Source organism: Cyrtonyx montezumae, unplaced genomic scaffold (assembly GCF_038088225.1).
Source record: "Cyrtonyx montezumae isolate F1298 unplaced genomic scaffold, pur_monq_1.0 scaffold_17, whole genome shotgun sequence".
Lineage (NCBI taxonomy): Eukaryota > Metazoa > Chordata > Aves > Galliformes > Odontophoridae > Cyrtonyx > Cyrtonyx montezumae.
Genome location: NW_027071903.1, coordinates 22153785 through 22442142, shown reverse-complemented (window position 1 = coordinate 22442142; position 288358 = coordinate 22153785). Strand labels below are relative to the sequence as shown.

The window sequence follows — 288358 nt, the reverse complement described above, 5'->3', positions numbered from 1 at the left end:
CCTTTTTTGCTTCATTAAACAAATACACACATACAATGACAAAAATCTGGAGTCTTCTGAAAGTTCTCTGCAACACAAAGCAAACAAACAGAACATACTTTTTCTCCGAACCCTGCAAAGGAATCATTTGGATGAGGAACTGAGCTTCTCTTTTGCAGCAGTAAACGAGTGAGCAAATTTTGAACGATGAAGCACAATATGATATAATAATTAAAAAATAAAAATAATTAAAAATAAAGATACATTTATCTAGTACAGTAAATGTCATGTGCGTTAACAGAAAAAAACCCCAAACCATAATGGTTTTATCTGCAACTGCCAGGAAAAAAATCTCTGGATAAAAACAATGAAGAGCTCAAACTCCTTGTCATTCACATTCACTGCAGCACAACAGTGCAAACAACTTTTTTTTTTTTTATGTCAATCATCTTAATCTATGGAATTGTCCTCACAATTTCATGAGTGACTTCATCTATTTTAGTCCACATTAAATGCCAATCTTAAGAGTCTTTGCAAAGATGAACTTGCTATTCTGCTCTTGGGACAGAGCCCTCATGAAGATCACAGGACCTCACGTACACATGTAGACACAGATTTTAAAGTTACCATCCTGCTGATGTAGCTGCTTCTCCAAGAAATTACTCAGTTCCTAGTTGTCCAAATCCACGCCACATGAATTTAATTCATTTTTGAAGCCTCTTGCAAAACCATATACACTTCTTAAATGTTTTCTCTTTGAACCTTTGCTTGGAAAATTTCAGGTAGGAGCTCTGGAATGAAGGAATTCACAAAACTAAAAAAAAAGCCCCACAGTGATACAAGGGAGATCCTGCTGAGCAAATCATCCTCAGGATAAAAGGACCTGCCTTTTTCTCTCACCTGCTATCCCCCAGCAGCTGTTCGCTGACAACAGAAGTGATTAGACTTACAAACCTAAGTTTTTCCTCTGCTAAATTCCTGCCCTCCTAAGTAGTTTCACAAAAAAATGTTGCTACAGATTTGGTGAAGGATTTTAAAGAGGTAGACCAAGTACACTGAAGTAAAAAGGGATTGTAAAGATAAGGGCTAAAAATCCAAAGACAGTGAACTGCAGAATGGTGTAAGTCTAGGCATTAGAGTCCTCATGCATGCCTGCAAGAAAACTGCAATGGCTTCAAGAGAGTGGCCCATGGTTCTAAACCAAAATCTCTCTATGTGAGTACGTTTTAGGAAACAGACTGCACTCCAACACCAGCAAAGAAGAGAATATTCTCACTTGGTTGTTTCAAATTTGTTAAGCAGGTGCAGCAACCCATCTCACTCCCTCTACCTGGAAGGAGCAAGGGAAGCAATCACGATCCCACTGGCAAAGATTAAATTGTTGCTACCGTCACTAGCAGAATCCTGACACATAACACAGGATCACCCATAAGCACTTACTGCAGTATTTAAGCATGTGCTTGACTAAGAGTCACTCAGATTTGTGGGAATGCAATCCAGTAAGAACAGACGCACAACATTAATATTTATGGCTACACTTCATTTAGGACTTACTTCTAGGGAAAACAATTAAGAAAAATGGAGCAAGGCTTATTATTTAAAATAGAATTGTACAGTAATTTCAAACATGTATTCAAATAACAATAGAGTTAATTTCTGATTATTCCACGAATGTAAACAGAGTACATTTCCCATCAATTTCACAATACTTTAATAGACATCAGGGACAGAGAAAATGTTAAGGGTGAAATGTAAGGTATTGCCTCAGAAATAGAATTTATAAGTTAAAGTATAACTAAGGAAGTTAAATGAAATAGAAATTATATTTGTAAATGTTTCTTCTGAAATGGCATTTAATCTAACAGAAGGAAGGATAATCATCCTTAACTGTAGCAAAGCAATAGAAGAAAATTACATCCCCTTGTATCTGAATTAAAAAAAATTGTGGGTTATATAACTTGTCAATGAAAAAAGTAAGCTGAGATGTTTATAATTGTTCTGTATAAAACACCAAACAACTGGCCCTGGCTGATTTTAAAAGCATAAGTAAAAGTTCCAGTGCTTTCACCTAATAAAAGATTAGTGACATCTGTCGAACAGTCAAAGTCTCCTATGAATACTTTTTTGTAAGAGATGAATGGTTCACCATTATGACCTACTTCTTTATAAGACAGATTCAGGTTGCTCTAGATTGCACTATGAAGCATAAAGCTGTATTTCCTCACGTTGGCAACTACTTTGTAAAATTATTTGAAATTCTGTGTGTACAAAAGTACACATGCAAACACATCCATAAACTTCTTGTTCATGTAAGCATGTGCATAAGTAGTAATCAGTTTCTGACAGAAAAAGGCAGAAAGGAGCATGGAAAACCTGTCACCTCCGTTTCAAGTCTAACATCTTTCTGGTTTAAATATGTTATTTCTCAGGTTCTTATAAATGTGGAGGCTTCACAAATGAAGGGAAAAATTAAAAAGTGGAAAAGTAATTGAAAAACAAACAGAACAAAACATGAAAAGACAGAATCCATCCTTCATTTCTACTATTTTGACGTATAATCTGTTCTCTTTCACTTAAAAATTATGAAGGAGTGGAACATTTTATGGTTCCCCCTACAGCACATTACTTATTCTTCCAAAGACAATTTGAATGAGTGAAAAAAACAAAGGTGACCTCAGCCTGATGGGATTCACCCAATGCACAGAGCTGCTCCAAGCATACGGGTAGCCCTAGGTAGGTTTCTAACCATGCACTATCAAAGCACAGAAGTGGCTGCAATAGGTAATGGAAGCTAAAAAGTCCTTTGCTCAGATTTTCTTAGCTTGCTAGGCTTCTGGGAAATTTTACAGACTGAGAAAGGACATTGAGTGGGACAAAACTGCATGCACAAAATGAAACACTTAATAAAAGGGAGAAGGAGCTTCATGGAAGTGAGTTTATTCACTTTAGCATATTTGTTTCTAGAAAAGTAAAAAAATAAAAATAAAAAATCAGCCATGGACTATTCCATGGGTAGGAACAGCTTTGGCGTGGTAAGTACTGTATAGTATTAAAATGCCTTAAAATAATATTTTAAGCAATCAAATAGAGTTCAGGTAACTCTGCAGAATATAAAATAAGCAATTTTAGGGAAATATGAAATTAAGTACTTGCCAAGCTTAATTTGTGAGCAACTTTAGAACAGTTAGTATTCCCAGCATTCGCAAAATGCTTTTATCCAAAATGCTATAGATGAATAAGTAATTTTGTTTTGCTGATTTTTGCTTCTTACTAGAAACACAAAAGCGTCATTCTGTTATAAAACACTAACTCTAGAACTTACTGTAGAGCCCAGGATTCCAAAAGACTCTGAGGAGATCTCACCACAGTCTTCCAGTACCTAAAGGGGTCTTATAAACAAGAGGGAGGTTGAATTCTTACACGGTCTGATAGCAATAGGATGAGAGGAAATGGCTTTAAATTAAAAGAGGGGAGATTTAGGTTAGATGTCAGGAGGAAATTTTTCAGAGGGTGGTGAGGTCCTGGCACAGGCTGCCCAGAGGAACTGTGGGTGCCCCATCCCTGGAGGTGCCCAAGGCCAGCTCAGATGGAGCCCTGGACAGGTGGGCACACAGCAGGGGGTTGGGACTGGATGGTCTTTAAGGTCTCTTTCAACCCAAACCATTGTTATGATTCTACCTAATTCCCATTTTACATTTAAAATTCCTTGCTGACCTTCAAACCCCCACCTTCAGATAGGACAGGACCCAAACAGAGGGACAGAGATGTAATTCTTCCTTCTTGAAGATGCTTTTTTCATGTTCATTACCGCCCATATCCAGAGACTGGTGAGTACAGCCCTATTTGATCAGGTTCAAAACAGTTTATTAAAAGGCAAAAGGATTAAGGAAGATGATAGGCACAAGGGTAAGAAAACAAAACAGAAAGTGTTCAGCAGTAGCTTCATATTTGCCTCATTTAAAAAATATTGTGATGTTTTCCTATTTAAAGTTAGTCATAGTAAGATTGGAGATGAGGGATGGTAGGATTTCCACCTACAGGATAAACCACAACTCTGAGAGCTGCCAAAAATCTTTCAGCCAGTCTCCTTGGATCCCATTCCTCCAAGGCTTAATGCTGGAAATGCTGGACTTCTAAACCTTACTTTTTAAGGAACAAAACAAACAATCAGACAACTAGAAGCAAATGCCAAATCCCAGTAGCCCAAGCCATCAAAATGAAATGCCTCCCACCAGTCATCATGCAGCTCTCTGCCCCCATGCCACCCCCTCTTCCGCTTTAAGTATTAAAGAATGAAGTACTTAATGCACACAATTAAATTACTGCTGAATATTTGAACTAACACCCAACAGAGATAAAGACTGCAGTTCACAACTCTCATTGTTATTGCTACAAGTTCTGTGCAGACTTGTGCCTGCATCTCCTACATCCAACTTGACATTCTTGAGGTTTTCCCTGCTACAAAAAAAGCTCAGACCCAACTTTCTTTAAATCGTATCAAAGCTGAGACTGAGTGGAACATCACGGAAGAGATTTATTTATACAGGAACCTCCTGGCCCTTCTCAATTGCAGATCATAAATAAAGCAAACGAGACACTGACAGAAAGAAAGTTTTTCTCTGCACTATTGTCTCTGCAAATTTCTTATGAGAGTAAGAATTATTATTAGTAATGGCACCTCCACGAATAATAGAAGTAGAAGCACCAGCAGTGCTGTATTTTTATCATGATGTTTCATGAAGCATCCAAGAAAGTCTGGATGCTACTGCTCCTTCAGCCAACTTTCAGCAATGCAAAAAACAGCTGCATTCTCCAGCAGTACAGTTTTAAGGACACAGTTCTGCAGAATCAAAGACAGATGCAGCATTATTTAACTGCATGCTACCCTAATCCCATTCCCTCTTGCATGCAGGTACATTGGAGGAATGATTAACATTGCTACTTGCTGGATATCGATTTAGTTGCAGCTCCAGAAAAGAAGAGCTGACAGAGCACAAAGCCAATGAATGAGCCTTTAAATACTTAGTGTTGGAAACTGCAAAAAAAACCAAAACAAAAACGAAGAAACAAAAAAAAAAAACCCACCAACACAAAGCACCTATAACATATTGCAAGGACAACACCATGCTTCAGGATGAAAATATGCATATCTTACTAGCTTGGTTAACCAATACTCAAGACTTTTGTCTCTGTATCAAGACTGTTGGCCAGACCACTTTGAAATATGAGTAATGTTGATGGAAATATAAAAGAATCAATAAAAAAATAGATTATTTGAAGAAGAAAAAAAAAAGAGGCCAGAAAAATGTTTCAACCTGTTTGATCTACAGCCTAAAGCTCGAGTCCTGCCAGAGAAAATACTTTCTTTTTTTCCTTAAATATCTGGGAGAGGCATAATGGAGTAGTAGTATCATTTTCTGCAAATTGCCCAATTAAAAGACATTTTAGGCCAGTTTGAAGATTCTGTGCATGCTTGTCTCTGATTTTCCAAGCTATTTCTATCTGAAAGATTATTCAGGAGTCTTCTAAGACCTTTGACACTGTCTCCAGTTCTGGCCTTCCACTTGCACAGGTTGTGCTAATATGCCCTCTTAAAATCTCATGTAAATGGAAGACACTGAACATTGGACTGATGGCAGGTTAGAACATGACCAGAAAACACTAATACGAACCACATTCTACCAGTTCTGCTGAACTGAAAAGCAAACAGACAAGCTTTCTGTGTAGCCCCAGAGAAATACATCAACACAATTCTTAAGATGATCCAGTTCTGTCTACTAACATTTTTGGAAGGGAGAACCACAAACTTCTCCCAGGATATAGGGATAGGTGTCTGGACAGACCCTTTCTTACAGCATCACTGGAAATAGATAGTAGAGTCACGTGCATGTAAATTGACATTTGCCCACAGAATATTTTCTTCTTACACTGGAATAGCTCCAATAAAAAATATCTGTTGAGGGCCTGCTGCTGTTTCCTACCACTCCTTACCCATTTTCAGTGCCTTTTGAATTGGCAGTATTTTATCCTATACAATATCTTTTAACTTTATACTTACCTCCTTCCCAACAAAGCAGCTGATGGGAATAAACTGCTGCCATGACAAAACCCTCTAGAAAACACAAAGATGACTGGTGCAACAGGTATCTATGTAATTTTCCACTATTGCTGACTTCCGTAAGACATAATGCTGGCAATATTTCTGGCAGAGTAGCAGGAAAGAGGTATCATGCAGTAAAGATCATCAGTGCTGCTCAGAAGGTAGCCATGAAAGGGCTGGTTCTCTTCAGACTGGAGCTCAGGCCTACCTTTTCTGCACTGAGATAGCAACTCATATGATTCACCTATTCTTTGTGATTTTATAAAGTGATGATTAGAAGTTTCTAGAATAAATTAAATAGCAGAAAATACTTGCTAGAGAGCTAAATCACTGACCTGACACTTGGCAGAGGCATCCTGTTTTAATACATAGTCTGAAGAAAGCCGCCTTCTGGAATGAACTGGGAGAGCAACCAAAGAGAACAGTTAAAGAATGTTATGAGAAAAAGATGAACATTCATTGAGGTTGAGTTGCACATATTTCCTACTGAAAATTACCAAGATCTGCCAAGCTGTACAGGTCTGAAATCAGACTACAGCCATAGCTCACAACTCTCTCATGTCTAGACCTCTGTTTCACTCAATTGAAGTGCCAGAGGCCTTCCTCTGCAGCCTAATGCACCACAGGCAGCTGGTTTGCCTGACTCTACATGTTCCAATTAGCCCTTCTAGAAAACATTATTTTTCAACTTCAGTTTATTACAGGCTCTCCCTATCTTATAGCTTGTACTCCTCCACTTTTGCCACTTTTGCACTTTTCTTTCCCTTACCAAAACAATCTCGGTAATTTGAAACTAGGAAGAACTTAATTACAGATTTTGAGCTGGTTTGTTCCTGATCACCACTCAAGAACAACAATAAAAAACGTAAAATAGTTCTTTCATCTGCACGCAATCTAAGACATTCTTAACCTTATAGATGCAGCTACAAGAATCCATGGTCTTTCAAAGTACCCACTGTAACACGATGGAAAGCATAGCAAAGTCTTAGGCAGCATCAAGTGAGGATATACTCCATTGAGACAGACGTGGACATAGAAACAAAAGAAAGACTGGAAGGCCTCAGGCATGCAAGGTTCTTCAACAAGATCCCCCTGACTCCACTGCCAACCCTCAAATGAGATTTGGAAAGGAGTGGATCCTGGCTCCGACCGTTCTGGTCACTCAGGTATATTGCACTGCATATACTTGAGCTCCCCAGGGTAGATCCTGCCTTCCCACCACATGCTTAATTACTGGTTCAAGCTCTGACTTAACTATTTCTGCTACTGTCACTATGAACACTGATAGAATTTGCCTCTACTGCAGATTTGAATATAAACAAAATGCTTCCAAGAACTTCAATAATCGTAAATAATGTAAATATTGTGAAGTTCATTTCAACATACTTAAATTCAAGAAACAAAATACAACAACAACAAAAAACAACAAAACCATCACTGGCCTACAGTAAACAAACTACATCCAAGACAAACACCTGCTCAGTTCTGCTGTGTGCAATATCTGGTACTCTTTGCAGTAGATCACTTTATGAAAGCCTAAACTAGCCTTAAACATAATCACATACCATCTTCTGAACAGTTCAGAAAATAATTCCTTTCAGAGCTCGGTCTGAAATACATGGGGGCTGAAATTAAAAAAAAAATAATCTCAATTGAGCTGCACGAATCAATATTCCAAGAATGTACTTGAAGATTTAAAAGATTTTTACCTGCACTATAAATACTTATTTCAAATAGATGTTAATTAGCGCAAAAAAGCACACAGAAAAATACCTATTTTCAGTGTATTTTACTTATTGCAAATTCATTCTACAGACACAGCAATCAATAAAGAGAAGAGGCACGAATCTTCTTTAGGGCATAAAACAGACTACTTTTAGAAAAATGAAAGCATAAAATCCAGGCAATCCTTGACCTGTGACTGTTACAGGTGAAAGTGCAAGTTAATTAAGTTCGTGTTGGTGGCAGCCAAGTATGCACCTCACTTTGCAACAGGAGAGTGCCAGGAAAAAAAAAAAGCAATCCTGCTGAAACAACATGTGCTAGAGCTATTTCACTGCACACTGGTAGGCGTCCCTGCCCCGAGGCTTTCTTCCTCTTGGCCACTGGACTCCCACTGTATGACAGGGAAAAGGAAAAAGTTGCCTGTGCCTGCCTTCTGTTGGACAAAGCACTGAAGTTACAAGCAATGTTAGCAAAATTCTTCTTAAATAACAGAATACATTGGAGCACGAAATTGAAGCACGAGGAACATGAGAGCCTCTGAAGTGAAGCAAATGAGGAGAAATGCAGAAGGATCTGGCTTCTCACACTTCTAAAAATACATAAGGCTGCCTCACTCTCTGTGAGCCCAACACTTAACATACACTTCAGATGAGATATGCAGCACCTGGCTGCCTTAACACCTTTGTCAGCTCATTACCAGATATCTAATACATGGATTTTTATTTCACTTCTGCTGCAGTTAAAATTTAGGCCATGAGGGGATGATCCTCTCCAAGGCACTGCTTTTTATCCTGTAGTCTCTTTCAAACACTATTTTGGAGGAACTTGACAAGAACATTTTATGAAAAAGTACCTTTGGAATAAAAAATAAAATAAAATGAGAACCAGACTGTAGCCAAGCATTACAGATGTCTCCATAAGCAGTTCACAACTGATGCTCATCTGTTATCCTGGAATACCTCAAACACATTCATATAAGTCACACACTGAGACACTCATTATTGAAAGGTCACTGTGTCCCTGAAACATAACAAAGCTTGACAAAGTGAGGTGTTAACAGAAGATGCGAAAATAAATTATTAATCTTAGATAGACAACATATGTTGACCAAATCTGGAAAATGCCCTGAGCACACCTACATCAGTTAGGATATTTTTCTGACACAGCTATTCAGGCCTGCAAGCTCTGAGAGAGAACCTAGATTGTCAAGCAAGGGCAAAAGTTCAGCACCAACAAAAAAAGAGTAAATCATAAGTATAATTTCACCAAGACATCTGTGGTTCCTCTTTTCTTGCACAACCAGCAACGACATCAAGACTCACGCAACTGAAAAAAATGGTACCAGCAGAGCTAAAGGGTCCTGTCTACCTCTAAGTTATTTTAACCAATGTAACACTCTCTCTTTACAAATGCAGATCACTTATTTTTTCCTATTTAAAACTTAAAATGCTGCAAAGAGCTGTCTGGAGTATATACCAAAACTGTATTTTTAACAGCTTGGAAAATACCAGTGCTTTCTGCAAACAGTATTCTGATTCTGTTCGCTGTCCCACCTGAGGACAGTGAGCAAGCAGCTGTGCGGGGCTAAGCTGCCAGCTGGAGTTAAACCACAACTATGGCACCATTAAAAAAAAATTAGGTTGTTTGTTTGTTTGTTGTAAAGTGATTGCCACAACATCAGAGAGATCTTCACGCTCAGGTCTTCTGCTGCGGGTTTATATATTCCAGGTTCAGTGCACTCGTGCATTCTCCAGAAGAACACACAGATCTTCTGAACACTTTTCCCTCCCTAATCCAACAGCACTTGCCACAGCCTTCCCTTAGTACTTCACCAGTTTCCTTTTTAAGATGACAAGCCAGTTTCCGTTTTCCAGATTACAAAACCACCAAATGTTTACATTTTATTATAGATTCCAGAGATATGTTAAGGACTAAGTAACACTTACTAGAGGGAGAAGCATTTGTAGTCTTACAAAAAAATTCATAACAACAATAGCTTTAACACACTTGACTCAGGATATAAGTTCTATGAAATGCAATATATCCTATTGCCAGTACAGATACAGGAACTGTGCTCATCACTCCTCAGAATTATTTCTTGACTTCATTAGGGAACACAGGCCACTCGAACCTCACGTGAGCAGGCTGCAAATATGTAACTTCCCAAATACAACACAAACCACAGCACACACTGCCTCGCAGTGTAATTTCCAAGTTTAAGAGCTAATCAATGGTTTTATTTTTTATTACTAGAAATTAATGGTTTTTCTACATGTACCAATGATTTCCTTCACTGAAAGTAAAGTCCTTCGATATCCTGCAAAACCTAGCAAGGTGTCTAGACTATACATGCATGTAATACAAACATCCCATTCAATTCCAATTTCTCCACAATTGTAGTGTGAATGAACATTACAATCCCTTATCTAATAGCATACTATGAGCACACAGAAGGTACACATGACTACAGGCTACCTCCTGTGTTTGTGTTAAATGATCAGTACTATGCATAAGTCTTCTTGCTACCTTGGTTCTTTAAAGTTATTGTACTCACTCCATCGAAAAGGTTAGTGCTGTTCATGTTATCCATGTCTAGTATTCCAGAAAGAATGAGTATGTGTACGGTCTGCTCCATGTTACAAAGTTACAGACCTGTTAGATGCAAAGTTACAGACCTGTTAGATGTGAAACAAAGTACTGCTCACTGCAGTGTTTTATCTTTGGGGTGCACGTATTAGTCCATTAAAAGTGTAAGAAATAGTTTGTCTCAAACTAGAAAGTAACATTTATGGAGGCAGCATTAAAATAGATGCCAATAAAACATCTATAATCACATAAGAGATGGACTGAGCGAGCATGCATGCACCACATAACAAGAATAATGATCCCACAAGATTTGCTTTTCAGAATGGAAGCACCTGCCTAATCAGGAAGGCACCAGCTAAAGGTGGGATTAGGCCTTGTAATCCTTTCATGAACAGACTATAGCACCAAGAAACCTGATTTTGCTTTTATCACGTTATTTTATACCATTACAACCAATAAGCAATCATTAAACTATCAGTTTGTGTTTTCCAAAGTGTTGGAATAAATATTTACACGTAAAAGTTTCCTCAACAGAGTCAGTACTAAGCCATATAGGGCTGCATTACACAAACACATTTCTTAGGGATGAAAATACTTCCAGCATTGGATTTGGTATACAAATTGTAACCTACAGTTTTCTGCTATTCTATGCTCAGTGCATTTTTGTCAATGATGTTTTCACTTGCAATACATCCACCCATCCATAACAGAAATAAAGAAATAAACACAGACTTTGAGAAAGTTTTTCCCCATTAAGACTTCTCAGTTTTTCACCAGGCCTTCCTGACACTTTAGACAAGCAGAGACATCCACTCAATCATCGATACATGAGCACAGCATATGAAGTACAGTACAGAGTCTGCAGAGGAATACTGTTTTTATCACAACAAAGAAAAGTGTTCCTCCAGATAAGCATATCTTTCTTCCTGATAAAAGAAGCCTAGCAAAGCCAACAAAACTGGATCCTGAGGTTGTATAAATAGTCCCTTAGATTCAATTTCTTTCAGCTCATGTATAAGAAGATCCAGCTCTGAAGTGATGTCTGTAGTTACATGTAAGAAAATACTAATTAGCCTTTTGTAAAAATGTCTGAGGTGTGTGTAACCTACACTCTCTACACTCAAAAATCAGGTTACATTCACTTCTGAGTGAAAGCAACTTTATCACACTACAGAGCAAAGTGATAGCTCATCTTTTCCCACTCTTTCTACGTGCAAGTAACAAAGAACTAAGTTTTATAATTCCCTTAAAGACCGATGGCTCCAGTTTAAACCAAAGAGGAAAATAATTCCACTGATACAGACTTCAAGACGAAGTGAAGTTTGTGTGATCCGAGAACAGAAATGTTCAAGCAGTCTGTTTTCCAAATTAAAGTGGTTTTACCATGATTTTCCATGAGTACTGACCTCTCAATCTAAATTATATATTTATGAATGTTCCTTATTAATATGAAATAGCAGGCATTTGCTTCTGCTTCTTTAATTAAACTACCCAACAAAAAGTTAATTGTGTTACATCACTATGATAAAAAGTAGCAATAAGAAACAAATGTTTGTCACTTCTACAGCTTGATAAAAAAGTCTTAAAATTGCAAAATGTTTGTACAACTGCCTAAATTTGCTGTTTTAATCTTTACTATTAAATAACTTATGTGATAGAGGTATGATCATCTGTAGAAGCAGATAAGATACTCTGCTTTTCTAGTCTGTAAGCAGATAAGAGATATAAAACAGCTTTCACAACGAACACTTGGCCCTAGTCAGTAAACTAGTTTTACTTACTTTACTGTTGTCTGATAGAACTCTTCCCAGTTTTTTTCCTCAGAACTGACAGGATCAGCTTTTGGTTTGCACTGAATGAATCACACCTCCCTTTGTTCCACTTTGGTGGCTTATCTGCAGCTATATTATTTTCTCTGGTCCTATATCAAACAAAGTGTATGAAATACAGCTCTTCATCAGTCTTCTTACCAAAGACCAAATCTCAGTTGCAGAATAAACAATGACTGCATGACATAATGGGGCCTTCATGCATGACACAGATAAACCAAAATTGAATCAAACTAAAACACATCATTATCCACCCATAGCTGGAAACTGAGGAAATTTTTCTAAGAAAACAAGTGCAAGGTATTAATCATCCTAAAATCAATACAAAAGAAGTTTAAAAAGATACTCTTCTGACTGAAATATTTTAATCCTTAAGATGATTTCTAGTTAACATATGTAAATTTTACAATTATTCCTCCTGTCTTGTCAGTCAGGCTACATGAGAGGAACACAGGGTCCATTTTCAATGGGATATCCATGAAATAGTGAAGGTTTCAAAATGTGGTTTTATGCAGCATTTAGAGGCTTTTGAAGCAAGAGAACAACTCTCTTCATCCTGGAATATTTTAGTAAAAGGTCATGAGCACAAAAGTCAATGACTATTTTAAGTCCTCAATTTATACCTGCTAATGTATGGAAAGTTTGCATGCGTAGCATTTATTTTTTTAGAATCTGTAGCAATCTGCTGCTTATACCACCTTCGTATTTGTAAGGCATTCAGAAACACAATAAGCAACCACAGTAATGGGTCACAGTAGTCTGCATGAATTGATATAAACAATTCGGATGCAGATATAAGCTACACATAACTAACAATTTTAAAATTACCAAGTAGTTCAGAACTCTAAATACTGAGGCCTAACATCTCTTTAGTCCCTCATTCATTTATTTTCAAAAAGACTTATGAAAAATACACTGACTTTTTTTCTTTCTGGTTTTATGTAAGATACTACACAGCTCAGTGTTAACCTCTACTTCATTTATAATAGCTGCCTACCTTGACTTCAGTGACCTAACAATCCTGTCACAAACAGCTGCTGTTAGAGGAAAAACGTTAAAACTGATAGCATTCACAGACTACTGTGGATACAGAGCTTTCTAAGGAGATGTTCATACCATTCACAGACAACACCCTCTGTTTTATGTCACTTGTTTTTTTCAAGATCGTACCTTAAAGCCTTCAATCAGGATTACACCTCTAAAGACTTAGTATCACAAAGTCTGGCTTTTCTCTGGATTTTCCCATGGAGAAGTTCCTGTTCTTCTAGACCTAACCACCCTTCTTATAGCATTTTTTTTCCAATGTTTTATTACTGCTGAATGTGATTCAAAAGGGGCCCATCTGCTCTGGCTACATCATCAAGTGAGTTTTGCACTTTCACACAGCTGCTGAGCTCTTTGTCCCCATGCAGAAGCTGGAATTGCTCCACTCACCCCTCCTTGCACTGAAATAATGTAAAGCAACTGATAGATCCAAAAAAATTTTGCAAGTTCCTTTCTATACTGACTGCATATCTACACAGCAAATTCTTCTCCCCACCTCCACCCCTAGCCAGCCCCCTTTTCGTATGGATATTGCATGTTCCATTAAGAAAAGGCACCATAAAACTTGAGAGTGATTTTCCAATGCAGAGAAAAAAGAAATCCTATCAAATATATTCATCTTATTTTAAATTCCATTGAACTGTTCAAAAAGCCTGAAGGGGTGATTAATTCTGTTAAAATCTGATGATTGCTGAAGCACTTTCTTTAAGATTTTTAACATTTCAATTTAAAGTGATTTAACCTCTATTTAATTCTGTAAACACTAAAGGGTAACCATCTACAAGCATGCTTTTGAACTTCACATATACCGTAAACCAAACCAAAAAGACTTGGAAGCTGCATTTAATGGTATGCATGCCACCATTAGCCTGTAACAAGCTCTGAAAATGACTTCTTCCTCATAACTGAGATACAACAGCGTGATCTGAATGCAAACAGATTCCAAGATAGCTTTGTCCTGACTCTTGCTACTCAAGGCTTTTTTCAGGATATAGAAACTTACAGAAATGTATCTGCTTTGCAAGGCAGTCTTATTCACATAAAGCAGGAAAATCAGCACAGTTTAGAACCATATAAACCATTCCAATAAGTTTGCTTTTGTTTATGATTTTTTTTTCCTATAAATGAGCTTACATAAAATTAGACCAATTTGAATTGGGTAAAAAATAATGAAAGATTTGAATTCTATTACTTATGATACAAAGAATGCCAAACTTAAGATTAAATGACGCATCTTTCTACGCACATATAAACACAACCTTTAGGATTCAGCTGAACTTGCTAGCATTTCCTAAATTAAATTTCTGGGCAGAAAATATTTACAGTGGACTATGGAATGTGTTTTTCATTTTGAGGGCAAATTGCATATCATCTCCTCATGCAGCATTAAGGACAAGTCTTTTCTTTGCATACAGTGCTTCTTCCAATAATCTGTGAAAAGTAAAAGTGAGCAATTTAGTTTTATTGATAAAAGTCTAAAATTTTCACACAGACACAGAAATGAAACAGTTGTCAGTGATTACAACTGAATAGCATTCATCAGTTTCCTTACCAAATGTAATGCGTGCTTTTCAGTTCATCTGACCTTATTTGACAAAGCTCAAAAATTAATAATTTGTTATAGCAATAAATTACAAAAGAAGAAAAGTAAAGTATATATCCCCAATTTCATATTTTACTTATAATAATTCACACAAACTAACATAAATTAATGAAAAAAAGAACTAAGTCAAATATGGTCCATTGGTTCAGTTGAGAATTAGGTTAATTAAACATTAATACACCAAGAACTGTCATGGACTTGACGTGAAAATGCATCCTGTAATTTGACAAAATAATATAAAGCATTCATCAACATTAGAGTTTAAAAGCAATAATTTACTAGGTTTTATGATAAAAAATCTGCTAATATTCCTGACTTTTTTTTTCAAGACAGCAGGAAACAGTCAAAAAAGTTGACAAATAGAAAGTGTTCAAGTATAAATAAATAAATAGATAAATAAAAATAAATAAGAAGTTTGTAAGCTTGTTTTCTTAACATCAGTGCTATACCACCAGAGAAGCAAAGACAACAGAAAAAAGGATGAACAAGAATGTAGTGAAACGTGGCATCATCACCAAGTTACTTCTATAATAGCTCTTCGTTTTAGTTAAGGAAGCACTGATAATGCTTAATGCAAGTAGGTTTGTAACTGAACGCTATCAAGAAAGCTATGAAAACAGAGTTAATTAAGATTTAAAGGTAACTGTTGTTTGGGCGGGTGAGGTGGAAGGGGCAAGGGGTAGTAAGGATGTGTTTCACTGCAACTGCAATGTTACATTCTGTTGTTTTAAGTTTGTGAAATATCATCCAAACCCAAAATCAAATGCTTGCAAGAAAACAGGCCTTGATTCTACTGTTTTTGATCAGTGATCCGCTGTAAGCTGAGTTTCATGTAGGAATTTTTATTGCGTATTTCTATCACTGCATCTCTGACAAGCTCAATGAACATTTGAGGCCAGAGCTTCTGCAAAGACTCATTTTTCATATGGATGTCAGCAGCTTCTCTCACTAAATTCTTGACGTATGTTTGGCAAAAAGCTTTTCTTTCCTTGATTTCCTGCAGGGGAGAAACCATTAAATATTGTATAAGACAAAAGGAAGAAAAGCTTAGTAAGTGCCAAACTCAGAACAAACAAGCAAGCCACAAACCATAGAAATTTAATATATTTTTTAAGTGACTAACATGAGTAGTAGTACAATTTTCTGACAGTTTTAAATTGCAAAACCTAGTGTCTACTTATGTTTCTGAGTATGGCCATACGATCTTATTGTACTTGTAATATTCACAGCACATGAATAAATTAATTTATCTGAAATCCAGTTAAGTAGTCACATAAATATTGTTTACCAGCATTACAATTTTTTATTTTTATTTTTTCACCTTCTGAGACAGCAGTGCAAAGATTACAGAATTATGAAGCACCAGCCATTTCCTTCCTTTCCTTTCTAGCTTTTCATGACTACACCACAAAAGTTGGAAAGTATACACTTATTTACCTGTGCTAAGAAGAACAAAGCATGTTATCACACAGAAAAATAAGCCAGCATACATCCCCTTCATAGTCTTCCTGATGGACTCTGGCAAATGCATAGCTCATAACATGTACTATATTAGGTACTGAAGTAACCCAAAGCTTTAACAGTAAATTCATGATTAAAAGTAAAAGTACCTCATGCAACTACTGGCTCTGCAATTTAAACGAACTATATTAATCTCTGTTTCTGCAGTTCCTATACAATGCCATAATAAGCTTAGATAATAAAACTACAATGCAGTAGTTGAATTCAGTGCTTACTGACCTTTGATTAAATTCCTGTCACTTAGAAGATTTATATACTTCAACATAAACAAAAAGCAAGTAACAGGACAGATGTAGAACTTTATGCATCCTGTTTCCTAACTCAATGCCTGCTCACAAAAGGGACTGTCAATGAAAGAAGCACGCTATACCTGGAAATAATTTTCTCTGCCCAACCAGAATATTTAGCAGATTAGAAACACAAATTGAAGCTAGAGTGACTGATGAGCTTGTCTGAAAAAAAATCCAGCTTGCAATTCTTTTAATGATTATCTCACTTAAAAGCTAGGAAAAAGCTCTTTATTGGTAGACCTGGTGCTAACTCAAGTTTTGTCTGAAGGTATTCTTCACCAGTTCACTTTGGGACATGCTTTCTGACTTCCAATAAATAAATAAATGAATAAAATCTTATTACGTGCAACATGCATTTATCTTTACAGGAAGTGAGCAGGTTTTTTTTCTTTTTTTTTCCCCTTCCCCTCAACTTTTTACTACTGCAGGTACATTTTATCACTGATGTAATACTTGTAGGTGAGAGTGTATGCATGAGACTGCAGCACCACTGAGGAACCACTTCTTTAATGACACAAACTGACCATCACCCAGTATTAAGGAAAAGATTAGCTAGCTGAAATGTAAACATGCAAATATGGTAAGCAGTGATATTTTAAAACAGCCATTCACAACAGCACAACAGAAACTTGGTAAAAGTCAGAGTTTACATAACAGAGGAAAATTATTTTGTAATGATACACTTACCTCAAGCATTTCCATATGAAAGTCCTTTGTGACATAATTCAGTGTGGCTCGAGCAGTGCTTTCTCTCCCAACTCTTCTGTTATCATTACTTTCCTCATTTCCAGTCCCAGATTTCTTCCCCTTTCCCTCCAGAAGATAACTGAATTGCTTCATCCTTTGGAAAGAATACAGAGATTACAGTTTTAATGGACAGATTTTTTTTATTTTCCTTTTTAAGTGCAGATGGTCCTAACGATTTTGAGGTTTTTCTCTGCTCTCCTAAACATGTCGTTTATGTGCTTTCAAGTTTATGACATCCTCAAATTGCTCACCATACACGGATTATTCTAAATAGTTCACAGTTACTTTACTCCTTCACCACTGACATTTTGACATGCATTGCATCTCATCACCTAAATGGGAAGCCTTGCAGCTTAAATTTAAAAGTAACCATCAGTAGAAAAAATTAAACAATTAGAAGTAACTATCTGAAGAAGTCTAAGACTAAATATCTGTATTCACTTCTAACAACTTTTTGCACCTACCCTTAAATATGTGAACTGCTACAGTCATCCATTGTGAAATAGCCACAAAAACTGCATCTGCACTGTGAAAGCACACAAATCCTCGCCTATACCAGCACAATTGGAGAATTAAACAAGCAGGGCACTTGTGTTCATGTGCCTCTCATCTTACTCAGCAGACCTCATACAGCCTCTGTGAAAACATCTGCCTTCATCAATCAGGAAGTGTAATATCACAGTATGCAAAGAACCTATCTTCCCTAAGGTGTTACTTGTGATGTTTTAACCTCTTCACCTAGAAAGAATTTATCATGACACTGTGGAAAATTAAAACAATACTTCCCAGACAAACTCCACTTCAGTTCATTGTATTTTGTCTATGTATAGTTTCTCTGAAATTTCAACAGAACATGTTAATTTCAGTGTTCTAACAGCCAGAAGATTATACCATTAAAGAGACAGTACGTTCCACTCAGACAAATCTCATCTCAGTTTTGAGGGACTTATATTGTAATGTATACAGTTCTTCAAGGTTCATTAACAGTACCAATGTGTATCTTCTACAAAAAAAGGAACTCAAGGATGTTTCAAAATAAAAACAGAGAAAGAAAATGAGCTAAATGAGAAACCTTCATTCACTCAGAAACAGCCATAGCAATTTCAGTCAGTGACTGTATTATTTAAAGAACAACACAGCCTCTACATTCCTTCTAGAATCTTAACAACAAATTCACCTAGATTCTCCAGATGATGAAAGCAAGCGATAACGTGGCAGCTCAGAAGATGCTACATATGCCAGAATGCCAAAGAGCCTTTCTGCCATTACAACATCATCCTGAGTAACCTGTGAGGAAAAACAGAGAGTGAGAGAGAAGTTTCAAAGCTGGCATGTTCATAATTCATTACATACATGGATTCAGAATTAACAGACATTTGTTATGCAGAACACTGCAGACCTATTACTAGCAAACCTTCAAAATGTAGATTCCATTTCAATGCCACTTTCAATGTACCTTAAAAGAAACCAAACTGGATACTTGCACTTGTTTTATTTCCTATAATTCTGGAAACTTTAACACATGCATATGGTACTTTATTCTTCATAATATTTTTCTTGAAAAGAAGAATTTATAAAGATGTATCGAGTACCTGAATGTTAGACATTAATTCTGCTCCACACAACACATGCTTACAGAAGGTCTGCCTGAAATATTGGATCACGTTATGCTAAAGGAACCATAAAACAGTCACCCACAAGTTAAAAGATAAGTGATAGTCTCTCTGATTTTGGCAGAATCATAGAAAAGGTTTAATAAATATACATACACACACACACAAAAAAATTAAGAGATAAGTGGCTGCATTTCTAAAGCCAAGAGAATATATTTTCCTCATTATATATTTCTCCAAATATGATCTATAATGTTAAGTCACAATTAATTCAATTAAGACATTCCTAATATATTTTTCAATGGTTGAAATCTTTTTCATGATGATTTTTACACTCCACTTCTGTAAAAGACAGGTAGAAGTTTTCCACCGTTTGGTCGATCTTTGTTATTATTGTTTGTCTTAGCTAGTAAATTCAGGGCAAAAGAAACCACAGGCCATGATTGCCAGAGGACCAAACTATGAATTGATTTGAACTGCCAAAAGTTTTTTGGCACAGCTTCTAGACCCTTGGCTTTCCACAGAAAGAATCTTTATGATCGTTTAAATCTTATCTGTACAACACAGCACAATGAAACTCACTGAGTGACTTCTTAACTTCTGGATCAAATTTAATTTCTGACAAGATTAACATATTTCTGGCAAGCAACCCCATTTTTAAATAAACTTCAGTAACTGTAGTATTTACCAGATGCTTTCACATAACTTTTTTTTCTTATGTATTGTGCAAATGTGTGAATTAAATGAAATTTCAGTCAAAATTCATGTGATCTTATTTACTATATTCCTATTTAACATTTATAGACTATACAACACATCCTTGTATGACATATAATGCAATACCATAATGCAGGGAGAAACTCCCCACAGAAAAACAGTAAAGGGAATTAGATACGTAATTTGTAATTATATTTCTCAACACTTTTCACAGTGTTTACTTTTGATCATTTTCATTTAAAATTAAATAAATCTTTTTTAGTGGCCTAAAAGTAAAGGACCTCCCTAAACAGGCTGTTAACAGAAGCAAGGTCTGAAACAAAGAGTGCAGAAGGCAGCGAGAGAAACAAAGGGCACAGCAGGCAGAAAAAGATCTGCCAGAGAAAGAAGGGATTTTAATTAATTTATTTATGTTAAGAGAAGCATAAGGACAAGGTCAACAGAGACACCAGTGCTAAATACACACCATAGTTCACAGAAACTCATGTTCTCCATCTTATGCCAATACATTCTTTGCTCCATTAATCACAAAAGGATTATAACAGTAATACCACATCAATGCAAGTCCATTACCCAGCCTTCTTGCCAAGTGCAGTACGTTAGGAAAACAGGCACCAACTCAGTAACTGTAGCACATTTGTTATACTGTATGCCATACTACTTGGCATAGAACATTTTGTCAAGTTTAATAACTTCAAACCTTGACAGCTATTTTAATTAATCTGAGATTACTATCACTGGGAAATTTTAAATAACATATCTCAAAGAAAAGAATTTGCTTCTTAAACAATGATGATATTATACATGGCAAACATGAACAAAAGAAGTCCATTTGACAGACTCTTCAATCATAGAATTGTTAAGGTTGGAAAAGCCCTCTAAGATGAGCTAGCCCAACCACCCACCTACCACCAATATTGTCCACTTAATACACTCGAAGGAAAGTCTATTTTAGCTATATTATCTAACACTGGAATATACAGTAAATAATACACTGTAAGCTACAAGCATCTGTCAAATGCATATTTCTGTACAAATGCCCAGTGCTAAGAACTGTGATGCTTTTGAAAGTTACACGAGTCGTGCCTAAAATCAAGAGTAACAGATCATTACCTTTTTAAAAACATATTCCAAAATCATAATAAAGTCTTGCCTGCAGGTATTTTTCTACCTCTCAGGTGCAGATTTGGACTATCATCTGCAATCGCAAATATTTGCTAATTTATCCTGTGAGATCACTAGTAATAAAGAAGCAACAACGTCTTACCTCAATTCCGTTTATCTTCTGTAGATTAAAATGGTTCAATCTAAACAGAACATAGTATTTCCACAAAGTAAAGTTAACAACTGGATTCCCCTGGGGATCAACTGTCAACTGCTCTATGCGATGTGCCTGGGCTAAGGCATTGAACTGCTGCAGCGCCACAAGATTCGTCTCCTTAAACTTCAGATGCTTGAAAATGAAAACAAAAACAATAAACCACTCACTTTATTTACACTCTGTAGGTAGAAAAACATCAAGGTAGAAACTAATCAGTTTATCACAATGAAACAATTAAGTTCCCCACAAGTTCATTTCTCAATGAAAACATTTAGTACTAAACCTAGAACCTTAAGAAGTAGCAGCAAACTATGTAAGCATATAATCTCAGTGACAAGTCAATTTGTATGTGACCATTACTTTATCATTTCCTTAAAAACTCCAGATTTACGTGTCCAAGAAAGTACTAAACTGATTTCTCACTATGCTTTTTTTTTTGTTTCAAAAGGAAATGAAGAATTCTAAGAGCTGTATTGATTAACCAGCTATTCCCTTTGAATTTTACCCCTCTCTTCTACTCTATCTGCTAGTTGGTCTTAGAACTCGCAATACAAATGAAGGTCTCCTTATAGAATTGATCTGTAATGTTGTAGAATAACAATGCCATGTTTCTACATCAGTTCTGCAACTTAAAGATAATCAGACAGGTCAAGGGAACTACGGGAAATAATTATCAGAATGAAAATAACCATCCTTTTGAAAAATCTGAATTAAAGTCCTGTTTTTCAAAAGCACCAAAATGAAATGAATACTAAAGGATAAAACCAATGTAATTCACAAATATATCTATTTATATAAAACAATCAAGGGTAACTGCCAAACTAAAGTCCTGTTACAGAATAAATATTCTCAAGCTGCTCACACAGCTGATGTTTTGAGGCATTCTTACCACAGAATTAGGAAATTTTATCTTCAGTTTTGTTAACACTTGCACAATTTCATCAAATTCTATGAACATAAAGGAGACTGTGACAACAGTTCCAGCTGTTTGAACACTCCAGTTTCGATCCAGGCACTCCAGTGCTCCAGATCCATACAAGTAAAGAGTGTCTCCTTCCAGTTCCACCAGATGAGACTCAAGGACAGACAAGCCTTGTACTGCACTGTTCAATATTGTATCAAGAGACCTGTGGAGGAAACAAAAAATCAGTAATATAAATTATTTCATAGTAGTCAAATAGTTCTAGTGAATAATAGTCCTTTCATTCACCAAAACCTCAACTCAAATATGACGGCAGTTCTCAGGATTCATCCATTTTTACCCAGTGTGATTCAGAAGTGTTAAAGGGTGGAAAATTCCCTTTCCGTCAAGTAACATTACAAAAGTTCTGCTGCTTTGGTAGAAAGGCTTTGCTGGCAATAGAGTTGGATGGCACACACAAAAAAAATCATTTATATTTATATTTAATAAACCTGCTTAAGAATCTTACTTCAAAATGCTAAATCATCATATTTTAGCTACTAAAAGCAACTTCAACCAATATACCTATCTGAGCTAAGACCCCTTCAGATTCTGTTCTCTGTATGAACTGTAGAAGTTATGACAGGAGTAAGTGCTGTAGGACCCAGCCCATTAAGATCACACAGTTATTAATAACAGCCAAGGATAAAGCTAGTGACAATGCTGAACAATCAGTTCCTCTCTTAAAAACAGCATCACTCCTCAGCTAAAATCCTTACGTCACACTGTCTGATCAGGATTCATTATTCCTCTTAGAGATGAAAATAACCTCATCGTTCTTTAATCTTTAATACGGACTGTTAAGCATTTATTTTAAAATAGTGTGAGCTTCCAAATTAATATGAATTCTAAAATTAAACAACAGATTCTGGTATTTTCAACACTCCTCTCTACACATCTTAATTCCCATATGATATATGCAGCTGAGCTGACCCGAAGCACACAGAGAATTCAAGATGAACACAACCCACAGGTTCACAAAGTTGTGTAACGATGGTTACTGCTTTGTTCCTTATAACCTTACTATAATATTTAATGTAATTTTTTTTTACTATTATGATCAGTCAGTTGGCAGCAGTTTTCTTGACAGTATCTATCAAAAGTCTAAGATTTCACTTTTGACTGGAAATAGTTACTTGAGATGCCATTACTCATCCATGCTGACTTTCACTTGCCATTTTATTGCTTATTTATTCATGTTGAAAACTTTGTTATTATATAGTATATTGACAGATCCATGTCAATTTTAACCTATCAGGAGTAAAAATGCAAAACATGATAAAATAAAACATGGCAGTATTATTTAAGGCTTATTTATTCTAGGACACACAGCCATGTCTTCACTGATTAGTTTAAACTAATCTAAATTACTGATAAACATTATTATCACACTTTCATTTCTTTACATAGTCCTGAAAAAGAAGCAATTCCAATCTTCAATTCAAACAACAAAATATAATGCACTTAAGCAATTTGAATTATAACAACTGCAAATAACGCACACTGTTTATTTTGTTAAAAACCTTGGGGTTTTTTAAACATTTTTATTTCCAAAATAATTGCTTTATTTCTCCAATGCAGGCTCCAGAATTTGTATTTAACATCCCTTGTAAACATTAAGTCCTGCTTCATTTAGTAAAATCACAAAAGTATAACATAAGCTTCTTTAGCCAACTAGCTGCTATTATATCAAGTATACATTACAAACAACAGCCAATATAGTTTACAATGAAGTAAAACATCTCTTCAGAATAAATTTGAATATATTATGCTTGGTAATGAAATACAGTGAGATCTCTGAGTTGAGAATAAGATTTTAAAACATGAATGGGAAGAAGTATTCCTGAACAAAATACCTGCTTTCTTCAGGAAACACGTATGCAGCACTGCCATTGATTGGACAAGGCTGGTTATCTTTATCTTGGTTTAAAGAAGCCACAAGATCTATTCGATTCTGCTGTATCTCCCACTGACGAGCAATATTACAAATTGTTAACCGTTTCTTTTCCTGAAACAGAAGTTATAATAAATTATGACACAATAGTATAAACATACTTGTTTGATGTGAAACGAAAATGTTAATATTTTGATTATATATATTATATATTATATATATATATTATATACAGCAGTATATTAAAGTGAAGAAAGAAGCACTGGTTCACAGGTACACAGTAAATTCAACGCATCGCTCAAGCACTGTTTTGCGTAACCACCAGTTATAACACTTTCACAAAAGTGGTGATAATAGAAACAAGTAACTTAATAAAGACAAGCTGTAGAACAGTAAGTTCAAGCTAGCTGATCTGGGTAACCACAGGTATCTTGCTCTGGTAGTCTTTCACTTGTACTACTGTTCTGACAAAACAGGGCAAATAACACAAAACACGGCATTTCATTATAGTCTTTTTTTCAAATAGAAAAATGAACACTTTCTTCATTTGCCCATGGAGGAAAGTAAAGTTATCCCAATTTTATAGTTTGAAATTAACACTGTGTTATATTAAATTTAGCCTATACACTCCTTGTACCTAAGTTTAATCTATAAAAACAACATGGAACTGTTAACATTATGCTCTTATGTAATTCTTTTACACTGGGCAAATTGCAGACATTACTGTTATGAAGTTGACAAAGAATATTCCTCACAGAACTCAAATAACACTTTGCAAATGAACACTGCCTTTGGAAAGAAGAGAAAGAGATGAACAAAAAATGCAAGTGACTATACAGCCTAGGTATTTCCATAAAGTTAGTATTTGGACTGACAAATAAACAGTGTAAGGAAATCTCTCATGCTGCAGGTATTGACTTGCTACAGTGACACAGATCTTGGTGTCTGCTATGTCTGATAATGCAGAGATAAAGCCACTGGACTTTCACTGCTGAAGAATGGGCTTTAGAAAGATTAAAAAAAAAAAAAAGAAAACTGTAAAGAAAAAGAAGGATGAAGAAACTCCACTGGCAAGGCCAAGAAGTACCTGCAAAAAGCAGGGGGAGGCAGCACTGCCAACACATCAACGTTTTCAGTGCTGCAGATGCAGTACAGCAGCAACTACTTGCTATCAAATGAATCTCCATGCTTTCCTTTACACAACGCATAGTTTACAAAGGTTTGTAGCAAAGTGACAACAACACTATTCTAGAATGTCAGTCTTTAAGTATTTCCTTCAAAAGTAACTCTCACTAAAATCTTGTGTCCAGAGATTTTTTTTAACTGGATATGTTATCTACTGGGAGATTTGTTCCATTCAATTCAAACAGATTCCAGGGGGACTGATGACGACAATACACAACAGAGAATCCACGCTCACAATAATCTATTTTACAAAGGAAAGAGATACAAATCATCTCTTGGAATCAGGCAGAATATTCTGCCATTTGACATCTATTCCACTTAGCTATTCTAAGAACAGCAAGAATTCTCAATTAAGTAACAAAACCTTCAACTTAACGTTGAAATCTGAGTACTAAGGGCATTATATTTAAACATGTTTCCCTCTACAGGAAGTTTTCACTGGCAAGATGCATTGAGAAATCCGTGCCACCAATGCAAACAATCCCTCAACTACAAGAAAACATTACATCAGTGGTTAAGAACATGAACTACAAATAAACACAACCGTCCTTCCAATTAGCCTGTCAACAGCATAAAACGTTATGTATAATTATTATTTCTTAATTTCTCATTTCTTTATCTTACCAAGACAAGGCATCAAAATGTCAAACTGGAATTGATTTCAGATGTCACTTTTTTTTAAATAGGCTTTAAACTGGGAAATAAATATACAAAAAAAACAAAACACCAAACCCACTACGACAACTTTGTTGATCCTGACATGGCACTAAACACGTAATTCTTTTTTTCCATTCAGTTTATATTTAACCATCAACCAATGTTGATAACATTGCTTTTCTGTTGTTATTTTCAGAGTAGTGTAAATTTGCTACACTTCTTACCGACTCACGCAACTCATGTAGTCTTAATTCCCTTCACCAAGTATGATTTTACCTAGACAACTGCACAGTATGGATACATGATTTCCCCACCTCCTCCTCCTACTGCCCTCCCTACTTTCCAAATTAAATAAGCATTTTTTATAGCCATTACTGAACAACAAAGGTTTTAAGGCACCTCTATTAATAGAAAATTATTTGTGAACAAAGGAACACAACAAAGAGAATGCTGATAGTTTTCTATCCTGGAACATCGGTCTCCTGCTAGCAGTCAGTCATCTAGTCACCAGCCTGCAGGAGTATCCTGGAGTGTGCCCTAGTCTCCCCTCTTGGAACTATTCCATTTCACGAGAACAATCACTAGCCAACCATATTGCTATGGTACATAACTGTTCCTCCAAAAAAGACAGCTGGAGCCTAGCTGCTGCTCTACTAACTGTTTCACTCCTTCTACAAAGAGCAATAGCTTCAGCAGGAAAGAATATTCAAGGTACCTGAAATCACCAAAAAGTCCTTTGATCTTGTTTTTACTTTATTTTCCAAAATACAGTAATAAAGTTGGCTATCTTTTTACATAGAGCGCCGTGCTCACATCTTCAATTGCTGGTTTTTTTTGTTTGTTTGTTTGGTTTGGGTTGTTTGGCAACTTTAATGAAGAACTTCAACTGTAGGCTAAACTGTCTAAGCTGTAAAAAGTTTTAGAATATACAGGCATGATAGGATAATTATGAACTAGATTAAAAATGTTAGGTTAGAGTATACTGTAAATAGTTCACAGTAGATTTATCTCACTTTAGTTAGGCTTAGAACAGCCACATTAAATACCTTAAGCAAGCTCTGTTTATGACTTTCACGCTTCCTTTCTTCCTCTTTCCTAGCTGCAACAGATGCCATGCGTCTTTCTTCTTCCTAGAAGACAAAAAAAGATAACAATTTTACAAAATTATGAAATAAACAGGTTCAGAAATGAACTAATATTGATTGTGAATACGTTTCATCATGTTGGTTTTTTAAATTAAAATTTATGAATTTTATTAATTAAATACTTGAACATTAAAACAGTAATATGTTTCTATCAATAAATGAAATACAAAAAATACCTACTAGATTGACATATTGAAGATGAATATTTATAATTGCATTTGTTCAGTTATTTGAAAACATGTTATGTTTACGATCAGTAAGACAATGACAAACATTTTGAAATAGGACAGTATTTTTTGTGATTAGTATGTTTTTTGGTAAGAAAATATACAGGATAGGTGGACATATCTAAATTTAAGCCCAAATAATAATTATTTAATTATATACTATTTACAGAGTTTGTTATTTCTCATTCAGTATCAGAACTTGTGAAGAATATTTCCAAAATGAACTAAATTACACAAACATTATTTCTTGTCAATATTTCTGCCTGTTCACGTTTGAGAAGAAAGTCATTTCTTCCTGAATAATGGAAGTCATTTATTTGAAGATATTTAATTCTCCTGGTCCAGCAATCTAATACTGCAATACAACCATATTAGGTTGAATGTTCTTTGTTTACAGAAGTCTAAATATTCTCACAGCACAGTATTTTTAGAACATGCATTTTCCAAGTAACAAAAGAAATGTTCCCTATGAAGTAAAAAGCCTAGAGTTCTTCCAACAAAAATATTTAGTAAGCATACTTAAATTTATTTCCATTTACTTCATATGCCATTTGGGTGTTTCTATTAACATATCTTCCAAGAACATAAAGTGTTTTGGTTTCCATCAAAATAGAGAGCTCCTGTCCTAGGCTTTTCACTTCCACCTTCCAATAAGTTACACATGAAGAACATCAACAGAGATGAACAGGAAGATATTGATAGGACAAAGTTCTGACACAATGCAAACATACTACATTTACAGCACTGTAAGAATCCCTAAGCACATGGATCAGTGCCTACTGGAAGATGAAATAGAAAAGGAACTTGACACTTGGCTTCATTAATACATCCTTAAGAAAATAATTTCAATTTATAATAACAACATATAAATAAATAAACCAGTAAGACAGGTTCATGTAACAGGTGAACCTTTATCTGTACACTACCCATGAAGACTAATGACTCGCCTTGGATCCTGACATAAGTTTGTAAGGCCACCGAAATTCTAAACTGTCCTATGACTTCAGCCTAACACACATACCTTAATAAGAAGCCTACCTTAAGTCATATTTGGGTACAATACACCTCCCTTACTCAGCCTTAGGAAACAACCTCCCTGTAGCACAAATTCAAAAGCCTCATTTTATTTATTTATTTTTCACATAACCACCCTAGAAGGCTTCTGGCCTTCTGAAGGTTAGGTTCTGCTGGCAGACTCATCTGCACCTGAACTTTTTCAGTTCTTCCTAAATTAGGGATTACCAAAAAGTTGGTGTCATGGAATTACAGCAAAATTCAGATTAGACTGGAGCTTGGGAGGTCACTAGTCCTGCTTAAGGGAAAATCAACAATAAATGAAAATAAGAAAAAAAAGACAGAAACAAAAGAAAACAAATAGCCTTACAGACCCCACTACAACAGAATACCACACAACGAAGCCCACTACATAAATGGAAAGGTTCCGGGGGAGGCTAAGGAAAAAAATAAATAAATAAATAAAAAAAATCAAGAAATAAAAAGCCTGCATGCATACATCACAAAAATGAATATACAAATAATGCAAAATACAAATGCACTGTTCCTCAGTATATGATACAGAATGTTAAGAATGACAAGTATGATTCTTCTGGCAACTATTTATCTCAAACTGTACTCACATTGACTTGAAAATTTGAAACAAGTCTTAAAATAAGTCTTAAAACAGCATTGATTAGTGACACCATTCAAAAGAAAAGGGATTAAAGGTTGATTTTTAGCTTTCGAATTTGATATTGCACTTCTGCTTTTTAACATTGTTAAAAGGATTTTTTTCTCTCATCTTCAGCTTCTGAACGCATCAAACACATTAAGTAACTTAAGTTTTAATTAAGTACATTCAGAAGTCTGAAATGAAGGTTGTTTTTCTTTCCCTCCAACATTTGATTATATAAAACTGGTATGCAGAAAGAAGAGAAATTTAAACTAGCTTTCCCACCAAGGGAGAGGGAGCAGGAATTATCCATCCTATTTGGCAGGAAACAGCTGGCTAGTCATCATATGTTCAGCTTCAAATTACCTGAACTACTGTTACCTTTAGCACAGGAGAAGGTGAAAGTTGCACAACAAAGTGGCACTGATCTGCAAAAAAAACGTGCCATATGATTTCTCCTCCTTTGAAGACAACTTCAGATAAAGACAAACATCCACAAACTTTCCTAATACAGTTCTTGTAGCTTCCACAAATATCCCTTCCCACTCTATCTTGCATCTCAAAGCCTTCCCTTAATCCAGCATCAAATCCATACTTAATGACACTATCTGCCAGCCATGAAGGTCTGCTGCCCACATTCAGTCTGTCCAGTACTTTCCCAAGTCTCATTCTTTGTACTGAGATGAACTAATGCAAACACTATTCCTATTGGAGGCAGATCTTTTTTCTTACCACAGATTACCATAATTTGAGACATATAAGAAGTACTACATCTTGAATATAGTTGTACAAAACAAACTAGCTCAAACAAACAACAATAAATAACACAGAAAAAAACAAATCAAACTCCCCAGACAACTAGATATTATCAGTATTTATAAAGGTAGAATGATACAGAAAACATCTGAATTAAGTTCAAAGGCCAAATCTACTTTTTATACAAGTCTATTTACGTTCCTTGATTAATCTTACAGAACACATGCAATCAATCTTGAAGTAAAAAAAAAAACACTGACAAACAAACAAAACACAGACAGCTATAAAACAAAGCCTTTAATAACCCTGCTAGAAATTCAGTTTCATTATCACCCACTCTTCCCTTTTAGCTCCAGATCCTTAGAAATTCTTTCATTCTCCATTTCCTTTTGTTTCCCCTCATTATTCAGCTGCTTTCATCCATAACTTTGTGTCTTTTTGATAGTTGCCAGATGAACTAAAGCTATTTTAAATCCTATCTTCTGCATCTTCTCTTTTTGTGTGTTCAAAAGAAATAGTTAGGCTAACAATAATGCATCTTTAAATAGTAAAGTAGCTGCTGACAGATCTGTCATCCTCCAAAACTTGCCAAGTATCCTTTTTGCACTCTTTCCTAAATTCTAATTCCAGACTGTCAGGACCCACTACCGATAAAGGATTTCCAGTACACCTTAGAAAAACTTAAATCCCAGCTGGAGGGCTCAGACAAGCAAGCTGGGTATCAGTGGAATAAGTCAAGGCTCCTACTGCAGTAACCTGCCTGGAAAGAAAATACCATCACACTAAGAAGTTTGCTAATCCTATGCCCGTGGAAGAAACCAAATCTGTAAACTCCATGTTGGGGGGATGTTTTTCTGGAAGGTGAAAGTGGCAGATCATTACAAACAGAGCTGGATGTTCTTTTTTATGTGCAGTGACCTCCATCCACAGTAAGTTCTGTGTTTACTGAATAGCTAGGAGTTATCTTCATGCACTCACCCAGCAGAAGTCTTGTTTTCTGCAACCCATAAGCCACTGAGATTTTGAGGATGCAGATTTACATTTTCAGCGTGAAGCTACAGCAGTGCATGGATACCAAAAAGAATACAGCACAGTAAAGCTATTACCCTGCAACGTAATTGCCTGGAGCTCGGTATGGCGATAGCTCCCCCTGCTGCCCATCAGCTCTACCCTGACAGGGACACGGATTTGGGCCAAACTTCTCATCATGCTGGCGGTCATTCACGAGGTGACTCACAGCCAGGGCCGTGAAGGATCTCGAACAGGGTACACGTGGAATGCACGTATTCTTCTCCACTGCTGCTTTACTGCTGCTCACACAAGTTCGTTCCACTCACACTTGCAGAAGGCAGACTATTCTGCTGGTGATTTTGTTACATCTACCACACAGCAGAAGAGTCCCATGACGTTTTAGATACATAACACAAAGTAGATGGGTTTCTTAAGCTGGGAATTATCTTCTGCTATAGACACCAAATAATTGTTTATAGTTTACATTATTTTTTTTTCAGATACACAAAGTCCTGACTTGTTACAGGTAGCTCTGTTCCACTGACTTCACCATGCCTCACTGGTTAAAGAGCTTAGAATTTGTTTATAAAAACTGCTTAGTAATGAGATAACTCAAGCAAACACCAACTTCCTCATGGGAACATGATTCATAAACTGTCATAATGTGATAGAGTTCCCTGAATTAAAGCAAATCTGCTCCAATTTATGAAATACTAGAACGACTAGCTGCAACTGCAGAGTATGTGGTATTTGCAGCAGCTGTGTTTCTCAAGAGCCTCCTAAGGCTGTTGCCACCAGAATTCTTCCTCAGATGTCCTCTTTTTGCAGAGGATTCTATGGAAAATGCCTGGCATTAAAGAGCGCGTTCTCTTAAAAACCAGTTTCAATGGCTCTTACAAGCTTTTGAAAATATCCTTTGTGTTTTATTCTTTCTTTAAATGATTTTCTTGCCCCAGTGAAACCAGCAAGTAAAAAGAATAAAAGAAGAATAAGAATTGTGCAATTTCCATTTCTCAAGTAGAAGAATTTCTGAAACAATTAGGGAAGGATACTCAGAACACCATGGTCCAGCTCTCAGTTCCGTGCAAGACAAAGCAGTATTTAAAAGCAAAACAGTACGGATGCATTTCAGGCTAACGGATGAAAGATCCTATGCATTTATTACCTTAGGTATATTAATCAAGCGAAAAAATCATGTAACCAACACTGTCTGCCTGTTCCCTCACTAAGTTACATCTGACCCCGCAGCCAACAGCAACAGCATGTTGTATTACTATGCAGAATATCTGGGTTTGGCACTGCCACTTGTCTAATTTAATCACAGACCTCATGCTACTTGCTATTTTGCTTTAAAAATAATAATAACAAAAAGATTCTTAAGTCCTGTGATTATCCGAGCAACACAGTTTTTATTGGAAAAAGCTTACAGCACCATCTACATTGAGAAAAGATTTAAGAACGTTTTCTGGAGGCTCAAAAACCAGAAGGCAAATAAAAAGGATGCAAACCACATTTTTTTACAAGTACTTTTATGAGCAGCACAACTGCTGTAGCCTGGCTTTCTGTGGTTTTTTGTCTTGTGGGTTGATCCTTTTATGTTTAACAAGGTGTGAATGCAGATTAAGTTTTTCCCAAGGTTGTGCATTTCTAATAGCCTTTTCCCATATGGATCCTATAGAGTCTACTAAGGGATTAGAGCTTTTCCTACAGGTTTGCCATCACTGACTTCTATCAGGATCTGTCTCTTCTCAAGTAGGAGAAGAAGAAAAAAGGCATTTTGTTAAATCAACCCAAATTGCTTTCTCAGTATTATTTCAGAATTCTTCTGAAAAGTGAAGCAATTAGCTAATTTACAGTATAAATTCACAGAAGGAAAATAACCTAGTATTTTTTGGGGAAAAAAAAATGCAGTATAACTACAGGACAAGAGGATATATGGTAAAACAACAGCCACAATGCTTAATGCAGTTGTACAAAGCAAATGAGCATTTAAAATAAGGCACGTGTATGAGCACCTGGTCAAAAATGGTAACGCCAATACTACTGCTTATTAAGCAGGTTACATTTCTTACAGAATCAGAGACACATATGGGCTGGAAAAGACCAGCAAGATCATCAAGTCCAACCATCAGCCCGACCTCCCAAAGTCATTTATCTAAGCCACATCCCTTAGTGTCCTTGCCTTGCTGCTTGGGTATACATTATGTCATGGTTACATTTCACTTTTAAGCAGACACAGAAGTACCACCACGAGTATTCTTACACTAAGAAACAGGGTTGACTTAACGGTAAATCACCTGCAGTGATTTCCATTCATACTCTACCTCACCATATATTTTCAAGAAGTCTGTAGGAACTTAGTTGTCTTCATGTCTGCTCTTTCTTTATCAAGCTCACTTGAACTTTACCACCAGATTCAGAAATGAAAGGGGACAGGCATGGAAGGGAGAAAAGTAGATACATAAACAGCGTGATTACCAGGTTTCCTTGGAGTGTCAGAGTAAGTATAATTTTCAGATGAAAGAATACAAATAATGCCAATTTTTGTGAAAACAGAATACTGTTTTCACTGGAAGGAACATTCTGTTATTTTTCAGCTGTACATCAAACCAGTAAAGACCACATTAAGAGATTCTAAACAAATGCTTTGCAGTTTCTCATGTTACTTGGCAATTGGTCACACGGTATCTACTAAGGACAAGTTTAAATGTTTACTTTAAACATGTTACAAATGAAATTAAGAAGCAGATCCTTACATAATGCTGAACAAAATGAAAGAAGTTTTAAATACCAGAATGTCTATGTAACATTCAATTAATCTGAATAGTGAATTATTAAAACCACTAAACTATATATTTTTTTCCTACACATACACACAAAGCCCTACATTTTACTCCTAAATTTAAGAAACTAGCAAAGTTTGATGAAAACAGAAATTTCTTACTGTGATTCTCTTCATATCTAGCTGTCGAAGCTGCATCATATGATGGAGAACAGTGTGTTTGTACCATGTCTCCTGAGCTATTGGATTGCCATCAAGGGTGATATCTGACAAAGATGAGGAATCAGCAAGGCACAGAATATCCTCAAAACTGTAACCAAAAAAGTTTAAAATTTCAATACAGAGTATGAATAATTAAGAGATGGAAGATTTTATTTCTTAAGGATAGAATCAATGTTAAAGTTTACCTGTACTCAAAGAGAAAAAAAAAGCCAGTGAAATAGGATGCCTGTCAAAAATAACACATACCAAAAACATATCACCTATCAAAACTAGCATGAAGACAACACAAAATGCAAGAAAAAAGACAAGTAAAAAAACCCCAGAATGATCCTGAGTGTTGGCAACATCATTAAATATTGAAAGAAAAGCTGTGAAAGCGTCGTATCTTCACAATATTGTTCAGCCTATAATGACTAGCAAGCTGGCTTTCGTAGCACTAGATATGGCTTCCTGACAAAAATAACTGGTCTCTGTAAAATGTATTTAGACATGTACAATCCCTATCCTGTTCCTTTTATTAAAAGATGAAAGGTGTAAAAAAAAAAAAAAAAAAAAAAAAAAAAAACCAGCTGACTCAAATAAACAGTGCTCTTATACAAAGAATTACTCAAATTTCAAAAGAAATTGAACAGTCATAGGAGTAAGCACAAATATATTAAAAACTTGCAGCAAATGGATTATAGCGAATAAACATAAATGCATAAATGCATAATGCTGAACAGCTGGGCTGAGCTCAATGGGATGAGGTTCAATAAGACCAAGTGCCGGGTCCTGCACTTTGGCCACAGTAACCCCATGCAATGCTATAGGCTTGGGGCAGAATGGCTTGAAGAATGTAGAGAGGAAAAGGACCTGGGGGTGTTGGTTGATGCTCGGCTTAACATGAGCCGGCAGTGTGCCCAGGTGGCCAAGAAGGCCAACGGCATCCTGGCCTGTATTAGAAATAGTGTAGCCAGCAGGAGCAGGGAGGTGATCATCCCCCTGTACTCAGCTCCGGTGCGGCCGCACCTCGAGTACTGTGTTCGGTCTTGGGCCCCTCACTACAAGAAGGACATTGAGGCCCTGGAGCGTGTTCAGAGAAGGGCAACAAAACTGGGGAGGGGTCTGGGGCACAAGTCTTATGAGGAGCGGCTGAGGGAGCTGGGATTGTTTAGTCTGGAGAAGAGGAGGCTCAGAGGAGACCTTATTGCACTCTACCACTTCCTGAAGGGGGGTTGTGGTGAGGAGGGGGTAGGCCTCTTCTCCCTGATAAATAACGACAGGACAAGAGGGAATGGCCACAAGTTGCGCCGGGGAAGATTTAGATTAGACCTGAGGAAACATTTTTTCTCTGAAAGAGTGGTCAGGCACTGGGATGGCCTGCCTAGGGAGGTGGGTGAGGCACCATCCCTAGCGCTGTTCAAGAAGCGTTTAGATGAGGTGCTAAGGGATTTGATTTAGTAGTTCAGTGGGTAGGGATGGTGATAGGAGGATGGTTGGACTAGGTGATCTTGTAGGTCCTTTCCAACCTAATGTACCTACAAACCCATGAACCTAGGTTTCCAATTCAGTAATCAATTGAAGAAAAACAACTATATGTCCTTTGAGCTGGTATCCTGTTCCCATGTGGCCATATAATATACTTGACTAAATTTAAGAACCAACATCACAATGACCTGGAGAGCACTTAACAGTGAAAATACATATTTTGTTCTTACAATTAAAAGTGGTCTTTCCTAGCCTCCTATTAAGATGCATGAGCAGTAGCAACTCTCCTTCTGATGAGGAATACCTTCTCTGAAGAAAACAGCTTCATTGATCTTTTCTCAATACCACATGAGAAATTCAAAATGGGATTTCTCTCTCTTCTATTTAATTAGTACTCATGATACACACTATCATCAGATGTCAGGTATGAAAGTCTCCAGATCTAACAACTAAATTTTTGAGGTTGACTGAAAACAGAAATGAAGCATCTTTTGTTTCAGATCTGAATCAACTTCTGCATCACTTGGTTTTACCTTGTTATCTTGCTAACACTTTTAACTACAGTATAGAAATATAATATAATATAGAAATAGTAGCACTGTGAGGCCTCCTCTGAAGCAGAATGGGGAAAAATTGTTCAGTGATGCAATCCAGGATAGAATTTACTATCTTAAAAGTGGAACACTTTTAAAAGGCATTCTCAAATCCTTTACTGGCGCTTGATTTCACATACGTATGTTGGTATGTAATGATTTAAGACTCAAGGAATATTACTAATCAAAAATAAGTACCAACAAAACTTTACACAGAAGCAATGCTTCAAAAATACTACTTAAATGAGCATTAGTAAAATATTTTAATGAACTTGTAATATACACAGGTTTTAACAATGTACTTTGTTACTTGTTTCCACTTGCAGGTTCTCTACACATCTATGAGTAAATGATTAGAATATTTGCATAACTAACTGTTTAAAACAAGAGTCAGTTCTATAAGCACAGCTGTTTCTAGAAAACTTAATTTTAGAATTGCCATATGGCATATAATAAGCCCAGGTAAGTAAGTGGAAAAATACTTGAAAGCATTTAGAAGGGTTTTAGTAAGGTTCAGGAGTAGCAGAGCAATTCATTACTACTATGGCTGCATTTATCTTAAGTCGATTCAACAGTATCAAGTCAAGTGTCATAACACGGATGGGTCAAGAATACATTATATTTAGTGATTTTTCCTGTAAGGAGATATATCCACGACATATTTAAAAAATGAGAAATTGAAAAAGCTTTTTAGCTTCCAGAACTGCTGAATCCAGTTGAATGCCTTTTTACCTTAAAAAAAAATACAAAAAAAACCCACCAAACACCCAAAATGCACAAGCAAAAACTACAAGTGATTTATATAGATAGATAGATATGTACTAAATAAAGAGTTAAACAGTTACATTCAACTCACCTAGCTACCCACGAGTATATGGATATCACAGTTGTCCGACAGTAAGATTTTACTTTTATACCTAAAGTAACTGCAAGTTAAGCCTAAATAGATATCTGCACAAATATTTGAATAAATCATCTCTAGCTTACATGAAAGCTAACACTAGATCTGTCAACAGTTCAGCTGAAACCCCAAAGGATAAATGAAGAAGTATCAATAAGTAAGCTACCACTTACATAAAGTTCAATGAATCTAGTTTAAGAATGTGCACAAACAGCAAAATGCAGCACAAACAGCAGAGTAAGAAAGCTAAGTGAAATATACCGAGTACGTAAAGCACACAGAAATTCCACTGACTGCAGTGATGCTCCCTCAGGAGCCAGCTACTGCAGTCCCCTCATTGTTCTTGCCAGGCTAACACGTTTTTCAGAAAAACAGAAGCAAAAGGCACATTCCAAGGCCAGAAATTACATAAGGAAAGCAAAGTGCTAGCCCTTTCTCTTTGTTATGTCAAACTAAAAAATGAAATAAAAGGGTTAATTAAGGGAAAAGCATAGTAACCGTCCCTGCAAGCTCATCACTAATTTTGTTTAAATCCTTAAATCCCATGAGTATTTAGGGATATCCACCACACTGGTACTTAAAAAGCCTAAAGAATGCATACAAGTAAGCTGGAACTATCTATACAAAGCATAATAGAGGTCAAATTAAAATATTCAAGTAGCTCTTAGAATAAAAGCTCATATTAAGTATAACATTTTACAGAGAAAGTGAGTACCACAAGAATAGCATGCTATTTGCAATAATTAGAATGTGAGGCTGTCTAAAATTGTTCCCTGTCTGAAATTCAAATATTTGATTCTAAGCAACAAAGAAGGCTGGTAATGATTAAGGGATAGAACTAAGCACATACCTAACAGGAGATAAAATGAAAACAAGTGTGCCTAAACTGTTATCATTGCTTATTTTAATATTGGCACCAGTACAAATGAAACATCAAAAATATATGAACACAAAATATGTTGTACTTAACTTTTCTATTTATACCAAAATGCACTTAGTTACCTGAAACAACAGAGACCCTGCTTTGCCAGTTCAGCCATTGTTTCTGCCCTCTAGTTTGAAAGGGAAACCAGGAATATACCCTTCAAACTTGACTAACGTATGGACAAAATAAGCATGATATTACCTAATTCTCATGAGCAGAATCTGACTCAGCAGTTTGTGTAACTCTATAAACACAGTGATGCTGTCTTACCAGATACAGTTTAACAGTAAAACAATATAATTACTGAACTATCTCTCATTTTCAGCATTGTCAGAAAGAAAATTATAATCTTTAAATTAAAAATCTAACTTTTGAAGTAGAGTTCTCATAGTATGACATTCAAATGCAAATGGTTAAAACAAGTTATGCTTAAAGTAGAAAATGCAGAATGGCTTCATTATGCTTGTACATAGGAAAAATAAAAACCTCAATCTGCATTCACTGAGTTTAAATTTTAATGAAATACAGTTCCAATAGGATACTTCAAATTACTTATAGGAAACAAAGTGTTAATTCCCCTTACCTACATATGTTGTTGAAGCTGAGGAACAGACGTTGGAGACGGGGCAAAGTATCCACATCTTTCTAGAAGGAAAGACAGAGGCATAAATTCAGTAGCTGCAAGGTAACATTTTTTGAACCTTCCTACTTTGCCTGATGAAATACTTGAATTTCTATATTCTATAACCTCACTGCAACATTGATTTCTGATGAACATGCAGATCCATTTCTCCCTAATGCAGATTGCAAGGGAGTGTTTCAGTGCAGATATCTTCTCTGCAGAACAAGCTGCATCACTTGCAAAGCAAATGATATTAAAGGAAAGAGGATGAGGCTGCTGCTGGTTTCTGAACAAGCTTTTGGGAAAGAAGCCAAGGTGCTGTCTCAGCATTTAAGCAGCAGGATAAATACGGTGCTTAAAAAAAAAAAAAAAAAAAAAAAAAAAGAAATAAACCATGCAGCAATAAGGTTGTTGAAGTGCAATGCCGCAGTGCAATGAGCACTATCTAGCAGCAGTAGCTGCTCTGAACAAGAATAATCTGAAGGACTCTGTCACCTTTACAGTTTTATAAGAAGAAACACATTTTCAGAATGAGTAATCATGAATTTAATGTATTATACAATAGAATGTTGCAGAAAAAAATTAAAACAGCACATAATTTAACTAAGAGGAAACACATCAAGCATAACCAAAGTTTATTTATGTAATAAAAATCCATAATGGCCAGACAGCACAGTTTGCATTGATTAATGTACCACCTAGACTGCAGATCCAAACCCATCAGTTTTAAGTGCGTATCTCCTTATCCTACAAAGGAGCATACACCAGCTTGCGACCAGAGGACATCAAACCATCACCCGCAGCACATTCAAGTGGCACAGAGCTCATCACCTTGATTCTAGCCACAAATCAAATCTACAGCCCTCCCTCCCTCCATCTGATCTGCTATGCTGTTATATAGCATCCCATCCAATTAAAAAGAAAACAAAAACCAAAAAAAATCCCAACAGCTCACAAACCACCGTACACAACAAAAACATCACTCCATGAGAATTTAACCAGGGTAACGATGTTTACATTTTAAATTATACCCCAAATAAATTACATCCCTGAATAGATCATCATCTTCTGAGACACTGCTTAGCTGAGCTACAGAAATTAGGATCTGTTTCTAGAAACAAGCTTGTATGGAAGGAAAGTCTCTGAATTTGTATGTTAGAATCAAAAAGGGTCAGAGTATTTTTTCCAGGAGAACCATCAAAAGCTACCAAGGCTTTTATCACTACAAGTGATCACAAAGTAACAACAAATCCCAAAATGTTATTTCCACCTTCACGTTGTAAAATCAAGCATTGCAAGAAAATAACACAGAGGAGTCTGGGAAAATCTGAGTTCCCAGATTTAAAATGCTGGTGTCCTTTCAATAAGTTATAGTAATAGTGTACCTGAAAGAAAGGAAGGACAGAAAGAAGGTGAGAGGGAAAAAAAAAAAAAAAGAGAGGAAGATGTTTTATTTCTTACTATAGCAGAGACTTGATTATGACGAAGGTTGAGCTCCGTGAGTGAATCCAGCCCATTAAGATTTTCTACAATGCATAGGAGGTTTCTGGCAAGGTTTAACACTCTCAGTTCACTCAAGTGGTTGATATTTTCTATTTTAGTGATCTGTGAAAGAGGTATAAACACATACACTGTGTTTTATCTAGATATATGTAGTTTATGCATTTTTAAAATACATATAGATTAAAAAAGCAACTTAATAGTGTGCTTATGTATTATACAAACAAAAAATAGAACAAAAGCTACAGACTGTGGGAGATTGAGTACTAGTATTCACATCAGTAATATCTTTCCAGTCAAGCAGTAGTAAAAAAAAAAATCAGTCAACACTCTCTTCCTTACCAACAGAAGTTAGGTTATTTCAGCTGCGTTGTTCTAAGGCAGCAACCTTTAAGACATCACACAATTAAGACACCACTGACAGGATCATACTACGTGTCAAAATGGAGAAATCACACGCACAGCTGATCCTTAGTTTTACTGCAAAAGCACTCAAGACTCACATCTGAATCTTGTAGTACTTTTACTGCAAGACTTATGTGGCATTGTATCTTCATATTATCACAGAAATCTGTCCAGTTTTGCTTCATGACTCTTAAAAAGCCAGCAGCAGCCTCACAGCACTAGCTACACAAGCTCTATAGACAGGCTTTCCAGTAGGTCATGAGGACAAGAACCTGCTGTGAGTCAGGAGCAAGCATCTACAACCCTGAGAAGAACAAAGTTACTCTCACACTGGAACTTGCAAGGAAGTTTTGCAAGCAGATAATTTTTTTACTCTGGGAGATGTACTCAAAAATTAATAAACAGCAGTGCCATTCATTTGGATACGTGGCATGCTTGCTCAAAAGTCCCCAGCAATTCCTTGCCAACTCACAGCTACCTGTGCTTAGAAAATGGAAGGTTCAAACAACATGAGTAAACTGTGGTGGGAAGTCAGCTGCTCTACATTTGTATGTTTAAAATAAGGTATTAGGAATTAAAACAGGTGATACTGAAAGAAGAATAATAATCAAGAGAATAACAACAGCTACTGCCTCTTAAATTTAATTGTTACTTCTGGAGATGCAACCATGTTTTAAAAAGATATTAATCATTGCTCTTCTGACACAATCTGGCTTTTTTATTTCCTGATGTCTATATTTCTCAGTGATGTACTTCACTCCATGACCCACATTCAGGTACTTATTTCTCAGCGTGGTCTGGAAACCATCCTCCAGAACTCACCCAGACCTTTATGTAGGATTTGAATATAGTTAAGTATCACAGAGATGATAAACAACAGCCACTGTATCATGTTCTTACTGTAACCCACATCCTATGGCATAAAGAAGGCAGCAGGCTTTCCTGTGGAGAAGAATGGCTTTCCACAGCACGTGGCTGTGCATCTAACACGTGGCAGTTCACAGACTTTACAAGTATGACAGATTTCCTTTTCATACGAACATCAGCCTGCCCTACCCTGCAGGACCACTGAAGCTCCCTGCAACACCCATGCCCGCCACGCTGCTCCTCCTCTTCACTGCCAACAGCAATCAGATGCAGGCAAGCAACAGAAACTGGTGTCATGCTCCCCCCCAGCAATACTGAGTTTTCTGCTTGTATACATAGCACAAATCTAGATGTGCCAATCTCCAGAAAGTGTTTAGCAACTCCTGGAATGGGAGAAGAGGTAAGGCAGCTGGTCTTGAACAGTCTGAGAGCACAGTGCCATTGATAATTCTCATGCAAACAAACCACACGTATATAGGCACCTAACTCTGTGATGTATGACCTGAATATACTGCTGTAAAAAGTATTATGGAAATTTTTCCCATAAAAAGTTCAGAAAAGTACATAGCAGAAACAGTAACTAAATGATATTAAAACCCTTCTTGATAAGCTAATTAAATGAATAAGGTATATTCACGTGTATGACATGCAGGACAAAAAAAAGGGGGGGCAGGACACAAGATATTAAAGCTAAGGAACAGAGACACTACTGTTTAGAACAATATATTTAGACTGAAATATTTGTGCAAGCACAGCCACAAGCAGATGGTGAGCATGAAGAACAAAGACCCCTGCAGATGCCTGTTGAGACAGGATTACAGCATGTCACAGTGCGGTACTAAAATGCCAGGATTAATATTCTAAGACAAAGATTTCATCAACAGTTATAGAGCTGCTGTTTGTCACTTTGCTCAGCTCTAAGACTGAGTCCATTGGCTTTTCTCTATCTTAAGTCACACACACATACATGAGTCCATCAGCTTTTGTTCTGCACTGCACATTAGCTAACAAGCAATGCCATCTCTTTTTAGATTACATATTTCTTTCAGCAAAAAAAAAAAAAAAACCCAAACCTATATATACATTTTAAGACAATTTTCTATTAATTACATTTGAATTGGGACTACTGTAAGGCATTATCAGGATATACAGGATGCATTATTGGATGTTTTAGTTGCTTTGTAAAATATACAAAATTCAAAGACTTGCAAACATCAAACAAAACCACGATGGAAGTGCAGACAAAGCGAAGGGGTGGAACTGAATTCCTCCACTTGGGAAAAAAATGCACACACTGATGTTCACTGAAAGTTTATGGAGACCAAACAGTGGATGTGAGCACACTGAGGCAGTGGGGGGTGCATTTCAGCAGCACTGACAGTGGGCCACCTCCACAGGTGCAGATATTGACTAGCATGGCATGCAGGCTCTTGCTCATCAGTGGCAAAAACGTGTAGCTAATGGTGGTGCCTATGTTGAAAAAAAGTGGTCTGTAGCTGAGAATTTTCTCTATCAAATGCTATTACTGTGCTCTTTGTATTGGTTGCAGTTTCCACTGAAATAAACAGGAGGCCTTATTTGCAAAGCGACATACAGAATTCACAGAATTTAAAAAGAACAAAAAAAGGAATTTTTAAGTATTTAGAAGAATAAATTTCATTCTAAATACAGTTAGTCAAGTTCTGCCTTCACTAGAACCTAGTGGAATCTAATCAAGCTACTCCACTGGAAGATAAAATAAATATCACATCAACTCTACATAAAATAAAAAAGGTTTTAAAAGCATTTATGTAGAACATATAAAATTTATGCTATTTGACAGAAAAAACAGCCATCAGCCACTGTTCTTCTCAAAGACCATTCAGACTGACTTTGAAAGCACTGTATTTAGAAATTAAATAGAAATTGTAATGTATTAAATATACACTACACACAATTGCACGCAGGGTCTCTGAATCATAAAGCCCACAATGTTCACATTAGTGTGTTAGTGCTCACAGAACTGCAGATTCTACACAGAAATTAAAGTAGATGGTATTACTTCACTATGTCTGCTTACAAGTTTTTGCTGTGCAGTATTAAGAGCCTTAGAAAATCATGTAGGAAAACAAGCAAAGAATAATGGCATGACAGAGAAATTGGCATTTTGTCCTTTCTGTAAAGAGACATTATATTAGGCATTACACTGTTTATTTTATTTATTTATTTTAATAACCTTATTTTGGCTCTTTATGATAAGATAGCATTTTCTGCATTTAAAGGCTTGATTTGAGTAAAAAAGAAGAAAGGTTCAGCATTAAACATTGTGGAATACTACACCTCAGGGCTTTAAAGCACATCCAGTTCCCACTGAATTTCTCACTTGGCAGCAGCAAAGTCTTCAAGATCAGACCAAACCATATTAGCCAAAATATTCTGCACCCAAATAAATCAAAGTATTTTCCAAGAAATTTTCCTGTTTCTCCTCACCTCCAATCTCTTGAAAACATGGTCTTAGAAGTTTCACAATCTGCATTCCATCTATGGGATTGACTTATACCCAGAAAATGAAGGAAAGAGAGACTAAGAATAAATCAGGAATGCAGCTCTGCTCTTAACTGTTACACCTCCAGCAACAAGAAGGAACTGTGTCTAGCTAGACTTCAACACTATTCAAAAAATAGTAATACTGATCACCTGTGTTACACCTCAGAAACATTAACCAAAATGCTCTTAGAAAAAACCCAAACCACTAAAATGCTGTGAACCTTTACTTCCAAGCAGTTTCAGAATAGATGAAAAGAAGCAATGAGAACACACTGCCCAGGAAACGCCCAGAAGACCAACAGATTTGCTGCCTGCTGCTACCAAACGTGTGGGATTTATATACATCAAAACCACAGAAACACTTCTACCCTAATCCTGAACACTGAGTGCCTTTCAGTGAGTGCAGTAATAGGATGTTGATACAGTGCTCTGCAGCTTAATCCCACAGCACCTTTCATTCATTCAACAGAGAGGCTTTTTGTGGCTTTACAAGGGGACATTTTGGCCATATATTTGTAACTCCTCTTTTTTTTTAATTGTTATTAAAATATTATATATATATATATATATATAAAATGATAATATCAACTGAGATCCAAGAGGGCTCCAGAGATCCCCTGCTCCAGTCCCCGCACACAGCCAGCTCAGCCCCAGCAGGCAACACAGCACCATGTGCTGTCAGCCTCAGACCAGCTCCACAGACATGGATGCCACAAACTGCCTGGGCAACCTGCTCTAGCATTTGGCCACCTCAACAGTGACACTCCTCTCAAGTATTAACACCTTTCCTCTACTTCAGTTTGTGCTCAGTGACTCCTGGCCCTCTGCTGGCACCCCGGCCTTTGGCTCCATCTAACACTGCAGAAGAGCTTCCCTGAGCAGTCCCTATTCCAGACAACAGCCTCTCCAACACATCTGTGGCTATTTGCTAGCCACTTCACATCCATTTTCTCTTTTTTCTCCCCATAGCTATGAGAAAGGATGACAGCAGTGATGCACACCATAGCAGCAGCATCAGATCTACTTGGAATGAAAACCATTCTAACAAAGGAAAACTGCTGTCCACAACTGATTCCAGTTGTAAAACTGACCATATTTACAACAGACTTTTTACCTTCCTGTGAGAACTGGGTGGAGCATAATGCCACAATCCATCTGAGGAAACAGACGTATACGTGTCTACTTAATATAATGTAAATCATACTTCCCATTGTTTTTCATACTGACAGATCAGTGAGACATTCTGTTTCTGCACTGTTGTTTCTCATTACTCCCAACCGAATCAAAGAGAAAAATCTTGTATGTTGGAGAGAGAACACTGTATCAACAGAACTCTGATCAGAGTCCATTGCTTTAAGCTATGCATCAACACTTGACTTTCGATTCTACTGATCTGCTGTAGAAATTGCTATGTTCTGGAATACATCTTTCCAAGTTCTCAAATCCAATTCTCTAGATGAACTGGATCCTTTGGAAATCTGATAAGAAGTGTAACTTAAGATAGAAGGGCATCTTCACAAAAACCCTACAAATCTCGAAGAAATTATATGAGAGACCAACGACTCATTAATAAATAAGCAAGCAAACAAAGAAAACCACTAGACTCAAAATCAAGACATTAGCATTGTATAGGGTAAAGATCAGCATTTCTTTACATCTTTCTTATACCTTCAAAAACAACTAATACATACATATGGCAGACTGGTGTCTTAAGTTATCTCAACTAGTAGAGAAAAGAGTATCAATATCAAAACTTTCAAGTATAAGCTTGAAATGAACAGAAAATTATTTGTTAATTGGAATTATTGCACTAATTGCATTATTCAGAGAAGCCATGGAATTATTGCATCACATATAACAGTGACTCATTAAAGTGCTCATTCTTCTTTTTTCTTTTTCTTTTCCTATAGCACTGTAATTCCCCACTGTGAAGCAATGATCCAATAAAGAACACACACACACACAGCAGTAAGAAGTCAAAACTGTCAGAAGGGCAATCCAGGAAAAGAAAAAAATAAAATGAAATCAGACATTGGTCTCATATAGTCACAATAACCATATGTTGTTAAACAGCTCAATTACAGAACATTCTGTATCACACGTGTTTTAGATTTATTTTACAGAAGAATACTCTATCTGGCTTGCCCTTATATACACCCTGTGCTGCTTCTGACAGAACTGTTAGGAACCCTTCTCTCAGATGTTCCAGAGCTAGGGCTCCGAGCATCACAAATAGAAGTGGCTGCACAGTCTTAAACTGAATGATCTGAAAGGACACTGAGTGACTTAAGCCCATACAGAAACCTGAACAAAAGAGTTTGGACTCATTCTGCCTTTCCCTCACACAAATTCAAGTCCTTTACAGGTATATACTGATCTTCAGTTGTGAGATCAACAACAGAAGAAACAATGCAGTGATCAATGGGAACTTAAATTCCTTTATGTTTTACTTTTAACTACTTGTGCAATATAATTACTTTCTTGGCACAAACACGTGCTGCTAGGTTTAGCAAGATTTGCCACCCTTTCAAAAAGCAAGAGTTTGACAAATGGCACCAGAAATGTGTTATTTACATAAGATAACTTGATTAATCAAGTATTAGACCGTACCTGATTTCCATGAAGATCCAAAACATCAAGATTTTTTAGGTTCTCCAGATTTGAGATCTTCTTTATTCTGAAATATTTCAATAATTACATAAATGTTTTTCGTTAGATCAAATGCATCTTTCATTTTCGAGCTAATATAAAACTTAACTGTTTGCTCCTGTCTACTGATAGGAACAGAAGAGCAAAGTTCTCAACTGTCTAAAATGAATTAAAAAAAGCCTTAGATTGACACTTTCCTCTCTGGTCATCAACAGTTGCAATCTATGCTATCACTTAGGAAGACAAAAGGGGGAAGGATCCTTGCACTGCTAGAAAACAAAATCAACATGCAACCTATGCAAAAGGTAAGAAATACTATTACTGGACAAAAGCTCTCCCTAAATCTGTTTAAAGCAAAACCGTAGTGACAAGTTTTAAGATCTTGTTACAAGAACTGAGAATAAAACAAATCTGACAGCCGCTGGCCCTTCCTAGACAATACAAGTCTCTACATTTGGCCTAATTTCATTTCTACCTGTACTGCCTCACCATCTCACCATGACAACGCTCTTGTCCTGTCCCATTTTCTCAGCCTCCAGGCCGAGGTTACTCAAGCATCAGCAGCACCATCTGCTGGCTGGTTATATAAAACACCACACGCATCATGCATTTGCTTCAAAAATTAAAGACCATGCACAGAAGCAGCAGAAAATAGTCTCTTCGAGCAACTGTGCCTGACTTACAACAAGTCTACCTCCTCCCATCTCTGAACCACACCTCTGTAAGCGAACTATATGGAACTCACTGCAGATAAAGTTGGAAAATTACTGCTTATAGCTGCTTAGATGATCACTCCCACAACCCAACAATTTGCTATAAAAAAAATGAGTATCTACAGGTGAGATTTCAGCCATTAAAGCCAAAAAATCCCACAAAATACTGTACTATTAGAAGTCACGAAAATTCTACAAATATCATTTTACTAATAAGGAAAAGATCACTCTCCACTGGTTTATGTTTTGAAGTGAAAGATGTATACACAGGTAAAAGACAAAGGCTGGGAACTGCTGGTGACAGACAGGCTGTGCAGCTCTCCTACAGCCAATGACCTGGGGGACACCCAGCACAGCAGCTGCAGAAGAACTGGCAAGGCAATGAACAGCACATGCTAGCAGGTCTAATTCCTGCCTTCCTCTGTGCACAGTGAAGTTACAGCACACACAGAGCCAAATGGCTCTTGGGAATGCCCATCTCAATCTAAATTTTTTCTTGAACAGACTATTTTTCTTCTTATTAGGAAGCTTGCTATTATTAGACATCATTTAACAGGAGTGCATCCATTGGTCTCACAGCCAACATCATAATCTGCAAACCCTGTAACAGACGATAGATTACAAAGACAGATTACAGACACTAAGTCATAACAAATTAGGCTGCTTAGTTTTATTATTGTACCTGTTCTTCCCCAAAAGGAGAACTCTTAGGGATCTCAGAGTTGAAAGGCCGCTTATCTCCTCTATCTGGTTATCATACAAATCTAAGAAAACAAGATGCTGCAGGTTGGAAATATTCTGGATCCGGGTTATAAAGTTATGCTGAAAATTCAAAAGGCGAAGATGATCTTCTCCATCAATAACTGGGCACACTGTCAGTTTCTGCCTGGAACAACAACAATATGCATCGTCTGATAATCGACCTTTTACTAACCCACTCCAACTGAACTAAGAAAAGGGTATTATCTTGATTAGAGTTAATAGGCTTGCTAATTAGACAACTATGGAATAGGAAAGTAACTCCTTACTGTAGAAAAACATAAAAGTATAGCAGAAGTGCTTTCAGCATTTTCTTAAAGCCCCTCCTAATCAGAGACTTCCTTGTCATGTGGACATGACCGGAAGAATTCAGAGTGACCACACTACAATTTCAGCAGATACAGCATGCCAATGCACTACTCAGCCACCACGTAAAGTAGCCCACTGAGGTCAGAATTCAGAGCACACCGTGCCTACGTGCCTCTTTAGATTACAGAACCTCACATTCAATGCATCAGATTAAAATGAATGGAGACATGGGCTTCTACTCTCTACAGATGTCTTGCATGACTTCGAGTTCAGCCCTTAAACCAGCTCCTTAGTTTAAAATGAAAAACTCTACCTGCCTTAGATGATTGCTCTGGATATATTTACCAACACTGAATTTTTACCAGAAGGAAACTCAAGAGTTTCTCAGTGGTACACAGGTCCTTCCTCTGAGGGAAGAAAGAACAAAAAACACAGCCCAGCCCCCCCACACCTACCATCAGCCACGCAGGCACTGCTGGAATGAATACTAGTCCCCTGAGGCCAGCGAGCTGCTGAGCCCAGGCTCCACTCCGTGCTCACCTTTCCAGGGTGAGCCTATCCGAGTTCAGTATTTTTTCTTCAGCAGTACGTTGCAAGACAGGAAATGTTATTGATGAACTGCTCCCAAAATTTGCATTATCTATCAGAAAATCATCAAAAGAACACATGAACAACCACAAAAATCACTTCATTAACTACCACTAATAATTACTTCTTACTGAAAGAATTACACAGCCCATGAAATGCATTTTGCCTGCACTCAGAACTCTGGCCACCAGTTTTCTGCCTTTTTTAGATTACAGGTGCATCCCTCTTGCAAGCCTATATCCATTGAGCTCACACGTGACAGGGTTTTTGTTTTTTTGTTAAATTATTTGTGCTAAGCAGACAGTTTGTAGATGCTTTTGTTTTGATCAGCATTACCCAGAGCTGTCCTAAGGTAAGACTGCATATCAGTTAAACAATTGCAGTGTCTGAACTTAACGAGGATACTATCTATATTAAGAACAACTATAATGACACAGATCAGGTAAATGTTGATATGATTAAAATCACAGCACTGGAAGCAGTCCCACTGAGCCAGAAATAAATGCAAATTCTCTCACACGTGAGTGCATGCACTGCCAAGTTGTGGCTTCTTTATGCTTCACAGCAATACCAAGAAAAAAAAAAAACACAGGAAACCTTTTTAAACACGTTTACAAAATAACCAGCTCTGTTTATTTTGTTAATATAAGGAGAAAGAAGGAAAATGACCAAAGATACCCAAAAAACAAATCAGCAACCTGTATGGCAAGCTTTAGCTTAACTGGAGAACAATCTACTGAAAAATACCAGTCAGAAATTGATCCCTGTGCATATATGCTATCACAAGAACATAGGATCATCCTCCATGTTTGCACTTTTTTTTTCCTGTTAACGTATTTTATAAAACAACCATGAATTCTTCACTAAATAAGAATTAACTTCTTTAATTTACAGAGAGGAACTTCCTTGTTGTGTAAATCACGTCATCAGAAAAAACAGCTAAATAAATAACAAAAGTTTGTTCACATTTAATTTGATTTAGAAGGTTTTCTGTGCTACCTTCTATCTTTTCATTTGTAGCTGCCTTAATAAATCATTACATAATGATCAACATTCTCTACATATCCTATAAAGGGAAATGAATTGCTGGAGAAAAACACGTTAAAAAACAAACAACAAGCAACCCAACATTGAGACTGAAACATAATCAGTTAGCATTGTTGCTGAAGTTCAGACTTGTGCCTCAGGTTTTAAAGCCAATAAACATAAGGAATTAAATAAGACGTTACTTTTTACTCTGAATGTCATAATAGATCCCTATCATTGTCCTTTTGTTACAGAAAGGTATCTAAAAAGCCTATGTTTAAATGCCTTCATTAAAACTTGGAAGATATTAGCAGCAGTCTCCTGACAACGGTCTCTTAATACACCATGGGAACAGGAGACAACACAAGCTATGCAATTATACAGTCCATCAGTCAGAAGAAACATCTTACAGTTCAAATAATAAGTAAATAAATACAAGGAGGTGAGAACTTTATGCTCCTACCTGAAGCATGTGAAGTAATACTGTGACTGTTCTGTCGAGATCTGGGCTTTGCATGTACAGAAGACTCCCCAAATCCAGATAAAGAACCTGTGCTTTGCTTGAACTCCAAGCCAGAAAGCTCTGTCAGAGTGGATGGCACTGGCAGATACAGCTGCTTATTGCGCACCAAAGGACTCAGCACTCTCGAGTCTCCTGTGGGATGAACAAAGCAAAACTGCTGAGCTTAAATATACTCCATAATATGCAATTTATTTTAACAGCCTTAAAAACAACCCACTCCGAAGAGCTGTTGGTCTTTATTATTTACTGGGATGAATAACGAAGTGCCATACACTGGTATTTCAGTGCCATTATAGAGCCAAACTATCTCCTACCCTTGCCAGCCACTGTTTTGATATGACAAGCAAGCAGCAGCACTTCAGCTGTGTTCCAGAGCTCTTCCAGGCTTCACCAGTTAGCAGTGATGCCACCAAATACCTTGCTTTTCAAAGCCATGAGCCATCAAAAGTAAAACTACTTCTTCATATCTTAGAAATGCACTTTAATATATATATATATTAAACTACAAGACATCCAGTAAGAGCTTATGGTTGAGAATTTGAGGCTTCAGGGGGCAGAGCTGAGTGTGGCACTCACAAAGATTGTGGCTCTGTAGGTGAGAGAAAGAATGCTCCTCCGTGAGCAGAAAGAGCAAAACATAAAATACAATGAGAAAAGCCATCTGCACAAGGAGGAGGACAGATAGGAGTTTGAGAATATAATGCATTCAGTTAAGAAACCCAGTCACGTATTAAAGACAGGAACATTTCTCTACTCATAATAAAGCCTTTCTTTACTGTTTAGCTCATAAAAAGAGATTATAAAGCCTCCCGCCCTCCATTCAACCACCTACAAAAGAAAAAACAACAAAAAAAACCCCAAAGCCCACCGAGCATCACCTTGCCTTCCCGAACAGCTCTTTTCCAGGTCGTGCTGCAGAAGTCTGTTGTGGAGAGATGACGGTTCTTTATTTATCCTGAAGTCAAACTGTAACAAGACGCGTGAGAAAAACACTGAGCTCCTCAAAGGCAAACGGTGTCCTCACACAGACAAACACGGCCTTAGAAACAAGGACAGCTCTCACGAGACAAAGGGGAGCAAACCCACACACACAGCGCCCTGTAGGAGCACTGCAACCAAGGGAGGAGGGGGGGGTGGAAGGAAGCCTAAGAGGTCACACACGGAGCTGGTGGCAGGCTGCGGGACAGCCCGGTAGCTTCACCTCACACATCTTATACACAGCACGAGAAGCCTACAGGCTACGCGAGGCAGAGAGCTAAAAACCAACGCGCTACTGCCGGAAAAAGCAATCCCCGTCCGAAAGCACAGACATGCGGCACACAACCGCGTGAGTCCACCTATCTACCGGAGCAAGAAAACAGCAATTACTGGTTTGCTTTTACTGCCTACTGCGGACGTCTGGATCAGCAGCTGGAGCCCGCAGCCACCGGCCTGAGCACGGGGAGAGAAGAACAAAATACAGGGTTATGCTTGCACAGCGGCACATCCAGCACCACAACACTGCGAGGAGGGCAGAAGAGCCCGAGCGATCCCGCCGCGTACAGGCACGGCTCCGCCCGCACGCGGGGACAAGAAACCCGACCGCCCCACGTCGCCGCTTCCTCGGGAGCACCTACCGGGCCGCGCGGGCCCCTGCCGGGCCGGCACTTGCTGGGCACCATGGCCGCCGCCCCTGGCGGAAATGGCTCCGCCGTCACTGCGGGAACGGCCGCTTCCGGGGCTGCGGGCTGGGGGAGGCCGCGCCCGTTCCCCGCCCCGCCACGGAGCGGAGCTTCGGCTGCGGCCGCGTGGGCGTTCCGCGCAAACAGAGCGGTTCTCGGCTCGAGGCGCGGAGGGCTTGGCCAAGCCGCGGCGGCGTTGGGTGCGTCCGAGCGCTGCTGACTCACGGGGACTGTCGGTCGCAGTCCTTCTAGCCGCGTTCCGCCCGCTGATCCCCGCAGCGCTCCGCTCCGGTTGCGGCTCTACCCGGGACGGAGCGCCATGGCACAGCGGCAGCGCGGGGCTGTCGGCCCGGTGCGGATCCGCGTGGCTGCTGAGGAGGAGGACGAGGAGGAGGAGGAGGAGGAAGGCGCGCCGTGCCCGGCGGTGCGGGGTGGCGGCAGCTGCAGCGAAGAGGACTCGGGGCGGTGCGGGCGCTCCAGGTGAGCCGGGCCGCGGCTGATGCGGAGCGGGGCTGGACGGTCAGTGCTCGGTGACGCCAGCAGTGCTGTCGGTGTGCGGAGATCACCGCGGACCTGTGGCAGTGCGCCGTTCGAACGTCCGTCCTTGGCAGGGCCTTCAGAACGCACATTCGGGCTCACACGGAAGGGATCTCAGAGCTTGCCCTCAGAAAAGCAGTGCGTATATAGATGCACTCGGGGACACAACACTGGGGTCAGTATGAATTCACTGATGGGATGATCTTTGTTTAATGCGTAGGTTGACAAAATGAGGAGTAAGGCTGCTCCTGAATGAGGACTAGTTCCTCACAGTGGTAATGACTTCAAAGCCTCAGTTACCTGTTTTTGGAGTGCACACTGCTTGGCACTTACTGTGTTGTGATCCCTGCTGGAAGCGCCACAGAGCGCCGTGGGCAGAGCTGGCACAGACCACGTAACATTAAATCAGGATGTAACTGTAAGGCCAGTGCAATACCAGCATTAAAATTAGAGCATCACTGTGATATTTCAGCAAGCTTGTTGTGTATGTGTAAGAGCTTTTAGCCCCAGTGAACACTGGAAAAAGGCACAGTTATTTTTGCGGGTTTTGGCACACGTAGTAATTAACTCTTCAATGCCACTTGTTTAGCCCTCTGCAGTAGGCACTGTCTTCAGAACGTTCGCAGACAACGCCGATGTGTTCAGTTCTGGTGGGGGCGGCCTTCTGGTAAATGGCCTCTCCCTGATCCAGGGAATGCCAGAGGCATTGCTGTGGACAGCACTATAAAGGCTCTGCACCAGAAGTCAGTGAGAGGAATTCACACTGCTTCTGCCATTTGCATATAACGTCAGCGAAGGATTTACTTTTGGGAATGAAGCATTGGATAGGAAATTATTTATCTAAGCATTTACAGAAATTGTCAGGGCTGGTCTAACACTTCTGGGAATGAACCATTTCAGCTAAGCTATGAGACAACTTATATTTTGTTTCTCAATTCTTTATTGCTTACAAAATGAAAACTATTCCTTGTGGCCAAGACACTTCAGTTGTAGGGGAGCCCTGTGAATATTCTGGGTGTTCAGTCCTGAGCCTCTTAGCTGCCAGGTACTTCAGAAAAATATACAGACTTCATAAAGACAAGTAAGTTGCTCCTCTGTGCCTAACAAAAAATTGTTCTCGCCCAACTTAAATGTCTTTTGAATACAGGCAGACACGGGAAGAATCTGACCTTCAAAGATGAAAGATTTTTACGATGACATCAGTTCTGCAGTGGAAATTGAGATTTAATGTTTTAGAGAGGTGAAATGAGAATGTGTCACCCTGACTCGGTGTGTTAACACTGGAAGTAAGAACAGAACTGATGCAGTCCATTTTCTTTTTTCCCAAGCATGATGCTGCATTTTCTTTCCATCTGAAGCTTCAAAATACCTGCAAATGTCTGTACTAATAAAACCTGTAAAAGTTGTAAGCTCCATCCTGAATTTAAGGTAAGCTTTACTTAGTGAAGTGTGGATATGTTGAAGTGCTGACATACTCTCATGATTTCTTCTGCACACACTACTCACAATTAGTAGTGAATGGAAAATGAGGTTGTGGGGTGAGAGAATGAAAAACAATCACTTTACCTTGTTTTCCTTCCTTCTCAAATCAGCAACAACTGTAGGCCACTGAAGTTTTTTTACTGTCTCAATAATAACTTCGTCTGTTACCCTCTACTTTCAGCATCTTCAAATGACTGAAATTTGGGTTCTTTTGCTCTTAACTCTTGTCACTCCTTGAAGCCCAACCTCCTTAAGTGGCTACAGAGATTCTGACAAGGAGATTTCTAGGGTTGTGTGACAGACTGCCTGGGTGTAGCTGTTGCCTGGGAAGAGCCACAAATAGCTGGCTTCCAGAAGTCTGCAGTGACCGGTCACATCTGGGAGTGCAGTGTGTTCCCTTTGCAGATCCTGCTGACCAGAACAGTGTGGGCTGTGCTGCCAACCCAATGGCGTGGGCAGCCCAGCACCACACAGCACAGCAGCCTGCAGCAGGACCATGCCCTCTAGCTTGTCCCTGCAAATGGCTGCATGGTGAGGTGAGTCAGTACCTCTGCCTGCCTGCAGTGCTGCCCTCAGGGCACCCTAGCATTTAGCCCTCTCCCTCTTGTTCAGTGCCCTCACAAGCTCTGCTAAAGTCACTTCAAAAAAAAAAAAAAAAGGGAGAAAATGGCTCCTCCTTTTTATTGCTGAAGTATATGGGAGACCATACAAACAATAGCAATTATATGATTTTTAAGGACTGGGGAACATAGTGGATTTTTTTTTTTATAGGAACTTTTGCAATGGTCCCACAGTGAAACTAGACAGCTGATAGCTTTCGAAAAAACCCCAGACAGCTTTAAGACTGCCATTATAGTTCTTATAACAACATCTGTGGCTGCAGTGTGTGGGTGAGCTACTTGCCTCAGTGCTGGATGACAGCTTAAATGGTTGTTTGTATTCCAGCAACAAACACGTGGCTGTAATGGGATGTGGCAACAAGTTGGTCTCAGTTCCAGGGCTTCAAGATCTTTTTTCAGGACAGGATTCTCAGCAGTGCTCTACTTGCAGAGATATGTAGATAGCAGCACGGGAGGGGGAGACAAGAAATTTGTGTGATCTCTTAAGCAACCTGCCTGTGCGTCTACAGCATACAGCTATTCCCAAGGGATAGCACATGAGCTGCTACCACAGCACAGCCCTTAATCTGACCCCTACGGAGAGCTCCAATCCCTCAGTAAACTGCCAGTGTAGAACTGAGCTGTAAAAAATTCAGCAGTCCTGTCAGTCTGCGTTACTCTCTGGATTCTGGCTCCTGACACCAAATGCATTCATAAAGTGAAGATGCTTGAGAAAATATGGTTCCCTCAGTCTGGAATATGAATTCCCTGTTATGCAGTTCTACTCATGAAGCACAGAAACGATAACACCTTCATGTTGAAAAACTGAATGCTGTCACAATGGAAACTAAGCTCCTGTGCACCTGCGTTTCTTGTTTTGGTGTAAAATTTGAGCAGGCTCTGTTTTCAAGACAGTGGTAAACATGTGTCATTGTTCCACACTGAGATCAGCGTTTGGCTTGAGCTCAGGAATTTGATTCCTTACACTAACTGGAAAGCATCATCTGAGCCAGCCTCCTGCCTCAGATGGACGGGGCTCTACCTATTCAGTGCCTGTGTATAAAAGAAGCTGGAATCGACATTATGGGTATTCATTTTCACTTTCTTTTTTGTTTTGTTCTTTTAAACCATTAATGTGAGATGGAGTCCTGTTAATCAAATTATCTGTTTTTCAGTGGTGGGGAAAATGATGATGAGTCTGACCAGAACTGGAAACCACCAGAAAATGACCTTATCCAGAAGCTGATAGCACAGATTGAATACTATTTCTCAGATGAGAACCTTGAGAAAGACGCCTTTCTCCTAAAGCATGTGAGAAGAAATAAGATGGGCTACGTCAGCGTTAAACTCCTCACTTCTTTTAAGAAAGTAAGTTAACTTTAAAGTGACATTTTTTGAACAAAAAATTATATAGGAGGGATGAAAAGAACTCATCCAGGCAGTTCCACAGTCCTCTTTACATGCCTCTCTGAGGCCTCGACTCAGTTTTGATGCAGTGATGTTTGTTCTCATCTAGAACATACATTTTTGAACTCTTTCATGATTGCCTGAGGAAGACAGAGGCATTTATGGAACTACACTTTTAAATTCTCTTCCTGTGGGGAATAGGGCCTTGTGAATTGAATGATTGGTAAGATTAACTTCTAGATCAGTTACGCATGAGTAACAAGTTATCCTGGTAAAGTGACTTTATTGTCTCTGAGAAGGGCCTTGGCCAAAGCAAGGAGATCCCAAAAACAAATAGAAGGATTGAAGGTTATCAAGCAATTAAAGTAACTTTAAGTTGAGGTGGGTTCTCCTCATAGTTCTTGGGTTGTTTTATTTCACACTAGGAACTGCCACCTATGTGCATGTAGCAGTTTTTAAATTACAATCCTGACACAAAGTATTAAAAATGTAAATCTGACATTTCTTGCAGAGCTATTCATTACAGAAGTTAAGGCAATCTGAGCTTCTTCAGGTTACTTCAAACAGATTTCAGTGGTAACAGTTAAACTTTCAAAAATCCTCTTTGGAAAGGAAGACCTTCTGTGAGCTTTGTTGGTTTGTTGTTGTTTTGTTTGTTTTGTTTTGTTAGTTTTGCTTTTTCTCAAAAATTTTTGAGAAATGAAAACTAAGTTCAATAAAAGTAGCACACAAACCAAACCACCAAACAACATGCATTCTGACCATGTTTACGTTAGATGTGGAATCACTTCAGCAGGCTCTACACTGAAGTAATGATTTCCAATCAGGTTTTCTGTCAGTTCCTATTTTAATAGGACACAAGCTTTCAGAAAACCATAGCTTGTGCTGCCTACTGCAGTGGGAAATCTGGGTTTGCAGAGTGGAGCTGCATCTGCCCTTGGGTATTCAGGAAATTGTTTGGGTGGGTTTGATCAGATGTGCTGCTTAACCTGTGTCTGTCCTCAAGGTGAAACACCTTACCCGTGACTGGAGAACCACAGCCCATGCACTGAAGTACTCACACATGCTTGAGCTCAGTGATGATAACAGAAAGGTTAGAAGAAATACGCCAGTTCCAGTGTTTCCAAGTGAAAATCTCCCTACCAGGATGTTACTCGTGTATGATATCCACATGATTTCTGAACTGCAGGGTCTTAACAAACAAGAAAATGGATGTATACAAGAAAGGGTAATGGAGTATCTCCTCAAAGCCTTTGTAACTTTTGGTGTAATTTCATCAGTTCGTATTCTCAAGCCTGGCAGGGATCTACCACCTGATATCAGGAGGTTCAGCAGTCGGTATACACAAATGGGAACACAGGAATGTGCAATTATAGAATTTGAAGAAGTAGATGCTGCTGTACAGGCTCATGACTTCATGTGTGCTGAAAAGAAAGAGACTGGCATGAAAGTTGTCCTGATAGGCATGAAACCTCCAAAGAAAAAAGTTCCTAAAGACAAGAACCGTGATGAGGATACCAGCAAGAGTCTTAAGAAGGTTAGATCCCTTAATAAGAGAGTTGAGGAACTTCAGTTTACCGGTGATGAATTGTCAGCAAATAGCTCTTCTGAGCCAGAGAGTAATCCTACATCACCACAGTCGGGACGCAGAAGTACTGTGACAAGTACTACAAGTAAGCTGAGTCCTGTCATTCACCCAAACAACCATCTGAGTCCTAACATATCACCCAGATCAAGTCCTTGGAACAGTCCATCCTCTCTAAGAAAAGTGACCAAAAAGTCTCCACTGGCTGAAGACAGCAAACTTAACCTGAGTACAAGCCCTGAAATTCCAAGAAAATGTACAGATTATTCTTCAGACAGCAGTATCACACCTTCTGGTAGTCCCTGGGTACAGAGAAGAAAAGCTCAAACCGTGACACAAGAGAAGAGTCCGGTCAGTAGCCCCATGTTAGCTCGGAAAATACAAAATGCAGATGGTCTGCCTGTAGGGGTGCTGCGCCTGCCTAAAGGTCCTGATGGGACTAAAGGATTCCACAGTGGCTGTGAAAGAAGGAAAGCTATGAAGAATGAATAAATCCTTCATCAAAAATAACTTCACAAGTCAGTCAAGTTCTTTTGATCAAGCCTGGTGAAAGACTGTCACTTAAGTTACTGAGTCAAGTCAGTATTTAATTTTTAAACATTTTATATTCATATGGAGACTTTATCACTTGTACATTTGTATTTTCACTTTATAGGATCACAGAATAGTTAAGATTGGAAGGCACTCCCACTCAAGCAAAGTCAGCTGCAGCAGGTCACTCAGCACTGTGTCCAAGTGGGTTCTGAGCATCTGCAAGCTGTCTGTAACCCATTCCAGTGTTCAAACACTCACATAATAAAATGGTTTCCCTACATTCAGACAGAATTTGCTGTGTTTGTTTTGTGCCCCTTTTTCTATTTACTAGGCAACCCTGGGAACAGCCTGGCTACATCTTCATTCTTTCCCCTTGGGTACCTAAATGCACTGATGACATCTCCCTCAGCCTCTTCCATCTAAACAGCTTCAGCTCTCATCCTCTCCCATGAGAGATGCTCCAGCACTTTAAGTGTCTTATGCACTCACCTACTGCAGTACCCTTATCTGCATTTCTTCTGTGTTAGTTTAAAATGCCTCAATATTGAAGCAGGCTTCTAAAATCATTAACACAATTACATTATTTGCAAATCTGAAGAGCGGTGTGTCAGTGTTTACTGTTCAGCAGTTGTACTACCATAAGCTTGGTATGAATTCCTCTTAAATCATAATAAACAGCAGTTTTGAAGACTTTCTGGGTTTGTCTCTAACTCTGAGAAACATGCTACAGTGAGCACTTGCTCTCAGCTTGCATGCATCTCCAAAGACACTTTCAATAGGACCAAAGTGCTTGTATTCCTGGGATGTGAAGACTCTGAGCATTGAAAACTATTTTGTACGTTTTATGTCATGTACTCAGATGTAAATAAACTAAACATTAACTCACTCTAAATGTATTTCTTTCACATAATATACATAATGTACATAATATTTCATAAAGATAAAAATCTCAGAAGTACTGTATGTTAGCAGGAGAAAAAAGAAGTTGAAGGCAGTAGTGTTTCCCAGGGCTATTCTCTCTGAATGAACACACAGATGTGTGACATTTAACATCTGAATGTTAAAAATCAGACAATTCTCTGTAACATTTGACAGTTTGAAACTAAACTCTCATCAGACACTGATTACAAATCCTGCTTTGTGTTTGGATGTTCTACACTTGACAGAGAACACTGAATAAGGACAACATCTCTACAGGGAACTTTTAGTTGACTGTTTTTCTTTGCAAATAAACCAAATACCATTACAGAGGAATTAATAGGAGGCAATAACCTCAGAAATATTAGAAAACTCACAATAGTGTTATCTCACATAAGAGTAGGCCCATTTATCCTGGGACTAGGACATATTTAACTGTCACATTTCAGAGAGCTGGATAACCTGTCTTTAAAACAGGTTTTCCTTTTGTAACAAGGGAAAAAAAAACCAAACACCTGTACCATGGCAACTATTTTCTTGGAAAGAACCAAGTCAGGCAAACAGCAGGTACCAGAGATAACGTAATCAGCAAATCTATTTGGACAGTAAACTTAAGATTCAGTTACTGGTTCAGTAACTTAAGATACTGTCTATGAATAAGTAGTAAGCACGTGGTTCTGAGAATTCTGGTGAGGCCTTACTCTGAGTTCAGATAACAAAACACAAAACCACAGTTCTACTTCACATAAATTTCCCCCCCCCCCCCCCCCATCTCTGAAAGGAGTATTTTGTACATGGAAAACATTGTGTAACCACACTGACTCCAGAATAACTCTGATGCTCTCCCTTTACCCCCTCTCTCAATGGGTTTTCTTTTTTTTTTTTTTCCCTGTGTTTTTGTGTGTGTGGTGTTTCTAATTTCCACTCCAGAGTAAGAGCTCCTCCTGTACCTCCTGTCAGCATCGTACCTGGTGCTCACTTTGTAAAAAAAAAAAAAAAAAAGTCCAAAACAGAAGTCATATAAGCTTTTGTGTTGCATTTGTACTCAGGACTCCTTGCAGAGCCCAGAGAGTTTCCTTGTGTAATTAATCAATACAAAAATCCTTTAGGAAGAAAATACCTTCTCTTGACATACTTCCTACATTCACCAGGAATTAATGCTATACTATATAACAGCAGCATACAGTTGTTCACACATTTTATCTCAGAATCACAACACATATACAGATGTACATGAGCACCCTCTGCTGTCAGAACAAACGCGGTGCTGCTGGGAAGACAGGCTGCCATGCAACACATTCTTGTCCTATAGATCTCAAATGCATTCACACATACACACTTGAGGTAGTTGTTTTGAAACATGCACACTCAAAGTATTTTTATTGCTTTTTACAATAAACAAATAGAAGATATCAAGAGCATTTCAAGAATTGGACCATTTCCTCCAAGTAGGTCACAATTCACTAAGGCTTTCAAGGTTCTAATCTCTGTCTAAATACAATCAATACTGAGTGTACCCATAGGCACCCCCAATACACTGGAGAACCCACAGCAGGACTCAGTCACACAGGTATGCCACCAAAAGCAGATGCAGTACTCCAGCCCCTTGAGACAAGTGTTTCCTTCTCCCTGAGGTTGTTTTCACATTCAATCAATTGCTTAAAACTTCTGATCAAAAACAATACAAAGAAACAAATCCAGACCCATATCTAAACTGTTTGGCACAGTGCTTCCAACAAGCAGCCTTTAAATCCTAACAACTGTATCTTTACTCTCAGTTTCAAATGCTTCTAGTAAGATGACATATTCCATCCAAGTATTTTATTTTTTAATGTCCTATCAAGTAAAGGCACTACATGATGTAATGTTTGGAACTTTAATTACTGATTTAGGGCCCTTCCCAGCTATAAAATGACATTCACTTCTGCCCTTGCTACCAAAGGATGCATGTCCACCTGCTTTTAAAAATGGCATGGTTTATGGACTGGATTTATAAGTCTCATGTCTGGAAAAGGCTGAAGCCAGGGTTTTTTGTCTAAAAAATAATAAAATTAAAAACAAGGTAAGCTAATACACCTAAGCTGTTTAGAACAATAGTTTGACTAACCAAACAGAGTTGGCTTCAGTTTACACCACTGTTCCCTTAGCTTTGATTTTACTACATTTGGAGCAAAGATGTAGTTGATTGATTCATAGGAAAGATCCCACATCTGCGATCGAGTCAGATTAAATGTTTTTGCAACCAGTTCATACTCTTGAGATAGATCTGTTGCAAATACGCCTTTATCATCAGTCTGGAGTTGAATTGAAAGAAAGATAAAGTTTAAATTAGTTAGAGGGTTTTGTCTACACACACAAACAAGTTTAACATTTTCCACATTTTACTCCAGTTCTTCCTTCTATTGAGTATCAGTTCATCCCTACTTTGCCCTATTTTCACAAACAATTAATAAATTACTTAAACACACATGAAATCCTAAACATAAATTATAAAATGTAACATAAATTGTCCAGAAAATAGTATTTCCTATAAAAACAGCTGGAAAAATGTCCAGTTAAGCATATTAAATATGCAAGTATTTACATACTTTGCATGCATCATCTCCTTATTTGTTTTTTCCTCAGATTTGGGAACTAGATCAAACTCTATTCTGCTACGTTTTCAGGGAAGAAACTGTTTCACCCTCTGCATTCAGACACCGTCAGCTCAAATAATTTCTTCAGACTGACTGAAGTGCTGGGGTAGCACCTCACACACACAACTGAAAACAATCTGAAGATTGTCTAAAAGAAACCAGTTAGGATTACTGATGCATTGCTGAGATTTCCTATTACTCACTCAGAGCCCTTGTGTCCCCTCAGAGAAGACTGCTATCTGTACCTTGCTAAATTTCAGACACCACAGCATCTCTTTCTCTGCTGTTCTTTTAATAGGCATTCATGGGGCAACTGCTTTCTGACATGACATCACTGTCTGATCTAGACTTTTCAGAATTCAAAATCTCATAAATAATCTCTGATTGTGAACTATTTTTGAAACTCAGTGATATATAATAAAATATGAAGTGCTGATGCTTGTTTGAATGGTAAGCATAATGCTTAAGAACACATATGTGCTTGCACAATGCTACAAATTCCAAGGGGTAAAACAACAGGATGATAGAGCGTGCAATCCTGCCATGCACTTGGGACCTCCATGAGGTGGCAAGAGAACTCAAGAGAATTGGAGAAGCCTTATTCAACATAATAAATACTCATGTAAGCACAAACTTTAAATCATACTGATTCAACCCTTGCTTAAGTAAGATCTGTCAGTATATAGTTAAGAATGCCACTGCATATTTTGCTGATTATATTATCTACATAGGGAAAATGTCCAGCTTTACAACAAAGCTAAGATAAATATTAAGCATTCCCACTCATACTGCAAGCATTTCTCTAATGGAATATTATGATTTGCTCTAAGCAGATGATACATTGCAGTGACAGAAACTGTTGGTAACTCAGCTTTGATTTGTAAAAGGAGCCATACTCCAGTATTGCTCTAGTTTTACTGTCTAAATACTTGGTTAAAAACTTACACAAAGCACTGCAGGGTGTCCAATGCTGTACCAGTATCCAAAATGGTGTTTGTCACAGGAAGGCACTGTCTGAGTTTTGATGTTTGATGTCATGCAAAGTTCTAAGGAACAAAAATATAATAAACAAGGATATAGATTAGACTAAAAGATGTTTTTGTGGTTTTTTTTTTTTACACATTAATGGGCTTGCTTCCATTCTAAATGAAAACTGAAATCAATTGTTGTTCTCTTAATTTTCAATGCTTCAAATGTTTTGTAAGATCTTCTGATGAATGTGCAGTAGTTTTTCTTTCTAACTACTGACTGTGTGTAAGATGTTAGGAGCTCACAAACACCACACACCCTTTCACAGTAACCTAGGGTTATGATTCAGTTTTGTTTTCATCTAAGACATCAACTGCCTGCTGCCACAAATATATCAAAAATACAAGTGCCACCAGTATACCCATACAGGTCATTCTTCCATACAGACAAAGATTAACGTGGCAGTGTAAGATATCCCTGATCAAAGACAAATCAGAGTTATTAAATCAGCAGTAAGCATGATATTCTTAAGTTCAGAGACTACCAAGTGAGTTCTTAACTTGTTCCCTTACCAATAGGTATGTGATTCTGTCTAACAAGAGGCACTAATTCTTCTGAACCAGCTGTTGCAGAGTTGAGAAATGTTCCATGTCCAATTCTGTCAGGAGGCAGGCCCAGGAGAACTTTGGTCTCCTCCTCTTGATTTGGTATCTAGGGAGGATACATTTTACATTCCATCAAAGCAGAACAAAATAACATCCTAAATAATTACAACTGAGTTCAAGGTCTATTTTCATAGCACATTTAAGCAAAATGGAATGTTAATGAAGCTAAATCTCTGCACTGCTAACCTCTTTAGAAAGAAATAAGGCATGAAAGTGACAATCAACTTTGAATTGTTAAAGAAAGAAGCCATAATCCTAAAAGGATATGTAACAGATAATCAGTACTCGAAATTCTGAAGTACTTTCAGTCAGAGGCATCAAATCAGCTTTGAATTCTTCAGTTTCAGAACTACCCTGTCAAGGTGTCCTTCAACCTCTGTTACACACAGTTGTTAAAAACACTGCATGAAGAACTTTAACTGCAATAGCCCTAAACAAAACAAAACCCCCAAGCCAGATTACAATGTAATATATATTTTCAGATAAGCATGTGGGAATATTTTGCAAAAAAAAAAAAAAAAATCCTTAATGAAATAGTAAAGTATGAATGAACTTCCTAAAGAAATAAAAGTATTTTCAGCATTCATCAGACTCAGAGTAGACATCTGCCACCACTTCAACAGATCATATGAATAGGTCCAACTCATTCTACTGCAATAAGCAGAGCCAAAACAAAATTAAAATTTCAATCATGAAAACGTGCAACTTTTACTATACATGACTTCTGACAATATACCGGGAAAAGAACAGTGGACCTCCTAGAGTACTTCTGATTTTCAAATTCATGCTTGCCCTCCCTCTTGTTCCCCTCACTACATATAACACAGTAAGAAACAGTTCCACAGTTCTTACTCAGAACTGACTGATGAAGATTTATCTTTCTTTTCTTTGGTCAAAACCAGTGCTGCTTTCTCATGAGAAGTTCAAAACCCACAGAAGCGACTGTTAGCTTCACCAAGGTTTTTATGAAATGGGAATTACAGAGGACTAAAATAATGAAAACTTTTACCTCTGAAAGATGCAACGCCAGCTTCAGACCTGCTTTTTTTGCTTCTGAGAGGGGTTCCAAAAAATCTTGACCATGCCCTGCCTTGAAAAAAGAACTGCATCATCATTCTACATCTACTTTTACAGGACTTCTCTAATTATGTGATTAAGAAGTCTAGCAATATCAAAATACTTAGCTCCACTACAGTTACACTGACTTATTTTCTTTTGCCATTACTCCACTTTACATTACAGCACAGCAGATAATGTTCAGCTGTACAGTGCAATTCTGACAAATTAGCTATACCTCAGTAGCTCAGGCGATGCCCAACACTGACCACTCACACGTCTTGATTTTGATAACGTTTCCATAAGTATCGTCTAGAGCTATTACATTTTACTTCAACAGCTATCCTCAAATATTTTTGTTTTCTTAATACCAAAAGACCATTTGGTGCAACTAATCAAAATTTATACTTGTAGACTTGCCACTGTATTTAATGTACCTCAACCCAGCCAATCTACTGGGACAATTTAGTAAGAGACAATTCCCAGATAAACACTGCTTTACAGTGACTTTTTTTGGTGTTGTAATCTACTGATTCTTTGTTAAGAGTGTTTTTTCCTTACAGCAACAGGGATTAGCACAGTATCAACATTACAAATAATTTATTCAAACAAGCAATGAACACAAGGCAAAATCTTAGAAGAAGCAAGTGTTTTTGGAATGGCCTTCTGTTAGACAACATTAAATACTCATCTCCAAGGGCAGATCAAACAAAACACTTACAGTTGGATCACCACTGAGGTCAAGTCCTACTACAACCCCATCAGTAGAAAGAAGGAATTCTTCAGCAAGTTTAACAGTCTGCTTAGCAACTGTCGGGCCACTTCTTCTATTTATTGCTATTAATAATCTTGGAGAGAAACAGACACGTTAAGTAAAACACAAGCCATAGTATCAAGAGACCAACAAATCTCACAGCAACACAAATGGCCCTTCATCTCCATCATGGTCGACTACAGAGAGGAACAAAGGTACTAAAGTGCAGAGGGACACGAATCCAATAAATACAATAAAAAGTGAAATGCAGCAGCCATGGAGACAGGGAGGGCAGGGCACAACATACTGCTCTTCTGCTGCCTGCAGTACCAGGAGAGCAACCTCAGGAGAGGCACACATGAAAAATAAGCGACTGCAACTTGCACAAATAAATTTAACAGGTTGCTACTAAGAATTTGTTACACAGGCACGTAGATTCATTGCCTGTAAGCAACAACTAACACCCTCTAAAAACTTTCAGATCCTTTTAACTATCTCTCCTTTACTGCAGGCTGCTTGTAGAGCTAACCCAGCAAAAACATTTGCAGTAAATGTAGGCCCTGAAAAAGAGTCTCCAATGTAATTTCCTTCAAAACACTGCTTTTCCTGAAAATGCTGCAGAGAATGCACAGCCTTAGAGGAAAAGTTGCTCCCAGCCTCATTCTCTATCAGTAAAAGTGAAGATGAAAAATCAAATTTGCATATGAATTATATTTCTATTCCATTACAAAGGTGACTTTCTGTAAAAAAAAAAGATTTTATTAGTCAGACTGCATGCTAATTAAAAAATATACAGAAATCAATGTATTTTCTGGTTTAGACAATTTTCTTTTTCCTGTTTCATAAACATCTCTGCAAACCATGGCTGACCATCAGACTAAACAAAACCTTGACCAGAGGCACTCCATGGGCTCATTTACCTTACATCTATATCCAAGCCTTCTTCTTTACACTGCTTTATACCCTCAAGTACAGTTTCAACATACATCCTTTTGGTCATACCTACAAACACATGTACACATTTGGAATCAACATATTTGAATTAATTTGATTACACTGCAGACCCAGCTCTCTAGCATCATTGCTTATTTTGCACCTTTTATTTTACTCCACAGTTCTCTGATTTACACAGTTCTAATTCAATTTGTAAATACAGTTTAACTTTGAAGCCTAAGCCTGATGAAGCTTCTTGCTAAGCATCTAGGAGAAATTTTCTCATGCATTTCTATTAAATAACATAAAAAATAAAAGAAGGAGTAATAAAACCAAAACATATCACCTACTAAAAATATTAGCACACTCAGATGTCCCACTTAAGTCAGTAACTCAAATTCTTGGATAATGGAATTACAACCAACACATCTTTTATTTTTTCTCAAAAAAATCTGACAGTAAATAGTTAAAGTAACATATTTTTACATCGCTAATTTTTGCTTTTCTATTTAAAGTACATTTTAATTGATCCAACTGAATTTAACTTGCCTTGTTATTAACATTAGCCTTAACTATGTTTTAAAGCACAACGGACTTGAGAATTAACAAGAACAGACTATACCTGTGGACTTTTCCTCTCGAGGAGTGCTCCTTAATTCCAGATATTTGACACCATCATCAGCAAACTCTTTAATAACATCCTTAGTTATCTAGTTAAGAAACAGCACATTCAACATCATGAAAATAACAGTTCTAATGGTTTACATTCTCTTTTACATCTAAATGAGACCCTATTATCTTTTGGCATGGAACTTAGAACATTTTCAGGACGGATGCGTTCCCAGCTCTCCTGGAAATACTGCCCATGGAAGTATCTTGCATTCCCATACAGATACTAGAGAGGGCCATGACAAACAAGCATTTCTGTGTCTGAATAAGAACACTCCTCACCTGGTGCACTTATAAACCTCTTCACAGCTCCTCTACTTTTCTGTAATTTAACAGGCCACCTAAAAACCCTTTTAGATGAGGAAAGAGACTACTACACTTTATTCTCCCTATAGTGATCACACAACCATTCTTCCAGTTAATTTTGTAATCTGAGGTAAACAAAAGACAATTCTTGTTCTGTAGCTTTAGTACATAACAGGGCAAAGAAACAAGAGACTGTAATAAACCAAAGCTTTGCTACTGATGAAGAGGAATCACATTTTTTTGACATTACCAGTCCAAGTACCTGAATGGTAAAAAGGACCACCATATTTGAAGCTCATTGCTTTTAAAGAAGTATTAAATGGAAAAACTATTTAAATCCTGAATTTCTAAAGTAATGTATTTTAAACTAGCAACTGTGACCTCCAACTGAAGGGACCTTTGTTGACACCACTGTTATTCAGACTTCGACCAACCAACCTTGACTTTGTCCATCACTTGCTTGTTTGAAACTGTTTTAATTAACTTACCAATAAAATATCTTCAGTTCTTGTTGTAATCTGATAGATGATCTGAAACATCTGAAAACATCTAAAATAAAATGGAAGAAAATAAACACTGAACAGTAAAATGACTAATCCAAAAAATCTATGCTGTGAAAACATACTATGTTAATTAACCTGCTTGTAGCTTAAAATGACCATTGAATTTGGTCTATAAGGCAACCAAGATCATCTTAAGAGCCACTTCTGATTTCAGAAGCTAACACATTTGCAACAGAAATTATTAACATCAAATGAGATTTCCATTTTCCTCCCAAATATTTAAGAAATGTCTTTGTAAGTACAACTAGAAAACCAAATCTAACAGGTTTTACTGTACTGTAATATATATTTCTGCAGTCAGTATACAAGGTCGTAATTAAGTGTGCAACTTGATTAAAAGGTATGTGGTAAATGTTGATCTCACACGTGTTTACTCACTCATCTAAGGTTCTTTTCTTTCCTTTGTCAATCACAGTCATTCCATTCTGGATCTGAAGGTATGGTTTCTGGGCCATAAGTTTCTTCATAGTAGAAGAACTGATACAGCCATTCAAATGAGCGTGAAGTTCCTAGGAGGGGGGAAATACATTGTGGGTGTTTAAGTGAGAAGGACAGCATCCACTTTTTTTTTTTTGTATTACCATTCATTTATCCTGCATTACTGTTTCACTCCAAGTTTGAAAATCACAACTGTCCCTATGTTTGGCCAACCATCACCTCTTCATCTGTTAGCATGCACCAGAACAGCTGAGACTGTCCTCTTTGCCTCTCACTGGGAAGGCTGTGGTTAGCACAGATCTCAGGTGCCCAGCTAACTGGTGGAGCAGTGCCACTGCAGGGAGGAGGATGTGAACAGCTCTCACAGAATTAAGAGAAAACAATTTTTTGTTAATACGTTGTAAATTAGATGCACATACACACTGTTCAGAACAAGCTATACTTTTATATCTACTTGACTTTATTTATTTAATGCTCGGAAATCTTAGCTCATGCCAGAAACTCAGCAAGGTGCTGTCTCTACCCATTAGCAGCACACCAGGACTAATTGCCTTCCATTGCTGGTGACTGATTTCTACACAACAGAACACACAAAGCATGCAGCTTGGTTTTGCCGTGCTAGCTCTGCGGTGAGTACGTGCTGCTGGCTGTTCTGGAAAACCAGAAGTGATAAGATGCAGCAGCACGCACCCAGAGATAGCACAGATGCACTAAAACACACCCTTCAGAACATGGAGAACATGTTATCAGGGACAGACTTCTTGGGGTAGCTTCAGGGTAAACAGGACAAAATAAAGAAAATAAAGCTCACGCTCAACTGTTTTAATTGGACGAACAGATTACAAAAGCTGCAAATAAAGCAGAAGGCCAACATGCATTGCACCTCCCAGCATATGGAACAGAATCATTAGTGTTGGAAAGACCACTAAGATCACCTCGCACATCCAGCAACCCACGCCTGTGCCTGTTCCAGACCATGACCCTCAGTGCCACATCTAACCTTGTCTTGAACTCTCCCAGGGACAGCAGCTCCACCATCTCCTTGGGCAGCCTATTCCAACACCTCACCATCCTTTCTGAAAGAAATGTTCCCTAATATCACATCTGAACCCTCCCCTGGTGCAACTTAAGGCCATCATCTCTCACCCTGTTGCTATTACCTGGAAGCAGAGGCTGTCCCCACCTCACTACAACCTCCTTTCAGGAGTTGACGAGAGCTACAAGGTTTCCCCTGAAACTCCTCTTCTCCACACTGACCGAATCCCAGTTCCCTCAGCTGCTCTCCATTCGACTTGCACTCCAGAGCCTTCACAGCTCTGTTGCCCTTCTCCAGACACACTCAGGACCTCAATATCTTTCTTGTAGTGAGAGGCCCAATGCTGAACACAGCATTCAAGATGTGGCCTCACCAGAGCTGTGTACAGAGGGACAATCTCCTCCAGCTCCTGCTGGCTGCACTGTCTCTGTTACAAGCCAGGATGCTGCTGGCCTTCTTGGCCACCTGGGCACCCCGCTGGCTCACGCTCAGCCAGCTGTCAGCTGTCACCCCCAGACCCTTTTCCTCCACGCAGCTTTCCAGCCGCTCTGCCCCAACCTGCAGCAACGCACAGGGCTGTTGTGATCAAAGCAGGGACCCGGCTCTTGGTCCCGCTGAACATCACCCCGCCGGCCTCAGCTCAGCGATCCAGCTTATCCAGATCCCCCTGCAGGGCCTTGCTGCCCTCAGGCAGATCAACACGTCCTCCCAGCACGGTACCACCTGCAAATTCACCGAGGGTGCACTCAATCCCCTCACGCAGACCATCAATAAAGATATTAAGCAGGGCCACCCCCTCAGCCAGCTCTTTATGCATCGACGAGCGCACAACAGAGCACCCCAGCGGCCGTACGTCGGACAGAAGCACCGGCCCCGTCCGCAGCCCCCAGCCGCCGCAAGGCAGCTCCCGGCCCCTCCCGCGGCCACGCCGCCGCCGCCCCGGAGCTCACCACTTTGGGCAGCTCCCGGTAGAAGCCCCGCTCCGGCTCCGCCGCCATGACGGCGCCTGTGCGCGGAGGGCGGGGCCGGCGGCTCAGGAGGGCCGGGCTCGGGGACGTCCCGGGGAGGGGAGCGCACGGAACGCGAAACTCAATTACCGCTCCAAGTTCAAGTTTATTCGAGGGAAACGCCCGTCCGACCGCCGCCCCTCGGCGCCCCGGCGCATGGCGGACGCTCCCGTCAGCCTGACCGGCGCCGCGCTGCCACAGCTCCGGCACAGAGTTCAGCTTGCAGATGGCTGGCACAGAAATAGGAGAGTATTTCAATCGTATGCAGGTCAGACCCGACCAAAACCACGACATCCGGGATATTCAGCTTTGAGCTTTAGCGCAGCCTAATTCTAACCCCAAGTCCATCGGCCAATAAGCAAACGCTAGAGATTGATGGTATTCATTGCATTCAAGCACGGTGACCTCAGGCAAAGAAATTAACCTCCCACAGGAATGCAGCAGAAAAAAACATTACTGACATGTTTGGGTATACCAGCTTTAAAATTAAACCGATACATACATACAAGTATGGAGAAAACAACTCACTAAGCCGCAGATTACAGCTCTTTTGGTGAAGACAGATCACAGAGGACAGTGCAGAGCTCCGCAGGCCATCAGCCCCTCGCAGAAAAACAGCGTGTCCATAAAGGAAGGGAAATTAATTTCAACTTAGTGATTCACTCCTTTATTTTACCTTATTTAAAGGCAAACTACGTACAGATACTGTACATTAAAACGTATCCACACAGAAAGAACAACCATTCTTTATTCTATCTTAAGGGCTCAAACTTCTACATACTTCTATCGGGAGCCCCTTCCAAGCAATTACTCCTCTCTGAAACTAGAACTGCATTTAAATATAAAGAGAGCCATCCGCAGGTCCCACATAGCCCACGCCAATGAGCAGCACGTCGATCAGCGTCCATATTCCAAGTCCACCAAAGCTGAAGAGTTTTCCCAGACCTTCCCGCCACTGGCCCAAATAGAAACGATCTGCTCCAAATCCACCAAGGGTGATGCTGTGAGAATAAAAACAGTTCATTACTTTTATGTTATTATATAGTTATATTTATAGCCCCCAGAGACTCGACAGTTTTTCATTCATGGCAAGAAATAGAAAAGTAGAGATGATTTATTTTTAACTTTGCAGAAGCTTACGAAGTAGGCCACAGGATCAGCCAGCAGTATGCTCACCCCCATGAGAGCTGATTTCTCCAGCTGGAGGCAGACAGAACAACTGCTGCAAAGGCAACTGTGTTACATCATGTCCTTAGTCACAGCTTTATTCTGTACTTGTCTTGGGGAATACAGATTCTCACTATGTAATTCATCATCTTTGAAGCACTAAAATTTAATGAAAAATGTCTTGCCACCAAAAGAACTCCACGTACATTCAAGGCTTAATGCATCAAAAATTACCTAAATATTTATTTCATAGTTTATTTCAAAACTGCTATGCTGCCTTCTGCCCTAATAGTTTTAAAATGTAAGAATCTTCATTTTTAAAGCATTTCCATCTATAACACTTGGAAAAGAAGTGTTAAAAAACATAAACCATCTACACACAGATCAGCAATATCCATCAAATTCAGACACAATGGCATTCTAGAAGCAAACTGGATGATTTTCAGCCTTAATTTAACTGAGCGTATTATGTAGAGGGAGTGAACAATCTTAAGTCCACAGAATTATTTCAGCTTTGTACCTCATCTGACACCACAGAGAATAAAGAATGCACTTTCTCTCTACTCAGAGTCATCCATGAGGCTTCAGAATCATTGGCATTTACAATGAAGAAAGCACATTCGATGCAGAAGTAGGGTAATGGTTTCCTTTCAAGCTCTACTTAAGACAGCTAATACAGAATCTTCAGGCACTGTATGCCTTCATGGTCTAAATTCTAAACCATTATAAAATACCCACTGTGCTGAACAACGTGGAACAAAGATTTTATACACGATACCTTTATAATTAATGCACATTTTAGCTTAAATTTCTTTAGTAGTTTTCATGTACCTCAGTGCCAGGGCAGTGGACCACTTATAACCTCCAGTCCAGTTGCAATACAGCATCTTTGGAAAGACTCTATTACCTAAAAATGTTAGAAAACATTTGAGCCTTAATGCAAGAGACAAAAAAATCAGGTGATGATACAAGAAGTCAAATTCACTGTATTCCTCTAACAAGGGACTAAAAGAGCTGGCACTAATGGAAACAAGAATTTCTGACAAAATCTTATGTTCTGCAGTCCTCTGTAGACCATCAACCTTTGTGCCACAGCAGAATTGGACAGATAAACAGGGAAAATTAAACTAGCTGGGTAACACCAGCATGGTTTTTTCAGTTATCCTGATACATTTGAAAATGACTCCATTAATATTGTGCAAAATAGTTTAAGTCAAGACAGTTAACAAAAACAAAAAATCTTGAAGACCAGTGTTGGCAGTTAGCTACCACTTCTATAAATAAAATTAAAATGCAAGTGTAAAGAAATCCAATCAATACATACAACCACTGTGCTGACTCAGTATCTAAATGCTATTTAGAAACTGTTTCCTTTCTTTTTACAAAACCCATGGTATGGCACATTACCTAGACAGTGAATGTGATCCCGCACTGTACAAGTGGCATTGTATCGTTGTCGTGGGCAGGAAACCGTCATGCAGTTTGTAGAATTGCTGCACACGTAGTCAGCTGTTGGAAGCTGCCAGCAAAACTGGCACGTCATGTTAATTGTGAAGTTCTCCTGCTCATGGTTATTCTGATCCTACAGAAGGACAGCATTATGACTTCATTAGCAATCAAGAAAATGTCAGCCTTCAGTATCAAACTACATCTCAGAGATAGAAATTCCGGGCAAAATGACAGTTGCTCTTCAGTTCCTCCATATCCAACAGAAAATCAGCATAACAAAACTGACAAACTTATTAAGACACAGTTTTAGTACTGCTGCTGCTTCTAATCTCTGTGAGGCTGCTGCCAAATTGACTGTTTTCACTTATTGGGTCTCACATTTCAGATTGCTTTCAACTTCTGACATATATTAGCTCCCCCATTCTCAAACTGGTTCAGTTTTCACCAGTCAGTACTGATTAAACCCAATCAGTGGCTGCACGACAACAAGATATAATACAAGAAAGGCACCAGATTAGGTCTGCCTCTCCACCAACAGCCTGCAGTTCAATCACATTAATTCTATCAATCACAAACCTGACAACCTGCCTATGATAGCCTAACAATCTTCCTATGTAAAATATCAGTACATTTTATGACAACATGCCACAATTACTTAAAATTTGTTTTTAAAAGATAATGGGTTACTTACAACACAATGAACGTGTGGCTTGACTCTGCAATCAAAAGTGGCCAGCTTCCCATATATGCAGGAATAATTTGTGTTACATACCATGCAGTCTGGTGGCAACCTACTGCAAAGCCCATTGCTCGGACATTTAGTCACGTAAGCTGGAATTTCTGTACTTTCTGAAAGGCAAAATGTACAAATAGAATCAAATTTTAAGAAGCTATATAATCTGAAGTGTACATATTCAAGTACATATATGTGCACTGATACGGTATAAAGGACTTTGCGGTAAACAGAATCCATGCTAGACACACAGCAGAGCAGAGCTGCACAAGGACCTTAGGACAACATAGCCCAGCACAACAGCATGGACTCGTTCAGCACAAAGTTAACAGCTAGCTCAGCCATGTATTGTTTGTATGCGTTCAGAATCACCTCTTAACTTACTACCTGGCTGAAACTCTTACTTCTGTGTACCCTCAGAGACATACAAAAGCTGCATTTACGTTGGACTGGGAGCAGTAACAACTTGCAGAACATTGAAGTCTCACAAGAATTTCCACCATCCATCACGGGTGTAAAACACGTGAACCACAATGCTAATTTAAGATGTTATACGAGCAAGTTTTCTAACTGCATAATGCAAACCATTTCTTAAGGTTATTTAAGAGTAATTCTTGATTTGATACTCTACAATGTCTTTATCACTGAGAAAGAATACAGAATGGAAGAAGTTCACAGGTAAACTCAATATGCTGGGAGGGGGGAAGACCCCCAGAAGCAAAGCAAAGGGCACAGCACCGTACCTGCCGCCTTAACGTAGGAAGCGCTGGTGCTCGTTGCAGTGAGGCTTTTTGATAATGCAGACTGCGGCTGTGAATGCTTTGTGGCCATCAAAGACCCCGCTGCACCAAAAAAAAAGAGAAAGAAAGCGGTATTTTTAGAATTAAAAAAAAAAAAAACATAACAGAAACGTATATACGTCAGGTTTCCCGTTTTATAGATGGCAGGACGTAAACGCTAAACATCCAAGCGGAGCACTAGGTCGGACTGACACCCTTCAGACAAGCAATCGCGTTTACACGAGCTCAGCCTTATTCTGTCACCGCTGAGGATTACTCAGCAGCGCTGTGAGTGCCCATTTCCCGTAGCAACGCAGCCGACTCCTCCCGCGGAGCTGCGGCACACGGACGCCCACACGCAGCGCCGCAGGGACCGCCCGTCCCCAGCCCGGCCTCGGGAATCCCGCGGCACCACTCTTACCGCGGCCGGAGAGGACGTAGAGCTGAGACACGAAGAGCGCGACGCCGCAGAGCCGCCGCAAGGCGCGCAGCCCACACGGCGCCGCCATCTTGTCTGCCGCCGCCTCACGGCGCTACCCGGGCAGGGGCGGAGCGCGCCCGCCCGCGGGCGGTGCTCGGGGCCGAACCCCGCGGAGAAGCAGCTCCGGGTGTCGGCTCCGTCAGCCCCGCGTGTCCCGGCACGAAGCCGCAGGTTACCCGGTCTGCAAGGGCTGCAGCACGGGTACGCGTGTCAGAGCCCGGTACTGGAAAAACCTTCAGCTCATGACTGCGCTGGAACCTGAATACGTCACAGGTCGTGGAAGGCACGCGTAATCCACACAGAATGTGAAATTTACACACAAATACTGTTACAAATACAGAAAAGTTAACCCACTCATCCAACATAATTCAGTAAAGCGGAGCAGAAAGCCTTCCCCGCCCTCCTCCTTCAGTTTGCTTTTTCCTGTGGGTGGTGATGTTCACAAGCCTCAGCTTGCACTACACACAGCACCGGCCCCTGGATCACAAGCTGCACAAGCAGCGGGCAGGGGGAAGCACCGGTGCTGTGCATGTAGTGACTACCACCGGCAGCACGCGGCACTTTCTGCTCCATCTCAGTGACATCAGCTGGTGGCTGTAGTCTCACAGCTCAATCTCCTGCTACTGAAAGAGCAGTAAAACTGAAATAAAGACAGCCAAAAATCACGTCTCAAAAACAATAATTAGATGCTCTGCAGCATTAGCTTTAAAATGCATTTATCTGACTTGATTGTTTATGCTTATAAGTAGAACCAATCTGCATTCCAACTCACTTAATCTTTTTTTTTTTTTTTACCTCACCCTCACTGTTTCACAGCACTCAGTATCCCAAGCAACCACAGCAATAAATTAGATGCCCTTTTTTTTTTTTTGAACAGTGAATTGAGTGGGATTTTTTTTGGATTATCTTTTAAAGAGCCAAGTCAGCAACAAACAGGCAGAAATAAAACACTTCCCACACACAGATATGGTGGTTAATTCGACTTCATTCTTGGCCATCCCCTTTACAGCAAGCAGTTACCCGAGGCAGGGGTTCATTCAGTACCTTGTCACATTGTGATTTCCGGACGCTGTGTATTTGTCACTAGTGAGCATTAATTCATGAAGGAACAGGCTACTCTCTTAACTCCAAGAACACATATTTAACAATTCAGAGTTGTTTTTGTTTTTTGTTTTAAGAAAAAAAGAAACCCAAAAGGCAAGCTCTGGATTCCAGGCCAGTCAGTTCAGCAGCTGCTATGTGACTGAGGTAGTTCAGCAGCTGCAGCAGCAGCCAGCACACCTCCCCTCCTGCTCCTTCAGCCAGTGCAGCTCTATTTATTCACACAGTAAAACATATTTTAACAGAAGTGTAGGATGTCTTAATAAAGCCCTCTGCAACTAGCACAGAGTGGAGTCCCACAGGACTGTCAAAGGAGTCACCCACTGCATGCGTTCTCACATGTTATTCTTGGAGAACAGACATTGCTAACTTGGCCTGGTTTGTGGAAATGCTGCAAATTCTTTCAGATGAGCATTACTGCTGTAGAAAAGGAAAGCAACACCATTTTACATGGGTAATTGGTACAAGTAGTTTTTTCCTTAGCAGCAACATCAGAATTCTTCTTCTGCATTTGGAATACGTAAACTCTTAAATTTCTTGAGTTTCTCAATTGCAGACGATACTGAAATTTCTCCATGAACTTTGTTGTCTCTTGTTCTCACGTTGACAGCATAGTTTGCTTTCTCCTTCTCTCCAACCACTGCAAGAAGTATCAAAAACAGTATTAAACTACCTCCATTATAAAGTGAGCCTAGACAAACCATGCCCAGCATGAGAACCTAAATGATATGCGGAAAGGTAGTTACCTAAGATAAAGTTATATTGAGCCAATTGTGCATTCCTGATTTTCTTGTTCAACGTGCAGCTCTGGTCTAGATCCACATCTGACATAAATCCTGCTTCAAAAAACTCACTGCAAACCTAAAAAAAGATGCTTACTATTACAGCATATATTTTACAAACAAGATTCCTTCCAATAAATAATTCATAAATGTAAATAACTTTGCTCATATGAATATTGGTTATCTTCAAATAATTTTGTTGACTTCATTAATACTGCACACACTCTAAGAGCTCGACGAGACCGTAATGCTTAGCAACTCCTTGTTAGAAGGAATACAAGTTAACATTGATATCAATTGCTGATCTCCTCAGACAGCTACACTGCTGAATGCCAAAATGCCTCAGTCATAGGAAGAAGAAAAGGAAGAAAACCATTTATGTTTGCACTAGAGGAAAAAGGGAGTGAGAGGCTGATAAAAAACTCTTCTCTAATGCAGTGTGGCCAAGGGTACACATGCCCAGAAACAGAAGAAATCAGGTCTACCTCTCCTTATAGAATTATCTGCTTAAAGTAAACATTTATTAATACATTAGGTTTGTAGGTCAGAACGGTGTTTCTGTAATTACTACTGAAGTTTGTACATGGTAACAAAACTCCAAATGTTTAGTTATATTTCCCTTTCTCAGGCTTACACAATTTGTAGAGGGTATGGAAAAAATGACTTGACCCAAAAACATCTCCCATGTTGTTGAAGTATTTGCTATTCGCTCAAGGATGAGTATTTAAGGAGCTACTAACACTGCTTGCTACACAAGGCTCTGTTCTCACCTGCTGTGCATACTCTTCAGAAGTAGGTCCCACAGGCACAACCATGACCTGCCGTGGAGACAGCCAGAACGGCCTGGCAAGCCCAACAAGAAAAGGATAAATGAGCATTCCACATTTTCATTCTTATCCACAGAACTGTATGCTAAGACTGTTGTATAACGTTACATTTACACTTTGCAATTCACACAGAACAGTAAACAGACTGAATCCAGTAAAATGACATACACAGAACTTTAACCTTCTGTTCACTCCTTACAAATTTCACAAATTTAAATAGAACTTCAATTCTTCACAGAATTTCCACTTTCATATATAACTCGATAAGTTCCTGGGTAATCTCTGCATTTAAAAGTGAGAACTCACTCTTCCTTAATCCTTCAATCTAATAAAGAATAAATATCTTCAGAGCTAACTTGAGATGAAATAGGACAACTTAAATGAAAAAAAGAATAATCACATATCTAGGCTAAATTATGCCTGTATGAGTAACTACTTTACATACATCAGGCATCTTCCAGGACCAAAACTGGATTACCAAAGTAAAAAGGAAGAAATAAAATACAGCACACACACATTTGGTTGGAATTCTTAACTCACAAAATTGAATTCCTAACCATGAGCTATAAATAGGATACACAACTGGAACTGTAAAATTAGATTTCTTTCCATCTCACCTAATGTTGAGAAAGCCCCAGGGAAATCATTTTGCACTGTAATGTATGAGACATCGGGGAGGATCTATATTTTCTAACCACGTTTTCAAGCATTTCTTAGAATTCTATTTGTGTCACGTACCATTTTCCTCCATAATTCTCTGCTAGAATAGCTATCATTCTCTCTACAGATCCCAAAACAGCTCTGTGAATAATCACTGGCCTCTTTTTATCATCGCCGTCCTTACTGAAAAAGAGACAAAAATTTCAAAACCACACTTTCCCTGGATCACATGCACACAATCCTACAATTCTCTTGATTTTACTTATCGCAGAAAAAAATAGTAGGCTATACTAAGCAAAAATTGCCATTTTATATTAATAATCTACTATAGAGTAAGTCCTGCTTTTAAAGGAACAGTCAGTAACCAGAGTGACTGTGACACAGATTAAGTTCCTAAGTTTTAAGAGACATGCTCTATAATTTGACACCCAATCACACAGCTCCATTTCTGTGTATTTTAATATTTTATGTTCTGTCTCTCTTTTCCACTATGACTTGAATTTATCTTCTTGCACAGGATCTTACCTGCCCTCACTATTCATTTCTTTCTTCAAGTGACACACCCCTGATTATTAAAAAAAGAGCCAGCTACTGTTTCTAAACTTATTTTCTATTAAAGAACTATGATGTCTAGTGAAGAACATACAGCAGAACCAAAAATAACCAACATCTCCCTCAGCCTTTAGTATTACATAAAAATAAACATCATAAGAAAAACAACCCAGGAAACAGTACGGTTCTAAAATTAACTCATGCAGCTGATAAAACCTCTCTCTTCATAGCTTGAAGTCTAAGTGACATTTTTCTTAAATAAAAACTACTTGCATATATTTTATGTTCCTCAAGGTTACTAAATTTTATCTGACAAACAGAACAAAGCATTTCCTATTCCAAACATCCCATCTCCTTAATGTATGTCTGAGCATGAATGCAACATCCCTAAAGGGACACAGTGACTTGACTGAAATTTACAACTGAGCCATATAATTGATTGTCTACCAGTTTTCTCATGGCAACCAGGTCATCAAATTTAATTGTTAACTGCCATTGTTGGCAAGAAAAGTGAGCTACCATTATAGTGAGAAAATTCCTCCAAGTTCTGGACTCAGTCCTCCACTCACAGGAGATGTTCTTCATAAACCACTGCAGGTTACTCAGGTGCAAACTAATTTGTTAGGTGAGCAACATAGCATTAATATATCTCAGTTTACTGAAACTGCAGATAATTAAAGCACTCTAATTACTCTAGTTAGAAGAGGAAGATAGGTAGTTTAATCACTCACCCAACATAAGTAAGATTAAATCGAATGGGTAGTTGGAAGTCAAGCTGGATAGTAGCACACTGATGGTATCTGCCAAGAGCATCTTTGATTTTAATATCAATCTGTGAAGAAAGATTACACAGTAACCTGATACAGCTTGCCTACATTTAGTCTCTGTTGTCTTTCCCAAGTTGTATTAAAATACTGATTCACTAACCTTAGGACCATAAAATGCTCCATCTCCTGGATTCAATGTCCATTGTACTCCAAAGTTATCCAAACTGTTCTGAAGTTGCTGATCATAAACAGAAAGAGTAATTACAACAACAACAAAACCCCTCAACAGGTGGGGTGGTTTTTTTTGTTTTTTTTTACAGGTGTATGGGAGCCCTTCATCACTGTAAAAGTGTAAGCACTTTTCTATGAAACACTAAGCAAGTCAACTTGTATTGTTCAAACACCTAATCTCTTATGATAGACTCTAAAATACAAGTACTTCCCAGTAAAAAAAGATTGAGATTAATCTGACAAAAAAAAACCAAACAGTTCAAGATAAGAGACTCAGTGAAAATCTGAAATTCCTCATTCTATTTAGAAACCTCACGTATTATACAGTTTTTCAACTTGCGTTTCTATTCAGGATAATATTTAGTATCCAGTTTACATAGCTTCACATATTTCACTGTTCAACATGAAACAATTTAGCTAAACATCCACTTTCTTAAAACTCTGCAGATATTAAAAAGGTATTTTGTTCATTTCTTCTTTTAAATTAATTACCTTTTCTGCACGATCCCAAATCTCTAATTCTCCTAGATAGTTTTCTGGTCTTGTTGAAAGATGCAGTTGGAAGGTAAAGCCAAAGATAGAATAAACTGACTTCAAGAAATCAAGACAGCCCTTAATTTCTTCTTCAATCTTAAATGTAAACAAAATGAATTAGTTGAAAAAAAAAACAAACAATATTGTTACAATTTATTTACATCAAAACCCAATTGGATTTGCTGAATTCTTCATAATCAGAGTTCACTAATCAGAGGTCACTTCATAACAACAATCACAAATAAAAAATACATCCTAAGATCACACCAAAGAAATGAGAGAAGAAAAAAGCATGAAAAAAAATGTTATGCACTGGCTTCTGGAGACAAATTACACAAGTCAGACTTGACAGGAGTGCATCTACGTATTCACATACCTCCACTGTCTTAATGGCAGAATGAAGTATTCACTCAACATTAGTCTGGTAAGTAAAATATGATCAATAGCCATTTTCTTGGGGGAGGGGGGAATAATAAAAGGGAAAAATATTTTGCCTTTTGTAATTTATTTGCCTGATATATCTATCTTTCTCAATGGAAAGCTCCTATACAAAGATCCCGTTCTGTAATTCATATCAATGATGTCCCTCAAATATGATTTTATTCTTTTTACATAAACAATAATTAAAAAAAACACTGAACGGAGCATTATGCTACAAAACACAATAGAAGAACTTGGAGTGAAAATACTTGTATGAGTTTTACATTTTCAACATCAGTTTGAGCTGCAGAGATTCTCTCTTTTGATTTTTTTCTTTACCTGTTCTATTGTACAGAAGATGTGAGCATCGTCTTGCTGGAAGCGCCTCACACGAGTCAAGCCACTTAAAGTGCCAGAGAGTTCATTTCGGTGAAGAACTCCAAAATCTGCAAGTCTAAGAGGCATTTCCCTCCAGGATCGTGGACGATGGGCAAACATCAAGCTAGAAGGAACACAGGAACCTTGCTTATATCCTCCTTACAGAAGACTTAAGTCAGTACATAAACTAGCAGTTTAACAGAGATGGCAATATCATTGTTAAGCATTTATTCATTCAGACTGTCCATGTTCTAAAAGGAAGGCAAATGGAGAATGCAAGGCCCTCAAAAAGCCTTGCTTGAGACTACCTAGAAAAAAACAACACTAAGAATAACAATCAGAACTTTTAATAAGCTGTATCTGAAGTCTCAGTCTAATCAACATTAATTATATTTGCTACTGGTACAGACTAATATTGACACACACAAATCTAGCTCCCTTAGCCTAGACTCACTGAAAGATCCTCCTGCAAGAGTTTTATTTGGTCTGCTCTGGCACGCTGCCACAGAGCTCTCTACACATTCTAGCTGCTCACTAGGCTACTGCACACACAGCTGATAACCTGTATTGACACTCCATTTATTTCTCCTCAGCCTCACTACAGATAAAAATAGTAAAGTAAGAAGGCTTTCTGTTGAAAGTACAAACCAATGTCCCGGACAGTTCATCGGTTTAAGTGCAAAAGTTTCCTTCTCTATTTCAAAAGAGAACATATTTTCACTGTAGTGCTGCCAGTGCCCAGAAGTTTCCCAGAGTTTACTGTTGAAGACATTTGGAGATACAACTTCAGTAAAATTACGCCTGTGATACTCCTCCTGTAAAACAAATTAAACATTTACAAGATGATAGTTTTCTACAAGCAACATCCTGATTTTTTTTTATTTTCCTCCTTTTTTTAACTGTTTTCTTACTCTGACAGTTTGCTGGGTAAGTAAACGTGCGTGTAGGTTTTATGTAACTAAAACGTATCTCAGCAATGCTTTCATCTGCCCTATTGTGGAAAAGGTTAGATCTGTATAATCTTGCTGAAAATGGCTGTGTTTACATACATGGACCCATCTCTCTCTGAAAACAGTTCAGTGCTACAAGTAACATGCCACTTAAGATCAACAGAAAGCATTAAACAAGACTATACTCACTCGTATGAAATCTGTGAGTGTATTATAAAGAAAGGCACCTCTGGGGAGGAAAAAGCAGCTTCCAGGACTCAAATCATGAAAGAAGAAGAGCTCTTGCTCCTACGTAAATTTAAAACAGAATTCTGTGACATCATTTCAGATTTATCTCCAGTAGTTATCTGTAGAAAATGATTATTGTAACAAATCGAGACTTTAAAAATGAAAGAATACAGTAACAAGATGATTGCTAGAAGTTTTCTAGAAGTTAAATTAACTTCTGTTGCTGAGAAATTGTTTTCTCCAGTTCTTACTCTTGGAAGTCTTTAATAACACTAGAATCCCACTTGACTCAGTGGCTATCTAAATAGCCATTTCCTCAGAATCTTGAAGCCTTAAGTAATCTTACCATTAGTAACCAAAACAGCTAAGCATATACTGAGATCTGAAGGCTGACAGCTGAAGTTTATAAGCTGGTCATTCTTCATCACAATTATCTCAAATACAATCTCAGAAGGGTGGCTCTGCTACATCTTTAGAGAACCTTGGCCTCTTACATTTATTAGATACTAGGTACATAGATAATAGATAGATTTTTTGACAGTAGATCATTTTGGTTTTGAAAAAATGCAAGTGAGCAATCATCAAGTTCTGTACGTATGTTCAAATCTTCATGGGTTAAATGAAACAAACACGAATACTTCAGCAAAGAACATTCTTCCACACCTGTGGAAGTTTGTAAGCCTCTCATCTGTAAATTCCTCACTGACTCTCCTCCTTCTGAGTCACCCCCTGTTGTTCATTACTGCTTATGAAGGCAGCCCATATTCGTGTTTTGGTACCTATCAGCACACAACGAGAGGTCCATGCCTGCTCCCTGCTGGCTACTGATGCTAACCTTCACTCAACATTTCAGTGTTTCAAACGTATGTCTCTCTGCTTCCAACTGTACTGCCCGTTCTGTCTTACAACTACCTCAAGGCAATTTATCTTCTTTCAAATACTTTCCTTTTAGCTACACTACTTCTACAAAGAGACATCAGAGGTAACTGCAAACATGACTCCTTTGTGGAATCACTGCATACCAACATGACCCATGTTGAGTCACAATCCTCATCTGTGTCAAACCAATGTTCTTCTGAGTTAAACTCAATTTAATACTGCTTTTTTAATTAAATCTAGTAGAGGTTGCTTCCTCATTTGCGTCTGTAAGGAATATGAATTATGTTTTGGTCATACAATTTTCAATAATTTCTCTCTTCTATGAGAAATTTAGTGTTTTACATAATCTCAAAATATCCTCCATTAGGAATGTTAAGACATACCTCCCCAGGCCCAGGGACTACCTCCTAACTTCTTCCCAGTGTTACTGTAGTATGTAAGCAACTGATGAGCTGAATTTATATTTCAAAATTTCATTTATACAAAGTACACTGTAAGATAAATCATAGAACAGGTTCCCATCCAAATTACTCTGAAAAGAAGAAAGGAAAAATACAAAGAAGATAATGAATTCTATTTCAGCAGCATAAAAGAGAAGCAGACCATAAAAGAGCACACCTTCCCAATCTTCCTATGATCCCGGTTTTTAGCTTCTTCCTGGAATTTTTCCCATTCCTTCATCATTTTATTATCAGGGAAGGATATTCCATAGATTCTCTGCAGAGTTTCCATGTCAGCTTTTCCTTCCCAGTATGTAGAGGAATTCTGATACACAAAACCCACAGTTGAGGATAAGTATTGTTATATTCTCAGAAAGAGGAGTAGATGTTAATGCATTTGAATGTTATGGCTTTTAACTTGGTGTAAGAACTACATGCAGTCATCCAGCATTTATTTGTATTACAGATGCTTGCACTGCCTTTTAGTCAGCATAGCTAATGCAGAAGGTATAAACAAGAGTCACTAGTCAAGCAGTATTTACTTCACTTAGATTCCGTATTTTAACTCAAATCATGTTTTCTTTTTCCAGAAGACGCAATGTGAGATGAAAAAACAACAGTATTTTAGTTCAAAACAATGCAAAAGGGAAACAAAAGACAAAACAAAAGTAACTCTCAGTTAAATCCCAGCTTTCTGACAAGTTGAGCACCTAATCCTTGTAACTAAAGAAAACCCCACAGACTTCAGTCAGGAAGCCAGCAGAAGCACATACAATGAGCATTCCAGTGGGGTCAGTCTAACAACATCACCAGAATGAGCATCTACAAGTAACTTAAACTACACTGCTCATCAGCAATGCCATTTTAAAAAGCAACACTTACAGATCTGCCAGTGCCCACTTTGCCTCCTAACACCTGAAAGATCCCACCTTACAAGGTCAAAAACACTATTTTCTGTTCCAATTTGCATCTTGGATGTTCATTCACCACAGAATGAAGCGAACATGCATAATGCATGGACAGAATGGCAGAAAGATGTGACAGCAAGTACAAAGCCAGACCAGAACATCTGCACTACACAGTACAATGCTGCTGAAGATACCAACACAACTACTGACAGCTGTACTGTCACATTAACTTCTCTTCTGTGCATGGGATAGCTAGCTCCGTACCACTGCCCTGAGTGTATTTGCTCTCCTTTTCATTATAGTCCAAGCATTAACTTAACTGCACTAACACTCAAATTTAAAAAAGATGCTGTCAGTTTTCACTGATGATTGCTGCAATAGTCAACAATGAGTAAGCTCTGGAAATGGATGAGGGAGGAAAGTCTGTAGTTCTACCTGTTTGATGAGAAAGGGGAAAGAAATAAGGGACTATTTTTAGAGTAAGCAAAGAAAACAATACAAAGGATCTTGTCACTTCAAGTAAAGAAATAAATTAACTGACCAGCTTATGGTAGTTAAGTTTTAAAAATGCAGTTTATTTAAACTTACCTTAAATATTTTAAGGGCCTTAATTTTTCCAGTGTGTCTCACATGTGGGCCCCTGCAGAGATCAATCAGTGGACCACATCTATACACCAAAAGAAAGGAAGTGTTTATTTCAAAACAGTCCAGCATTTTAAAATACAGTTATAATGACATACAAGGTATTGCTTTACATGCTCAAATAATTAATAAATATCTACACATGTAACACTCGGCCAATTCTGTGCATCTTAAAACTGTGTCTTGTACTCAAAGCAGAACATTCACTTGATCAACACTCATCACATTGGTTGCCAAATTACCAAAACCACTGTGTCACACACAGTAATTCATATATTTCCACATGTAAATTCACTCAGGAAATTTCAAACTATAAACAAAAAAATGCTTTTCTCATTTTTTATTAATACGTTTATTCCTTGCAACTGCATGCACAGGATCCTCATCACACACTGAGCTAGAATTAGTTTCACCCACTACCCAGTCACTCAATTGTAGTGGTGGTAATTTATTTAATATTTTTATTGAAGAGGCAAAGACTGAACAGATCTGCCATTTGCCCACCAGCGGAGCTCTGATCTGTCCTAACAAAGAAAGGAAATATCTGGCTTTCTGTAAATTAATACTGCTAATTGAAAGCCTAATTCCTGATTATACAAGTATTCAGAAATTAAAAAAAAGAAAAAAATCCTCTCAAATAAAATGAAATACACTTAACAGTATAAGTGTTTTGTAAACCTTTTAATTTATTTTGTTTACCTGTAAACTGTGGTAGTTGGTGTGTTCACCTTCTCATTAAGGATACGACACTTAAATTTGTTATACTGCATGAGGAAACATGAAAATACAGGAACACCATTACAACAGCTACTAGCATTCCATTCCAAAATTATGTATTAATAATACAAGTGCATTAATAAACGACTATCACAACCATCAAGTCAGATGGTCACATACACACGCATTCAACAGCCTTCCAAAAAGGTTATAAAGCAAGAGGGTAGAGACTAAGTACCTTCATTTTAATGACAAGGTGTTAAACATGGCGATTAACACCTGAAAGCCTCAAAAGACTTCTGAAAGGCAATTAAAACACAGGACAGTGAGACTGTTAATATTCACAGTATAAAATGGAGGTCTAGAGAATAAAGTCTTTTCTTATTAATCTCTGCAAGTTAACCAGAATGAACATACGCCTTTTAAGCACCAATAATCTCACTGAGCTTGAGGTGTTTTTGTACAACAAGAAGTTGTTTTGTTATTGCTTGAAAAACTCTTGAACACTTGTGAAGGACATGGAAAAGGGAGACAGAATGCTACAGTTCTTTTATTATTAGAAGGTACAATTCTGATTTTACAGGCAGTATTTTATAAGTTACGTTGTAAAACATCATCGTCAGAATCACTGGTACTCCAAAGATTTACCTTAAACATTTCTAACAGGATCTCCTTCTTGACTTCCAGCCTTTCAAAAGGCTGCTTTTCTTTTATGATATTTTTACAGCAGTCCTCTAGTGCTGGGAATTCAGTACTAGATACACCTCTAAACAGAAGAGGACAAAAGAAAACAGAAAGCAATTATTTTGATAGTCACATTCTTTAAGTAAGAAAATTACAGTGGACTAATTTGAAAACCATGGGACATGTTGTGAACTGTCACAATAATGTCTTAGATCTTTAATACCAGGTGTACTTTCATACACATAGCTCTGAAACACAAATGGTATCACCCCAAACAATCTCATTCAAATCACCCAGGTAACAGTGTTTGATTCATTTAAGTGCCTGGAAGACCATTAGCTCCAAGTACACATGGGAAACTGAGCTGCAGGAGCTAGCTTAACAGCTGGTGCAGAACGCAGACTCAGCATTCTCTCTGACTACAGGGAGATAAACAGGGAAAAGCAACCAGAATTGTAAAGCTGTGCACAATGATTAGACAATGAGTCAACACCAAAATGAGTTACATCCATAAGTATCATTTCTACATGTGATTCCTCAAGGAAACTTCCTCCTATTTGTCCCAGGAATTAAAAGAAGCACTCCGCTTTTCTTTGTTTTCCACAGAGCATTCAACAACCACAAGTACTGAGCAGCAGCAGCTGCCTGAACACTGCTCCTGAATGTAAGAAACTAGACAAGCATGCACTCTATACATCTCTACTAAAAGATGGCCAACTTCTCACATTCAGGCAATACTAGTGACACATGATCTTACTTTGAACATACAGAACTATTATGGAGTAAAATACTCTAGCACTACACTACAGTAATGTGTGTTAAAGTCCTTACTGAATACTTACCTGTCCTCGATGTACATGTCATAATAAAACCCATTCTCAATTGGTGGCCCGTAGCACAAGCAGCCCCCATAATATCCTTCCATGGCCTCTCCAAGAATATGAGCGCTTGAATGCCAGTAAACCTGCAAATCAAATCAGATGGGCAAGTCATGGGATTGTTGTTGTATTAAAATTAAAAAAAAAACAATACAAACACATGGCTTCAGATGAGAAACTGATCAGCCATCACCTTTTACATTTGATGAAAATCATGCCAACTTTTTTGCTGTCATTTTCAACCGTGCTAAATATTTTCTAGGTGATTCTGAATGTGATAACTACTCCTTTGACAATACAGTGGCAGCTGTAGCATTCACCCTCATCTAATTTTACTCTGAAATACAAATATACTTCCGCACAACTCAGCCACTGCAATTAACATTTTGTTCACTTAATGAGCAAGGCAGTTTCCAGTCAGTTTAAAGTCTATGCACCAAGATGTGCTCACTTACGTTTCTAACAAGTACTGTCAATACACAGATGTGTACATTTCATTTATGACTCAAATTTGATATTGTGCAATTCCTAGAAAATTCTAAGCCAGCCTCACTGACGTCTTCAGTTCCTGATCCTCAAACACATCCTCTGATCACACCACAGATCACACATCTCGGGCAAACTACTTCAATTAGTACACAAATCATGACATTGCATACAAAATCTGTTTGAGAAATAACCTGTTCATGTACAAGGAAGAAAAGAACAGCAAGATTTACTTCACCTATACATCAGTTACATAATATCTAATCATCTTTATAAAATCATGCAAAAAATTTCTTGAACAGTTTTTTTTTTTGAGATTTAAAAAGAATAATGACGCAATCAATTTAATGTCATCAATTCTTCTAATCAAGTGAAAAACAGATTTACTTACAGCTTGTGCTTCTTCATCATCAAACATAAGCAGCTCCAGAGTACAATCTCCCTCCAGAGGACGATCCAGGTCCCACAGTTCCCCGTTCACTTTGGCTATGACTGCATTCGAAGCCAAGCCCTGACTAAAGAACACAAAGAGACCACAGTATTTAGATTCAAATTCGCAAAAGTGGTTAGGTTTCTGCACCCAATGATGCCAATCACACCTCATAGCATATAAAGACCTTTAGTCTTTATGTTTTGGGTAGGTTATTTTAAGCATTTTTCTACTTTCAAAGCGTAGAACTTTGAGGACTTCAAGGTTAATTCAACCTGCAGTACTAGGGATCTGCTCATAATACTCTACCATTAGCCAGTAACTCACAAACCTTTACACGTCTCTTAGTTCTTGGCAGTCTGAACAACTGTTGCATTTTTCAATTGGAAGCAAGTATTACTATCCTGGCATACAGCCTCCAGCATCACTCATAACAACAACGCACAACCCTGCTACACCTTTGGCTCAGCTGAGGCCTCAACAATGCTTTCCAAGGAAAGCAACTTAAGAGCCACCATAAACTAACTACAACATACATTTTTTATGCAACAAGGTAAGAGGCAAATAACAGTAACCGATTTATCACCTCAAAAGTACAATTCCCTCTGCAAGTTACCTGATTCCTACAGCTAGCTGATATGGTGTGGTTTTCCAAGACTCCCCATCAACTATCTTTCCATCCGTCAGAGTAATTTTGATAAGCTTTGTCTCGTTGGCTGCTCTGTAAGCTAGCAAAGCATCGTGTTCTTTCTTCAGTGTTTCATAAAGCTTCAGCCTGTCTTCTATGAATTTTGGCTCATGCTGTAACTGTAAGAAGGAAATGAAATCATACACACTAACCAAAAATTATTTGCAAGAGAAACAGAAGAAAGAGGTTTACAGCGCTGATAGGTCCCTAGAGGTTCCAACAGAGACCAGATTTTAATATGCTAGAATTTGTACTAGCATGTAGTACAGCTTTTGCAAATAACAGTCCAGTCCAGATTGCTGACTATTTTATAGTTGATTTCCAATATTCCATCTGGATCTAAATGGCTTTATGCATCTGACCTCAGAGAACAGCACATACTTCTGCCCCAGTTTGCATTTGGCTGACAGCCCAGAGAAGTTTGGATTGTACCAATGAGAGCTCACTTCTGCTGGTCCTTTCAAAGACTCAGAATCAAGTACCTCAAGAGAGTTTAGGAGTTTTCTTCTAAACTAAAGGAAACAAGTTATGATCTATCAAACAACAGCTACTCCTGTGAACACCTTCCTTCACAATACACACTATTTGGCTATTCATGAAACACAATTCTCTTTAGGAACCATGATACCCTGATCCTTATTTCCCAAAAGCCTATGCACTACTGTTATATAGAAAGTAGAGAGCTGTGAAGATGTAAGAACTCTGCATGCAAGCTGAAAGTCTGAGATGATCCATTTTGTCAATCATGATTGCATGCCTTCTTCCTGAGATTTCAGAATACAGCAAGGTACTTCAGATTTCAGCATTTCAACCAAACCAAACAACAGCACTCCTTCATTTACGTGGTATAAAATCCACGTACTTCACTCTTGTGTCCGCTGACAACTTCCTTTTCCTTTTGGTCTGCCACAACAGCAGGTCCTAGTGCAGACACTTCCTGAAAGAACGAGAATAAGAAGTGAAGTGTACCACCGTGCTCCTGAGGCCTTCCCAAGCAGTCCCAGAACCAAGCGAAGCAGCCAGCCTGGTGTCGGGCCAACAGGGCAGTCAGCCCATTCACACACAAGTCACGTAAAGCCACAGCCATGTGGCGGCCAGCAAACAGCGCGACACGGCTGACCAAACAGTCTTCTCAATATCATTTCCTCAACATTGTTTCAGCCATCAGCAGCACCAAGATCCTGAGGGGCTTACACGGCCCAGTCAGCAATATCGGTAGTCTGCTACAGTAACTGCGCTCACGCCCTGCGGAGCAGCCCCGCTCGGGTCCCGCGGGCCGGGTCATAACCCGGGCCGGTGTCGGCTCGCAGGCCGCCCCGCCCAGGACCCCCTCACCGGCCGAGGCCCGTCCCGCCCGAGCGCTACTACCTCGCCGCCGGCTCGGGGCTCCTCCGGCGCCGCTCGGGCCAGCTCGGCCGCCAGGCTGCGGCGCAGGTGCAGGAGGCGGTAGCGCAGCTTCTCGTTCTCCGCCCTCAGCCGCTGCAGCTCGGGGCTGCAGCTCTCGGCACAGCCCGGCGGCTCGCGCTCCTTCAGGCGCCCGACCTCCGCCGCCAGCCGGCGCAGCTCCTGCTCCTGCCGCACCACGCGCAACGCCGCCGCCTCGGCCGCCGCCATCTTATCCCGCGTGCACCCGCCTGCTACTGCCTCCGCCCACTGCGCCGGGACGCGGCCCCGCCCCGCAGAGGCCGGGCCGGCTGCCGGGCTGGGCGGCGGTGTTGAGGCGGTCGGAGCTGAGCGGTGTCTTTAAACAAACTTTTGCACCAACGTAAATAGAATCGCACAATCGCGAAGGTTGAAAAAGACCACTAACGCCATCTCGCCCATCCGCCAGCGCCCACCGCGCCCTCTGAGCGCGTCCCTCAGCGCCGCATCTCCGCGGGACTTCAACGCCTCCAGGGACGGTGACCGCACCCCCTCCCCGAGCAGCTGTGCCACGCAGCAGCGCTCTTTCTGGGACGTTTATCCCTGTGTCCAACCCCAACATCCCCCGCTGCTACGTGAGGCCATTACCCCTTGCCCTGTCGCTGAGAGCAAAGGCATCTGATGAGCTGGTGCACAAAACTTCCCTATCTATTGCACGTTCTGTCAGCCTGCTGCTCGTTTACATGTCATTAAATCCCGCTGCTCTTTGGGAAAACAACCAATCTTCACAACATATCTGTATTTCGGCGATGCGTTACCCGTCTTACCCGTCCCAGGTCGTCATCTATCACCTTCGCTTCCTCTGATTTCCCCCACTGATTGTACTTCCTGCCTATTTCTCCATTTTCAGTTTCTCATTACAAACTTTCAGTACCTGTCTTTAGCCAGAACACTGATTTTCCACGCTGACAATTTTCTTTTGAATTCTGATAACTACCAAATCAAGGGTTATGCGCTTTAGTTTTTCACAACTGAAAATAGCTACACAGCATGTGAAGAGGGAGCACAGCCTGATTTGTCCACAGTTTTGATACACTTCTTACGATACCATCCACTTCTGTTTGTGTTTTTAAGTCTTATTTTAGACTAAAAAGATATATTCTTTCACAAACAAAAGTCATGCGGACATTTCTGGTTCAAAACATAGTGCTTCTTTAGAAAAAAAATCTGTAAAACATTCAGTGCATGGATCCCAAACACACTCCTATACAGTGTACTTACAAATCTAAAGCTACTCCTTGCCTCAGATTACCCTGAAGACTGCTGTGTGTAGTACAATTCTTATTTTAACCAGTTCTATTATGACTTTCTTCGCATTTAATTTCAGAGTACTGTTTTCTCTTTCATTAATGGCCAGAATTTTCTAATGGCTTTTTTTTCTCCTAGTTGTCCTCCTCCACTTTAACTTTATAATATTTTTTAAACAAGTTTTTTTATTGAAGTTATTAACTTAGCAAACTGATACCTACACATGCTTTTCATTTGCTCTAATTCCTCCTCCCTTCTCTGAAGAATTGCTGCCTGCTGATGCCTGTGTCTACTGTTTATTGTAGCACTGTCACTTTTCTCTGAGGATGGGCTGTCATGGGGAGAAGTGACATGAACATATGTAAAAATAAGCCACTTTATTGTTTCCTTTAAAAATTAATTTCATCATTAACTTGAAAGCTAACAGATTTTTGACTTCTGAACTCACTACTATGAAGAATTTGTTACTCTGTTTAGGACAGCAATGACAACCAGTGTTCTCAGCACAATAAAAGAAATACAGATACCATTTTGAGGTTAGTCTCAGAGAAGTGTACTCAGACTATATCTTCTGTGTCTCATCTTTGGGTACTGTCTTTTGAACTCAAAAGCTGTAGTTTGCACTTGTCCATTTCTCCAGGAACAGAAAAGCTTAGCAGAAGCTATAGTGGCTGAGAAGGCTGATTAATCAGATGCTAATGTATCTGGAATTACAGGTTTCATCAAAATCTTTCACCTGCTGAGATATCACAGTATTACTATTAGAAGAATTACAGATAACAAGTTGGATTAAAAAAGTAGCATGAGGTTTGATTGAGAATAAGAAAAAAATGGGGAGCAGTATCTGTACTAACCTTATGGAGGTTAAAAATCAAACGGAATTTTATGAATTAAAGCATTTAGTGGTTGCCTAAAAGATGTTCCAGGCCTTCCAGATAGATTGACCACTTTCTCTGCCTACTGTGCATCACCCTTGGTTAGTGATGCTACCTCAGACCACAGATACCTTTCACCACCCTTCTTCTCCCTAACAGTCATCTGTCATGTTTGTGATAGCAGGCAATGCACAAATAATTCTACTGGAATAGATTCACAAAGATTTCAGAGGTAGTGACAATCTCATTGCTATGGTCTATAAGCCATAACATCCTATGAGGGGACCGTGGCAAAATAACATGTAATTCCACTCCTTATTCCAGCTAAGGTCACAAACGAGGCTTGTTATATCTACAGCCAACCACAAGGTGACAGGCGATGCTGCCAAACAATTGCGTGAAACATGACTGGTTCTCTGTCTGTCTGGTGACACACAAAATAAAGATCCTAAATGATGAAATAGTCAGTGGTCAGCTTACGTGATAAACTGATAAACACCTGAAACTTCAGAAGCAGAATCAGGCTGACAGGAAGATGCGATGGCTGCCACTTAAGAAGACAGAAAACATAAAACTCATTTTCCTAAAAGGCTGGAAAATATTTTTATTTGCTGCACAATAGGTAAAGTACCCTTAAGAAATTTTGCAGGTGAAGCTGCACGAGTGAGGATGTGGACACGTTATCAGTTGGAAGTAATGGAAATAGAAAAACAAGACTAAGAAATGGGAGGAGGAGGCGGGAAGTGCTCGTAGTTTTTCTAGACGAGGAATTTATGTTGACAGAAATGATGAAAACAAGACCAAAAAGCCCATGTATTAAGCAGCATTTGTGTAAGGAGGGTTATGTAAGATGTGATCTTCAATGAATGATTATCAGTGGCAGAACACCTCCACCAGGATCGCAGTAATCTTCACGTTAAACCTGGTTCACAAAACGGATGCTTTAACTGTATTTTATTTTGCATATAAACATAAAAGTTGATGTTCTTATCTGTGACATATTGATCTTCATAATAAAAAACAATTCTGTAATTTACATTTTTCCCTTTCACAAATCAGTTTGAAATATATTTACAGAAACATGCTTTTTAAATGCATAATTCTATCCTAATATAAAGTTAATATTTTATGAAAGAGTAAGAAGCAGAGAGCACTTACACAGTTATTATAACCTCTGAGGAATACAAAATTAAAGAGTATAGAAGACACTGTCATGTAGCAGCTCGTATAGATTATTTCAGTTTGATCAGCTGTCTTCTTGAATGAATTACATTTTGCAAAGGGATATCTTTGAAGATCAGTTACAGAATTAAAAAGTAACAGTTAAATAAGCAATTCTCAGTCTCATCATTACGGTTCAGAAGCTGTTAACAGTTGTAAAGGGCTAATTAGTGTAATGTAATCCTCTTAGGAGGCTGCAGGCACTGAGCTAGATTTCTTTATAATTTGTATGTAGGCCTTCTTTATTCCATTAGAATTACAATAATTACAGTCGGCAGTATGTATTTGCATTCTATCCATCCACATTATGTTTATTTTGCATACTGAAGACTGCACAGTAAACATAGGGGTAGAATTTTGCATTTAAATACCAACATGTTTGGAAGAATAGGCAAATCTTGGTTTAATAACTGTGCAAAATATACCAAAAGAGAAAATGAAAATAGGAATAAGTGGCTTTCTGAAATCCCAAGCAGTCAGAGACAGAAAATACTGGAAGAGCTGGATGTGAACAAAGTGCTGTCATACTTGGTTTACAAGAGAGTCTTTTCCTTGGAGGAATACAAAGACATTTGGTCCCAGGAGAGCTACAAGAAGAGAACTGAATATTTTTTAGATAAACTATCGTTAAAAGGCCCAAGTGCTTTCTCTGCTTTTTGTTCCATTTTGGAGGAGGTCTGCCCTAACTTGCTGACATGTTTTCTCCTTGGCTATGAAGGTAAGGTCACTGTCTGCTCTGAAATGCTTAAGTGTATATTGGTAATGTCTTGGAATCCTTTGACACTAATAGTTATTTGCTATAATTAGTGTTTACTTTCTCTCTTGCACTAAACAAGGAAGAGTATTTTTTTCTCTGTATGGTTTGTATAAAAGAGAAATTCATGAGAAGGAAAATGTATTAAACAAATATGTTATTGTCGTGTGCATTGTTGTTGAACATTTAAGCTGTTACTGTATTTAACGTCGCGCTATTAACGAATAACAGACAGGATAATGAAAAGGAGTCCTAAGTAATACTGACAAGGCTTAGCTTGGAAATGTAACACTGTTGTTTTACTCTTTTCCATTTCTACAATATTTAAAAACAGACTGATAGTTGTGTGTGATCTCCTCCACGTTTTTCTTCTGAGTTGTATAATTTATTATGCCTACCAATAAAAGCTGCTTAAAAAGATTGCATCGCTAAATACCAACAAAACAATAAAGTTAAACAGAATGTTCTTTGGCCACCAGGAAATATTGATAGTATTTAAGAAACAATGCTGACAAGATGTTAGCAACGATAATGTGAAAAAACCCACGCGGTATTCACAATTATATCCTAGTGACCTATTTTTCAATTTTTTGTGTCTATTTTATTCCAAATTTGAGTCTTTCAAGACTGAGTTTTCTCAGTAAGGATTGCAGAGTTATGTTCAAGGGTTATATATAGAATGTTCTTTTGGTGTGTAATTACAATGCTGTATTTTAGCAGTCCATTCAGTACCAGGTTTAAACACCGGAGTGTTGCAGTTATTTATAAAGAAAAACTCTAAGACTGAGTATCATAAGAATATTGATAAAATAAATAAGAAAAAGTAAAATTTAAAGCAATCTTGACCTTTGAAATAGCTATGGTCCATGTTGCCTCTTGAAAATCTGATTATTTTAACTTGACAGTTAAAGATCCAATTACTCTAGAAGGCAACAGACATTTTACCATAATTTACTTATGAACAGATGTCCATTCAGTGTATCTTTTCAAGACCAATTTACATACAGTTCTATGGCAGTCACAGGAAAATGAAAGCATGGTGAATTTCTCAAGTGTGCATTTTAAAGCACTTGGAATATTATACTTTATATGGACGACTACCAGTTTTTAAAAGGCTGCCTAAGATCTTTCCACGTTATCAATTTTCTGAAAAAGTAAAACACAAACCTAAACACAATGTGTTATAAATGTTATAAACCCAAGCCTCTGAGAATATTTATTTTGGTCTCAATTATTTTGTTTCCTCTGAATTAACTGCAAGGACAGTGCAGAGAAATTTTCTTTATCGCCACCTAAAGATTTTATGCAGAAGCATGTCGCAGAACAGCCTCACATCTTCCTGGGTGTACAAGGTTTGGGGACAAGTGCTATTCTAGAGGGTAGATTTGCATCCTCTGCAGCTGGGAGCAAGTCAAGGACTCTGTCTCCCTGACAACATCATAGCAGATATGGAGGAAAAATAAGAAAGCCAATGCTGCACATTTCTAAAAGAGTGAAGGATACAGTTGGAACAGCGTCCCCAATCCATGCTGTCTGTCTGTGCCTTGTGCAGGCAGAAAAATGCCTCAGGCTGCCTTAGCTCATTCACTATTACTCTTGTTCCTCCTCCCCCTCCCCCGCTAGCATACATGAAATGTGCAAAGCCCATTTTAGAATCTGTTATTGCTAATAATCTACAAGATAGCAGGGAAAGAAGAACACATGCTGTGTTTGCGCTGTCATGCACATAATATGTTTAAATTCACAATCATACACTGCAGATTCGATTAAATTGCAGTATTTTGTGTATTGTGAATTTTTATAGATTGATTCTGATAAAGCCTGTTCTGAGGAACTGAGAAAGGTATGATGAAATAGAGCATTATTAATTATTTCCATTAAAATAGTTTTCTCCTGTACCTTATAAGAGCTGATTAATAAGACAAAGGAACCAAAATGGAAGGAATGATGTCTGATTCAGACACATGATCAGAAGTTTGCTGTGCCTGCAATAATGGCTTCAGCACCGCAGCAGGCACAGCTCTTGCGTGCCATCCTGCCCACTGTACTTGTTAAAGAGGCTCTTTATTGCAGGCTGACTGAGCACACCGAGTAGAATCAATCCATGCTATTGATCCTCTGGATGCACAGCAGCGGTCAGTTTCTGCTTTCTGGACCTGCTCACGTTGGCAGATATGGGTATTTTAATGTTTCCATTGTCTTCATGCCCTACAGAAAGAACCATCTGATAGGTGGTGGAAATGTGGCGTGGTTCCAAGAGGTCACTCAGTCTAATGCAGTTCCATGCAAAAACTGAGAACTGTGCTAGTGAAATGCGACCAGTGAATGATGTGCTGCCACTTCAACACAGTTGATTTAACACCAATTGGAAACTCTTTTGCCTCATTATTTCAAAGAATTACACCCACAGTAATGTAAGAGGTGCTATCGCAGTATTTATTCTTTAAGACACTTTGACCTGAACATTCTACTTATAAATTCTCACAGTAATATAAAACACAACTAGTGACTCTACAGGAAAAAAATATTTAGTTACTACTAGTCCATTTCATACAGTAGGAAACCAATTCTTCATTGGCTGAGCATGAGTTTATATAGAGTAATAATTTCAAATTTATTTGCAAAATCCCTAGGGTTACGTTTGGTCAGTACCACTTAATGCTATTGGAAATATGAATATGGAAATAATGATATCTATAGAACATCAGAAGAAATTATGCTTACCTAAAACATTCATATGTTCAAATGCAGCATCACAGGTTGCATCACATCAAAGAGTAGGTGATTTTTTTCAACTGTGTATCAACTATTTGAAAATGTCTTTGCTGTTATCCAGACTGTGTACACAGACATTTCCCAGCGTCATCAGAGCAAACAAAGCTGAGGTGTGTGTCAGAGATGGAGCTGCATGGAACCTGTGAGATGAGTGACCAAGAAGGGAGCCCTTCTGCTGAGGAGCACCTGAATCAATCGTTCAACAAATACAGGTTAAAATTATCAGTATCATGATGTTTTTTAGTGCTGACAATGTTTCCTGTCACTTAGTTTCCACGTATGTGAAGTACACTACAGATGCTTTCATTCAAGAAGCTTTTCATTTGCATCCAATTTTACGTGGCAGTTGTTAACTATGATTCAACTTTCTATACTGGTATTTTTGTTGAATGCCATGGGCCATCTATTGTTACTATGTGTAATGATGTCATACACTGACAACACTGCCAGTTTTCAGTGTTCAAGGACTAAGTACATGCACAGAAATGAATTTGACTCATAAAGAAACTTGCTTAAAATGTGAGAGACACTTAGCTTAATTCAGTGAATATTCTAGCTGAGAATGGACTACAGCTCTCAATAGCTCATTAGCTGTGAAAAAATCCTGCATATAGCCGTGGCAGAAACTTGAATGCTGAGAAGAATTCTTACAGAGTGTTTAAAAGCTTTACTTCTGTTCTGATGTGTCAGTAGCATACACGCAGTGAACTTAGAAGCCATTGCAAGTCTAACTTAGTTTTGTTCAGTTTCAGCTAGAGACTTGTGGAAATATTGTGAAACGCCACAACTGTGAAGTGATGGACAGAGATTGCAGGAGGTAGAGATAAGTTCCTCTTGAGCAGCAGAGAAACATGGAATGGTAGAAGAATACAAAGACACTTGATGCTATGCATTATGGGCCCAAACTGTACAGCACGGGCTACTCTATACCCTTCACTAATGAAACCCCAATAAGTTTTCTTTTTTTCTCTAGAAGCATTAACTATTCTTCCAGGAAGTTTGCAGTCATTGGTAATCTGAATATGTGCCCTCTGGCTTTAAAGAGATAGCACTGGTTCTGTAACATCACAGGACAATTCATTTATAGAAATAAACCAATTAAGAAATGCCTGAAGGTAAAGAACCACACTAGGGAAGTAGTAGACAAATACGAAAGTTTTCCTGAAGCCAGTCTATATTGAGAAATACTTAATAGCACTAAAACCTCAACTGAGTGCCATAAAACATGACATTATCAGATTAGTAGACAGAAAGGTAGCATCACTGTAACATTGTTATATACATTCTACCTGATCAGAATCAAAGACTCAGCATAACCCAGGTTGGACCCCAATGATTGTCAAGTCCAACCCCTGGCTCCACACAGGACCAGACAAAATTCAAACCCTATGTTTGAGAGCACTGTCCAAATGCTCACTGAACTCTGGCAGCTCAGGGCTGTGCCCACTGCCCTGGGCAGCCTTTTCCATGCCCACCACCCTCTGGGCCAGAACCTTTTCCTAACCCCCAGCTGCTCCTCCTCTGACACAGCTGTCACCAGAGAGCAGAGGTCAGTGCTGTCCTCCATTCCCTGTGGAGTGCTGCAGCTGTCATGAGGCCTCCCTCAGCCTACCCTGTTCTGGGCCAAACAAACATCCTCGTATGTCTTACTCTTCAGACCCTCCACCAGCTCCATAGCCCTCCTTCGGATGCTACGTCCTTAAGCACACAGTGCTGGAAGTGCGGCAGCACAGAGCAGATCAGAGAGCGTTAAGGGAATAGCTACTTCTTTTGGAAACACAACTGGAATGTAACAGCACTCGATTTACTGTAACAGCACTGTGCTGGGAAGAAAGTATACATTAACACCAGTTTTTAAAAAAATCCAAGCATTTTTACACCTTCTGTGTGCTGACACTCATGTCCTCCATCCAGGAGAAAATAGGTAACTGGTTTATGCTGTTGTTTCCTCAAGCACCATACTTGTGTCAACTATCAGAAAGAAAATCTTATACAGTCACTATAGTGCCTGTAGACTAGAGTTTCAAGTGCTTGTAACAAATTGTGAAAAATAACAACTTCCTTTTGAAGAGAACAGTATAGCTGGAAGCAAAACAAATGTGTCACCCACACATAACCTGCATGAATTCACACCTTACATGGCAAAGTAACAGGCTCCCTATCAACCAGAAAACCAAAAGGAGACCATCCTTAAAAACTCCAGCACAGTAACTATGGTGTATCTAAAAACAACCAGAAAAAATGTACCATTAGGGGAAAAAATAAATAAAAATAAAAAAGTGAAAAAGGGAATTAGCTTAATTACACCTTTTCCACTATTTGTAAATATTCTCAACATTTTGTTGAATATTTTTTTCTAATGATAGAAAAATGGCAGACAGATACTCACAAACTTCTTGTCTCTGAAGGAAAGGGCAGAATTCCAGACGATGTTAATAGAGGCATCAGTGCAAGCAACAGTTCTTTGGTAAAGACAGTAATAGATATTGCACAATTACACAGCATTTGTAAAGCTATGCTTTTGTTATACAAGTTATCAGAGTCTTGTCACTGTAGAATGGATGGTGTATATGATTACGTGTCTGGGAACAGGAGAATCACCTCAGTTCTAAACATTATGATGATTCTGTTAGTTAAGGAAATAGTCAGCATACAGCTCAGTCAGTAAAGCACCATGGGCAAGAAGGAAACAAATTTGAAGATGCAAAAGTGGTGTGAAATCACCCTCAATTATTTTTAATTTTTTTTTTAAGGTGAGAGTCCTACTAAAAGCACACCACTCCACAGTTTCGCCTCCCGAGACATTTCCAGTGTTTCTTATGAATATGATAAAAATGTGATCATTAACAGAGGTAAAACAAAGTAAGTTTGGATTTTGCATACAGTGATTTGGTCTAGGACTTCAAAGGGCAAGTAGCCTATCCATCAACACTGTTACAGAATGGCCTGGCAAAAGTACCAGTACCATAGTGCATGGCTTCTGCAAATCAGTGTTAATGATATGTTCTTGCTCTAGTTTGGGGTCAGAAAGTGTCCTTAGACCCGATCACTGCCTTGTCTGCATCTTCTTTCACAGAATACCCTTTCCAAAAAAAGATAATCTCTATTAGGCAAAAGGATGGAATTGTAGTTCAGGTCACTAATTGCCTGAATATGACCTCAAATTAATTAGCACTGCTGTAAAAACTCTTTTTTTTTTTTTTCCTGCTTTCCTTTATTCCTGGACAAATATGCATCACTGGACATTTGATGCCTTTTTATAGTCATGCTGTTCACATAGAAGACAACTGTTATTTTTGTCTGACTTTGTTTGCACCTCTTGTTTGAGAAATTTTTGTTCTGTTACTGGCTGAGGGCTACAGCTCTGAAGCAGAGGAGTCTCAGTTGCATTAGTAATACATAGAAGTGTTACTTTCTCATGTATTAAGGTTCTGTCACAATGCCTGTCAAAGGAATAATCAGAATAAATTAAGTCCTTTCGGTGAAAATCAGACACTATTTTTTGAAACTGATGTTATGCAGGCCATTAATTTTCATGCTGCAAGCAACAGAAGCCTTGTCATACAGCTTGTCCATTTCCATGTAAATGTGTTACATGTATGTTTATAAACACACTGTAGTGCAGGTAATTCATTTCTTGGTGAAGTCTGCTTTATGGATTTCTTCTTGATGTTTACAGTTTTGGAATGGCTTTGTTCTGTTGAAGAATATACCTTCCAGAAATCTATTTCAATTGCATTTTAAAGCTTTAAAATCAGTTGTTAACATTTGAAATCCAACATTTTTCATAATGAAAAAAAACCTCAGTTTTGGCAGAGCTTCACTGTAATTAGAAGTCCTTTTGGAGAACAGACAGGACTGCTCTTTTTCAGCTAATAAATATAATACGTACAAGTTGTTTAAAGATCATATATTCAGGAAGTGCAGAGCTAAGCCACAGCCCCAGAGTTTTACAATTTATTTGGACGGGCCAATGTTACCATTTATTTGGATTGCCAAATATTGGCTTCTGGCACCCCTGAACACCATTACTAATTTGGGAATAATAATATTTATGACATTTTGGCATATATTACATGTTCCTTGATAAGAGCTCTGGAAGAACAATCCAAAAAATTAAATTCATGCTATAATCTCAGTGTGGAGAGAGAATGGTGAGGAGAAAGACCTGAGTGCCTGCCAAGGCACTTTAGTATAGCAATCACTAAAGAATTACTTGCATTTTTCTGCAAGATGGTGATCTGTCTTATAAATCTAAGTCAAAGACATTCCTTCTATTATCTTCTGTCCTTGCCAATCAAAATCATAGGATTCAAAAAATTGTGTCTGAGAAGAAGGTTGGTGCAGAAGGCAGGGCTTTGCAATACTGAGAGCTGCAGGTTATCAGGCAAGTTGTGTATCTGTTCAGAGCAGCAGGCTGCCCTCTGTACTATAGTAATTGTAAACTTAAGCAGCAACCACAGCTTCTGGCAGTTAATGAAAAATTGGTGTACCTGCCTCTGATACAGTTCTGTTCAATTTGTCCACTAGGTAGCAGTACATAACAGTTATTACAGATCCTTGCTACCTACTGTGCTATTGTTACTGAGAATAATTAGGAATTATTGTAACATTATTATAACATTTCATTGTGACTATTTGTTTGCCTAACTGTCCTGGGTGTGCTACCAAACCAAACCAAAACAACAACAATAGAAGGGATACATATCAGGGGTTTAGAAACATTTCTTATGTCACTTCGGTAGTATTACTGAGTTCATTATTTTATGTTTCTTACCAACCAATACAAATATAACAGTGATGTTCCAAAGGTTTAGTGGCAAATACTGCTCTTACTTCATTGCATTTGGTAAACTAAGTATTATGATTATTATTTTTTAATCTGTGATGACCAGAAAAAGGCAAAGGGCATCCAAACACAACTCAGTGCCAAATACAAGAATACCTCACAGGTGTGATAACTTTCACACTTCGTGAACTTTGAGATGATTCCTTGCTGACTTGGAAGCATTTCATATCCACTTTCTCATATTCAGATGATAAAATTAAGTGCAGGGTAGTGTTAAATCTTGACACCAAAGTCCAAATCAAATAAAAACCAGTAACCATTTCAACATTCAGGTTTCATCTGTTTTACTAACTGCTGCTGTTATACTCAATCACTTCAAACAGTCTATATATGGTTCCTTTTTTGCATGCATATATCAAACCAAATCATATCACCAAGGACTTTCTACACCTGCTTTACATAGTCCACTGCTGCATCGTGTCTCAACCAGACACGAGGCTCTGCAATGTTTAAATTCCATTAATCTAAAATGCTGTTTCTATGTTCTGATGCATTCTGTTGGCAAAGACTATTAGTCCTCTACCTCTTACTGGAAGTTTGACTTCAGTTTCTTCTCCTGACTCGTGAGACTGCATGCATCTAATCACACAAAGGGGACTATATAAGATGGGTCTCAAATCATGACAGGCAAAGACTGCAGGATGGGACTGTGTATAGAAAAAATCCTTTTCAAGAGGATTTCAATGAATACAGAACTTACCAGAAAATGCAGTCTCCACTGCCTGGAGGATCTCATTACAGGGAGCAGAGCATGGTACAAAACTGCAAATAATAATTATACATCAAATCTGAGATATGTCACCATACAGCTCTGTACCACCCTATAGACTGGGGTTGAGTACTTTGCTACCCAGCACCATAATCATGCCCTTTCCCAGATCCTCAGCTCTACAAGCATAGTGCAATCACATATAGAAAACGTAAGTGGAACTCTGCAAGGATTGATTTTATTTAACAAAATCCCAAAATATTTTTAAGAGATGTTATCAGTGAGGTGGAAAGTTTGCTGAGGACACAAATTTACTCGATGTAGTAAGTATGAGGGTGAGTGCAAGAACTGTAGATGGGCCTTGTAAGACTAAGTGACTGGGTTACAAAATGGAAGAGGAAATTTAGCGTGGATAAATGTGAAATGATGTATGTGGGCAAAAGTGTTCTTGGCTTTATGAATAAAGTGATGAGCTCTGAGCTGCCTGTTACCACTGAAATGAAAGTTCAGGACTGTGACAGACAGTTCCACAAAAACATCAATTTAGGGCATGGCAGCAGTTCAAATCAGCAAATGTTAGGAATTGCTAGGACAAGAAAATAACAAAACAGAAAAGGTAATTATGGCAATGTATAATGCTGAAGTTTGCTTTCACCTGGAATATTGTGTGCTGCTCTGCTGTTTGCATCTTGAAAAGGTTACATTAGATCTGGAAAAAGTACAGAGAGTGGCAGCAGTGGTCAGACACCTGGGATGGAATGGCTTACTTCATGAAAAATAACTGAGCAAGCTGGAACTCTTTTCCTGGAAATGAAAGAGCTTGTGGAAGGAAATCTAAAAATGAGAAAATTTGAGGGTGAGGATAAAAGAATCAGATATGCAAGTATAAAAAACCACACTGAAATAAGGTACACTGAACATGACAGCACCCAAAGCTTTTAGGTGTCCAAGTAGCTTTTCGGTCCTGCCCATCAGTGCTTTGTCCAGTGACATAGATAAGGAAACAGAATATGGCTTTACTGTGAGCTGGATCCAACTTGTCAAGCTTCTTCTTGCACTGGAAAGTAGAGCAATGCGCTGTGCAATAACCTGCACTTTTATCTATATAAGTTGTCACTTCTGCAAACTAACTGCTACACAGAATGTAAAGCAAAACAAGTCCTAACACATTATAAATAACTAAAAGGCAGTTCTAGCTAAAGTTGCAGTTGCTTATGTAAGCTAACTATACTTAAACACAATATTTACAATTTTTCTATAGCAGCAGTGGCAACCATCACCATAGCAATGCATTATGCATGGTTTCTGAGACAATATCTTGTGTCTGAAAATACCTAAAACCCATTTATCTGTTCTCCCTTAGTTCAGCTTGTAACAAAATCAGAAAAGAGGACAAAAGTAGCTTTTGGCCTTGAAACTTTCTTTTCTGATGTTTGAATTTCCCTAATTCCAGGCTTCTGTGGTTAATCACTGCAGCCTTAGACTACTCTACCTTATTTTTTGTCTGTTTCTGGCTAGAAATGCCTAAAAGATTTGTCTTGCCACCAGAAAGAGTCAGAGTACAGCAGTAATCCAGGTAAATATCAAATTGTGGAAGTTTGATGGATCAGTATGCATATTAAGTCATCTCTTCACTATATAGACTTTTTATTTTTGCATTAGGTAGGCCTCCCAAGTGTGCTTTGCATTGTTATAGCAGCCAAAATATGAACAAGAGAATTGGGCCTTACAGCTCTCTATCCGTCTATCCGTTCGTCCATCCATCCATCCATCCATCCATCCATCCATCCATCCATCCATCCATCCATCCATCCATCCATCCACCCACTCACCCACCCAGTATTTCTCCCTTAAGATTGTTCCCTTCTATAATGTTCCATTATTATAAAAGTGATGGTTTTGGTAAATACTAATAAAATGGAAGGGCAGGCATATGTATGAAAGGCAGTGGTCTCAGCAGTATACATTTCCACTGTCCCTGTGCTGATGAGTCACTCGAAATATGCATATACTCTTGTCATATCTTATTTTGCATTTTCAACACTCCTTGAGTACAAGATATAAAATGACGGCATCTTAACAAAAACTTCTCAGAGAAGAATTCTGCCTTAAGAATAGGATGTACTTAGAAAAATAACAGCTCTTTAAACTTACATATTCGTTGCTACTATTTCCATCCCAATGGCAATGAATCATAAGATTACCATAGAATTATTTCTTCCTTTGGTGCTGTAGGCATATGCTCTGCTTGCAGAGAAGAAAGTCTATCAAACTATATGTAATAATACCATTTAGATCTTTCTGTCATAGCAACACTTCCATATAGATGTAACAGCCAGGTCGGGACAGACATTTATCAGTCTCACCTGAAAGCTTCAGGCACTGAAGTCATACAAAATGTTAATAGCAATACTACCAAGGAGCTGATATTCAATTCATGCAAAAGAAATGCATTATCGTTGTTGATCTTGGTATTATTCATATTGCTTATATCACTAGCAGGCACCAGAAACTTCTGTGTTGAATGTTGCATGAATAGTTACGAATGAGTGCAAATTCTTTAAAGTCCTGAAGTCGAAGTATATATAAGAGCTCATTGTGCAAGGCAATGACTTCTGCAAAGGCAGAGAGCTATATACACAGTCACTTAGAGCAGTATTTCAAACAATAAAATTACTTTTTTTTAATATCTTTTAAGTCTGAGTTTAAACAAGACTACCCAAAAGTATGTGAATAAAGATAAACATTAAGATTAGAGTATCTTCTAGACAAACACACTGACCCTAATGATCTAAATGCAAGTGGAATATGGAACACGAATAGAAAATTACAGTATAGGTGTTGCAATCTTCACAGTGTTCTACAAAGCCAGAAAAAGACTGACAAATGCAACTATGGAATTACAACGATTTGTAGCCACTGTCACATCTCAAGGTAAATTTAAGGATTTTTGAGAAAGAAAATGAAAGTCTACGTTGGTGGTGCAACATTTATACAGAAATGGCCCAAATATATTCTCATAATAAGTTCAAAGAGATAATTGTCTTCTACTTATATATTTTTATTTATGGTGCATGTGTCACAGCCATAATGATTCTGAATGTCTAGATTCAATACAGTTTCTTTTTACAAACAAACAAACAACAACAACAACAAAAACATATTCCATAGCTTAGGTTTTAATATTAAATAAAGACTTTAACTTCCTGTTTAAGTAAGACATGGCAAGGGACCTTTGTAATATTTTTTTTAAATTGCACTGTATCAGGTTGTACCATTCTCACACAAAGATGTGTCTATTTTCCATCTGTGCAAAATTCTGCATACTTGAGGGTCTTAGTGTCAGCAGCAATTAGTGTAGAGGGAAGAAAAAGATATTAGGTAGCCATTTCAGCTTCAGAGCAATGATAAGATCCAGTACAGATTAAGCGTGCCAAAATGTTTAGAATGAGAAACTGCTAAGGTTGTTGTACTGCAATATTTTGATGAAAAGTCCTGACTAGGTCCACTTATAAAGCAATTCAAATGTGCGATGACAAGCCGTGTATCATGATTCTGATTTCTATTAATAGGATTGGAGAGGAATCTTCCACAGCATCCTATTTTTTGAGGTCTACCTGTTCCCACTCCTGCCCCAGCAGAGACACCCACAGCAGGGTGCCCAGGCCCATGCCCAGGTGGTTTTTGGAGGTCTCCAAGGAGGGACTCCACAATGTCTGGGCAACCTGTGCCTGTGCTCTGTCACCTGCACAGCACAGAAGTCCTTCCTAATGGTCAGAAGGAGCCTTCTGTGTTTCAGTTTGCACCAACTGCTTCTTGTTCTTTCATCCAGCACTACTGAAAAGAGTGCTCTATCTTCTTAACAACAAACCTAAAACCACACAGTGTTCCCAGGCAATCTCCCATACACTGTGAGACTAAGGCTTCCAAGCTAAAGTTTAATCCTTCACACCCTTATTTGCATCAGTAATCCCCAGTAATTGCATCATTTATTGACATGACTAAGGCTTTGGGAGAACTGTTCTAGGATAGTAACATTTAAATGTTGGTGCTTTATTAAAGAGCTTACCATCAAAAGTACTGCTTGAATTTAAACTATTTTATGCTTTACTGGAGTAGCAAACATGATGCTTTTATTCATTGCTTTGTTCATTTATGGGTGCATTTGTAACTGAGATGGATGGAATTGACTGCAAGCTAGTTTGGCCTGTTGTCCTTATCTCTGAATCTAGTTAACATGTTGGGGGGAAGAACCTGATAATCGTGTAGAAAGTTCAGTGAAAAGTGAGGATTGGTGGTAAATAGCAGCTAAAAGGGCAAACAAAATATCAGGGGGCAGAAGTAATCCAATTTGCTCATTGGCTTATTTCTGTAATACCATTCACTGTTCATTTTACTTATCCCAGAAAAGAAGAAATGTAAAATCAGTATGAGTATAGTGAAAATTATTAGTAATATATATATTGTTACTCCAATAAGTAAAGCTACATCTCTAAATAAAAAAAGTTTGAAAAAGGGCATTGCTTGATTTAGGCAAGGCAGCTGTGATCGCATATATCTAGCAGATTCTCTCTAGAGTCTATAGGGATGGTTCAGGAAAACAAAATCTATCTGCTCTGCACGATCGACATAGCTTTACAAGACTAAAAGCTACACCAAAAAAATCTAGATCAAATTGACAGCAAATGAATGACCGCATTTGTCCAAAAAACTCTTCAAGATCACCTGAAATATTTCAGAATATAGTGAATTCTTGTAATCTGGGACTGGCTTCTACTGAGATTTATGTTCCACTGTGCCTGCTAGTCTTGTGGTTTTCTTAAGATGCAATTGATAAGCTATTCCAGGCAAAGTTTGGTCCTTTATGTGCATCAGTTACTGTCTCATCTCAAGGCTACTTTCTCAATTCCAAATAAAAGGATTTTATGAAACGTACATATTGGAAGTTTCAGAACATTTCTTAAATTTACTCTCTCCCTGGAAACCATCAATATGGTTTTGCATAGAAAATAAAATTTAAGATACTTTTTTACCACCCTACAGTTAAAAATAATATAGTAAGGATTAGATTAATTATTTAATGTTCAAAACTGAACCCTTTTTGTCCTAACATTACTGAATAATAGGGTTTTTTATGATTTAAATACCACAGAATATCTTAAATATGTTTTCTGATAGATCTGGGGCAACAAATCCCTTCTGGACATTTATCTCTGAAATTACATTGAGAGGAATAAACAGCTGTCGGGAATATAAATGCTAACTCATCAGAATGCTGACTCAGTGCTGTGGAAATCAAAATATGTTCATACACCGCAGAGGTAACATGTCATACACCAACAAGTCATTTTTTTTCTGTTGGGCAACCATAAACCAGTTGAATTAAAATGCTGGAAAAAAACAACAACTGGAGAGTAGAAAGCAAATTATAAATAACACAAATCCTAAGGTCCTTGAAAAGACCTGCCGTGCAATGGAATAAACAGTACCCATCATTGCCAGGATTTGTTAATCTGTCACCTTCAGCAGTAACAAACCTACTCTTTAACAAAGATAATCTCAATAATCATTATGTGATTAAAGGCTCTTTCCTGCTTTCCTTGCAATTAATAGAATTTAAACATTCAGTGGAAGCAGGATTTAGCAGTGAAAGAATATAATATTTAGGTAAAGGTTCCCCTTAGAGACACTGGTTCAATTTATTCACGAAATGTGAGTTGAGTGCTACTGACTTTTTGTGCTAAGATTTCTTAAGGGTGGAAATCTGTTGCTGGAGATTATTCTATTTTACTGAAATACCTGATGTTCTGCCAAGAGATGTAAGATTTCTTTTATTTTAAAATAAGTTTTCTTCTGGAAATAAATTCTCCCAGGGTAGTAACTACTATCTAGGCATTATTTCAGGACTTTTTATTCAAATTAAATTTATATTTGATTCCTTGGGTCAACTATTTTGACTTCAGTTGAAGCCATCTGTACTCTGTGGCAAAGACTTTGCCTTGGTCTGGAGTTTTGTCCAACAAAGTAATGACTTGGACTCACAGTATTTTTTCTTGGGGAAGGGATTATATAATTAATGTATTTATTGCATAGTATTCCTAAATTGAATATACGTATGAATGCATGTGTGTATATATTCCTAACACCATTTCTTCAGTTGGTCATTCTCCCTTTCACATTTCTTTATGGATTTATATCTAGCCTTTGTGCCAGATACATCTCTTACAGACTTCAACTAATATTTTATAAAGGGACAACTGCTTGTTTCACTGGATATGTACTCTGCAATAGGTTCTGCAGCAAAGTTACAAATGAAGAATTTACTTTTTGAAAGGATGACCCAGGGCATTACTCAGCAATGATGGCTGTCAAAGGGAAAAAGCAAAGGAGAGCAAGAAAATTTATTTTGAAATATGACATTAAAGCTAAAGATTCTTTCCTGTGAAAAAAACAACCTCTGTCAAAAGAGAGTCTAAACCCAGAAATCTAAAAAACCTCATACAATGTATTTCCAAAGGTAAAGTATGATAGAATGCAAGTTTACTGCTTAAAGAAATCAAAATATTCATAAAGGCACACTAAAACATGGAAGAATTGACTTAATTTTGTAACCTCAAACTTAATTCCTTTATTCCCTACAACTCTTCAAGCAATCAAGACTTCTCAAACTGGAACCTTTCTGGCAGCAGAATTTCTCTGCTGGGCTCCGTGATCCTGTGGCATCTTTGTTATGACTAAGTTATCATATAGTTTCACAAGGCAGCCCCAGGTTCTGCAAAATCCCATCTAGAGGCATTGTTTTATTGCCCCAGGTAAAGTAGTCTTCTTTCATAAATGGAGTGGAATTTGCCCTGTACTGTCATGTTAGGACTTCTAGTTTCAAATCATCCAGCTGTTACTAATCTGTTATGTAGCTAGTATCTCCTTGTGCCATATGATCTGTAAGCAGACAGCCCTTCTGCACATTTTTAGACATCAACATGTTTAATAACATATAGCACTATAGAATCTTCATGCAGATATTACAGAACAAGACTGTTGCTTGGACCTTCTTGATATTTACTCTAGCTTGTTGCATTTGGTTTGAAAAACTACTTAGTTCAGCAAATTTCTGTATTTAGTCCTTGGACATATGAATTAAATTTTATTTTATTTTTATTTTGGGGGGTTTTGTTAGTTTGTTTGTTTTTGTTCAAGAAGTACCTCCTCCTCCATGGTAATTTTTTGTTGTTGTTAAAGTAATCTTATATGAAAAGCATACAAGGAAATTTTTCTTACTCATACTCCTAGATACAAGATCTGTGGTCTTACCTCCTTAACTTCCTGGCCTACAAAAGATTTGCTGTTTTGGAAAGATGGTTATCTTGCCCAGACTTCCACATCTGGCACCAAGATCAGCACAGAATCTGAAGCAATTTAACCTCTTGCTCTAATTCCAACTTCTGCTGAACAGCCTTTCTTCAGCTGTTCTGCTTCCAAATTAGCTTAGGATTTCTTATGTCATAGCATTTCTAATCCTACTAGTTAGGGACATGTTATCCAGTAGCAGTTGCAGGACAAGATTTTCACCTTAGCCACGCTTTTTTTTTTTTCTTCAGAATTCAGAGAAAATTATTGTTTTATTTGTTTTTGTATGTCCATTCTGTATTTGCACCTTCATTTTCACTGATGCTGTAACTGTGGATGCCATTGTAGATTATTTCTGAAATTGGATTTTTACCTTGAATAGTTGTGTCAAATAAAACTTCAGCCCTGGCTTCAGATCCTGTAGTTTAGCTTTCTTGTTCGTATTGAGTAAGTATTAGATTTGCTGCTGATCTCAGGAGGACTTTGAAAGGTTCCACTTGTTAAGGCTCTGTTTGGATTATGCAGTTTGGTTCCATCACTTTCTTTTCTTTACTTTCTTCTGCTCCTTTAATTCACCTCTTGCCTTCATGAAACCTTTAGTGTAGGCACAGAACGTATAATTCAAGAGCATAAACTTTCAAGGTTTCCTGATCCTTCTCTTCTGATATTTCTGTCACAAATTTTGTATTTTCTATGTTGAGTTTATTCCTTATGCTTTTGGCCAATTAGTTTCTATTGGGAACATATACCTTGGGGAATTTTACCCTGCACCAGAGCAGTTAATGACCATGCCTAGTCTCTGCTTCTGGCAATTCTGTTTGGGACTCTGGAATATACAATAGTGAAGCCTGACTATGGTTGGAGTGCTGTGATATCTCCATATAATAAAAATAAAAATAAAGCAGAGTTATTTGGAATCAGCTCCTCAGACAAATCTAGTGCCTCAGAACTTCACTTCTTTAAAAGTGACTTGTCTCTAAATCCACCGAGTACTTAAAATAGAAAATAAGGTTGATCCTTAACTAAGGTCTGACACTAAATTCTTGGTGATAGCTCTTTTTATATCCAGCAAACAAAACTCCTTAAATCAATGTAAACTCTCTGAGTAATAGGAATTTTAAGAGTGCCAGTACTGCAGGATAATAAAAACCTGGCACAGAGACATTGCTGTCATGGGGGCAATGCTAGGTTGTTGCATTAACTAATAACAATAGATGAATTAATCAGTTTGCTTGCTTTTCTTTGCTGCCAGCCTGGCAGACTGATTAAGTTCTCTACTACTGGCTAGGTTACGGGTTTTATTTTTGTCTCATTTTCTTATATGACTATTTTATTTTTCACAGTATCATCCTCATTCAATCTGTAGGTTTCCATAGACATCTCACTGTAAGGGTAACAATTGTGATGAACAGTATCAGAATAGCTGGTTCCCCTAGGGATGCATTTGCTCGTTCTTTCTATCTGGATCACTTAAAATCTTCAAAGACCAGCTGTACCTGGGTATTAATGCTCTTTCAGGACCATATGTTCTTCTTCTGCATAAAATCCATGTAAGGGGGACGCTTACATAAAAATCTTGCTGCAAATTATTGCCGCATGCTCCTTCTGTAAGGGATAAAGGATAAGGAACAAGCAGAAGCACATGATTTTAATCAACCCATGGTAGGATATTTGAACAAATGTGGGCAGATCTTTCTCTTGCCTTTCTCCAGCCCTTCCCTATAGTAATGGTAACTACTGGCTGCAGATAACACTGGTCTATTCAGCTGAGTAGAAGGGCAGCTCTTATAGAGTTATCTGTTGCTATACACACCACACAGACAGGATGGTTACTTGATATGGACAAAGTAGATGCCATAGACATACATCTCACTCTGCAGCACTTCACAAGATATTCTGTGCAAGGATTTTGCCCAAGTACTTCCTGTATTCTACATAAGCAAATAAGCCATCATTATTAGTACAGACATAGAAAAATAAACATAATATACAGCCAGCAGGCACAAGATGATAATTAAAATGCCATTTCCAAGTTGTCTGATTTCCTGGGATTGTTCATCCCTTCAATAATGTTTCCCTATTCTTTATGTGAATTTCCTTATAACGTTCCCAATATTTGTTACTGGAATATGGGTAAGTGGAATACATAACCACTACAAACAAATGTGAAAAGATGAAGAATATTTTCATAAACCATCTCCAAATGTTTTTCATATAAACCTGGCATATGCAAGCCAGGTGATGGAATTCTTCTTTTATCAGGGTTGACAAGTGTGTGTAAAAATAATTATGTATAATACAGTAACTAGTAGTCTCTGATATGCACAATGAAGTAATAGGATGCAGGAATATTATTTGAGGATGGAGGAGTTTGCCTCTTCTGGTAGTTGGCTTTGCAGACAAATGCACAACACAATTTATCAGCAACTTCAGGGCTGCTGCTGAACAAATGGGAGCACTGCCACTCTGCGCAGCTGACAGAAGGTGAATTTAGCTGCTCTTAGAATGCTTCCAGTGGACTGCAAAGAAAAATTTAGCTTGTGATATTGAAGGGGTAAGCATCAAAATTACAGCACATCAGATGCAGCAATGAACCAGAAATTTCTCAAGATGCTTCAGTCTTGGGTCTGCAGAAGTTGTTTTGAGAAAATCCACAAGAATTTTATAGGGCAATTTCCTTACTAACCTCCTTCTACTTAACGGTAGTCAGAAAACATACAAATATCAAAAACGTGTTCAAGGTGTAAGTATAAAATAGCAGAAAATAAGGCCTTCTTGTTACATCTAGTGAAGGCCAGTTGAGTTCAAAGGGCAAATAGAGGTTTCCTAGAATAAATTCTGCTAAGGAGATTCAGGAAAATACAGAATGAGACAAAAGGTGGAAAGTGTATATACTGCAGATTGGAAGGATAAGAATTGGAAACCTTTTTATGTAATGTTATATACCAAAGCAGAAATGCCTGTCATCCATGTATGTTAGGTGTATTAACAGATAATTGCTATTTGTACAGTAACATGACAATGCATTTGTAAAGAGAAAAGCAATGCCTCTCAAAATGAAGTTCTTTCTACTGTACAAGACCTATGGCAAAGAGAATGCAAATTAAGTCCTAAGATTTCATGAAGGTTTAGATAACTCTTACAGCCAACTCCTTCAGAAATTCATCAGTCTAAAGTTTGGTGTTATTCACCATTATACTTCAGTGAGGCAGGTATAAATTTGAAGATGACAGGAAAGGGAATGAGATTCTATGCATTATATTTAATTTAATCATATTCACTGGGATTCTTAGCTATGACCTTGAATTTGGTTATATTTGTAATATAATTCACGAGAGAGAATATGAGCTTCTGGAGCATTAGATTTGTCATGAGATGTCAGATCTCTACACCAAGCAGGAGGAAGAGTAACTAAGAAATGACACTGGTATTATCCTGACTTTAAATTCATCAAAGAATAAAATTCTCTACAGCTGGAATAGCATCAAAATGCTTATCCATAGCTTTTTTTTTTTTTTTTCCTTGCTGCTGGAAACAGCATCCTGCCTTTATGCTGGATGATTTTTCTTATTGTGCTTTCCACCCCTTGGGAATTGCTGGTATCAGTGCTGTGTAAGTCACTGGAAGGTTTCCTCCTGGTAAAATATCAGTACATTGTAAATATGCACAGAAGTCACTGGTAACTGAAGGCATTTAGTATATGACGCCGTCAGGTGCAGCATAATGCTAAGAGAGACATGGTTTCAGAACTTGCAGTAGTAAGATGGCTTTTAAAAATAATACGGAGTACTTAAGAGACGTGTTCAATGAAAACATGAGGAGACCAAAAGACAGATCTGTGTTCCATTCACAGTGTGGATACCATAATAGTAACATTTCATAAATGCCCAATGGATAGTATGTATGGTTTCTCCATGAGAAGATAACCAGAAACTTATCTGTTGCAAGGAGTGAATCAAATGCAGAGTGAGCCATGTTAGCCTTTGACTTCAACTTTACAGAGAACCTTCCCTGCAAACTGTTGCAGACCTTGTCACTTATTGCTGCTGTCCAAGTGATGTGCACAGCTCACCACACTGAATGTGTTTTGCAGTGACTACTTGCAAGAATTGGTGGTTTTGTTTTATTCCTAATAACACTACATCTTCTGTCTTTTTCAGAGATCCACACAGTTTTTTGTAGCGTCAGTGTACACTAAGACACTTTCAAACTACCCATGCTGAAAAAAGGTATCTTCAGCCACTTGCGAGGCCACTCACAAAAGTGGAAACACTATTTTTGGCATCACGAGCAGACATGAAACTTGATTTCCTTATTTCCATTTGAATATTCACTGATATTTTTTTTCCAGTTACCTCTTTATTCTGTTTGCTTGTCACTAGTGTCCAGGCAAAATTCTGGTGGAAGAATATCCCACTAGACCTGTGTTAAAAGTCAGTTGACTTTGTTCAATGAAATGAGTTGGGCTTCGGTGGTGTGGGGGTGAGAGCAATGTGTATGCTACAGTAGCTTGGACAGCGGGCTTGCAGACAAGTGAGGTAGGTTTGTGAGTCGCCTTGCCCACCATCCATTGAACAGTGGTTTTCTCTGTGCTCTGGTTTTCAGATCTCAGTAGTGGTACAGATGGTTCTGAGGTAGAGTTTGCCCTGCTGCAATGAAACACATATGCAGAACTATTTAGGATGCCAGTACAGATCTCTATTTATGGGTCTGTTAGTTATTTTCCAAAATTTGTATATAATAGAGGAATTTTCACAGCATCTAAAAGTAAGGTTCTTCAACCAAATCTAAAATAATAAAAAAAGAGAACTATTACTGTCATTGTTTTGTTGCATCCTGTCTCGCTGCTTCAAAGATTGGAAAGTCAGTGCACAACTCCAAAAAAAAAAAAATAGAATGCTGAGTAAGAAGCATGCACAGTTTCATAACTACTTGGGTTTTCTTTACATGCAGATGGTAGGTAAATTGCTTGATTGGCAACATAGCAAGTGAGCTCTGAAACTTGCTGTTGTATCATGAGGAAAAGGGTTGTAGGTTATAGGAGAAGGTAACTGTTACTCTATGTACGCTGGCATCATAGCAGTGCAGATCACAGCTTGATTGCCTTTGGGACAGATACTATTCAGGTCAGCTCCAGGAACACTGTAAACATCGCTTCCAACATTGGCCAAAATGCATGGAGTAAACAATGCTGCTAGACCCTCAGTGAAGCCTTATTATTTTATGTCCTCTGGGTACATCCAACTCTAACATGGTCATGCTCATGCTTCAGATGCTTCAGGTAAAGTGTTAGATAATAAGAGGTTAAAAAAGAACAAGGACAGAGATTTTTGTTCAGGGTTCAAGAACAGAGTATTAAGGTATAACTTCATTTAAAATATTTTGCTAGTTTATTTTTGGAACATCCTAGAAAGTGGAAATATTTGGATTTTAAAGACTACTAATGTGATTACAGATTTTAAGTTAGAGGAATAAAATCTTGTAAAAAACACTATTGTATGTGTTTCTGTCATCTAATGTCTAAAAACAAATCAAGTTAAGCTGATCTAATCAGAAACATGTCAAATAAGCTGCAATAACAGCAAAAGGTGATTTACACTCACCAGACAAAATTTAGTAGTGCATTTTTTACTTCACCTTATTCTTTAGCTTAAAAACAGACAATAAAAACAAACAAACATAAAGAACAGAAACCAATCCAACCAACCAAACTAAAAAAACCTCTGTGTACTGTGTCAAGTAAGTAAAAGTAAGAAGCTTAATTCTCCTCTTTCTCCCTTGTGCTATTAATGCATTTTTTCCAGGATGCGAGGCATTATGCAATTTGATAGTGTAATATCAAGAGTGCCATAAAGGCAATTTTATTTTTATACTGGGGCAATTAACAAAAAACAGTCTACTCACAGCAAATTCAGAGCCAGATTACCTATGCCAAAAGTAGCAACAACTGCAGTGTAGAAGAGAAGATAGAATTGATTGGGTCTTCCCTGTAGAAGAGGGCAGAAAATTGCTTATTATAAAAGTCAGGTTTGTAGCAAGATTGTTGATCTGCACATGAATATTCCTTGTTTATAAACAAATGATTAGAGGCTGGAAAATTCTGAACACCAGTTAGTAAATAAAGCTTTTAAATCTGTTTTGTAGCCAAACGTGAACTAGAAAAAGTACATTAATTACTCAGAGGTACCTGTATCTGTAATGAAAAGAATCATTCCTTATGATGTATTAGATGGTCTTGAAGGAAAGTACAGAGAAGAACTTTTTATATATTTAATTTCCTGAATTCCTGAATGTAATCCAACTGTAGATTATTTAATGACATATTCAAAATCATTATTACATTATTGTATTGAAAAAAAAAAAAAGGTACATTCATTTTGTATTTATTTGGGCCAATACTTTCAAGGATGAGCAAGAATGTGGGATAGCCAGCCAAAAATTTAACACATATTCTGAATTAGGCTTTCAAAAATCGAAGCATTTTTAACACTTTGGCTTCAGAGTTCTTTTAAGCTGATATTTATATTTACACACTCACACTTATTGGGAGGGCTTTACTTTCCTGGAATGTTATGAATGCTACCCCTGCTATTTTCTTAAAATTAAAAATGCAGTGGCTAAAATATCTAATCTTACAAACTCTCAACAGCATGAATAACTTTTGCTCTTCAAAATTGGATTGGATTTCACAGAATTTTGAAGATACACACTGTAACCTGCTACTGCATTTTGCATCTAACCCAGTGTCTCCCATAGGATAGAATATCATGACACTAAGCTATGGCAGAAGCTAATAAATTGTGAAAACATTGCACTCCCTTATTCTTAGCTTCTCTGAAGCTGATGGGAGCTTTTGGTGTACAGCTGCACCAACGGCGTGCTCTAGTGGCAGCCAGTCTGTATCTTCCTGTTGGCAACAGCCTGCTCCCCACCTACGAACATCAAGGCATGGGCCACGATCAGCTCACACATGCTGCCATTAACCTCCATCTCCTCAGGTCCATCTACCTGCTAGATGCATCTTAGGATGTTAGCTTGAATCTTAGGAAGAAATCCTTCAACCTTTTGTGGTGAAGATGATCCTTTCATCACGTCCCCCCAGACGGTCACAAAAAATTTCCCTGCAGCATCAAGCTTTAGTAGGCTTATCTTTCAGTAGCTTCTCATTTCTTAATTCCCACCTGCTTAGCTTATTATTTTAGGTTTTATGATCCATCAGGATGTTACAACAGATTGGTATATAACAACAGTATAATCATTTGGGAGCCAGATCTGCAATCAGTATCAAAACTGATGTTTCCTTACTAAGAAATAACAGGAACATTTGGCATATATTGATACCGACAAGTATGGAGCTCTTGTGGGCTTAAAACCATAATTTCAAATTATTTCATATTTCATCCATGTTTTCAAAGCCTTGTCTATCACCAGTTTATCACTTCTATGCTTTTTTCTTTTTATCATTTCATTTTTAATTCAGGCTGGACAATGAAATAAGCAGCTTTCAGTCACCCAGGTTTTGTTTTCATTTAGTTCCACTTCTCCCTGTGCCTAAGAGTAATACTTGACTATTACTAATTACTTATGGGTAGCATTGATTGATTAAAGTTTGTCAAATAAAAAATCCACTTAAAATCAGACAGCATGTATTTAAAAAGTTAAATTATTAGCATAAACAATATCCCTCTAAAACTATTCTCTAATAGTTTTGTGTTCCTTTCATTGTAGATTACTGTGTACTTGACTCTAATTATAGTAAATCCTATTACATTAATTCATTAATTCTCATCGTACTGGTAATCTGATTATCTGTATAGTGTAAAAGTCATAGTGATTGTAGTGACAATGACTTATTTCCCAAGAGTGAAAAATGGTTTTCATACTTGTAGTAAGTGTAGAAATATGCAACTCGGTGCATAAAAGAGCCTTCAACTCACATTCTGAGCAATTTCAACATATTCATGCAACATCCAATTGGCCTTCGGGCTTTACAGCCCCATGGATGTGGAAACATTTCCATTAGGATTTAATCAAAGATATTAATGAACCTAAATCAGGGTCTGAATTACTATCACTTTATAAAATGAGGCATGCATATATTTTCTGGCATAAGAAGCTCCTGAAACTTTAGTCATACTCTCTCTCATTTTGATTTATTTATTCTGAAGTGTACAGCTACTATGCACTGAACTCACTATTCCAATTCTAAAATGTAAAGGAAATGTAGAGAGGTATTATTTCTAGACAATTGAGTACAGTCTCATGAATTGGTCTTCATTCCCTATTTTTTCACAAAGGTTCTGTCTACAGTGCCTACCACAGCAGTTCAACAATTCAGAAACACAAGCCATTTGTTTGTTTTCAAAATGCCACACCTTTACTTCAGGGAACCATAATTCCCTGCTTTCACAATTTTCCCTTCTCTTTTAAGTGTTGTGTGCTTGGAGACTTCCCCAGCAGGCATATCATCTAAAAGTGAAAGCTACTAACAGCTCTACATTCCTGAATGATAGCAAAGTCTGGTCACACTTCACATCAGAGTTATATACTCTCCCAGCTCTAACAATATGCAGTTAGCAAGACTAATTAATTAGATCTTTGTGTACCGAAATTGTGATGTGTTGCAGATGGTAATATATTTCTTAGAATCTTTTATGGGAGGTGATGTTACTTATGCTTCTTTTTCTGTTGCATCTCACATGGAAATTGTGTGCTTGGTGATTTCTTCCCTCCAGTAGTTTTCTACATGAATAATCTGTATCAGAGAGCACTAATGGAATTCATGCATATGCTTATCTTTTTCTACACTGAGCTTATTTTATCCTGTGAGAGGGTCATGTTTGTCAGGCATAATGTGATATTTGGATAATTTTGACTTAAGGAGCTTTTCTCTTTTTTAAAGTAGTGACTTAGGATTACAAGTTTGCAAGAAATAGGTACTAGTAGATAGATGGTGGCAACACAGATCCACTTTGTACTAGCTTGAATTAATGGTTTAATAAATTAAGACCAATTATTAAATTATTAACCAATTAAGAATACTAATAAGAATATTATATATTATAATAATAATATATAAGAATATTATATAAAAAAACTAATAATTAAGAATACTAATAAGTATTCTTAATTGTAAAATTTGATGATAATAGTATAAAGACCCAGTAGAAAAGCACTAAGGCTGTCAGGATACAGGACAGTGTTCTGACTACAGAGTTCAGTGTTCTGACTACAGAGACACCTGCTTGCTTGCAAGTTTCTGATACAATTTCAATGGCATATTCTAAGAAACCTATCATTATTGATGATCTGGAATTAATTAAAATATATTAATTTTGTGAAGATATTTGAGGAAGAAGAAAATAACCACTGGAGTCTCTGCGTCTGATGTACCTGTAGATTCTAAGGAACTCTTGTGCCTTTGACAAATACAGTGCATTTTTTTTTCCTGGAAAGAAAGTGGAATGTATGAAGCCTATACATTAAATTGAAATGGCAAGAAAGTCTGTTTCAGTAGCTGTCTTGCCTGAAGGATCTGCATTAATGTTGTTAGTTAAAGGAAATCCTTATTAATATTATGATTCTAATTGACCAACTGTGAAAATTAACAGAATTTGTACTAAACAGTAATGCAGAAAAAGAACTCCTTCAGTAAGTGGAAAGATTTAGATTAAATTGGAGTCCATATAGAGATCAGCAGTCTGAAGTCATGCTTTAATCTAAGTGTTGCATGGCAGTCTGGGATGTTACAATGCCACTTTACCACAGGAGCTGTGTAATAGAAAGTTCTCATATCATATGAAATACCACAGAAGAATAGAGCTCAATATGCATATCTCAAGATTTTTTAATCAATCATTAGAGTAAAAATCAGCAAGGAGAACAGATATATAGTAACAAACAAAATGTTAATTCTTCCATCTTCACTGTAGCAACGGTATTGAAACGTGAATGGAACGGACACCATAATGTTACAATAAATTGCTTTTTTATACAGAATAAAGCTAAGGTTAAGACTAATCTAAAATGCAAATAAAAGCTTAATAAAAGATTAATATGCCACAAAACCAGCGACAAGTTTAGTTAATGTCTGCTTTAGCTCAAATATGATTTTGACAACCTCAAAAATGAATGCATTTGGCTGCACAAAATCTATTATTAAGGCCTAATCTATCCTCAGAAGATGCTGATATAGTGACTACAGCACCAATAAGGATGCTATTTATTGCAGTGAAGTTTTTATTTATTTGTTTTTGCCAGACATTGTAGCTTATACAGGCTTGCTAAAAAAAAGTTAAATCAGTACAAATGAGAATTTTTGCTTGTCTACCAGAACAGATAAGTGACCCTGCCTATAGCAGAGGAGTTGGAACTAGATGATCTTAAAGGTCTCTTTCAACCTAAACCATTTCCTGATTCCATAATTCTATGATCCCTAGCTGCTTTGCAGCTGATGGGAGCTCCCAGTGCACCAATAGCATGCTCTCAGTTGCAGCCTGTCTACTTCCCACTGTTGACAACAGCCTACTTACCTACAAACACCAAGGGATGGGTCAAGATCAGCTCACACATGCTGGAATTAATCCCCACCTCCTCAGGGCCTGTCTATCTACCTGCTACGTGACTCACTGCGCTAGCTTAAACGTACTAACCACAATTTGGGCCAACCACACATCTATTCAAGTGTAGCAGTCATGCTAGTGTTGCAACTTTCTGAATGAGCAGTCTGTTCTTCTGGAGGCAAAAAGTGCATTAGAAAGTCATATCAGAGACAGGCTTCAGAAGAAACAAGGGCATTGGGTTTGTAAGCAATAGACATATTACAGAGTTTGTTCTGAAATAAAATCTCCAGTTAAGTTACCCATGCAAATGAAATTAAGAAACCATTATGGCTCTGCATGATTTTATATTGAAGAAGAAAACACGATGAATCAACTATGTTCAACTGAAGTAATGAAATGGGACATTAATTGTTTTTAAATGTATGCTAGGTTCAAAAAATGTAAGCAGCTTTCAGCTTTCTGTAGAGAACAGTGTACCTCACTCCTGGGCAGGGCAAATCTACTGCATAAATTACGACCTCAGCTCAGCTAAAGCCTCAGAGGTGACAGTGGGATATCTGGGTGCTTACCCTAACCTGGAAGCTGCTGACTTACTCCTTTTAAAACAGGCTTCACATCTGAAAGGCAAGAAAGGAAGGATTGTTTTACTCTTTTAGCTATGGAAAAGATACATGCTTGAAAAACAGTGTTCTGAAAGAGATATATATAATGGAGTAGCGCCAAGAATGGACAGGTATGAGGGAAGCAGAAATAAAGGCAATTAAAATTAGAGATAACTTTGTATCATTAATTTGTTGGTCCCTGCAACATACATGAAGAGCTATAGATGATGTATAAACTGTACAAAAGTTAATTAGAATCAGATTAACAGTGAAGTCATTGAAAACTATACAGCTACATCTGAAATAACTGTAGTTATTTTGCAAATTTAAAAAGAATTAGGAAGTCCTACTTCATGAAGAGTAGGAATCATATCACATACTTAAAGTTGTTGAATAAAGATTAGAATGTGTGGCCAGGTTCCGTTGTTAAATCTTTATGAAAGCTATTGTTGGCACATTTCTTAACACTTTAGTATGTGGATGCTTAAAATAAATGTATGCCATGCCCCAAGTCCCTGGCTGTAAAAATGGGAAAAGCAATGTTTTGGGACTCTCAGTATTCAGCTGCTCCTCCCCATTTCATCAGTTTTCAAATAAAACTTCCTGCTGTTGAATCCTAAGATTGTCTTATCTACAATGCATCTACCACTACTAACAGATTAAGACAAGGCTTTTATTTCAATAATTTCTATGTGAGATAATAATCATGTGTTTTTCTATCTGTCAGGTACAGCAGGTACAACATGCAGGTTGAAATACGATGTGCAAATCAGTGCAGCCTCATCATTCTTCAAGTTAGTATTTCCTAGCATTACAAGGTGTAAATAATTTTCTTAAGAAAATTGGACAAATGTAAATGAATCTTTCACGTATAATGTAGCTACTGTTCTGCTAACAGCGGTGAAAGTAAAATCCAGCCCACACCACACTCCCATCACTTGTGTAGGCAACAGGCATTTTTTCAGCGAAGTAATGATGAATGCACAGCAGGAGAAAACAATGCGTTCATTTTACATTTTTTTATTTCAAGGCAAAAGAAGATCTCTAAAGGTTTTCAAACTGCTTTGATGTTCTGTCTATAGAAGATCATATAATTTATATAAAGACAAAAATTAATTCCTCCTCTTTACTGTTCCTAATCATTTCAATTTAACCATTCCTCATTGCATGTAATGTTAGATCTCTCAAAAGACAAAGAACCCATCAGCAATGTCTCGTGTGGTGTAGATGTGCATGCTGGGCACTGAGCTAGTGATTGAATTTTAAATTCATCTGTGGCACAGAATTTGTACACATCTCATTTCTCGATAAAAATGCAAAACCACCCATATCATTAACTACAGTAATACAGTTCTTATGATAGGCTTATAATTCAAGTCTGATGTTTACAAGTAATATAATATTGCAAGTATTAACGTGAAGTATTTACTTGTTTATAAGTAAAACCTTCTCTGTACTACAGCATACTACAGTCCAAGTACATGTACTACACGCAGAAAAAGAACAAAGAAATCACCCAGATGTTCATCTCATAGCCTCAAAGTGGCAATACTGTGCACAGTATTTTTCCAAGCTGATAGCATTAACTGGAACATCTACTCTAGGCAAGTATTACAACTCATCATACATTGGTCACTTCAAATATAATGCCTCCTACTGATTTTCATGGAAAGTACAATACATACAAAGACTACAAGAACACTACTTGATAGAGCAAATTCTCAGCTAGAAAAAACTTGAAAAAAACCATGGTCATTACCATTAGCTATGTACTTTCACCAGTGATGAACAAGAGCTTGCATGTTGTGCTTGAAAAAACCTGTACCAGCAGAGGTGACCCACTGTCACCACCTCACTGCACCCACATCCAATGTTTGGTCTCCATAAAGCATCAGCAAGAGTTGATCGGTGTCAGTGGGTGCCATTTTATCCACATGAAGGAATTCATTTCCAGACTTTTGCTTCCTATACACTTCCATGTCAGACACCATTCTGTCAGACTGGCCCTCTGCTGCCATCTGTCCCATTGCAACAAAATGTAATGGAATACTGGTGATAAGTTTCAACCTCTGCTGCCATACCATCGAGACCTGCCTCTGTCATCATGGGCCAGCATAATAAAACAGGAGACATTACTTTTGGAGCAGCCCTCAGATAATACAGCTTCTTAACCAGAAGTTGTCACATCTGCATGGATTTGCTCTTATCTGTACTCTGCAAAATATCAACATGATTTAGGAGTACTGGAACAGCCAAAATATACCAGATTATATCAGGGAACCTTAATCTTCCCCTGGTCTGTCAATACGGAGGAAGAACTTACTGCACTAAAACACTTCACAACTATCTGCCAACATAAGTATCAGAACATCTTCTACAGAATATCTTTGGAAAATATTGACCCATTTCAGTGGATTTACCATGCTATTGGAGATTGACAAGGTTTCATATGTGGATTAGGGATAATTTGGAGCTTCCTGCTAGGGCACAGCCACCAACTATCTCTATGCCCTATTTTCAACTACTGTTTATTAACAGCCACGTGCTGCCCTTCATTTCAGGGATGTTTGCTCTGAGATGGGTCCCTCTGATGTCTACAATGAATTCCAAAAGCACTCATCAAGGGCTGGATCTTCTGCAGCTCTCAGAGCAGAACATGAAGAGGGCACAAACCAAATTAAAGTTGTGATGACAACAGTCACACATAGGGCACCTACATAGTTATGATTTCGGTTACTTTTGCAGAAGAATCCAGAGGTGCACATCCATCTACAAGACATTTGATGCTTTTGGTTTCACTTAATGAGTTTAATTTTCTGACACACTTCTGCTTTTGTCAGGTGAGAGGAAAAAAAAAAAAAAGGTGTGTGGAGCTGCCCCCTCTTTCCTGTGTCTTTGTCTAGGTAACTTCACATCCCCGTCAGCTTTGAGTCTTGCAGAGGTGAGTGCTGCTGTGGGGAGCTGCTCCCCCACACATCCCAGTCTGGTCCCTTGGTTGGAAGCGCTGCAGCGTTTTGCCATCCCAGCACGCCTCGCCTCACCTTCATCCCCACCTTCACCTCCTCACATCCATCCTCACCTCACTGCACCTCCATCTTCTGGTCACCTTCACCCTCCCACCCTCACCGCAGCTCAGCCACAAGCGCCCGTGTGGGGCGGGAGGGGCACTCGGGACCACACGGGGCCGAGGAGCTCAGGGCGAGGCCCGCGGGCGGCCCGGCCGTGCTGCGGCATGGCGCCCCGCTGATGGCGGGAGGGCAGCGCCGCCGCTGCGCCACATGGGCGGGGGGGAGAGCGCAGGTAGCGGGGCCGGGCAGCGCGAGCATCGCGGCGTCCGCGAGGGGCAGGGAGGGCCGGGGCGAGGGGGTAACGGAGCGGGGAAGGAGCGCCGGGCCTAGCGAGGGGCGGCAGCGCAGGTGGGGAGGGGGCGAGCGGCCCCACGGGCAGCGGAGGAGCGGGAGAGGGGAAGCGGCAGGTGCGAGCAGGGGGTGCGGGCAGGCAGTGCGGCAGCGGAGGAGGAGGAGAGGAGCGCGGGCCGGGGGGAGGGCTGAGCGCGGCGGGAGGCGGAGGAGCGTCAGCTGGAGCGCGGATGGCGGGAGCGCGGCGGGAGGCGGAGGAGGAGAGCGTCAGCGGGGGGCAGAGATAGCGGGAGTGCGGCAGGAGGAGGAGAGCGCGAGCCGGGGGGGCAGAGAGCGAGGGAGCGCGGCAGGAGGAGGAGGAGGAGGAGGAGGAGGGGAAGGAGGAGGAGGAGGAGGGGAAGGAGCGCGACGCAGGGACGGCAGATGCCTGGAAATAAAAATTTGATGATTGCATGCAGCGGCTGGAGAGACTCTGTCGGTGGCGGCGGCGGGGACGCGGCAGGGACAGGGGGGGCGACGGCAAAATGAAGTATCAGAAATACCTGACTGTCTTGCAGATGGCCATAGGGGTGACCGCCTCCAACAGGGGCAGTCTGATGCCCTTAAAGAGGAAGCTGTGGTGAGTAGGCACCGCGGGCGGGCGGCTCTGCGGCCGGGCCGGGCCGGGCCGTGCGGGCGGCGGCTGCGGAGCGCCGTGCGGGTCCGCTGCGGGCCCGGGGCTGCCGCGCGCTCCTCGGGGCGGGAAGTTCCCGGCGCCCGGAGCGCCCCGCGGGAGCTGTCCGCGCTTCAGCGCACGAGCGGCCCCCGCTCGGCATCCCGCGGAGCGCTGCCCCGGGCGGCCCCGAGCCCGCCGGGCCGGGCCGGGCACACTCCGGGCAGGTGGGGCCGGGCGGGCAGCGCGGGCCGCGGCGCGGCGGCTGGGATCCTAAAATGGACTTTCCCTCGACTCGCTGTCAGTGTTTTCGCGGCCGCCGATGGGTGTGCTGAAGCGATTTTTTCTGGCTGAATCAACGATGTGTTATGAAAAATGCATTAAAGTGTAATTGTGTAATGTGGGTGAGTAGGGCAGCGGCAAGCATATGGCACGGGGCTGGCCGGCACTCGCTGGAGGGAGCAGGCCGCTGCTGGCTGCGTGGGGCACCGGGATGCGCCGGCAGGACGGGCTGTGCGGGCAAGGTCCGTGAGCTCGGGCTTTTTGTAAGGGAACTGCCGAGGACAAACGCACGCTGAGAATTCCTTACCTCGAAGACACAAAGTGGATCCGGAGGAGGTGGCCCCGTGCTTTCTTTCAGTGCACTTAAGCGCTCATGGTGAAGGGAAGTGCCGTAGAAGGCACGGTAGGTCATGCTGCTTACAGGGAGTGCACGTCAGCAGCCCCAACAAATACACCATTACCTGATTTCTACAACGTGCTTTGTCCTTCTTATTTTTCTCCCGTATTGCCAGCACCAAGGAAATGCATCCCTTGCAGGAACAATGTAAAGCTAATAAGCTCTGTCATTAGTTCCAAATCTTTCTATAAAACAGATTGCAAATGCATCTCTATTAATTGTAATGCATAAAATCAGATGTAGTCTTACACAAAAATATGTGGTCCTGCAGATAAGTTTATTACATTTAATCAAATCAAAAGGTTTTATAGTACATTCAGTGGTTTATTTTGATTATGTAAGTTACATAAAGTGCTAACACCATACCTGTTCTGTTCTCAAATGCTTTTCTCATCTGAGTGCAGCAGAACATCCATCCGTACATTACTTCTTTCCAAAGTCTCATTATGTGTCATAGAACGCTAGCACTTGTTCTGCTTCATGTTTCCTATGTCTTCTTGGAAACATTTTCTTTACTGGCATATTAAAGTGAGGCTATTTACTTTTACTTACTTTATAAGTCTGAATGGACCCTCTTCACTCTCTTCTTGATGTGATGTCTGCAGTTGGAGACAGATCAGCTCTATGTTGCCTGGAAAAATTCTGTGCTTTTTCAGGGATATCAAAACAACAGAGTGGGTCCCCACTGATTTGTACTAAGAGCAGCACATTTTGCAACGTTTGTAACTTGCTTCAGTATTGCTGCAGTGGTGGGCTTTGTGGAGATTTAGTTAGCTAAGAGTGTTAGAGAGAAATAAGATTTTTTATTTTTATTTTAGGGATATCTATGAATTATTTAAGTTTTGGAAGCATGTCTCTAGGATGTTCTTGTTAGTAGGTGATGTGGTATTATGTAGTCACATTTTCTTTGAGAACTTAAATAGCATTAGGCATTATCTTTGGATAGAATTTATGCTCATGTAAGAAATACTATTCTCTGATGCATTTAGAGAAATGCTTAAGGATACTTTGTCATTTAGTTTGGTGTTTTTTTGTGAGCTTAGTCTGCATCAAATAATCCATTAAGAATAAGTGAATATTATAGGCAAGAATAAATACTGTTATTATTAAAATCAATGTGATGTTACAGTATATTTCCAACACAGACAGCAAAAGTGTATTCCAGCACTGAATCATTGAGAATCTCCAAGAAGCATAAACAAAATATATAATCAACCAATTCTGTAATCAATGGATGCTGGTTTTCATTCCTTTTTATTTAGCTAAAAGAAAACAAACAAACAAAAAAGCATTTTGTTTAAGCAGTCAGATTAATAAGTTCTTTGATAAGTTAGTACATATCGAAAGTGGAAGCAAAAGTTATAATTTAATAAAAAAGGGTTAAAATACTCATCTTTTTGTTGGTTGAGATAATCCACCTGAATCCTACTGAATGAAATGAAAAAGGTAACAGCAATGGTTTATTTCTTTATGTAGCATCTGTCGCTCCAATTTCCTTCTACTTTCCTCCCCAAAATCCAACTTCTGTTCCTGATGTACAGAAGCAGAGTTAGGAATGAAAACAAAAAGGATGGATGCCCATGTCTCGTGATGAGTTAACGATAAATTGGTGTAAACTGTTTGGGTATAAACCAGAAGAATGCCCAAAACAGATGCCTCAGGCTTGCTGTGGCACGTGGTGTAGATGGAAATTTGACTGCATTTAATGTGGAGCTTGGTCATTTTATGGTGAGGTTTTTTGAAGGCAGTACAGTGTTTAACATAGTGATGAAGGAAGTTGCTGGAGTCTCCAGCTGCTGATTCAGTCCTGTGTTTGTGAGACATTGTAATTTAATACATAGAAACCAAATAAGATGAGTAGGATGTTCTTAACAGTCTTGCTGTATCTGGATGCAAAAAAGTGCTGTCACGATGCTGCCAGTTAGCAGAGTCTTAACAAGTCAATAAGGAGTCTTCATTCAGAGCAGGAGCCTCCTTCCAGCTCAGGGCTGAGGCAACATGAGAAGCTTGCAGGCTGTGATGAGCTTCTTGCTGGACAGATTTTCTTTTCCAAGGCAGTATGATAATACTTCTTTGAAGTACTACCTTTATTTTGTTTGCCCCTTGAAAACTGTACGGCAGTTTCTTTCACTGTGGTGAGACAACCCAGAACTTGATTGGTCAGTGTTTGTTGATAGTTTTTGTTATTATTTTTAATGATGAGCGTGGCTTGGATTAGCACATTTACTCAAGAAAAATTAACTGTGGACCTGGGAGCACCTTCAAACACTAAACTGATATCAATATTTACTGAAATACCAATATATACAACCGGAATGCTTTTAGGATAGGAAACGATAAATAACATATTTAAGGGGAACTGTACAGATACGCAGTCATTTCTTACCACACTGTTTCTCTCCCAAAGGAAAGCCAGAAAGAAAAACAAACAAACAAAAAGACAGGATATATTCTTGCAGCTCTAATAATCCCCACTGATATTCTCATGTGTCTTCAAGCATTTACCTCTACCTTGAAAGGCTTCCTCTGCTTGGGTCCACTCCCTCTGGCTCTCCATGGTGCAAACAAGTGTAAAGTCACGATAAAACAAAAAGCTCAGTTACTGAAATGTTTCCATTACCAAGAGTATTATGGAAATGGCTGAGGCTATCCACGGTGATGTTTCCATGTCTTTATAGAATGATGAGTAGTTGCCAGAGGTAATCCAGAAAAGCCTGCAGAAGCAGGTAGTACAGAATTTGCATTTCGATGGGATCTAATTGGTGCTATTGTTAAGTGAGTGTGTGGTTTAGCAGACTGGATGTTAATGGTAGCTGCTGCTTGTAAGATGTGCATGGGCAAATTTATTTTTAAGCATATCCTGAAATCAGTGAGGAATAGTCAGCATTAAGCATTGATCTAAACACTTGGTTGAGTCTTTGTGTTCAGGCTGGGGTTGGATGTGAAAGTTCAAGCTCATAGCAAAGGATGCCTGTTTTTATCGTTAGGACCATCCCTAGGGAGAGAAGTGTCACTGTTAGTTTGTATTCCATGTAGAAACATAGCTAGAATAAGCAAATAATGGAAAATGTCGTCTCAGTATAGAGAAATAAAGCATCAAAGATTCAGCCTCTTGGGTGTGGCTACAGAAGTATGTGGAAAAACGCAGATCACCAGTATGGACATTATCCATTTTTGATTATTGGTTCTGTTAATATTCGTTTGAAGTGGGAATACTAGTCTCTGCTTAGCCCACTGTAAAGATTTACTGGCATTGCTAATCAATACTTTTTTTTTCTCTGACGAGCCATGCTTAGAAGTGAGGGTATTTGCAGAAATTTTCGCAGTAGGGGACAGTTCAGAGTTACCAATAATTGTTGCGTATTAGGCTTTTATTTATTTATTAACAAAAGCTAACACTGAATGACTATAAATGTTAGGTCTTGCGGGCAAGTGGGAGTATGTTTCAGCTTTTCCACTGTTTGTTGGAGCCAGAAGGCATACTGGCCACGTTCAGCTGCTCCCAGCTGACATCTCTGTCATAGTGGGAAAGCCTGTCTTCTCACTGGACACAATTACAGACATTTTACACATTTCTCAATAGGGAACTGTGTAACTACTAGTTATAGAAGTTTCAGACTTGCATGACCACCTGCAGGTACCATTTGCTGCAGGTTCCTCAGCACTTCTTAATAAGATGGGTGGGAAACTTGCAGGACATGAAAATCGTAGCGATTCATTATGTCACTAAGCATTGCTGAGGATATATAATTGTCTAAGATTTGTTCTCTCTATATTATAATCAGAAAACAAGTACAGAAATCGTTTCAGTTCACAAATTATTCAATTATTCGGATACTGCTCTATAAAATTGTTCAGAACTCTAAATCACTAAATAATGAGTTTTTAAAGCCTCTTGAATCTAATTGCTCTCTCTAGAAAACTGACGTGACATTAGTTCAGCTATTCCAGCCAAAATAGAGCTTTGAAAAATGTTAGGTAATATTGAAGCTCATTATAAACAGTAGTTTTGAGCAAGTAAAGTAAAAGCATAGTTTTTAATAATAAAAACTGAGGTATGTTACGTAGATTACATCTAATTATATTATAGTGTGCACTGAGGCATTAGTCCTTGATGTGACATTGCACTTTGAGGTAAATGTTGACTAGTATTTTGTTAGGCTAGTGTGTTCATCAGTGGGCACAAATACACAAAGTGCCTGAATGTTTTTGCTTGTTTTTCCAATTTGAGAAAAAAATAAGTCACAGTTATGTAATCTGATACCAGATCAGGAACCTGCAAGGTCACTGTAACTGTTGTAAGAATTGTGGAGAATAAACAGGAGTCTTTGGATCAAGGTGGGATTTACAAAGTCATTCCATTTTACTGAATAAAATTTCCAGAATTGGAGTGCCTTGATTTGGGAATCCCTGGATGAGCCACATTAGAAAGCTGTTAACGTTTCCGCATCATATTGAGGACATTCTTTGGTAAACAAAACCAGTGCATGTCCCACAGGGCATCTAGAATTGTTCACTCCTTTCAAAGATCTGCATTCAACTTTTGAAATGTCGAGGCTTCTCTGAAAATCTCATTCTTAAGCTTTGAATCAGGAGTGCTTGCGTGAAATAGTTGACGAGTTGCAGACATCTTAAAAAGAGAAATCTTCCTGCCTTAATTTGTGATAATTCCTCTATACCCCTGTAGTACAGCCAGTGATTTTGCATCTCACTTAGTAATTTTCTATTAATTAAGTAACACAAATAAATATGAAAGAAAGGTATAATAGAATGGAGCAACCTTTGTTAATAAATAACTTTTTTTTAACTTGAGGTTCAGATGCTAGTACGATAGTATTACATCATAGTTTCAGTGTTCGTTTAAAAATGAAATGAAACTTTTTCTCAAGTGATAGTGGACAGAAAGCAAGATAGGAAAGTAGGAAGAATAAGTAAGAAGTCTTTCAGTTCTGTGCAGAATGTAGTTTCAAGTCAAACTCAAGCACTTTGAGGTTTGTCTTGTGAATCTGGACTCCATGAAACCAGTATTCCTATTTATCTTGCAACCTCATAGTCTTCATTTTGGCATCTTATCCCTTGTGGAATTTTTTTAAGCTGGAATCAGTTCCTATTGCAGTATTGCACTGGTGTCACTGGAATTCCTGAGGGTTTGGATCCTGCACCCTGTTCCAAGTTGGGTGGGTGACGTAGATCCAATTCTCAGGTTTGTTAGCTTCCCTTTACTAAAGCTAGAGAAGTAGCAGAGACGCTGGAGGAGTTGGCATTTCATTTCTGCACTCTTTTCCCAAAGTTTCTTCATCAACCATAAAGTAAAAATGCACCATTCTGTACCTGTGGATATCTTAAAACAGTAGGCGTCAAGGTTACCACTGGTGATACTGATTAGATTTTTCTTTAGTTGGTTAAATATTGCCTTATTTACTTGTAAAGATACAGTAAAGTTAATGATGTTATTAAAAAAGTGAAACTTCGAATTGTGTTATTCCTTCCCATAAAATTATACTTTGAAAGTTAAATGTGATTTTTAAAGCAGTATTTGAAACTGTCGAAGCTAGTAAATAATCACCGTCATTTATTCCCCATCAGAATGAGATGATGGATGGGTTCCAGAGGCAGCAAGTTCTGCTCTTCTCTTTCATTTTTTTCGATTGCCTTCAAAGAATGGAGCTCCCAAGTGGAAGGGCCTTCAACACGCATCATTAGTTTAGTTCTTCATAAAAAACGTGTGACTTTGATTAGCTTGTTACTTCTACAGGCTTTCTTTCAACTTCATTTTATCATATATTTTTTAAGGCTTGTTAGTATGAGAAAACATTAAAAGGCTTTGAATTTAAATACATATACATCTAAAGGCCCTAGACTAAGTGATTTGAAATAGAAATGAAAATTAAGAAAAGCCCAGTGCAGCTTACAGTTGTTCAAAAACATTTCTATTAAAGTTATTATTAAGTTATAAAGCATTTAGTTGGATGGAGGTAAACGTGAGGACTCGATGACCCAAATGACAAGTATTGAAGTAGGCAACTGTATGGGAACTGCTGAATCACAGCCTGAACCACTGATTGGTCACCTGAGGTGAGCACCGAGTCAGCCATGGGGCCACAGGTGAAGGTGATATACCTGTGTGATTGGAAGGGGTGAAGCCTGGCTCCACCTCTCCCAGACCCCATTTAAGGGCTGACCACCACTAGGGAAGGATCTCTTCTTGGAGATCCCTCCCATGTGGAGTCCCCTGTGAGCCTTCTCATCCCGAAGGTGAGCCATCTTCTCTTTTGTTTCATTTGCATCCTATCTATATAGAACTACTTAAAATATACCATCATCTATACTATTTCTTTGTGAAGTACTATCCTTGGGAGTTATTTACCCCACAGCAATCCTCACGGATTTTCTGGAGGGTGAGTAAATCCATACCTTCCCATGGTGGAAGTCATGCATGGGCTCCACAGTCAGCCTCTGGTGAGGAGTCGGAGTATGTACATGAGCATCAACTTTATCAGAAATGTTTTCAGAGTTTTGTAACGTGTCCAGAAGACATTCATACAGTCAAAATGTATGATCAGCATAAATACCACTTTTTGTCTGTGATCAAGAGTTGTGTCAGAGCAGCTGTCTTTCTTTGGAAGTTTGGTTTTATGATTCTTTAAGACATTTCAGCAGGAAATCTGTGGCAGTGATTTGCTTTCTGCGTACAGTTCCGTTACAAGCCTGACATCTTTCTCAGAATTTAATTCATAAATAATTTTACCAAAAGAATCTGGTGTTGTCTGAGCAGGAAGTTTATATACTTCTGAATATTAGTTCTGTGAAGATTTAGAGAATTTTATTTCCTTGCAGTTGGAAGTTCAGGAATAAATTAACACAAAGGGAAAAATATTAATTTGGAAATCATGGCGAGTCAACAAAAATCAAGGTCTTTATAAATTGAATGATGAATTCTAAAATCTTTTTTTAATTTACAAATTTTATTACTGTGACTTTGTCCCTCCAGATTCTTCTCTTTACAGAAAAGTAAATCTGTAAAATAAGTCTGTTTTTTAGGTGGACATATCTGTTGAAACACAGTATCTGTTTTCCTAATGTGATGTCACACTGACTGGGGACTATTTTGCATTTGAAAAATGACCTTTCTAAACTGATTTTATTTTGTTAATTGTTAACCCCATTTGCATTTACTTATTAACAACTTTCAACAATCTCCTTGTAATATGGGTAGGTTATGCAAAATACTTCAGTTGCAGGCTCCTCTTAGGACTATTCTTAGATGATCTATGTTGTGAAAAGTCTCAAACTGTAGTATTAATTATTTCTGTAACTGTAATAGGTCCTTTTCATTTTGTTATCGCTTGCAATTATTCTGTAGAACAGCTGAAGTGCCATTGGTGCTTAAACTAGAAAAGGTCAAAAACCAAACTCTGCCAAGCTCCCCAGTTTAACCAACAGATAGCAACATGCATCACAGAACACATTTTTTTCATTGAATTAATAGTGAATAATACTGCTTTTAGTTTTTCAAAAACAAAATATATTTCTCTGTACTCTGTGCTTTTTCTGATATTTCTTACATCTGTACAGAAAATTAACAGATGACTCAATCTGCAAGCAGGGGTGGATTTAGTGGGAGCTAGGCTTCTGCATCTTTTGTTGTCTTATTTTGGTGCTGCCTGTTCGAAAACTAAAGGTTGGATTGAGAACCCTGTAATATGACCCTTGCACATTTTTTTTAGTTGAAGCAAAAATATTCAATGGAAATGTATATTAAATATAATATAAAAGGAAGTGATATATTCTTTGTCTGATATTGGACTCTTTTTGCTTGACAGGGTAACTCCATCTTCTGAAAATCCCAATGGTGCTACCTGTAGTGTAAGTCAGGGAAAGCCTTCTTTAAGAAGAATAAAAGGGAGAATACACAGAAGCAAAAGCCTTGATAGCATTGATTTCTGTGAATTCACTGTAAGTACCTTATCTTTTACATTTATTCTATCTGAAGTTATGAGAATCTTGCTAATAAAGGAGCTTATCTCACTGTTAGAACTGGAAAAGATGTTGTACTTAGTAATGTTAGAGTCAGGGTTCTGTGCTGGCAAATGTAACAAAAATTATAATATAGTTATATATAAATAATTACTGATACATAACCTACATTTTTCTTCTTGAGTAGACATTAGTTCTATATCTTGATTTCAGATTTTGGTATTGCTGCATGCATAACGACATGCATGAATTAACTGGAAATTGAGTAAATATGAAGAAATGAATTATATTTTCAAAGTCTGTTTTCATACTTAAAATGCAGAAACTGTATTCACAGTAGAATGTATACATTTTTAGCCAGTCTTCAAAAGCATTTTTATTGTATGCAGCTGTAGTAGAGTACTGGAGAGAAATAAATGCATCTAAATTATGTATTTTCTTATAGCACTTAAGGTAATATGATAGATGATATCTTACTTAAGTGGTATTAGTGCATACTTATTTGTTTCTCTTTGGTTACAGTTACATATGTTTGTTCTATAGTTTAGGAAAATGTATAGTGATTCAGGTTTTTAAGAACCTGTATAGCTTATGCTTCAGAGATTTAATAGAATTAAGAGAAGAAACTGTGCAATAGAGACATGCACAACTTTTAATTAAGGAGGTATTTACATTCAAGTAACAAAAGGAAAAAGTGTGAATATGAATGGGATGTAGGGATAGATTTCTCACCATTTATACTATTGAGAAAAAGTTAGTTATTCCTAAAAAGCCATGGTATATTTTCAGAAGTCCTTTACTGCAATAAGCCGTATAGGCTGTGTCTCTGAAATGGCTGGTGGGAATTTGGTCAAAACAAATTATACTCTGACAAACTAATATGATATAGTTATCAAATACTAATATAATGGTAAAGAATGTTGAATTATAAACTCACTGTTAAATGTGAGAATGAAAGATGTAATTAGGAAATGTCTTTACAGTAATGTACAAATCAATAGTAATTGCATTGTCTGTCACTACATGGTTATTCAAATAACGTAATTATGTTCAGATGTTATTTTTGGGAAATAGCTATATCCAAACAACAGAACAAACTCAGTTGGTGTGGCATTTTGTGTGTTTGCTTTAAAGATGATGCCAATAGCATCAGTGTTGTTTTTTCTCAGGTGTGTTTTGCTTCTAATTATGAAGTCTCGTAGACCTATATTTGGAACAAAGAGCTTCTTTGCTGTGTGAGAAAGTAATGAAATCAGTAGCAAGGATTTGTGATTTAATGTTGTCTGTAGTGTCCAGCTACTTCTAGGATGCAGACTGCTAAGTCAAGTCTCATAGCTGATTTAGAGCTAGTTTTGGAGGGTCTGTGTGATCTGTTGTCACAAAAGTGATGTTGGTGTAACGGTTACCTTACTGAAGGGTAAAAATTCTCTTCAGAAATTGTTAAAACAATAATTTTAGCTTGTGCTATATGGATCTTCATCTGTGTGGTCCTATTAAGGAGTTTTATCTAAATCTCTACTCTTGGGGCCTTGAAAGAAAAAAGAGATCATAGCCAACGGTAAAAAGAATATCTTGCATGCCATAGAACCTTTGCAAGGAGATTTGAGATGTGTAATAATGGCCCATGCCTGGGTATGAAGTGTACCAATATACAGAGTATGTACATCTATCCTTATGAAACTCAACAGTAGCAAGGCATTGATAATTGGGATCATGAAAGGAGGACCATTCTTTATTCTGAGGCTTCATGTTAAAGAGAGATACCGGTCAAAATAGCCAAGCATGGAAACAGAGTTGTAGATGTAGATTTTCTTGCTGCTACATAATTAAGTTATCACACTGAAATATTACTTGGTACTGTCTAATGGTACTTTTATTGTTTTAAAATAGTGATTAAAAATATATCTAAAGAAATAATCAAGGGAATTAATATGAATAATTCTTTCCAAAATGCTCCCAGAACTGAATGCTTTCCATGTTGTGCATCTTTTTCTGGTGGGAAGGCTCATGCACTGGCAGATAGAATGAAATTGAAAATAAAATATTTAGCAGAAGTAAGAAATTATCTTACACAATGAAGGCAAGAGCTTTTTAAAACATTCTCTTTGGAACTGCTCGGTGTTGTAGTATTTTTATGCAGAACAAAGATGAAAGGTTTCCTATTAAAAGGCTGATTTATGTGCTGACAAACTCAAAATAACTGGAGGCTTCAGTGAAGTGTTGGTTTTCTTCATCACATAATGAGATTATGATCCATTAATAATTCTGTTAGAGAATTCCATGTCTGTCTGCATCCCAAAATGATTTTTTTTGTAAACCTTTTGTTCCTTACCTCTAAGTGAATTCACATTGAGTACAAATCCTGACAGTGGGAGGACCTAAAGAAAGCAAAAATAAGTTGTATGCTTCATTTTCTTCAAGAGCGAAGAGATGTCCTCAGTAGGAAAGGTCTTGATTTCCATGCAGTATGTAATGTTGATACATAAATGCAGTCCATGAAAACTCTGTACCACTTACTGTGACTTCAGCTATAGTGGAGCAGAAACTGTGGGAGCAGCGTTCAGCTGGGAGGCTCCTTAAAAAGCATGGTCATTCTTTGCAAGGGAAAGGATAACCAGTGAAGAGCCTAATGTGTGTGTGAAGTTCTAGCTGAGGCCAAAGAGTAACTGGGAGGGAATGCCACAGCCTTTTCTGAGGGCTGTTTGGGATGGGGGGAAGCTGCACTCCTTGTTTGCCGCATGAAGCCTGTGTTGTTCATGGCTGTGTGTTATTCCTGTGGCTATTAATGTGTGTGACTTACCTTAAAATGCTGGAGGGGTCTTTGGCTGTAAAGCCTCCCTTATAGGCTGACCTGCCATTACAGCAACTTGCTGTGAGCCTCAGCTATCTGTGGGAGGCTGTCAGGGCTCCTGGCTGCTGTGTTGCATACCCCTGTTACTGTCCAGCATCCTTAATGTCCTGTTAGGGAGTGTAAATTCTTCTCTATTACGAATGATAGGAGTTTGCAGGATTTCTTACAAAAGACTGGGGATTTATTTCTGTTGATACCTCTGCTGTCTCAACTGGGTGGTACTGGGGTTTGTAAGTCTTGCCTCTCATTACCATTTTGCAAAGGGAGTGAGTGGGAAGATAAAGCAGAGAGACAGTGATAAGCCACAGAGTGATGGGACAGCAGCTCCTTTAGTGTCTTTCATCCTTTTTCTTTCCTTTTTCCTCTCCATGTGGCACTACTGCCGGCTGATCCAATTAGGGCCTGGTTCACACTATGTAAAACTGTTTTATTCTTCAGTTCTCCTTTAAGGAGCACCACCATGGAATGCTTTCCCAGATGTTAGTCCCTGAAATACTCAGCTTTATTGCAACATAACAAAAATGTGCGTTTTTGTAATACTGGTAAATGGTTATCTGCAAGGCAGAAATGTTGTGTAACTCATATTGCATGCTGCAGAAAGCTTTGAACTAGAGAAAGAAAAGGATTATAAGTTCTCAGAGAGATGTGAAATACATCTTACCTTGTAGAATGAGCAGATCATACTAATGTATGATACTAATGGTCTTTACATCCATTTTTAAATGCTTACTATGCTGAAACAAGCTCTGGGCTTGTGCAAACCACACTCTGCAGCAGCAGCACTTCTAAGTCCAATTTGTCAGCAGGGATGTTGCTGTGCTAGGTGCTGTGCTTACACACCACATTCCCTGTCAGGGACCACCAGACCCCTAACGCTGGTTGGTGAGGTGTGACTGGTCTGTACCTCTGGCTTCTTCCAGGCCTCCATGTGGGAGCATGGTGGGACCACCATGGGGCAGTGAGCTGCACGGGGGTCCCTGTGTCATCCCTGAGGTGTGTGAATGAGACTGGTGGCTGCTGGCCTTACAGGTTTTGTATGTGACTCATGGCATTACTCATGCTGACTCCCTGTGTGGTGTGAGGACACCGAGAAACTGTTCCCTCCTTTCCCTGTGAGACAGTGGGGATGTTCTGTGGGAACAATGACCAGGGAAGATTGCTGAGAGCAGGTGTAGGGATCTTAATGGAGATGGAATGTCTGAGATGCGCTTTCTCAATTTTGGTGCTGTAACATTTTGATCAGACTTGAGAAATTACCAAAATCATCATCTTAAGAACTCCTTATGTTTGAAGGAATACACCCGTAATGTTTTCCTAATAAAATCTTCCCTTGTGGAAGGATCTCTTCTTGGAAATCGGAGCACTGCAGATATTTTTAATACAACAAGCCCAGCCCTGCGTATTTTCTGGAGGCAGCTGATGCCAGTGGCTCTAGTAAGCATGCACACAGCAAGGTGTAGGCAGGCAGATCCATCTCTGGTGTGCTTCCAGTTGCATCAGGGGCGGAATTCCAAGGAAGAGTTCTGCAAAGCGCTGTGGAAGGGCTGAGTCCTGCGTCATTTTACCATTCTTTTCTCATCTTTACCTTCTTCAGATGCACTGCTTTGTCTCGTCATGTATTGACAATAAAGTGGGGTTGGCCCCGGTTCTTTGTGCTGGCACTTCAGAGGTCAGAGGATGTCAGCAGGAAAACACAAAAGTAACACGGTGGGGTGGGAAATTACCCAAAAGAGAAGAAAAGAGGCAACTGAGCACAAAGGGCAGGCTGAATAAAACAGTGTGGAATGTAGGAGGAAATTGAAGAGGCAACAAAGGAGGAGGTGATCAGAAAGTGGGAAGTAGATGCACATGAGTGCCTTTTTTAGATAGAGAATGGGTATGTTCGCTCATCACATTAGACTTAGTTCACTGGTGTAAGTGTTATGGCACCAAGGGGGTGTGGTACCTGCGGGCCTTCCTGCACAGGAGCTGCTGTGAGCAGGACCGACCCGCACGTGCCCAGTGGTGTGTGGGTGCCATGAGCTCAGAGCAGCTGTGCTGCGGTGTGGGCACGGTGTTCTGCTGCTGCTGTTGTGAGGAGTTTCACTTCCCTGTCATTTGTAATGATGTTTTAAGGCTGTTTAGGGGCTTTAGACATTAACTTGCATGGATGTTTTTGATGACATCCTTATTTCACTTCCCCAGCATCTTTGGTAGATTTTTAAAACATATGGCAGGCTGAAGAATTTGTTTCTTGTCGGAAATGTCCATACTGAGAAATTCATCGTGATTAGCCCCACTTCCCCCAGTGAGAAAATCCAGCCATTAAAGCAGGACTCTGTACTGCACTGCTGTTAGTTCATGGAGCGAGTATACTGCTGAGTAAAGCAACCTGATCTGTGTTGAAATCATGGTTCTGTTGCAATTGCTGTTTTATTTCACCTAACCCAAACTCCTCTTCCTTTGGAGCCATCATGTAAATAGCTTCTGAGGTGTTAGATGATATTCTGTAATTTAATTTGAAATAAAATGGTTCTATTTTTATACTTTCATTTGTGTGGATTTTTTGTCGCTGGATGTTCCAATTTGAGCACATATCTGTAAAGGTAGTGCAGTGATAAATGAAGAATAACAGAGATTGTATGTATGAGTTATTGCTAAGGATGGAGACGTAACAATACTGACATTCTTTAAAAAGTCCTGCAGGTATTTTAGCCTTGTTTGTAGATGTGGAAGGAAGAATTCATTAGCACAGCTGGAGTCTTGTAGATGCCCTTAATTTGTTCCTGTTCAGAGAACTGTGTGGTTGCTCTGCAGCTGTTTGTGAGGATTAAATCCTTTGTTGTACAAGACAAATCTCATGCAAAAGTGACTCATTTATTAGGTTAATAATGTCATCTGTTGATGGGTATGTGAACACAACACTGACTTTATACAGTAGAGACAGTTTTAGGCAGATTGTTTTACCTAAGATAGTTTAAATGATGTCAAATAAAACAAGTTTCCTTTTTTAATATAAGTTGATACATTCAACAGTTAATGAGATGAAAGTACTAAGTCTTCCTTTTGTATTTCATTGATAATGTAGAAAAAAAATCCATATAATTTTTTGCATATGTAGTTAATAGTTTTAAATGCAGATGATGTTTTAAACAGATTTTGACTGGTGCAAACTTTGAAATGCTATACTGTCTAGAAGAGAAAGTACTACGACTCTTATTCCAGTATTATGATTTCTGTAGGAAAAGGAAGTATATTTTCATCACTGTTTATTTCTCTCATCTTGCTTTTTGTTTGAACAGAAATCCAAACTTTAATGCAAGAAATATTCTAAGCATTGAGGGAAATTGTTTAGTCTTAAACACCGTGCTAGGTGAAACGTATGCAGTTTGAATAAGGACATTAACTGTAGGAATGAGTAATTTAATTTGCTAGGTCTTAAATAGTGATTGACCTTGATTTATGTTTCTGAATCGATTCAGATTGTTTTATGCCTCGGAATAAATTCAGCACTCCAGCTTAAAGCTGCCAAGGATATTAACTTCATAATAGTCATTATACTGGTGACTGGATTTACATTTAAATTTACATTTAAATTTAATTAGGAATATATTTTAGAGTAAGTATATTTTTTAGGTTATTATTTCTTCTGAGGATGGCACCACGAAATGCAGCAGACTGAGCTGCATTGAAATTGGTATCTGTTAAAGCAATACCTCTCTGATTATTTCAGTACCATCATAATTTGACAATTGGGACTTGTCAGGTCTCTCCTTTCCTAAGAAAATGTCAAAAGATATCCAGGCCATCATGTAGTTTAAGTTATATAATATCAGGCCTGTGACGTGTGGCTGTAGGGATGCTGGCATCCTGTATCCCTTCAATCTCAGCATCTCAGTACGCACACCATTCTTCCCAGCCTGCTGAGGCCCCAGGCAGGGGGAAGGTCCAATGCCTGGTCCTCCAACTGGTGCAGGGCTCCAAGGTAGCACCAGGGGGACAGAGAAAGGCCATTATCTCTGGTTTAAGGTGCTTCTGAGAGCACCCATTACTGTCTTCATTTCTGTACTGAGTTCTGTACGCATCCACATGAAGATAACTTTGTTTTAAAGTCATTTCACAGGATGACTCAGGGAAAAGAATAACGTTCGTATAAGCTTCTTTAAGTAGCTGCTAATCTAATTTTCTGGAAACCAAGATTTCTTCGTCTTTGTTGAGATATGGATTGGATACCTTAGCATTTTGTTAACTGTTATATATTCATGTAGTAAATAGTTGTTTCTGTCCAAAAGAATTTTGTGTGAGTGGATTTCTACCATTTTCAAGTCCAAGCGCATTTATCTTTCATGCCATAAATTCTTCACTGATTTATTTGTGCTGTTGAAGTTTACATTCTGTTGCTCAATCTATTTTTCTGTTATTGATAGGGTTATTTATTTGACCTTTCTCCATTATTGCGTTTGGAGAGAGGCAGACTTGTTTATATATATGAGGAAACAAAGACAGTAATGATTTCTGTTGTAGGCTCTCAGCCTTGTGCTTAAAAATAGCAGATAACAGGAATGTCAGTATGAATGGCTTTTCAAAGCTTTCACCAGAATGTATGTGCTGAAAATTCTAGTAGCATGTCTGTTTTAATATTTTTGTGTTGTTTTTTTTGTTGTTGCTGTTTTTGTTTTCCCTTGATTTTGATTGTTTTGTGTGTATTTGCCAACTTAGTTGACCCTGCTGGAATCATTTCTACCTGTAAATAAGAATTAATGAGCAATTAATTCTAGTGGTCTTACAATCTATTTTTTATTTAAAAAGTGAACCTGTATTAGTTGCTTTTATTTGTAAAAGGTGCTTGGAATTTTCTGACATGAAGTACATGTCCAAACTTGGGCACCGTTGGCCAGTCTGACAAGGTGTGATGTCTTGGAAATAGTAATGATCATATAGTACAGGTACAGTCAGCCTCAAATTAGAGTATTTGTGGTTTTCAAGATCTCAAAATGCACTTGGCCTTATTAAAAGGTCTTTGAAATCTGCTCTTTCTTGGAAGAAATATTAATCAAAGTATTAGATAAATGTGTCTGAGAGGCTCCAGCTATTTGCTGCCAGAATGCTCTCTCAGTGGATGTTTCCCAGCACTGGGCTGTATTTCTTCCTTTAATCTTTGAAGGACTTTTTAGATCTATAGAGAGATGAGCAGGTAATGTCGTTTCTAACAGCAGCAGAATATCTTTTTAATGCAGCCATACTGAAAGTTATCTGCTACTGTCTAGCTATTGTCATACACTTGTCTATATAAACCATATAGAAACATGCATTTACATGTGTAATGCAGCTGCATGCTCACTGCATGTCATATACATGGGTTAGGCCCACTTTAGCATTGTACTGGTTAGGCTCACTTTCTGTCAGCATGCCCTCTATGTACATTTTAGAGCTTTGTTGACTAAACTCCATCAAATCATTCGGGCTCTGCTGGTAGCAGGCACCTCCAAGTGCAGGCCTTGACCCTATGTAGGCAGACCTTCAGCAGCAGCTGAAAAATGTCTTTTCCACCCTGCCAAGGGCTGCTCTGTCCAACTTCTTTATTTTTTACTCTCTCAAAGTCCTGGTGGGTGCTCGGGAACATGCCATTTATCACTCAAATAAAGTACTGCATTATTAAACATTCCTCATCATTCCAAACTGTCCAGCCCTTTCCTAATTTTTGTCATCCAAATGGCTGACAAGTGTGCCTAGGCAGGGAACAAAGGAATTTGCCTTTAGCAGATGGTTTATTTTAGGAGGATGTGCAAGTGCTAATGTAGAGGAACTGGCAGGATGCTTCTCAGCAGTCAGAAAAGATTTTGATGTATGTGCTGTAGCATAAGGTTTTGCTGCAGTTTCTGAAAAACTAAAAATAAAAGAAATGTTGCTAAAACAATGAAATATAATTCTATGCAATGAAAGTTGAAGACAAAATACTTTCTACCCAATACCAAAGTCTCTGACCTAAGTGCGGAATAAAATAAAAAAGATTGATTGTAAGCACTTTGGAATTCAGACTGCATGAATTTGCAAAAATTACTTAGCAAACTTCTAGGAGAAAGTGTCTTTCTAGTCCAAATTATTTATTTATTTTTAGTTTTCGAGTCGAGACTGTGAATACAAACCAAATTGTTTATACTCTGTGCTTACAGTGAAAAAAAGAGTTAGGATACATTAATGGGCCAGGGCAGCTAGCGTGGGCTGCTTCATTGGACCTGCAGCAACAAAGCCACTTCTTGTTTGCAGAGGTTCTACTTGCTTTTGGCACAGATGTCCTCTTTGCCCTCTGGCACAGTTCTATTCGATTTTTTTCAAAGAATTATTGGGTGTTTTTTGCCCATCTATATCTAAGAAGAGCAGCTTGCTTCTCCCACAGGTATAATATGCCTTTGCTGATAGCTCTGCAGTATTCCGTGAGGAAGTGCACAGGACTGGATAACCTCTAAAGAACAGCTGCCTTTGGATATTTGGCACTGTTATTAGCAATATACTATTGGGATCACAGGCATCTGTAATAAATTTAGCAATCTTGGCTGCACTGTCATTACCTAGCACCCCTCAGAGCTAGAGGATTTGAGATGTCTCCTCGCCACAGTGAATGCCACTGCATAAGAAAGAACCAAATAAGAAGTGTTTGTATTTTTAGGAAGATTTGACATTTAACTTTTGGTGTCTACTGACTTCCTCCAGCTGTCTTTCATTGCCCTTGAGAACTGTCCAGGAGACTCATACTTGTTTATGACAAAGAAAAGGGAAAATCAACAAGATGTTCTCTTGGAGCTGCTCAGATATTCAGCAGTCAGAGAGTGCATTCTGAGCCTGCTCTGAAGGGAAGTTAAGAAAGATGTACTCAAGGCTGAGGGGTTTGCTTTCCAGTGAGGTGTTCTTCAGGGAAAGGAAAGGAGTAAGTCAAGATCTGGTGAGAGGCTAGAAGCATACAGCAGAAAAAATACAAGCATAACTGATTTTCTCCCCCTTTTAGGAAGCCATTGTGTCTTATTCTTTGACCTAATAGTGGTGAACTACTTTATATCAAAGCGCCTGAACTGTCCAGGCAGCACTTCAGCTGCACTTAGTTTACTTTCAGGTGTGTGAACAGTGAAACAGTGCTTTGTGGAATAATGGTTCATTTACTCTAACAAAAGAGGGATGTAATCTCCCAAATTAACAATCTCTCAACAGGGGCACTACAGCTTTTCACAGTTTATAAGTGGATATGCAGTCTGTGTTCTTTTATTCTTAAATGTGCAATCCCTGTGAGACTTGCTTGGCCAAACTAGCCAAGTTAAACTTAGCTGATAAGCTACCTGAGAAGTACATGACCCTTCCTTTCTCTATCCAGAAAGTAATGTTGGCTTAAATCAGGCTTTTCTATATTGCCATTAAAGATCTTTCTAGTAACCGCACACAGTTTACGCTTTTTGGCTGCAGTTTTGGACAGTATAGCACAACAGCTTTGCATGTCTGGATGATTCCTGCTGGCTTGCATAGCAGCAAGAATTCTGATATCCAGAGGTGACCAGCCGCCCTTTCTCTGGTTCATAGGAATTCTTCTATTGCACACTCATATTCAGGCAGGAATGAGTTCAGATGTATGCCGAGAAACAAAATGCATCAATCCAAAAGTTTTACAGCCAGCACTTTGTAATCTTGTATTTGTATTGTTTATCTCCTCTGAAGTATCTGTTCTGTGGGGCCGGAATGGCTGCTGCATTCTGTGAAGGAATCTTGGGGGCTCTAAGATGAGTGCAAGAAGAAATACATTTTGGTGGTATCAAAACAGGCATTTTTTTATAGAAAGTGCAAAAGCAGGAAGGTAATGGATGAGTCAGGAGGATTAGCTGGACTCGATCCCAAACACCTAAAATTTCCTGACAGGAGTTTCATTTCTCTTCTGCCACTACAAACTTTTCCATTTAAGATAGAGCTCAGGAGGGTACCTGCACTCCATGGGGCACTCACAGAGTGGTGATTCACAATTCAGTGTTTTACATCTTCTGCTGATACATATTATCTTCTGAAGATGTTATATAGTGACATGGGCAACAAACTTGCAGTGTGCAAAGTAACAGTGAAGCAGGAGTAACTCCCTGCCAGCTGAAGTCTTTCCTACAAACCTGGTTCTGGTCGTAGACTGGGACATTCAGAAGGGAGGTTTAAGAAAGATGGTGGTGGTTTTTCCAGACCTTACCTTTAAAAGGACTTACAGTAAGCTGCTGGGACTGACACTGTGCACATTTGGGATTAGGTGTTAGGTGTCCTTCACTAGATCACACTCACTTCAAGGTGTCCAGAAAGATCTTCTGTTATATTTTGCCCCTTGATGAGGGTTTCCTTACTTACTGATTGCAGAGGCTGTTGTGTTAATGTTTATACATTGTCTTCTCTTTCTTGTTTTAATCTTCAGCTTTTGTGGCTTTTATTATTTATGCTACAGTAGTATTTTGAGCACCCTATTATCATTAGAATTGTACTGTACCGGATCTTACACTGACTTGTTAGAAGATTCAGATCTCTAAGCATCAGATATGTTAAAATGTGTTTAAAAAAAGGACACTGCAAATACTTCAATTAAAATTATTAAAGGACAGATGACTTATCACCATAGTCATAGCTTTGATTCCTGTAATTTCATCTGCCTATAAAGCACTGAATGTAAGCACTTGCTTTTCTATCTGTAAGGACTCTGAAATATTAAGTATTCAGCAAATAAAGTGAATTTGCTTTTCACCATAGCATGTAGATACTGCGGTGTTAAAGCATGGCCATTCATGATACCTTTCTGAGGCCAATCTCATTTAGAGTGGAGGATGCTCAGTACCCTATCAATGTGGAAAACCATGTAGAAATATATTAGAATGGAGCTCATGGAAATGAGGGATGTGGGGAAGCATAATGGCAGAGTAGGATGAAATTGCTGGCAGGCCAGAGTGAGCAGAAAAGGTTTGGGACTGAACAAAACAAACATGCTGTGGGGAAGCACATGGGAGGAAATTCAAGCAGCACATTTTCACCCAAAGGACATAGTTTAGAGCCTTTGTTTAAAGGCCATGTATATCTAGCAGAAATATCACTGAGGAAACACCTTGACTGAAATAGAGTCCATTTCTCAGGAAGGGAATTGAGAGTAGTAGCTCTTTAATAATTTTTCTTTTGGAAAAGAAAAAAGGATAAAAATTCTGAGACTTACTTGTCAACATTTTTGTTGTTTCGTATTGTGTTGAGTGGAGAACATTTTCTTTAGGGATCATCATGGGAATCCTTAGCCTCAGACAAACACTGTATTCCCTTGTAATGGTACAGAAAAAGCAGGCAAATTTCAACAGGACATCTGAGAACAGAATTGGCCACAGCTTAAATGCAACTCCCCTTGTTTTCTTGGGTGAACAGGGATATTCTCAGTCAGTTCCTTGCTGATGAGGAATATGACCAAGAGAAAAATGAGACCCATAAATGTGTTGCTTTCACACTTACAGACTAGTGAATGAGCCTGATTTTCCTGATGCTTTAGGGTGTTGCTTAAATAAAGATAATTCCATTTTAAGACTACCCCTGGAGATGCTCAACATTAGCAAGAGTTATTAGTTATTTTAGCAACTATTATTACTAGATATTCTTGGGGGAATAAAAAACCAACAAAGCAAGCATACTGGTAGCAGAAAAAGCCTTGGGGCCATCCTCTATGAAGAGGTGCTAAGGAACACTGGATGATACTGAGGTGTGTGATAGAATTTTATCAAAGTTTCCCTGGCATTGAACAAAATGTGCTGTGTAAACTGTCTTGTAGGTTAAAGAAATTACACTGTAGAACAGTAAGAAAGACAGACTTGGGAGAAAGAATAGATATAACCTAAAGAATGCAATGAATGTGAGCTTGTGTGATAAAGAGAGTAGAAGAAGAAAGTATCAGAGGCAGAAGGAAATGAAATTAATGCACTGGTGGAAGTCTGCTTGCCTCTTAGTAAAGAGATGCCATTAACCTTATCAGGGATAGTGGTTATTTTTAGGACCCCTTTAGACCTAGTGTACAAAGAGCATAATCGTATAAAATCACTGCAGCTGATTTGTCATAGCATTTTCTCATAAAGAATATGTTCTAAGCCTTTAAAACTAAATGATCTCAGAAGGATAACTCTTTTGCCAGCACCCAGATATAGCACATACATAGCTCAGAGGTGATTACAAATAATTATAGATGCCTTTTGCCTCTGAATCAAATGATGTAAGAGATTTTAGTAAGAGTTACAATTCAATTTTGACAGGAAGTAGAAAAGAGCCAACATTTCTCTCTGTGCTACCTAAAATATACAAGAGAATTGTTTTTCAGGATCAATCAAGAATTATAACAGAGATCTTCAGAGGAAGAAGTATTTCCATTCCCAGCTCAGGACCTTTTATAAAAGTTACTCCTCTTCCTACAGTGTTTTCACACCTCATAAGGTGTAGAAATAAGGTAGACTATGTGCCATGTGACCTTCATGGAATATCAGAATTATTAGCTGCTTTAGGCTGGAAGGACCCTGCAGAAGTCATGCTTCCTGCTCAAAACAGTGGCAGCCTGGATCAGGGTGCTTTTCTGCTCCTTTTTGAGAATCTCTGAGAATGGAGGCTCCATGACATTCTGGACAGCTTCTTTCTGTGACTGACCACCCTTCCCATAGATATTTTTCCTTGTATTTGATTAGAATTTTCTGGGCTGTGATTTGTGTCACTGTGTACCTGCAAGAAGTCTGGCACCGTGCTTGCAGTTTCATTAGGAAGCTGAAGATCTCCAATTAGCCTTCTTTTTTCAAACCTCATTTGCTCACTGTGACCTGATATATTGTGCTCACTCCCATCCTCTAGTCACTGCTTGCTCTCCATTGCACTTGCTAAACTTCCTTTTGCACTAAGCAGCCTGTGACTGCACTCGGTACATGCAGTCATCATCTTTCAGCATGCCCTGGATTTTCACCTTATCTTTAAGTACTTCAAACTGAATGACAAAGGATCAAGTGCAAGGTGTTATTTCAGTGAGATGACTTGGAAGTCTTCCGTGGCTACTGTTGTAAAGAGTACGTGATAGTAATGGTGTGGAAGATCTAAAAAAAAAAAAAAAAAACCATTGAAATTATATTGTTAAATAACTGAGATACAGCTGTTATTGGACCACTCCTCCTGCAAATGACTTAGTTTCTTGTTTCTTTCTAACTGTATTCAATAGGAAAAATGATCTTTGTCTTATAGCATCCATAAATGGGATGAAGTTCAAACAGAGAGCTGTGTGTAATCCAAGAAGTGTTTAACCAAATGGAGGGTGAAATGAAGTAGAATCTATGAAACTAACAAATCCTTCCTCGTTCTCACAGTGCGCTTGCGTGGTCAGTTTGGAAAAGCACCAGCAGGGTGCACAGTTGGGCTGCGCAGTGGTTCGGTGTTGCCATTTACTGTAGACTCAGTCCAACTGTTTGGATGTATGTGGTGTGTTTGTTCAAGTTCTGCTTCCCAAGGAAGATTTTCATTGATCTCCTCCCTCTTAACTGTGGAGACAGCTTTCAGTTGGGTTATAGTCAATATCAAAAGCCTGAATTAGTAAGGACGTAAAAATTAATCTTGAAAAAGCCTGAAAGAACCAGAAACACCCAGACCCTGTGCCTTCTAAGTCTCTTATGAGTCATGATTTTGATGGACTGAGCTTGGCAGCGGTCATGATATTCTGGCTGTATTTGTGGAAGCCCACAATGATGGGCTTTGTTGTCTTTTATATTCAGTAATTCCATACAAATTAAACTTTTCTAAATGGTTTGAGTCCTTTTGAGATCTTTTTAGGAGTGAGAGTTAGCTTTGAATTATTTGAAAAGTATTACTAAATAGATTACATAAAGAGCATGTGATCTCTTTTGTTGTTTTTCTGTCCTTTAATCAGGGGCAGGAGGCCTGGGAGTGGGGCCAGAAGCATGGAGCTGGCAGGGGCTGTGCCTCCTATAGAAGAGGAAGGGAATTTGGAGTCAGCACCCGGCAGGCAGGGGCACAGGGGAAGCAAGCCAGAAGTGGGGCATGCGGCCTCGAGGAGAGGGGCTGAGCAGCAGGGAGCTGGGCTGCTGGCAGCACTGACCAAAGCAGCCTGTACCTGTCCTGCACAGCTGGTGGCAAACTGCCTGCAGCCGCAGTGCCTGCCCTTGTCCTCGGGGACAGGTCGGTTGTACCCCAGGCTCTAGGAGCAGAATGGTCAGTGGTGTTAGGGTGAATCACCTGCAACGCTTGGCAGGGCCCGATGACCTGAATCCCAATAAATGGTGTTGTTAATCAATGAGAATAAATTAATGGAATTAAAGGTCTGATGAAGACTTTAGAAAAACTACACTGGCACTCGTAGGCAAGACAACCATCTGAGCTTGCTTTCTGTTGTTTGAGAGAACTAATTAGCATGTGTTTGAATATAAGGTAAGTCAGTCTTCAAGGAAAATATTTAGCAGTTATTCAGTTATATTGTCTGGCATCAAAAATGCTTTTTAAAATCAGATCAAGTCAATTAAATCTCCCCCGACAGTCATGTTTTAGAAAGTTAGAGTTCACATAGTTCAAGATTTAAGGTTAGAATTGAAAGGATGTCAAAGATAAAGTAGCTTCAAACCTCTGTCAACTGCCTCCAGAGTGGTGTAGCTTTTCTGCAAAGGCTGGGCACTGAAGTTTAGTTAGCGGTAGAGCTGTTGGAATGTTGGCAGAGCATTACCAGAAGTAATATTGCTGCAGTCATTTCAAGTCAGGAAACCGAAGGTGATCTGCCCTGGGCCAGCTCCTGCAGAATTCAAACGTAATGCACAATTTTATCCTTTTTGATAACTTTTAAAATATACTCTATAAATATGGTAGATTAATTTTCAGTGACTCATTCTTTAATGACCCGTAAGGGTAATTTTTATGACTTTCTTACATTGTGCTTAGCTATGTTTGCTTTCTGTGATTTTCAGTTCATACAGTTAATCTATTTATGAATTCACAAATCAGGAAAATATCACCGTGTTGCAATTAAACCCGCTTGACTTTGTTTTTCTACCATTTTGGATGTTTGAGTATTTGCTCTTCAAAAGGAAATCTTGAAATTGCTGTTGGAGATCCACCACCAACGTCCTGTCCTGCTGGGAATCACTGCCAGTGCAGTCAGTCAGGGCTGTGTCCTGTAGGTCACAGGCGTACCACATCCGTTCTTGCCCTCCCAGTCTCCTGTCAGAGGCAGCTGAAGCATACCCAGTGACTCTACAGTAATGGTGCACATGGATTTGTATGCTGGACTACACTATCTTGTTCTTTTTCCTTCCTTCCTTCCACTTTTTTTTTTTACCTTTCCACATTCCCAGACTAATCTTGTTACACTTTTAGTGACAAGAAAAAGCGAATATCATTTGACAATTCCATCACTGGGCAGCCTCGACAACTGGAATTAAATTAGGTTAGCCAGCTTTTCACAACAGGGTGTGGGCTCACTTTAAACGTGATGTCCATGATATTGCTAAGCCAGGTTGAATGCAGTGAAGAAATGAAGATTTAAGCAGGAAAACTAGCTAAAAGAGTTGATGAGACAAGCTGTATTTTATCTGAGACCACTCTTCAAATGTATCTGCCTTGCAAAACAGGTCAATATCAAGTGTGCCGTACAGAACTCACAAACACAGCTTAGTGCTGAATCTTATTAATAAGGTTTTTAAGAGAATGCTTTTAGCACAGAGGGATTCCTGTGTGTATGATCAGAAATGTGTTCTATCAGAAATCTATGCATGGAAAGGAAGTAGCTGAAAAGCAAATGGAACTTGTCATGTGAAGCCGAGTGGCATTTTCTTAATAAGGGCCACTTTTCTCTCATACTGCTGCATTTTCTCCCATTCTCCAAATCTTACGCTAATTAGCCTCCTACCTGCCTTCTCTCAATGCCAATTCTCACTGTCTCACACCACGTTCAGTGCTTGAATCCCCTTCCTTCTGTCTTACGCTGGCTGAAATCCATCTCACTGCATGCTAAATATGTTAATTAATTTTCTCATACACTGAACTTCATCTCGTCACATTGGTCGTACAGCTTGCTGCAGAATTCATATACTCTCATGTATTTTCTGTATCAACACAGGAAAGTTAACTTGAGGCCATATCTCCAAATGTATACCTCACAGTTGTCCCTCAAAACTGAATGCATGAGTCAACCAGAAATGCATCATGAAGCCGTCCACTTACAGCTGCATCTCTGCTTTCCTGTCCACTGTCAATACATTCTGAGTTTTCTCTTAGAAAAGCAGGAATGTGCATGTAGATTAGATTAGGCCGCAAATCAGAATGTTGACAATGTTTGTGTGTTGTTGAGATGCAGACATCTCATTGCTGTTTGTGCTTTCTGAATTTCTGCCCTCCTGTGGCGGGTAGTTCCATCATTTAATCACATTTTAGGAAGTGACTCTTTTTGTGAGTTTTTTTTACTGTGTTCCAGTAAGTTCATATATTACTTGGTCTCTTTCTGGTAATTAGAGACAAAAAGGTTCTCCTCAGTTTTGAACGTGTTGTGAGAACACACCACGCAGGCTTGTTGCCACCTTTCCTCTTTCTCCATAAGATATTTTTCTATGCGAACTTGTGTCTTTCCTCTACAGCACCTTTGGTTCTGCAGTTCCCTTTTTAGAAGGAATAACACACAGACTGAGGTTGAAGGCACATTATTAATTCATTGAGGAAATTACTGTGTTTTCAGTGTTATTTCCCATTCAGTTCCCTACGTATCTTAACACTGTGTTTCTTTATTTTTGTTTGGCAGATTGATCAAATATTTTTACTGAAATTATCTACAGTTAAGTCGGTGGCTTCAAAGTGTATTTGGTTTGATACAATGAATTTACAACTCTAATTCTAAATATATACATATAGTAGTTTTCACTACTTGGCTTTTTTTTTCTTTTTCATAAAGTTTTCCTTGTCTTTATGTAGCCTATTCTACTTGATGGTTTAGGATTGCTGAATCTATTTGTGGTATTTCTGGTCATGACTCGTGTCAGTTGTTTTATGTCATCTCCAGATATTTTTTAAATTTGCTACTTGTTACTCTACCAAAATTATCCATTAAACAAAAGGAGATTTAGTCAGAAGTGTGGAGCAAGGTAGAAACTGGCCACTTACTGTTATTTTTCAGTTTATAATCTGATTTTATCCAGTTTGATAATTTTATATCGATCTAAAAAGCTATATCAGCTTTAAACAGGGAGCAGTGCTTGCCAAGAAATCTAGAACATTTTCATACTACCTGAATACAAGAAGATACTTTTGCGAAAAGCACTTTTTTACAGTAAGTTTTAATTGTTTTGAGGCTTTTTGTGTGTTAGAGTATTTGTTCAATATGCTAAGGAGTGTTATATTGCAGTGCTTTTGATTTTGGTATTACCCAACAAGCCTGCAAGCCTGCAAATGCACTTTGCAAACATCGGTGCATCAAGAGCCACAGTGAGACATCTTGCTACATCAGGACAGTTCACCAGCTCATTGGTTTTCATTCAGCTTTCCTACCACGTACCTCTATGCTACAATAGAAAGGAAACTGCAAAAATAATATAAATGTGAAGTAAAAGAAACCATTGACTGAAAGGAAATTCTTTACTTCAGTTCTGTCAGTGTCTACTTCTAATCTTACATCACTGGTTTTGTGAATGGAGGTGCCTTTGTTGAGAAGATCTGGCATGTAAAATAAGCAGAGAATTAAGCTGCTATACATCCTTCCTTTTTCCTCATTTTCCTATAGATTGAGCTTTTGTGGAGGTGCATTGTCAGGCATTTGCAAAACAGCATGCAGAAGGGTGACTGCAGGTAACTGCAGATTTTCACAGATTTCTTTGTATGTCATACCTACAGACACAGCTCAGGACCTCTTAAGGTGCAAAGCTGCCACTTGTTCAGTGGTTTTGGCAGGAGGAGTGTGGTCTATCCACTGTGAAGTTTCTCCTCTGCGAATGAGTCTGTAGGTTTGCTGGTGCTTTCAAGTACGTTCAGCTTGAAATCCTTGTCTGGCCCCCAAGTATCTTAGATATAATTGTGAAAGCAATCAGAAGATGTTCAGTAGTTGTTCTAAATGATTGGGTTAAAGAAATCCTTGAAACAGCTTAAAGTTTTTAAGATTCGTGTTGAAGTTGTGCTGTTGGCTTTGCTTACACCAACCTTTTGCGATGTGACAAGCAGCAGACAGAAGGACTGGGAGAGACAAGTGAATTTAGAAACAAAGCTGCTGACTTGCAATTGCTGTTACCAGCAGGAAGGGTTTATCTCATTACTATTCCCTTGAGGTCTAAGCCCAGCTCACATGCATACCGGAATATTTAAGTATATGGAGAAACTCTTTAAAAACCTTTTTGAATAAACTTTTGTCTCACCCTTGCTGGCTTTCTTTCTATCTCGTGGCCTCTCTTGGGTTCCCATATTAAATCTGTAATTCTTTCATTTGTTCTTCTTTAGGGAGGGCCACAAAATCTGCTGACACAGAAGAATTTTGTCAGTTGTATGAGTAAATCTTCTTTAATCGTCAAACTGTGTTCCAGGTGCATCATTCTTAGTGTCACTTCAAGGCTTCGGCTGACACTGTATGCTGGAATGCGTCAGCATGTTGTGTAGTGTGAGTCACAAAGAACTTGCAGTTTGTCTTTGAAAAAATAATTTATACTGCATCTCTTGTCCCGAAGCGTAAATCTCAGAATGCTTTAAACAAAGTTAAATTAGCTGAAACTGTAAGTGGAAGAAAACCAGAAGCCCTAGAAAACAAGGCAATAAGGGAAATCTCTGCAGCAAGCGAGTTCAGAGAAACTTCAGAATATTCCCTAGAAATTTTTTAACTTTTGTCTCTGTAGAATCTGAGCTACCTCAAAACACTCATCATTTCAGCAGATAGAGATACTCACCTTGGATTTTGGTCCAAATCTACTGTTTCTAGATAGAGAGACTGTCTAGTGAAATTTGTTTGACTAAATCTTCTGAAGAGTAGAAGATGTGATCGTTCAGTTTCAAATGGAACCATACTTGGAATTAAGCATTGTGCATAGTTCAGTGATATGAGATGCAGTCACAAACAAATACCATCTCCTTTTGAGTTGTCTTTTTTTCAGAAAACAAAGTGTTTTCTTCCCTTGACATTGAATTTTGTTTGATGTTTAAGAGTGTAAAGATCTCTGTGATGTTTTGTAGAGAAGACAGAACGTGTAACATCATATTTTGATGGGAATATGATAGCTACTTAGTGAATCTTTTTACACTGATGTATATAACCAAAGTTGGTAATGATTGCATTTTGTTATTCCTATTTATACAGTGGTCCCTGGACACAGCTGAGGCACCTACCTGGTACACTGAGCTTTAAAAACAGTAGGATGGGAGCACAGCTGGGTTTGATGGTGACCACGCATCCCAAAAACCCATGGTGACACACTGTCATCGCTGCCTCAGCACTCTCATTCCTTAGCAGCTGCTCTCCAGGACATCCACACTGCTGACCCTGTGATATATCAGAGCTGACTTGAGCTGCTTCAGAGCTATATGTAGCTCAGGAGCCACACGTTGGTCCCTCTGGCATAGACTGTTCAAGTTTGCTATGTCTTATGGTTGTTGGAGATGCTGTATGTGTGTTATCTCACTACATTATGCAGGTTTTACAAGGCAAGAAGCATATCCCTGTGGTAGTCCCTGTGAAGGAATTCATATGAGTATGAAGTATAGATACTTCACATTTTTCTGAGTATCTTTTCATGGGTCACTTCCATTCTACAATGAAACTTGTTATCTAAAGTTCAGCTTCAGTTCTCAATAGGCATTGAGCTTTAACTGATGGAGACTGATTAACACAGTAAGTGACCTTCTGTCCCATTTGTTTCCAAACCAAATTTTAATTTGGAACTTGACTTTTACACTTTTGCTATGTATAAGGTATTATACCCTTACTGGTTTTATTTGTGTCATATTGTGTCATATTACCTTTCTTCTTTCAGTTTATCAGAAAAACCAATGCAATACTTTTCATGACTTTCACACTCCTCGTTCCTCCACTTAATGCTTTTATTACATCGCAGATTTTAGCATATACAGAAGACACAAGCACTGACTGCTTTCCTCACTGTGAATGTCTTTTTCCCTACTGCCATCGCAATTGCCTCATGTGCACTTTTTTGGTTGATGCTGATTCTTACTGACCTTAATCCCTCTTCTGAAGAGAAATGCCTGTCGAACCTTGTAATACTGTCAAAAAGCATGAAGTTCAGAGAATCATAGCCTAGTGATGGAAAAGTCCTGTTGGGTCATCTACTCCATCCCTTGTCAGCTCAGGATTCTCCACAGGGGATACTCAAGAAAGCTCTGCTGTTCTTCAGCAGGAAACCCAAAGTTCTTCCATTGTCCATACAGACATACTGATGTAAAATCTATCCTCTGTTCACTTCAGTTCAGACCTAGAGAGCACTCAGGTAATAACTGAATTTAGATCCAAGGCATCTACGTGTGCCTGTGGCTGCGTGTGTCATATGGCAGTGATATGTCAGATTCAAAAGGCATGAATTAGTACTGGCAAAACAACAGCAGATATCACCGGTGTCTGAAGGGACACATGACTGAGCAGCCTAGCATCCTATTCTGCACTGGCAATTCTTGCCAAGAAGCTGAGTATCAGTGACTATATTTACTGGTGTAATAGTGTGGCAGCTGTCTTTTCTAGTGTTTCGGTATTATCTTGTGAAAGTGAATACTTCTTTCAGGTTACTTGGCCTGAAGAGGAGTATGTAGAGCTGTAGGTCTTCTAATAAGAAATCATCTGTGATAAAAGAAGGTCCTAAGTAAATGGATATGGATTGGTATCACTGGACAGCTTTCTTGCTGACAGGAGACTTAAACAATAAAGATACATCTCAGAGTCTATTTAAAATAATGCAATATATACGAATAAAGTGGAGAAAATCTCAGGAGGACTCACAGCTCTTTTATGTAGCCCTGGAGCGTTAGGTCTCCTAGTCTGCTGCAAACCATGCTGAGTAGAAGCTGGGCTTTGGAGCTCCTAAATTTGAAGGGTTTTATATGTATATATAATGGTCTTATTTGAACTACTAAAGTGTTTCTCAGCGAATAACCGCTAACTCTGATACAGAGTACGGAGTTTGGTGTGTTCTTTGGGGCTGTAAGGAGCAGGCTGTCAGCCCTCTGTTGCACATTACTTTGTAAGCTGTATGTTCTAATGTATACTACCTAGTCTCATTACAAGTAAGGAGGTGGGTGCATTGAATTAATAAGCTTGTAATTAATCCTTCAAAAATCTGCTTTGGCAGTCTAGGAAAAAAGCTTTATGGAGACATCTACACTATATTCTTCAGCGAGTTGGTTTAAGTACTTAACACAGTATGGGAAAACCAGTGCTTAAAAAGATTTGCATTTATGGTAGAATATGTGATAGGCTTTTTCCTCAATATTATTGTTATTACATGTTCTAAAACTGAAAATAAAAAGTTAATGAATGTAGAAGTTATTTAATTACACCAAATGGCACAATAGATATAGCAAAGAGATGAACAAACAGCTTTTATGTATTTTTTTGTCCTCAAAACATCTGAGAATACCATACCTACCTTGCTTTTATATCCTCATCCCTACCTTGATTTGTATCATCAAACCAGTCTTTTGATGAGAACGATCTCTTATTAAAGGCCTTTCAGGACTGAATTCTTTGACTTGCTGAACTCCAGACAGCATAGCTCCTAAACAGATCCTAAAAGGGCAATTCATGCTAAAGACAATGATTTAATTAATTGTAAGGAAATGTTGGAGTAGAAACAACTGCTGAAAATTTCTCTATTTAAAGATTTATAACAAAATCAGTGTTTCTAGTTCTCTTATGAGTTTCTGTGTGTACTGAGCTATGTGGAACATCAATTTTCTGTTTGTCTGTATCACAGATTCTACCCCCAAAATTATTAACAAAATTAGTATTTGGAAATGAAATGTAAAATTGCATATGGGGGAAAGAATTGTTTCATGCAGAGCTAAGAGCAGGATTGGAGCTGAGATGGTCTTGCAAATATAAACTGCTATTTCATATGAAGTACCAAAATCTGCAGAGAATTTTCTTAAAATAATTACTGTAGAATTACCTTATCATTAGCAGAAGAAAGAGCAGATTAAAAAGTATGCTCCAATTCGGGCAGTTGACGTTGTTACAGAAAGTTTTCTCTTTTTCTCCCAGCTGTGATTGGAATTTGCTCTCCTTATAAAAAATGGTAAAAATGGATGGGGCTTTGGAAACTCAGATTTTTTATTTATTGTGGACTCTTTAAACTTTGAGAGCAAAGTAGGTATTTGAAAGAAGAATGTCGTGTAATTTATGAAGTTAATGGAAGGTAAAACTTTTTACATTCCTTAAATTTTAATCCCTCTGTTATCCGTGTGATTTCATGTGATCTCTCTGCCTCTTGAGAAACTGCTTCATTACCTTGCATAACAGTCTGGCATATATCCATTTTGCTGTGCTGAATAAAAGCACAATGTTCCTACAGGCTTAAGATTGAGAATTTACAGGATGGAAATGGAGATCCAGGTTTAAAATCCAGTTTTTAAGTATCTGCTTTTTTAGAAGCTAAAGTTTTTACTGCAGTCATTTTGCTATTAATAATTACATCATAATAGAGTGGGGTTTTTTTGGTAGGAGATGAACAAAAAGAAGTTTGAAAAATATTTAGAAGCTGTATTCATTCATAAAATCATGAACTGGTGCTATTTTCATCTTCCTTTAGAATGGATACTTTAAATGTTGGTTGAATTATATTCTGTAGGTTTCGATTGGTAACTTCAATCTGGTCCGGACACTTTCCTAACTTTGTGAGTATAAGTGCCAGTAGGAATAGATGCCTAATATTGGGACAGTTATCTGCTGTCATAGGTTTCACAGTCTTCTTTTTTACCCAAAGAAGAGAATTGTTCATATTTTATTACCTAAGCTCCATTTCACAGTTGTTGTTTTTTTTTCTCCTGCAGAGAGTTTAAATTTAGGACATGGCATTTCTGGGGGGAAAAATCTATATTTAAGACATACAAAAATCTGGGTCTATCAATTTCAATTCAAAATTTTCACTTACTAAGAACTCCCAAGGAATAGCAGGGCCTTTGTGGTTTCCCTTTGTAGACTTGGAAGGCTGCACAGACTTACTGAGCATCTCTGCTGTGTGAGATACCTGAGGTGATAATCAACACAAAGAAGGTTACCATAGTGTAACTCCAGAATAAAGAGAGAAGTAGATGAAAATAAAGCAATGATGAATCTCACCAAGAAAGAATAAGTAATGATGGTATCTCAGAATAAGCTCCATCAGCAGAGCAAGGCAATTAGCTGAAGATTGTGTATTTGGGCATATGTCTCTACTCAGATATGTGTGTGCATGTGTGGATACTGGAGGTCACACAAATTGTCTCGGCTTGCCAATGTAAAAATAGTTGTTTAACTAGTAAACAAATCAATAGTAATCACTAACAGTTTCATTAGATTAATAATTTATGCTCATGTAATGGGATTGATTTAGTTACTGTAGATGCATTAGAAATTGTTTCAGCTGCACTTATACAGTTTTAATTTAATTTAATGAATTAATGGATGAATCTAATTCCTCAGTGTTATTTAAATTGATTTAAATGTGTCTATACTAAACTGGATATGAAAGGAGTTTAATTAATATGGAACACTACAGCAGCATAATTCTCATGTACATCCATAGCAAATATTTCTGTGTGCACTGTCTTGGAAACGATGTAGAATCAATTCCAGTTGTGGTACTTTTTCAAAGTTTGAGCATGACTGCAGGAGCAGCTGGCTTCTTTCTACAGGCATCCTCCCCAGAGCATCATCAGGGAGATTTCACAATAGTCTTTCCTATCCTGGTATAGAAGTTGTGACCAAGATACTGCGTAAGTGACAGCAGTCAGTCATGGGGAGTCAATCCATTCATCTGAAGTGACTGTATTTGCTATTGACCTAGTAAGTGTAACCATCTACATAGGCTCTTTGCTGTCTCTAAAGTAGACAACATGCAGGACATTTTTCCATTACTGCTGCATTAGCTGCTGAGTTGGAAATTTCATCTGTCTCATGGGTATGGAAATTTAAATCTTGAGAAAAATAAATCTGTAGTCCTAATTTAGCACTTGATTCCTGTGTTCTGCTAGACTACCATGGTATGAGAGTAGTTCCTGCTATGAAATAGTAGAAATGAAAGCCAGTGAACTTTAGTACTAGGAGGCAAGAAGTTCTATTCCTGCAATGGAAATGGAGAGAAACTCCCCTCATTCTCACTACCTGCACCATTTCTTCACTTATGTGCAATGAATTAATGGAACTCCAGAACTCCTTCATATAATATAACAGCTATTCCTTGTTTAGGTTTCAGAGATGCCTTGATTTACACATAGGTTAGGTCATGTCTCTGTATTTATGTTCATGGAATTATTTGTTAATGTGTGTATAAGTCCCATATTTCTTTCCTACAGCAAAAAGGTGAGCTTACTTACAGCACTGTTGATGAACTGGTGATATCCTTAGGATACAAAGGAAATTTCAGTTAAGTAACAGTATCTAAACTTGCCAACAGAAAAGTGAAATACTGGTAGTAAGACTGGTCTTTTAAACCAAGATAGTTTGCCAGTGGCTACAAATAAAGTTTATAGATATGACAGAATGAGCCCCGGTGGAAGAACATGCCATTGGGACCCACGAAGGCTGTAAACATTTTATGATATATGCCAACTCCATTTAGATTTTCCTTTTTTTTTTTCTTTTTTTTAGGAGAGGACAAATTGATGCAGCAGGCTGATGGAGTGTAGGATTTATGAAAGAGGGGATTTTGTGATGGATGTCTTTGAGGGCATGTACTACCCACACTGAATAAGCAGTTCTGACTGCATTCACATTTCAGAGATAAGCCAAAATTATTCTCTGAGAACAGGAATATGGCTGTAGCCAGTGAACTAAAGTTAAGGCTGTGGGTGTGTTGCATGTTATGAAACTGCAGAACCACAGAATAGAGCCTTCAAAAGCTTCAAAAATGTTGCATTCCCAATACTTTTTTTTTTCCATGTAAACTCAACAAGAAATGGGGTGCAGATGATGTCAAAATGCATCTTTTTCAGATGAGCAAGGGCTGAGCTGCAAAATGTATTGCTTGTAAAGGAGGTAAAGGTTCCCTATTTGTTTTCGGCTGGGAAATAGAGCTATGGAAGATTCTTCTGCCTTGGTGGCAGCAGATAGACAAGAGCTCAGTGAGCTCTCTGCTTCCATATCCACTTTGATCAGCTTTTAATTGTTACACTTCTTACAGTTATCTGTAATGTACGTGAATTCAAAGATTAAAATTCTTGCTAAAAGGCGCTGCCCTGAAAAGTGGCTTCTGTTGGATCTGCTGGCTGATAACTGAGTAGCGGGTGATTTTTTTCTGGGTCATTTTAGCACATGAAGCTGTTGGTGTGGCTGGTAGCTTTTGACCTGTGACACTTTATCAGCTAGAATATATCCTTATAGTTTTCCCAAAGTTGAGTAGAGTATCCAGGAAGCACAATAAATTAAATGTGCATATGGCATATTGAGGAAAAAGATTTTTAGAAAGGAAGACGATAATCAAAGGCTGAGAAAATGTTCCCTGACATGAGACAGTACGGAGAAACAGACTCTAAATTTAGATAGGTAATAAAATAGTGCTTGCAGCAATAACACTGAAACATTGAGAAGCGATTAGCAGACTGAAAACCAAAAAGAGCCACTTCTCCAAAAGCAGCCCTGATCCCGGCTGCCTTACAGGGAAAACTGTTCTCAGTGAACACGTCCTCCTTGATGAGGATGTCTACTGTGCTGAAAACGTGATGTGGAAAGCTGCTGCTCCCCCTGCCCTGACACATGCCGTGCTGTGCGTGTGTACGCACAGTTGACACGTGCTGCTTCGTGAGTGGTGTGAGGGCCGCACACCAGTGGGTACAGCAGTGCAGGTAGGTAGGTATGCAGCCCACAGCCCTGCTCTGGGAGCCAGGCCTCGCAGGTGCTGATGAGCCTCCGAGATGTGCTGTGCTTAACACACCTCCTGGCCCTGTGGGAGAAGATGGGACTGAGATAAGGGAAGTACAGGAGGAAAAATGACCTTTCTGTCTTCCAGATTTGACTTCTGTTGAGCAGTGCAGAAGTATCTGCTGAAAGCATGCCAGAAAGTACTTCCTTGCAGCAAGTCTTTATCCGTCTTAAGCACATAAAAATGGTAGAAATCCCATTTACAAACAATTATATTGAAGGCTCTCCTGAAGGAGAACCATTATGCAAACCAAGGCATGCCACGCGTTCCTGGCATTCTCCCCGTGTTTGTGCTGCAGTGTCCCTGGGAGCTCTGTCAGCACAGGAGCTGCTGGGCTGTGTTCCAGCCCCGAGCACTTCTCACCGGGCTTCCCATATTCCTGTAGTGAGGCAGCGTCGTGCCAAAATGTCTCCACCAGGGATGGCTCCTAGAACAGTGGGACTGCTGCTAGTGGCATGCTAGAGCAAGAGCTTGTAAGGAAAGGGAAACAAAGGTGGTGAGAGTAGAGAATTGGCTTTTGCTATCCTTTTCTTACTCCCATAGGAAAGGGTGGGGTAGTACGTGTTCCTTTTATGTTTGGAGACAAGGTGATTCCTTCTGCCAGCAGAGAAAATATCCCACCTCACAGTAGTGTTTTGCAGTTTGTATTTCAGTGCGGATCGTTAGTGTTTAAATCAATTCCAAGGATGTAAAAAATATATACGGCCAAATTAACTGCCATGAATTTGAACTGAACTCAGAGCTTTGCAAGAGAATTTGTTCCATTCCGTAAGCATGACCTGCTGATACTGTCACAGTTCTGCAGGCCAATGGGAAAACCACGCTGTGCTCCTTACAGCCTCCTCACAGTATGTCTGTATCCTAGAACAGGCCTGGCAAGATCTTTTACCAAAGTCTCTCCCTTTCTTCTTGTCATTACTTTATTTGCTTGAGTTGCAGCCATCCCAGTTTGCAGACACCTCCCACTGACGTTCTGTGGTCACACAAAAGAAAAGAGCTTTAAAAAATGTATTTGTTGTTCACACAGTGAAGCTCTCACATGAAGTATTATCCTTGCCAGTCTCTCGCAGAAAGCACAGTTTGCATTCCTGTCGTATAGAACATGGCCAGGTAAACATTTTAACATTTTCTAAATTTGTATGTCCTTATTTCAGCATGCTTTTAAATATAAAAATATAGAGAAGGGGCTCCTGCACTCCTCATTTGAGTATCAGATTTTGGGTAGAGATTTTTTAGTATCAGATTTTGGGAGACTCCTCATTTTGGGTATCAGATGTTACATCGTATGCTCATTTCAGAGAGGACTACAAGGTAACACATCAGAACAAGTACATCTTGCACTGCAGCTTGCTGGAAGAGAAATTCACCAGTATCTGTCTATTTATTTATTTATTTTTGTATGATTTGTGTTTCAGTTGATTACTTCTCTTGTAGAATTACATCACAGTTTTCATTAAGGAGTGATAAGAAATAACTCCATTCAGTTCCTACAGTGGCTTCCTTGCTGAACAGCCTCAGCATTTGCAGACTTTCCTCTCATTTTGCCATTCATTTTGTAGGAAAAGGTCATGACCTGGACTGTAGCATGCTTTTCAAAGGTGACTTCTGTACCTACTGATCAGTATTGTTATCTTGAGCAAAGATATCCACAGATGGTAAACTTATAGTCTCCTCCAGCCTGGGAAAAACTCTACCAAAATCAACACAGATACAGAAGCTGGTGAAGCAGCCTTCCTTGATTTCACGAAACCAACTTACCTCATCAATAGCAAAGTCTTCAGAGACTAAAAATTAGCTAAATGTTAAGGAAATGCACTGGTGAAACCAAATGCTACAGTGCCACCTAGCAATGCCCAGCTTGACTGTGTTTACTCTTATTTGCACTGGTAGCACTGAGAGACCTCAGCTGGTGATAGGTCTAATTGTGTCAAGAGCTCTAATTGTATGTATATATAGTAAGAGGCAGTTCCTGCCCTGAAGAGTTTGCACTGGTAAACACAAAAGAGACAAAGAGAAGGAAGGAAGCATGCACACAGTTGTTCACCAGGGCAGTGAGGAAGGCAGGAGAGGCATCCATCTTCTGACCTCCAGGCCAGCAGTCTTGTACACTAAGTGGCAGTTTCTCGGGAAAAAAAGAAATGCTTGAAGAGTAAAACTGCTCTTTTATTTGGAGAGGAAAATAGAAATGTAGGAGATTTTGCGAGCTATTTATTTTAGACAGCTTGAAACAGAAAGCCTCTGGCCTTCTGGATGCATCTCCTGCGTGTAATTCCTGATGATTTCTCTTTCCTCTGTGAAATAAATGAATAAATAAATAAAACAAGAAAAAAGCAGTTAGGGCCCTTGATGTTCTTAAAAAAAAATAAATAATAATAATTAAAAAAACCTAAAATGGAGAGAGTCATCAGGGCGTTCAAACCCAGCACCTTTTGTGATAACTGGTCTAACTAGTGTCCAGTTTGAAAATCTGAAGTGGTTGATAGAAAATGTTAATGAAGCATGAGTAAGGTTTAGGTGGGTTTATGAACATCATGTACTTAAGCAGCAGCACTAGGTATGTTTTATGCTACACAGGGCATAGAGATGTCAGTCCATCTGCCATTTATACAGACTGACACATGCTAATTTTCCACCAACAAACATGAAACTCTTAAAAATATAATATAAGAAAAATACATTCCTAACAAAGATGAACATTTCTTGCTCAGAATCTTGACCACTGTCTTCTAAATGCAGACCAGAGTGGATGGTGTTTGGATAGAGCTCTTATGGAACATTAGAAAAATCCTCCAGATGGCAGAATAGCTGCTTGAATGTATGTGCAGTAGATGGGGATGTAGTGTTATCCCTCACTTATAAACATCCCTGTTTTGGGGTTGGCAGCTGATGCAGTAGCTTATTTCTGATTTTCTTGAAAGCAGTTTTGATTAGAGCCTGTGGAGAATTACTCAGTTTGAGTTATACTTGCTTGTTATAGTCAGAGTGCTGTCTGAGAACCTCACCTTTCTTCTGTTCTTTAACAGCTAGAATTCAGAAGCAAACTTATTTGGATGCTGAGCGGCTTAGAGGGTGCAATTAACAGTTCAAAGAATGTGGGCATACTGGGAGTATGTGGGGTGCTTCCAGGGTCACGTTTTACATCCTATCTATTAAAATGTAGCAACAGTGGAAGGAAAGCTTCAAAATGAGGTGAATCATTCAGCAGATTTTGTTTTGCCACCTATCTACTACTGAATACACAGTAATTATGGAAGAAAATTAACCTTCACTTCAGGAATGTCTCTTCCTTACTACCCCTTTGATGCATTGTGTTTGCAGCCATACATTTGAGAGGGGATGTCATCTTCATGTGTTTTGGCTCTACTTGCCCTGGCATTGTTCTCAGCTTCTTCTGGACACATCTCTGCTGAGTGCATATTCTCTCTGTGTTGTCAGGATTTCTCATCCATTATCCAGTAATATAGGCTTCAATTTCAGCAGTGAAGGCTTTACCAAGAAATTGTTAGATATATTTCAAAATTCTAATAATGCAGTTTTTCTGCTGGAAAAAGGGAATTTTGTAACACTCTGAGTCCTTATAGATCATCAGCATGTATCAGATATCATGCAAGTAAGCAGAATGAGAGTATTGCTAATGTTCAGGCAGCCATAAAATGCATACTTCTTTGCTTGGGGAGAGGCAGCAGCTAGGTGGATGTATCCCTCAGCTCTTGCTTCTGAGTCCTGCGTGATGGTAAATGATTTATAAAGCAACATTTTTGTGAAACAGAATATGAAATACTCTTGGAAGATGCTTGTCCAGAGCTCTCCCTTGTTTAAGTGCAGGATTTGCTCTGAAAAACATTTTGACACATCTGGATGCACAGCATGTTAGCTGAAGGCAAGCAGACATTGCAGTGATGAGGGACAGCTGGGCCCTGCTGGCTCAGCACACTGGGGGCTTGCATGGAAATGCTGACACTGCATCGTGACCGCAGCTCCCAGGTGATCACTGCATTGCCTGTGACATTAGAAATCAGCAGAAAGTTGGCTGAGAAGTCATTCATGCAAACTCAGAGAGGGAAAGCAGAAGAGAAACCGCAGCTGGCTCTTGGGAGAGGAGGCAAAGTGCTAAGTTGCTGTGCTACAGAAGTTCTGAATAGTTCATTCATTAAATAAAGGTAGAGGCAGATTCAGAGCGAAGTGTGTGCATTTGGGCAATTGCTATACATCAGGCATAAATATTAAAAAATGCACAAGAATCTTCTTAAAACTCACATAACCTGTACTGATGTATCACTAAGTGCATAGGATTTTCTTCATAGCAATATCTCCTAATTAAAATAGAAATGAAATAGTACATAGTTAAAAATTAAAACTCAGTGACAGTTTTCTGTTTTCTTTCAATTTTTTTGTTTACAGAAATGTGTCTGACTGGTGGAAATGCTATATTAATATGAAGTGTACAGTACATCTCTAGGTCTGTGAGATTATTTAACCGTGGGAATCACCATAACTGATGATATTTGAAAGTTATGAAAGAATATACTTGGGAACAGAACATTAAAAAAACTTTTGAACTATTTTGAAATACATTTATTTAGGAAATATTGCTGTAGATGCAGAATGGGAGAGTTAATTCTTCTGCTTGGAATTCTTGAATGTTTATTTTAAGGGTTGAACTTAAAATGCAAAACTCAGACATTGCAGTTATTATCACATGGAGTTGAAATGTCCTTATTCACCAGCACCAGCACAAGAAACAGACACAGAGTGGACTGCAGGGTTCTAACAAAGGATAAAAGGCCGTTCAGAACAGGAGGGGAACAGGTTATACCCTGTTTAGATTACTTGGATTTATTCAGGTTGACAGTTCCTGATGAATTTGTCCTCTGCTACTTACGGAAGTAGCTGAAGCTGTCTCTGAAGCATTAGCAATTACCTCTGAAAACCTGAGGAAGATGAGGGGGAGAGATCCCAGTGGACTGGAGATACACTTGATGTTATGCTATGTGTCTTTAAACAGGAGAGAAAGAATAGCTGAGGCATCGTAAGGAAAGGAGCATTGCTAGAATCAGCAAGATTCTAACTCACCTGTTCAGCAATCAGTTTTCTTGAGGATAGGGAGGTGGTAAACACCTTAGTAGTGTACCTTTGTGATATATAAATTCTATCAAGCCAACCTACCTTTTCCAACAGGTAAGAACCCTGGTCCAAGAGGTGTTACCTATCTGACTTTAGCATGGTTCTGAACACGGTTCCCTTATCCAAAATAGAATGTCTTGATCAGCAATCTAATGAGGTAGAAATAGAAAGTCGTTATAAAACTGTTCCAAACCACATGCCCTATACATTGCTGTACATCCATGTGCTGTTGGAAAGGACAGCTGGTTCAGGTGGAGTTCAGTAGGCATTTATCCTTTGTATGGCTGTAATGAAAGTTTGTGTGAGGGAGCAAAGTATGCTTCTAAAATGTCTGATGACACCAAACTGAAACTGTTTTAAATCTTTTGAAGGGCAGGTCAGAATTTGGAATGATCTTGAATAATTGAAGAAATGGTCTGAGATCAGCAAGGTGCAATTCAGCGAGGTCAAAAGCAGGATGTAGGATCAGAGATATAAAAGGCTTTGTGTCTAGCAAAAATGACAGGCGCAGGTCAGTGCAGGATCCATCATTTTGCCTTAAAACCCCTTCCCATCACATTTGTGCTGAGGTATACATACACACAGACTGGCTTTTGGAGTGTTTTGAAAACACATCGGTCAAACACTTGTAGGAGATTGAGTTGTGCTCATCTTGAATCATCAGGTGGCAATGGGTTAAATCATACAGGACTTTTAATGAGGTCAAGTCTGGGTCTCAGCAGATACTTGCAGTACAACCTTACCAGGTGTGTGCTGTGATCTGCTGAGCTCTGTGGTGCAGTGCCTCCTGTGCCATCCCTGCAACTCATGGGTCATGCCTGTGGCTTTGGGTGGACAGTGGCCTGTCCTGGAGGGAGGGTCCTCGGGCTGTCCGGTGGTCTTAGTGTCCCGGACAGCCTGCTGTCCTTGATTCTCTGATCATTTAAATGTCATGTTCTGTCAGGAGACTTACAGGCTAAAATAAATGCTATTTAGACTTGTTATTTTATGGTTCATTGACTAAAAGAACCATTATGGTATGCTGTTTTCCTGTGGGTGGTAACCACGTAGCTGGTCACTGCTTGGTAGGGAGGAGGGATATTTTGTCAATATTGTGATTAAAATCATTTTTCATATCTGTTTTCATATGTTTCCCTAAAACAGAAAAGATTTTTTTTTAAAACTTTGAATTGTTTAGAATATAAATAAAATTATGATCAAATATTATTACCATTGGAGCGATGAACATCTATGAAATGTGAATCTACATGGAAGTCAATTAAATCTCTTCCATATGTACTTTCCATAATGTAAAAAAAAAAAAAAAAAAAATCACACTGCAGCTTAAGGCCAGTGACCGTGCCTATTCAGTTGTAATGGCTGACTTATAATAATGTCTACAATTACAATTTTGGTAGAGCCACGAACAGGCTGCTGCATGCAGAAAGGGGTGTGGACACCCCGAGCTCTGACCTCATCTCAGGGCAGCTGGCTCCAGGAAGGCTGGCCACCCTGGGGGCTCCCTGGTCATTTGTGCTGCTTGAGAGTCTCAGGGTGACCTACAGCAGAGGCACTCAATCCATGCAGTAGCATCCATTGGTTTATTGGTAATAACTGCATGTGTCTTAGTTCATCAGGGCTAATCAGCACGTTAGCTGCTTTCCTGAATGTTTGGTATCCAAGCAGATGCACAGATAAGCTGTCAGAGGGCAAGCTTATCTTTGGTGCCTGCTCTTTTTTTAAATTTTTTTAGTATCCTGGACTAAGATATCTGAATTGAACTCTCTCATGTGCATGATGTGAATAAAATGTCCTCCCTGTCTCCCTATATTACAGAAATATGCCTTGTTACCATAGTGGCAAGCAGGCACTTCAAGCAAGGACTAGAAGCTTTTCCCTAAGAATGGCACTTAAGCATTTTTGCCATCCAGTTTTTTATGGTAAACAAGACGATAAGATGTTTGTTTTCAAACTTATAGCATAGAATATTTTGAGGAGAGGGTGAGCATTGTCAGGGGTCACAGGCTGAGGATCTGGGAGATGTGTTGGAGAATGACTTCATTACAGCATGTGGAAATACTGCGTCTCCCTGAGACAGAGCACTTTCCTAGTCATGTACTATTAAAAGCAAAAGGGCTTTTAGTTTAGAGGAGGCACAGCAATTAGAATTGCCCTAGAGGGAGGTATGTAATTATTTTGGAAAACTGAAAACATCATTATGAAGTTCCTTTTCATGCTGAGCTGTTTTCCTTGGCGTTGGGAGAATTTTCCAGTTTTTGTTGTGCATTCTTTAATGCCAGGTATTTCTGGTTTCTAGCTCAAGTCTTCTTTGAAGGGGTGAAATTCCTGCAGAGCTGGAGACAACCTCTCACAAGATACTCCTAAAGCATTGGCAATAGTAGCAAAGAAAATATGTAGTTAGTGGAATATAGTAGCAGAAATCTTCTACTTCATGCAGTTTGAGGTGCAGACAAGCAGTTATCCTTTCACTGACACCTTGGGGTTTTGCTCAGAATTAAGTTTCTACAGTGGGAGAAATTATCAGTGATCTGTTAAGGTATTCATTTTGTTGGTGGAAAAAGAGGTCATGATAAGCAAAAGCATTTTCTGGAAAAAGCTAGCATTTAAAACATGAAGTTCAGTGAAGTTTCATTCTCAGACGAATTACTTTAAGTGCTGCTGTAGAGTATAGCTGCCTGATACTCATTTCTTTTTGGAGCATTGCATATTGCTCAGTGTAAATACTCAAGGATGGAGAGCAAGGGCTGCAGGCTGCGGTCTGTCCTCAGCATCAGGGCCTCATGGTGGGGGTGGCCTGTCAGCAAGGGCAGTGCTGGGTCCCCAAGGCCCGGCCCTGCCACAGGCCTGGTTCCACATGGGCACTGTGGCTGCCACAGTACCTGCTGGCAACTACTCTGCACTAGTTTGAGCAGCTGTAGATCCACCAGTCCCGTGGAGGAACCAAATGGAGAGGGAGCCCTGTTATGGCTTTCAGCATGGGCTCCCGTGGTGCATTCCTGTACTGGAGAGCAGTCACCCTGCACAAATCCTCAACAAATCCAGCGCAGCTCAGTGTGTTCTGGATGTCTCTAGAAGTTAGGTGAGAAGCCAGTGTTACTGTCTGCAGTTGCAGAACTGTGTTGGTACATCAGCTGGAGAAGTACATCCTGGCTTGGACTCTGTTGGTCATTGTGCTCATGGGGAGCTGTGCTTAAGCCAACACTGAGCTGCAAACATGGAGATATGTGTCCTCCAGAAAGGGCAGAAGATGCATTCATCATCTCCAACCGCATCTGCTGGGCCAAAAAGCGGTTTGCAGTAATAAGGCACCTACTTCAAAAGAGCCCCAGAAGTTAAATGTTTGTAGTTAATTAAATCTGCACAGCAACTTCTTTTGATTGCATTTAGAAATCTCAGACAGCAGTGATCTGAGTAGCAGGATATCCCTCTGTTAAGTACTCACTTAAAGAAATCTGCCTAATTCTACTGAATGCAGAGTTTTCTTTTTATGCAGGCAAATGCCTCTGATTCCTCTGTTCTGTGCTGTGCTTTCCTTTGTGCCTGCATACTTGTTTTCTACAGCAAGACTGCAGCTTGGCCCATCACTGCCTGGGTCAGCAGCAAATGCAGAATCACTTCTCCAAAATCATACAGACGAGCCCGTTCTCTGCAGTGGTGCAACTTGAGGTGCTGCTTGATGCACTTCACCAGGACAGTGAGGAGGAGGGCTGAGGGTGCTTAGGTGGGACTCAGTAACTCAAAGAAAGGAGCTAGTGGGCAACCTCAGAAACAGTGTGAGTGGTACAAGATTGCACTCTGGAGAAGAAATGTGTAAGATGACAGAGAATGCTGAAGTGGAGAGAGAATCAAGTAGGCACCTTTCTACTGACCACAAGCCCACAGCTGTCAGAAGCACGCTGCATACTCCCCCATTGCTTCCCCATGGTGACAGATGTCCTACTTTTGCAATTCAAAAATGTGGTCTTGCTAACTTATGAATTATACAAGGGAAGAACATAAAAATCTCTTCACCCACCACTGAAAAGAAGCTACCTCTAGGCTGCAATGTTGTCACTGTTTAATGGTGCAGGGCAACTATATAGAGCACTTATGACTTCGGGAAAATATTAAGATAGCTATTTGTTTTTCAAAAATGACCTGGCTACTAACACTGTACATTGCATGCATGGGCACACAGACCATGTGTGCATTGCTTTACATGGCCGTGCATTTTCAAGGCATTTTAATGCTTTATATGATTGAAAACAATACCTTAATGTCCTATCCCTATGTAGACCTGAGGAAAAAACTGACTTACCAACTCATGACCATGAGCAGTTCTAATAATACCTGCCTGTTCTCCCCACTGATCTTTTGCACAGATAGCCAGGCACATCCTTCCTAGTTTAAAGGGACCAGTGAACTACTTTTCTGGCAGCTCTGACTGCAAGAATATATTTGCTTTGATTTATGAAAATTTAAAATCTTTTGGGCATAGGGGATCAAACTTTATGCATACTTAGTAGCGGGGTTTTTTAAATTATTTATGTCTTCAACTGTAAACAATAGCAGCAGTATTTATACTCGGGGAATAAATAGTGCAGTTAAACAGGGCTGGAGTTAGTTGTCTGCAGAATAAACTTTCCTCACTCAGAAGGTGGTAAAATGCTGTAACAAAAGAAGTTCTGAGAAAATATTTGAAGAGAGGACAGTACATAGGAGTGGCAGACCAACCCTGGAAAATAGTACAGCACTATTTTCTAGCAATACACCAAAAACTTGGCAAACATTTGGGTCTTGTGGCTTGAGCTTGGGTGGGAATGATATTTTAATGTAACTGCCTTTTCCACTTACATAAAAAGTTGCAAGTTACTCAGTGTCACAGAAGGAAGAGATGGATCTAGCTCTCCCAGTTCATTGAACAAACTGGAAAGCGTTGTGTCTCCTTTACTTGCTTTCATTCTGGATGACTAGCATCAATCTGCATGTATGGAAATAGTTAATTTTCTGTTTTTCTCTGGCCTGTAGAAGCATTTTTATTCTGAGTTAAAGCATCCCAGCACGTGAGTAGCGGATGGACTCTGCTCCCCTTTGCCCTCTGCTCTGTCCCCTCCTCTTCCCCTCTCTGTTTTCCTGACATAATTCCACATTTACATACCTTCATCCCACACAGTTCCCCAAACATGTGGCTTCCTGGACCATAAAAATCTGAAGGCTGTGCTAACTGTGCTATAGGCCAACATTTTCAGAACTGCTGAATTGCTACATTCGCTTTCCATTCCCTGTGTAAGTACCATAAAATTACTGCTGTGTCCCTTCCTCCGAATTCTCTTGAGGTTAAGTGCTACACAAGGTTTCCTGCAATCCTGGAAATGATCTCTTTGCACAAGGCCTGGTGGGAGATGGAACAGTTTGCAGATGCTATTTACAAGATGAGGTGGTAGTACATCTTTAATCTGTAAATGGAAGTGTCAGGTGCTAACTGGTTCATGGGTCAGCTTCCTACACATGGAGGGTGGCCATGGAGAATTACAGCTTGCAGCTTGTCTAACATAGAGCTTGATTCCAGCAGTGAGAAGATCTCACTTAATATCTCTGTGTTGTAATGAGAGATCTGCAAAGTACTTGATTTTAGAGGTAGAATTTTTAATATGCATTTGAAGATGACTAATGTTACTTATCTTAGTCTGACAAAGTAAACATGTCTCAATAACGTAGTGAAATATATAACCAAGTGCTGTCATTGCTGGCTGCCTGTTGGAGTATCTGGTAAAGGTTGATCAGAACAACCAGATTTGAGATTCCTTTCCGTGTAGATGCTGCACTTGAATGGCCTTAGAGGGAAAAAGATTCTGTCTTGAAATATTCTAAATGTATGAACAGGAAATTCATCCTTTGCACTCTAATTCCTTCAATGAACTTATAAAAATAACCTGCCGTTCTGTGAGGTTACTGGTGCAGAGAATTTCTGCTGGAGTTCTGCTGACGTGCAGAATTCCCATTCACCCCCTTTTGCTCAGAGCACGTGGTGTTGCTCATGGCAGAGTGGGCTCAGACTGCATGTAGAAATGCAGAGCTGCGCGGATGCACAGACACATGTGAAAGCAGAAAGTTGTCTTTCCAGGGAATGGAAGTGCATGGCAGAATTCATGTGCATTTTTTAGTATATAGTCATGTTTGCTTTAGTATCTGTAGCGCTTAAGGAATGAATCTGCTGCCCAGGAAGCTGGGAGGTGCAGTGTCATCCACATCTGGAGTCTCTGTCTGCCCTCAGAACCCACAGAGCATCCTGCAGAGTGCTCCCAGCTCCTGTTGCTCTGCTGCAGTGCCACGCAGTAACCAACACACTGCCCAGGAGCTGTGCAAGCCAGCTTCTGAAAGGCTCCAAACCCAGCCTGCCGCATATGTTACAGTCATCAACAACATACAAATAAAACATCACTTTTTTGTGTGTGTGTGTGTGTTAATTTTATCATTTGCATATTTGCAAAATGCTTTCTCAGGGCTCTGGCATGTCTGGTATGGGGAAGGGTGAGCTCTTGTACTTTTTCTTTCCTGAGCATTTTTTTGTGCAGACTTCTGCTATAGGATTACAAGCTGGCGGAATAATGCCTGACAGGAATTGATAAAGGATTGCAGCATGAATCCCTGCAGGGCACTCTGGGGCAAGTTTGTTACAGGAACAGCCTTCCTCTGTTTACATGGACAAAAGCTGGGTTTGACAGTTTCACTGATCAGCAGCTTTGGGAGTGCGTGAACTCACTGTCATTCTCTGTTTCTACATTTTTCTCTATAGTAGCAACAGTCTCACTTTTGAAACTTTCTGAGCATCCTCACCCTGATTCACACTGCTATGCAGTACTTTACTATGCAAAGTTTATAGAGAATGTATGAGATTTTTTATGAGATTTCTTTCCTAAATGGTAAGTTAACAGTGCATCAAGTGAAGCTGTGCTGAGGCTGAAGGCTGACTACCTGTGCTGGTGCTGATGCAGGCACAGTGCTGATGGAAACGTCTGCTAGGGATATGTTTCAACCTTGCTGTCATCATCATCCTTACCTAGGAAACTGCTCTCTTTCATTCATATAGCTAGTCAAAAGTCAGTCAAGCTGACAAAATCTGTACGTGCTATTTCATGTTGAAAGAATGCATTTTATTTCCCAGAGATTCTGTACAGACCCAGTGTAGCCACTGTATTTACAAATGATATTGAATTTCTTTTGCTTGCACTTTTCATGGACATGCCATACAAATGAGAGAAGGGACATTGGAATGGGAAGCATACAAATTAATGTGTGATTTTTGCTTTGCATTCTTGACAGTAGGTTGACTCACAGCACAAGACTATAGCTACGGAAGATCTCGTTGTGGTTTTCCTTTGCTTTAATCGTACTGGCATCAGTGAAGTCATTTTTCACTTACGCCAACATAAACATAATTTGATGGAGGCCCTACGAGAAGGCAGACTGAGATATGAATTTTGCATTGCCAGTGACATCATCAGAAAGATCATGGTTCTTATTCCATTTTCAGAATTACTCAGATCCTCCTGACTTGTCTAAGTGCAGTGAATAAACTCTTTTTGATAAATGATATCTGAAGTGACTGTTGAGATAGGACTGTAAGGTGAGGCAGGGTTTTTTCATTTGTAGTTCAATTTTAAAAACATCTGAAAGATTCTTTGAACAGACTGATACTGCTTTATTGTGTTCCTCTTGTTAGTGATTTTGCAGGGCTGTAGCACTGGATAGACAGAAATAAAATCATAATTGTATATGACTTTTCATTCATTTTGCTGCCTGCTTTTACCCTTTCCCTTCCTTCTCATTTTCATTCTTTTCTTCCCAGCTTAGTGTGTGTCTGTTCAGAGAAATATTGTCTCTGACAGTGGCGATACAGAACTGGAAGGTTACCGCAGCAACCCCTTAGATAATGACTTTATTAACCATGCGCTGAAAAAAATTGCATTAGAAATACTGAGAAGTGAAACAGCACTGTGGTAGTTTGGTCAAACTTTATGTCTAAATCAGAAAAGACTTTAATCTGTCATTTGGCTTCTTGTCATTTGCTTTTCCTGCTACACCCACTTCCGCCACTTGGAATTACGATTAAACAAAGAAATAGCAGAATCAGTTATGGCCAGAGAATCTTACGTGCCCCTTCTTTTGCTTAACTTCCTCTCATTTGTTGTTGGCTGTGCTCTGTGAAACAATTCTAACAGGAGTGGCTTCAAGTCACCATTCCTCTGAAAAATTTCTGCTTCTTCTTAAACTCCTCTTTTGCAAGCTCAAAATATGTGATTAAGTTCAGCTTCTGTTCTGCAAATGCTGTGATTTTGAACAGCTTGACTGTGCCGAGAGGGAGAAAGAGCCTCAGCCAGGGAATTGCCACTTCAAATCTCTGGTGTCACGGATTCAGTTCACAAGCTTCATCTTCCCAAGAGGGGCGGCCAGCATGCCCACGTGAATGTGTAGACTCCACGTCTGCACAGCATTGCTTTTTGTGTCCAGTACGTAGTCATCCGCACACACACACAACCTTTCATATAAAGCTATAAATTCACAAATTTGATAGGTCGTCAAGGAAGAAGAGTTGCATTGTTTTTCTAGTACCTGTTGTTTTAAGGAGATACATAGCTATTCTGAATAGAGAACTGTTGTAGGTTATGTTGTAATTTCCAGGTAACTTCCACGGGGCTACAAAGTACACACCGGACAGATAGCCCTTCCCTCTGCCTGCTCCAGTCTCAATTTGTTCCCCAGAATGCAGGACTGGAGGGGGAGGCAGAGGAGGCAGCAGCAAACTGGCCCATTCAGCCAGCGTTGTCCTGTGTCTCGACCTGCACTGTATTCACAACCCAACCCACAATACTTTTCCGACTCGGAAGCAATTTTTACAAAGGACAGGAAATTGCACACGTCAGTACTGCATGATCAGAAGACAGAACTGCACTTTGTAAAGTGGTAGAGGGTGCAAACAGCAGGCATTGTTAGAAAATGGTAGCCCCAGACAGTTCTTGTTAACAAACATGAGTTAATTTCTTCCAAATTTCTTGACTTCACTGGGAACAAGTAGTTTTGCTCTTTGTTGAAAACTGTTTAAATGCTGTCTCGTTGCACTGTCACTGATTTAACCCAGGAGCCACATGGCAAGAAGGCTCAAAGCTAGAACATGACTCGTGGTGCTCGTGGGACCAACACACGCTCACATTACACCATCAGGTGAGCGAGCACTCCAAGCTGGAAGTAGCTGTTCTGTGTACAGAAACAGAAGTGTTTGCAAACACATGTTTAGGAAGCTATTCTGAAAATGTGAGTAAGAAGTGGAGATAATGCCCCTTTATGAGCAGTATGCTTTGATGGTTTTGTGCCCCTGAAGTCTTTCTTCTTTTCTGCTGACCTAATTAGGATTTCATATAACCTAGTGTCATCAGTTAACTTATAGGATATTAATTCTCTTTAGAGAATTTTGCCACTGAAGCATGTTCTAATCAGCTGGTATTAATGCTATTGTGTTGAGTATTAGCAGTAGAATATGTGTGGGTTTTGGGGTGTGTGAAAAGGAGTCAGACTTTAAATGCCAAACCAGACCAAGAGCTATTCTTCTGCTACACACAACTGGGAATTTATCAACACTGATGTTTTTTCAGTTTGTGCATATGACTCTTTTGTATGTAACTATAAATAGAGAAGATACACAAGCACTGGTGTAACCTTAGTTTGTTTTCAGTAGACATCTAAGTTAGCTGTCATTTACTTTGGGATCTTTGCATTCACTGCTATACATGGAAAGAAAATAAGTGAATAGTATTGTAATTCACACAAATCATACAAGTTTGTTAAAAATGGGATGTTATGGTACCTACTCTATTAGAATTCATTTAGGTTATGACAAGTCCATACAAAATATTGTGCTGACATCATTTTAAAAGGTTCAGACACTAATCTTTAATTTAGGATTTTTAAAAATGTATAATATAGACCTCTGTTATCATTGCTTAGGTTCAGATGGAAGTGTTAATCTGTGCAGGTTACCATGGACCTATTAAGGATTGCATTAGTAAGAACTCAAACTTTTTTTACTTTCAAAATCTTTCAGTTTGGGTTGAAATACTCCATTCATGCATTAGCCTGTATTTTGAAAAGGCTAAGAAAGGCTTGGGAGTTCATGTAGTTATTTGATTTTGCATTTTGATATAGAGCTCCTGCGTTTTCTTGTTCAAACAACATTACAGCTAAGTCGTAAACTGAATGTTGCCTCTTAACAATCGTTTCCAAATGGAGGAACATAATAAATTGGCTTTGACTTGCCTTATCTGTGAGCATGTGAAATCTAAGTTCAGACGGTTTGCACTGGAGTTGTTCTCTTTCTTAATTTTGCTGAGGTCATTATTGTGCAGCTAGGGAAGGTTGTCCTTTAAGCGCATGGATGTCTAAGTTGGCTTTGCAGTGATCTTGGCCAGCCAAGGTCAAGGTGAGCCCCTATGGCCAAGTGAGATCATTCGTTCACACTTCCTGAGCAGACAGAAGGAAGAATCCTTTCCTACTGCCCATAGAGGAATGGGCTATATAAATAACACATGTAGTTAAATTCATTTTCCATTAAGAATAACGGGTTTTATGCAGTGAGATATTGCAACAACCCCCTGGTAGATTCGAGAGATATGGAAATAAATTACTACCTATTAGATACTCTCATACTATTTTGTATCTTTTTGAAAATGGTTTATAGTGCTTTTAATTTAACAGGAAGAAAATGCATTAATTAGAAAAACAAATGGTGGCAGGTCAGGATCCCGTTAAACCTGGCATTTCTAAAGCGCTTTCAGTTACAAAGGCTACTTTGAGAAGCTGGTAATAGCAGAGCTGCTCAGATCATAGCAGAGATGAAAGAGGTAATTCCACTGGGAGTATCAAATTTAAACTGCTCACTGCTGGTTTGGCTTTTGAAATATGACAAGAGAATCAGTGATTGCTGTTGTTAAGGTCTGAGGAAGCCTTTGGCTTATTAACAGTCTAGAAATTAAGAATTTTGGAGTTTCTTCATACCCAGGGACTATTAAGATGAAACAGCCTTAGATTAATAATTCCCTCAAGTTATCCTGAAAGGAAGAAATAATTAGGCTTGCGTATCTAAGGAAAATGGAGAGATCACATTACAGGGGCCATCCCTAAACTGGCCCTGAGACAAAGACAGGACCGTCCCCAGACTGACTGTGTAACGAAGGAGAGTTTACTGGAGACTTCATGTGTTTCATGAAGCTTTTCAAGCATATTCCTGCTTGCTGTGTAAGATGACAAATGCCAGATTGTGAACTAAACATGGATATTTTCCACTTAGCCAAGTCAGTCACTGCTTCAAAAATCATACAACCACTTTTAGTCTTTGCTACAGTACTGTAGCAAGGATTATGATCTGCAGGTCATAAAGATTATAGTAGCTGGCAGCAACGTGCTTTGTTAGGATGGTGATATTCCTCTGACCCTTCACTTCCAGCTACATCCTTATTCTTTTCCCATTAACTCCAGGTAGAAGAGCATTTAGCTCTGGCAGCCAAATCCATGAAACTGCAGCAGTGAGGATGTCAGCACTCTTAGGAATTGATCGCACTCGGCCGAGTGTCAGACAATTGTCCTTCAGCTCTTGAGCCTGTGCCTTGCTGTGGTGGGGCTGCAGCAGCAGGTCATGGCCTGTGCTGAGTGGGGTGTCTGGGCAACTCTGTGAGCTGCTGCTCATGGGCAGAGAAATTCTAGGTCACAGTAATTAATACCTAAAAAAACTTGTAAAATGATTAAAAAAAACCAAAACAAACAACCCAACACAGACAGGAGGTTTGTGATTTCTCTATTGGCTATTTTTATACCCATTGTTAAGTTTACTAAGTAATTCATTTCATTGATCTTTAAGAGTAAAATTCACAAAGCCATTTAAAGAAACTGCTATGATAGCTTTTCCAAATTTCCCTGATGAATATTTCACACTTTCATTAGATTTCTTCTGCTTCTATTTCTAGTTAGGGCATGCAACTCATTCCATATTTAAAGACCGCTCCGCGGCATAGCTTCAAGCCAAGCGGTGGCCCTGTTTGAGATGAAATAGCTCTGCTGAAAGCTAACTCTGGCTTTCCTGCACAGAATCAGGCTTTAAAGAAGATTGTTTAAATGTGAGGAAGTATTCCTCAGGTGAAACTGAAGAAAAACCCACAGGCTTCTGTTGCAGAGCTTGTTGTCTTCCATGCAGTTTGTTTGGATGACCTCTTCCTAATTTTCTGTTTTCCTTCCTCTCTTTGATGGTAGGCTGTTTGGGGAAAGCTTGATTCTTGCTACACTTCTAGACTTTTCAATACTTTAGGTTCTAAAAGCTATTTCAGTCCAAGTGGCACATGAGGGATGGGCATATCTGAGAAGCTGTAGTGATGGCCCTCCCCTTTGATGGCCAAATAAGGTGGCAATTGTGAAATCTGGTGTGTTTTTTATGTTGTATGCAGTAATTTACACACAGGAGCATGGGGTCAAAATGGATTCACTTTGTCATTTGTGTAAGCAAAAGCACGAGGGAGGAGGACTTTGATATCAGTCTGTAGATGAGAAAATGCTGTTTCATTTACATGTCAGTCTGGTATGTCCAGCTTCTCCAGATGCCTCTGCAGAGCTGCTCTTTTTCAGCCGTTCCCCAGGCAGCCCCTGAAAACTGGCACTCCCCTTTTCTCTACTTGCTGAAGGGTTTTCATGCTTCTGTTTTTGCTTATGCTCCCCAGCTGGCAAAATAAGACAGATCATAGGATCCTCCAAAGCTGGTAGTCTGGATATGTACCAAGTATTCCTCTCCTGGGGTCCTGGTGTCAATTCCTGCTCGTTGTTCCAGCAATCCACATTAATGGTCCAGGTGCAGAATTAGTTCCTGGCCAGTCCAATTAAGTTAGTCATACTTGTGTTGCCTTACATTTCTACATTCTGACTTTATTATATAGTCAAATCGCACCCACCACCGTTATTGTATCTTAGAAATGAGTTAATCAGGCATGTACACATGTTTCTTTGCAGCATCTCAAGGGAATTCAAGGAACTGTAATTCGTTGCATCTTCCTTGTAAAGTCTTACATTCTTTCATATTGGACTGTGTGTGGCTGCCTGGAGTTAAGAATAGTACTGAATACTGTAGTAGTCTGAATAACTCTCCTGAGGCCTTACTAACTCTCTTGTAAGACCTGCTCAGGCAACACATGCAGTGATTCTTCAAGCACCTGAGCAGACATGTAAGTAGCTATGAGCCATACTGATAGAAAATGACAATAATAAGAAAGAATTCGGTCCAGCTCCATGGAAGGATGCTTGACTGCTAAAGTTCCACTTATGTAAACTTCCTTTATGCAGCATGACTGAAAGTCTCACATGTTTTCTTTTTAAAATTATGACATTTGGATTAAACAGTCCAAAAGTGGAAGAACATATTTAGCATGTAAGGTTGGCTTAGTGTTCCCCACTCTTACACTTACTGCGCTCTTCAGTTTTGTCATTTTCTTAAGTGACGTATTTTCACAAAGGCTGTAATTTGATATTCTGATTAATGTTTTTCAACTGTTGTATAAGTTTGAATGTATTAGTAAGGTCAATGAAATTCTATGTTAATTTATATTCATTGCAGAAATGCTCTCTTGCTGGTAGTTGAACACAAAAGGGCAATCAATGTGGAGTCAGGGAGAAACGAACAGCCCTAGTCCTTATCAGAGGGCAGGTTTTGCAGGCAGTGCTGTCCTTAGATTTCAAAGCTTACATAATCTCACCCGAAGCTGTCAGTCGCCTGCAGCTCGTGGAGATCGCAGCGGCCACAGCCTCTGTGACCGTATCAGCAGCTTGGTGCTCCCATGAATGCTTCTGAGGTTCATAGTAAAATGTAATGCTGGCTTCCTTCAATACTGCTATTAAAACATTATTTAGACTGGGGATATCAAGTCAGAATTGAAGATACGTAAACAGTTGTTTCGTAGTCTTGGATTCAGGTTCTCTTATCATACGTAGCACTCAATAACACAGGGCTTTTAGCACGATTACATACAAAAATTAATTGCCTTAGAAACAAAGACAGTGTAGAGCCAGGAATCATTCGGGTACTAAATATGGGGTGAAGTCCATGTGAAAAGAAAGAAAGCTCTGCTTTCAAAACGATTAGGGAGCGATGCTGCAGGTATCGTATCTGTGACTGAGAAACATTCCTTTCCTATGCACAGAAAACCTTGGAATGGAGGAGGCTTTGGGGAAAGGTGAGATGAAATGGGGTGCTTATGTGGTGCCTGATGTTATCTTTGATATCAGCAGACCACAGTTTCCCTCTTTTGATATTCTCCTGGAAAGCATTTACCTCTTTTCTCTTCCTGGAGAGAGTAAATCAGGACAGACAAATGAAAATGTGCTGCAAGATGGAAGGTTAAAACATGTCCTAAGAACTTAACATCGCTGTGCACAAGAGTTCACTGTTTTTAAACAGTCATTTACTTTGGAGGCATTCTTTTAAACAAGGCAAGCAGCTAAAAGACAGTCCTAGAAAGCAGTGAGCTCTATTTATGTTTGTAAGCCTTTTTATGTGTTGATACATGAGAAAGCATAGTCAGTAAAAAGCAGTTATCAACTGCAGAGAAATTTTTCTTTTCAAATTAAATTACAAGTGCAAAAAACACAGAAATCAAGAGAAAAAAGAGTGCAATTCGCAAACCAGATGTTTCTTTGTACATCAGTGCATGTAATGTATCTGAAGAAGAGTCACACATGGTGCTAGAACATGAATTGCATTCTTTGATTGCTGCTTTCCATGTTTGGTAAGCCATGGTTTGGTGGCACAAAGCCAGAGATGGCGATTTTTCACCATCTCAGTGTTTCTCAGTCAGTGGGAAATCCCCAGTTCACTTGGAAATATCTCGCCTTCTTTGTCAATTAATGCCAAAGGGTTGGAGTTGGGAGCTGAACAGAATATGGTGTTCTTTACCCTTGTATGTCCTCAAGGCTTTCGATGTATATATACTTGTTATTTAATTTCATGCTTCTGTAAATTTTACCCAGAATGAATGCTTTATTTTGTGACAATAATTACATAATGTTATAAAAATCCATCATTTAAGCACCAAGTTGTCAACTGCATGACTTTCATACAAATTCAGAGGCTAGTTTATTATGTAGCTTACAAAGATAGTTTTGTTTCAGACACAGTATGTCCTCTTAGCTGGAAAGGATGGTCTGCCAAGTACTCAGACAAAAAGGATACATGTAGTGCCGAGGAGATGAGTAGGAGTCCTGTAAAATGTGTAACTGTTATGTTTGAGATCTTTTAACACAGTCAGAAATAATTCTTTGCATCCTGTATAGGACAAGTCTATGCACTTTGTCATTGCAAACACAGCTTTTGCTGCAAGGTGAGATTTGAGAGCACCAAAACATCCATAGGTACTTCTCCTGGTGTTCCTCAAAGCCAGCCAGAGAAATGTTTTGTGTGGGAGTCAGGGTGTGGTATCTCAGCAAGATGTCGAGAGCCAGATCCTCTCCTGGTTACATGAGAAATGCCTTCATCTCCTCAAGGGGACTATCCTTGCAGTTCATGGAGCTCATTAGTGCTCCTAGCAGAAATGCTGTCTGATGGAGACAAGGCACAAAAGGCCAGCTGCTACTTGGAACACAAATCGTTTTTAACAATGACTTACATGGTCCCTGAGGGTTTGAGTCCACAATTTAATGACAGTTTATCTCAATGTGATTTGCATACAATACAGAAGTTAGCTTATTACGCAGCCTAAAAGCATAGCTTTGTTTTGGCAACAGTATATTCCCTTAGCTAGAGAGGATGGCCTGCCAGGAACTGGAAGGAGGAACGGGAGAAAATTGGTGAAGTTCACCAAGGGAAACTGGGAAGTGATGATAGAATACTACCACCTGTCAAAACTGCTTCAATACGTTGTGTCATTATCCAGACAGGTAATGATGTTGACACAATTTAGAAACAGAGATATTGATTTCTTCTACATCTGTGTGGCAGGTGGGAATCAAAAAGATTCAAATATTTTAATTGGGATTTTCCACGATTGTTTAAATATATACATATATATGATTTTAAGGGGGTAATTTTAGTGAGTAGGTTTCTAGAGCTGTGTTAGTAGAAAAGTTGCATTGGTGGAAATAATTGATAGGAAGAAAAAGCAAAGCCTGTTTAGTGAATTGATTCCTTAATTTCCTGAATGTAGATTGCTTCATTGCTGTGTGCACATCAGATTAAGGCAAAGCTGCAAATGGAATTGTTGTTGATAAGTCTCATTACCATCAATAGTGTCCTCTGCAGTTGGAGAGTTATAGCTATAGCACTAACATAAACTGATTGCACCTCAGCTTTTGATCCGGTCATACTCCCACTGAATTGGCAAGTCCAGCTGAACTATGCAACATGAAGATTTTTCCTTAGCTCTACACTGACTGAGCTATGTAGGCAAATTCCTGTTATGTAATCTGAAGATCTTCATAGTTGAGCAGTGTTGATTTATGGTTTGTCTGCTTGTGCTAATAATTTACTAGCAGGAAGATGTTCCCTCCTTCAGCTCTATCACAAAAAAATATGCATTCTTCTTGCAAGGTTTCGTCTTCAATTTTAGGTTTCAGTGATGCTTATTGAGATCCATGACCTGAAGGCCACACCTAATGTTGAGTTACTGCATTACGTATTCAAACAGTAGAGCTCCTAAATGCACTTTTTTACAGACTATTTGTTGTTTTTCAAAAGGCTACTTAGAAAGGATATTTTTAGACTGTGTTAACCGCGTGTTGCCATCAGCAGAGTTTCAGGCAAAAATACCATGGTTCTGTCTTTGTCATGTCACTGTATCTTTGGAACCAACATAAAAATGTCTATAAATGCTACCTTCTAGATTTCTACTGTATGCATTGGATGCATTTCATATCACTGTTCATTCTTTGCACTCAAATTTGCTTGTTAGGATATCACAGACCACACTGTGCAGATTGCTACACATTAGTGCATGCCAAAAGTTCATGGCCTCGTACAGGAGCGTGGGAGGCAGTCGAGCTGTGCCACTCCCAGGCAATGTGAAATGCTGTCTGTAGTGGCTGCGTGCTGCACCTTGCTGGCTGCTGCTGTGGGGAGGTATTTATGGGTGTGGGTCACAAGTTTATGGCTCTTGCTCCCTGGCCCAGCAAAGGACCTGCACGTAGAGAAGCAGGGAGTATTTCTGGTTTTAGTGTGGGCCTGTTTTGGCTAGCATACACATAAACTTAGCAGTGACTTTGCAAAGGATGTGTGCTCCTATTTGAAGCTGGATTTTACTTCTGGCTGTAAAATGTTTTTAAATTTAAAGGTAGTAATGTCAGACTTTCAATGTGAAACATTACATTTTCTGTCAATTCACCCTACTCACTATAAAATAGATTTCACACTATCCATACACTGAAAACTGTTTTTTGTTATTGACCCTAGAAAAGTATATAGAGCAAAAATATTTTGTAAAGTTTGACAGATGAAAAAAAATCTCCTTGAGCAGCAGAAATACTGATCAGTGATATTCTGTGAGTGCCTGAGTACCCTATAACTCTTACTGCACTGTCTTTCTCAGTAGAGATATGCTCTTAAACATTTGCTATTCACGCCCTTATTGCTCATCAGTGTTTCCATCTCCTGTCAAGTGCGTAGGAATAGCAGGTTGATAAAACAAGTTTGTTTTCTTGGGAAATCTGGAAAATGATGAGTTGACTCTTTTTCAGTTTGAACAAGGAGACTGATTAAAATAATCAGCATTTCCTATCCCCTTTAGCACTAGCTATTGTTTAAATATCATCAACAAAGCATATTGTAAACGAGCTTGTAAGAGGAAGCAGTATAGTCCTGTTGTCATCATTTCACTGGAGGCTGTTAGTAGTCAGGAGATGAATTTGTCAGATTTTGGTTTTACTTCATCTGGAAAGATCAATTTGGCGTGATAATCAGTTAACATTGTGGATATCCAAATGTCCTTCCAGACTGCAATTTTGTTCTCTTTATCATTAAAAAAATGAATGACTGTTTAATTTAACTTACAGAGATTTGTGTTTAGATTTGCCTTACTAAGCTAAGAGTTGGCAGTGGCAGTCAAAAGTGTCTTTTAAGATGAAATAAGGAAAGAATAACTGTACTTTGATGGCAGAAGAAAATAGTCCTCCAATAGCTTTCTTTTTTTAAAATTCCATTAGTTTTCTTCCTACACTGTGGGGCTTCTAAACACAAGTTCTTTTTAATATTACAAATGCAATTTTTATATAAATGTAAAGGTATACTACATATGGAGTGTAAATTATTAACAGACAAGAAATTATAATCATAAAATTCCACTGTTTCAGATATGTGTGTGGTACTGCTGATATCTGGTATTTATTCTGCTCGAGCTAAGAAAAAAAACAGTGTGTAAGCTTTTTGCTAGAGGGTATTTCTTAAACCTTACTGTTACCATGGATAATGCAAGTTGACAGGATCTGAAGTTGAGGGGCAAGTCATATGGAGTCTGCATTCCAGGGCTGTATTTTGGCAGGCAGAGGACAGGTTGGAAATACTTCAGCAAGATGATCAAGGTTTACTGCTTTCAGACACGAGTTTGTGCCAGGTGCACATACAAACAGTTGATGTAACCCAAGCAGGCAGTTACCTTTCACATAAATTGTAAGAAAATAGTCACTGTCTTTGATGCTGCATTACAAAGGACATCAGCAAGAGCCTCTCCAGAAGTGTGTCTGTGTATGAATGCAGAAAAATTCTGTGTGGTGGGGGAGCCTGGTGACAGTGCTTCATTTCAGGACCATAACTTGAATGAAGTCAAGGTTCTGTAAACTGATATAAACTGATAGAGTGGAATCATGTCCACAGGTGGCTCGCCTGCATTTCCAATCTGGCTAATAATCTGTGTTAGAAATTTCTTTGTGAGTCCACATATGAATGTGGTTCTGAAACTGTTTTTGAACTGTGCTCTGAGTAGGAAGCTGAGCTGTAGCCAAAGACTCCCTTTATCATCATGGAATTAGCTTTAGTGGAGGGAGCCAAGAACTGTGGCCTCCAGTGATGCTGTGAGCCTGTCAGGGAAGGTGGTGTGGAGAGGTTTTATAAATCATATCACCAGCTCCTAAAATGAGGAGTTTTTGCTGTGTTACTCTGTCCAAGGGAGGATTTGGACTGCAGGGCCTGAGCAGCTGTGCTGAGGGAGCCAGGCTGCTGTTAGCACATCCCCACATCCAGGCCCAGGTCACTCAGATACATAGGAGCAGAGCTCCCTGCCCATGGTTTCCAGTGGCCTCTCCTAAAACAGTGCGGGCCTCTGTCTGCTTATCTTCAGCATTCCCTTCAGTACTGAAGCTTACTTTGTTCTTCTGCCTGAGTGATCCTTGTCAGGACTGGAATACAACCAGCAGGCTGAGTCCTGCAGCTGGCTGAGGGTTCCTGGGTAGAGAAGTCTAGAATGAGGGCAGGATTAAAGGATGGAGGAGAAATGGAAAAACCATAAGGAATATATTGGTTTAAGGGGAGAAAATGCAAGGAGGAAAGTCAGAGCTGATGGTGATACACCCTGCCAAATTAATTTTTCTGGGCTTTGTGGAATGAAGCTCCAGACAGTGTAGAGCCAGGAATCATTCGGGTACTAAATATGGGGTGAAGTCCATGTGAAAAGAAAGAAAGCTCTGCTTTCAAAACGATTAGGGAGCGATGCTGCAGGTATCGTATCTATGACTGAGAAACATTTAATAGAGCATAGTATCAACATATCTAGAAGGCAGAGATTTTGGTTGTCATGGACTTGGAGTAAAAGTGGACTCTTCAGCTAGTTCACGTGGGTGAAAAAGACCACAGTAAGTAATAGTGGCACAGAATCAGTTTGCAAGGAGTGTTATTTTATCCAAATCTTTGTATCTGTGACAAAGACCCATCGGGAGCAGCTGTACATATATGCACTGCTTTGTGGAGTTGGAATTTCTTAGGGTACACTGTACTGGCGTTACTGACATTTCCTTTAAGTTCCTGCATGAGGAAGCCCTGCGCTTCATAAAGTTTCTCATATCTGATTAATTTTAATAACTACATTAGATAATGTATGATGCCTGTGCTTAAATAAAACATTGGCTAAATCTTTGTGCAGTCTTATTGGGGAGAGGCTGGGGAGAGATTGCTGATTATTCTTTAATACCTTAATAAAACCTTTTGGCATAACTGTGGCTTCTAGTTTCACTCAATTAAGTGAACAAGTCCTGAGCATGCACAAAGACTTATATTAAACTTGCAGATAGGCCTGAGGAGAAATTAAGGGCAATGAGATGAGAATAGCTACTGCCAACAGGGAATTAAAATTGAAATATAATCAAAAGTACAACCTCTCAGATTTTTTTCTTTCCTGTTTTTTTTGTGTCTGTCATCTTAAGTAGAACTTGTATCTGCTCCTTCTATTTTTTCTTTCCTCCCTCCTCTTCTTGCAGTGTTTTAGTGCAGGATTTTGTATGGCTCACAAGACAGGAGCTCTGGTGCAGTTTGCATGTGCTGACATTCCTCATCTCTCAGGGCACAGCCAGAGGTGAAGGTGGGGCAGCCCACAGCTGGGGGCAGTGGGATGGGGCTGACAGCTTCCCTGGGAGAGCAGGCAGCATGTCCTTCCACCTCAAATCCCCTTCTGCTGGTAGGGGACGTGGCACTGTGGGGTACCACTGCATAGTGACAGGCTCTACAATTGTCAGCCCAGTACAGCAGGGTTTGTACGTGCACACTGCTGCCTGTGATCTGTAGAAATGTTGTACTGGGTTTGGTCCATCGTTTCAGGAACATCAAGCCTCTCAGCTCCTTTCTTCCCACACCCATTGCAGCTCCTTGCATCTGGGGATCCACTTTTGAGTTTCTTCAATGCCTGTTATTGAGGACTCCTATGTTTTCTTATGCAGCAAGGGCATGCTCGCAGTCCTGGGCACAATGTATGCTGCTTCAGTTGTTGAAGTCCTTATAAAAGATGAATAGAAAAACTATCTGTTAATCAGGACTGGAGTCAACTGAGAGAATGAATTTCTCCTATGTTATTCTTGTATCTCCCTGTTGGCAAGGTTTCTTCTGATCTGCCATCTCTCCCATCTGTGAGTTTTTCTATGTAGAAGTAGCAGGTGACAAACAGAAAGTTTTATTATTAAAATTTAATAACTTTAAATGGATGCAGACTTTGCGTAGCCCTGGCTAGTGAGGCTGGAGGAGAGCAAGGTGATCTGAAACAGACCGTATGTTAAAGTCTTGGGTTTCATGAATGTGTAGGGTAAGGAGCACATAGGAGATACTCTTTCTATTCATCAGTAAATGAGATGCTATTCTGTGCCTAGAACAGCTTGTTTAGCCTTTCCAAAAGAAATTTTAAGTGGTGATACAGTAAAGTAAGTGGCAGAGAAAAAGGTGTATAAGACCATTTTCCTTACCCTCTAACCAAAGTGATCAGCTAACATTCCTATTGTGTAACAACATTTCAGGTGGTAGGTTCACAGCGAGACCTGGGAAAGTAAGGGAAGGTCCAGAGGAGTATTGACAAAAAAGTTGCTATGAGCACTTGTTTGGCCATTAACTACAGAGTGGTCTCTTAGGTGGCAGAAGGTTCAGACCCTCCCGGTTGCCACAGAGAAACAAAAACAATCTGGTATGAATGTAATCATCAGTAGGTACCTGGATGAATTTTGTATGTTGAAGGATAGCTTAACACAACAGCCCACAGATCTTTAAGATATTTTCAAGTGGAGAAAGGTTTACAAGGACAACACTGGTAACTTTTGAGTCTTGAATGCCGATAAATTTTAACAATTGAAGCTTGCATGAAAAATCAGTTTTATATAAAACATACAATATGCAAATTCATGAATACTGTAGTTTTTCAAGTTGCTTTATTATTCTTAAAACATACAACAAATCCTGAAGGATAGATAAGGTCATACTGTGAAACTTCTTGTCTGGTGCAAATATTTTCCCTCTTGGGGAAAAGTTGACAGGCATAAAAGAAGGTGCAGAGAGGTAAGGGATTCTGTGCAAATCCTTTACTTACAGACAGTACTGTATTGCCATAGTTTACAGAATGCCCAAGTGCAGGGAAGCCCGGATTCTCTCCAGCTCTGAATGTAGCCACCTAGCAGGAAATTGCTGTCTTTGTACTAAAATTTCCTGACAGCAACAGTAAATACAATAGGAAGTACTCAGTAGTTTCTAGCTTCATGTCCTTGTTTTCTTTTATTTTTGAAGTGGAGAGTGTAGGACTTCCTATCAATCCAGTTTTGAACAGGTCTTCAGGATGATTTTCCTGAATGTCAAGAGGGACAATTCATTGCTCTGGGTTTGCCACATCACCATCTCAGCACAGGAACTTTTCCAGAGTCCTCTTTCTCCTGTTGCTCCAGTAACAAAGGTTTCTGGTGTAACCAGAACTCAGAGCAAACCAGTCTTCAGGCCAAGGCAGGAAGCCTTGTGGCAGTGTTGCTTCATCCCTTTGATGCACAGCTCACCTACACCCGAGTGCACACACTGAACTGGATGGTGCTGTAATAACTGCCTGACTGCCACAGTCAAAATTACAGTGTATGAGGTATTCCTTCCAGATATTTATCAAGACGCAAGCGTGTTCTTGCCTCCTGCATCACACCATCTGTGTGGCCGAGGAGGAGCTGGCCAGGAGGGACAGCCAGGCCTGGGGCAGCTGCAGAGGCAGGGCAGCTGCTGGCTGACAGCAGGGGCAGCTGGCATCTTGGTGGAAGTAGGCAGGACATGGCTTATGGGCACAGGAGCAGGAGGCCATGGCATTGCCACAGGGCTGTCTGAAGCTGATATTGTTAATTCATAGCCAACTGCAACCACAGTGAAGCATCATTGTGGAGAGTGGAGGAGGTGGGCCTGGTGAGCTGAGGAGGTGCTGCCTAGTGAGTAGGGAAGTAAAGAGGAGAAGAAATGAGGAGCAGACTGACACCCAGCAGTGTCAATATCTTCATAATGAAAGCAGTGTGGAGCAGAACTTGTTTACTGATCAATCTGCTGAGACAAAGTTATGTGTGTGTGCCATGGCCCCTGGGACTTGATTTTGGTAGAAGCAGCAGCATGTCCTGCTTCTGTCCTCCACCCTGAGCATTTTGCTAGTCTTTCCTCAGTCCGTCTGTAGCACTGCCATCCTTGATGTGATCTTGTCACTTCCCCCCTCCTCTCTGACCTATTTTTGCTGTTACAGGAATTCAGTTGATTAATAACGGCACATTTGAAGACAAAAAGGGAGTAATGTCTCAACCTTGAACTCCTGCTCACATATCGCCATATTAGTAAGTTGAGGATACATAGATGATGAGTACTGGAATTAGGCATTCTTCCCTTTTCTCCTGCCTTCTGTTTCTCTTCAGGTTTAAGCTCTGTGGGTTAGAAAATGCCAGCAGACTATGGGGATTGCCAGAAACTAATAATAATTAAAATTCCTTGCTATAAAAAGCAATGCATGCTGTTTGAGCTGAAAGCATTAGAACACTTTCCAAGAATTCCAGCATATTAAATTCTGCTGTGACATTTGACTTACAGCATGTTAATTTTTTTTCTGCTTCAGTGCAGTGTAATGACAGTGAGTTCCACTTTTGTAAATAGGTTCCCACACAAATTCTTCTTATGACAGCATGTGTGGGAGTTCGCATAATCCAAAAGGAATGTTTCCTTCTCCGTGTTACTGAACAAACCTGTCTCCATCGTGACAGAGATGTAAGCCAGTGTCACATTCCCTGTGAAGACAGGTGCCTACCAACCTGAGCTACGAGATCAGCATTTAGTTATCTGTGTTAGCCTTCACGTCAGCTGTCTTCCTAACTGATATGCAGGTAGCAAAAACAAAACAAAACAAACCTTTTTGTAATATTTGACAGCAAAGTGCAGTTGCTGCAGTTGCTTGGGCTGGCAAGCTTCAGGTGCTTTGGTGGCAGTGCAGCTTCAGGACTGGCAGAGCTGCTCCTGCAGGGCTCCCAGCTGGCACGTAGATGTGGAAGCTGCACAGCTACCCACATCGTGGGTGCCTACATGCAGAACCTGTCCCTCCACAGTACGCTTGGTTCATAGGAAAAATGTGCATCACTGGACTGAGCTTCTTAGAGTATCCCTTGTGTACAGGACCAGAAATCCTTCTCTTTTTAGGGGTCTGTGCTCAGTTACCAAGCACTTCCTTTATATGTGGGCAAACAACCGTTGATATTTATGTTAACTTCCCAGCAAGGAGCTGCCACAGACCCTCCTCGGCAGCAGTGCTGGCTCCAGCCAGGCTGGAAGCAGCTGGCACTCACAGGCCAGTGCATTCCCAGGAAAAGATCTAATGCTCTGATATCTGACTGCTCGTTCTGCACCAAGGCACAGTGGAGATGTGTCAGACCCGTTAAAGGGAACATATTGCTGCTTCAGAACAAAGTTGTAATTTGACTATCTCAGTGATCTCAGGCACTCGTGCTCAGCTTCAGTGGTGTAGCTGTTCTGGCTGGTCTGCGTGCACTCTGAAGCTGTTTCACTATGCTCTCTCAGAAAAATGTTTCCACAAGTTCCTTCTGAGAAGGAAGTGCAGTATTGTTGTTACTAGGTTGTTCTGGGCTAAATACACAGCTGCTGCTGAAAGGAGTAGGGGTGCTGCAAGTGGTGTCGTGTTCTGCCTGAGAGCAACACCTGGAACTTCAGCAGCTGAATGTCACTGCCAGGAGTCTGAAGAACAAGGTAAACTATGAAGCTTTGCAATTAAATAGGTTTAGAAACAAACAGAAAGTACTTAAAGAAAATAGATATCCGTGTGTTCTGGATACTTAGCTGTGGTACCAGTGGGAATGCTCTTTTTTGTGGTTATTTTTATTGTATCTGGAAAGTTCTGGATAGCACATCACATTCTTAAAGGGTCAGAGCTGATGGGATCTTGTTCTTCACCTTGTATAATCTTAGCAGCAAAAGCAGTTTTCCTTGTATCCCTCAGTATTTTTCATCACATGTTTCTTGTTGCTATGATTTTTAAAAAGGTCATTTTATCTTGCAATAATTATAAAATACAAAAATACGTTGTGTATTTGTTTGGCCCAATGGAAGAGGAAGGAGAATGGAAAACAAAGACAGAAGGGTCATTCTCAGCTATTAGATGCTATTTTTTTATCCAGTAACAAAGTAATTACCAATAATACAAGTGAATTCAGATCAATGGTAATAGTATTTTCAGAGCCTTCACCACTCCACAAGTAACGGTTCATTTCCTGTGGGCATGGTCTTTGTGTCTCATTTTAGATGATCATATTTAATGGTAGTTCTGACATTTTTGTGTACTAGCTAACACATCAGTATCTGTTCTACTTTCCTGCACTTTGGGGGTGTGTATGTGCTCTGTGTATAAAAGTAACACAGAGACATGTTAATGTTTCTTTAGCATTGCCTGTTCAGCTTTGAACACTGCACAGCACGCTATAAGGTGCTGTGACATATCAGTTGCTTATAAATGACTTATGTGGTTCTGATATTACAGTAGGAGTCATGTGGAAAATACCGTGGCCATCTGCAGAGTGGAAATCTGGAAAAGCTGTAATACCATATGTAACATCCATTCATTCCACATGCCAGTGAAATCAGACCGAAGGACAGCAGTGTTTGTCTTGAGCTGAGTACTCCAAAGATGAGGGTTATTGAATGGTTCAGACTGATGATGCAAAGAGATTGTAATAGTGTCTCCCTGTGTAAGTCTGAAAGTGTTTGTACAGTACCAGAAGAGTGTGTTATATGAACTCTTTCATATGTAGAAACATTAAAAATATAAGTACTGTTCTTAGGAAAATGACCAGGCAGTGACCCACAGAACGGAGCTGACAGTGGATTTATCCTCACACCACAGCATCTTCACATGCAGCAGACCTGCAAGAGGATGCGTGAGCCTGGCACACACCGTGCAGTCCCATTCCATTCCTCCATGCAATCCTGTATTTTTCAGGTTCTAAGTGTACTTTTTACTGCCCTTTCTTCCTATTTAAGTCAGCCAGTTTAAGAAATACATTGCGCTACTGAGGAGTTAGAGCTGTTGCTGTGGCTGCTGATTCTGTCTGTTGATTATCTCAGTGGGATCCCAGTTTCCTCTTGTCTTCCTGTCTGCTGCAGGGACATGGAGAATTTCAGAGGACTTGCAAGAGGCCAGGAGGGAATTCCCATGGCATGCTTGATTTAAGGTCTATGTTTTGTAGCTCCCATCATAAGAAGTCCACTGAGGACTTGATGAAGTGTGCTTGTGTTCTGCTGATGTTCACAGGGAGCTGCCATGACACTGGGCATGGGCAGAGTTCTGGAAATGCAGACAGGATTTGAAGTCATTTTTGCCCTCCGCTGGGCTGTGCCTTCCATCAGAAATGAGGCACAGTATCTGTCCAAGGAAGTACAGGTAGATAAAGTCTTAGTTATTCAGGGTCACCTGGCAACTTGTGGTCTGAGGTGGAAGGGCAGTTTTGAAATCCTCAGATTCTGCTCCTGTGTCCGGTGAGCAAATTTTCACTGATTCTTCCACAAAGCTGGTGTTATACTCAAGGAAAAATGAGTTAGATAACATCCTTATAGTTTTCTCCTTTCAGATAATGGCTGTGCTTACCATCCCACCACAGATTGGGCAGGGGGGTGTCAGTAGCACAAGGGATGCCTTGTTTGGTGTGTTTGTACATACAGGACTGTTATGTAACACCAAGACTCCACTCATTTTGGTGAGGATCTCACTGTGTGAAAGGTGCTGGCAGCTATGAAAAAGTTGGCAGAACCCATTCCTCTAATAAAACATGGGACTCCTCAGTTAGAATAGAATTTATTTTTGTATTGAAAGCTTCCTGAAATATCTTTGTTTTGCTCTGGGATTATTGCCAATAATATGTTTTTGTGACATTTTGTAAATGTATCTGCATCCTCAGATAACATTATTTTTATTGCTGCACAAAGTAATTTGAGAAAAGAAACAGAAAGAAATATAAACTCTTAACAAAGCCAAGGCAGGAAGTTTCCTAGCAGGACAAAAGGAAAAGGGCAGAAATGATGGAAGAAGAGCTAGATTTGAAACACAGCACAAATTATTACCTTGCAACATTCATCCCAGCATGTCAGGTTGCCACAGTGGAGGAGAGAAATGTGACTGAAGTGCTGATCTTCAGATCGGGCAAAGAGTAGTTTACAGGCATCACATGAAGGAAGGAAGTGATTCAGTAGGTTAAAGGCAGCCAGAGAGCTCGAGATTGCCAAAGCAGTGCAAATGAGATCCTATCTGGGGATCAGGAGAAACGCTGAGGAAAATGAAAAAGAAAAAGTAGACTGAGCAGATGAGGACATCCACGTTTAAAATCAAATCTGCGAACAGAAGGATGTTGCTGAAGTGTTAACAAGACACATTTCCAATTCTGTTTGGAGATAGGTAAGAAAGCTGTGACTGTGGCAAACAAGAAATGTTCACCGTAAAAAACAACATTTAGATAACATATCCATCACAAGATCTTGAAGTAGTTTACAGAAGTGCTTTTATATTTCAATTATACTTTATAGGTGATTGAAGTGAGTAAAGGCACTTGAGCAGTTACTCAGATCAGCAGCACAGCCATACTGCAGACTAAGAGCCACATGCATACCTGCATCAGTCTAAACATAAGGAGCTAGAAGATACTCTTCTGTGAGGTAGCCGGTCACCTCACAGCTGAAATTTCAGTATAACCAAAACACAGAAGTGCTAAACTGCTGAATGATTCTTCCTGTGTTACCTGAGTTCGGAGCATCTCAAAGCTGTTTCCAAGCACTGGAAACGGATGTCAAATGTTTATCAAAGCAGCTTGCAATTCCTCTTTGCATTTTGTCTGCATTTCACAGCATATTAAAAGTGGCATGTCAGTAAAAAATAGATTCAGTCTTGCCAGCAACAGAAAGCGAAGAGGGAAGCAGCAGTAGTTGGCTCCCAGCAATTTCTCTTGGGAACAAGTCTGAACTGAGGCAGCTTTAGGGCTCTTCAGTTAAATTAGTTTTCTTTCAGCTCTCTTCTGATGGGGTTGTTCTTTTAAGGACACCACCATTTTAGAAGAATCAGAGAAAAAAGAAATGTGTGGCTTAGGCAACAGGCATCTTGTTGCACAAGTGCACTGCCTACGTTGAAGTAGATACCAGCATACAATCCATGATGAGAAAATGTCTCAGTGTCACGTGAAAGAAAGCAGAAACACTCCATAAAACACTTGATAAAACTGTTTCTGGCTGATAAGTTTTTATCTTTAAGGTACAGAAATCTTGGGGGATGTGGCTGAGGGCCGTGGATATCACACAAGGGCCAGAAGCTGTCTGTCACGGCCATCCTCATTAATGGGATCGTAAGTCAGAGCTGGAGTTTTGCTTTGCTTGTCAATCTGTCCTGCCCTCTCCCTTACTGCGCTACGTGGGGCTGAGATTCACAGACTGTTCACACTCTGGTTTTAGTTGTTGGAGGCTTTTTCCAAAAAGCTTGTCTGTGTTGGTGTTTTGTTGTAAATTATCTGCCACTTTGCTAGTGTAATGGATTCAGTATGGGCTGTGGATTAAGTTTATGTAGACAAAAGTAGACCTGGATATGTTCCAGTCCCCAAAGCAACAGTTTCCCATCATCCAGCCCCTCATTTTAGCATCACCTTTTTCTTTACCCTCCCATATCACGTTGTCTTTATACCCTGAGATGTGCAGCAGCTTCTTTTTATGGCTTAGCAGAGCTTCCTCCTGGCTTGTCAGAACTGGAGTGTGTTGCTGGCTTTCCTGGGTGAACTGGGTGAGAGGTTGAACAGACAGTCAGAAATTACTGTTCAGCATCTTGATGTATTGCCTGCCAGTAGTGCTCATCCTACAATCCTTGTGTTCCAGTCTCAGATGTGTGCACTGAGGAGAACAACAGATCTCTGAGAAGGATGTTGCAGACTTCATGTGAGAGGCTCCATTGCAGAGTCTCCATTGCAGCGGAGGGAATCACAAGTGGTTTAATCATATGATAAGCATGCAATGGGGACTCAGTGATCACATGTGGATTGCTTCCCTCGAGTGTCAGAGCCCACCGGGAGCTGTAAGAGTGGACAGGCTTTGGGAAGAAACCAAAAAGCACACAAGTGTTTGTGCAAACAGAGAGTCCTTTTGTTCTGTAACTAGCAAAACAGTTGTCTCCTCGGATGCCTGGTCATGAGGATGGCAGTACTTTCACTGTTTTGCTCAAAGCTGTAAGCAACCTTCAGTGATGTGGATAGTCTGAAAATATGCCAAACTTATGTAGTGGCCCTTAAGGAAAATTACTCACTGAAGCCATTTATACCAGCTTGTATTTGCAAGGAAAATTAAAAAAAATAAAGAAATTTAGCTCTAGCAGTACAGATCATAAATCCAAATAAGCAAAAATATTTGAAGTGTCTATGGCTGGATACTGCATGATGCTTAAAGAAAATAAAATACTGTTAACGATTTCTTAAAACATGTAAGTATGGAGAATTTGGAAGTAAAAAAAAGGATGTCTTTGTTTTTTAGCTTCTCCCTTTTGGTTTCTGATTCCAGTAATCATTTTACTAAGTTTTGTATGTCAGTTATTTTGTTTTCGTGTTAATTGGCTTTTAAAGGGAGAGGAAATTCTCATATAGGTATATGCAAGGCTGACCTGCTTTTTAGAACTCATACAATATCTCTTGGAGAAAGGAATAAGGAAAAACCTCTAAAAGCACAGTTTGCCAAATGGCAGTAATGTCTCCTGTCAGATAGTAGAAGGGGAGAAGAGGCATAATAAAGCTCACTGTGATTATGTAAGAAGCTGGAAAAAGTGACCTCCACTAGAGGTGGAAAATACTTCAGAAAGGTTGAAAATGTGCAGAACCTAAAATTTGTAGAATTGTAGAACCATTTGAGTTGAAAGTGACCTTTAAAGGTCGTCTAGTCCAACGCCCCTGCAGTGGACAAGGACACCTACAGCTCCATTCACACTGACCTTGAGTGTCTCATCCCCCACCTTGCTGGGCAACCAGTGCCAATGCCTCTCTACTCTTAGGATAAAAAAACCTTTTCCTTTGATCCAGTTTAAGTCTATCCTCTTTAGGTTTGAAACCATTTCCTATTGTCCAATCACAACAGACCCTGCTAAAAAGTCTGTTCCCTTCCTTGTTATTGCTCCCCATTAGATATGAAAGGCTGCTCTCAGATCTCCCCAAACCTTCTCTTCTTCAGGCTGAGCAGCCCCAGCTCTCAGGCTGTCCGCAGAGGAGAGGTGTTTCATCCCTTGGATTATTTCTGTGGCCCTCCTCTGGATGTGATCCATCAGGTCCACATCTCTCCTGTACTGAGAACTTCCCATCTGGATGTAGTACTCCCAGGTTACGTCTCACAGTGCAGTGTAGAGGGGCAGGATCACGTCTCTTGCCCTGCTGGACACGCTGCTTTTGATGCAGCCCAGGATCCAGTTGGCATTCTGGGCTGAGAGGACACATTGCTGGCTCATATCCAGCTGCCAGTACCTGTACCTCCAGGTCCTTTTCAGCATGTCCGTGCTCCATCCTTACATGGCTCAGCTTGTTTTGATGAGTGGGGATTGCTGTGACCCAGGAGCAAGACCTCACACTTAGCTTTGTTGAACCTCATGAAGTTCTCCTGGGCTCGCTGTCCTGTCTGGGTCAGCGAGCCTGTCTAGGTCTTTCTGTTGTATTATTCTGTTGCAAAAACAGGCTGATGCAGATGTGAAAACCCTAGGAAGTACTGATTTTTTTCTAGGAAGAAACAGTAGACTTGGGATCGTGGCATAAATCGGGTCAGAAGGGACAGAAGGAGATCTCCAGCCTCCTGCTCAAAGCTGGCTCGCCGATGGGCGCAGAGCAGGATGTTCAGGGCTTCAGCCACTCTGGTCTTGAAACCCTGCAAGGATGAAGATTACACAGCTGTAAAGCTGAAGGAGAAACTGTGGTGATAATAGGAAGAACTTAAAAATCAGTTTGTCCTTTGCAGTATAGTAAAGATTTCAACAAGGCCTAGCTGTCCGTTCTGGATGTGTCAAACCACAGCGCTGTGGAGCAGAGCGGCCGGAGGTGCTCTCTGGCACACAGCTCTCTGCAAGGAGTTACAGTGGGCATACAGTGGCAACAGCGTGGTGACTCTTGAAAAAGAGTGTTTTGTAGCTGAGAATTTGCTCTATCAAACAGTGTCACTGTGCTTTTTGTACCTGTTGTAGTTTCCATGGAAATAAATGGGAGGTGTTATTTTCAGAGCAACTTACGTTCCTTAATTTAGTCTTTTTCAACAGCAGTTCTACAGCAATATTGTGTATTTATGTGCCAGCAGTTAATTTCTAAAGCACATAACTCTTCTTAAAGCTATTAATTAGGCCATATAGTCCCATGTTGATGTTTTACTGATGCTGGGAGGAGTTCAGTGATTAACCCAAGGTGGCAGGGTGTGCCTGTGGCACCTGGGGGATAAGAGCCAGCCTCTGAGCTGCCTCTCTCAGCAGCCCCCAGGGAACAGGCAGCAATGCTAACATCATGGGGGAATTCTTTGTGAACAAGGAATGTGTCCTCCTAAGAAGACCCCAGAAAATTCTTGAAAATGGGATTCTGTAAAGCAGTATGCCTTATGCAATGCATTTTACACCTTTTTTTTCCTTTAGACATGTAATATAACAAAGCAGAAGAACCTGGTGAATGTTCTCCATATTCTAAAACACATGAACTAGGAAGAAGTGGAAAATACCAGTTTGAAGGGATGTGAGGCCAGTGGAGTCCAGAATGTAACATCTGTATCCCGCTGCTGCTAAAACATGGGTGTAGTCACAGTTGTTTGCCCTTCCATTGCAAAGTGAAGCTTAATAAACATCCCTGACAATAGGAACAGGTATGGCTTAATTACAGCTGTTACCACAGACAGGACAGTGCCAGTTACGTTTGCATTGCATTTATACTTAGAGAAGCAAGTTTGTTCAGAAGAAAATTATCTGTCTGAGGATCTGTACTTACATCAAAGTATGTCTGTTAAATACTTCTTCCACACAGCAGAGAATGAAAAAGGAAAGATACTATCACAGCCTACATCCAGTGCTTGTTTAAAATATTGTAGTGAATGTTAAAAATAGATAACTCAGTCAATAATTGAAGCATCTTATTATTGTTTCCACAATCAGTACTGACTTCAGAGAGAAGAGGGGCAGGGGACAGCTGCTTGCACAATAGCTTTTGGGTTGCTTATGAAGGTTACTACAATATTTGTCTTGCTCATTCCATGCTCTGCTATGCAGGCAGAAACAAATTTCTGTGTTTTCAAGAGCTGCTCAAGCATAATTAGGGGCTCAAAATGAGTTGAAATCTCAGTTGGCGGTCTAGCAATTTGTTTTCATGCTGCAAGTCATTCAAAATTTATATGTACATAACTTTTTGATGGGGTAAGGGGATATCCTCGGCCCAAGCTCTCTGTTACACCCCTATTTTTAATCAAGATATGATGCTCACCGTGTCCAGTTGTGTGTTGTCTTCTGCCCCTCAATGTGGCTGAATCTTCGTAGTTTCTGTGCTTCATTTCTCTGAGCAAGGTCTGCAATACAACCATAATAATGTTATATAATGGCATGTTTGTTTCAGCAGTAAAACACTGCAGCAGCAGGGTCATTGCTAAAAATATAAGACGAGCATCGTGCCGGGCCCTGCTGGAGCCCTGAGAAGTGACCATGGTTGGGAGCTTGGGCTGGGCCACGGCAGTGCAGAGCCAGAGCGGAGCCTGGAGAGCGTGCTGCTGAGGGAGTGTTTGTGTGTCCTGCAGCTAGTGCGGTCAGGAGGGCTGTGCTGGGGTTCTGTAGCAGGGGTGGAAGCTGCCTTGTCCCCAGCCAGTGGGGGACTGTGGCTGGGCACTGGCAGTGCCCGTCCCTCAGCTGCCCACTCTTGTGCAGCCAGCACGAATGGGGCAGGGGGCACAGCCTGCTGCTGGCTGCCCGCACTGAGCAAATGTAGACCTTGCTCCCAACCAGCTCTGCATACATGATTTTAGAGCCTCCTTATATTCAAAGAGCCTTTTAGTGATGGAATGCATACGCTGGCTGAATACATTTTGGTTTCAAATGTAAGAAACCACGTTTGAAAAATGGGAATGCTGATGCTGTAGAATACTGCCTTTCATCCTGTCTAACTGAGAACACGAGTACTGGTAAAGCAGAGCAGGCTATGTCAGTAGTGCACTGACCATCTCCGCTGTTGACAGATTTGGGGTGAAGAGCTGTAGGAGGGTGGTGTATGCTTTTTATTTAGTGTATTTGTCTTTTCAGTCCAGGAGGAGTTCAGAAAATAAAATAAAATAAAAATCAAGGAGTTTATCTGAAACAGTGCACATAACACAGATGCATCCCAGAGACCTTAGCCAACTTAGTACTGAGATCAATGAAATTCTGTTTGCTGTGAGAAGAAAATATGATTTAGATATATTTTGATTTACAGTCTAGTCTGATCTCTTAGAATCAGATTACATTTTTTGATGAAACATGATACGTAATGAAGTTTTTTGCTTGAAAGAGTAGTTCAGATAACAACATTCACGTGTTCAGCATCCACCCTTAGTCACAACATGAAATCCCATTTGGGTAAGATCTCATTAAGTTGTGCTGCAACATTGTCGAGTGTGAGTGCAGTGACGTGTTCTGAGGCCGCATCCATCTCACCACCCTCTGCCTCTCCAGCAGGTTATGCAAGATGGGGCTGGTGCTGCCCCAGGGAGGCACTGCTGTGCACACCCTTGTCTCTGGGCCTTTTGTGACCACACGTGGGTAAAGCTGACCCTGCATATACATAAGCCAAAATTTTGTACAGCTCAGAATTTTCTGTGGTCTTTAATATACTGGGGGCTACTATATTATGCCAAGCGAACATAATAAACACTAGATATGATTAGTAATCGTCACTGAATATGTTTATGTAGGTAATTCCACTGATTTTCCCACGTGGAGCAGACACTCAGTGATTACCCCTCTAGGTCACTGCTGTAGGTGAGCTGTGGTGATGTGGGTGCAGCGCTGGCTGGGGCGAAGCAGAGGGGTATCACATGAACTGAGGCAGCTCCCTGTTCCCTGGCCTCCTCCTGCCCTCCTCCGTGATGATCCCAGCCAACCCTGGCTGCTGCCTCCAGACTACAGAGCCTGTAAAGAGAAACCACTAATTATCTTCATAATCATTTTGTCAGCACCATTAAGGCCCGTGAGGGTGCTGACACAGGTAGAATGTCATGGAATACTTTCTGTGGTTACTCAGGGGCTGGGTTTGCTCTGGTTTTTGCATATTCTTGGTGTATATTGCCAAGAAAAAAAGGAGATGTCCATCCAAATAAAGTATTGCCATCCTGATATACAGCCTTAAAAAAAATGTTTGTCCAGTAGTGCATGTCAGAATGACACCACTGATGTTCTGAGAAATGTCATCGTGGTGTATTATCAGACAGTAGGATGAGAGGTAATGATCTTAAGTTGCCATTAAGGGGAGGTGCAGGTTGCATATAAGGAAACATTTCTTCTCAGAAAGAGGGGTGAAGCATTGGAATGGGCTGCCCAGGGAGGTGGTAAAGTCACGGTCCCTGGAGACAATCGAGACAAGGGTGGATGTAGCACTGAGGGACACGGTCAGTGAGCGTGGTGGGGATGGGTTGGTGCTTGGACTAGCAATCTTTGCTGTCTTTTCCAACCTTAGTGATTCTGTGATTCTGTGATAAGTAGTCACAGGGCTTGCTTCAGCCTCCAGGTTTGTAACCGTGCCTTCATGAGGAAAAGAAGGGCTGCCCTTTCTAATGAAAAGCGTTAGAAAAGGATGGAAAAGAAGTCTTAATATAGTATCTGTGGAAGAACTTTGTCAAAACGTGTTACATTCCTCATAAGAAACCATATAGATCACAGCAGTGTCAAGCATCTTGCTGTCAGTTACTATCTCAGCTCGAGAGGTACCAGAGTCGTGTGACTCACAAAGATGCTGACACTTGGCAAAACTGACTTCTCTCCATTTCAAAAGGGCTTTCAGGAGGACTGACTAGTCAGAGAGTGAGATTTACAGGCAGAGGTTGTATGTTTACAGCAGTAAACCATAGCCCTGAAAGCAACAAGCAAACTTGCAGGTGCACATGGATGGCAAAGGGATCGAGGGTCTCCCAGCAGCTGCAGCCTGGACTTTGCAGGGAAGCTTTCTTTATTGTTTGTCCTTGCTTTACCTGCTCTGAAAACAAGAAACAGTTCATTCCCCAGGCTCTTGCTTTAGCGCCTTTCACAAGTATTAAAATCTCACACGTTTATAAAAAGAAATGGCAGTTACAGGTTTTCAGCTTGCACACCAGGTGGAACTGACAGATGTGTAAGGAAAGGTTTAGCTAATGAAATGGATATAATGGTGAAGCCTCTGCTGTCTAACAGCCTGGAAGTGTTAGAGGTGAGAAATCCTCACCCAAATATGGTAGATAGAGTGCCTGCCCTGCCCAGTGCAAGCATGGGGAGTTTGAACAGTTAGCTGCAAACTAGAGGTGTTTTTGCTTGGAATCTTGCTGGGCCCTCTGTGCATGTTTAGCCAGATTAAAGCGTCGTGCTGACTGGAGCCTCTTGGCATCGCCACGCTGTAGGTTGTGGCATGTGGTTTTAAACAAGGAAGCTTTCTCTGGTAACGCAGCAGAACCTGGAAAATTTCTGTCTGCTTATTTCTCAGATTTGAAGTTGGAGATTGAGATGTACCCTTGTAACATATGCTTGTCTTCTGAGGTGTGAACGTGTTCTCAGTAAGCAAGTACACAACCAGCTTTAACCTGCTGAGGTCAGAGTTGAGCCCCTGCCTGCAGCAGATGCCACCCATGAGGCTCTCTGAAGAGCTCCTGGTCTGGAAAACGTAGATCAGTTTACAGATCTGTGTGCAGGGTGAGTGCCTGAGAGCTGCACTGAACCTGAGTCACACTGAGAGAATTTCTGCTGAGTGAAGTGAGTGACATTGGGACCCTAGGACAGGATAAGCAGTGTGAGTGTTGAGGAAATCTTATAGTAAATCTTGCTTACTGAATACCTCACATCTCTTTGAACCTTGTGTTTACTGCATTAAACATATCCAGTATTGCTCTGTGATCAAATGTCATTTTTCTAAATCTTGGGAGACAGTATTTAGTTATTTTTAGGAAAAAAAACCAAAACCTTACTGAAAATGTATTAGAGGTTGCAGCTAATGGGACAGAGCGTGAAAAGCACAACTTCTGCCTTCTGAGTGACTTGGTAACAACTGAGTCTATACACACCAAACTGAGGAAGCATGCATCTCAGGATTTCCTGCACGTGCATGATGCAGATGCATGCATGTCTTACAGGACCTCTAGAAAAATGTAATGCAGGTTTTCTAGGAGTGAAGAGTGCAGTCTTAGCTCATGTGAAATGCAGGTTGCTTTGCTTTTGTAAGGCAGAGGTTTCCCCTTGTCCTTCAGTTTGGATATCTGTGAGTGAAGAGATCTATGTGTTTCAAGCATAGGTAATGATAAGCAATTGTAGGTACATAATCATAATACCTTTACCAGTAAACCTGGCTGAAGAAGTCCCCATCTTTGGCCACTTACTTTTGCCTCTGTTCTACAAGGATGATTTTTCAACAAGTTTTGTTCTACTAACTCCCATACGCAGTTAGGCTGATGCAGCTATGAAGGAGGTAAAAAGAGGAGAGGAGGAAGAAAGGAGTGTTTGAGTAACAGCAGAAGAATGTGGGGCTTCTGTCACATTGGTGTGTGTTGCCTGATGATTTCTTGTGCTGTGACACACCAAAGCCCAACCGGCAACCTGTGACGTTTTTTTTCTTTCCTGACAACATCAGATCAGGAAATAATGCAATATCCTCCCATAGTAAGCACTTTCTATTATTCTCTCTAGTATATTGCCACTTGAAACTATTACATAAAGGAAAATGTTTGAACTTCTTTTGAAAACTTGTTGTGAGTTTTATTTGTGTAATTAAACAGATTAACATCAACCACAATCTAACAGTAGCAGATGAAGCGTTTCACCAGAGCATACTGCAAAACCACATGTTGTCCCTGGGAGCTGGGTCTTCCTGCCAATCACGGACAGCCAAAAACAGAATCTGTAATATCACAGATAGCCAGATGTGTCCCTGGCTGCTGCACGTGGGAAGTGACTGAAGAGCACACCTCTTAACTCTTAAGATGACAAGTATGTTACGCTCAGTAAATGTATCCTGAATGAGACTGGTTCTGGTGGAGGGTGAATTATTGAAACACTGAGTTAAAATTCATAAGGCTGTGTTCTGCTGTAGTATTTTGTTGCAAAATAAAAATACTTTTCAATGATAATGGCTTTGAATGGGAGCCCCCAGTTGTGACACTGCTGTGCTGTACAGCCATCCCACAGTGTGCTGTGAAAGCTGCATGGGGCACAAGAGGGTTAACCTGAGTTTCTTCTACTGACACATATGGCAATCTTTTGAACTGTTTTTCTTTTAGATGCCTTAATGTCAGGAAGTAGAAATAAAAACAAATACCAAGGCGGAAAGGGTTCGTAACCCTGTGGGCGTGACCATCAGAAGCTTACTCACCTTACTTACCTTGTCTAAACCTTACAGAAGTCACTCTTAAAGAGCAGGTGCTGCTAGGACAGAGCTAACAGATGAGCTAAAGATTATGCTAGCATTACTGGCTCTAATCTGACGTTCCTGCTTTTGAGTACACTGTCAGTTCCTTGACTTGGTGGAAATGGGCATGTGCTTTTTAAGGTAATAGATTGAGTCTTGTGCCAGTTGTCGTAAGAACATTGAGGGGATAAAAGGAGAAGAGAGTCTAATCCCAAAAGCTGAGGCAATAACTATTTATTGCTTGAGTTATTGCTAATAAAGTTCAGATACTTAAGTTTGTACATTTATACAACTACAGTGTAATCTTTATGAAGAACTAGGAAGCAAATGAGTTGAAGTTTTGTGTGGTATTTGTAAAATCTATTAGGAGTATAAAAATGTTCGGTGTTTTAGTGTTTATGTTGAATGTAGCAGCTTTCAGCACAAAGTCTGTTCTGTATGTGTGCCATCTCATTAACAAAAGCGAGCTGTGGTGCTTTTCTGTAGTGCTCATTGCAAGTGAGGTATTTGTGTTCAAGAAACTGGAGACATCATCTCACCTTTCAAAATGATCCAGGTTGGAAAACCACTCCCTTCCAGAACCCACATGCATGGCTTCATCAATCCCAGAAGATGGGGGTTTCTCTTTGGGTTTTAGAAAACAGCTTTGTCACTTTGCATTGTGTGCAGAAGTTCCTGGACAAATCTGCAATACTGAGGAGTTTGCCAGCAATTAAATCCATCAATTCTATTTAGCTATCCCTGGTCTGCCTTCCAAAATCCTTACAGTTTGTAAGTGACTGAGATCTTTGTACCGATGTGTATTAGTTCTTTGTCTTTACTCACTGAAGATACCTGTACATGTCAGCTTTGGAACCTGTTCCTTTTTCTTTGGGCACATACTTTTAATGAACTGGTCACATTATCCTGCTCTGTGTAAGCAAATATGAAGAAGAGTAATTTTGGACCAACGTTGCTTAGGTGGCATTGTCTCCAGTGTAACTGATCAGCCGAAGGAAACCACATCAGCAGTGGAGTTAAGACTGCTTAAGTTTTTCAGCTGTCTTTGAGGTTTTTTTACTGTCCCCTCTCAATGAAATAAAGCAGAACAATGCAGAATAAGTATATCTGATGTTCTGACATCCAGTGGCTGCTTAGAGTGAAGTATTTTGTAAAATTAGCCTTTATCAGCTGTGGTGAATTTGAAGTACACAGCCCCATTCACAAAGCATCTGTCAGTGGGACGTAGAGTAGTTTTACATGGCACTGCTGTAATGAATTAGCTCTGCTGTCATGAACCAAGATTAAAACTTACTGATAACATGTTCTTGTGTTCCCAGACTTTGTCACTGTACATAATAATATGAATGACAGAGATTCTCTAAGACCTGGCCAAAACCAAGGAGATGGGGTTTCTTTCTATACTGATACCCTGAAATAATAACCAAAGAGTGTAGCCTGTGTGCTCTTCAGCTTTACAATAATAAATTATTTTGATATTTTGAAGATGAAAATAATTCTGCATTGCCCCTACAACCTGCTTTTAATTCTATTTGTACATTTGCCATTTGCTTGAAAAGCAAAATGATGTTCTGCCTAACAGAAGAGCCTTGCACTATGTTAAACCTAATACACTTTTAGTAATAAATAGGAAATAGCAATAAACATAGCACATCAGGTGTTCAAGACATCCTCGCTGGTGAAACAGTTCCAGTTTATTCCTGGTCAGTACGTATTCAGCCTCTGATGTATACCTGAGGTGTATGATTAAAGATGTTTGGGATTTTCCTAACAATTCTACTGTGTGAGAGGCAATGAGGTATCAGAAGACTCTATTCACTGTAATATTGAGCAATTATCTGCAGTGTTTTTAGATGAGGGACCTTCAGTGGTACACGGCCTTTTAAAGAGGAAGGTAAGAAGTAAGCTTTAGTATGTAAGCTTAGGAAGTAAGCTTTAACTGCATGTAAGGAGGAGGAAGAGTCATTAGCAGACATTGTTACTACACTAATGTTTTGGGGTTTTTTTTGTTTTGTTTTGTTTTTCCCTAGGGACTTGATTTGAAGAGACTCTAAAAAGTATGTAATTTTAAGTGTGTGAATTTCCTAACGATTTCTTTAAACCATTTCCTTATTTCTTGAGGTGAAAAAGGTACTTTCTTCTTTTGTGGTTTGCGTAGTGAATTCTGATTTTCAGTTCCCCTTTTCTCCTCATTCCTGAAAAGTTGAAATCAAGTGGCAATTACAAATAGAGAACATACAATATCAACTCAACTGCTTGCCATCATTGATCCTACATAGGCATATTTATAATTTTCCCAAGACTACTCATGCCACAGCAAAAACATCTGATATCTTTGAAAGATCTGCTATGAATTGTTTTCTTTCTGAGCCACATATACCACAAAAACCACAGGAAGTTGTCTTGGTAGTGGCTGTGGTTCGGTAGTTTCCTTCTTCCTCATCTTTAAGTGATCAAAACAATTCTTAAAAAAAATGAAATCAACATAGAGAATAGACTTCCTGCTCTTGCAGGGTAACAGATGCAGAAGAAAGGATTCACACATTGGATTGTCCTTCTGTGTCCTTTGAATCAATTTAAGTTTGTGGCTTGAACTGTACTGATCAAAGCAGTTTTATTTTTAACAAGAAAGTGCAATAGTACTTTTTTTAGACATCTCTCAGTGGTCGTTATTTTAGAGATAAGTGAAGTACTGCTGTTACTCAACTGTTGATATCTCAGACAGTTTTCTCTCTAATGGCAAAGATGATGTCCTGTTTTCAGGACCTGAAAAGGCAGTATCAGAACTATTATTTAAAGTTCTGATTCTTCAATTACATCTTGCAGATGAATGCATTCACTGTAGTGCATGCATGTGCACAGACATCGTTATGTTTGTACGTGCTGTGCTGTTTATCACCGAAGTGCATATATGGGTAGGCGTTTGCTGTTGCCGTAGCCTTTTATCAGGGAATTTGTGACCACACAGGAATCCCAACAGTTTTCAAAAAATGTAACTTTCTCATTTCAGAGATGAATTTTGTAATGCTTTATGAGTTTTAATTTTAAAGAAGATAAATGAATCAGTCAAGATTTCTTCTATTCTTCATAATGGTTTAGGTTATTCAATCAACATTTGATTTGGTGTTTTCAATATTGTGATGGTAGCATTGCTTGTCAGTAATGTATTAATGAAGAGATGAAAAAGTTCTTCTTCTGAAGAATTTGAAATGGCTGAAGAAACAAAACCCATTTTCATTAAAATACCTACTAAGGCACCTTTTACCAATGCAAAGAAAACGAGTTGGCACTTCTGGCTCCTTGGATTGGTACCACCAGCAGAGGTGGAGCTATACACAGCTGTTGGAAAGAAGGAGAAGGGAGGAGAGGAGGGAGAGAGGGAAGGAAAGGTAGGAAGGAAGGAAGAAAAGGAAACAAGAGAAAAGAGGGAAAGAAAGAAAGAAACAAATACACGTGTCCTTTGGGGCCAGCCTGGTCATCTGTGATCATCTGGTATCTGCTGCCAGATGTTCTGAAGTCTGTGCTGGCAGCTCTGCCCAGTCAAGTAGTCTGTGTCTGCGTTGAATTTAGTGTATGGATTTATGATATTTGGTCAATCTGTGTTATGTGAAGTGCTACAAAATTTGCACCTCCTTTTTGGTGGAGCCTGGGGAATACATAAGGAGGGGCTGTGGGCTTGCTCTTCGTTTTCAAGTTGCTCTCCATCTTTCCTCAATGAGTTTCTTTTCATGCCTCAACACCTTGAAATCTTCCCCCTCCTTCCTGTTGTGATCTTAGCCTTTTCCTTCCTGCCTCCTCCGACAATTACGCATGCGACGTGGGCATAAAAACTGTGTCATTCCTCCTTTGACACTCATAGATAGATTTAAAAATCTCAGTTGCAGTTACTTCTAGCAACACGTAAGTGAATGGATCTGCAGTGTGTTTGTGAGGCAGGGTTGGCTGAGGGGCTTTGGCAGATGGCAAAGGGAGGAGAAATCCTGATGGCATCTGTGCCACTGTGGGAGAGGGCAGAGGCAGGTGCACGTTGGGGCTGCTAGGTGCTGGCAGCTTGGAGGTGAGGACATGACTGTGTCGTGCTTGTGCCTTGAGGGATGCTGGCAGGCCCAGCCCAGGCAGGAGGTCGCAGCGGGCTGGGCCCTGCACTGCTGTGTCCTTCTTGCCACGGCCCTTCCCCCTTGGTTTCAGGCTGCTGCCTTGGGAATTTGCTCCAGCTATTTCCTGGAATATGGATTTGTTTATTTTCAAAGGAGAACAAACATAAAGCTCACACGGAGGCTTTGGGCAGGGCGTTCCTTTGTAAGGCGGTGTTTTGGCCATCAAATCGTTGCGTCTTTTTGGGAATGCAGATGCTTCTGAAGCATGCATGGAGCGCTATGGCAGCGGGTAGCGTGCAAAGCATAGAGCTGCAAAAAAGCTGAGTCCCTGAGACAGTGCCCCGATAGGCACTCGTGTTTTGCAGTGCTTGCGGTGCGTGCTCCGCTCTCGGGTTTCTCTTATCTGCGTTACTTTGTGCGGGCGGCTGCTCCCAGTTACTCAGGGTACGAGAGCTGGTACAGAACTTCGCTCGTCTGACACTGAGAGGAAGCGGGGGAAGCTCGGAGGTGCGAAGCGCGCGGAGCGGAGTCTGAGCGCGGGGCTCTGCTCAGGCGGCATCTTTAGGACGCGCTTATCTAAATGGAGAAGAATATGTTTGCAAGATTTCTCTTATTTCTTAAACAAATGCTCGTCTTGTCAAAGGCACCTGAAACGCCTTCACCTCGCGCACCCGAACGTTTGTTTTGTAAAGCCGCAGTCCGCCGCGCCGCCAGCTCGGGCCGAACCTCGTCGCCTTTGTTCCTTTATCTCGAGAACAAGACGGAGCGCCGCCACCCGCCCCGCGGACAACAGGGGCAGCGGGAGCGCCGGGCCGGGCCTAGCCCCGCCGCTTGCGGGGGGGAAGGGGATGAGCGGGAGGGGGCGGCCCAGTCCGGGGCTCCCCGCCGCTACTCGCCGTGCCCCCCCCCGGCTCCGCTCCGGCATTTCAAACCGCCCCCCGCGCTCCCATAGGCTGTGCCGGACGGCCGCCGCTCGGCCCCCGCCGCCGCCGCCCGCGGCTCCGACCACCGCGCGGGGGGGAGCCCGGAGGCGGACGGGCGCTGCGGCCGTTCCCGCGCCGCGAGGCGACTCCCGGGAGCGGCGGTGCCGGGAGCCCGGGAATGGCCGTCCCACAAGGCGCCGCCGCTCGGGGGGTCCGCGGCCGGCGGCGGGACAGGGGGTCCGGTTGGGGCGGGGCGCTCCCCCGCGCGGCGGGATGGGATGGGATGGGCCGCGCTCCGGCGCGTCCGGGGCTGCGCGGCACGCGGCGCGCGGAGGGGAGGGGGCGCGCGGCGAGCGGAGGTTGGACAACGGCCGCCGTTCTTCGCAGCTCCGGCCCGAGCGGGAGAGAGCGGCACTTTATCAAAGTTGGGGCTCCGCTCTCTTTCCCCTTCCTTCCTTCCTCCTCCCTCTTTCCCCGCCCCTTCCCTCGTCGCCCGCCTCTCCCCTCCTCTTCCTCCTCCTCCTCCTCCGTCTCCCTGCCCGTGGGATGTTTATTTGGGCGGCTGCGTGAGGCGGCGGGGAGCCCTTCTCCCCGCTCTCAGTACTTGAGGGCGAGGTCTCCCTGCTCCGGGGGAGCGAAGGAAACAAAATGTCTGCCAGAGCCGCGTCCGGCAAGGTAAGGCTCAGCCCGGCGGCGGAGCGCTCCCCACACTAATCCCGGGTACGGTGCGGGCGGCCCCGCCGCGGCCATACGGCCGTTCCCCGCGCGGGAGCCGTGCCCCGGCGGCTGCCGGGCTGCGTCTGGCCGGGGCGGGGATGCGAAGCGGCACGGGGCCTCGCCGGGCGCTCGGTGCGGCCCCGCGTCCCGGCTGGGCCGAGCGAGTGCGGGGGCGGCTCGGAGCCCCCGTGCGGGGCCGTTCCCCACCTGTTGGACGGGCGGCACTGGGACGGCCCCGCGCCGGGAGGGGCCGGGCCCCGCGGAGGGGCCCCGCGCGGACGGGGCGGAGGCGCCGGGAAAGGCCGTGTCCCTTTGTTGGGGGCGGGCGGCTGGGTTGAGCCGTCCGGGAGAGGCCGGTAGCGCGGGATTCTTCGTTCCTCGGAGCCGGGCGGGGGCCGCTGACACGCGGCTGTGAGCGGCCCGGCCCGCGTGGCCGCACCTGGCGGTGCCGGTACAGGTGCACGGGCGGGTGCCGCCCGCCTCTGCCGTGAGTAACGCCGCGCGGCCCCGGGGGCAGGGACGGAGCGACGCCCAACAGGTTGCTGCCGCTCCGCACGCAATTAGAGGCTGCTCGGAAACCGGTTTGGGTTCGAGTTTGGAGCTGCCGTCCGGCTGCGGCTCCGCAGCGGCCGCCGCGACTTCGGCGCGACGAGCTCCGATCGCACGCGTGCTGCTGCCGCCGCCGGTCTCGGCGCGGCGGTGTTCGCTCTCGGTGAAACTCCGCGGTTTCGGTCTGATGTCACCTGCTGGAATGCGGCCGGCGGCGACCTGCGGCCGGGCACGGCGCGCCCCGCTGCGGCCTTGGGGCTGGGAGCGCCCCGCGCGGGATGCTGAGCCTCGGGATGGCTGCCGGCCCGCGGGGCTGAAGCCGTGCTGGCTCCCCCAGTTGCGTACCGATTTCCAAGTATGCGTTCAGAGATTTCTTGTTACACATTAACCGATGCGTACACAGAAATATCAGCGATAAATGTATGCAATTAGCGAGGTAATTTATTCTGCGTTACATTTCAAACTGGTGGTGTCACATAGCTGTACAGATGGGTAGAACGTACTTTTACCTTGTTTAGATACTTTTTTATTAATAGAAAGCGTGATAATGAGGGCAAACATTGTCCGTAGAACCGGTATGCTTGTGTTTGAATTCTGCTGCATGAAAAACTGCAAGAAACTGAATTGGCTTAAATCCTGGGGACTGTGCTCTCATGTCAAATTGGTGTGCTGAATTTCCATCTTTAGGACGACGTTTTCTGTAGAGTATAGCTAGGTTCTGTGGTTGTGGAAAAATAATGCCCCTTTCCCATCCCCCCACACGTATGCACTGTCTTAGGAAGTTAAAAACAAAACTCCAAACAGTCCAAACTTTTTAAATATGGAGGCGTTACCTCCCTTATTTTTGGACTGGTCTGCGTGCACTCTGGTGTAAAACTGAGCATTGCCTCTTCCTTTAGCAGTCACCTGACACTTCTTCCAGGTCTGTGGCATTAGATTGGCCATGTGTGTACATGTTTACGATAGCAGCCAAACTAATTACGCTGAAAGTTATGTTAATTTAGGAGTGTTGCAAAATAGTTTTCTTTTGGTGTAACTCTTTGCTGGTTAATTTTCAGACTTTATTTGTGTCAGGTAAGATCTTGCAGCCTGTAATAATCTTCTGTCAAAGTTATTGCCTGTCTTCTTCCTCTTATTTGTCACATAACGTCTTCCAAGACTTGAAACTTACGTATATAGTTCATATTAAATTACTTGTCAGAATTTCCTGTCAGTATATAGGCAGTGTGATTTCTGCTTTGGCTATTAATTCCTGGGGTATGGGTTGTAGCTTTCATAGGTACAGAGAAGCTGAGGGAGAGATGATAAATATTTCAGAAATACGAGAATATTGTAGGACTCCTGCGTTCAAGTTTCAGGTCTTGTTTCCTTCAGTCACCCTTTCAGACCGTGGTATCCTGTTTCTCATTTTAAGGGGTGTAGTGCATTAAAATGAAGGGTGTGAATGTTTATCTCTTAAAAGAAGTTTTACTTAACATACTTGCTGTGTTCTGAGGGTTTGTGTCCATGCCTGTGTTTATCTTGGCACTCTTGACCAGAAGGGAACTAAAATGATTTTTTTTATTAGCTCTGTAATTTCTGATTTGTACATGTGGGAATCTTGGCTGGCATTGCTGTGTTACACCCCGTTATCAACAGTTCCTGCTGCCTTCTGCTCCTGCTCACTTTTGGTTGCTTGACTTTTTCTCAGCTCTGATGTGTGAGGATGTGCTTTGTGAAGGTTTTCAGTGCTTGCTATAGCTGCTGGTAATGTGCAATACAAAATGGTGGGAGAAATGAAATCTTGCTTGCAGCCTAATCTAGTGGTGGCTGGTTGTGAAACATAGGGGGCCTAATCTCTTCTAATGTAGTCTTGAACAATACTAATGGATGCTGTGGGAATGACTGTGTCAGGGTATTAGTAATGAGATGCAAAGCTCTCCACCTTTAAGCTGAGTCCATATGCAGTCTGCACTGGATTTTAAAAAGAAGGGAAAAGTTCTTTAGTAGTAAGTGTGAGGACGAGAGTTTTTGATTCTTTGATCTCTTTAGAATTTTGAACCTGAGCTCCTGACTTCTTTCTAGTTTTAAGTGTATGCACAGAGAATATTTCCCTTTCCTTCACCTCAGTCCTGTAATTAATTGGATTTTTGTTCTAACTGCTTTTTCAGCTCCGGGCAAGTATCTGCTACTGCTTCAATGAGAAGTGGAGAAATGGGTCACAGTAACTGTTTAATACTCACAGATTGCTGGGACTCCTTGGCTCCTCTTCTGGAGGGAGTTACCTGTGGTTTTCATAAACATGGCTTAATATTCAATCCAAAATCATGTTCAGAGATATTAATGATTTTGTTTGTAGAGACCATATGCACAAGCTTTTCAAATGTGTTTTATACTCTGCAGAAGTCTACGAAGCAGTGAGGTTTTGTAACAGGATTTATTCTTCGTTTTGGGAGCTATATGAACACTACAGCGTTAGGTCAGTTACCTCAGTGTTGTTGAGATTCTTCAAGCATAACAGTAAAGAAGCATAGAAAGCACATGAAGAGGTAACACGAGGTACTAGAAATAAGCTGAATTAAGTTAACACCAGAAATTATCTTCTACTTGCTGGAAACAGTCCTGTGACATTTAATGTGATGTTGTTCCTTTAGGTTGTATTTGGGCCGAAGAAATTACTTCATGTATTGTTTTCAGAAAAGAGATTACTCGGAACTTTTAAAACTTAAACTCATATGATCATAGTGATAGGCAACTTCAGCTATTGAATGGTGGTTGAGGTGCTTTTTCCAGTATCAGCTGTTCTTGTGACAAAGAACACAAAGCTCTACAGTCTGCACGTTGTTGTGAAGTATGTATGGAGTTTGCTTCTAGTTCAGTGCACAGGACAAAGATTAATGTAAACAGAGATTGAGATCTGACTGTGCCTGGGAGCTGATTTTATCTTTATAGGATGGAAAATCAGTAAAACCTTATCAGTGAGCAGCTAACTAATCCTCGCTTCAAGGAAGACAACTAGAAATGAGTTGTTGTGCTTCATAGGTATTTTAAGGCACATATTGCACTGTCGCATACTATGAGAATAGATACAGAGCTTATGTTATTGTGAAAGAAAGGCTTAAAAACACTCATCTAAAGCCAGCTTCTGTCAGTCAGTGGTGTTCAGACCAAGCACCTAACTGCCTGCCGTGCTTCTGGCTGTACTGGTCGGCTGGCAGCATGGAGTTGGAGCTTCTGTTTTGTTCTGTGGTGCTCTAGAACTGAAAGGAAAGGTGATGTGTGGTGTGCTGGGAGATGTGCACTGAGGACGTCTGGTCGGTCAGTGTGCAGGCTGCAAAGCTGTATGTGTCTAAATGTGAAAAGATGTGGCTTCTGTGTTCAGTTTGTTAACAGTGAGTCAAACTCTAAATGTCTGTTTGAGTTAATTGGTGGTATTTGAATCAAAGGCTCATTTTTTTTTAGTTTATAGGATGTTTGAAGTTATATAATCTGTACAGCAAGCTACCCTCTGGTTAAGAAAGACATCAGTCATTTGTATCTCTCAAATTTTTCCTGGTCATAGTATAAACACAGCAGAAATTAGTATCAAGCTATGTTCAATGTTTTCTCAGGCAAATAATATTCCTAATGACTTCTTCAGTGAATGTACTGATTAAGCAAATAGCCATAGGGAAGTCTCAAAATGAATTCTGTGGTTCTGTGCATTTATGTATGCTGAGTCCAAAATGTCTTGAAAACATTGTCTTTTCTTATAATTATGCTATTTTAGGGGCATATTGTTCAAATATATGCTCTATATTCACAAACATGGGTATGTTCTTGCTTCGAGGAGTTGTGCTGAAAAAATAAGGGGAGCATTAATTTGAATGCTGGCAGATCCAGTTTGAGTCTTGTGGATCCAGCGGAGCAATGAGCGCTGCCAAGGTCGCAGACTTGTCCAAGGAAGATGATGTCTGCTTCTGTTATCCATAGGTTTTCCTTGTGTGGGGTATCCTTGTAGGCTACAAGCAAGCCTGTGGCTGCAGAGTTGTGCCACTGCATGCAGGACTGGGTACTTCACTCACACCTGCTCTTTGGAGCCCCTTGGGATCTTCAGTAACTCTTTAGAGTTGTTTCTAGCCTTTGCCCAGTAAGGTTTATTTAGTGTATGTATTTACAAGCATTAAGCATGATGTAGGTACTAAGAAATTAAGTTGACATTATGTTTAAAAGTATTGATATTCTCAGGGGTATTTAGTAATCTCTAACAGGATTCTTGTTTCCTAATCTGTTACAGACAGATGCTTCTGCCCGTTTGTAGTGGGGGAGGGTAGCCTGAATTCAGTACCATGGTAGCAGTAGGAAGCATTGTGGTGGGTGCTCACCATCTTATGAGAGGTGAGCAAGCCTGCTATTACCCCTGTTGGCCTGGATAATTTGCTATAATGTGTTTTCTTAGTTAGCTTTCTGTAGCAGAAAAGTGGTAAATAACAGAACTGGTACTGCTCAGATAGTCTTGTCCTTCCCACCAAACTAAGTACACTAAATGCTGTCTTGCTAAAAATAGAAATCGTGCAGAAGTAGGCAGCTTCTTTGATTTGTAGTTTGTGTTCTCCATTACTGTTTGCACTCGAGATCTTTCCTAGAGACTTCCTTGGAAAATATTTCCCTTCACCCCTCCTCAACCAGGCAGTAATTAGTTTTCAACTCACAGTCCAGTGGGATTGCATAGCCTGTTCCTTGCCTGGTTTGAATGGGGCCCAGTAACAGTGTCTTTCCCTCTGCCCTACTAGGTCAGCAATCATTTAACAAATGGTGCCATTTCTTTACTTGCACTGAGTGGAAGTTAGTGTGCTCCACCACTCTGGCGAAGATACGATTGTCCAAATTGCATTTAAGAACATGTAAGGGTTTAAGTTCATTTTCCTCATGAATGTTTATATTTCAGAATGGGTACTTGCACAATGGGATAATGGCAGCCACAGTGGGAGCTGATGTGAATTACTGTACTTCAAATTAATACTTGATTTGGTCTTTTAGCAGGCTTTCTTTATAAACGAATCTGTAGAGCAGGACTTGTGATACATGTGTTTCCTACGGCAAAACTGAATTAAGTGTGTTAGTCTTCACTGAATAAATATTGAAAACGTAGTTGTCTTCAGTCATGCTGTTTAAGGATAGGTTGTCTGTAGTAGAAACTAACAATTTAAATTACCAAAACTGCAGAACTCAAGAAGTAACTCTAAAAGAGTGTTACTTGACAATGTGTTATCAAACAATTAGTCAGGTGTAATTAATACGGGATCAGAGCAGTACCTGGGGCTAAGTATGCCAAGTATTGTTTATCTGAACAATTTCCAAGGCTTGTAATAAATCTGTAATTCGTGTTCATTTTTGATGGCTGGCTTCCCCACAATTACATCTGGGAGAAGGCCAGGTGATGTTAACTCTGTCAGCACAAGATGCTTCTTTTAAAAACTGGATCTCGCTTGACCCAGCATTGTTCCTGTGTGTTATTTGGGACATCACTGTCCTGAATAACCCCACGTAACGTAGTTTTCCTGATGAAGCCTGTACATCTGAAGTGTACATCTGGATTCCTTGAAATTCTGTTTCTAGTGGGTATTAAGATCTTGAAGCCAAGCTCGGAGGCATGGCTTTCTGACAAAAGAACTCGTGTTTCTTCAGAAGTGAAATTGAGTTGTGGAAAGTGATTGGCCATCATATTCAGGATAAAACCCTCTGCTAATAACATGGCTCTGTTGGAAAGGAAATTCCTGGAGGGTTATCTCATGAGAGAACTAAGTGGACTTTATTTTGTTTGTTTTGTTTGACTCCTGTGAACGATGTGGAGTGGATTAATGCTCCCCAAACAGGGAGTACTTAGCTAAAGGAAATGAGGAAGGTCTGCTGTTTATAAACAGCAGAGTCATGTCTTGAACTGAGAATATGTTTTATCAGAAGTGCATATGATGCTGTAGATGCAGTCCATAGAATGGCCACGTACGTTTCCTAGTTGTGCTGTTGGTGGTTAGGGGGTAGACGTCCCCTGGAACTGCAAAGGAAGCTGCTGAGGTCCAGTTAGGGGATCTATCTGTAGAAGTACCATGTCTGTATGTAAGTGAAAATTTTGTCATGCACATTTTACACCTAGTGACCCTCCAGTTCTACGTTTCTTATGTGGTGAGACTGAAAAAATAGGTATTACTTTACTGGACCATGAAACATTGTCTTGTTGGGGGCAGTCAAGAAGCTCTTGGAGCTTCTGAATTGAAGCTACCAGAATTCTGTTTATCAGAGTTTTGCTTACACTGGTCAGCAGCAGATCTTTGGTTGTCTGAAAAGGTGATACCTACAGTGTTGCCTTGTGAAATTAACAGCCAAGGAACTGTAACATTTCTGAGTTCTGCCTGCCACCAGGTTCTTCTGATAGGGTGTCCTGCCATTGGATATTTCATAGACTTCTCTGAAACAGGAATTGTTGGTCTCAGCGTGTTCTGCCTTGTAACAGGAGCAAGAGTAACTGTATCAGACGGAATTGGTCTTTACAAATCAGAAAGATTCAGAGAAAGATTGAAAAGAAACATGCTACTAGGTATGGTAATAGCAGATTGTTTCTTAGGAACTGAAAAGGGGGAAGATGGAAAGGTGGACCTCTGAAATACTTCATATTGTTGGAATGTCAGTATCTTCTGAATGACAGGAATGTGGTTTCTCAGATGAAGCACAGAGAAGCGTGTAATGCATCAGAGGTGTCTTTGGTTATGTCTTAATAGTGTTTGCTTACCTTCTCTGGATTTTTTGCAAGCTTCTCTTGGATAAGCCAAAAGAAAAACCTTGGAGAGGGAGGAAACTATAAAAAGAGTATAGTTAGGGAGAAAAATACTAGGTGATGCTTGAGGAAGAAGAGGCAGGAAAGAAGGTGCTGAAGGTGTGCAGATGGTGGGAGGCTTTTCATTCCTTTCTTGCCTCTGCCTTCTTCAGCACGTGGGAATCTTAGCACAAAAGCTGGGGTGTCTGGACTCTGCAAGTGATTACAGTGAAACCTAGTGCTCTGTGAGTAAGTCTTACTCATGGAATTGTCTCATCAAGACTGAGTAGTTGTATTTAGAAATTGCTATTAAAAATCAGAATGATACAATCAGACACAAGCTCTGAAAGAACCATAATAGGAACGTAGGTGTGTTGTTGAAGTTGCAGCTGTACTATTTCTTGTATCCGTAGCGCTAGCTCATCTGCTTATTCCCGCTTTCGGTCATAGAGCTGAAGGCAAGGAACGGAGAGAAGAAAAAATAACAAATTTAAATGTTAAAGCAAATAAAGAATAGTTTGAAGGTCAAAGTTCTGCAAAATTCTGGGTAGTGAGACTCCAGAGCAAACTGGAAGCACTTCAGAACCTACTCCAGGCACTTAAAATGAAAAGTATGCAAAAGTTCAGATGAGAAATAATCTCTGATATTGGATGACTGAGGCTATAGTTAAGTCCAGAAAGAGGGAATAAAACATGCTGAAATGCATCTACTGCTTATCCTTTCTTGTATCCCGTTTGGAAATAAAGAGAATAATCATTCACACTGGTTTGGATGATTGTGCTCAATCATAATATTTATCTAGAAATAGTTCCAAATATTGGGAAAGGGCAGTATCTTGGGTATGATGATGATTTATCAAGCTGTTTCCTCTTAAATTCCTCTCTTTATGTATATATTTAAGTATTGTGTAGGTGGCCAACAAAGCAAGTGTAACTAGAAGTCTTTGGTTATGCTGCTGTAGTTTAGGAAGGACCTGGATGGGATGCAGGTAAAAAAAAATTCACCTTTCTGAGAGTACTGTGCTGTTTCAGGGACAGCAGGCACTGAGCCCAGTGCTCACAGTTGTGCACAGGATGATAAATCAGTTCAAAAGGTGGTAACAATTTCTGTGAAAGGGAAAGATGTAGAAAAGACATATGCTGGCATATGGAAACTCGTGTTGTCTTTCTACCCGACTGAGGCATTAAGGGAGGGGGGTGGTCAGAAGCCCTTGATTTCACACTCTCTTTCCCTCCCATGTGAGAAGGAGCACCACCCCAGCAGGCATCCCCAAACCCTGTCTGAGTAACAGAGGTATTTGTAACCAAGTGTCAGGAATGTGGCTTGTCTTTGCCCGTATTTGTTTGCTTTCTTGAATGACTTTCCTGCCCTCCTGTTTCTGGGAAGGAGCTGAGGTATGAGTGTTATGTGTTGAGAAGAACTGCAAATAGGAATGGAAAATGTATGTGGGTCTATACTAAAACCCTGTTCCTTCTATCTCCTCTTGCCAGGTTAATTCTTCTCACACTCTGGTCCCAGTTTCTCTGCTGATACGCTGTTCCCAGGAACCTTCTCTATATTTCAGGGTGTTGTTTGTTTACATTTGCCATGTGAGATACAAGGTGGAGTAATACATGCCTTGTTCTGAATGAAATATTGTAATTCTTTCTGGTAATCCTTGTATGATTTCTGCCTGTCAGGAGGAATTTTGGGGTGAAAGTTGATGTAGACCAAAGTGTACATTTGGATCTTTGAAAGTGGAAGAAATCTCTTTGCCTTTGAGGTTATATAAGTTAGAAATGATTCATCTGAAATAAAGCAGCGCAAACGTAAAAGATTTTCTTACTTGTTGCATTGTCTGCTATCTGTAAATGCCTCTTTATCTCGTGAAGAGTGAACAATAGTAAGAAGGCTCTGCTGACAGTTGCTGAGGTCATTGTTCCTTCAGAATGGCCACTGTTCTGGCTCCTGCTGGTTTTTCCCTCCCAGTATTATGAGGATATCTTTCAAATGGTTGGGTTACTGCTCATGTGAGCACTATCTAGTGTTGTTGACATCAGGGTGGGATTTCTGTCCTGTGTCATACTGTGTGTACATTCTAGTTTTAAATGGAAGCAGAAAGGAGATGTTTCTTACTGCAAAATCTCCCACTGAAGTTTGTGTTTTGCTCGACTGAACTTCTAATTGCACTGATCTTCCCTTTCACAAATCAGTTATACCTTAAAGCTATTGACAATAAAAAAATACTTTAAATGAAAGCACGCAGTCAGGGCTATCCTTTTCGGGCTTCTTTCTCTTTTTCTACAATCAAATTCAGTGAGAATTTTTGTGATACTTTTAATATGTGATGTTATTCCCTTCCTTCTTCTGTGCACTTCAAGAATATGAAGTCTTCCAGAACAAAGGAGCAGAAGTACATTTGTTAGTGGATGACAGTTCAGTGGTAAAGTAGTCAGACAGCAGTCTTCTGTAAAGCAAAAGGGCTCCACGGGACAGAGTGCAGTAAATAGCATGTGGCCCTGCTGGGTGGGCTCTGTCATCGAGTCGGTGTGATAGGAGAGAGGAACACGTGGGTCAAGCAGCGAGTTGGAGCAGCTGGAATCTACTGCAGTGCTGCTGAGCTGTGAGGTAGGCGGGCTGATGAGGGCGTCCACTGCCATGTCCCCCCAGCCCCCATTCCCCCTTTGTTGCTGGAAGATCTTTGAGTAAAACCTCAGACTGGCTTGCTTTGCTGGCAGTGAAATGCTCAGCTTCTGAGTAACTGGAAGTAAGCATTTTGCTTTTTTTATTATTTTTGGTAGAAAATTACTGCTTTCAGTGCAGAGGGAGCCACAAACTTATAATGAATCCAGGTTTTACTTTCTCTGTGTTTTAACTCCAGAATGAGCCCTTTTATTCAGTAATTTAGCTAATTTTCTGTGTGGGGGAAGATTAGTTTCCTGTAAAACATCTAGCATTCTGACTTAAAAATGGAAAACAAAAAAACCCAACAAACCCACAAAACTCAGTTACTCAAAGGAACACTGTACAGTGTCAGGAAAAAAAAGTAGCTTCATTTTCTCTATTGTAAAAGCAGATCTTTCCATGTAGTAACATTCCTGTATGTTGCACGTAGTCCATATTTCCTAGATATTCTTGAAATCTGGACGTCGGTCAGTAGCTGACTAAAATATAATGGCTGGGAACTGCCTGTGCCGCCCTGCTGCTGCAAACAGAGTAATGATGTTGCTTCCAAGCGCTAAGCCAAGCAATTCCCGGATTGCTGAGATGCCTGGAAGCTCTGACCTCTGGGCCGCTGGGGCACTCCTGCTATGCGGGGATGGCTGTGGCCTGCACTGCTGTGCGGGCCTGTCATGCAGACTGACTTACAGAGGGCTTTGATGCAGCCGTGCTAAGAATGCTTCTGCTGACTGATCGGCACTTGGGCTGCCGGCTGTGTACAAAGCTGGCTCTCATTCTGTGCTTCTAGCCCCCATTTTCTGTAACAATGCTTCTTTCCTGCTGGCTACTGCACAGCTCTCATCTGGGCCCAACTGTTGACTGGTCTCCAGTTAAACTGCATTCTTCTTAGTTTTCACTAAAGAATTGTCATGTGTGAGGGTTTTGGTTTGTGTGGTTTGTTTAGAGCGGCTGCGAGCAGGCAGCCTGCAGAAGTTGATGTGGTAGCTTGAAAGAGTGGGAGGATTAGGGGAGGGGAGTGTGTGACTGGGCAGGAGGGGGAGGGAGAGGATTAAAAAACAATGGTCTTTTATTCGTGATGGCCAATACGGTAAGTAGTGGTTTGCTGAAATGGAGCACGCATCGTGGAGAAGTTTGAGATCTAGTGTCTTGTTTTGAATTGGTACAAAGAATAGCAAGAAGCTGGGAAGTGAACGTTGTGTTTGGTGTGTGATGCTGAGTGACCGTTGTGTGCACTAACTGTACTGCTAGTACCTCCTTCAGGATGAGAATTAGGGCTTGGGCATGAACAGGAAAATAAACTGGCTTGATTTCTTTCTTTAATCTCTTTCCCTTTTATTTAATTATATTAACAGTTATTAGATAGTGCCTGACTTGCGAGGATCACAGGAAGTGGAAAAATAATTTGAGAAGGACAAGCTCTTTAATTCCAGTAGCCTGACTAGAATATTACAAGGATAAACTGCTTTCTGAATTCACTTAGAATCTGTGCTGCTGCTGCAATTAAGGGTGCTGCTCACTCACTCGCCTGAATTGAAAGTCTAATCCAATCGAGCCTATACAACAAGAAGTGTAGTAGACCATTACCAAAGAAGAGCAAAGTTTACCAGCTCACAGCTTAACCTTGGACTCTACTGATCGTGTTTACATTGAACGTAATCTCTTGGTTGCTTGGCACCTTGATTCTCAGTCTGTTCAAGCTTGAATTCAGTAGGTTTGGATCAAAAAATAATTTTCTGTGTATAAGTAGAAAACATGCAAAGATTTTTTTTTTGATAGTGTGTATATGTGTATACTGTGTGTGTGTATATCTATATATATATGTAAAGTTGTATGTCATGAGAGTTGAGCTTCCGTGCAGCATCATCTGCTTGGATGAGTGGTGGTAAAAGGTTTAGTGCATTTCCAATAACTTTCTAGGGCTGTACCTGGAAGGAAAACATGTCCCCATTCCTGTATTCACCAACCTCAAGCTGTGTGATGCTATTAATTTCTGCCTTTTATTGTGTTGTAGTACAGTTGGCAGAATGTAATTTTTAGGATGAACAGAAAGAAATTCTATTATTTACTGTCTGGAAAGTGAGACAAGATTCTGTCACAAACTAATCCGGTGTGCCATGGCCAGGACGTAGTTCTGGGAATTTTGTTGGCTTTCTTATTTATTTAATTCTCTGATGCTTCACTGCCTGTTTGATGCACTATTGCCATTAGTGGCAGCATGGTTGTCTGTCACTGTAATGTAACAATTGGAAGGGCACTGCCCTGGGAGGCTTCATGCCTGTGAAATAGTGTCATTAGCTAAGTAAGGTATGCTTCTTTTTCCTAGCTTGGATTTTAACCTAGGTGTTTCTTGTGTTCCGGTGTGATACTGACATACTTTCACCTTTTTTGCTCTGTAAGTATCTCATTATCTTATAATACTGTAAATAAAGTAGATCTTATCCTATGGGGTGTTTTGTTTGGTTCCTTTTTGAGAGGAGTAACTTTTGTTTCCTGCTGAAATGAAGTGTGGGCAAAGACAGTGTAAAAGCTTGCTGCTACAAAAAGGGAGATGTGTCAAACTGATCTCCCTGCCCCCCATCCTTGGCTGCCTTCTGAAAGTTGTATTTTATGTCACTGCAGTTATCTTTAAGGAAATTTTATGCTCTTCTTTCCTGTTTATTTCCCTTCTCAGTTTAAGATGTGCCAGCTGACTGACGGGGTCAGACAGAGCAGTACAAGTGCCAAAAAAAGATATACAGTAATGTGCATGCAAGTACATGAACTTCAGAGTGCTGATTGTGAAGATAATACAGCTAAGGCTAGGCTGAGCAAAAGCCTCACTGAGGCTTTAGCCTGCATGCACGGCTTTTGGACTAGTAACCTAGCACTGCACGGCTTTTGGACTAGTAACCTAGCACTGCAGCTGAAGCTTCTCGCCAGCCTTCCTGATGAGTGGCCTCCCCACGGCCCTTTCTCTGCCTCTGACATTCATTAGCACATCAGTGAGGTAGGCTGAAACATCTGTTTCTCTGAGGATTTTTTTGTAGGGCTACTTTTTGTCTGCTGAAGGATGTATGGCATTGGCTCTGGATTTGAAGCTTGTTAAGTTTGTGCACCACAAGTTTAACTTAAATCTGTTGCAGAATGACAGCACAACCTATGCTGGTTTAGAAGTGAATCAGGTGGGAGGAGGCAACAGGTCCTATTCCTTGACTTGAGCACAACCTAGGACTTGGCTTTGGGGAGGCAATTGCTCAGCCCTGGCTTGTGGACTGTTTTCAGTAGTAAAGCTTGTTGAGAAGGCAGGTAATAAGTGTTACTTTGCTCTTATTTGTCCCACTTCTAGTGTTTTACAGTGTGTTAACAGGAAGACTGCAGCATAATTGCTTCGATTACTCACTATGTTAAGAAATCCAGGTTGGGGCCTTGATTTCTGTTTTCTAAACCTTTTAAAAATAGGTAGAGAATAAGAGATAGTACGAATAGGTATGTTTTTGAGATTGTTTCTGTTTATTATAACAAAAAGTGGTCCTTTTTGTGCACTCTCTGCAAGTGAGGTGGTTCTACAAAAGGTTGGCTGATGTAACTTTGTGGTAATGGAACCATTCTTCCTTCCCTGTATCTTAGCAGTCTGCTGTCTCGTGCACTGAATCATACTTGTCCAGCTGCTGACTGAGCCAGTTTGTCTTACTAACTCAGCTTAAGGCTGGTGACTTGGGTTTGTTTCTGGATTTTAGGGAGCGGAATGGCTTCCTGGAGTACTCTGAGAAATGTAGGACTTCTTGTTACGCTGATGGACTGTTATGGAGCTAACTTCTGTTTTATACAATCACCAGTGTGTTCACTTTGTGTCAGAAGTTGGCTTGATGAGGCATTTTTCCTGTAGATCAGTTCCTTTTCCTAGTGGTTTGGTTCCAATTGTATTTTTCTAACCTCAGTAAGCTCTGATGTCTTGAGCAAGAGCTACAGGTGTTGGTCTGGTGACTAATCCTGTATTGTTTGTAAGGAGTGGCTAGACTGAAACAACAGTATTTCTCAAATCAGCTGCTTGTTTACTGATTTCCAGTCACATTGTCAGATTTTCCTCAGGACTCTGATCACAGCTTCTAGGGGACTAAAAAAAAGATGTTACACAATAGAGCTTGGTAAAATTCCCCTTCTGGTTGTGTTCTGATTTATCTGCTCTTGAGTTATGGGAGATAACAAGGCAGGTGGACTGTCTGCATAACAAAGGTAGTGCATTTTCCTACTAACCTTTGTCTGCAAGTGTGCAGAAAAGAAAAGCTAACTTTGCTATACTGTCAGTGGTTTAAGATTTTTTGAATAAAACCCTCAGTGTCTGAAACAGGAGGTGGAATTTTCCTAGCCAGCTGTGTAAAAGTAAATAAAAATTAAAGAGAAAACTTGGATGAGCAACAAAGAAGGACCTGTTTCCTTCAGTGTGAGGAAGGAGCTAGGATGGTTGATTATATTCTTGCTTGGATGATTGAATTTGCAGGTTTTTAAGCTTTTCTCTTGAAGATGAATGTGAGCTTCTATTGTACCTGAACTGGTCTGTCATTTGGTACCCACTTTTGTAAATCATGATGGTAATGAAGCTCTTTTTCCCCCTACCCCCCCAGTTTAATCTTTTAAGTTATTTTATCCTAATGAAAGGGAAACGTTATCACGCTGCCTGTGTATGTGGCCATTTTCTGCTTTAGAACCCCTCTTATGGAAAAAAAAATGGAATTTTTTGCAGAGTCATCAACTTCTCAAATAGTTTCAAAAGCCGTCAGTATTTTTCTCCAAGCTGTGGCCTTCTGATATTGTTTTCCATTACACTGGCTCATCAAACAGACTTGTCTGCTGTTCTGAAGCTGACTTTTAAGGTTTCTTGCTCATCCCAGAACAATGTTTGGCGGTTGATTTTTTTTCTCCCTTAAATTTAGCTGATTTTGCAGTTTTCCAGGTGATTCACTTGTTTCCTTCCCCACTGTTTCTCACAGTTGTGTAACTTGATAGCTTTTGGAGCCATGGTTGAATGAACTGTGGCTGTAACCTAGGGATAAACAGGTAATTGCCAAAATTATGCAGGCATTTGGCCAGAAGTATACAGGCATTTCAGCTGTTAACTGAGAGCTTATCCAGTTTCTTCTCTAGTTGGTTGGATAAACAGCTAGAATGTCACTCATGCCTTTTCACTTCAAAAAATGTGCTGAGTAAACGAAATAAACATCTGCCCATTAAGCACAGATGGGAAATGCTTGCCAAGAGGTGGTTTTGACGGTATCACAACTGAGTAAGTATGTATAGACTTTTATTTTTAGTCTGTTTGCAGAATTCCTGTTCATGAAATACTCCACTACTTTGCTGTAATTGAGCAAGCAGCTGAGGAGTACTCTTTAAGAAATGATGATTACTTTGGGAGAAAGACGTGAGAATCTGCTGTTTCTCTTAAGTACAAAGCTTGTCTGCCTCTGTTATTTATTGTGTGTTTTGATTATTATTTCAAAGTAGAGTTGAAGCTCTACTTTGAGTTAAATAGTGATATCCACTATTTCTTGCTTTACTATTACTGGTTATGGGTATGTCTCTGTAGTGATATTTATTGGGGGATTTCTCACTTAAGGAGTCTTACCTGTGCAAAGTCACAGATTTAAATAGAAACATTTAAATGTAAATGGTTGTTGTTGTTTGTGTGCTTATAAAAGGTGTTGACTACTCTAGGAACTAATTTCAGTGATGTTTCTGTATTAGGTACCTAGGTAGATAGCTTCATTCTCATCCTGTGAAGGTACCCTTTGAAGCAGGTGGAGATCAGCCTTCTTTTGTAAACTCTGTCAGCAGTTCTCATAGGTAAGACTGGCACCACTGCTGTCTTAAAAAATGGTGCTGTAAGACCACTGGTAGTGAAGCTGTAACAAGGACTCTCCTAGAAATGCTTTTATTTTCCGTTTGACCTGCCAGCAGATGGCTTCATGTGTTAAGAGTGCTGATATGGCGAGATTTTCCTTTTTGGAAGTTTGTGATGAATGTTAAACTAATGCCTATATTTACGGAGCTTTCTTTTCATTTCTTTAACCTTCAGTAATTTGGGGTGCTTTTTGTTGAACATCTTTAGGAAGTTCAAACTCTTTACGATTTTGGAGATGAGTCTGAGGCAAGCAAAGCGTTTGAGTATTGCTTTTCATGATGCTTCCTTTCTTGGACTGGTAGTGGCATAGCTAAATATGCTTATGTTCTAAATATGCTTACGTTCTCACATTCTTTAACCTGTGCTGAAATAGACCAATATTTTGGTGTGAGGGGAAAAAAACAAAACATATCATGAAACAAGTGTCAGTTAAGAGTTGAAATGTACTGTACAGTGAGGAGAACTAAGCTTACTGCTTCATCTTGTGCGTTTTCCTGCAATATTTAAGGAGTTGTCATTCAAGAAAAAATGACAGCAGTGTGGTATGTATATGCAAGCTGATACATGCTCCTGGAGACGTAATGTGTTTGCTATTTCTGACACAGTGTTCTTCAGAAATCACATCTAGGCCGCTAAAATATGTCCTCGGTTTACTTGCTTTGTAGTTGCAAGATGTAAATCAGAAGTGCAACAGGAGAAAAGCTTTGAAGAGCACTTTTTCTGTTTTGTCTTGTAACAACTTAAATTTCTTCTAATAATAAAAAAAAATCATACAGCAGTCCTAAAACTGTCGCTGGTTTATGGAAGCTCAGTGAAGAGGTGTCACAGAAATGCCCCTCTGGATGCTTGACTTCCAGATACAGATGGCACAGGGCTGCTGTGAGGAGCACCTGAGGGCAGGAGGATGGCACAGCTCCAGGAACGGGGCAGTGTTCTGCACGTTGTTCAGCCCTGTAATAGTGACGTGATACGCACCTCAGGAGTCACAGGGCTGACCTGACCATGGGGATTTAGAAATGCTACAGCGTGGAAGTCGAGTGGAGCTGCTTTCTGTGCCTCAAAGAGCAAGGGCTGCTGCCATGTGGAGGGGTGAGGTGAAAGCCGTGGAAGCCTGATCCTTTTCCAGTTTGCAAACCTGAATGTCATGCTGTTATTATTTTGATTCTTTTGGTTTTGAAGTTGAAGTGGAAACTGAACTTTCTGAAAAGGGGGAATTTTATGCTTGCCTGATACCTCACAAATCCAAAGCCCTTAATTTTTAGATTTGGTTCCTGGTAGTTACATATGGTGGAAAGAAGCACAACACATATTTTAAAGTAGCCCCAGTCATTTCAGCCAACGTAATTTATTCCCTAATTGGGAATGTGCATTCCAGAGTGATGATGAAGGGGTGTGATGCAGTTTTGATCAAGAATATAATCCTGTGCTCTTTATATAGTCTCTTACTGTGTGGATGCAGAAATTGTGGGAAGTTACAGTGCTGTGTGTTTAAAGCTGCTGTGGGGAGGAGGCAGCAGTTTATTCCACTTCTGCTTTTCTGTCAGTATCTCTGTGATCACTTTTAAGAGTTTTAAGGTTAGCTTTTGGTTTCTGGTGGTTTTAACTACGTCAGGCTTAGAGCATGTGAGATTTTAAAGCAAATTAAAGATGGGTTATCATTTTTAGTTGTTTTCACTATTTGCTATCGCCTTAAATGCTCAATTTGAGAAAAGGAAGTTTAAGCTGCAGCACGAAGACCTCCAGATTATCTCGTAGCAAAACTTCTGCTGTTTCCTTACCAACAAAGCTTTCTAATCTTTGTACGGTACATGTTACGTAAAATTTGGTGTGTTAATTGAACTGCAATGGTCAAAATAACTGACAGGCCATCAAATGGCACTCGTTGAGAAGATGGGGTTTTGTCTGATTTCAAGTGAGCAGTTTTGCCTTGTGTGAATAATTCAGTGCACTGCGAGGCAGTTCTGACCTGGTCAGCAAAGAATGCTGCTGAGTTAATTCCCTGCTCCCTTCCCCTGCTTTGATGTGCAAATAGGAAAGAAAACAGTAGCTGAGAGTCTGTGGGGTGGGATGGGAAAAGGCAGCATGGTTATGTACATCTGAACTCATTCAGAGTTTAATTTGAAGACTGTGTAAAGCCTCCTGTCCACAAATTGTTGTTATTTTGTTCTAGAAACTGTAGTCAATGTCTCTCCTGCCTGGTTGATTTAGGAAATGACTGGGGTATTCTTCAGGCTGGCCTTCCTGGCAGCCCACAGATGGTTGGGGTGGGAGTATGGATGCAGCCTGCAAGGAAGAAATCCAAAACCCAAAATCCAAGAACATGCTGTTGAAAAGACTTGCTTTTTTTTTCTCCCCCCCCCCATCTGAAGTTTTAATATATGGTGATTTGCATCTTTTTTTAATATATGGTGATTTTTCATCTTTATTTATTTATTTATTTATTTATTTTGAGATCTGCAAATTGGAGAAGGTTGTAAAGCAGTGGTATAGGGACAGACAGGGCTGGGATCGCCTCCAGCAGAAATTCAGGGAGGATTACAATCAGGCAGCTGTTTGCACTGGGCGGTAGCTCAGGCTGCATTCATTGCCTCTTGCTCTGACCTACCTCCCCAGTGGAATTGTTTTTGCTCCTGTTTATTCCTACTGCAGCTTCTCATCACCTTAGAAAGGTGTTTCTGGCTTGGGTTTGGTGACACGGGTGTTCCTGCTGCTGTTGCATGTCACTGGAAGGTGAGGAGGGGAAACATGGAAATGTTTTCCTGGTTCTTCCTTGCTTGTGGAGCTGCTGTTATTTTTCTCTTGTGCTTGTTAGGGGCCGTGATGTCTGAGCAGATGGAAGCAGATGATTATTTTACTTTTTTATGGGGGGATAATAAACTGGAAGGTGGAAGAGTATGTGTACATTTTCCATGAAAACATGTTTGTGAAACTTTGGTAACGATGATTCTTGTTTATCTTTCTGAAGGGAAACACCCGTATTTTTCAAACCTCTGGGTGTAGTTAGGGTTAATTTTAAAAACAAACGATAAACGTAGTAGAATTGAAGAAATTGTTTGCTTCCCACTACCTATAGGGTGTGTATGGCAGCGACTACAGGTGCACACTGCTGTGTGTGTTGTGCTTCATCTGCTTCTGTTTTTCACAGTTGATAAATAACCCACCAGAACAGACTTTCATTTCTCTTCTGTTAGTTCCTCCAACTACCTGCTCCTTCTGCACTCAGGAAAGCTGCCAGCCCCATGTCTCCTTGATTCGGTTCAGCTAGCTTTGCAAACAGAGGAGAGCCTGCCCTGAGTGTGAGAGCAGTGCTGAGCTGAGGTTGCTGCTGCTCCCAACCGTTTGTGTTGGCAAGCAGCAGCCCACAGGTCTGCTCTTCCAAGTCTGCTGGTTCTGATGGGACATTTCACTTGAACCCAGCTGCTGCTGTGCCTTGCTCTGCAGCGGTGTTGGGCGCTCACTGGGTTCTCACAAGCCCCATCCTCCCCTTCCCCCAGGTACATTGAAGCTGAACTATTACAATTACTTGCAGTTTTTTTCTTTTTATTAGTAGCCGATAACTTTAATTGATTTGTTCTGCAGACACTAAACAAAAGGGACTGGTAAAAGATAAGCACTTAAGCTGCAGCAATAAGCTGCTTGGGGGACCAGAGTTCATTTGTAGGTCTACAGACTACAGAGCACAGCACAGTGGCTCACTGCAGATGAGGGAAGGACTCTTTTGAATTTAAATACTGGTAGCATGTGCTGGTACTACTTTGACTTTTTTACACTGCATATTTCTCAGCTTGCGGCACTGCTTGATTTTGAGTTAAATCACTGCTGGTTTTAGTTTTGTAGTCAGATGTAAGGACAATGCATTCAGCATGTATACTTTTCTTCAGTTAATAGTTTGTGTTTTCTTAAAAACCTGCTATTTATAGCTAGCAGATTGATGTGCATATGAGACTGAGCAGCAGGTACAGTGAAGTAAATCACTGAAGGGCACTAGATTGTGTCTGCTTAAGCCAGGTGTCTCTTCCCCTTTTGCAGGGAATGTGTTTTGGAAAACTGGGAAAGGAGCACTAGTGTTAAAATGAAGGAATGTGAAAGTGATCTTCTATAGTAGGATGGCACTACTCATCTTTTACAGGGAAAAATGCTGTTCTGCACTCTCCATCCTTACTGATAAGAAAGTGCAGTTATGTTGTCCTTGCTGACAGTTGAGCAAGCTGTGCTGTGAACCTGTGTGCCTGTCCAGGTCTCTGACAAGCTGGGCATTGCTGTGCTCCTCTCATTCTCATCCCTTCTCTCTTCCTGACCACTCATACTTTTCTCATCCTCACTTTAAGGGATAAAAACAGCAAGCTGCTATTCTCCCTGTTTTGCACTATTTGAACCAAACCGTTTATTACTATTGGCTCCGTATTCCAGAGTCACTAACAACCTTTAACTAACCCTAATTAACACTGTTTCCTCATTTTTCAAGTCTTGTGTTTGTGTCCTTAGCTCTTCATTTACCTCCTTTGAATGTGCAAAGTTAATGTAAGCTTTGAACTAACTACAGTGTGTGCTGCAGGTGCTTTAGTAACTGTGTGGCTGCTGAAATGGAGTCTTCCTAACTGGCTGTTCTCTGAAATTAGGGTGCTGGAAGTCACCGGAATGCCTGGTTGTCACCAGCCCAAAACTTTGTAATAGTGATAGATGATGTTCAGAGAAAGTAACATAGTACCTGTTTCCAGGAAAAACTAACGTACTTGTCATTTCATGTGTGGTGTTGTCCAACTTGAAGATGGCACAGCATCTGTGAATTGAAGGATCGTGCAAGCCTCTTAAATGTGTGTTCGGTCTGAGTGATGCCAGAAAGCTCTGAGTAGTATGTTGGAAAAACAGCTGACTTCATCTTTGGGGGATACTGTTGCCACTCCAGAGGCTCTGGTTTGGCAGATCCTGAGAGTGAACAGCTGAAGTGGATGTTTACCTGGTGCAGTGCGGGGTAACTGAGTAATGATCTTCTGGAGGAGAAGCAAAGTCACAGCATTCTTGCTTCCAGTGAGATTCTTGAGCATTGACTGCTGCTCTGATCTCCAGCTACGTGTTTGTAACTTTCGGTGTCAGTTGTGTACACTTGTATTCAGGTACAGGAAGCTGATTTAAGTTTCCTAAATAAAACTAAAAGTGTATGATTAAGTTTTCTTGCACGATGATGAGAAAACTGATGAGAAACCAACTCAGAATCAGCTACATGTGGCCATGTACACATACAGAAATGTAACAAGGGAGCAGAAGGAAGGGTTATTTCTGAGAATGGAAACTATTTGCAGGGCAAGGTGTGCTGCTGAAGCAGTTATTTGTGCTAAAAGGGTGCTTTTCAGGCTGCACCTGGAGATGCAAAGAGTTAAAACATTAGATGTTTTTTCTCGAGGATCTTGTGTTTGAACTGATAGAAATTCACATCTGAGCTAAAGCTCATCTCTAAAGAGAAAATGGATGCTTTCAGCAGTACAGGAAAACTGTATCCTAGTTTTTTTGAATCTTTGTCTGAATAATGCCGACCTCAGTAATATAATGGAGAAATTGCTTTAAGAAAGTTTAAAAAAAAAAAAAGAAAAAGAAAAAAGCCTACATCTGTCAGTGACACCACCACTCCTTCTAAAAACAAAGTCAAGATGATAAGTTGTATGGTGTATTTCTATTCTGATGTGAATTTGGTTCCATTTTGCTAGTGTACTAGCTTGAAAGTCATGAACTTTGAAATGCTGCTTGCCAGCACTTGGGACTTTGTGATCCTACATGATTTCATTGCCAGCTGGAAAGCAAAATGGAAAGAAGCAAAACAAATGGATCCCAAATTCTAAAGCATTTTTCCCACGCCTTAGAGATCGAGAAGCTTGTAAGCTTTGCTTAGCTGATGGCAGATACTGTTACCAGGATGCTTGAGTGCTTTTCTTCAGTATCTGAAGTAACCTGCCCCAAGATCATTGAGATGTTGGGGTCTTTATGTTCTGGTTTGGTTTGCCTTACTACAGATTTCCTGAGTGCCACTGTTCAGCTGTCCAGGAATAATAGCATTCTGCAAGCCTCTGTCAGAAAAACTTCTATAAATACTGGGATATATCTGGACCTCTAATCCAGTTTTGCTGCTTTTTTTTTTTAATTTTTTAATTTTCTTTCTACCAAAAATGCATTATTTTCCCTTTAGCTTCTGTGTATTTTTCTCATTTGAGGATTTCTTGTATGTCCAAGAACAGCTTCTGAAGTAGAATCTGCTGCTTTATGCATTGCCTCTGTGAGCAACAGTAGCCAAGGAAAACTTGGCTGGGTGAGGCTTGGACCTGAGTGGCTGTTCTGAGAAAGGGAGTCATGCTAAAAGAGATGAAGTTCAGTATTACATGGGATGAGTTAAGTATTGAGCTGCATTTTTAGTTTGGAGGATTTTGCTGACACACAGAGCAAAAATGACTTGTACAAAGAGTCGTCTGGAAAAGTAGCAGAAATGATGAGTTATTAGGAAAATGCTGTATATACATGTGAAAAGAAATACAGCAAAGTCATCTCAAAAATCTTAGAGTGGGAAGCAGTGGAAAACATTAAGGTAATATAACATGGAGAGGTGTGTAGTTGTGGGTACACCTGTTGAGTTGAACAGAAGGTTGAAAGAAACTTAGCTATTAGCTAAAAATAGGTTTGGTCCTAGTTTTCTTGTCACAGGTGTACTTTGTGATGGAAGAGATGGCTTTTTGTGTTGTCCAGGCAGTAGGCCAGTACTGGTGTAGTAGAGACCTCACTAAAATGAGCTGCTTTAAGAATTTCACCTTTTTAGTTTGGGTAGCATGTTTTCAGCTGATGAGCTTTAGTGTTTGTCTACTTTTAGTACACATAGAGCAACATTTTTTCATGTAATTTACGCAACTATTTTCTTTCTTCTAGTTTTTCTGATGTAAGAGATCAAATACTCTGTATGTACCTCATCTTGTGTGGACTGGTTTGTCCCAGGCCCTGGCAGGGCTCTGCTCAGTGTGCTCAGCAGCTTCCTCCCACCTTACCAGCACCAGCTGTGGTGGTCTGGGTTGACAGTCCTTGATTTCAGTTTCAGTTCACTTGGATACCAAGTTCTGGAACTTTCTCCACAAAGATGAATATAAACGTACAGGCTGTTAGGTTGTGCTCTGTAGCCAGCACATCTTCAGGAGGTGACCTGAGGAATATGCAGGTATTTGAAACAGATATTTACCTTCCTAGGTATTTAGCACATCTATTCAGGAGATTACAGTTGGTATTTCTGTTTCTGAAAGAGACCACTGGTTGTTACTTCCATGGCTGTAGATACAAGCAGGTGAGGCTCAGGACTGCCTTGTCAGCTTCCATGGTGAGTGAGAATTATCCACGTAGGACAATTGGAACAAAGCTGTTGGAGTGTATGGTGGTTGTAGTGTAAGTAGTAAGGACAAAGGTGAGTGTCTGCAGGAAGTCCTCCTGGTTGGTGCTGGAAACAGTGCACTGCTCAGAGTATGTGCTGAGAGATGGTGTGTTTGGGGAGGAAATGACCTTTTCATTTTCTGCTCTACACTGGCTGAGGAGGATTCTGTTTCCTTCTGTGAACTTCCTCAGGAAGCCATTGTTTGGGATATTGGCTTAGGGTATAGGTAACTTTTTTTTTTAAGTGAATGATGAGTATAATCCACTAGTTAGGCAAACCTGCAGAAATTCTTCCAACAGCTCCAAATGCTGGTTGTTACAGTATAGGCTTTATTCTTGTTCCCTGAAGTGCAATCAAAATGGATTGATTTGGCATTTAACCTCTAGAATTCAGCAACAGAATTCTGTTGAACTTCAAAAGTTGACTTCTCTGAAGAGTAATTCTGAGAATTAATTTTTGAAGCTAAATAGAAATACTAATTATTTTTTTTCCATCATTTGATGCAGTCCATCACAGTTGGTTCTTTTTTTTTTCCCCAGGGTCTCAAATCAGGAAGTAGTTTCTCAAAGTTACTGTGACCTTTTCTTCTAGGAAAATTAGAAATGCTTTTACAGGTCAGCATTTTATTAGAGGTAAAGGTAGACAGAAACTACAGCATGGTGCTGTAAGGTTGATACTCTGCATGTAATGCGTCGAAACTTGTTCATAATTGAGCAAAATGTCACTGTAAACTTAATCCATCCTTCTTGACACAGTTAATTTTGTTTGCAGAAGCAGTTCAGGTGAAACAGGAATGCTGGTTCCTCTTGTAAGCTCCCTTAAACTTGCAAAGAAACTGGGAAAGTTTCTTCTGGCTCTGATTGCAAAAGCACATGGGAGCTTTGGCCTCCATCTAGCAGTCTTCAAGGTGCAAAAGTCTGAAGAAGTGAGTGTTGCAGTGGAAGAAACTTCACTGCAGGAACCTTGCATTATTTTTAGGCATGACATACTAGCTTCTCTAGCTGTGAATTGCATCTTTCCAAATGTAAACTTGAACTCTTCTGCAGCCTGTGGGTAGACCTGGTGCTGCTGCTGGTCACAGCTTTCCCAGCTGCAGGAGAGGTGAATTGAACCATGCTGTCCCAGAAGCATGGCGACACCAGCACTCAGCAAGGCTTTTGTTCCTCGGTGGTGCTTGGAAGAAATATCTTGATGCATAAGTACAGAGCTACTCCCTTGGGAAAATTGTATTGTTTGTGTATTCATGAATCCAGAAATGCAAAGAGTGACAGAGGCATATTTAAAAAAAAAAAAAGCATGGAAGGGACAAAAGTGGGGGGAGGAGGAAGGATCAGGGGAAGAAAACAACAACCTTAGAAAAGTAGCAAAGAAATGTGGTGGATAGGGGAACAAAAGAAGTCTCATCTTTTGAAGGACCCTTAGCCCACAGAGGGTGCTTCATGGAAGGATGTTTAGTTAGGTGAACTTATATCTCAGAGCATACCAAAGATCAAGAACTTCAGCTATTTGCATATTGATGAATTGCAATCTCGTGTATCTTTATTCTTGCAAACAAACAGAAGAGACAGATTCAGGTGCCATTTACAAAACTGGTGGTGCTGCTGATTGTTTACATAAAGGTGTTTCAAATGAGTTTAAGGGAACTTTGATTTAGTAAAGCATAAGTATAAAGTAAACTATTCTTTTTCATGCTTACTATAACTATTAACTATCTTTCCCTTCCAGTTTCTCATAGAGAGCCACAGCCAGTATAGATACAGTGTGAGTCCACAGATTTATTTGGCCTCTTGAATTACAAAGATTCTTAATGGTTTCTGTTGAGATACTCCAGTCCTAGATTGTAGCATCTCATTGTCATATTCCTGGTTTCTAGGTGGTGTGTATTTGCTTTCCTGCTGTGAGTCAGCTTGTTTTCTCCAAATCAATATTGGTAATCCTATCTTGAATACCAAGTTGGCACCAGCATCCAGCAGGGCTGGCACCATCACTGCTAGCTTACACCGTCTGCCTCCACCTCTTAATTTATAGCTGCTTTTTCTACAGACTTGGGAATTACTTATATCTTCACAAGGTGTTTGAAATTCGTATGTTCCATGCAGAATACAGCATTAGTGTGCCTGTGTCTGAGAGCAGCATCTCAACAGAGACCCAGGCTGATGGAGAGCAGCAAGAGCTAGTTCTTCTGCCTCAGCTGTCAGCCCCTGGTAGGGTGAGCACCTCCGTGAGCCTTTATCAGACATCTCAGTCTTCTGTGAGTGAAAGCAGTTCCTCACTGATGAGAAGCAAACTCAAAGTAGCTTGTGTTAAAGCCAGCAACTCACCTCAGGCTGCCTTTGAACTGTTTTAACTGCTCTGGATTGGACTGTTTGGGCATGCAGAAAGGATGAAAATCATGTATTACAAGGTTTGCTATCTGACTAATGGATATTTGATGTTTCCGACTCTTGTGAATTTGAAATGAATGTAGTAGCAAAATCTGGGGAGGCAGTAGATGAGGAGATTGCTTTAGTGAAAAACGGGGCAGGATGGAAGTGGAAAGACTGAGCTACAGTAAGGAAAACAGAATTGGAAAGAAAAGTTAGAAACTGTATCTCAGCCACTTTGAGAAAGAAAAGTGGATTGAGCTGTGTGACAGCAAGTGGGGCTTGAGAGTTTGCTTTGTTTTCCTATGAGGTATGGAGTTTTATTTCTCAGAAACATGTTGTGTTGGCCAGTTTAATATTTCTCATTCATGGTAAATTCACCAGTTTGTCTTGAATCTTTCCCACTTCAGTACTGCTGGTTCTCCCAGCTCCAGTAGGAGCAGTGCTTAGCTGAATAACTGGATGTTATCAGCCTTTGCCATGTCCATGAGCAGGCGGTGTGTTTGTGCTGTGCCTTTGGGTGCCCTGCTGCAAAGCTGGCAGCCCTGGAGGTCTGCTACCTGTTATTTCAGTGGCACAAGCCGACCTGTAGGCAGGTGCTCCAGCTGCACATCGAGGGGTGCACCTCTGTGATGTGCCTGGAACAGGTGATGTTAGTGAGCTGTTAGATTCATTTCTCTGCTAACTAGACTCACCTGATGCAGGTAGGGCTGAGCTGCACACTTTGGTTAAAGTGTCTATTGCCGCTTGTACATAGGTTGTTCTTGTCCTCCTGTTTCACCTTTTTCTGAATAAGTTTATTAAATAACTTCTTCTGGAAGTTTACATGTAGAGATAATTCTTCATTTGTTGTGGAGATGTTTAGCCAGAGAAATTCTTGCCAAAGCTAAGACAGAATGAGAGCATCACAAATGGGGAAGGAAATCAGTATTCATTAACCGTTTAGCAAGTGGAACGGTCTATTTTGTTTCAAAGATGGCACCGTTTGAGGAAGCTGTTGCTGTTCTAAGAGCCATCAGTGTGTTTCTAAAATACTTAGCTGGAAGGAAGGAATCTAGGCTAGGGCTCCAATTGTGTTAATTTCTAATGCAAAGGAGCACCACCGTGCTGAGCGGGGGCACCGACAGAAGGTGTTTGCCAATTAAGTTGCACCAATGCTTTTAGGAGAAGTGAACCCTGAAAGAGAAATGAGCTGTAATGTAATGCCTCCAAACGGTTGAAATTGGAGCACAAAATGCAAAGGGAAAAAGATGTACAGCTTTCTGGGGTCATGAGAAGAGCTCGCTTGTTAAATGTACTTGCAAATTCTGGTGTTACAGAAATGGATTAAGTTTTCATAGGTATTCATTGTGTGAGTAAATATTCCTGATGCAGTGCTCTGTAATTATATGGAACTAAACGAAAAGTTGGGAGCGTTTCTGTTGTAATGGAAATGTAAATGTAATGTTTCTGTGTTACTGTAATGATGGCTGTGTTTTTTGAAAATGTGCTTCTCTCTCTGGTTGGCTTCAGAAATGTTTCTGCTGTGATTCTATGCTTAGTGGATTGCTTGCTTTTGTGAGAGGGTGGGTATGGAGCGAAGCACTGGGCACTGCCTATGGAAAGGCAGAGAAGGTAGCGGCAGGGCAGCAGAGCTCCTGCTGCTTGCTCTGTGCCTCCTGCCTCACTACCTGTTTCCAGAGCTTTGAATCTTCCAGTTTTAACATCCCCCAGCCCATCTTCTCTTTTCCAAATGTTTCCTGAAGCACATTTAGTGCAAGTGTCTGCCCTTTTAAGTGGAAATGCAAGTATGTAAATACTGCCATAATGGTACTGTTTAATGCTGTTCCTTTTCTGAGACTTCATTTATTTCTGTGGTACTATGGCCTTGACTGAAGAAATCAGTGTACACTGAACTGCAGTCTGTTAAGTGACCTGTAAGCATAACACAGTTGCTCGGGTACTCTGATCTACATAGTGAGGTGCCCATGACAAGTTGGTGGTGATCTGCATACAACTGTAGAACAAGCGGAAGGCAGAATGTTCAGAAAGTGTCAAGTGTGAAAGCTAGTATGTTATACATGTGATCATAGTGGAAAACTGAAAGCGGGCATTGGACCTTACTTAATGAAGTACTTAATGTGCTTAATGAACAACCTAGAGAGGCTGCATTCCATGTTTCTTGTAGTTCATCCCTTTAAACTTAGTTTCAACATTAGTGACATACACAATGGTTAGAAATTTCACATCCGTTACGTTCTGCTCCCTGACCAAGAGCACAGGAAGTTCAGATGTGACATAAAGGCAGGAAATATCTAACAAGTGAGCCAACTCAATATGAATATTGACGTTCATTTTGAGTACAAGTTCCTATCTGTGATACTATGCAGTTATTACAGCTATGCAGTGTATGCTATACAGTGAAATCTGATCAGTGTTTTCTCTCTCTCTCCTTAGAGTGCAACAATGGAAGAAACAGCTATATGGGAACAGCACACGGTGACTCTTCACAGGGTAAGCTAATACAGTTGGTTGTGTGTGCCTGACTCAGGATGCTGGTAGGCTTTGAAAACAATAGGAAAAAGCCAGATGTCAGGAAGTGGAAGAGAAGGAAACTGTCCTGTCCCTTTGTTTAAATTTAGAAGTGTTGTAAAAGCTCTGTGTGATAGCAGTTCTATTTCATCCATTTGTTTCAGTTGAAATTTCTGAAATGAGCCTGCCTTCAAACACTTCTGCACGTAACTGAAAGCAGTTAGAAATTAAAGGGTTCATGTGTTAAAGGTTGTACAGAAACTATACTGATTGTTTTACAATTTGAGTTGCAAAGGCTTGAAGCAATGTAGTTGAATACAACCAAATGTATTCAAAGCTGTCTGATGTGATTATCAATTCCTGAAATCAGCGTTGAAAATAGTGGTTGGATGGTCAGAATATACGCTTTATACGAGATGTGTAGTAGTGATTAGTGAATGGAGACAGTTTCGACATTTATAGCTTTTCTTATTTGAGCTACTTTTAAGCTGAACCAGTTTCTGATGTAGCTGTCATAAAACTGTACAAGAGAGGCAGTCAGTAAATAAGTAAAAATGAAAATACATACTGCTACTTTTCTAGCTGACTCTAAAGTTTATGGCTTTACAGCTTGGCAGGCCAAAAAGTGCTTAACAAGTGTTCTTATTTCTGGAAGTAACTCCCCCTGTTATTTTCTCCTGGAAGCTGTGCAGTCACACCATGAAACTTTTTAAGCTCAGCTTTCTTTTTCTTTCTTTCTTTTTTTTTAACTTACTGTTGATTAAAGCAGTGCTGGTTTTACTGAGAAATGAAAAATCCTGTAGCAGTACAAGTTCAGATGGTAGACTTAATGATAGCTGAGTTTTTCTGGAAAGAGAAATTCTGATTAATCTAAGCAATAACTTCAGTGAAACATGAAGGTGGGTTCAATCAGTGTACAAAGGAATAATGAAACACTGTAGTAGGTTTTGTCTGGCAAATGTTAAACAAATAAAAGGTTAAAATTTATTCTCAGTGCTGTGAAGAGCTTTTCAAGATATCTGACTGTGTACTTGTTTGCTAAGCTTTAGACTTTTTTTGTGACGTTCTTGTTTTAAGTTATCAAGTAAATTAAGTTATTTTGGCTTATAGTTGTAAGAAAAGAAGTGCAGCCAAATTCGTTGCATTCTGATATATAGAAGCTAGTTGGTTTTGAATAGTCTCAAAACAACACTTTAGAGTGAGTATTTCTGTGTGAGTTGATCTGTTGCCCTCTGCTGAGCTACAGAACTGCTGGAGACGATCCATTGTCTGCCACCTAATGCACTTCGAAGAGCTGAACTTGCTTTGTTTAATAAGAGATGCTGAAAAGTCACTGTGCTTTTTATTATTTTGGCTTCGCTGAGGGCAGTAAGCTGCCTGTAGTGAATGGGCTGCCACTAAACCTCTGATGAACTTGTAGAGTAGCTGCAAGTTAGGCATTACAGTGTTGGCTTCCAGTTTTTTGGGGATATTTTTGGTGCTGTTAGTAATTTTATTTTCAGTATGCCTGCAAAGGTCTTGTACCTTTTAAATTCATTTGGTCAATATTTGCCCTGGAACTGAAGGTAGACAAGTCACTGGAAAATCTGGTTGAGAATAAAACTTGGGTAAGTCCCCTTGGAAGATGCAGAGAAGTGCAGAGATGTCAGCACAGTGGCAAGGAGACCTTTGGTGCCTCTTCACTGTGCCCGAAGGAAGCTAGTGCAGTGTGACATCTTGTTCATTTCAGTTTGCTGTTGCTTAACGTATTTATTTAATCAAAACTAGTTAAAAGGGATAACTTCTGTTATAATTGCCAGCTTTGAAAATAAAGTTTAAGTAATTTTTATGTGTGTGTTAGCAAAGGTACACAGAATGTTCTTGACTGTTTTTTCCTGTTCTGAGAGTTGTTTCTGTTCTGTTGGTAATTCCAACTCTGGCAGCTTTTTATTTTTAACCTGTGTTGTGCTCTGCTATAACTCCATTGCACCTGTCCATAGTCTTTAGAGTATTAGAAGATTTAAAGAGAAGGGAGTGCTTTATGTAGGTAGGAAGTTCGTGTTGAAGAATGCCTTCTCTCATGTCCTCTTGTAGGGTTTCTTCCTATTACCTTTGCCTTCAAGAGATGTCATTACAAATTAGAGACTGAGTGCTCTTAATCCCTGTAGTTGCAGTATACGTGTGTCAGTTCAGATGCTTTGCCATGGTTCAGACATGAGATGTTTAATTTTTTAAAGCAGTTTCGATCCATCTGTTTCAGGTATCTTCCAGAGCCTGTAATGGAGCATAGAAGAGATCTGACTGTGCTGTTATTTAACTTGGCAGTTAGTGAATTCCAGCACTGTTGTCAAAAGATGTACTGCAAACTTCTTTGGTGGAGGAAAAGTTATAACCAATTATTTTCTTCCATTTGTTTACCGTGCTTGTAAATTTGTGGGCTGTTAGATGGCTCTTAAGAGACCGAGCCAGCCTCAAATTCAGTTAAAGCTTACCAGTAAGTACAGTTTCTTTTAGTGAGAGATGTGTATTTTTATATTCTTAAGTGTAAGTGGTCCTAAGAAAGGGCCATGCACTTCTTGTTTGATGCAGGATTTCTTTCATCCTTGGAATTCAAGTTCTGTGTTTAAGTGTTAGATGAGTTGCTTAACCCCATGAAAGAAAAATGATGTGTACGCTTTCTTCTGCCATGCTGCCTTACTGTGGGAGAGCAGAATAGCACAGCCCTTCCTTGTGTTGCTGTTACGTCACCTGATGGGAGTTTGTGAAGTGGCACATTACAGATAAATAAAAGGCAACTTTAGCAAGATGCACGTTTACATCTCAGAATCTGTAGTGATTATCTGGTTGTCTCCCTTCTCGATTTGGAGGTTTTTTCTAAGAACTAGGTTCAGTTTTACAACTGAGAGCAGTTCAGTTTATTCCTTATCTTTAGGTTGATGTTAGGCAGTGGAATAAATGAGAAGTGGTGGGCAGAAGGTATGTGAAGCTTTCTGTATTTGAGCTTGTACATTTTACAGAAAATGCAGGTTTTGGTTTGTGCTTTTCAGTTTGTGTCGTCTCTTAAGCCGTCATATTCATACTGTTAGACAGCCTTTCTCAGAGTGGTGCTCTTTTTTGACAGCTGCCAGTGTATGAGACTGCATTGTTTCAGGCTTGATGAGAAGCACATTGTAACAGTGAAGCATGAAACTTGTCCTTTTGCTTTAGTTGATTTAGTTTGCGAATCTCCTCAAAGAAAAAAAAACAGAATTATAAGCAGCAAGATAGGCTTACAGTGTGTTGCTGAATTCACGTGATGATTGTATGTCTTTTCGTGAGCAAAGAAGGATTTTTTCATGCATCTTTATGATTTAAGGATGGGTAGATCTTTTTCATTTAAATGAAATTTGACATAAAGGTCTTCATTTCTTTTCTGCCTCCCTCTTCCCGCTCAAGTACAGTGCAAACTGAATTCTGTTTCTTACAGTAATCGAAAACTGTAAGAAGTAACAGCAGCATGAGAAAGGGGAGAAATGTTTCCTTTGCAAGTGTTACTGTTCTGAAAAGTTCCTCGTTGCGTGTTCTTATAGGCTGTTATATATATTTGCTTTGAGAACTTATTAAAAAATGAATAAAAAAGCAACCTGCAGCTCTGGTTCTGAGTGGTCATTATGAGCCTTTATCCTGTCCTCTTGCATGGCACAGCGTTTCACTTAGTGATTCTTGAAACTCAGCCATGATTGCTGGTTGATCTGGCTGGAATGTGTTTGAAAAGATGTTCTGTCTTCCTTGAAGGAATTGAAGTATGTGTAAAAAGAAAGCTGTTAAGGTATGCCCCTACACAACTATTAAATCAACCTTACTTTAATTTTTACTCTTAATTTCTTAATTGTTTTCTTTGTGGCTTGCATAGCACTGTGTGGTTTGTTAATCCTTCTTCCAAAAAGTTGTATTCTTCTCCGTGTTTTATGCAGAAATGTGAATTGTTACTATATGAATAGCATTAAGTAAAATCACTTCTCTTGTTGCATTGTAGGCTCCTGGATTTGGGTTTGGTATTGCAATATCTGGAGGAAGAGATAATCCTCACTTTCAGAGTGGTGAGACCTCAATAGTTATTTCTGATGTGCTGAAAGGAGGCCCAGCAGAAGGACTGCTACAGTAAGTGCCAAACTACAGCTGCATTCTAATTTGGGGAATTTGTCTTTGTGGTGGTAGCTTAACTTCCTAATTGTATGGCTCTCAAGATATCAATTACTCTTTATATAGTAGGTCTAAACTATGTGTGATTTGTTCAGAGAAGTTGAGCCCTCATTGTTTTCTCCTTGATCCAGTATTTATACTCCACGTTTTCATATTATTTTTTTTTCTTTCAGAGAAAATGACCGTGTTGCAATGGTTAATGGGGTTTCAATGGATAATGTTGAGCATGCATTTGCTGTTCAGCAGCTGAGGAAAAGTGGGAAGAATGCCAAAATCGTAAGTGAATGTCCAAAGATTTAAACACACTTAAATTCAGAAGCTAATGAGCAGAAGTGAAATGGCATAATTTCTGCTGATGTACATACATGATGTGGGGTACTTGAATGATACGTACCTGAAGGATGCTTCGGGTTTAAGGAGTCATTACGACATGGTTATCACAAGTCACCCAGATTGTTGTATCTTAACATGTGAACACTGTTTGGTTAGCATGGCAATAAATAATATTCTTTGTAGTGGAGTTGTCCTCAGGTTGTTCAATTCTTGGCTTTGTTTAATGTTTCTTTTCTTTACCTAGTGCTCTTTTATCAAGTTTTTCACTGGCACTGTATGCTAAAAAATCTTTACCTACTATTTGTGCATGAATGTAGTCCTTAAACTCAGCAAACAGTGTGCCAAAGTAAAGTATAATTACCTTAATTCCTATAATTTTGTAAGCTTATTCAAAGTGCCTGGCTGGCTTTTGAACTTAGCAAAACAGAGCAGATGATCATAAGAGGGCAGTAATCTGTTTTTCTCCAGAAGCTTGAGTAATTTTTTTTTATACCGTGGAAAAAGTAGAACGCAATAATCACTATGTTTAACTTCTTAATTTAGGAAAATGGGCTTCAGGGGCTTGTAGAAAAACTTCTGTGCTGATAGATTCCAAGTGCTCTTCTGTGCTTTAACAAGGTTGCACAAAATTGTGTCGTGTCTTGCACTTGTGGGTTTAGCAATTATTTAAAGCTTAGAAAAAAATAGAATGTATAGTGAGCTGTGTGTGTGGGTTTTGTAACCTAAATATTTATTGTAGCATTCAGTATTTATATGTTTGGTTGTAGAAATAGTGTTTCCTACACTTATGTGGAGAGAATCAGTGGCAGAACTTCTGTATGAAACTTCATTTATTTGCTATATGTTAAGAAACAAAATCCTGGAGACAGTTGAGTTTTATTCTGGAAACTGCTGTCTGCTTTAGCGCAAACTGACTTTGAACTTTTATCAGGAATGTTCCCTTGTTTCTGTGGCCTACATAAACATAGCTTTAATACTGGCAGACTGCAAAAGTAAAGAGAATTACTGTCAGTAACACACTAAGTATACAATAGATTATTTAGTAAAATAGTTGTCAGCAGTGCCAGTGGCTGACTGGTGAGTTTAAGAAAAGAGAGGGCGTGCAAATATGCAGTGTTATGAAAACAGAGTAGTGTTGCAAAGGCTGCCATTACTACCTTTTTCCTCCTAGTGTAGAAGGAAAACAACTAATATTTCAGTAGATGGCTAAATCAGTTTTCTCGTTTCATTGTTTTGTGGTTTTGTTTGTTTGATTTTGAGAGAATTTCTAATAATCTGTCTCGGTGGTTCTCCTCCCATTAGCTGGGTAGAATTTAATAACTGATGCAGGAAATCAGAGCATTCACAAGTACATCTGTGTTTTCTGTTGAGTTTGGCTTCTAATGTTTAGTACACTTAGCTTTAAGCAGCGTGGAATCTGTTATACCTGAAAGGCAAATTCTGTAAATCAGTCTTGGGGTTTTCTTCTGGACTTCTTACTTGGCTCTAAAATCACTTCATCTCCAAGAAAGGAAGTCTTGAGCTGTGTGGTTGCTTTTTTTTAATATTTGTATCCTGAAATAAGGTCTACAGACTACAGTTTTAAGGGTTTATTTAGACCAAAGTAGATCTGTGTGATCCTATATACAAAACAGTGTAAGTTCTTACTTGGAGTTCATTGATAATCATCTTCAATCATGAGCTCATTACTTTTTTTTTCCATATCATAACAGGTTCTCAGGAGATGTTATTAGAGAGATTGTTCAAAGGCTTATGTCTCTTTAGTGATAATCTTGCTTCATGTGCCCATTTCTCTGGAACAATGTTCTTCAGCAGAGTTAGCTGGTATTGTTTTTCTGTAGATTTAGGCTGTACACATAGCATCATAGAATATCCTGAATTGGAAGGATCCCACAGGGATTATCAAGTCCTACTCCTGGCTCCACATAGGGATTCATTTGTGTAGTCTTATGTCTGAGAGCAGTGTCCAGTTTCTCTTTGAACTTTGTCCACTTGCTGCTGTGACCACTACCCTGGGCAGCCTCTTCTTGGGCCTGGTTGCCCTATGGTGAAGAACCTCTTCCTATTATATCCTGTGTGATAGTCTCCTGATGCAGCTCCATGCCATTGACAGTCAACTTTCTAAGCTCATCTATCTTGTAACTGTTACTAAGGTTTGCTTGTTACCTAACAGACCTCACTCACCTTCACAGATTAGTCCAAATCTATAGCTAATGATGGCAGGACGGGAAGTCTGGAAAATGTCTGTTTTGTAACTGTCACAAAGATATATTTTGTTAAAGACTGGCTAGACATCCTGTGCATCATTTGTATGCCGGGTGTCATGACTATCAGTTTGATTCTGTAAATCTTATGTAACTTTTCCCTTGTGTAAGGGATTCCCTTTGTCATGAGCTTGCAATGATCAAACAGTGATCAAGGGATGAGTGATCAAAAGGAATTTTCACCAGTCTCACTGGGTTAGCAGTCAACATACAGAGAATATTCCTTCTGTAGTAGATCCTCATCTAGTTTTTAAAGAGAAGTTATTAAAATAGGAATTTATATGTAAAAGTTTCCAGTGACATACTAGAAGTGTTTACCTCACCTAGATTGTCCATTAGAATAAGGTAGCTGTTTGTGTAAGTGATTAATTTAAATGGAGATGGATGGGAGCTAAAAGCAGTAGTTAGTTTCGGCCTCCTTGGGAAAGAGCTTGCATCATGTTTTTAACTGCTGTTGTGAAAGAGAAACTAATGTAATTTTAGTGTTAATTTCAATTAATTTCACGTTGACATCAAAACTATGGGCAAAGAATCATTAACAACTCATTACTTCATATTCTCTAAATTTAATAAAGTAGAGGCCTGTTGAGTCTGTTCCATTGATTCACTGATTCACTGCTTGAGGAAAACTCACAGCCCATCTTTATTGCTAAAAGGTTTTCTGTTCCTAGAAGTACAACAGAAACTCACTGAAAAAATTAAAACCACATACGCTAAAAAAACCAACGCAAAAAACACCAACCTTTGTACCAACACAACTGAATGATACGTGAGGCATGCATAAAATGCAGCCAGAGGCTAGTAGTAGCTATTGTTTTGTTGTAGACTATCCGAAGGATGAAGAAAATTCAGATTCCAGTAGCTCGACAGGAACCTGAGCCAGTGTCTGAAAATGAGGATGATAGCTATGATGAAGAGATACGGGATCCAAGAGCCAGCCGTGGTGCTTCCAGTGCCAACAGAAGGCATGAGAAGAGCTGGGTAAGAGACCGAAGTGCAAGCAGAGAAAGAAGCTTATCACCAAGATCTGACAGAAGATCAGTTACTTCCAGTCAGCCTGCAAAACCTACCAAAGTAACACTGGTGAAATCAAGGAAAAATGAAGGTAACTTCCTCAGAATTCTATCGCTAAGAACTTTGCCTGTTTTTAAAGGCCAAATTCATCAATCAGTGTTGTGGTAAAGGCTTCATGAACTTTCTGAATATTGTTTTTATTTGTTTGTCAGTTCCACTAATAGCTAGTTGAAGAACGGAAAGTTGTTGTTGTGTTTCCAGTGCTATTTTTAATGTTCCAATATGTATGACCTTAATTAGGGATGAGTATTTTGTAAGTAAATCTCATTTATATGTCTGATTTGATAGTGGCTACATGCTTTCTGTGTATGTCTGTTGAGTCCTCTTCCTCTTCTTTGAAAGAAAGAAAAATTGTTAGGTAGCATGTATACTGAGCTGCTAAAGACCAGAAATGATTGCAGGTGTCATCAGAAGAGGAGTTGCTGTAACAGTAAATACATAGAGAAATTCCACTAAAAGCCTTTCATGTGCTAAGTTCACTCTTCAGGCTTTCTTTCTTTCTTTCTTTCTTTCTTTCTTTCTTTCTTTATTTATTTATTTATTTATTTATTTAAAGTCTTGTGCAAAACAGTGCTGTAGATCTTTAGATTTTTAAACCTTTTTTAAACTATAATTTCATAATTTTTTTTCTTTTTATTTTCTTCTGTTATATTAAGAGTATGGTCTACGGTTGGCAAGCCACATATTTGTGAAGGAAATATCACAGGACAGCCTTGCAGCAAGAGATGGCAATATTCAGGAAGGAGATGTTGTTCTGAAGGTACAGTAAATTTTGGTGCTGGTTGTTCAGAGGAAAAACTGTTTGATATAATCATTTGTAGAATCAGCTATATATTCTAATAATTGTTAGCAACATGAGTAAATAACCTATTTCAGGGTTCAGTAAATGTAACTCTTCTATTAAAAAAAAAGTAATAAAGCAAGTTTTTTTGTTGGGTGTTATTCCATAGGACTGACTTGATCAAACAGTTCTTATGTAACTAAAGAACCTCACTTCAGATGTATAATTAAAAGTAAAGTGCTTGTGGAGTTGAGCATCACTAAAACATACCTTTAGGTTAAATTTGATTTCTTCTATTAAAGAGGAAAAATAAATAGGAAAAAAGCCATACACAGCAATTTCTATCTCAAAAAAAAGATGTATTCTTGCAACAAATGTTAGTGCAGAAGAACATCCTATTACTTACTCTGCTGTTAGTTCAAAAAAGCATTTTCTAAACAAAAAAAGCTTTTAATTAGTGAGTAGTATAGGTTTTGTGTTTGAAAGATGAAGAGATTTTTTGATGCTGTTGCATTTTGGGTAAGATCTGTTGCTTCAGCATTTAGAGTAAACTGGCAATTTCAACAATCTCTGGATAGTTCTAGATATCATCAGGCAGAAATACAGTTTACTGGAGTTTCACAGTTTTTTTCAGTAAATTTCTATTTGCACTCTTCTTACTGTTCCAGATAAATGGCACAGTGACAGAAAATATGTCCTTAGCAGATGCAAAAACGCTAATTGAAAGGTCCAAAGGCAAGTTGAAGATGGTTGTTCAACGAGATGAACGGGCTACGCTGTTGAATGTCCCTGATCTTTCTGACAGTATTCATTCTGCTAATGCTTCGGAAAGAGATGGTGAGTAGAAACGTGGAATTCCTTGCCTTTGGAAATTCTTTGTTGTGAAGACGTGAAATACTTCAGTGGGGTGAGGTGGGTGGGAAGGATGATAGTAAGAGTAGGATAAATGTGGGTAAATTCCCTTGAACGTGATTTTAAATCTGTACCTTCAAAAAATATATGGAGAGAAAACTACAACTATTTTTCTTGCAATTATACTTTCAGGAATATTGTTTAGTTGTTTTGGAATTAATAAATTTTAACATCTTCATTAGAAAAATAAGTCTCTGCTAAAGCTAAAGCTTATTTCCATTTGAGCAGGTCATGCCACCATTTTGATTACAGTCATTTCATGAAAAAACAACTTTTATTTAACAGACATCTCAGAAATTCAGTCGCTGGCATCAGATCATTCCAACCGATCACATGACAGGCCCCGCCGCAGTCGTTCACGATCTCCTGACCAGAGGTCAGAGCCTTCAGACCATTCCAGACATTCTCCACAGCAGCCCAGCAACGGCAGGTGATGGCAGCATTGTATTATTTTTAAATCAACTATGTAAAGTGACATTTAAGTTGTAGGAGTGCTTGGGTTTATACATTGACCATTGTGATGCACAGTAATGGTAGCGGTAACACGGACTCCTTTCTCTCAGGATGTAACCGACTGTGATTCAAACTTTTTGAGGCTCTGGGGAAATGGAAACGTAAACTTCTGCTTTACCCCTTATTCATAAAAAAAATAATAATAATCTTGGAACATGATTATTATGAATGGTTGTTCAAGTTTAGTGTTATTGAAGAATACACAACTATTGTTTTACTTCACAGGAAAAAAAAGAGTTGCAGCAAACTTACTTGAGCTGACTAGTAGCACAGTTCTAATTGATTGTCCTATTTGGGTAAATTGGAAGTATTGCCTATTTTTTATTTTAATTTTCTTCCGTGCCTTTCTTTGAAAGTTACTAAATCTTTCCAAGAAAGTTTAATTCCTGCAAAATAAGGAGTTTTTCTCAGCAGGTCTAATTTTGGAATGTAGTTTTAAAAATTTGAGTTGGTATTAGGCCATGCATTTGGTAGCTGAAGTCAGTCAGTCAAATTTTACATAAATTCAGAGGTGAATATTGGATGGCTTAGAATATTTCTTTCTGCCATTTCTTCTGAAATGTTAGTATTGATGACTTTTCGCATTTGTGCAGTTTTGTTTTGGAAATAGATACTCTAATTAATGATAGAATGGAAAAAAAGAAAAAAGATTTTAAACATTTTTATAGTATGAGTGCTTCAACTCTAGCACTTACAGCTGACAGAGCAAAAACTGGTACAAATTTCAAATTCAGAGCCTGTATTTTAAAATAATACTAAAAGTTTTGAAAAACAAGTTGCTGATAGCAGTTTTATAAAACTAAGATAGACCTAATTATTTAACTTCTTTCCCCTGTTGGAAAAAAGAAATTAAAAAATCAACTTTTTAGTATCTTCTAAGGGTTAATAAATCCGCAAGATGGATCTTACATGCATGTGTACCTATTTGTATATGTTGTTGAGAGAGCCCATGAGGAAGGAAGGAAGGTCTGTTTTCAAGTAGGGGTGCTATGCATGTGAGAAAAGCCTAACAGCAGGATTCCAGTCTCAGGGATGCCATGATTCTTCACTTGATTCAGAAGTGTGTACTTTATAGCTCACTAAAATATCCATGAGCACTATAACAACTGGAATGGAGGGAGAGCTAGCTCAATAGTTATCACTTATCTTCAAGTGTCAAAGTTCATTTTAACTGTGACCTAACTGTTCAGTATAAGTACAAACTTCTGCTTATTCTAGAGTTTTGTAGTGGCTTAGCTGCTGTTAGTGATTAGTAGAATCCCATTATTTAGAGGAATGCAGGTTCAGCCATACATTTTGCTAGATTGAATTCCTGCTTCCATAGGCAAGAACACAATGAATGTAGAGAATCCCTTGTCCTTTTGTGATAATTTTCTTCCTATGATGTCCCAGAAAAAAAATGCAAGTGAGCTCTTACTTTCTTTTCCTTTCTTTGTGTTTAAATAAATAAATCAATCTACCAACTCTGATATTCTTTGAGTGAGTGAGTGATCATAGCTTCACAGCTTTGGTTTTGTTGAAGGCAGTGTGGGAAATTCAAGTTCTATGTATTCTTTGTTATACAATGCTTGACTGTCTGAGAATGCCACAAGGGGAAATGTGTTGAGATGGTTAGGTTTAGAAACTATTTTTCTGGGTCCTTTGAAGGAAGGAGAGATTGGGTTAAAACATGAAATCCACATTTAGGAATATTTTGTTGAATAGTTCTGTATGTCAACAAAATTGATTTTTGCAGTTTTCACCTTTTTGGATATACCCTTGGAGTAGGAGGCACCTTAAAAAAAAAAAAAAAAAGAAAACATTATAAAGGCTGTAGTGGTCCTGTCAGGGATGAAGCTTACATTTCACAACATGCGTTTCAAATGCAATGTGAAGATGGCTGATGTACTGAGGAGAGAATCCATCAAATTTGAACTACAGCTTACTTACTCTTGTATTAGTGCTTTTCTGTGCTGTTATTGTGGTGGTTGGTCACTTCTTCTCTGCTGACTGCATTCAAAGTATTAAATCCTTTTCAGAAGGAACTTCAAAGTTATCTCAACTCTGAATGCTTCTGTTACCTGCTTTAAGAACAGGAGCTACCTGGGCACGGATTGACTTCTTGTTGGCCATGTCCCTTTTGAGATTGAAAAGTCTGTTGGGCCCTCAACCACATAAAGAACATGTTAAAAGCAGCTGCTTCTTGTAGTAGTTCTTCGTGCAATTGCATATTTACTGCAGTAGCACTGTATTTGCAGCAGTGCTTCACTTTAAAGTTATGGTGGAGAAACTACAGGGGGAAGCTTGAGAATAAGCTGAGAGAGGAAAGGTTTAAAAAAAAAAAGAATTAAAATTAAGGAGGATGTTAAAAACGTATTGAAGATAATTAGTCTTTACTTAGAAATTAAACCGTTATGCCAAGTGTTTGTGTGTTGATGTGGAGAGAAATTCTGTAGGGATCCTCTCAGTCTTTTCACGCAAGCTTAACTGCAGACTGACACTTTTTTTTTTTAAGAAGTGTATCAGAGCGCAGACATCTGCCAGTACATTTGTTTCAGTATTGCTTCAGTGCCTGCTAGGATCTTGACTGTAGTCTGTATTACAGTGCTTCATATTGCAGTTCTCTATGTAGAATTTTTATTATGATTGCTACCTGTACATTGTGCCAAGGCTTTAAATGTCATTTGTAGTGTCTTTTAGTCCAGGGGAAGCTTGAAGATGTCTTTTTTTTGATAGAATATGGGCCTTTTGTACTTTTTCCAGTCATGGGGAACAGGATCCATTGTCAAGTCCTGAGTATTAAGGAAAATGGCACATTCTTATTTAAAGCAATTAGATTCTGTGGCAATTCAGTCAAAGCTCATGTCTTTAAAGATTTAACAGCATTATCCCATGTATGAACCATCAAACTCAGAATTGACTTTTAATGAATGTAATGATTTCCAAACTTAATGGAGTGTGGAGATGCCTCTGTGTGTGGATGAGCAGCTGGTTTTAGTTTCTGGGGTAGCTTTACATTGTCTTTTACTAGTCACTGTTCCACACTGATGGGCAAAAATCAACAACAGAAAGTTTTGGACAGCTAGTAATGAGTTAGGCACTGAGTGGAATATAAGGTAGAGTTCCTCCTCAAAGCCAGGAGACAACCCTGAGTTTTAACAGTGATATATAGTTTTAGAAGATTTTGAAGAACTATTTAGGTAAAATGCATCTTACCCATAGAACATCAGGGAACATGGGATAACTTTGTACAGTACGTTAAGAACTGGACTAAAAAAGCCAGAATGAGCACCCTAAGCTGGAGAGTATCTGTGGGAAGTACCATATATATTCTTTCTTACCTATGTAGTCTTACTGTTGCAGATTACACGTTGTTGAGCTAGGTAAGGTTTTTATGAGATATATGCTAAACAATGGCATTTATAGCAGGGATAAAAGCTGCATTAAAATTAGTGGGTTTGGACTATGTGAAGATGAGAAGTAAAATTGTGTAGGAACTTCAGTATTTTTTTTTTTGCCTTGTAGTCAAAGAAAAACAGAAATTACAGTTTGGGAGTACGTGTGTTAGGTGTGTTAGGAGATGCTAAGAAACAGGTAGAAGGGGCTTATGGCAAAATCAACTGCAGTTCTCATTAGTACCCAAAAATTATTTGGGCTGTGGGAGGGGAACTAGTTGTAGCTTTTTGTTTTTATAAGACACTTATACATTTAAAAATGTTAGAGCCTGGTTTCAGTGGCCCTGGCAGTAGGATAAATACTGTTTTTTAATTTATTTTTATATGAGTATATGCTGGGAATCTGAGAGATGAGTACCAAAGTCTTTAACAGGTCAAGCTAGGGAAGGGAAAGCAGAGAAATCAGTGTTTCATTTGGCTAGACCCGATGGTCTAGCCTGATTTGTTTTGACATCAATCTTATCAACTCTGAAAGTGTCAGAAGAGTTTATGAGAATAATACTTAGACCACTGTACTTGTGTTTACCAAATATTTATAAGGAGCTGGTTGTTTACAGTGGAGAGATGTCTGTCTTTCCAGATCATTGTAACGACTGCAAGTTTGGTGATTGCTTTCTATTTTATTGTAGTTGCCTGGAAGCAGAATTTTAAAACTCTCTGGCAGAAGACAGTGGAAAAGGGTCTTAGTATGTCATTAGTGATTAGCTAAGATTTGTTTCTGATATTTCAAACTTCGTGTTCCTTCATGAAAGCATGTTCTGCTTATGCTTAAATATTCTGTGTTTCTTTTATTCTTTCATCCAAACCTTTGAGATAAATAATTTTGTTGTTTTTTTTTTTTCCCCTCAAAGTCATACTTAACAACTCTCAAGGTAGTGGTTCTGGTTAAATAGTCTTTCTCTGTGTAATTGATTTTTTTTATAGGTCTGTACTTAATGAAAACTGATACTCATTATTGCCCAGTAGCACCATCTACTGTTAGTAGTGACAGACTTCTCCCTTCCTCAACGTCTCCTGTAAGACAGGAGATGGACTAGCACCTACTGACCAAGATGTTGGTATCTTTGAAAGTACCTCTTTTTTCTGGTTCTTGACATTGCAGTATGGTGTTATTTAGGAAGTTGTTGCTTGTTTGTGTCCATCTCCTCTCAGATACTACTTATCTTTGCTTATGCATTAACTCACAAATGGAGTACATGTTTAGTGTGTTTCATGACTATTTTTTGTGTAGGGTGTATGTACTCTAATTAAGGCCATTCTTTTCAGTTTTTTCCATCTGCTTATTAATGCTTTCCTTTAATCCTTTTAAATTATTTCACTTTCAACAGATGACAGATTACATGCTGTAAGCTGAAGTGTTGTTTAGTTCTGTTATATGCTACAGCTAGTAGCCAAGTAACCTCTCTATAACAATGTACAACAATATCTGATCTTTTGAGTTAAAAGAATAGAAATTAACTTACTTGAGATTTAGATATTCCCTTAATTAAAAGAATGGAAGATTCTTCCTGTTTAGCTTGTCATGTATTCATTTGGTTATGTTTTATGCTGCTAGCATATGTGAGAAATGCATAGGAGGCCAGTAGTCTTTTTTCTAAAATACAGTGGATGACTAAATGTATGAGAAACACTTCTTTTGCTTGCAAGTATGATAGTTATGTAGTAGCCCCATCTTCTTCAGAGGGTGAGAAATCAGAGGTATGTTTGTGTTCTATCTTGTACCTATACAAAGCTCTACCAACAGTCACAGTGGCAGCACCTGTAGTCCAGGGGAGCTGCCACATGCAGGAGCAGATGGATTAGTGTGATCACAGTGAAACCTGGAGTCAAGTCTGAAAATCCATCACCTCTGCAGGGAGAGGAGAGAAAGAAATCGTAATTGTTCTTCTCTTCTTCTTTCCTTTGCTTCTTATGTTCTTGTACAGCCCTTTTGTACAACTTGCTCGCTTGAAGCAGGATGCAGTAAAGACACTAGTCTGTTCTGTGTCCCTTCTTTTTCAAAACAGATGTACCTAGAGGGTTATCTTACTGTTTTAACTTAAACTTAGGGACAAAAGGTTCAGATTTTGAAATGGTAAAAATACCAACACCATGATAACCATAGGTGATGGAGAGCAAAATGTTGTAATTTATAATTACTCATTCTAGCAGCTCAAAGTCATAGAAATAATTCTATACACAAGGTGAAATCTCTTTTTCTAATATAGTCTTCGAAGCAGAGAAGATGAAAGAGTAACTAAACCAGGAGCTGTTTCTACACCTGTAAAGAATACAGATGATATTTCTAAAACTATGGAAGAGGTGGCAGTCGAAAGAACTGAAAAACAAACACCACCACTCCCAGGTAAAAATGCTAAATGTATTAATTCAGAGATTTTGTGCTCTTTGTATATCTGTGAAATAAGACTTAAGTAATTAAAGCAGAACAAGTTATAACTGCTTCTGAAGCTCATTTATGTTTCAGAATTTTGGTCATGAAACCTCAATTGAGGTGTCTACCCACAATGTGGGATCTAACTTCTGTGTTTAAAGCTGTAATTGTGTTGTGTTGCAGATAATTTTTGCTGTCTTCTCTAGAACAAGGTTACAGTAGATCTCTGTGGAGCAGTAATCTGGTTCCTACAGGTTACTGGTGGCAGAGTATATTTGAAGAATGGTGAAGTTAAGCCCTTTCAGAACTACTATTTTCAAAGAAAATTTAAAACACACTGAATTGTGTTCTTCCTGTAGCATTCAATTACAGTTGTGGACTAATTTAGGTAGAGTTGCCCTTGAAAGAGTGTAGAATGAGAAAAAGCACGTTCATGCTTGAAAATGCTCAACAACTGAAGGGATGAGAAATGAGATTATTCCATGTAATGTTCAATTACTCAGTGAGGAATTGAAGGAGTTATGATACTGATAGGCTCTGAAAGATTTTGAACATAACAGCGGCCTTTAAGAAGGTTGTCATCAAATTCATAGCCTTTTGCAGCAGTGTTACTTAAAGATGCAAGTTGTCTCTGTTTACCAAGATAGAAAAAGGATACCGTAGCAATTGAGATTTAAAAGATAAGTTCAGTATTTCTATAGCATAATGGAAAATAATTGGCGTAATACAGAATCAGTCAGAATAGGTCTGTGAGGGTGTTTCTCATTTGAAAATAACATTATTGGTTTGAGGGACTGCTAAGTGCATACTAAGTGCTGTGAGGTTGTCCTTTTGATTAGTGGGGGGAAAAAGAAATGTTCTATTCCTGGATGAGTGGGAAGAGGCATATGGAGAAAATCAACTCGTGTGGGAGGAAATGTCTGAAAAAGTCATAGGCCAGTACATAAAGATAATACATAACTTTTTTTCTGCAGATAAAATTAACTCATAGGATATGTTCTGAAATGAAGGGGTGTAATAAAGAGCCCAATTCTCTATTAGCCTCAAAGAAAGCTCTGAGGAAACAAGGAGGCCCTTTCAAAGATCATAATTAAAATTAAGGTTAGAAAAGTAGTTGGTGGATTTTGTGACTGCTTCTTAGACAAGAAGTCTGTCATGGTTGAGTCAAGGAGGGGATACAAGGAGAGTTTTTCTTGAGAGGGTCATCAAAGGCTTAGGTCACTAAAGACTTATAGTAAGAATGCTATGCTATTGTACAGTAAAGAGAAAAAATAAATATATATATCACAATAGAAGAAGTATATTACCAAATTGTCTGAAATACTCTATTTCAAACTGGTCTATTCAGTGATTTGAGAAGAAGGTGATTTGATTGCTAGATTACGCAGAAAGGAGCATTAGCCTAGTTTGAAGGTTGCATAGTTTAAAATCGGCTTCTTTCAGGGGTGTCAAGGTAATGCTTTAAATACCAATTCTTGTAACATGTGCAACCATGTAGCAGATAATAGACAGTAATGGTGTCCACTGCTGGAAGATGATTGCAGTGATGTTTTCCTCTGAAATCCTCAAGTCGTGCAGTGCTGGTTCTAGTGTTAGATGTATTTTTCTTCCGTGAAGTACTTTTTTTGTGTAAATCAAAGAACTCTTTAGTGAGGGAAGTCACAGAATTGCAGGGGTTGGAAGGTACCTCAAGAGGTAGAATATGACTCCCCTTCTAAAGCAGCTACCCTACAGTAGGTCACACAGGTAGGTGTTGAGACAAACCTAGAGTATTTCCATAGAAGGAGACTCCAAACTGCTTTGGGCAGCCTGTTCCCGTGCCCTTACAGTAAAGAAGTTCCTCCACATGTTTGTATGGAGCCTCCTCTGTTCAGTTGTAGGCCACTGCTCCTTTTCCTATCACTGTGCACTGCTGAGAAGAGCCTGGCCTCACCCATTTGCCTCCCATGTGCTTTTAGATGTTTATGAACATTTATTAGATATCCTCCTCAGTTGTCTTTTCCCCAGGCTGAACAGACCCAGGTTACTTCGCCTTTCCTCAGACAGGAAATGCTCCAGGCCCTTTATCATCTTTCTGGCTCTCTGGTGGACTCCCTTTGGGAGATCCCTTTCTGTTTTGAACTGGGGCATTCAGGACTGGGTACGGTTCTCGTAAATGTGGGAAGTTACGTTAGACGCATCTAAGTGTGCCTTACTCAAAGGAAAGAGCAGGGCTGAAAATGATCTTGAGAGAGCCATAAAACTTTTTGCTTCTTGCAGTTTTACAGTGTCGATGTCCTTGCTTTGAATGACAAGGTTTCTTCTGTTGCAAGTTTCCACTGTTGAGTTTCTAGTGTAAGATGGGTTAGTGGGTAGAGGAAGTCTAGTGAAGAAGCTCTGAAGTTAAGCTTTTCTCATCTTTAAATGCACAAATGGACATTTAATGTCTTCTGTATTTTAATAGAACCAAAGCCAGTATATGCACAAGGAGGTCAGCCAGATGTGGATTTACCAGTCAGTCCATCTGATGGTCCTTTACCCAATTCAACTCATGAAGATGGAATGCTTCGGTAATGTAATTTTAAATTCTCTTCGAGTCACGTTGCCTGGGTCTTAAGCAAAACAGTATTTCTTCCAAATTAATGAAAAACATTTACAAATGTCCTGATGTGAAGTCCAGCACACTGTTCTGATACCTCTATTCAGAAATATTAGAATAAAATTTCAGGCTCGTTCCTGAGCTTTGTTGACACTTGTGTTATGTAATAAACCATTTTTAAGTCCATTAATTTTACATGGATATGAGCAGTTACAATGATCAGCTGAAGAGAAGAGTTGGTTGTTTTGCGTTCCCTGAGCATTCCCATCCCTCTTGCCTTTTTCCATCTGCAGAGAGGGGAGAGATACTGTAGCAAGATACTTTTCTAATTATTGGAGACCAATTAAAATAATTGCAGGAATGTACATTTTATGTATGCAAATGAGTCTAATTCAACTGAATCTCCTTTATGGACATCAGTGTACATGAGAGTAGATTCTAATTCAGGTAATCTCACAAATTCATCTTACTCCCTGATGAGCCAAAACAAATCGGTGCTGGCACACAAAGGGGAACATTTTGGAAGGGAGTGTCAAAATGCTTCATTTAAAATATTGTATTATCTGAAGACAAACCTTGCTACCCAAGTAAAGTAAGTTGTTTTCTTGTTATTTTTAAGTGCTGCAGATGTGTCTGTTATATAATGGTATGGTTGATAAGCCACGAATGGTAGGCATATTATAATATCCCCTGGTTTAAGCAATGGGCACATCTTATGCATGTCATCAGTCTCAGTTACTGAAATACTTTATGCTACACACACACTTCTAAGTGAAATATGTTCTAAATCTCTAGGCCAAGCATGAAACTGGTAAAATTCAGAAAAGGAGATAGTGTGGGCCTGCGGCTTGCTGGTGGCAATGATGTTGGCATATTTGTAGCTGGTGTTCTGGAGGACAGCCCTGCAGCGAAAGAAGGGTTAGAGGAAGGAGACCAAATTCTCAGGGTATGTTGAATATAATACCACAGGTGTTCTGTCATACCAGAGTGGATTTTGTTTCTGTAATGCATGTTTATTAGATGACTTGGCAGCAGAATTTACTGTTGCTAGGAAAGTTTGTAAGTCTTATGTTCTGTTTCTGATCCTGAATTAAGTTCAAAGAAAATTTTTTCACCTGTTGGGCCACTAAGTTCTCAAATAGGTTTCTGTGTATTACAGTTAATATTACTGGTGCTCCATAATATTGATTTAAAGAAGTCAAAGTGAGTAGCTGCCTAATGTTCCAGAAGTTATACTTTTCTCAAACAGTCGCACTTTGTTAGAGCTGTAAATGTTGTCTTGAGATCCATGCCCCTGGTGTGCAAGTATATTAAGCCAAGTAAACAACTTCAGCAATAAACAAATTCAGTTTACCTGTTATGTAGCTGCATGTCTATTAAATGATGTATGCTAAATCAAACTGATTACTTCATTGATGCTAGGTTAATAACGTAGACTTCACAAATATCATCAGAGAAGAAGCTGTCCTTTTTTTGCTTGATCTCCCTAAAGGCGAAGAAGTGACCATTTTGGCACAGAAGAAGAAAGATGGTAAGTATTTGTGTTTCAGAAACAATGCAGTGGACTGATTAGAATCAGATTCTGATTAAAAAATAAAAAGACTACAGTTAAGAAGGGATAATTATTGGCTAGCAGGAGATTAACGTCTTACAAAGGCTATTAAAAGTATTTCTGGCTTTGGAATAGGCTACTGCTTCAAATGGACTACAGGGTTGACACGGTAGTAATTTTTTTCTTAAATGAAAAAAAGCAAACTACAACAGTTAAAAAAAAACATGGAATTAGTATAACAGCAAGTTTTTTTTCTTTCCTTAGTTTATCGTCGCATTGTTGAGTCTGATGTAGGGGATTCTTTCTATATCAGAACTCATTTTGAATATGAAAAGGAATCTCCTTATGGACTCAGCTTCAACAAAGGTGAAGTGTTCCGGGTTGTGGACACTCTGTATAATGGCAAACTGGGTTCATGGCTGGCGATTCGAATTGGCAAGAATCATAAGGAAGTTGAAAGAGGTATCATTCCTAACAAAAACAGGTACGATCTTGAAGTATTTGCATTACTGTTTGAAGACTGCAGTTTTTAATTATACATCTGTGTAACAGTTGTGTATAAGCTTGCTGGACGTCTGTCTGCAGAACTTGTTCAGTTGGGAAAAAGTGATTGTTAAAAACAGAAAACAGATTGACATCGGATAGCTGGTCCTTTATTTGATTTCAACTCTAGTACATCCACAGGAAAAAGAATCACTGCTGTAACACAGAACTTTCTTTTGAATGCAAGACACAAAGTTAGATAAAGTTTTAGAAATCTGATGTTGGCCTGTGTAGTTCATTCTTTAGTTTTCTAAGAAGAAAAAAGGAAAAGTTGATTCAGCAGATGGTAGACAAGCATCAGAAGCTGCCTTCTTTTGTAACTTGCTGTTTTTTTGTTGTTGTCTTAGAGCTGAACAGCTAGCTAGTGTACAGTACACACTTCCAAAGACAGCAGGAGGAGATCGAGCAGATTTCTGGAGATTCCGAGGTTTGCGTAGCTCAAAAAGAAATCTCCGAAAAAGTAGAGAAGATCTTTCTGCTCAGCCTGTTCAGACCAAGTTTCCTGCCTATGAAAGAGTTGTTCTTCGGGAGGGTATGGTTTTATTCTTAAACATTTACTGTTGCATGCTAGCAAGTTGTGAAGGTTGCTTAGTATTTGTATTTCAAAGTATGTTGCATTTGTTTTAAGCCACTTATCTATCTATACATTTATTTTTTTCTGTTTTAGCTGGGTTTCTCAGACCTGTGACCATTTTTGGTCCAATAGCTGATGTTGCACGAGAGAAACTAGCCAGAGAAGAACCAGATATCTTTCAGATTGCAAGTAAGTGTGAGAAAGAGTTTTTGTGCAGCTATGAATTTGTCAAGTTTCTCTTGCTAGTTTGTCCCTCTGTTGCTAAATACATTAATAACTAAAGTAATAAAATGTTAACAATATTAAGTAACAGACTATATATAAGCTTTCTCACTGGTTAATTGATGATGATTCTCTGTAGGCAAAAGTAATGTTTGTTTTATTTGTAGCCTTCCCAAGTTAAAATTTAATTCAGTACATTATCTTACTCCTAAGTGCTTCTGCAAAGGTGTTGGGATTTTTGTGGCCAAATTGATGGGTAGCTGTTTCTCGTATTTTAAAGCTAGAGGAGTGTCCTCAACCTGAATTTATGCTGAGTGATAAAATAGTTTGGTTTATTTTAGTAAGGAAATATAGGTTATATTGTAAACTTAAACAGATTTTTACTATGTCTTCTCTACCAGAAAGTGAACCGAGAGATGCTGGCACCGACCAACGTAGTTCTGGCATTATTCGTCTTCATACAATAAAACAGATAATTGATAGAGTAAGTCTTTTACTGCCACTGTTTGTCTAAAACAAGAGTAAAGCTGGTAACATCAAACAAAATGTTGATGTTTTGAAGATAAAAGTGCAACCAGAGCTTCCTCACCTTCTGTTGGTCAACAGGAAAATAAATAAATCCCTTCTTCATAAGTGCGGTCTAAAAGGATTTCTAGGCTTTTTTCCAAGGAGTGTTGTTCACGCTCCTTTTCAGCTTTTCTAAGTTTCTTCTGTGCTTACAGTCACAGTATGTCCCCCCTGCCCTCTTGATTACAAACAGATAGTTTCAGAATTCTCTGCAAAAGGTAGAGGGGAGAGTCCTTCATTCTCACTTCCTTAATATCATGAGAACCTCTGATCTTAGTTCATTATTTGATCCTCCACTCCTCACCTATTAGTTTCTAATGTAAAAACTAGCTGCAAACCTTTCTGATAGCTGAACAGGAGACATCTCAGCAGAAAGCTCAGGGGTTACTGTGTGCTAAGTATTACATATGAGTCTTGCAGTGGTTAAAAACTGTCAAAGATTTCTTGTTCAGAGAGTAAACTTTTTTGTAGGAGAAAGTGGGTGGTGTGTTAGGAGACACACAAGGTCTTATGTTTAACTCTGCTTTTTTCTTACCTCGTAAATCTTTGCATATTTTTTTGTATATATATTTTTAATATACTGCTGATTTCAGGGAAGTTTTTTTTTTATATAGGAAGATAAATATTGAAGTGTCATAATTGTGGACTAACTGCTAAATGAAATGTGCCCGTGTAGCCTGGTGCTTGTGTTGGTCTGGTTATTCAAATAGAAAAGATTTAAAATCAATACTTTGAATTAATAAACTCTTTAAAGGAAGTACAAAAGAAATTTGTAGCAAAAATCTTACTGAGTGCTTCACTTCCTTCTTTCTGCTCTTCTTATTGTAACAGGACAAACACGCTTTGTTAGATGTCACTCCTAATGCAGTGGACCGCCTGAATTATGCACAGTGGTATCCTATTGTAGTGTTTCTGAACCCTGACTCTAAGCAGGGTGTGAAGACCATGAGAATGAGGCTGTGCCCAGAGTCACGAAAAAGTGCCAGGAAGCTATATGAAAGAGCTCACAAGCTACGCAAAAATAATCACCACCTCTTTACAAGTAAGCAATTAATCAATACTAATTAATCCATAATAGCTGTGTGAGAAGTGTGATGAGTAACTTGTCTCCAGGCTTCAGCAGTAGTTTTTGTTGTACTGTGTAAAAATTGCCACCTAATTTGCTCTTAATGCTAGGTGACAGGATGTCAATTTTTCTTCTTGAAATTAAGCCAGAGCTACTTGAAACATCAAAATGATATTACAAAAAAAATCTGGTGGTATTGCAAGATGATCATCAGTTTTAATCATATATGGAATAATTAGGAGGAGGATGTTAAAAACTTCAGTCTGACTAAAGTAAAGCTTCACATTACTGTTAACTCAATCTTTGCTAACCCTAACCACATCAGGTTTTAGGTTTGCTTTGAATAGCAATATTTAAATTACTGCTTAGATCTTACAACTTAGTGATTTTTAGTACTGGGGTACAGATGATTCTAAAAAAATCTACAGAGTTCAGAAGTCAAACTACTGTGCTGTACTTCTAGCTACCATTAACTTGAATTCAATGAATGAAGGATGGTATGGAGCTCTAAAAGAAGCAATTCAGCAGCAACAGAACCAGCTGGTGTGGGTTTCTGAAGGAAAGGTAAGAAATAACTATGGTTTGAGAGATGAAGCAGCAAAAATGTATCAGCGTTCGAAGTTATTGATGTTGCAGACACAGGCATATATTGCTGGAATGGAATCTGTTTTCCTTTTTTCTTCATTATGATTTTAATGATCATTTGAAGCTTTAAAATAATAATGCTTTGTGACTGTATGAGCTACTCAGAACTGGTTTGTCATTGTGTTAGTGCAGTTTCTCTGTTAATGAGGGCTGTATGCTTGTCCTTGTGCATGTAGCACAGCTGTAACCGTGGGAATGTTTGCCTGTTGACACCTCTTACTGAAGGATATATTACTGCTTTGCATGAAAAAGCATCCAATACTCACAAAAGCTTCAAACTTCAGTGTGCTCTGCTGCATCAGTACTAGAGGCTGGGATTATCCTTGGAGTTACTGTTTTTTATATTAAAAGTAAGCAATATCTTCACGTGCTTTTTGATTTTTGCCTTCTCTCAAATTTGAGAACACAAATACAAAATCTGAAAGTTAGAACCCTTTTCCACACTTTCCCCAAAACTTCAGTTCTCAAGCAACCTGCTGTACTACATATATTAGATCCATTCTGTTGAGAAACTAATATCAAGAGGAGTGCCGACTTCAAGTAAGCAAATGAGTCCAGTATTACCTTTTTTTTAATACTTGGGCTGTTTATTTTTTTGCTCGTACAAAACTCATTTCACCTTCTTAGATCAATCTCCAAGCTTGTGATTCCAGTATGAAGACAATGCTTCTAAGTATAGCTTTTTGTGTCTAACAGTGTGATTTCAGTGGATGCTATGTACTGCCCCATTCTTTGTGGTGGCAGCCATCTGACACCTTAGTACACAGATTTAAAAAGCTAGATTGCAGAAAAGGCTCTTAGAGATAAGATTAACATTTCCAATTGAAACCTCTCCTGTGAAATTCTGAATTGTGGATTTCTAACCTGCTGATGTGCTGATGGATTTTGAGCATTACTAACATCTTAAAATACCAGACTCTTGTTGTGGATCAGAACAAGATAGTTGCATAATATTTATTCACTTCTTCACTAAAAATACCTATTAGCTTTATATTGCAAGAAGGAAAGCATACGTGACACCAAGTTGGTTGGAAGTGCTGATCTGCCAGGGGGCAAGGCCCTACAGAGAGGGATCTGGACAGTCTGGATTACTGGGCTGAAGCCAATGGGATGAGGTTCAAGAAGAACAAGTGCAGGTCCTACACTTTGGCCACAACAATCCCAGGTGACGTTTTAGGCCTGGGACAGAGTGCCTGGAAGACTGTATAGAGGAAATGGACCTGAGGGTATTGGTCAGTGCTCGGCTGAACATGAGCCAGCAGTGTGCCCAGGTGGCCAAGGCCAGTGACATCCTGGCTTGTATCAGAAATAGTGTTGCTAGCAGGAGCAGGAAAGTAATTCTCCCTCTGTACTCAGCACTGGTGAGGCCGTACTTCAAGTACTGTCCAGTTTTGGTCCCTCACTGCAAAAAAGACATTGAGGCCCTGGAGCGTGTCTAGCAAAAGGCAGCTGAGCTGGTAAGGGGTCTGGAGCACAAGCCTTAGTAGCAGCTGAGGAAGCTGGGGTTGTTCAGTCTGGAGATTAGGAGGCTCAGGAGAGACCTTATCGCTCTCTAAAGGGAGGTTGTTGTGAGCTGGGGGTTGGCCTCCTCTCATGAAACTAGTGATAGGGTGAGAGGGAGTGGTCTCAGATTTTACCAGGGGAGATTCACGCTGGATGTTAGAAAATACTACTTCTCCAAATGTGTGGTCTGGCCCTGGAAAGGGCTGCCCAGGGGAGATGGCCATTGTTTTGAGGGACGTGGTTTAGTGGGAACTATTGGTGATTAGTGAATGGTTGGACTGGATGACCTTGGAGGTCTTTTCCAACCTTGGGGATTTTACGTTTCTATGATATTTCAGTAAACATTCACTCTTTGATTTTGTTTGGTGCAGGCAGATGGTGCTACAAGTGATGACCTTGATTTACATGATGACCGCCTTTCTTACCTCTCTGCTCCTGGTAGTGAATATTCTATGTACAGTACAGACAGTAGACATACGTCTGACTATGAAGATACAGATACAGAAGGTGGTGCTTATACTGATCAAGAACTGGATGAAACTCTGAATGATGAGGTTGGAACTCCTCCTGAATCTGCTATTACACGTTCTTCTGAACCTGTTAGAGAAGATTCTTCTGGAATGCATCATGAAACACAAACTTACACTAGTTACACATCTCAAGCTCAGCCGCAGCCAAATCTTAGAATAGATTCTTCAGGATTTAAAGCAACTGTTTCTCAGCCGGTAAGGAAATAATTTTGTAAACTGACCACTGTAGGTTCTGTTCAGGTAGCAATTTTTCTTGAACAAGATATCTGTCTTTATAGTCTACTTGCAAGTGTTACACATGTACAAGAATCTGTGAAAAGCAATAATGTGTTGCAGTGAGTTGGAGAATCAGCTTGCACTACCCATGTTAGTGTTAGATAGGAGGATTAAAGTACCATTCTACTCTGGTTTATGTTTTTATTTTTTTTCTAAGAGTTCAGCTTGATTTCTGGAAGTGGTAGTGCATGCTACTTTCAGTACATTTCATTCTGCATGTAGCTGAGTTGATCAAAGCATCAATCTAAGTTACTTTTATATAAATCAAAAAGTCATACGATGATTCGATAGCAGTGTATTTAAAATATTTTAAACACTTCACAGAAAGCAGAAGCATCACCTGCAGTCCCTTACCTTTCCCCGTCGCCTGAATCAAACCCTGCAACCTCATCAACCTCTGCAGTAAATGCTAATGTAAACCTAACTAATGTCAGACTAGAGGAGCCTACTGCTGCTCCTTACAACTCTTATCAACCACAAGCGGGCCCCTTAAGAACGTCAAGTACTGAGGGAGCTCATGTAGTACTAAGAGATCAAGAGCCATCATCCTTACCGCCGCACATAGATCCAGCAAAGGTACCTGTGCTGCACTGTTGCGCTGATTTCCTGCTCTACATCAAGCTAGCACATGATTTTATTTTTCTTTTGCCATTATTTGGAGAATTCTTCTGTTTCCCCCCCCCCCCCCCTTCAGGAGATCATTCAGGTTACAAAACAGTGCATCTAAATTGCTAAGCATCATCTAACATTTTGTGTGCATGGCTTCAACTATATATACTTTCCACTTCTCAAAAAGATGACATTTTTTTTTATAAAGGCTTCATTCTTTATTTTGATTTTACTTTACATGTGGCCTTTTCAGCTTGTCAGCGCTCTGCTATTTGTTAATGAAAAATCTGTTCTTTCATCTTGTTGATGAGAAGTCTATTTCTCTAAAGCAACAAAACTTCCTTTTACATGTTTACCTGTTGATTGTGAAGATAAATCCATTTTATTAGGTAATTTTAAATGCTTCCCCAGGAATGTTTGAAGTAAATTTATTTACAAATTTCTTAACTTTCCAAACAAACCTGTCTCACCCTGCCCCTGACAAAAGGAAGCAACACGATGCCACCAACAGAAGTCAGATGAGAAACTTACCTTTGGCTTTCAGTTCTAATCTGTGTGTATGTTTTTTTGCTCAAACACGTAACTGCAATGAATCTTTGAATCATCAAGTTCAGCTTTCTGTGATCGCAGACAACTGCATCAAATTATTCTACTTCTGAGCTAAATTAAACCTAATGTGAAAACTTAAGCTGATTTTGAGTAAAACTTTGCTCTTGTCACTCTTCATTTTAAATAATTTGTAACACCTCTCTATTAAACAGGTGTACAGGAAGGATCCATATATAAGCGAAGAAGCATCCAGACAAAGCTATGTCTTAAAGCAGCCAGCCATTAATCACCCAGTACAGAGACAGGAAAGAGACCCAAATCTGATCTACGAATCTCAGGCTCAGTATGCAGAAAAACAACCAAGTAGGGAGTATGAACAGTCAACGTATAGGTATGATTCCACAAACTACGTAGATCAGTTTTCTCGTGGGTATGACCCTCGACTACATTATGAAGATCGTGTGCCTCCCTATGAGGAGCACTGGTCATATTACGATGAAAAACAGCCCTACAATCAACCAAGATCAGCTTATGAAAGCCAGCCTCCTAGAGATCTTGATTCCAGACAAAATACAGAAGAGAGCACAGAACGCAGCTATTATCCAGCACAACCCCGATTTGAGGAACCTCCTCCGATGGGCTACGACGGCAGGCCTCGCTATGAGCACACGCCCAAAAACTTCAGCTTACCACAAGTGCGGTATGAAGACCAACATCCTGTTGGCTATGACACACACACACATAGATATAAACAAGAAGCTCAGCCATACCAGTCAGCCATATCTCGATCTCCTGAACCCAAGCAGTACTTTGATCCGCATGTGAGGGGCTATGAACAAGGTCCTCCTCAAGCTTACAATGCTAAAGCTGGACAGTTTGAGCCTTCTCATAGCACTTCCAGCGTTTCTCTTCCTCCTCCGGCTTCATCACAAACAAAACCAGAAGTTTTGCCTTCCAACAGTAAACCACTGCCTACACCACCATCTCTAGCAGACGAAGAGGAGGATCCAGCCATGAAACCACAGTCTGTGCGTAGTAGAGTTAAAATATTTGAAAGAAGAAGATCGCCATCTCTGGAAAAAATGAAGGACTCCAGTGACACATCAGTTGTCAAAGTAAGTCATCTAAGTTTTGCATGTTGTTAATTTTGTATTTTACTGATGAGAATGAATTTCCAGTAATAAAATACTGTCTTGGAAAGAGAACTTTACTGTTTGTAAACTAGCCTCTTAGCAAACTAACTGCAATTTGTTTTAAAAAGCTGAAGCTGAAAACTAAAGAAAAGATCTTGCAATGTCAAAGACCTCTTATTCATTTTTACTAGTCTTTCATCCTGTTTTATTCTGAGGAAATAAGAAAGAGAAGGCTGTTCTTTTTACTCTAACACGCTGCCTCTTTCCAGATGTTAGAAAATGTGCCATGCTTTTCTTTGCAGCCTCCAGAGCTAGCACCGAAGCCTACGCTCGCAGCTGTGAGTGGTCCAAAATCAACTTCTCAAAGCCAGTATGAACATGACAAAACAACTTACAGGTAGGTGCATAACTGATTATCAAACGTGTACAATATTAGAGCGTTCAGACAGTACATTGTAGTGGTTCAAACTGGAAACTGCGGGGTAGAGAGGGGATGGTGTCAGTGTTCTTTATGTTAAGAGGAAGTCAAGAGGTAAAGTCAGTTGACGCGAACATGATTACTGAGAAGGGGACAATGTGATGTTTTTGAACAATTTTAAAGAAGTCTTTTTTAATAAGGAAAAGATAAGATGGATATGCTGGGTATATTTGATACAGTTTAAAAGAGAAGCGTAAATAAGAAGGGTGGAGACATAGCATGAAGAAAATTCTTATCTTTCATCACAGACGGCACGTCTCAAGATGACATAGATGACTGGAATTGCATGCAATTACACAAGAATTATTTAAGTTGTTTTCTTATTAGTTAGGTTAGGAAACAATTTAAATTCTTGTAATTATCCTTGTTAAAACTGCAAGGTGACTGTGTATGACTATTCTTGGTTAGGGCCCCAGAACCACAGAGACCTCAAGTGAAGCCACCTGAAGATATTGTGCGCTCAAATCATTATGATCCTGAGGAAGATGAAGAGTATTATCGAAAGCAGCTCTCATACTTCGATCGCAGGAATTTTGAGAACAAACCTTCTGCACAGGTTCCTGCCGGCCATCATTCTGACTCCACTAAGCCAATGCATTCACAAAATCAGCTGAATTTCACCAATTATTCTAAGTAAGTTTTGTTGGTTTTTTTCTTGTAAATTTGAAAGAAGGAAGGGGAGGTATACAGGACAAAAATGAATTTCTTTCACTGTAAATAGTTCCAGGAGATCGTGGTACCTAACTGATATTTTATGTCCACCAAGTTCATTTCCCTGTATAGATACAGTGTTAGTCTGCTTCTTTTTGGTAAATGATGTGATTAGTTTTTGTAGGTATCAGGACCTTTAACATGATACTTCTCTTGCCTACCACTTTTTAAAGTAACTTAAATTATTTCTATAGTCCAATAGTTAGTTATTAAATATTGTTCAAAGCAAGCTTTTATTCTTTAGATCTGCTTGTACACGTTAGCTGTGTTTGACATTTGGAAACTGATACTTCGGGGAATTCTGTTGATGCCAGAATTTAAGCTGTTGATGGAAACATCTGCTTCCTTTATTGTTGTACTTCCTTGACTTGGAACATCTTGATACAGAAGTTGTGTGAAAGTTCATAGTACAGATTTAGCTCAGGTGGTTATCTTGGAAAGTGTTTTAACAGATTTTATGAATACTTTCTACAGTTACTTAAATCTTCAGAATTTCTTTAGTTACAAACCATTATCATGTTTTTGTAGCTGTCCATTTGGAAAGCTATCTTGTCTTGGTTATTGAAGGCTGGAAGTCAGGTATCTTCTGAAGCTTTTGACTGCGCTCCTACTTGATATCTGTTCCATTAATATTCAGATCTAGCAGAAAGAATTACAAGCTTAGTGTAAATGAGGCTTTTGTAGTAAAATAAAAAATTAGCTTCCTAACTTATACTTTGTTTTTATACTGTGACTGTGGATTCAAGCTGTCTTGTGTACTCAGTACACTTGTGTTCTAGTGCTTGTCTTAAAGGATTTGAGCTGGGGCTCCCTAATCCTATGCCTATTTCTATAACATGGTCCGTCACCTAGAATGTTTTTCTCTGGGAACTGAGAACTTGGGAATCTTTCAAAAAATCTTGGTAGGTTTTAAAGGAATTGCTAGTTTTATTGTAATCAAGAAGTCTTCACAAAGTAACAGTTTCTTATTTCACTTTTTATGTGCTCAGGGGTTAATATATATTCATCTTTAAGCAGTTCTGGTTCTCTGTCAAGCATATTATACTTCCTTTTTTTTTTTTTAGTCCTGCATTTTTTTGACAGAAAGATTGGAGCACTTATGTCTTGCTTTCTGGACCTTGTAGGGAGGCCAAAAAGCCTTGATTGGCCTCACAGTGCATTGCAGTAGCTCTCAGAATTGTTTTCACCTATCAAAACAGCTGTAGATAGAGCATTTTGATCTGTATACACATTGCTATGTTGCCATAGTGAAGGCAACCGACACTTCGGTTGGAATCCTGTGAGCTCTCAGCAAATAATTGTGAAGATGGTAGAATTCCTGAAACGGACAGCTTGTCCATTTGTTACTCCCTGTGTTGTTGTCAAACATGGGAGTGCATGAGCAATCAGTGTTAACTGTTAAGTAGTTTGTTGCAGAACAGCTAATTGTTGAGATAAATGGTTCCATACTTCTACCTACCACTCCTGACTTGTCATGTTTCTAATTTTTTGGCTGCTCAATTGTGGGTTTTTTTTCTGATGTAGAGATTTGAGGGCTTGTACTTAGAGGAAAGAAGCATCTGATTGCCTAAGAGAAATAAATTGATACTGTTTTTAAGTGTGATACAGTTTCATGTGTCGGGGGACAAAGAGGTGTAGAATTTTTCTTTTTAGGAAGAATATAATCCATGACAGAAATAGGAGGGCATGGGAAAGAAAATATACCCAGGACAGTCCTGTACAAATAGAGAAAGGATTGAAATACTGATGATTCTGAGTGGAAATAAATGAGAAAACTACTCAGCTTGACAGAATGGCCTCCAGAGGCATGCTGCAGAGTGCTTGTTTAGAAACACAGAACTATTGCTGACTGGAGAAAGCATTTGTCCTCAGGACTTTTTCCTTTGGCCAATTTTCCCTTTTTCCCTGTTGCCTTCTCATTATTCAGCTTTTCTAGCACATTTATATGGTAACTTCTATGAGTTCTTCCAAAAAAAAAAACCAAACAAAAATCCAACCCAAAATACAGGACTAAATTTGAATGGCAATACAGGAACCAGTAGTATTTGTAATGCAGATAACGTGCAATCCATATACTGTATTGTGGGTACTGAAGACAGATTTTATTTTCCCACGTGATATATCTATAGCTTTTTCAGTTTCAAATGTTAAACAATAAGTTATACTTATTAAGAATAATTTTGTACAATTAAAGAAATTCTAAAAAGAATCTTATATGTATTGTGAAAGTATATATTTTTTCTAAGCTATATGTTTACAAATTTTGTTTACTCTTCTGGGTCTGTGCTCTTTATCTAGGGAATTTGTGCCATTAATAAAGCTGCTTTGTAAGAATAATTAGTGTAAGCACATTACAGTTGTCAGTAACTGTAGAAAATGGGATAGTTTCTCCTACTTAAAGAAAACAGAACGCATAAGCAGATGCATTTCTGTGGCACTGATTGGAGCAATGTGAGAGTACTGCCCCTGTGGCTGAGTAGTGGTTTTGTTCCTGTGTTTTTCAGTGTGGTAGACTGAAAATCAGTGGTACACTTCGCCACATTTTGTCTCTGCACTGGGATTTATGGGTTGTTGCATGCTGGTTCATTCTCACAGTTCATTTCTGATTAGAAATGACTATTTTGTAACAAACATGACATAGGAAACAACAGAGCTTTAATTGCAGGAACTTCATTTATACACGCACAAGTTGTAAGGAAGCATTTTGTTGTGCAGTGATTTCATTACAAGGAAATTCTGAACAATGCAGTTAGGATTTTGGCTGACCCTTAGTCAAGGAGTGTGTAACAGAATGATGTGCCTGATAATTATACATAGCTGCTGGCTGAGTTTGTGTTGTTACTGCTGGCTTTTTGCTCTCTCTGTCAAAATGTACAGCCCTTCTACTCTGAAGTTCCTCAGCTGGCAAGCATTTCCTATAGGTGCTGAGAGTTGTCTGTCTGTTTTTTTTTATTCCTGTTAGATGATAGCCCTCTTTGGGAAGCAGTGATTTCAGGTGGGCAGTTTTCAGAGGAAGGGAGCTGCTGCTCACCTGGAGTGAAGACAGCAGTGAGCGAATGTGAAGCTATAACTTCTGCTGTTGGATGAATGGCTTTATATAAGTACTGAGGGAACAGGAGCTCATATAGCGTCTCTAAGTGATTTTTTGCATCGCTGACTGACACTGACACATTCATACAGCTGTTGCTTAGTTCCCTGAGCATCACCTTCTCATGGTCATCAAGCAGACTTCCAAAAGTTGATCAGCCCTTTTCTTCATCTCATGGCAATGTCCTCCCAAGCATTAAGACAGTGGCTGTTGAAAGATACTGGCTGTCATGAGCGTGAAGTCGTGATGGAAATCTGTTCTAATGTAGAAATTTTTTGACTAGCATTGAAGTTGTATTTAAAAGGAGGGGAAGTCACTGATATGTTTATGACTCTTCCTGTCTCTCCTCAAGTACACATCAACAGTTGTTTTAGTGTGCATCTGGTAAGTTGTTTTAATGTACAGCTGATAGTTGAACACAGTCAGAAGCATTTCAGAGTGTGGGCTCTGCTACTGGGTGAGCTGACAGAGCCATTGCAATGTGTGCTGTACTGAGGGAACATTCATATGATCTGTGGTACAGAACCAGAAACGTTGTGTTATGTTAAGACTGAAGAAAGATGAATGAAAACTGGCCTATAAGCAAGAGAATCGGTTAGGGTTTTGGATTTAGTGTTTGTATTTTCAGTGTGTTGACTAACTATTTATACCAATCTTAATGGCTTTGCACAATCTTTTTTTTTTTTACTTCTGTTATCTGTTGATTTGAAACATGACTGCCTAATTCACTGACCAAATCTCACACTGCAGTAGGGGATCATCGTACATAAGCATTTGGTAAAAGTTTTATCAACATCACTGCTAAACGTAATTTTTGATGAAGCAACCTTGTCATACGAGAACTGCGAGGACTAATATAAAGCATGTAGAAATAATATGCTCAAGATAGAATGACTATTTTTCTTTCATTCTTCTATTGCTGTTTGCTTTGCCATCACCTAGATTTCTTGGCTCTTACAGTAGCTATGACTACTTGAAAAGGAACATCAAGTGGTAAGACTTATTGATGTGAGGATGTTTTCAGGTGTCCTCTCACTGTTACATTCCATCACGGGCATTATGTGCACTTTAAATTTTAAATATGTGAATTCTGGAAGTTATTATTATCTATTGAAGTCCAAAATTACAGGTACTTGTGAAATTAATCATTTTCTGAAAGAAGCTTTTTTGAGGAGTATTTCAAGTATAAACAAGAAATATTTTAAAAATAATATTTTGAACGTTATTTATAGTATGCACATAAAGCTAGTGAAGCTTAAGCTGATTGCATTTCTAATTAAGATGGCATTGTTCAAATACTGGGTGTATTTAGAAAAGTTACACTAAAACCCACCTTCCTTTTTGGCTACGTTTTCCAAAACCAAACTATCAACCCCTTGAAAAGAGGATCTGTATTCTTATTTTGAAGATGTGCTACACTGTAAAGCACTTTCTTAATTGAAAATACCCCTAAATGAAATTGAAAAATGAAGATCTGTAGGTTATTGTACAAATACACCTGAAATGTCATCTGCCTTTTGTTTGCCATGGTTTGTGTTACTAATCTTCTTAAGATTCAATGTTGTCTTGAAATATCTTGTGCTTATTACTGAGTGTTTTTTTATACTTGAAGAAAGATATTTAAGAAAAAGTGCTTTAATGTTTATAGGAAAAGATGGAAATCAGGTGATCGTAGGAGAAAAATATACCAGAAGCTCAGAGCCCTGAGGAAACAAAACAGTCTGTCTTTTTTTCCCTTTCATTCCAACAGGGGGAAGCCGACTGATGCTGAATCAATGGATAGATCTGTTGGTGACAAGCGCTATGAGACAGTCCCTCAAGTTACAACTCCTCCTCCTGCTCCTTCAGTACAGTATACACAACCTCAGTCAATTAATAGTCCTGTCCTGTCCCTCCCTGCACATCACAAGCCTGCACTTTCTGAAGGTGAGCAATTAGAAGGCTAACCTGTCTCATGTGGTACAGGTATAATGTGTCAGGTTCTTTTGTGTATGCTTCAGCATGTCTAAGCTGGAAGCTGTGTTTCTCTTCACCTGATATTTCCAGTAATTATTAGTAGTTCTTACTATACTGAGGTTTTTTCTTTTGAGAATTGAGGATCTTGTCTGAAACTTCCAGGTATTGTTAGTCACCAGAATTCTTTTTATTCCCAAATCGAGTGGTCTCAGAAAAGGTGAAATAAAGCTTTCAGTATTGAAGATGTTCTTTATGCTTTTGGATGAGAATTCTTTAGCCATGAGTAATAGTTCTAGTTTTCTGAAAATGCTTGTTGCTTTTTTCACATCCTTCAGAAGAGTGCCCGGTCCAGCTGAATTTTGCAGTTCTTCACAAGTTTAATAACTGCTTTCAATTCTTCAAAGTACAAAATAGTCAATACAACTTTCGTATTGAGAGATTATACCATTGTGTCTGGTGTGTCACTGCTTAGTGAAACAATAGATAATCTGCGAGAATGAAGTGTAGTAGAACAGAAGATCTAAGAAAGCTTGATCTATATACAGTCCATTTTTTCTTTTACTATATAAAATACTTAAATGTGCCTACTATGACTACAGATTCCTGTTAATTTCTGTTCAATTGTGGTGTTTTCATTTGTATTGCAGTTAACTCCGTGTCTGACCCTCCTCCACCTCAGAATAAGCCAGCAATTTTCAGATCCTCTAGAGAGGACACTGTGCAGTCCACATTTTATCCTCAGAAAAGCTTCCCTGACAAAGGTCCTGTTAATGGAACTGAACAGGTTCAGAAAACAGTCACTCCTTCTTACAACCGTTTTACAACAAAACCTTACACTAGTGCTGCAAGGCCGTTTGAGCGCAAGTTTGAAAGTCCTAAATTCAACCACAATCTCTTGCCAAATGAAGCTCAACATAAACCAGAGTTGCCATCAAAATCTCCAAATTCTCCTCAACCGATTTTGAAAGCACACAGCTCATCACAGCCTCCTGAGTTCGACAGTGGAATGGATACCTTCACTGTACAGGTCGACAAGCCTAAGTATCAACCAAATAATGTAAATGCTGTGCCTAAAGCCATTCCTGTAAGGTAAGCTGCTTGGCTTTTGTCTCCAGTAGTATGTCTATAGGAGTTAATCTGTGAAACCATACAGCTTACTTTTGCTGCGCTTCTGTCTTCTGTTGATGGTTAAGCAGATAGTTGAGTAAGCAGATAGTTGAGGATTGATACTGCGATTCTACTGTGTGCAAAAGAGCACTCATTCTTAACATATGTCCAATGTCATGATGTCATTTTGCAGCATCACTGCAAAATGACATGGCTTTTATTTTCTATTTCTCATGATATAAATATTCTGGTAGATAATGATTTATCCTTCTTATTTGTTTCAAAAAGATCAACTTCATTCCTAAGAATATCTGTCACAACAACTTGCATTTTCTCTATGTGCTTAGAGAAAATAAGTTCATACTATTTTATATAAAAGATACTTCAGTAGTAGTCATAAAAATTGAACGTCATATCATCAGTTTCATTTGGTTTTCTTTTCTATGAGACCAAATGAGGACTGCTTAAAAGCAACTTACATTTTCCTAGTGTGCTTAAGCAATAAGAATTGTCATCAGTAAATGATGGCATTCTAATCTTAAACTTCGCTGACTTTTACGAGGTTATTTTCGTTAATACTTTCAGAATAGTCTTTTATTTTTATGATTTTTTAAAGTTAGTAATGAATAAATTGTACTTAATCTTGCTTGCTTTTTCAGAAACTAAGAAACTGTATAGAAGAATAAATCCTATTTGCTCTTAATCTTAGGAATGTTTTGATGCTGTACAGTTGTGGATTGCAGAAATCTTGAAATTATTGTCATGTGGAATACTTCAGAAATTAAATCTACTCAAACTAACCATTTGATAACATTATGTCTTTATAACCTGGAAATGTTTATTTTTAAGGGTTTTGTTTTCCATGCATATCTTAAAGCTGTTGTTTCTTCATTCATTAAAGCTTGAAAGGAAGCGTTCAGTGGGGATGGAATAAGCATTATTACTTCCTATGGTATTAAAATCATAATGAAATTTTGGGAAGGAAAATAAATCTTTGGATGTCTCATACATCTAGTTTTCACCAGTTTGTAATGTGTAACAAAGAACAAGCTGTTTCAGTATAATTTTGGAGGTGGACACAGGAAAACATAAGTTTCAAGGGGTCCTGACTACTTTGTAAACATGTTTAGAGTTTATATTTATAGATTTCTGTTTTATTCTGGTGAAAATGTCCTTTCCCAATGGCGGAATAAGAAGTACTTGCATCTTGGGTGTCCCTCATAATTAAGGGTTAGACACAATTAAGGTGACATGAGATCAGAGTTTTCTAGCTGGAGGTAGGCTGTGAATTAGCAAAATAAGGGAAGAAGATAATGATAAAACTGCTAGGCTTCATCTCTGTTTCATATTCAGCCCTTCAGCACTAGAGGATGAGGAGGAGGAAGATGGACACACTGTTGTAGCCACAGCAAGAGGTGTATTCAACAGCAATGGTGGTGTATTGAGCTCCATAGAGACTGGAGTTAGTATTATTATACCACAAGGAGCCATTCCAGAGGGAATAGAGCAAGAAATATATTTTAAAGTCTGCAGAGACAACAGTATACTCCCACCTTTGGACAAAGAGAAAGGTAAGAGCTGGAACTGTGTTTTGTGCTGTTATATAATATTACTGTTTTCTAACAACAGCAAAATGGGCTATGAAAATATATTCATACACTTCCAGTGCATTTTATTTCTGTCTGGTGGTACAGTGTAGACGTCTCAGAAATAAGAAATAAAAGGAAAAATATTCTGGCCAGTATTGGAAATTTCAACCAAGATAGAGGTTCTAAATAATGACTTGAGAATTTGTGGAGTTGAATATAGTTTAAAAGGTTTTTATCAGCTTCACTAAAGTATGGTTCTAAATTCCTTTTTCTGGACTATGGTTCTAAATAATATTCCTTTTTCAAGAATCTTTAAAAATTCAGATTGCCTATGACAGTATGTTCCTGACTATACCTTATTAATGCAAGTTGAATAGTGTCTTACTGGAGTGATTTTATTTTTCCTAGTAATGTTTTTCATAATCTTTTTCACGCTGTTACTTCAGTGTTCATGCAACTGCTGAGCTACCAGATACCTTATTTCCTCAAGTCAAGAAACCAAAATTTAATGTAATTAAAACATTACTTACAAAGTATCTTCTGAGTAACTGCAGATTACAAGTCAAACAATGTATTCCTCAACTGAATAATCTTATGTTACAATGGGAATTGTAAGCTAAAAATAGACCTACGCATTTATACGTTCTGCCTTCTAACTGTTAGGGTAAGAGTTGATGAGCTGCAGGAGGCTTGATTCAGTCCAGCGTGCCATAAATCCACGCAGGTAGAACATCACCAGCCATTGCAGAAGTATGAACAAGGCTGCTTGCTAATGTTGTGGGGGTTTGTTTCTTGTGTTGCAGATTTTGAGATTGTAATGTGTACCATTGGGAATTCATTTCTTGTCTCTGAAAGAGATAGAGGAACAATTTTGTGACGTGCTATTCTTTATTGACAGTTCAAAATGTTTGTTTCTCTAAAACTGAGTTGAGTATCTTTGCAGTGTAATTGCGTAGTAATCCAAACCTATTTTGAGAACCATGATTAACAGTTTTTTTTTTTCTCTGAACTGTAGGTGAAACACTTCTTAGCCCCTTGGTAATGTGTGGGCCTCATGGACTAAAATTCCTGAAGCCAGTGGAGCTGCGCCTGCCACACTGTGCGTCTATGACCCCTGATGGTTGGTCTTTTGCTCTAAAATCCTCTGACTCCTCGTCGGGTATGCTGTCCTCCCTCTGTCCTTTTGGGGCTTTTGGGTGCTATCGTATAATTTAAGTTAATTTGGCTAAAGATGATGTGTAATATAAAGAACTTGATCATTGTATTTGTGTCGAACTCTCTCATTTCACTTTCATTACAAATGTCTTTCTTACATTTATTCATGGTGCAAATTCAGAGCTAAAGCCATGATTGACAGCAGAAAAACAGAGTAATATATTTAGTCTCTTAAATATAATCGTATTTTTCTATTCTGTCTTTTCTTGGGGACTGCTACAGCTGAATACACTTGAAATGATAATCGCACTAAAATTGAGAGGAAATGATTATGTACCTCTGATTGGCCTTTGTAACATAACTGGTGTTTGTCTGTTGCTTAATTAACCACATAGGACTCTGGCAAATCTTAACAATCTGCATGTTCTTAAATCACGATTTAACGCTTGTTAACTGTTTCCATGTGTGCAAGTTGATGCTAACAGCTGGGTCATTTAAGAAAACTGTAGTGTTTCAGTAAAAGCATTTACAGTTCATTTTAATGTAGCTGGATTTTCCACAAGACTTTTCTTGCTTGCTTATGCCTATTTTTCCTCTACCGCCTTTTACCCAGAAGTTTCTGGTCGATAGTAAAAGTTGCAACTAGGTTGCAATGCTATTTACCTGCTCATTTTACCTCACTGTGACTTTCTGGGAACAGGGGGAAAATGTATTGGCTGACATGTGTCAATGAGAAGCCTATGTTAGAATTCTGGGCAAATTTCAAGCAATTTCATGAAATGGCTGTGAGGTTACAGAGACATAAAAATAAAAATTAAAACCAAGTTTGCACATTTTGGGGGAATAAGTCTTAAGGTTTTATTCAGCTACCTTCAAAAACCACGGTGGAAGGTGTAAGCCATTAATGTGTACGTATGATCTAAGCAATGACTGAGCAATGTACTTCTGTATGCAGCATCAAAGCCACCATGTATGCATATCTTCTGTCACTAATGTATCTATCACCGTCAACACCAAAGCACTGATGCTTTGAAAGTGTAAAGCATCAATCTCCTTGATGGTGATTCAGTAACTTAGAGGTATTAAAGGCAATAATTTTTAGTTGTTTTTATAAGCTATAATATGCATGGATTGCATGCATCTATTTAACAATGTGTGTACATGGCAGTGTTAAAACACAGATGTGTAAATGATAAGGTCCTGAAAGGTAAAACTACATACAAAAATGACACAATACTTTTGTAACTAATAGCACCTGTTCATGAACTTACTTGAAGTGAAGGGAGAGAATTCAAAAGATCTGAACAGTCACTGAATTTGAGACATTTCTGTCCCTTTCCAAAGTGGTGTGTGCGTGCGCGCATGAGTGTGGGAGCAAGAGCGTGTATATTGAGCACTAACACTTTCTGTATTGTAAATATGACACCACATTCTGTTAATCTGAAATGGGATGTATATCATAACATTGCTCTTTTGAGACAAACTTTAAAATTAGGCAATTCTGTCTTATGATATGTAAGTAGACCATACTGTGTCTTAAATAAATTATTGTTTTCTCTCTTTTTAAAATAGTTGCTTATGGGACTCTGATTTTTCAGATGGCTCTGTAATAACAATTAATAGATTTCTGGGGCTTTCCTCTCTTCAGTCGTCTGCTCTACCTCATCTTTTCTGAATGTATCCATGTTCTGTCCTAAAAATGACATTCATTTGCACTTATTAACATCCTTTCTGCTACGCTTAGGCCTCTTCTGTTGTTATTTTACTGGTAAACACCTTCAAACACTTTAATGATTCTGGTATTAGAAAAAGAAAGAAACAAGAAGAAAGTTTTTATGGCCACACCTATTTTAATATAGTAGCACAAAATAGCGAAGAATCATTGTTTCAAAGTAGACGTATGTAATTATGGGACAAACATTTTCAACAGCTAGAGGTTGCACTGGCTACAGTTCTAATCCTTACTGTATATTTCAGAAGAAAGGCTGGAGAAAGCCTGCTATTGTGTCTTGTGGGCAAGAGTAGGGCCTGGTCCTCCTACAGTCCTGCTTTACCTTTCCACTAACATAATCAATCTTGTGAGTTTTGAGACTAAGTGGAACTTCCTGCACCTATAAAATGAAAAATCTTCCAGCATTGAGCTTCTTAACTAAAATAAATAGTTTTGGCTGGCAGCAGTAAACTTGTTTGTATTCTCTAACTATACACGTGCCACTTGTATTTCTTTGTCCCTACATCAGATGTTGCCATCACTCAGTGCATTGTGTACTTCATTTTGTTCTCATGAGTTGAAGAAAATTACGTGGAATGACATCACTCATTCAGTGCAGAAGTCTGTGATAGATGCAGCCTGTGTGACTGGGTTCTCTTAACACGTTGCACGTTTCTATAGGATGAGCTGCTTTGAGCCATTTAATGTCATTTGTCTGGAAGGTGTAGGAAAATGTTAGCACGTTTTTTTTTCTCTTTTACCATAGTGGGGTGATGATGCTTTTTCTATAGCAATGGCTTTTAGAAACGGCTTTAGATTAAAGGAAAAACAAGTTGCCCAGTGGAAGACAATTGAGTATGTAGATGGAATTTAACCTTTGTCTGCAGAAATGGCAGCTAATAACACTTGCTTGTAACACAACATTATATGGGACCTTTGACCATGAGTTGATAAGTTCTGCTGTAGAAAAAAAAAAAAAGATATGTTGATTCAGAACCTAAAAGTTCCTATCCAAAAGCTTGGTTGTGTCAAGTTGTACACTGTTTGACAGCATATACTAAACACCAGCATTGTGTTTTCCTCCCACAGGTGACCCCAAAACCTGGCAGAACAAGTCTCTTCCTGGAGATCCAAACTATCTTGTTGGAGCAAACTGTGTCTCAGTCCTAATTGACCACTTCTAAATACTAAGTTAGCTGACTCGAGTAAATAATGTGAAACTGAGATGGACCTTACACATAAACTGAACCACTCTATCAAGTATTAACTGTCCTATAAGTGATAATGGATCTTAGTGTTTAAGCATCTTGCTTTAACTAACAATGGTTTAGCAAGTACACTCTTTGAACCATGGTCACAATACATGCCACAAGCAGGGAGTGTACTGTGGGAACAAGGTAGGGTTCTTGCAGGTTCTGTATGCTTTGGTTTGTTGGTTGTTTCTTTGTGTTAATTTTTTGTTGTTGTTTTAAAGGACACTGCTAGTATTTCATTGTTTAAAAATTGAAAGTACCAATGGGATTATATTCAGAGGGACTGAATTTGGTTCATGCTCCACGGGCAAAACCACAGAATTTGGCCTACATTTTTAATACTGTGTATTTTCTAATTCACAAGATGACATTTTGGTCTCCGTTTTTTAAATGACTTTCAGTGTATGTGTCCAATGAAATGGCAATCAACCTTGGGTAGCACAGTTTAGTTGCTTTCCTCTGCTGAGAGGGTAATACAAACACATCTACTTACTTTATGTGGAAACATTGTCATGAGAACAGGGGGGAGGGGGAAAAGCATGTGGGATGACTATGGTTCAGTTGCCTCTGTGGATTTGTAAATTAACCACGTTATTACAAACCTATTAACCAGCAGGGATGCCTTACCCTCATGTTTTTAATAGTCTTAGCTCTCATAGTTCTCTGTATTAAGTTTGTATGGCTTTTGTGCTTACCTAGATAATATATCATGAGAGACTGGAGAGAGAGGAACAAAAAAAAAATTGTGAATTTGGTTTAGAGAATGAGTACTGTTTGTGTTCATCAGCCAGAAGAGAACCAGAGGAAAATGATGGTATGTTTTCTGCTATGCATTTGAAAATTTATAGATGTTATAGACCGCTTGTATATAATGCGTGCATACCACTTTTGTTCTTGGTTTGTAAATTAACTTTTATAAGCTTTACCTTTTTATATATATAAATATATAAAAAAACAAACAAAGTTTCTTAAGGATATCTTTGTATTCTCATACCTTTTGAGCCTTGAACTTTGACATCTGCAGCAATAAAGCAGCATTTCTACAATATACAAACAAGGACATTTTTTAAAAAAATGCACAAAGTTGTTACCTTTTTAAGTGCTGCATTTCAAGAATATAAGTCGGAATTCTCTACTTTGATTAAAATCTTGAAAAGTATCCCTACTGTAATTTGTCATAAGGATGCTGTAATATGTGCCCTGAAATGTATTTTTTTACTAATAGACGATTTATTACGGCACATCGGCACTACTACTGTTTAGATAATATACCACTGCATTCTGTTAATGAGTTATTAGCTATTCAGGTGTGGCTGATTTTTTTTCTCTGCAGTTATTAAAATTACACATTTCTAAATATACAGAATAAAACTGTTTTTAAAATAATAAAGGAGATTCTAGTACCTTTTTGTTTCTGAAATGCATTTATGTGAACACAACAAAATCAATTTTGATTTTCTGCATAATAACTGGATTCTGTCATAAGTTGACAACAGGGCTCCTGGAGCTCCTTTGGTGGATATGGGCAACGTTTGCTAGCGTGGATCCACTCAAAATGCTCAACACAAGAAGCAATGGTAGATTTGTCCCTGGAGTCAATATACTGATCTAGTTTGTTTCTTATATCTAGTCTTCCAAATAGTTGGTACTGTTCTAGCATATCCATGTGCACAACATAGTCTAGGTGTAAAATATTTGAGTTAATCCTATAGAGAATCCCATTGTGAGGCCTGTTTGAAGTAAGTTCATAAGTTCATAAGTTCATAAGGTTGGAAAGGACCTATAAGATCATCTAGTCCAACCATCCTCCTATCACTATCTCTACCCAACTACTAAATTAAGTCCTTAAGCACCTCATCTAAACGCTTCTTGAACAGCGCTAGGGATGGTGCCTCAACCACCTCCCTAGGCAGGCCATTCCAGTGCCTGACCACTCTTTCAGAAAAGAAATGCTTCCTGAGGTCTAATCTAAATCTTCCCTGGCGCAACTTGTGGCCATTCCCTCTCGTCCTGTCATTACTTATCAGGGAGAAGAGGCCTACCCCCTCCTCACCACAACCCCCCTTCAGGAAGTGGTAGAGTGCTATAAGGTCTCCTCTGAGCCTCCTCTTCTCCAGACTAAACAATCCCAGCTCCCTCAGCCGCTCCTCATAAGACTTGTGCTCCAGGCCCCTCACCAGTTTTGTTGCCCTTCTCTGAACACGCTCCAGGGCCTCAATGTCCTTCTTGTAGCGAGGGGCCCAAAACTGAACACAGTACTCGAGGTGCGGCCGCACCAGAGCTGAGTACAGGGGGATGATCACCTCCCTGCTCCTGCTGGCTACACTATTTCTAATACAGGCCAGGATGCTGTTGGCCTTCTTAGCCACCTGTGCACACTGCCGGCTCATGTTGAGCCGAGCATCAACCAACACCCCCAGGTCCTTTTCCTCTCTACATTCTTCAAGCCATTCTGCCCCAAGCCTATAGCATTGCATGGGGTTATTGTGGCCAAAGTGCAGGACCCGGCACTTGGTCTTATTGAACCTCATCCCATTTTGCTCAGCCCAGCTGTTCAGCCTATCCAAATCCCTCTGAAGGGCCTCCCTACCCTCAGGCAGTTTGACACATCCTCCCAGCTTTGTGTCATCTGCAAACTTACTGAGGGTACACTCAATTCCCTCGTCTAGGTCATCAATAAAGATATTAAACAAGATGGGCCCCAAAACTGACCCTTGGGGGACACCACTCGTTACAGGACGCCAGCTGGACTTAACTCCATTAACCACTACCCTCTGGGCACGGCCCTCCAGCCAGTTCTCCACCCAGAGAAGAAGTACTCAGTGATGAAGTAGTAACCTTATCTTATTCTATAAGAAAATGTAAGATCCAGGGGTGACTTGAAATAATGTTTAAAAGCAATGCATAGCCATTTTCTTTCTGTACTTCCACTAGAAGTTTTGTCTTTCAGACATGACTTATTTGAGAAGATGCATTCACTGCTTTTACTCCTACTACTGTTAGCTCACCTATCTCTAGTCTGGGAGCAGGGAGACAAATAGCAAATAATCTGTATAACATTTTTCGTTTGTCAATAGCAAATATCGGAGGATCATTTCTTAAATGCACAGAAAGTTTCCAAAGTGACATACACAGTTTCTTGGAGAAAGCTATAATGCTGAAATTTCAGTGTTCTTTTCTTGTTTGTAGTTTAGTGAGACGTGTGTGAAACACTACAAAGGGAGCCAACCAGAGGACAGTAGGGAAATTGTGCTGTATGGACTACCTGTAATGGTGATGCGTGTGCCTTCAGCATCCTGAGCCTAGCTTGCTGCAAGGTAGAACTGTCCTGAGCTGCTTTCATCTTTCCGTTCTTTGAGTAACATATGACCATGTCTGCCTGTCAAAATGAAGGGAAAATAGGGTGGTATTTTTTTGCTCTGCTGTCCTTTTGTAGTTGTAATGAGAAAATTTGCTGTTGTAAAATATGGCACTTCTGTATTGCTGAGCTTCTTTTCAATTGGATTGTCTGTCTACCACTGGCAATTCTGTAAGAATAATTGCATAAGTGGCCAATATAAACTATACACATATTTTCCTTGTCTTTAAAACCTAATGCTTTAAAGTTGCAGCATGGCCATTATCCTTATGAAACACTTATTTTAAAATACCAATGTTTAAGGATCTATCTTTGCAAGAGATCACATTCTCTACATGTTTTCTATAGGGTGGGCTCTGCCGGAGGTAAGTTCACATGTTATGTTTACAGTAGTTCTTTATTTAATATGAACTTCAGAAGCTGTCTCTTACATGCCTCAAGAGTGTACCAACAAGCTGCAGCCCTGCAAATTGCACAGAAACTTTGTACAGAAGCTTTAATACCATAGATCTCCAGTTGTGCTCATTTCTGAACAAATGGTTTCAAGGGTGACGGTGAGGTGTCTTAGGTGTACAATTCTGCTGTATGGCCTAGATTCTTGGTAATAAAAGTGTGCGTATATGTATATCTTAGAAAAGCAGTAATGAGGATTTATTTCAGACATATACAAACAAATAGTTGTAAATGTACCTTTTGTCTTTTTTCCATCTTGGCTTAGGTGAAGCAGATCAGCAAGGTTTAGGGTCTGAGGGAAGATTCTCTCCTCTAACATAACCAGGACCAGATGACAGAATGCACAGCTATGCAGGTTTGGATAATAAAAGATATTAAGTCCTTCTAAAAAATTGCTTTGTTTAGTTACTCTGTCACTCTAGAGGAGGACAGTTATAGGCCCACTTGAGGGCTCATGCTGTTCTTTTTAGGTACAGACTTATCTGGTAACTAGCTTCATCCCTTAATGAGGCCAGGTGAATGCATAAAGTGATTTTTCTTTATATCCAAATGAACAGCTCATTTCTGACTGTGAGAGTGAGTGTAGGAGAATACATCAATTTGGTACAATGTATGAAGCTAACTGTGCATACATCTGCATACACACATTTTTCTTAGGCTTTTCTATAGTCAGAGCTGTCCATCAATGACTAAGTAGCAGTTGTTTGTGTGCAAGACCAGAGAAAACAGATTCAAGACAACCTCAGCATCTGTGACAAGCACAATTTTCATATCCTTTTTTTTCTGAAGAAACAATTAAGGAAACTAAAGGGGGAGAATGAAAGAAACCTTACAGTTCTTGCATGCCACTCTGGGACTAGAATGGAACTGTGTTAACCTGGGGAAGAGAGCAGAAAACACAATTTATGCTTAGAATGATAGGAACAAATGTAAGGGCAACTTTGTCAGCTAATTCACTATCATGAGTTCTGAAACTGCTCTCATTTACGCTGTGACAGTGGTTTTTTCAATTCCCTATAGCTGCTTATTATGCAGTATGAGCTGCCTGTTGCTTCTCATCTCTGGCATGAGCAGTGTCAGAGTGTGGACCAGCACGAAGCTTTGCTGTTCCCTCTGCCCTCAAGGCGTGGTTGGTGCCCTCTGCTGTTGGTTCAGCTGACATGGCAGTAACTTTTTTTGTGTGCACATTCTCTGTTTGCAGGAGTCTGTTAACTTTTCTCAGCATGATACAACACTTGCTGAGCATTGTTCCTACTGTGACACTGGAGAAGGATGTGGTGGCAGGCAAGTTCCTGTGATACAGAAAGGCAGAGGAAGGGGGGTGCTGGCCAGGTATGCAAACCACCGTGGGCATCACTTTGGCTTTACTCACTTTATTTGGGTAGACTGAAACTTGCATAAACCATGAAAATAACTTCTCTCCAATATGGCTAAACACTTCATACCTCTGTTGCATGTGCATTATGTGCTGCAGCAAATATTTCCTGCTAGAAAACACTTGTAGTTCTAATTGTTTTCCTAATGCCAGTAATTGCCAACTTCTAAGGGACTTTTATTTTGACTGCAATAGAAATCAGCTAGACAACTGAAATAAAGAAGATTTCTATGGAAATGAACTGCAGTCTATTAGAGGCTACACATTTATTCTAGGGGCTGGGTGGATAGTAAACTTTATTTAAAAGAAATTGAAGAGAAAACCAGTTGTTTAAATATCCAGCTAAGGTAGCTTGTTGCAGTTCTCTGCAGCACTTGTCTGTTTCTTTACAGAAGTTGCTGAGCACAGTAGGTAGGTACCATATGCTGGGAAAATACTGTATATAAATTTAAGTCTGTGAAGACATGAGTGCAAGTTAAAAACTGTGTTGGCTAATGTATATGTTCTTTTAAAACACTGTATATTTCATTTAAAAATAAGCTATTTTCCAGAGAAATGTCCTCTTCCCACCCTTCTCTTCCATTTAAATGTCAGATTAGAATTTGGAGGAAGATCTAAGTAAGAGGCAGGCTGTAGAATTTTAATTCAGTTTCCTGGTTTGTTTTATATCTTGCCATGGGATTATCAATGATGATATCTAATCAAACCTATGGCATGAATTTAAAATTAAGTCTAGTGTGTTTATAAGGCTTTCCAAAGACTTAAAGGATTTTGAGGTAATCTTGCTGGAGTGGAAGCCTAGCACTGAATTTTTTTTTTTTTTGTAGAAAGAAGAAAACAAGAAGCTTCTCTGCTAGGAGCATTTGTAGTGCAGAGCTTGATAGAGAACTGATATGCATCATATAATGCTGAAGCTGCCTGCAGTAGTTTCCCTTTAATCATACTTAATTTTGTCACTATTGAGTTAATGGTCAAATACTCAAGTTCATTACACTGGGGAGTAAAAAGGTAAGGCAGATTTAACTAACTTGGTGATGAAGTAATTTACATGTTTGATTACCGAACATAGTTTGGTAAAGAAGTACATCAGGAAAGTGTGTTACTGAAAAGGAGATTAAAAATTTAGATTTATACCAACAGTTTCTAACTGTTTTGGCTACCTATGGGAAGGCAAGGTGCATATAGATACATACCTCAGTACATGGAATGTACTGGTTCTTCTCTGATCTAGTCTCCCATCCTACATCCTTATGTGGTACTCTCCCAGTGAATAAGCCTCTTTTTTTGTTTGCTTTCAGGTGTCTAGAAACAGCATTCCTTTCTGTCTAAATAGTTTACAAATGTGAGGATGGCATGCAGCTGTTGCCTGTGTCAGTAGTTGCCCAGTTCAAACCATTCTACTAAACGGGGTGAGCTTTTTCCACCCTCCCCCCCAAACAAGTTGAAATGTGTCACAAACCAGAAAATGAGGTTTGCTCAAGAGGCAATAAATGCATCAGATTCTGCTTCAGTCTTCTATTAAAAGTAAAAGTAAAATGGGAGCAAAGTACAGCTCTGCTTCTGTGGTTTCTGACAAATTTCTGTACAGAATGAGAAATCTTCTAGGCCTCAGTGAGTCTAGGGGATAATAGCATCAATCTTTGAACAAGGAATCTGGCCTCAAGTTATCAGTGATAACTAGTGAATTGAGGCCAATGTATTTGGTAGTGCTTTGTGTGTACAGCTTTGAAAGCACTTGGTAATTCTATAGGAGTTAATTGCTTCTCGCTTTCCAGGCACAATCCTCGTTTTTCTAAGATGAAAAGTACAGACAACTAGTGGTAGTCATACCAAGAGAGCAAACACCATGTACTAGATGCAGAAATACCAACATAGTACTGTGTTTGAGAAAGAGATAGAAAAAAAGCAGAGGAATGTTGAGGTTTGGTGTGGGTTGATGCTGCATTTCAGTATTGAGAGTACTGTTCCTAGCATGGGCAGTACTTTTATTATGGTAGTAGCTGTCAGTGAGGAATACTGTGGAAAACCCTAAAGGAAACAGCAGGAGGACCTTGAATATGAGGGAAGCTTACTGCCTTAACCTGATAGAAAGCCTTAGCATACTGTTATGTCTGTCCAGCATGCCCTGTAAGACTGGCTTTGTGCATGTTGACATATATCCTTACCACCACCCTGGGGGCTGAGTGTTACAGTTAGCAACAGTGCAGACTTTGATGTGCAAGTCATCCACCTCCCATGGGATCTGTGGGACAGTATGAGATGGGCTGCAGCAGGTGTTGGTAGGCTTACACCTTCAAGTGGACTTTAATGAAAAAAGAGAAATAAACCAGAAAAATGAATATTTCCTTCAGAACTAAGACATCTCTTAGAGATTTGCTTGCTCTCTGTGTGAGAGAAGGAACATGTGATTAATCTCTTGATTAAAAGGAGTAATTTGGATCAAACAAGTTCTGTTTTAGATTCCCTTTATGTTGTCAGGCAGAGACTTCTGTGCAATGAGAGCTCTCCAGCAGAGCCCCGCTGCAGTGCATTTGTAACAGTCAGTTGGCTTCTGACAGCCTCTTGGGAATCCTTTTGATCCATAAGGATTGCTGCTGGCAAGTGTTACTGATTTCATTTCTGCAGACTGAATCGTTTAAAGCAGCAGATCTTCAGGAGCTCGTGTGTGTGAAAATTCCGTGTGGCCACTAGGGGGTGAGTCTCACCTGGTAAACAGCTCGAGGGCTGGGAAGATGCCATGAAAGGCAACACGTACCAGAGGATGCTCCTTAAACGTTGTGCTCTTTCCTTTTTTAAATTAATTCTCCAGGATTTTCCATATAAGACTGTACCAGTATTGGATAATTATTCAAACTTAATAAGCTATTATTAATAAGGGCAAGTTGTATTCCTAATGTTTGTGGACTTCACCTCACCCTTTAGAACACTGAGCTCCGACTGTTTGCTTTTGTGAAGAGGAATGATATAAATAGAAAACTTCACACGCCTTAACTGATTTTTAACCTAGCATCATAGTTCCCTAGCAAGAAGCTTGATTTTATAAAGATAGCAGCTAAGGGAAGAGTGTTGATAATGTTACGAATTAATTGCTAAAAGCTTGCTTTGGCCTCCAGTTCTGCACTAGCAGGGAGCCCAAGAGCAGCCTGTACAGCTAGAGCCTCGGCTCCCTGTGTCTGCTGCAGCTACCAGGAGTGGTTATACAGCCTGCAACTATCTCCCACAAAGGGAGCTGCTTTAGCTTCTTGAGAATTCTTTAGAATACAGTGGCTGCTTACAGTCAGTTTGTTTGAAAGCTCTGGGGTTACCAACCAGATGTTGCTATTTAGTCTGCTCTGAATTCAAAGGAAAAGAGAGTGGAATTGGGAGTCTAAAGGCACTGTGGTAGAATTGGGTTTGTGCTGTCTCACTCAGCTTTTACAGTTTAACCAGGTCTGTACATTTTCTTCATGGTTGAATAAACTTAAGGAGGAAATACGTGAAGGATGCACTAATATTTGCCCCCAAAAAGGTTGTGCTGTTATAGAGTAATGTAGTCTGCAGCTAATTCACTACTCCTTTTCGCATGAACCTTTTCCATAAGAAAATAGGGAGTAAGCCATAGGAAAAAAATATATATTAATTTCCTAAAGAGCAAGATATACTCTGTTGTTAGGTTTTGACCTTCTGAAAGTTGATGTATTTTCAGAGCATTGTCTGTATGACAGTAGACTTCTTCTGTAGTCTGAATGGTGTAATTGAGAACAAAGTCTAAAAGAGGAGTTCTTGTCCTGCAAAGCTTCCCTCTGAGGAAGTAAGGTCTTGAGCTTTGTGCTCCAGAAATATGCCCTAGTAACCAACTTACTTTGCTGTAGAGAAATGAAGTTGTCTTTGGAAAGAAGGTTCTCACTATAGTGCTATGATTTAAATATGAGCATTTTTGGATAAGTAGTTCAAGTGTAACATCAGCTACCTGGGAGCATCAGTTACAGATACTCATTGTACTCTGGAAGGAGAGGGAGTATGGGAGAAGGAAGGACAGGTAATCTCCTAAGATTGATAAGAAGTGTTTCTGTTCTTAGCGTTCATTCTGAAGAAAGAACGTTCAAGTCCAAGAAGGATCAGATTAACAAACCTTTAATATTCTGTGTAAATGTGCTAATCTTGGCTAGTAGGACCAGGTAATAGTTCTTGAAGCAATAGCAGCTTGAATTAGAGTTGCCTTTCTTCTTTTTAAGTGAAAAATGGAATTGCCAGAAATGTTTCTACTCTTAACTAGAACTGATGCTTTTTGAAGCATTTAGAAGGGCAGTGGAATTCAGGAGATTAAGGGATCCATCTGTGTGTCGTTATATTCTTAGTTCATGTTTTCTTAGAATTTAACATTTATAGTCACAGCTAAAAATATTTTGAGAAGGATGCTGAGGTCCTGGTGCAGAGTTATGTAAGGATAAATATAACTGGAAAATAATATTTGCTTATGTGCAGAAATCTAGGACTTCATTCCCCTGTGCGTATGGGCATGGAATGTTAGCTGAATAGTTTTGTCCGTGCTTTGCATTAAGAAAGTTGCTGTGTGGCCAATGAGTAAGTGGAAAAAGAGATTTGAAGGAAAGGGACTGAAGTACTTTTTATTCTGTCGCTCTCATTAAATAGTGGACATATATAGGGTCAGTCTTCCTAGTAAAATGTTTATAATATGTGAACAGTTTTCTTATGCAAATCACTTTAGATGGTAAGTAGTGTAGGGGGGAGTAAGTAGAAGAAAAAAATATTTAGTAAATACTTTTTGAGAACTTGTAGGTATTATGATAAAAAGTTTAAATGTATTTGTGTTCCAAAAATAAGTGATTAATGGAGTCGGTCACCATCCAGTATCTGAATGCTCACCATGTGATAATTGCAGCTAGTTTGGGGGCACCCAAGTCGCATCAT

The 288358-nt window shown here is 39.4% G+C and overlaps 6 protein-coding genes across 16 annotated transcripts; 2 read left to right on the top strand and 4 right to left on the bottom strand.

The window, feature by feature from the left end:
• Nucleotides 1-15020: 15020 nt before the first annotated feature.
• On the bottom strand, nucleotides 15021-51644 carry LRRC49 (leucine rich repeat containing 49). Of its 2 annotated transcripts, XM_065733791.1 has the most exons (17): nucleotides 51574-51621; nucleotides 51326-51388; nucleotides 50836-50923; nucleotides 49898-50089; nucleotides 48361-48460; nucleotides 47435-47638; nucleotides 46001-46067; nucleotides 39554-39697; nucleotides 38054-38115; nucleotides 33525-33672; nucleotides 26819-26902; nucleotides 23893-24044; nucleotides 21965-22202; nucleotides 21022-21207; nucleotides 18602-18711; nucleotides 17365-17518; nucleotides 15021-15863 (listed from the first exon to the last, which is right to left on the bottom strand). In XM_065733791.1, exons 1-17 carry the CDS (start codon nucleotides 51616-51618, stop codon nucleotides 15657-15659), a joined length of 2244 nt encoding a protein of 747 aa, XP_065589863.1. In that variant the 5' UTR covers nucleotides 51619-51621; the 3' UTR covers nucleotides 15021-15656. The 2 variants fall into 2 exon arrangements, with proteins under 2 accessions (XP_065589863.1, XP_065589864.1); XM_065733792.1 differs by lacking the exon at nucleotides 51326-51388 and having other exon boundaries at nucleotides 51574-51644.
• A 259-nt stretch (nucleotides 51645-51903) lies between these two features.
• On the top strand, nucleotides 51904-58450 carry LARP6 (La ribonucleoprotein 6, translational regulator). 4 transcript variants are annotated; one of them, XM_065733815.1, is made up of 4 exons: nucleotides 52014-52098; nucleotides 53484-53583; nucleotides 55412-55604; nucleotides 56650-58450. In XM_065733815.1, the coding sequence occupies exons 2-4, from the start codon at nucleotides 53531-53533 to the stop codon at nucleotides 57718-57720; spliced, it is 1317 nt and encodes a 438-aa protein (XP_065589887.1). In that variant the 5' UTR covers nucleotides 52014-52098; nucleotides 53484-53530; the 3' UTR covers nucleotides 57721-58450. The 4 variants fall into 4 exon arrangements, with proteins under 4 accessions (XP_065589883.1, XP_065589887.1, XP_065589886.1 ...); XM_065733814.1 differs by lacking the exon at nucleotides 52014-52098 and adding an exon at nucleotides 52771-53395; XM_065733811.1 differs by lacking the exon at nucleotides 53484-53583 and having other exon boundaries at nucleotides 51904-52098.
• Nucleotides 58451-60542: 2092 nt separating this feature from the next.
• ADAL (adenosine deaminase like) lies at nucleotides 60543-69734 on the bottom strand. Its single transcript, XM_065733820.1, has 10 exons — nucleotides 69656-69734; nucleotides 67610-67740; nucleotides 67157-67217; nucleotides 66316-66403; nucleotides 65681-65762; nucleotides 64728-64854; nucleotides 63960-64040; nucleotides 62858-62996; nucleotides 62262-62362; nucleotides 60543-60974 (listed from the first exon to the last, which is right to left on the bottom strand). Exons 1-10 carry the CDS (start codon nucleotides 69701-69703, stop codon nucleotides 60783-60785), a joined length of 1050 nt encoding a protein of 349 aa, XP_065589892.1. The 5' UTR covers nucleotides 69704-69734; the 3' UTR covers nucleotides 60543-60782.
• A 622-nt stretch (nucleotides 69735-70356) lies between these two features.
• TM2D3 (TM2 domain containing 3) lies at nucleotides 70357-74364 on the bottom strand. Its single transcript, XM_065733740.1, has 6 exons — nucleotides 74262-74364; nucleotides 73805-73903; nucleotides 73020-73177; nucleotides 72287-72461; nucleotides 71711-71786; nucleotides 70357-70713 (listed from the first exon to the last, which is right to left on the bottom strand). The coding sequence occupies exons 1-6, from the start codon at nucleotides 74347-74349 to the stop codon at nucleotides 70548-70550; spliced, it is 762 nt and encodes a 253-aa protein (XP_065589812.1). The 5' UTR covers nucleotides 74350-74364; the 3' UTR covers nucleotides 70357-70547.
• Nucleotides 74365-75644: 1280 nt separating this feature from the next.
• Nucleotides 75645-90117, bottom strand: LOC136046901 (threonine--tRNA ligase 1, cytoplasmic-like). The gene is made up of 19 exons (XM_065733739.1): nucleotides 89872-90117; nucleotides 89366-89440; nucleotides 88432-88622; nucleotides 87777-87900; nucleotides 86864-86985; nucleotides 85986-86103; nucleotides 85320-85384; nucleotides 84567-84645; nucleotides 83249-83395; nucleotides 81713-81811; nucleotides 81222-81388; nucleotides 80535-80697; nucleotides 79734-79871; nucleotides 79171-79248; nucleotides 78975-79075; nucleotides 77770-77874; nucleotides 76975-77047; nucleotides 76169-76283; nucleotides 75645-76062 (listed from the first exon to the last, which is right to left on the bottom strand). The coding sequence occupies exons 1-19, from the start codon at nucleotides 90115-90117 to the stop codon at nucleotides 75914-75916; spliced, it is 2355 nt and encodes a 784-aa protein (XP_065589811.1). The 3' UTR covers nucleotides 75645-75913.
• Nucleotides 90118-124665: 34548 nt separating this feature from the next.
• Nucleotides 124666-279651, top strand: TJP1 (tight junction protein 1). 7 transcript variants are annotated; one of them, XM_065733757.1, is made up of 29 exons: nucleotides 124666-124845; nucleotides 133381-133513; nucleotides 236949-237005; nucleotides 241018-241142; nucleotides 241358-241460; nucleotides 244607-244886; nucleotides 245512-245615; nucleotides 246305-246473; nucleotides 246834-246978; nucleotides 252703-252839; nucleotides 255310-255415; nucleotides 256240-256390; nucleotides 256867-256975; nucleotides 257261-257480; nucleotides 257887-258071; nucleotides 258207-258302; nucleotides 258737-258819; nucleotides 259734-259944; nucleotides 260432-260532; nucleotides 262488-262841; nucleotides 263247-263498; nucleotides 264293-265195; nucleotides 265516-265610; nucleotides 266100-266324; nucleotides 271241-271416; nucleotides 272094-272535; nucleotides 273907-274124; nucleotides 275158-275241; nucleotides 278098-279651. In XM_065733757.1, the coding sequence occupies exons 1-29, from the start codon at nucleotides 124679-124681 to the stop codon at nucleotides 278190-278192; spliced, it is 5526 nt and encodes a 1841-aa protein (XP_065589829.1). In that variant the 5' UTR covers nucleotides 124666-124678; the 3' UTR covers nucleotides 278193-279651. The 7 variants fall into 7 exon arrangements, with proteins under 7 accessions (XP_065589829.1, XP_065589827.1, XP_065589826.1 ...); XM_065733755.1 differs by having other exon boundaries at nucleotides 275158-275262; XM_065733754.1 differs by having other exon boundaries at nucleotides 275158-275301.
• The last annotated feature ends 8707 nt before the right edge of the window (nucleotides 279652-288358 follow it).

Excerpts from the sequence above, each read along its gene's own strand:
- LRRC49 (XM_065733791.1), bottom strand. The coding sequence starts at position 51,618 with ATGGTGCCCAGCAAGTGCCGGCCCGGCAGGGGCCCGCGCGGCCCG. Across the intron at positions 51,389-51,573 it reads GCAGGGGCCCGCGCGGCCCG|GCCGGTGGCTGCGGGCTCCA; the intron begins GTAGGTGCTCCC and ends CCCCGTGCTCAG. Across the intron at positions 22,203-23,892 it reads GTGTTTCCTGAAGAAAGCAG|GTCTCTTGATACAATATTGA; the intron begins GTATTTTGTTCA and ends TTTCCTCCACAG.
- LARP6 (XM_065733811.1), top strand. The coding sequence starts at position 51,938 with ATGGCACAGCGGCAGCGCGGGGCTGTCGGCCCGGTGCGGATCCGCGTG. Across the intron at positions 52,099-55,411 it reads GGGCGGTGCGGGCGCTCCAG|TGGTGGGGAAAATGATGATG; the intron begins GTGAGCCGGGCC and ends TCTGTTTTTCAG. Across the intron at positions 55,605-56,649 it reads TCCTCACTTCTTTTAAGAAA|GTGAAACACCTTACCCGTGA; the intron begins GTAAGTTAACTT and ends TCTGTCCTCAAG.
- ADAL (XM_065733820.1), bottom strand. The coding sequence starts at position 69,703 with ATGGCGGCGGAGCCGGAGCGGGGCTTCTACCGGGAGCTGCCCAAAGTG. Across the intron at positions 66,404-67,156 it reads GAACTGAAGATATTTTATTG|ATAACTAAGGATGTTATTAA; the intron begins GTAAGTTAATTA and ends TTTCTTAACTAG. Across the intron at positions 62,363-62,857 it reads ACAGAATCACATACCTATTG|AACTTTGCATGACATCAAAC; the intron begins GTAAGGGAACAA and ends TTTGTTCCTTAG.
- TM2D3 (XM_065733740.1), bottom strand. The coding sequence starts at position 74,349 with ATGGCGGCGCCGTGTGGGCTGCGCGCCTTGCGGCGGCTCTGCGGCGTC. Across the intron at positions 73,904-74,261 it reads CTACGTCCTCTCCGGCCGCG|CGGGGTCTTTGATGGCCACA; the intron begins GTAAGAGTGGTG and ends TTTTTGGTGCAG. Across the intron at positions 73,178-73,804 it reads TTCCTACGTTAAGGCGGCAG|AAAGTACAGAAATTCCAGCT; the intron begins GTACGGTGCTGT and ends TTTGCCTTTCAG.
- LOC136046901 (XM_065733739.1), bottom strand. The coding sequence starts at position 90,117 with ATGGCGGCGGCCGAGGCGGCGGCGTTGCGCGTGGTGCGGCAGGAGCAG. Across the intron at positions 86,104-86,863 it reads GACATGTACATCGAGGACAG|AGGTGTATCTAGTACTGAAT; the intron begins GTAAGTATTCAG and ends TCTTCTGTTTAG. Across the intron at positions 79,872-80,534 it reads TCTTCTGTACAATAGAACAG|ATTGAAGAAGAAATTAAGGG; the intron begins GTAAAGAAAAAA and ends TTTACATTTAAG.
- TJP1 (XM_065733754.1), top strand. The coding sequence starts at position 124,679 with ATGCAGCGGCTGGAGAGACTCTGTCGGTGGCGGCGGCGGGGACGCGGC. Across the intron at positions 245,616-246,304 it reads AAGGAGATGTTGTTCTGAAG|ATAAATGGCACAGTGACAGA; the intron begins GTACAGTAAATT and ends TTACTGTTCCAG. Across the intron at positions 263,499-264,292 it reads CGCACATAGATCCAGCAAAG|GTGTACAGGAAGGATCCATA; the intron begins GTACCTGTGCTG and ends TCTATTAAACAG.